Below are 232556 nucleotides of genomic sequence, written 5' to 3' on the forward strand. Positions count from 1 at the left end.
TGCAGTTTAGGTGAAGTCTCTGGAAGGAAAAAAAGAAATCTTGAAATAGCTATAACTTGAAAATGTTACACATTTTCAAAACAAAACGTGTATTAAATTTGATTTTACAATAAAAAAAATAGGCAGAGAACCTTATTTGGTTAAAACAGAACTTTTCGAAAAACTTTTTTTTTTAATTTAGGCTTGTCGGAAATGGTTTTGCCCATACTTCTCTGAGGCTCAAAAGATGCTTTTTTTGGTCTCCTAAAACATGTAATAATTTTAAGAATTCCACTTTTAGTGTGAAAAAGTTAATTAAAATATTGGGTTAATGTTTTAATTAATTATTTTTTTCTGGATAGTCTCAACTGAATTGTTGAAAACACCAAATCGGATTTAAAATATTTACAGTAGGGTGCCCAGAAAAAATGACCCTAAAATAACTAATAATTTAAATGTCATGAAATTTGCCGACTTCGTGTTTAGATGCCTTGAAAGAAAATAAACTTTTATGACTGTGAAAAGCATCTTTGCATAATATTTTAAATCAAATTTACGATTATTTTTTTTTCAAATCTACGTTAGTCCGTTAGTTAGTTAGTAGTTTTCAATTAACTTGAATATATTTTATAAAAATTTAACCAATCGATTTTTTCAGTTCAATGTTGGTCAATAGCTTGTATCAAACAGCTATTTTTAATTCAAGGCTACTTGAAACAAAAAATTAGCTTGGCATCTCGGTTAAGTAGATTTTCACACTGAGATGTTACATATTTCAGAGTGTAATTTTACATACGATTTCATAAAAATAATCCGAAATTTGCTGAGCAATGCTCTAAGCTTCAGCAAAGCGACTTTTGATTGCATTTATTGATTTTTGGTTTTCGAATGTTTTCATAGCACTTTTGTATGGACAGTTCCCAAGTTTGTATGGAGAACAAGATGCAAAATGGCTTGTTCGGACATAAGGAATCAATGGACTTCCAAATCGAAAAGAACAAAATTAAAAATCATGATATTTTTTTGGAAGTATACTTTTCTTGAAATCGTCTGACAGTGTTGTCAGATCGACATACTCAAAACTGTAATAAATAATGTAATTTTTGTACACATGTGTAAAATTTACCTTAACGTAAAGACTTCCATCATTGCCATGATTTTTCATTCAAAGATATAAATTTTGCGTCGCTTTCAATATTTTGACAAAATTCCTTCTACAAGTTGTTGAGAATAGTGCCCTACACATGCTGATTCCTTTTGGTAACGATTGTCCCATTTCTTGCTAAGTTATACAAATCGTCATTGATCAATGATTGCCAACTAGGACGTCAATGATTGTATCACAAAATTATATAAATTTTGAAACACATTTGATTTAGACCAAAAATTCTTTCAGTGACTTCAAGAAGGCAACAACAGGCACATGCTGATACATTTTGGTGGCGAAATTCGTTAAACTGAATTCAATACAGAGAATTTTAGAGTGATGATCATTTTTTTCGAAAATGATCAACGGCTTCACCTTAAGCCAATTCGTGTTCCAGATTTTTTCCTTAATTTACCAAATTCTTTTTATAATAATAACATTACAACCTAACTATGCTTTGGGGTTACCCGTAAAGATCGTTAGAAAATAATTTGCAACGCATTTTGAATTTATTTAATATTGAATTAAGGAACTGTACATTTTCAGAATAGTTTGGGTTAAACTTGTTTCACGTGATTTAGATTTTTTTTGAAGCATTATATTTGTTTTTGATGAAATAATTTTCGTGTTAAGTAAATGAAAAGAAAGCAATTTGTTATACCCAAGTCTATACTTTAAGGCATTTGGTTGCAACTTTTAGACTAATCACTTAATCTATAAGGGCCATTCTTCGCCTGTTGAAAAAACACGAAATTAAAAATTGAAATTTTTTGTTCTAAATGATAAAATGACCTCTCTGGGATATTGCAGATTCGAAATTACATTCAATGTTAACAGTTGAGTGACGGGAAATAGCAGCGATTTTAAAACTAATTTTTACCTTGTTTTGATGAAAAATGTTTTTTTGCTTCAGAAATTTGAATGCGCTATCAAACTGGGCGTCCAATTTAACACAAAAGTCCCTTTGACACCAAATTTCCATCTCTTCTCGGTATCGAGCTACAAACCACTGAAAAACATGTCTTAGAGAGATATCGGAAAATGAAACTCGGATTCGTGATCAGGGACCTAAATGACCCCTTAAAGCGAAGTTTCACGGAAATCCAAGAGGGTCGGTGCAACTTTTTTTTCGATTTCGTGTTAGTTGGCGGAGGATTACCTAATAGCAAAAAAAAAAAAATTAGATGAGGAGAAAAAGACTTAAACTTAAAAAAAAACAACATAAGGGGTTATATACACGTAAAAAGTCACAAGATTTCATAATACAGAATAACTATTAAAACCATTTAAAATGTGATTTTAAATCACTCCTGAATGTTTTATGAAGATATTTCATGATTAAACTGAGTAAGAGACAATTTATGCTCAAAATTTGTCCATGCGCCAAGCGAACTGTCAAACTTTGTGAGCGATTTTCTCTAATTTCAGACTTGATTTACGGGTGCTACGATATCGCGAGATGGGATGGACCAAATTGGCTGAAATTTTTAGACTCTCAAGACATATCCCGTGTGCATGACGAAACCCGTTTTTCATATTTGCATTTAAAAAAAAAATACTTAAATTAAATACTGACGATTTTTTAAAAGAAAAACATTAAAAATATTATTATCTTTTTTAAAAAAAGCTTTTTGAAAATCGGCCATCGTCATAAACACGGGACCGGTTTAACGAAGCTTAACAAAAATTTTGAGCCGGTTGGTTAAAGCAGTGTTGATTTTGTGGCACCCGTTTATTTTAAACTGCTCACTTCAATTTGTAAATTTTATCAATTTTATGATTCAACCAAATATCTTCAAATTTGTGCAATGTATGAAAATGTATATTTTAATTTCGTGACAACAAATTATAAAATATAGTGTGTGCTCAAACCAATCATTGCCATTTTTGCCGATTAAGGTGTATGTAACCCCTTAACAAGATTCACGCATAAACAATACAAAAATGGCACATAAAAAAAACAACAAAGAAGAGACCAATTGTTCCTTAAAATTCCGCTGTAAAACTTTGAAAACTTCATCTATAAACTACGAAACTACACTTTGTTCGTGGTTCCCATTTTCATGAACGCTTGTTCACGATTTTGAGAACTCTTTTTTCTCCGTTTAAAGAGGCATGACAAAAAACAATTTGGGCTAAAGTCTGGAAGATTGTAAAAGGTAGGTTTTTGCATGCTAACCCATCATTTAAAAAAGATCTTTCCGATGAGCTTGAAAATTGATGATGTGACTAACACATCAATGTAATGAATATAAAAGTGAAGTTCTTCATTTGTATTTTTCATTTTTGGATCAGACACTGCTATTTCAGAAAAAAAACAACTATACTAATGTGAGGAAGACGCCAACCACCTTAAGGTGGTTTAAGTTACGTTTTTGGATAGGAAATCGGTAGTTATGGGTTAAATTTGTGAATGGGAAGAATGCGACACAAACCTCGATAGTTTCTTTTTGTAGCGATGTTGCAACATCCGATAGTAAAAGATAACCGCTTTCATTAGCAATTCAAAATCCTATCCAGTTTTTCTTGTTTAGCCTTCCGATGAATATGCATTTTCACAATTTCATAATAGCTTATAACCGGGTTTGATTGGAGCGATTTATAACTTTTGAAATCCCGTTTTGATCGCTGTATTTATGGTTAAAATGCTGATGAGCTGAAAATAGGTCAGTGTCGAGGTTCGGTTCGTTTCCTTATTTCTTTTTTAGTTATTAGAATATGAGCGGCGGTTTTTTCAAGATTTGTACGATCGTGTCTAGAGCGCTTGTTGACAGACAGACAACTACACGTACCATCCCCATTGAGGTCGAATTAAATGAATTAAAAAATCACACTAATTACAGTTCCAGTCCAGTCCGGCGATGTTCGGGCTAGATATGCTGTTTCTGCTGCCAAGAGCTAACTCTCGTGCGCAGTTAATCTTTTAGTTCTCTTTCTCTTTAGCTGGAGGAATATATCTCGCGCATCGGATGTTGCGCTCTCTTGGTGGGGTCTAGCTTTTTTCTTTTTGAAAAAGAGAAAGCAAAGAGAGAGCTCGCCCGCGTACACAGAGAAAGTATCAAGAGGAAATGGTATGCCAAAACGATACAGGTCTGTAAAGGGGTATCGAAGAATTCTGCAGGTCGTCGTCGTCGCCGCAGAGCAATCTTGGCACGCGTCCAAGGTTTTGAAATTTTGAGACATTTAAATTTTCCGAGGTTCAATGTCGCCCCGCCGCACGGTACCCTGTGCCCTAGTCGACATTCCAAGTGCACACTTTTTCCCTATTACAACCTTCAGGGCAGATGCTCTACGACGACAACGCTGCTGCTGCTGCTGGTAGAGCTCTTCCGCAGCGCCAGTGCGGGCCTGCGCAGCACACAGTTCAGGCGTTTTTCTCAAGGGGGACGACCGTCAAACGCACCACCTCGGGTAGTTCTAGCGTGGCTTCAGTCGGGCAAACACAAACGTGACACACACACACGGCTGACACAAGGTGTCCAAGTCCCGGCTGCACCCTGCTCTTATCGTCCGGGCCCAACCCGGACCACGTGACGGCGACGGAATCGACGACGACGACGGCGTTCTTGATGGCCACTTTCCCCTCAGAGTGCATAACCGTGTATCCCTCTTGGCAGCGTTGCTGACTATCTTCGGCCTCCCTCTCTCTCTGTCTCTCTGTTGGACTCTCGGTGTGTATGTTTGCCTTTACCTCCTCCTTCCTACGGCGACGGCTGAGCTTCGACGAGCTGAATTACGAGAGAGAGGTAAAAGTGTTCAGGGCAGGTAAAAATCGACGGGTGGTCTCCACGACTATCCCGTAAGTCCCGTCGGTCGACGACGGTCTAGGCTTCTCCTTCCTCTGCTGGATTAGTAGTGGCTAGCTGGTTAGAACGGGCCGTGTCGAAAAACTCAAAACTGTAGATTTTGCGTAACACCCATTTGGATTTTGTGTTTGCCAAAGGTCTGGCAGCGATTGGATTGGCGCACAGCGCGATGATGGGTTGTTGGAGAGAGTCCCGGTGGATTCAATCAGTTGCGATTCGGAAGCCAAGCTGGTGAGACCGGTTTGAGTCGCGGCGTGAACTGCCTCTTTCGTGCTGCCCAGTCCGTGTGTCTGTGTTGTGGTGGCGTGAAGATGAGTGACGTAGGCTGTTCGAAAATCATGGAGTTTTACCGGGGCTCCACGGTGCTGATAACCGGTGCCAGCGGGTTCGTCGGCCAGGTCCTGCTGGAGAAGATTCTCCGCAGCCTGGAGGTGGACCGGGTGTACGTGATGATCCGCCCCAAGTGGAACTGGAACGTCGAGTCGCGCCTGCAGCGAATCCTCGACGGCCAGCTATTCGACGTGCTGCGCAAAGACTCGGCCAAGTGGCAAGAAATGACACGCAAAGTTATCCCGGTGGAAATAAATCTGGAAGAAGACGAACATCTGATCGTCGATCAGCTGAGAAGCAAATTGCTGAATGAAGTGAATGTTGTGTTCAATTTGCTCGCTTCGGTAAATTTCAATGAACCGTTGGACTGTGCGCTACGCACGAACGTAGAGTACACCGACCGAATGCTTGAACTGGTTTGCAAGATGAAAAACATTAAGACAGTGGTTCACGTATCAACTTTCTACTCGAACTGTGACAAGCGGGTCATCGAGGAGCGAATTTATGACAACGTCGGCTACGGCGGTGTTGCCAACATGATAAACATTGTGTCCAAACTCAACGAACCGGAAAAGCAAATACTGACCCAGCACATCATCGGCAACTTCCCCAACGTACACCTTTAGCAAAAAGTGTGCCGAGGTACTGATCCAGGACAAGTATCGCTCATTGCCAATTGGAATCTTCCGACCCCCAATCGGTAAGCAACCCCCAAAACTTCTTCCTCTTTTCAAACCAAAACCCTTCAAAAATCCCACCCCGCAGTGAGCTCAACGTACCGCGAGCCCGTCCCCGGCTGGATCGACAACTTCAACGGGCCGTCCGGCATGGTGGTCCCACTGTCGCAGGGCATGTACAGCGCCGCCCTGCTCGATACGCGGGCCCGCCCGTTCATCGTGCCCGTCGACTACTGCGTGAACGCGCTCATCAGCTGCGCCGTGGACGTGCACCTGCAGCGCGCCCACCAGAGCCTCGCGATCCCCGTGTACAACTACACGGACGCCAAGTGCAATCTGTCCTGGGGCGAGATCATCGCCGGATTCATCCAGGGGCTGCCGCCGTTCAAGCGGTTCATGGCGTAAGCAAAACTGAGATGGTGTTGAGAGTTTGGGATGGTGATTTTTCAAGGCCAAAAATGGCGGGGCTTTTAATTTTCGTTCTTTCAGACATTTTGGCATTGGTTATCAAATTGAATTCTCATATTGGTTTTGCCAAAGTGCTAATGAGTACTTATAAACAATCAGGTTAATCTCAGTCTCCTGGCTGGCTGTGGGATGGATTTTAAATTTGATTATGACCTTTAATTAAGGCAATTAAAAATGTGCGCGTTGTTTCCTGTCAGTCCAGTAATACGCCGAAACATGTTTTTTTTTCAATTTTTGTCTAGTTCTAATTTTAATTCCTATGGCCTTGATCACCACCTAGGATTGAGCATCATGTAAATAATTTTGTTGTTGTTTTTGTCAGCTTTACACTGCCCATGTTCGCATAAATGTCCCATATGTAAAAACCGCAAGTCGACAAAAACGCATTAAATTCAAATTTTGAAGTTTATCCCACTGCGTGTTACATTTTCGCTAAAAACTGGATTTCCTCCCGATTTCTACAGCAAAGTAGGGGAAATTCTCGTATGCTAGGCAGTTTAAGCTCTCGCTCCTAACTCCATCCAATTTGCTGGTTTTCACTATTTAAAATACTCATTTCGCAAAACTTTTGATAGCAACTTGCATGCCCACTTCCTATTGAGCTGATTATCACTCGATTTCAGTTGAAAACGCTTTTTATGAGCTGTAATTGAATGTCAAAGTGCTGAAGTGAATTAGATGCTGTTCCCCTACTGGATGTTGTAGGCTTCTCTAAAAGAGCACACGATTTTGAACCAAACCGCATAAATAACTCAAAAGCGATGAAAATGTATATGGGACATTATGCGATCAGGAGTCAAAATCGTGTGCTCTTTCAAAGGCTTATTTCTATTATCGGCCTATCAGCACTTTATAATAATTCATAAATAAACATGAACATAAATAAACATTGTAAATGGGCCAAAGCCGAAGTGTAAACAAAGAGTCTGTCCTGCTCGTTCCTAATGAAGACATCCACTGACGTAAGCAGGATAGACTGTTTGTTTACACTTCGACTTTGGCCCATTTACATTGTTTTGCTTGAATTGCAGCTTTCATACAGTGTTTTTGACTGTTCCAAAGTAAAAAAAGAGAGCAAGCAACTCTCCATTGTTGATGTATCTAAAAATGTTGAAAAAAGCAAAAGCGATGGGAATTGGTCGAACGGCTTAGAGTGATTAAAAATGGGTATATTTCCCCTACTTCGTTCTAAAAATCAGGATGAAATCCAGTTTTTTTTTTCGCGAAAACTTACGTAGCCTAATGTGTAGGGCAAACTTCAAATGCGTTTTTCTCAGCTTGCTGTTTTTGCATATGGATGATTTCTCGCCAACTGGCACTCAAAATGTATTTTCTTTGATCAAGCACAAATTTCAGGTGTTTTGCAATCATAAATTTTCAAAAAATGAAACAACATTTGACAAAAACAAAAATTTTAGCGAAAAAAAAAACATAAACATAAAAAAAAATAAAAAATTTAAGAGATTTTTAAATCAACTCAAACATGCTAAAAATGATTCTAAACACAGGGTAATGAATTTCAAATTGGCTTCAGCTGATTGTACTTAAATTTCCATTGAAACTTTGAAGTTTTTTGGAAAAAATATCCCCTGATTTTTCAAGCCAGCTTTGAAGGGGGGAGACAAAAACTTTAAATAAAATTTGTACCAGCCTTATTTTAATGGCCATATCTCGGAAACAATAAATGAGATAACGGTTTTTTTGGCTTTCAGTTTCAGAATATACCTACCACGTGGTGCATTTTGAGTGGAAATGTGAATAAAACGAACCTGACTCATTGTACCAGGTAAATTAGGGACGATGTGCTTGTTCATTTTTCTAGGCAAAATGCATCGCGTAGCAGCTTAATTCTGCAACTGCAAGCTTGAAAAATTGTTATCTTAAGAGATTTCAATTCGCCCATCATTAGTTTGTCCATATAATTTTCCATACAATTTTTTTTCAGCTGTCCATACAAAAACGATGTATGAAAATTCAAAAATCTTTATCTTTTGAAGGAATTTTTTGATCAATGTGGTGTCTTCGGTAAAGTTATAGGTATGGATAAGGACTACACTGAAAAAATGATAGAATATATTTATTTTGGTGATTTGTAATTCACTTTTTTTTACTAAAACACTATTTATGTTTTTTAATTATTTGATATGTTTTAGGGAACATCAAATGCCAAATTTTCAGGATTTTCCAGAATGTGTAAAAAATTCTTGACCGAGTTATGAATTTCAGAAACAATACTGATTTTCAAAAAAATCAAAATATTCGTCTCAAAAATTTTCAACTTTATTTTGCGATGCAAAATGGAATTTGTAATCAAAAAGTACTTTAGTGCATCTGTGGGCCTCGTGGCGCGGTGGTTGGCGGCTTAGGCTGCCGATCCCTAAGTTGCTGTGGCCTGGCCTTCTATCGGATGGGGAAGTAAAACATCGGTCCATTTGCGTAAAAGAGGTTTTGGGTGACTCATCACACATAACCTTCGGACGCCTAGAAATGAGCAGAAACTTGCAACAGAGACCACAAAAGACCCGGGGGTCGTTAAAGTGAATGCTTTGCTTTGCTTTGCTTTGCAATTGTGATAAAGTGCGAGGGCATGGCAATATTTTTTTTAGTGATTCGATTATTCGAAGTGTGATTTTTACAAGGCCTTCGGATAATCGAGCATTGACTGTAGGCAAGGTTGAAAAAAAATCACTTCGAGCGAATAACGATTGCCTGAAGAAAGGCCCTCTGAGTATGCTTTGATCACTTCTTTCCCGACTAGCACTTGATCGCTGGTTGTGGCAGAGACGAATAAAAATTTGAATGATTGGGTTTAGTCGTCAACTTGCTGCGATCTGATTATAATTTTCCCCATTTAACACCAGCAGTCTTGGGTTGTTATAATCAGCGGTGGTACACTCTACGAATGACAGCTAGTCGTGGCAATTTGAGGATAAAGATTATTCTCAGCAGTCTTATTCGTGAGGCGTTACAGGCAGCGATTAATCGCAAAATTAATCATAGTCGTCAGATTTTTAACACTGATTATAATTTTGTTTGACATTATTGTTGCGACCTCAGGTTGCTGAGGGAAAATTAGGAAAAATACACTTCAACTAAAATCTATAAACAATGTAATGACATGAACTCCTCAACTTTCACTCGATTTTTGAAGGCGATAAGTTGAAAATTGTAGGGTAATTTTTGTAGTTTTGTAGTCAATTTTGCATTATTTTGGCTTTACTTTTTTTCACATTCATTGCAAACCCAATACCAAAGAAGTTTTGTGCAGCTTAAAACATTCCCGAAGCTTGAAAATTCATAAAACATAAAAAAGACAGAACATACAGCGTGTTCAAACTGGTTTAGAATGCAATATGCATTTCAGGACAGTTTTTAACATCCTGTACCATTTGAATCTTTTGAAAGCGAAAATAAATAAACCAAACCACTAAAAAGACGGGGTTCCGTACCATTTTCGATACCAATTAAAATCATATATCCAGGTCTGAACCAGACGTTCCCAAATTTTATGGGGGTTTGTTGTGAGGTCTAATTATTACTGAAACCCGTTTGTGTTCTGGCAGAAATTGATCCTTTCCCCCTTTTTGAACAGTTCTGGACTAACAAGAGAAACGGGTGTATGAGCTTTTTGATATGTATTTGAAACTATTCTACAAGTTCTAAGGTTTGAGGTAACTTTTTGAGACTGAACTCAAAATATTCAACAATGGCTAACCCCCAACATCATTTAACATTGTGAGTTTTGAACAAAAGCTTCATGCGTCCTTTTCAAATGTTGCTTCAGACTTTAAACAAGTCATCCCATAAATTCAGGACAGTTTATAGTTCGTCCCATGTTCAAAAAATCATAATCATAATGATTCGCTTTGTCCTGCATTTTAAAGCTTTTTGCGTGTTCTTTCGATTGATGTACGCAGCGTCTAATGTGCAAAAAATCATAAAAAAATCTTTCCGCGTGCCTTTGCCGGTAAGAATGTAAATTTCAGCAAAATATTTATTGCGGTTGTGACCTTTTGATCGAGCGCATCAATAAGTGTCTTGAAAGATTCTTGTTCTTTACTTGTAAATTGTTTTACTTTTCTCAATTATAAAAAAAAACTGCTTAATTCGAAAGACATAAAAGTTTTGTGTTGATTTTATGTTTATTTTTAATTAGGCTGGTACAAATTTTATTAAAAGTTTTTGTCAAAAAGCAGGGGGTAAAACATTTTTTTTCATATAACATCAAAATTTCAATGGAAATTTAAGTGCTATCAGCTGAAATCAATTTAAAATGCATTCTCTTGCGCTTAGAATCATTTTTAGCATGTTTTACATAAAAAAAAACAAATGATTGCAAAACAACTGAACTAATGTAAAATGCATTTGAAATCACTTTTTGCATTCAAATGTTGAGACTATGGCTTGTTTATATTTTTTTTTATTTAGGTTAATTTTGGATTTGGTTTATTTTGGCTTTGGTTTTTGGGTTGACAAACAAACAGACTCCAAGCTAAAGCAGAGAAATAAAAGTTTAACTGAAAAATTCTATTAAAACGCGTAACAAAATGATGAAAAGTTCTACTTTTCAGCACTGATATGGATGCTGAAAAGTTGCATTTTCAGCACTTGTTTTAAAAAGTAGTACTTTTTAACATTTGTTTGATTTGAACGGTAAATTGACAGAATATATGAACATTTGGCCTGTAATTCCACTCAAAGAATGTTTTTCGGAATTGCAAAAGAAGTGTATGGAACTTGTTGCGAAAATTGATTTTTTCAACACTCGTCGTTTTTATCCAGTTATAGCCCCGCCCTTCAAAAGGGCCTAATATTGAATGTTTGGACTTTTTGAAATGTTAGTCTTGATTTAAAATTTTTGAAAATATTTTTTTCAAAAAGATCGGACAATTTCATGAATGTTTCATATTATAAAATTGTAAATCGGACCATTAGTTGCTGAGATATCGACATTAGAAAATGGTGGATTGTTTGGGTGAGACTTGGAAAACATCAATTTTCTTGTTTTTAAACCTTTGCATGGCAATATCTCAGCAACTAATGGTTGTATCAACAAAGTCCGAAAATGCAAAATATAGAGAATTTTCTCAGCTCCTCAAAAATATTTTTTTCAAAAGTGGGCAAACATGGGCTCTATTTAAAAAAAAATCAATAACTGCGACTATTTTGAAAAAAGTTTCATAAATATGGCTATTACTTGAAAACGGTGCACTTTATCAAAATTTCACTAAAGTACTTTTTGATTGCAAATTCAATTTTACATCGAAAAATGAAATTGAAAAAAATTTGCGACCAATATTTCGATTTTTTGAAAAAAAAATGTATTGATTCAAAAAATCATAACTCGGTCAAAGATTTTTTGCCCATCCTGGAAATTTATGAAAAGTTGGCATTTAATGTCCTTTAAACATATATATTAAAAAATAGTGTTTTTTTGCAAATCAAGTTTTAGTGACAAAAAGTGAAATTAAAAATCACCAAATTATTTTTTTACCGTGTATCATTTTTTTTTTCAGTGTAGTCCATATTCATACCTACAACTTTGATCAAAAAATTCCTTCAAATGATACAGATTTTCGTAATTTCACATATCATTTTTGTATGGACAGCTGCCAAATTTGTATGGAAAATTATATGGACAAACTAATGATGCAAAATGACTTCTTTGGGCATACCGAAGGCAACAAAAAAGTTTCAGCCTAATTAAAAATACAAAAATTAAAATTAAAGAAAAAACTAACCTATGTGGTTGATGCCTTCCTCACTTTTTACCAAAAATGGGTAATATGAGTGGTTTGGACACACATTTCAGCATTTTTTAGATCCAGAAAAAAAAACACAGATATAACTGATGTGGTAATAACTCGAGACAGGGTGGCTAGATCTTGAATGTTTTGGACACTTTGGAAATGCCTTTCAATTGCCTAACCAACGATGGGTCGGTTGATGGATCCGGACATAGTTTACATACATTTAAGTGAGATCCGGCTTCAAAAAAGGACATAAATATCACTTAAGTGGTCATAACTCGAGACAGGGTTGCCAGATCTTCAATGTTTTGTACTCGTTGGAAAGGTCTTCTGATAACCTGATATTTTACATAAATATCACTTAAGTGGTCATAACTCGAGACAGGGTTGCCAGATCTTCAATGTTTTGGACTCGTTGGAAAGGTCTTCTGATAACCTGATATTGTACATAAATATCACTTAAGTGGTTTTAACTCGAGACAGGGTTGCCAGATCTTCAATGTTTTGTACTCATTGGAAAGGCCTTTCAATTACCTAACCAACGATTGGTCGGATGATGGATCCGAACATAGTTTACATACATTTAAGTGAAATCCGGCTTCAAAATTGTACATAAATATCACTTAAGTGGTCTTAACTCGAGACAGGGTGGCCAGATCTTCAATGTTTTGGACTCTTTGGAAAGGCCTTTCAATTGCCTAACCAACGATGGGTCGGATGATGGATCCGAACATCGTTTACGTACATTTAAGTGAGATTCGGCTTCAAAATTGTACATAAATATCACTTAAGTGGTCATAACTCGAGACAGAGTTGCCAGATCTTCAATGTTTTGTACTCATTGGAAAGGTCGGATGATTGATCCGGACATCGTTTACATGCATATAATTGAGATCCGGATATTTGTGAAAACACATTTTTATACATAACTTTTGAACTACTTATCGAAACTTCAAACAATTCAATAGCGATGTATGGAACCCTAAACCAAGTCGAATGCAACTGGTTCGATCAAAATCGGTTCAGCCAGTGCTGAGAAAACTCAGTGAGAATGTTGGTCACATACATACATACACACACACATACACACACACATACACACACATACACACACACACAGACATTTGTTCAGTTTTCGATTCTGAGTCTATATGTATACATTAAGGTGGGTCTAGGAGCTTTTAATAAAAAGTTCATTTTCAGAGCAGGATTATAGCCTTACCTCAGTGAGGAAGGCAAAAGACCGATTCCGTAGAGAACTGCTCAAATGCTGAAATGTTCTACTTTTCAGCACTGATAGGGTGTTGAAATGTTGAACTTTTCGACACTTGTTTTGGAATGTAATAATTTTCAACATTGTTTTGATTTTAACTGTGGATTGCCTGAATATATGGACATTTGATTTACAATTCCATTCAAATGGTGTTTCTTCGGAATTGCAATAAAAAAGTTGTATGGATCTCGTTGCAAAACTTGATTTTTTTCAGCACTCGTCATATTTATCCAACTCGGTAAACCTCGTTGTACAATTTTCAACTTATGCTTAAAAAGTACAGTCCAGACTCGATCATCGGATGCCTTGATTATCCGAAGTTTCGATTATCCAAAGTTCGATTATCTGAAGGTTTGTATGGAACTTCGGATAATCAAGTCAAAAACATTTTTTTCTTAATCTTGTTTTCAACATCAAATACGATTTTTTCCGTGATTTGATTATCCGAAGTGAACATTTTCCGAGGCCTTCGGATAATCGAGTCTGGATTGTAATAAGCTGTAATGCAAATTTTAGCATGCTTTCTTTAATAATTTTGCTTATGTTTTCAAACGGCTACGGAAGATATGTAAAATTAAAACTTGTTCCTAAATATTTTTGTTTCATTCATTGTTTTACTGAAAAAGAGTAAAAATCGGCATGAAAAATCACCATCTCCATCCAAATACGTTCATGGTTCAACTAACGAGTAATTCGTTTTAGTACCTACTTCACGGCGACATTAACCCGAAACCGGATGCGTTACGCCCTCTGCAAGAAGCTGATGCTGATGCAGGCCTACCTGCTGGATCTGGGCCGGCGACTGCGCGGCGAGGCGCCCGCCCTCGGCCAAATCTTCGAAAAGATGATCAGCCTGAGCGAGGTGCTGGAGTTCTTCTGCCTGAACGAGTGGCGGATGACCAACGACAACGTCCTGCGCGTGCAAGCGGCCGCAACCGAGCTCGAGCGGCGTACCTTCCCGTGCGATCTGACCAAGGTCGACTGGAAGGGCTACTACAAGGGGTTCGTGCCCGGAGTCATACGGTACGCGATCGAACCGCGCAAGGCCAAACACCGGGCCAGGAAAAACGCTGAAGAGCAGAACGGCGGAACTGCAAAGATGGTTCAGAAACGTGGAATTTGCTACGCGGTGTGGAGCTTTTTGTTTAGATATGTGACGATAGTGTTTAATTTTTTGTTTATAAAGCATTGAAACCCGGACCCCGGATGGTGACAGCAATTAGCATTGAGTTCTGTCTCTCTATCTCTCTCTCTTGTGTTGAGAAGGTACCACACTGTCCATTTGTCTTCGCTAGCAATTTTCTGAAGCGCGTGCAAATGAGTCTAGATAAGTTACTTAGTCACAAGAAATGATGCTAAACGAAACTGCCAGTCATATTGTGGGGGAGGGGGAATCTGGCAGGTGTGGTAGCAAACGGGCACTTTTCTGCCGGATCGCCATTACTAGGTAAAAATGCTTCAAATTAGTTGATTGAAAAGCGAAAATACATGCTTGGCGTCGCATTAAGAACGCGACCTTTTGTTTGCGAAATTAGGGACAGACTTCTAAAAGGTGCGGCGTCACTCCAAAACTGGTTCCACACCTGTTTTTCCTTTTTATTTTGGTTGGGATAAATATAGCAATGGGCAGTCTTAGGTGCGATAAATTAAGGGCTTCCGCCGTGCCGAACATGTTTATTAACATATCTTTATTTACAATCATTGTGAAATGATCATTTAGGTGGTATTTTTTTTAGCAAACTCGAAAGCATTTTTGCCTCATATAGCTTTTTCTTTTGGTACGAGAATGTGCTTGTTTGGAGTGGACTATAGTTTGATAATGAACCCAATAACAAAATTTTAATCACTCATTTGATAGTATTTTGAAAGTTTCGTGCAGAAAATCATTAAATCTTATTTAAAAATTTACTAGTGTTTGGGAAAAGTGCTAATAATTAAATGGTAAATTTACCACATTCAATAGGGAAATCACTCCTGGTCAAAATAATATTAAACTTTTAACCTTCCATAAAGAAATATGTTAAATAACATTTTAACAGAAAATAATTGGGTAAAATTAGAGAAAAATAGGTAAATTTTCACCACCTGCTTTTGACACATTCCATTATTTTATTTTTTTATTTAAATTGTGTGAAAACTTTAAGCTTTTGTTTGGCCTTTGAAGCTTCCAAAGAAATAATAAAGTGAATTCTTAGAGAAAAGCTGGTGGTCGAACATTTAACGAAAGAAACCCTTTTGGATCCCGAAGTCTGGTAGTTTTATGTGTTTAGAATGAAGCAACGTATTGTAGAAGGTACGTAAGTTTTTTTTTGTCTGTAATAATTTTGTAGATTTGAATACTTTTAAACCTCTATTTTTAAAAGCCATTTGTTTTTAAAACTTGTTTTGTTTTTAAATTGAGATTTGATGACGTTTTTGGCTATTGGAGCACTGCCGTTCTACGCATAATTGTCCCATGCCATTTTGTGACGATTCTGACTTTTTAGCATTTTTATGCTTAGTTTGACGTACACTTTTCGAAAAACCCATAAAAACTAGTACTTTCTTCGTAAACTCTTTAGAAACAACACCAAGTCTATTTGTCCCATTGTTACATTTCTACGTATAAATGTCCCACCAATTGGGGACATATAGGATAAATAGGGACCTTAGGGGCAAATATGTGTAGAACCACAGAAATCGATCGACAAATTTCAGTCGCGGTTTTTCAATATGAGACAATTATGTGTTGAACGGCAGGGCAGTTCTCTAAAATTTTGCAAAAAATCCTGATTTTATTTTTGTATTTTTTGATTTGCATGAAACTTCTTCAAGTTCTTCCTTATGTCGCCAGATTTTAAAATTGGATAGAACTTTTGAACCAAGAAAACAAATTTTGGATGTCCAAAAAAGCTAATTGTAGAGATTTTTTCAGCTTTTCGAACAGTGGTCGCCCAACATATCACTATTTAAAAATAATTAAAAAAGTAACTACAGTCACGCCCCGGTTTTGCACGCCTCGAGTCTGCACTGTCCCGATTTTGATTCATTCAGCTGCCTCGGTTAAGCACGGCCCAGAGCTTATGAGATTTTGGCTATAAGGGGTAGACATTGGCTATAATCGTATGAAAAATCATGAAAGCATAAAAAAATTACAGTGTTTTGGAATCGGGATGATGTGGATAGCTGTCCATTGCACTCACACTCACATAATTTTTTTCCACAGTAACACGTATTTTTGTGTATTTCGAAAATGCAATGTTTCTCGAAAAATACTCCAAATTTTTGTTATTGCTATATGTGTTTTGAAACCCATATAGCAATAACAAAAATTTGAACGGTTTTTTTTTCACACATTTTGAATTTATTGGAAATACTCAAAATTTTCACAAAACAACGTATTTTCTAAAAAATATTAAAAATTTTAGTTTTTCACAATATGGATATCAAATGATCGGGATTTTTTCGTACGTTTCGAATGTAATAAAAACATTTTTAGAAAATACTCAAAATTTTCACAAAACTTATTTTCGAAAAAAAATTCTCAAAATTTCAGTTTTTCACAATGTGGGTATCAAACGATCGTAATTTTTTCATACATTTCGAATGTAATTACAACATTTTTTTGAAAATACTCAAAGTTTTCACAAAACTACGTATTTAAAAAAATACAATTTTTTTACAGTATGGATATCAAACGATCGTAATTTTTTCATACATTTGAAATGTGATAACAACTTTTTTGAAAGTACTAAAAATTTTCACAAAACTATGCTTTTTTGAAAACATACTTAAATTATTTTTATAGTATGGGTTTTAGATACCGGAGTTTTTTTTTATACATTTTGAATGTACACAATTTTAAAATACTCACAATTTTCAGAAATCTACGTATTTTCGAAAAAATACTTCAAATGTTTAGTTATTTTTAGGGACCATCCATAAACCACGTGGTCACTTTAGGGGGTTGTATGGCGATTGTCCACGATCCATACAAAAGTTTTCTTTTGTATGGACAATTGTCCACGAGGCACAGGGTGGGGTAACATGGGGCAGTTGCTCCACTATCCTCAGAAATTTGTTCTAAAATTGCTAAGGGGGTGTCCATAAACGACGAAATTTTCAAAACACTTATATTGTTGCCCCATCTTCCTTAAGGATCTGGGCACGCTAGTGATTTTTACATTCGAAATGTTTGAAAAAACCCCGATCATTTGATATCCATACTGTGAAAAACTGAAGTTTTGAGTATATTGTTTTCGAAAATACGTAGTTTTGTGATTTTTTTTTGTTAAAAAACAGAAATTTTGAGTATTAAAAAAACGAAGTTTTATGAAAATGTTGAGTGTTTAAAAAAAAATCACTACATTCCAAATGTTTGAAAAAAACCCGATTATTTGAAATCCACATTGTGAAAAATTAAATTTTGGAGTATTTTTTCGAAAATACATAGTTTTGTGAAAATTTTGAGTATTTTCAATAAAAAATGGTATTTCATTGAAATGTATGAAAACAAAACCCGTTCATTTGAAACACATATTGCAATATTTATTATTTTGATTTTTTTTAGAGAAAAAATAGCATTTTCAAAACACAGGAAAGATACTTATTTTTGTGAAAATTTTCATGTAATTATAATTGCAATGGATAGCTGCCATCATCCCGATTCCAAAACACTATATTTTTTATGTTTTCATGATTTTTCATACGAATATAGCCACAATGTCTCCCATTTAGCCAAAATCCCATAAGCTCTGTGCTTCAGTTATGCAAGCCTCAGTTTTGCATCCCCCATAAGAGGTGCTAAACTGAGGCATGACTGTTATTAATTTATCCTTAAAAATATCTATGAGTTTAAAAAAAAACGTTTTGATTTGTGTTAAGTGTTAAGTTTGTCGAGAACGATTTTTTTGTGATAAAATGTTATTTAAAAAATCGGTAATTGTGTTTTTGACTGAAGCAATATTTTGCTGAGAAGTCCTAATCGTAACCCACAACTTTTCCGATGACTCAAAGTCGATCAGAGAATCTTTTATCGAGATACAGAATTTCGAGTCTTTCATAGCAGCTTACGACTTCTTTTGTGGACAGCCCATGATGCAAAATTTGCGTATTTGGGCATAAGGAATCTATGGACAAAGTTTCAGACAAATAAAAAAATATAATGAAAAGTCGATTTGTGAAATTCCAGAGAAATGCTCATTTAATTTTCAAAACAACCTATCCCTCATGGGTTTCCTATGCAGATAGGGCCTTTTGAAAATTTAATCTTGAATTTCTCCTACTTAAGATTATGTTGATGCCAACTTTTAAGAAAACGCAAAAATAAAATATGGTACTTTATTTAACACTGGTTAGTAACCAGTGGTTACACTTCCACGCATATTTAGCCCACAAAGTATTTTCTGTTATAGAATCAGTTTTCAGTCTCTTTTTTTTCTTTATTACATGTTTCTGAACATGGGACAATAATGCGAAGAACAGCAGTAAAGCGATGAACTTTTGCATTGTGATATACTGTGATATAATGTGCTGAAACCAAAAAAAAAAAAAAAAAATAGTTGTAATTTAAGCCTTATGTGTGGGGCAAACTTGCATTGTGCCTCAGCTTGCTGTTTTTGCATATGGGACATTTATGCGAACATGGGCAGTGGAAGCATCGCGAGGGCTAACACCACCTAATACTCGGGCCTTTGGTAACATGTTTATTACACATAAGCACATAAGCATAATAATTGACTGTTAACAACTGTACATTCCTATAATTTCACTACCGGTCAGTACAATACCAATACTGATTGGAAAACACACACAACCATGTAAGCTATAGTTTGTAATCAACTTAACATGTTCCCAGAAAAAAAGGGTCAAGTGCTGCTACACAAGACTACATTCTGTTGCAACTCATTGCTCAAACACACCCTCCAATTAGCAATATTCAATTCTAAATTTCGCAGACAAATGTCGCAAAATTCTCTAGAACTGTATTAGACTCATCCAGCAAGTCTCCAAGTGTGCGATTAGTAGCCAAAGCGAAAGGCTCCCAAAATGAGTGACGGTGGCCATTCCGACGTTCTGAACTTTTACCGAGGATCCACGGTGCTGATAACCGGCGCCAGTGGGTTTCTCGGCCAAGTTCTGCTTGAAAAGATCCTGCGCAGTTTGGAGGTTCGGAAGGTGTATGTAATGCTGCGACCCCGAAGGGGCTGCGACGCCGGGGGTCGTCTGGATCAAATTTTCAGCAGCAAGCTGTTTGATACATTGCGAATGGATGCCGTCAAGTGGCAGAGGATGGTCTGTAGGGTTGTTCCGGTGGAAATTGATTTGGAGAAGGAGAATTTCGGGATGGTTGATGGGTTGAAGAGTGAATTGCTGGGTGAAGTGAATGTGGTGTTTAATATGTTAGCATCTGTAAAATTTATTGATCCTCTGGATGTTGCGCTGCGCACAAACGTGGAGTACACGGACCGGATGCTTAAGTTGGTCGGCGAGATGAAAAATCTCAAATCCGTGGTTTACGTCTCGTCATTCTACTCCAACTGTGACAGACGGTTTATCGAGGAACGAATCTATGACGATTTGAGATTCGGTGGGGTTGAAAAATTGATAAATGTGGTGTCAAAACTGCGGAAAGAGGAAGTGAAATTTTTGACTCCATATCTAGTTGGAAGCTTACCGAATACATACGTTTTCAGTAAAAAGTGTGCTGAAGGGCTGATTCTGGAGAAATACAGCTCGTTACCGATTGGAATCTTTCGACCTCCCATCGGTGAGTAGCTTCTGGCATTCAAGCCAGTTCTTAACTGAAATGTTTATTTTTGCAGTGAGCTCGACTTATCGAGAGCCGGTTCCAGGTTGGGTTGATAACTTCAACGGACCATCCGGCATGGTTGTTCCTTTGTCGGTGGGAATGTATCATGGCGTTCTTCTGGATCCTCGAAAGTGTCCGTGCATCGTTCCGGTCGATTATTGTGTGAATGCTCTGATCTGTTGCGTCTTGGATGTGCATAGACAGCGTTCTCAGAAACTGCCGATTCCGGTGTACAACTACACTGATCCACAGTGCAAACAGTCGTGGGGTGCTATCATCAACGGGTTCGTACAGGGTCTTCCACCGTTCAAGCGGTTCATGGCGTAAGTGATCGATTGAAAATAAGTACCTACACTAACATTTGTTTATTTCAGAACTTACTTTACTCTCACACTAACAAAAAATAAACTGCGATACGCCTTTTGCAAAAGATTGATGCAGCTGGAGGTGAATCTGATCGACTGGGCAACGAGGACTCCGCCCAAGGCGGGGCTGATTCTGAACCGGTTGACCGCCCAGAATGAAGCGCTAGCATTTTTCACTCTCGGCGAGTGGCAGATGAGCAATGGGAACGTTCTACGAATGCTGGCGGAAACTAGCGAATTCGAGCGGCAGCTGTTTCCGTTCGACTTGACAAAGCTAGATTGGAGCGTGTACTGTCGGCAGTTCATTCCGGGAGTTGTGCGATATGCGATTGAGCCGAGAATAGTTAAGACTAGGGATGCTGGAGGACACTCCTGAGGGTTTAGGTATTGGACGAATGCATTACTGGTAACTCAATAAACTTAAAACAATCATATTACATATCCTTTCCACGAATGAATTTCTGCAATTGTTTATTTTTGTCAATATCAAAAGGAATCTGGGAAAAAATGTATCCATTTTTTGTTTAATGCTCTGGGTTCTCCAAAGTATCGCAGAAGTTCCAAGGCTCTGCAAAAAGAAAAAGGTTCCTGGAGTATAGATCTTCGGTTCTACCGCCTTAACAACACAATTTTACCATATTTTCGATGCAATACTATATATTCTTTGGATTGCTTTTTGAATGTAATGGGTTTTGGTTTTGGTCGTAACAACTTGTAATGAGCCAGCATTTTCTTGGCGTTCTCGACTGCGAGATTCCTACTCAGACCTAGGTGTCCGAAGGCTTGATTGCTGAGGCAATTGCAAACCTCTGTATACACCTAATCTTCCATCTATCCTGGGATTCGAATTGACGACCTTTGGATTGTGAGTCCAACTGCCTACCAGCGACTCCACCGAGGCAGGACGACTGGGAGACGACTCCTGCACCTGGATTGAGCTAACGACCTCACCTCTAGGTCAGACTGGGTCCAACATTTACTTCCCCGTCCGATGGAAGGCGTGATGTCAAAACACACACAACTGGGCAGAACTTGTTCGAGAGAATGATGGCCTCGAGTCGAGAGAATAGTGGTACCATTCACGGACACAGAGAACACAGCTCGAGAAAGGGAATCATTCTTTCGAGGTTCAAACCATAAGTGTCGACTGTGGGAATCGAACCCGAGAACTATCTATGTGACTATCTCAATGACTTAACTGCGTCGGCCTCCGAAGTTTGGCGGCTTAGAAGGGGTCAGATGTAGATGTATGAAACTTGTTGACGATTTATTGTTTCAATTAACGAATGAACTCATTTGTTTTGATGGTGTGAGTTGGTAGCATTATTCTATCGATTTTGGCTTTGAGTCTTAAATAAATTTCGAGGGAACAATTCTCACGACTTTGAATTTTGGGTGCAGAGTAGGTGGCTAACCCGTCAGCAATCAGGAAGGTTTACACTCTTTTACGGATGAACTTTTTTTTTGCAAATGAACCATGAGGGAATATTTTTTTCGCCTAACTCGAGCTGTGTTCTCTGAGTCCGTGAATGAAAAACTGTTCTCTCGACTCCAAATCTCACGGACAACCCAGCATTGTCCAAGTTTGATGCGAATTATACTTTCCCTTAATTTCGCTGCCGGCTGGCGGGCGGGATTAGAAGAACACTCAAACACTAGGTGTGTTTTATGGAAATGATGACCAACATGACATTTTTGAGATGTTTAATAGATCTTCAAATGGTTCGTTCCTCTAAGTTACAAAGATATGGAGTGATACAGTCATCTTCAAACTTTAACAAAGTGTTTGTCAACAAATGCTTATCATCGTTACGTTATCCAGTATACAACCGCGCACACGCGTCATCGTCAGACTGTTTTGTTATCTTATCACTCTGAATACTGTATATCGGTAATCATTTTAATGGCAAATTTCCAGTAGTTTGAACGCAACGATAAACGTGGCTCGACCGTCGATGGGCTCAGTATCACGTTAGAGGTAGTCCCGCGAAGAAGAATTGTTGCTAAGAATGTCTACCAGCTGTGAAATCAGGTTCGATGAGAACCCCTACGGAGTTTACTTTCCGGGACAGAACCTGTCCGGAAGTGTAGAGTTGCGGCTTGCGGAAGTGACTAAGGTTAAAGGTATGCGTTATCAGATATTATGTTGGTGGAGTGAGTCATGAGCGGTTGTTTGACGCAGGGGTTGCACTGCAGATCAATGGCGCGGCGGAAGTCAAGTGGTCCGAGACGACGGGAGCGGGTAAGAATCGGAGGACCATTCACTACAGTGGACGGCAGGACTACATGCACTCTACGACCTATTTGGCTGGGTCCAGGGAGGGCAACTCGATTGAACTGCTGCCAGGGATTCATACGTATCGGTTTTCGTGCATGTTGCCGCCAAATTTGGTCACCTCGGTGGAGGCCAAGCATGGTCATGTGCGGTACACGGTCAAGGTCGTGCTGGAACGCTCGTGGAAGATTGATCAGTCGTACAAGGTGGCGTTCACGGTGCTGCGGCACGTGGACTTGAACTTGGAGAACTACGAGGTGCGGCTGCCGATGCAAATGGACAAGGCGAAAACGTTTTGCTGTGGGCCGTGCAAATCGGCTCCGATGTACATTTCGGCCCAGGTTCCAATTTCCGGGTACGTCCCGGGGCAAACAGTAGTTGTGAAGATCGAGGTCAACAACGAAAGTAACAAAACCATGGAGGAGATCTCCACCAAGTTGCTGCAGGTGGTTTCGTTCATCAGTCAGCGACCTTACACGAAGATCCGCGAGATTCCAACCATCTTAGCTGAGGTGCGATGCGCGGGTATTGGGAAACACAGCAAAGCTAGCTACGAACAACAGCTGCAGATTCCGCCGATGCCTCCGTCGAGCCGGTCTTGCCAGGTGTTGACCATCAACTATTACGTCGAGGTTGAGGGAAAGGTCCCCGGACCGGTGATCAACCCGAAAGTCCGAATCCCCATCACAATGGGAACGATTCCGCTATCGCTGGACGGGAGACCTACATTTGAAAGCCCAATAAACGTGGCGCCAATCTTAGAACAACCAACAACCTCGGCGGAACCTTCAGCGACTCCATTTCCACCGGAATTGCGTAAGTCTCTAGATCGCATGATGAGTCATTTCAAAGGTAACGATTCCAATATCTCACAGCTCCACCGACTTACGAGGAGGTCGTCAACGCCGCTAGGACCAATATCCAGGATGAGGGCGAAACCAACGAGATTGGATGGCGGGACTACACGCCACGGTATATGGTCTATCAGTTCGGTGATGTTCCGGCGACGGCTCCACCGGCGCTAGAGCAGCAACATCAGCCGGAGGAGGTCGTGCAACCGGTGTCGGGGGTGGTAAAGAGCCCGGTCGATGATTGAGTGTCTATTATGGGTGTTTTTTTTTTAAATAAAGGTGCTGTGATAAGAGGTTTGATTGTGATGCATTATGTTTGTGAGTGCGCGATAAGGAAACAACTAAGGTTGGAATATTTAAAAAGACATTTATTTTGATCATAATCAGTTTACAGCCAACGCAGACCCTTTCAACTTGCTAAATATATTTTTTGTAAAACACTTCAAAGTGCATCATCAGGTCCACCCGTTCAAGCGCATTTACTTTTCCTCCTCTGGAGACACCGTTCCAGCGCAGCCTTGATACCCGGCAAAAAGTGCCGGAAGTAGTCCTTCCAGTCCAGCGAATCGATGTCAAACGGAAGCACCTTCCGATCTTCAGGGCTCAGCTTGGCCCAAATGGCGCGCATGTTTGCATTCTCGGCGCTCCACGAGTGCTGCGAAAAGTGGCAAGCCGCCTCCTCCAGGGCCATAATTCGGTTCACCATGCACAGATGTCTGCGGAGATAAATAAGTTAGCACTGTTGACTTGGTAAAACTTCAGTTATTTTAAAAGCACTGGACAAAACAAGTGCAGTGTAAATTTGCCGAATCTTTAAGATTTGGTCGACCATGAGGCAATGAACTCCTGAGTTCCAAATACGGAAATTGAACTTTATTTACATTTCTTGTTCTAAATCTTGTAAACAACAAAATCGAGATAAACTGCACAACTGTGACATTGAACTCTATTACCTCAGTTATGACGACTAATTAAGCCACTTCCATAATCGCCAGTACTTAACACGTTACGGAGCTTCCTCCGCTGCATTTAAGACCAGGACAACACGAATAAATTTGCATAAATTTCTAGCCGCTACGATATACTCACTTTCGTTTCTTTCCCACTAAGACCAGCATCAGGTCGGCGAAGGCAGCCTGCAAGATGAACCACCAAACGAACAGTCGATGCACGAAACGGGAAGTGGTCACTCCCAGGGCGTAACGTCTGTAGGAATGAGTTGGGAGAAGAGCAATGATGTAATTATAAAATGTTGTTTTGAAATGATTAACAAATGCCAACATGGTCAACAGAGCACACCGGCAGCGAGATGCAAATTACACATTTGTTTTAATTTTGCACTGCATGAATGAAGTGGCATATTACACACTTTCAAAGCCGGTATGTTGCCCGGCAGCAGGGGTAATTAATGGCGTAAACCGTTTGACACCACTTAACACCATTGGCATGTCAAATTACGGTTAGAATTATTGTGGAATAAATTTTCTCTTTTGTGTAAACAAACGAGGCGTTGATTTGGACATCTTTTTGCCCTTGCTAGGCCATATTTGGAACGGATTTTAAATTTAAATGTTGCTCCCAAATTTATACAGTAAAACGAAGAATACAATCGGATTCAAACACAACGTATTAATTGTAAAATATTTCGTGATGTAACATCTTAAAAAGGATTACAATATATAGCGGAATTAAAAGGAACAACTCGTCTCTTTGTATTCACAGTAATGCATTCTGCTAAAACGCTCAACCAAACCACAATCTTAAAAAGGAAGTTGAAGATAAAACAATAAGTTGAAAAATGATGCTAAAAAGTTAAGTATTACATCGAGTTGCATATTTTTTTTTTAACAAACAATGCTCGTCAGGAAATTCACAAAAAAAATAATTCTTTCGATTACTAAGCATTTACTGACATAAACTACAACAATGTCGATTTGTGTTATTTGTGTAGCAGAATCGGCAAATATGCAAAATCAATTTTATTGTAGAACAAACTGTTCCTAAAAATGTTGCCATACCACAAAAATAGTCAAAAGTTATCGCACCGTTCTCTGTTCCCACGTTCAATTACTTTTTGGTTTATGATGAAGGTAAATACAAATTCAAAAGTAATAAATTTGTATTACACCTCGGAGTTCAAGGCACGCATAAAGAGTGATTTGTGTTATTTTTATGACATTCACACATCAACTTTATATTATTTATATAGAAGAAAAGATAAGTTAAAAAAATTATTATTCATAACATTTACATGAAAAAACATTCCATGTCCACTGAGTACACTTTTGGACTCGACCATCACCGATTTGGAGGGAACTTAAAGGGAACAGAAATGTGTGGTGTTGATTTAACGATACCTCTATTTTTGGCCCCATTCCCTTTTTTGACGATTTTCTTAAAAACTTTGTTTTCGTAACTTTGCAACTATTGGGCCATAATCTTTTTTTTTCTGGTTGAATTTAATAGGAATTCAAATGCATCACAACATAATTTCTTTACAGTTTATGTTTTAACACATTTTTTGATCAACCTGCTATCTTCTACTTTTTTTTACTTTGTCACCATCGCGATCAACGCATCGTGATTCCCGGACAATTACTTAAGAATCATTGAAAACCACAAACTTAACCTTACCAATGCCGAGAAACTGCCCTCCATAGATAAAATATCTGAATTTCCTTAGCAAATTGGCCAAAACAACGTTTAAATACATAAACTGAAAAGAAATTGTATTGGGAGGCATTTGAGGGTTAATATTTTATTTTTAACTATAAAATGCAACCAGAAGGTAATGATTTGATCAAATAGTTGCCAAGTTGCGAGAAAAGAATTGTTGAAGCCAAAAATAGAGGGATGGTCCAAATGGCACCAAACTTGGGATTTCTGTTGACGTTCGATAGACGAAAATTCCCCTCCAAGTTTGGTCCAAATCAGTGAAGGTCGAGTCCTAAGGTTTTCTCAGCTGAAATGAATTTGACTAATTTCAGATTTTTTAACCCCTTCTCACCCAGAGCAAAATCGAGATTTTTTACGTTTTTGTACATTACTCCTAATTGGTGCCTTGTCCTGAAGTTTGGTTGAATTTGGTAGCTGAAGTCCCGAGTTGTAATTACAAATGTTTACGGTAGTTGGGCTTCTACGTGTGTTAAACGCGTTCCGACCTGCGATCTCTTTGGCCAGTTGTCACACTTACAACAATGTTCAGAGTGTGTCAAGATAGCACGACAAGATTGCAAACTTCTTTCTCAATACATGAAGTTTTTTTTTGGTTTTCATTGAATATCTCAGGATTGAAATCGAATTTTGGGGATCAGTGAAGGTGAGGCGTTTTAAACTCTGTTTACCTTAAAATATCACATAATTCATTGGCATGGAATGCTCGAGATTTAAGCCAACCAATTCTGGTATTCTGGAGCTCAGTAATTCCGAATAATTTAGTCTTTTAATGGTCGGCGAAAAATCGACGAACCCACTAATCAAATGTTTAAACTCACCCAAAAAACCGTCCCAGCACCGTTTCACACCCAGCCGCAGCCTCTCGTCCAAACTCGCCCCACAGCATGGTGTTCGCGTCGGTGGCAAAGTTAATCACTGGAACTTTGCGCTGCTCCGGGATCTCTGCCTTTTCTGCAGCGGCCTCTGCCGCCACGGTCAGCAGCGCCGACACGCAGTAATCCACCGGAACCGTGTGACACCGGTAGCTGGGATCTCCGTAACCGCGGTAAACGCGACCTTGGATCAGCGCCACGCACATCCCGGACAGGCCGTTGAAGTTGTCCACCCAGCCGGGGATGGGTTCCTGGTACGCGGACACGACGATCGGTGGCCGGAAGATGGCGATCGGGAGGTGGTTGTAGTGGTTCTGGATCATCACTTCAGCGCACTTTTTGCTGAACGTGTAACTGTTGGGCATTTTTCCGAGGATCAGCGGAGTAAGCTGGACCTTTTCTTGTTCCTGGAGGTGGCTAAGGATTTGGAGGATGTTGTCGTGACCACCGAACGGGATATCGTTTGAAATTTGTTCCTTGATGTCGGACCGATCGCAGGTTGAATAGAACGTGGACACGTGCACGATCGACTTGAGGTGTTTCATGCGGGAGGCCATGTCGAACAGCTTCCGGGAGCAGATGACGTTGGTCTCCAGGGCAGCCTCGATGCACTCGTTGAACTTGACCGAGGCCATCACATTTAGCACGACGGTGACCTCCGACAGGAGCAATTCGCGATCAGTCTCGCTGATGATCTGGTCGTGCGTAAAGTTGGTATTGATCGCGACCACTTTGGCAAAGGTGCCCGCCGGATCCCGGTGATTGTTCCGGATGGTATCGAACAGCGGTTCCTGAAAGATCTCCTTCAACCGGTCTGCCGCCTTCACATTGCGCTTCTCACGCAGCAGCAGGTAAATCCGTTTCACTTCAAAACACCGCAGTATCTTCTCGATCAACACCTTTCCGATAAACCCGGTCCCTCCGGTTATCAACACCACAGAGTCCTTGTAAAAGTTCACCACACTGCTGGGTCGTCCCGCAGGACCGCTCACAATTATATCTCCCATGATCACTCTTCACCACCAAACCAAGATCCTCGCGCGTCCAAGTCCACCGGTCAAGTGACGGCCCTCAAGAAGTTCGCGCAGAACTTAAGCGCCCCGCGAGTTCTTCTGGCCGTTTTTAGCACTTGATCGGTCGCGGCTTGCGCACGTTAAGGAGAAGCGATGTACCGCGCGGGCAAGATCATTACCAAATGGAAGCTGCGAGCTCAAGTGATTTGTTTATATCGGCGGCGGTGGTTGGTGTCCAAGCGTTGATGAAGAGTCTTGGAGGGTGGCGTGACAGATTGGGCCGCACCGGACGACGGTAACAAGACGCGCGCGGTGGAGATAACGAACAAAAAAAAAGGTGGTGGTGGTGGCTGAGGTGGAAATAATGAGCTAGAACGTATAGGTCGTGGGTCAGGGGTGCAAGGAGTTTTGGTCGCCGCAGGGCAGGCAGGGTGGGGACCGAGAGTATACTGCCGAAGGGGTAATGAGATGAGGTCCTCGCGGAGGGGGGTCATGACATGGAAAGAGCAATTTGCTTGCCTTTCGAGTCAAGACGATAGTTTTGGTGAAGAATGGGTGTGGAATTATGTCGATAACGTATGTAAATTAACTCTAATAGTCAAATGAAAGTAATAGTGATTTGATGAAAGGTATAGGGGCTCGTGCATAAAATACGTAGAACTTTTTGGGGGAGGGGTGGTACGACAAAAACCACGTTCTCAGAAATGAAACGGAGTTCACACACACTACCAATCGTTTGCTTTGATAGTGTGCGTGAGCGCCGTGTAAAAAGTGACAGTTCGTCACTTTTTAGTTTGACTTTGTCAAACCAACGGGGTACAAACTACAGAGTGTCAAACGAAAAAGTGACCACCGGGGGTTGAGTGTTATGAAATGTTTGTCTGATTTTGGATTAAAAAAAAAAAAACCATTAACATGCAAACGTGATTTAATTATTTTAAGTACCAATTATTCATGTATTTCAGAAATTAAAAAAAGATTTTGCTGAATGAATTTTATTTTTTTTATCAAACCGCATTAGGGAGCGTTATTTTATTTTATTACGTAACGCAAAAATTTTGAATTTTGGACCCCCTACCACCCTCGTAATAAAGTTTTCACACAAATTAAAAATATATATATATTTCGCTAAAATCAAACCTTCGGTGGCTATATCTTGAAAACAGAGCCCTTTATCTAAAAATCTGTTAAGTATTTTTCGATTGCAAATTCAATTTTTCCAAAAATCACCAACTCTGCGGCAGATTTGTTGACCATACTTCTCAATAGCTCAAAAGTTACGGGTTTTTTGTCTCATAAAACATATCAAAAAATTTCGAAACTAAAAAAACGTTTTTTGGAAAATTAGTTTTTGTGAAAAAAGGTTCAGTAAACCGGGGTGACATTGATAGAATTTCAATTTATTTTTGAAATATTTCTAACTGGTAAGGTAAGATTACTATTTTTAAAACATGTACTAGGGTAGGCCACACAAGGTAAAATGTACTATTTTTGATAAAAAGTTTTTTCAATAGTGTTCAAAAAAATAGTTACATTGAAAATTCTTATTTAGAATTACGGGGTAACTTTGATAGACACAGTTATTCTTGTAAAAATCAGATTTGATGTGTTCAAATTTTATGTTTACGTCATTATTATTACTTAGATGTCTGATACAGCTTTTAAGAAAAATAAATCAATGTTTATTTAAAGTTAACTAAGTTTATAACCTTTTTAACAAAATACATATAAATTTTAGGTAAAATTGTTAAAAAGTCAATATTTTGCGTAAAATTTATTAAAACTAGTTTTGTTTATAAAATTATTGAATCATATTAAACTCTACACTTGAAATCGAAGCAAAAATCAAAAGTTTTCACATTTTATATGACATTTGTTCTACTGAAAATGCCTATAAATTGGGAGATTTTTTTGAGACATGTTTCAAAAACACATAATACCAATTATTTACAAACTTATTTTTCCTTCTCCTAGTGGAAAACTTTCCAAAGAATCCGAAAATGCATTCTATTTTTCGATTCGAAATCATGTTCATTGAGAAAATCATGACACTTTTAGAATAATAAAATAATGCTTTTTACCAACATTTTCTTATTTATAGTTAACTCACCTTTAAAACTTTTCAAAATTGTTATAAATTTTTTTCTGAGAGTACTTTAAACACTTCTCTACCACGATCAGAATGATTCCATACCATTCCGTACGTATTTAATTTGTACTCTTCATTTTGTAATTATTTGTTTATATTGGCAATTATCGGCGAGAAATATTAAACTTACCTAGGACAGAAAGAGGAGCGACAGAATTGAAGATTGCGACAACAGTTTTTTCAAACCTTTTGTCACATGGTGGATAGATCCACCATTTTGCGGAAAAATCTCAAACCTATCAAAGTCACCCCGTTTTACGGTAATTAACCCTCTAACGCCCATGGTTACTCCAGAGCACCACTTATTTTTGTCTTCAAAATTAAATTTCTCTGCAATCATGCATTTATTCAACCCGGTTCAACCTGCATTAGTTTATACAGAATGTTTTCATATAACCATTAAAATGTCATCCAATTTGGTGGATCCAGTTACGAGTAATGTAGAAAAACGAGTAACAATGTCGATTTTGCTCTGGGAGAGAAGGGGTTAAAAAATCAGCAATTTTTGTTTCCCGGTACCTATTTTTTTCTCACTAGTCCTCAACATTACCTACAACTTTGCCGAAGACATGATATTGATCAGAAAATTCACTCAAAAGTTACAGCTGTTTGAATATTTGTGCACCAGTTTTGTATGGACAACAGGCAAAATTGTATGGAGACTTGTAAGGGTGAACCAATGAGCTTCTTTGTTCATAAGGAAGGCCCCAGAATGTTTGAGCCAAAGAAAAAAAAAATACAAATAAAATCCTTTTTCGGTTTTGGTAGAGAATTGCTCCCATGTCAAATTTGATCCAAATCGGAGCAGGATGCTGCTGGTTTGGCGACGTCCGGTGTCTCCAAAATCAGCAAGTCACCCTTCAAATGCACGCATTGTCCTTAGTATGCTATGACGGCTAGGTGAAAAGTACGACGCCCCATGTCAGACGGTGAACACGTGGAGAAGCATCGATTGCATTATTTTTACAAAATCATCATGTTACGTTATTTAGAATAGTTCAAATTGTTACAGGAACATCAATAATTGTAATTTTATTACTTTAAAGAATGTTTCTGAGCCAAACATGAGTGTATGCTCTGCCACGTGTTCAAGGTCTGACATGGGGCGTCGTAATTTTCACCTAGCCGTCATAGCATACTAAGGACAATGCATACATTTGAAGGGTTAATCGTTGATTCTGGAGACACCGGACGTCGATCCAATGCGCACCATGGGGACAGAATGGACAAACCTAATTCCTTCTGGAATTTATTCATTGGACCATACCCTACACACCTGTCTTTATTCCGAGTGAATCCATGTTGTCCCCAGACCTGTAGGAACGATTGAACGAAAAGCATAAAAATCCCATAGTAATTTACATGTAAACTTTAAACCGCTGGGGACAGGCCAACCTCGGTTTGCCTGATTCTGAGAAATTTTTTGTTTGGTTGAAACATCCTAGTATTTATATCTTATGATACATAATAACTTTTTAATGTTCACTCGAGGGTTATGGTGAGAACTGCCCCCGCCAGTTGAAGGAAATTCCTCCGAACGTTCCTTCCTAACTCAACCCATGACGTGATAAATGAGTTCTGTACGCACGTTAGACAACGAATCAATTTTGGCACCATGAAATTGGGATGCCCAATGTGACGCAAATGGGAAACAAAAGTCGCTGAAAACGTGGGCAAAAAAGTGGCGGTGGTGTGCTCGACGCTCGTCCTCGTCTCCCCGCAAGCAATTTTCGGTTGGTCATGTTGTGTAAACAAATAGTTCAACCGGGCTTGCATTTAGGGGATTTCCACGCGAATTTGTGATAGAAGATGGATTCAGCGCCAATTTGAGCGAATGATCATTGTCATCGGATCAATTTGTGCAGATGTTAGGATAGCTTTCTTGTAATTGCAGTTCAGCAGCTCCCGGAACCGTTCAAATGTGTTAAGTTGTTCGCAGTTTAGGAAAATAATTTCGATAGTAATTCAATATAATAACTTCACAGCTCGTTAATCTCCAACTCAAGTTTTTTTTTTGCTCAGCCTCACCCGCTTAAAACAATCCCAATTTTCCTAAGTGCATGAAGATTAGGATGTAACAAAAATGACTTTTTGGCGGGCATTCAGGGGTTTGTTCCGGTGGGCATACTGAGCCTAAATCCCAAATATGAGCTTGATTGGACGTAACAGGAGCTGGCGCTCCGCCCTTCAATTTTAAATGGGATTTAACCCGTAAAAAAAGATTTTTTTCAAAAATGTCACTTTTTGAGGCATTTTGGCCACCAATGCGTTTACCAAAAACATCACTGGCGTGTAGGCCAAATCCTTGCGCATCTTTTGGTATATATAACATTGAAGTTTGGAGCACCCTGGAGCTCGGTACACACCTTCAAAGTTTGGCATTTTTTCGAAAAATCGGCCCCGGCAAAAAAGATATGCGTCGCACCTCGCGACGCCCGAGACGCCATTTGATTTTGCTGGGACCGATTTTTCGAAAAAATGCCAAACTTTGAAGGTCTGTACCGAGCTTCAGGATGCTCCAAACTTCAATGATATACACACCAAAAGATGCGCAAGGATCTGGCCTACACGCCAGTGATGTTTTTGGTAAACGCATTGGTGGCCAAAATGCCTCAAAAAGTGACATTTTTGAAAAAATCTTTTTTACGGGTTAAATCCCATTTAAAATTGAAGGGCGGAGCGCCAGCTCCTGTTACGTCCAATCAAGCTCATATTTGGGATTTAGGCTCAGTATGCCCACCGGAACAAACCCCTGAATGCCCGCCAAAAAGTCATTTTTGTTACATCCTAATGAAGATGCACATTTCAATGAACTTTTTGCCGGCACTGTGCCTGATTAATCATTTTGGGTGATGTTCCACAAACAATCAATTTGTGCGACGACAATTATTCTAGAGACCCACTTGGGCGCGTCGGTCGAATGTTTACCGTGGCCCGAGTGGCCACCGTGTGGAATTCCTGTCACGCGACGACGAAAATACGTCATACGTTTGCACGACAATTGGCCCAGGAATTGCAAAAAGTGTTTTTGAAAGTGGATTTTTTTGTCAGAATTTGTCCACGAATAATTTATTATCGATGAAAATATTTATCTTTAAAGGAGATTGGAGGAGATTTTTAAAGAGATGTTGTCATTTTTCTAAATTGCCCATTCCATAATGAAAAAGTTTGCATCTTATTCCATTGGTATTACCAACGGCGAATGAAAGCAAATAATTGAAGTAATTAAAAATAAAAACGCTTTACTCAGCAGGCACCGACCGTTAATTTTAACTCAACTTATGACGTTATAGAAGGGTTCTGTTCAACAACGAATCAAATTGGAATCATGAAATTGTGACGCAAATAAGAACAGATGAGTTAAACTGCGTTTGATTTGCTCTTCGAACCTTATTACAGATCAGTTCTGATCAAATCAGAAGCAGTATAACTAAGTCCAAGCGTTTTAAAGTCCTCTTACGCAAATAAATCCGATGAATTTCAGAATAAATGCTTCCTGTACAAGCCACGAGTTCAGATTTAAAATAGAGATCACTAGTTCCTGACGTACATGGTTTAGTTCAAGTTCAAGGGCAAAATGATTTAATGTGTTGATGCATACACCAGAAATACTTTAATTGCATGATGCAAGAGCTGCACGACATTTTTTGTGGCCCTTTCTTTTTACAATTCATTACAAGTGTTCACGTATTTACATATAACAGACATATTATTTTTATTGCCGGTTTGGGTTTAACCTTTACATGTCTTGGACATATTGTTGTCGATTTCGAATCGAAGTCGAATTTGAAAGCGGAAAATATATAAAATTTGTATTGACCTCAAAATATTTAAATCAATTGAATTTAAGCTAAAGCATTTTATCGATTTTTTTTATAGAATTTTTGGTTGAATTGTAATGTTTCGTAAATCTGGGAGGCAGACATCCCTTATTTATAGAACAGAAAAATTGTAGAGATTTCTTCGAGTATGTGGGGAAAAACGATAAACATATATTGGCATAATACCATGAAATCAAGCAGAACATGTCGATAAACATAGTACCTTTGATTGTCATTTTACAATAATCATTCAAATTGTAAAATTATAATTATTTTTAAAAAATATTCTTCAACTTGTAATATAGCGATTCCACAATTTGGCATGAAATGCAGGGTTGCCACCAGGGGTGCGAGGTTGCCAGATAAATCTGGCATTGCCAGATTTTTTGAGCGCCAATTAGAAAAAAAAATTCTATTTCTTTCTCACATTGTTTTATTGACGTATTTTGTGTATTTTGTGAAGCTATAATGTATAAAAAGTGAAAATACACAGTTTTTGAACAAAAAATTGCTTATTACTTTGAGAAAAGTGGCTTGCCAGATTTTTTGCCTGATTTTTTACTCTTCAGACCTGGTAACCCTGGTTGCTAGGTTGCCAGATAAATCTGGGAATGCCAGATTTTTCAAGTGTCAGCCAGAATAAAGATTCATCCTTCTCTGTGCCAGATATTGACCGATTTTGCCAGATTTATGCCCATTTTATGCCTTCATGCACATTTTGAAAAACTTTTTGATTAAAATGAACAAATTTTATTGAAAATCAAAAAAATAAAATGTGTTTTTCAAAAAAGAAAATGCTATTAGGTAAAACATTTTTGAGGACATACGGCTGGTACCGAAAAACCCCCCCTTCAAAGCTGGCCCGAAAAATCAGGGGGCAAAATAATCATTTTTTCAAAAAACTTCAAAATTTCAATGGAAATTTAAGTGCAATCGGCTGAAATCAATTTAAAATGCATTCTCCTGCGTTTAGAATAATGTTTTAGCATGTTTGGGTTGATTTAAATATCTTAGTAAGTTTTGAAAGTTTTCGATGTTTATTAACGCAAAACGTAATTTTTTTTTCGTCACATCTTAAATTTTTTGAAAACTTATGATCGTAAAACAACTGTACTAGTGTTTTTTTTTCGTTGCCAATGATGAAACTATGGCGTGCTATTTCAATATTTATATTTTTTATTTAAATACACAAACTTTGAAAAATATTTGCATCGGCCTAATATCAGTTCAACCATCTGAATTCTATAAACTTTGAAATAAATTCACTGCCGCTCGAAGCTAGTCCGTCCCATATGTAATCTCGTCAATTTAGAGGTAATGATGCAGTTTGGTTCAAAATCATGTAAACTATCAGACAAACCAATAAAATGTAGTAGGTACTTTGTTGTAGAAAGCCGGAGTAAATCCACTTTTTCGAGAAATTCTAACACGTAGTCTTATGGGCGCACGGAGAAAAAAGAGTTCTCAAAATCGTGAACAAGCGTTCATGAAAATGGGAACCTCGAACAAAGTGTTCAAATCCCATGGTACGATTTTGAAAAACGTACCATGAAATTTGAACACTTTGTTCGTGATTCCCATTTTCATGAACGCTTGTTCACGAGTTTGGGAACTCTTTTTTCTCCGTGCGGGACAACTTTGACACGCGTTTTTCTCGGATTGCTGTTTTTACATATGGGACGGACACGATTAGAGCGGCAATTTATATCCTCCTTCATCAGAACCACTCAGAATTGTTAGATTCTCCCTGCCTGATTTATCCAGATTTTTATTGATACTTTGCCAGATCTTTCAAATTTTGACCTGGTAACCCTGCTTTACGCAGTAGGCCTGGCCGCTTTAACGTTTTGTGATGACTCAATGCAATCTAAGGAAATGGCGTACTACAAATGCTAATAAATGACAAGAAGAGGATCCCTTCGAAAGATTAGCTGCGCTAGGGTTTGATAAGATAAGATTAGAATTAATCAGATTTGAAATACGATTCTTTACTCCAAATATGAGATATCTCGGCACCGGATTTTTGATACTGATTTTGTTAATTGTATTTTTTTGATCAAAATTTTAATTTTGGGTAGTTGAAAATTTATTACTTGTGCCGATGTAATGCCGATGCGATAAATGTATTTTTAATTCTTGTACTGGGCTTCGCCAATCAATGTATTATATTCATAAAATAATCCCTGAGCAAATAATATGTTTTTATTTTTAGTCCAATCAAAACAACTAAAAGCAAATATTCCCAAAACGGTTCTGGCATGACATTGCAGATTTGGATGTTACGCACGACAACAGCATCTATCTCGTTTGCATTAGTTCTGATATAAATGGAATTTTTCGACTGAAGATATAGCATTAGATTGGCTTTGGTTTTGTTTTTTGGCTTGAGGTTAAACGTATATAAATAAAGAACAGGTTTCGGGATAACATTACGAAACAGGACAGTCCTCGCCATTCTCTGTTGCAAAATTTCGTCTCCCTCTAAATTTATGTGAAACTAGCTGTTTTGGCAAAGTTGCTTTGTCATTGTGTTTAAAAAAAAAGTTTCATCTGTTCTGACTCTGAGGTCATGACAACAGAGTCATCATATCGACTTCCGATGCCAGAAATTTAAGTCGCTCCGAGAGCTTCTCAGATTTCAGCACGAAGAGTTCTTGTGGCCCACGAGAAAGGTTCACGGACGCTCGTCAAAAGCTAAAGGGGCCGGAGTTTCCAATCGCAACCCAACAACTGACACGAGAGAAATAACTTTTAATTACCTGTGTACAACATATCGCCGCAAGATCGATGTGCGTTTTTTTTTTTCAAGAACGCACGTGCACAACCGGCACCGGAGCCTCTTTCTCTAGTTGATAGACCGGTTCCGTCAATCATGCGCACAAGCCCGTTATCGACAGTAAATTGTACGGCTTTCTTATGCTGCTGCACCACTACCGGGCTTGATGACCGCTGCGAGGTCGCAGCATTGACAGAGGGTCAACCCTTTTGTGGTCAGGAAGTAAACATTGGTGCGAAAGTTTTGTCGTTTGCTGTAAAGGGTGATATAGTGCTGATTTGGGGCTAATTTGAAGTTACGATTTAATGCTTGTTGCTAACGGGGTCTTCTAGCGCAGAAATCCCTCCGGAGTGATCCACTCGGAAGTGGTTTGGAGCGGATCGTCGAGCTGTTGTCTGCACGGTACTTGGCCTCCAAAATGAATGCTTCATCAAGTACCAGCAGCGTATTTTTTGTACGACTCTCGTGCTCCATTGTATGAGTCGGTACACTCAATAGGGCGTTTCGTTTGAGGATCTGGAAAGAAGGAAGTAAAGTATTTAACACGAGCTACTGGTCTGATTAGGATAATTGTCAAATAACCCATGATATTCTAATGTTCAAATTTCTTAGATGGCAAAGTTTGCCATGATTTTCTGTAATTCATTTGTCTTCTTTCATACAGGTTCTTTAGTCTCGTTGAGTTCGGTTCGGTTTCTCATCGAATGAGCTAATCGTGCTTGCCGCACTGGAGATGGTAGGGTTTCAATATTTCTTGCCCAAACATAAAATTCTTCAAATCTCTCGTTGAAATCCCCAACCTCCTCTACGGTTGGCAGCGTTAGCGTGGCGTTTCACGTGGTCGGTTCGTGGCGTTATTTGCGCCGCCAACCTTGTGTACCCGATTTCATGCCCGATGGCGTGCTCTGGCGAAACCGGAGCAGAGCAGCGTTTGGTCCTTTAGCTGCATGAGTTGCACTTTGTGGCCCCGCACCACCAAAATGCACCATGTTCTTGGAGAGCAAAATTCTCCATTTTGGGGCTGGCCACTAGGGCATGGATAACGCGTGTCAAAGATTTGACGCGTGACGCTTAAAGAAAACAAGAAATTCAGGTTTTTCTAGCACGCGGCGTGCGTGCGTAATTATGGTGATAGCTTTAACCTTAGACCACAGTGAGTTGGGCGTAAATTACTCGCTTCAATTCGACAGTTGCACTCGCGAGGGTTAAAGAACACCCTTGTACGACATTTTTGCGTGCACTTTTGTGATAGTTATGCTAGAAGAGGTTTGTCCGAACATTTCGCCACACGTTAATTGAGACATTCTCCCGTTCGTTAATGTCCATTACTTCCTACGAGTTTTTCTTCAAAATTTTCCACTGTTTGATAAATGGTAGCCGCCTCTTAAGCGCTTACCAACTCTTCAACAGCTCTTCGTAGTGCTCAGGTACTGCAAGACCTTCTTCAGATCGAGTGGGGTTTTGACTGTGGGTAATTTTGTTCCGAGTTGAACAGGTTCTTATTGTTGTGGCTGTTGGTTGACGACACTCGGAACTAACCAGGTGACAATAGCGTTGACGCATGTTGTGTTGAGTTTTTATCCCTCTACTGCTGATTATTTTTGACGATTTTTATATTTTTTTTAACGTTTGGTGTTTTTATTTTTCATGTAGGGCCAGTGATTTTTCGCGATTTCACGGAAGCCGCGTAATCCGGAAAGTTACTTTTTTGCAATTCCACTGTGAAACTGTCAACTTTTCCTGCCCTTCTGGAGAAACGAAACGGCCTACTTTTCCCTACCAAAAATAACAGAATGGAAAATTAATACCTTTCAATAACAGTGCTGAAAAGTTCTACTTTTCAGCACTGAAATGGGTGCTGAAAAGTTGAACTTTTCAGCACTGGTATCAAAAAGTAACATTTTTCAATATTGTTTTGTTTTGAACGATGAATTTACTAAACACATGAATGTTTGACATAAAATTCCATTAAATAAGCGTTTTTTTCGGAATTGCAAAAAATGTTGTAAGCAACTCGTTGCAAAACTTGATTTTTTCAGCACTCGTCGTATTTATCCAACTCGGTAAACCTCGTTGGATAAATGTACAACTCGTGCTGAAAAAATCTTCTTTTTGCAACTTGTTGCATAAACTACTATTTGCGTTTCTCTTTGTTTCGTCGTCCGTGTCTGTCGCGGGTGACCATGAACGGCCATGATCGATGACGACCAACTTTTTCAAAACTTTTTTTCGTAAAATTGCGATAACTCGTGATGTTTATATATCAAAATTTTTGTGATTGTCTGCTCTACAACTTTGTAGAACATTGTTACACTCTAAAAAGTAACCCTGCAAAGTTAGAAAAAACACGAAATTTTAAAATGAAAAATTTTGTTCTAAATGAAAAAATGACCCTTCTGGGTCAATGTAGATTCTAAAAGTACATTAAATTTCCCATAAAATGACATGCTCCAAAAATTTTTACAGTCGAGTAACGGAAAATGGGAGAATTTTTAAAACTTTTTTAGTGTTTTTTCTATGAAAAATACGTTTTTTTCGGAATTCGCCATCAAATCGGGCGTCTAATTTTACATAATAGTTCCTTTGACACCAAATTTCTATCTCATCACCGTTTCAGGCTGCAAATTAATGAAAAACACCTCTTTTTTCGCATGTTCAAAAATGAAAGGGGTCGTACCGCCCCTCCGTCACGAGATATCAAAAAAATGGACCTCGGATTCGTGATCAGGGACAAAAGTTACCCCTTAGGACAAAGTTTCACGCAAATCGAAGAGGGGTAGGGGCAACTGCTGTGTGAGTTGGCGGAAAATTACCCTTTAACATTAGTTCAGTTGTTTTGCAATCATTTGTTTTCAAAAAATGTAAGATTTGACGAAAACAAAAAAAATAACGAAAAAAGAACTGACAAAAACTTTTAAAAGTATTTGTACCAGTCTTGTTATTACCAAATGCAGCAAAAACGATTATAAAACCAAATAAAACCTTATAATTCTACTTTTGGTGAATTATGAATGGTTTCCGTTTTGAGAGACTTAAGCAAATTATTTTTATATTAAAATTTTAAAGTCTTTCTGATGCAAAACTGGACAAAATTAAACTCATATAAAATTGTAGAGAATATTTTGTGTCAGGGGGTATTTTTTTGTTTTTTGAACTGTTTTTAATTCTCAAAATAACTTTTCTCTACACAATAACACTAAATTAACATATTTTTGCATGTGTTACAAGCAGATTTTCGAGTACCGTGAGATTGCCGTGAAACTCCAATGTTTTGAGATTGGCATGCCGCGTAATTTCAATTTTTGAGCTGTGAAAAATCACTAGTCCTAATAAAATGGCAACCCTGTCTCAAGTTATGACCACTTTTGTGATATTAATGAATGAAATACTTTTTGAAGCCGTATCTCTCTTATCTGTATCGAAGCACTGTCCGGATCCATCACCCGACTTATCGTTGGTTATGTAATCAAAAGATCATCGAAACAAGTCTTAAAGTTTGAAGATCTGGCGATCCTGTTTCAAATTATGGTCTCCTAACTGCCCCTGTGTTTTGTTCCAGATATCTAGAGGAAATCCAGTCGCAAATTGTTATTGCTTGAAAAAAAAAAAAAAAAAAAAAAAACAAAAAAAAAAAAACGGTTGCCTGAACGATACAACTCCGCCCTCCCTCCCCCTCTCCCTCACTGCAGACTGCAGTTGCAGACTCAAATATGGTTCTAGAATAGACACAGCAGGAGTTCGTTTTCGAGAAACGACTGAGAGATAATCGAAATCATTTATTCGTGGTAACTAAGAATAAATCAAATTAATGTAGCAGAGTTCAAGATACATTTAACTCCTGGTGTGTTAAATTCACATTTGATGAATATCTTTCTAGCCTGATTATATCACAAGTTTAATAGATGGGTAATTCTCCGCCAACTCACACAGCAGTTGCCCCGACCCCTCTTCGATTTGCGTGAAACTTTGTCCTTAGGGGTAACTTTTGTCCCTGATCACGAATCCGAGGTCCGTTTTTTGATATCTCGTGACGGAGGGGCGGTACGACCCCTTCCATTTTTGAACATGCGAAAAAAGAGGTGTTTTTCAATAATTTGCAGCCTGAAACGGTGATGAGATAGAAATTTGGTGTCAAAGGGACTTTTATGTAAAATTAGACGCCCGATTTGATGGCGTACTCAGAATTTCGAAAAAACGTATTTTTCATCGAAAAAAACACTAAAAAAGTTTTAAAAATTCTCCCATTTTCCGTTACTCGACTGTAAAAAATTTTGGAACATGTCATTTTATGGGAAATTTAATGTACTTTTCGAATCTACATTGTCCCAGAAGGGTCATTTTTTCATTTAGAACAAAATTTTTCATTTTAAAATTTCGTGTTTTTTCTAACTTTGCAAGGTTATTTTTTAGAGTATAACAATGTTCTACAAAGTTGTAGAGCAGACAATTACAAAAATTTTGATATATAGACATAAGGGGTTTGCTTATAAACATCACGAGTTATCGCGATTTTACGAAAAAAAGTTTTGAAAAAGTTGGTCGTTATCGATCATGGCCGTTCATGGTCACCTGCGACACACACGGACGATGAAACAAAGAGAAACGCAAAAAGTAACTTTTTCAAAACTTTTTTTCGTAAAATCGCGATAACTTGTGATGTTTATAAGCAAACCCCTTATGTCTATATATCAAATTTTTTGTAATTGTCTGCTCTACAACTTTGTAGAACATTGTTACACTCTAAAAAATAACCTTGCAAAGTTAGAAAAAACACGAAATTTTAAAATGAAAAATTTTGTTCTAAATGAAAAAATGACCCTTCTGGGACAATGTAGATTCGAAAAGTACATTAAATTTCCCATAAAATGACATGTTCCAAAATTTTTTACAGTCGAGTAACGGAAAATGGGAGAATTTTTAAAACTTTTTTAGTGTTTTTTTCGATGAAAAATACGTTTTTTCGAAATTCTGAGTACGCCATCAAATCGGGCGTCTAATTTTACATAAAAGTCCCTTTGACACCAAATTTCTATCTCATCACCGTTTCAGGCTGCAAATTATTGAAAAACACCTCTTTTTTCGCATGTTCAAAAATGGAAGGGGTCGTACCGCCCCTCCGTCACGAGATATCAAAAAACGGACCTCGGATTCGTGATCAGGGACAAAAGTTACCCCTTAGGACAAAGTTTCACGCAAATCGAAGAGGGGTCGGGGCAACTTTTCCCGATTTCGTGTGAGTTGGTAGAGAATTACCCAGATTGATTAATAAACCAACAAGCTAACCGCATCGCCCTTTAGTCACTGCAACAATGTCGAACTGTTCAGAGTCGATGTTTCTGGAGTTTTACCGCGGATCAACGGTTCTACTCGCTGGAGGGACGGGATTTTTGGGAAAGACCCTGTTGGAGAAGCTTCTGCGATGTTTGAAAGTCAAGAAGATCTACCTGTTGATCCGCACGAAGCGAGGATGCTGTGGCGAGGAGCGTTTGAAGGCGATTCTCGAGGATCGACTCTTTGATCGCGTTCGTAAGCCGGAACTGATCGCCAAGATCGTACCCGTTGAAGTGGACTATGCGGAGAAGGACTTCGGACTTGCATCCGAGTTGACGTGTGAAATTCGGAAGAAGGTGGAGATAGTGTTGTATTGCATCGCAACGGTCAAGATGATGGCTCCGTTGAAGGAAACGGTTGAGACGAACGTGTTTCTTGCGAGAAGAATGCTCCGATGGTGTCAAACTTTTCCACAGTTGCAAGCGTTCGTGTACACATCGACGTTCTACTGTAACTTTGACAAGGAGATATGCGAAGAAAAAGTGTACAAGGAACTACCATTTGGAAGCTACGAGATTGTCATGAATATGATGAAGCATTTGTCGGCTGAGGAGTGTGAACAGTTGAAAAGTACAATCTTGCAGAATTTTCCAAATACATACACTTTCAGCAAACGACTAGCAGAGATCATGATCGAGACTGAGTTTGGACAAACTTTGCCCATTGCGATCTACCGACCTCCAGTTAGTAAGTAAAGGGTTATTCAACTTCAGAGTGAAGAATTTCAAATAATTTCATTCAACACACAGTTACTCCAACGTGTCGTGAACCGATGCTAGGTTGGACGGACAACTCTTACGGACCGGTGGCGTTCGTCAAAAGCTTTTGGGACGGCCTGGGACTTGTAAAGTATGAAAACGCTCGCGTCAAGTGTGACCTTGCTCCCATCGACTATTGCGCGAATGCGGTGCTGATTTGTGCGTTCGATGTTGCTGAGAAGAGACGTGTTAGCAATGATCTTTGCGTTCCGGTGTACAATCATCACAGTAATATGGTCAAGACCACTTTTGGTGACATGACGAGCTGTATTGGAGATTCGAGGAAGGGAATTTGGGATAGGATAATATGGTAAAAAGTGCTTGTGCTTATCTCAAGAATACCATTAAATCACTTCTTTTTTTAGGAAGTACTGCTGGTTTTCAACGCCGTTTCTTTGGATGATGTACCTGAACGTAATTTTAGCCAAAATTAAAGACTGTCTTGCTCAGTGGCTTCCTGGTTCTAATCCAGCACATAAGTTCTACTATCAACGGTCTGCAATGTGGTTCATGCGATACAGTCAGTCCGTAGGTTTCGTAACATTTCGCAATTGGAAAAGTGTATCGAACAACCTTAAGCAAGCCCAGAGGATCCTCAGCGAGCACGAGCAACAAATATTCTTCACCGACCTGGATGAAGTCAACTGGCGCGAGTATTTGAGTGGTTACATCGATGGCGCAATCCAATATCTTGAGAGTGAAAATAAAAAGAGATTGAAGAATTGATTTTTTACTGAATGAATGTTGGTTGTATCATTTTTCAAGTTATTCTTTTGATTCAGATTGTTGCCAAAGTAGTCTCAGCCCATGCAAAACACATGTGATTTAAAGAATTCTGAATCTTCGTTTAACCTTTCTGTGGACGCAATAGTGTTTCCAGCTCTTCCGTTTTTTAACAAATAGAAGCCACCTCTCGATCGCCTCTAGATAGCTCTGAAGTGCTGCAAACCTTCTTCAGGTAGAGAGGTCTTGACTGTGGGTAAATTTGTTCCTGTTTGAAGACAATCGACAATACAGTCCAGACTCGATTATCCGAAGGCCTTGGCAAAATTTCACTTCGAATAATCGAAACACGAAAAAAAAAATGTTTTTTCGCTGTCATATTTTTGATTGTTGATCATTAGTAAGACCTTCAAACTACTCTAAAGTGATTAAGAATTTTTAAATCCAAGATGGCGGCCAAAATGGCGATGATGAAATATTGAAAAAAGCACTTTTTTTAATTTTAAGGCAATTATCCATTCAAATTTGACTTAAATGGGGTCACAGAACTCGAATTTAAAGTATAAATTAAAAAATGAAAAAAAACACGAAAAAAAATTGTTCGTGATTCGATTATCTGAAGTCCAAAACAAACCTTCGGATAATCGAACTTCGGATAACCGAAACTTCGGATAATCAAGTCTGGACTGTATATGTTTGAACAAAATCAATGTCAGACAAAATGTTGTGTCTGAGAGTAAATTATGTGGTCCTCGTATTTTTGTCACTTTTTGTGTGTCTAATTTTCCGCAACTGAGAATTCCTAAAAAAATGTCCACGTGGTTTATAGATGATCCCCTCGCTGTGATTAGTAATCGCCATGCAATTAAAAATATACTTTGATTTTGACTTAATTAACGACTTTTAACTTGTCTGAATTAGTGCTCTGGCTGGTGATGTGCAATCGACTTGAAATTTGAAAATATACTTTGATTTTAAGTTGAACTAACGATTTTTCTACTTGTATGAATAAGTGCTCCGACTGGTGATGAGCAATCTACCAATAATTGAAAATTTACATTGATTTTGACCAGAATAATTGATTTTTTTAACTTGTATAACTGAGTGCTCTGGCTGGTGATGACTAATCGACTTGAAATTAAAAGTATACTTTGAGTTGATTTTTCAACCTGTAGGATTGTAGGACCTGTAGGCTGGTGATGAGCAATTGACTTAAAATTGGAATTTTACGTTGATTTTGACCTAAACTAACGATTTTTCAACTTGTAGGATTCAGTGCTCTGGCTGGTGATGAGCAATCGACTTGAAATTGAAAATAAACTTCGATCGCTATTGTTATATGAGGCTGGTACAAATTTTAGTTGAAGTTTTTGTCTCCTCCCCCTTCAAAGTCGGTTTGAAAAATCATTGGGCCAAAAAATTATAGTTTTATAAAAAATGTTTAAATTTTCAACGGAAATTTAAGCGCAATCAACTGAAATCCTCCTCGACCTCGGGCAGAGCCGAGGAACAAAAACTTAAAAAAATATTTGCGTCGGCCTTATTGTTTTATATTAACTTCAACTTATTAAAAGAGCACAACAAAATTTTGTTTAGAAATTTGTATGCGAGTTTGCATTTACTTCAAATTGTTTTACATGTTTGCACTGAAAAGAATACATTAAGGCAAAAAAAAGAAAAAATAACTTTAACAAGAGGCGATAACTACGATTCCACAGTAGAGCTAACTGCCTAAGAGCAGGTATTATCGCTTACCAACCCTCACAAGCACTTTACAAGCAATCGGCAATGCACAGTGGTCCAGATCGCAAAAAATAAGTGGAAAATTGATTTTCCGAAAAATGGTGATGTTTTGGAGCTTTGGTGTCTTTAAAAGAGTTGTTACAAATGGTAAGGGGCAACATTTGGTTTGGTTGAAAATTAGGGTGGTCTGTGCATTTTTGAGATGTTAAAGTTTTAAATTTGCATTTTTTTACACTTAAAATTGCTGTATCTCGTGACCCTTCAGTCCAAATTGATTTGTCAAAATATAAAAATGTTTTTTCACTAAAATCGCCCTGAATATCACTTTTCTCTAAATTTGGTGCACAGAAAAAAAAAATCATGGTAATATTACATCTGGGATGGGGTACATCTTTTATGTCAGAAAAAAGGTGTAATTTTACCTCTGGAAATGTGTAATTTTAACACTTTTCTGGTGTAATGTCACTTTTTCAGTCTAAATTGAGGTAAAATTACATCATAAAAGTGGAAATATTCAACCTTCCAAAATTACAGCTTCCAAATTTACATTATTTTTTTCTGTGTGGTAAATGGCGTAGAATGCGAGATAAAATTGTGATGTCTTGGACAAAGTTGCTAAGATTGGAAAGACCAACAACTTTCTAGAAGACAAAAAAATCCCAAAATTATTCCGGAAAAGTTAGATTTGCAAAATCACCCTAATTTTCAACAATTTCAAAAGTTGCCCGTTTCTAGATGCAACAACTCTTCTAAAGTCACTAATGCTCCAAAACTTTACAATTTTTCGGAAAATCCATTTTGCACGTAATCTGGACCACTGTGCAATGGGGATAATCGAGAGAGATGATCGATTGTAACCCTGAACATTGAGTCAGAGTAAATCTATCAGTTCAGTTGATGTTCAACACTTTTAGATAAGTTTTGTTTGAAAGATAATAAAAAAAAAAACAACTCGAAAGATATTGTGTTAAGGTGAAATGTGGTTTGCTTTCATTGCAAATTTCTTCTTTGTAAAGTAAACACCTTTTTTGAGCTTCATCAAGAATTGATTAAAGGCCAGTAGCTTCCTCGACTTGGTTTACCATAATCCGCCGTACAGTGCGCACAAGCTGCGATCTTCTTTGTTCCTGGTGCGTTGATTTCGCATTCGATGATAAATATCTTGCAGGTTCGATTGTATCTAAGCTAAGCAAATAGGCTAAAGCTGTTAAAACACCACGGCCTCTCCGTAACGCTTTGTAGTCACTGTTACAATGTCGAACTGTTCGGAGTCGCGAATTCTGGAGTTTTACCGCGGATCGACGGTGCTGCTCGCTGGAGGGACGGGATTTTTGGGAAAGACCCTGTTGGAGAAGCTTCTGCGATGTTTGAAAGTCAAGAAGATCTACCTGTTGATCCGCACGAAGAAAGGATGCTGTGGCGAGGAGCGTTTGAAGGCGATCCTGGAGGATCGACTGTTTGATCGCGTTCGTAAGCCGGAGCTGATCGCCAAGATCGTACCCGTTGAGGTGGACTATGCGGAGAAGGATTTTGGAATGGCTCCCGGGTTGACGTGTGAAATTCGAAAGGAGGTGGAGATAGTGCTGTACTGTATCGCTACGGTCAAGATGACGGGAGCGTTGAAGGAAACGGTTGAGACGAACGTGTTTCTTGCGAGGAGAATGCTCCGATGGTGTCGGACCTTCCCAAGGTTGGAGGCGTTCGTGTTCACGTCGACGTTCTATTGCAACTTGGATCAGGAAATAATCGAAGAGAAGGTGTACACCGAGTTACCGTTTGGAAGCTACGAGATTGTCATGAATATGTTGAAGCATTTGTCGGCTGAAGAGTGTGAACAGCTGAAAAGTACGATATTGCAAAAGTTTCCAAATACATATGTGTTCAGCAAACGGTTGGCAGAAATTATGATCGAGACGGAATTTGCTCAGACATTACCAGTGGCGATCTATCGACCTCCGATTAGTGAGTACAAAGTGATAATAAAATTACATTGAAGAAACTAAAGTGAGTGTTTCTCCTCCCAGTTACTCCAACGTGTCGTGAACCGATGCTAGGTTGGACGGATAATCCTTATGGTTCGGTAGCGTATATCAAAAGCTTTTGGGACGGCCTAGGGCACGTCAAATATGTCGATAGCCGTGCAAAGTGTAACTTTGCTCCCGTCGACTATTGCGCAAATGCTGTTCTGGTTAGCGGGTTCGACTTAGCTGAGAAGCGGCTGGTTGGCAGTGCTCCTTGCGTTCCGGTATACAATCACCATAGTAATACTACCAATACTACTTATGGAGAACTAACGAGTTGGTTTGGAGATTCCCGAAAGAGGTTCTGGGATTGGATAATCTGGTACTTAATTTAAATTAAAGTTTGAATTCGTGAGTTATGCACAAATCACTTTTAATTTTCAGGAAGTACTGCTGGATATCGACGTCATTTATTTGGCTGATGTACGTGAACGTTATCTTAGCTAGGATCAAAGACTTCATTGCTATGTGGTGTCCGGGTTCCAAACCAGCACACAAGTAAGATATTTATCGTACCGATTCCATCTCAACCGGTAACGAAACCATCTTTCCAGGTTCTACTATCGGTGGTCGGCGTACTGGTTCATGGCGTTCAGTCAGTCGGTTGGTTTTGTAGCTTTCCGCTCCTGGAAAAGTGTATCAAACAATCTGAAACGAGCTCAGTGCTACCTGAGCGAACGTGAGCGGCAAATAATCTTCACCGATCTGGATGAAATCGACATGCGCGGGTACATGAGTGGACAAGTGGATGGAGCCATTCAATATCTTGAGTGTGACAATAAGAGAAGATATAAAAAGTGAATCATTCCTGAAATTTTCTTTAGGGCTGTTTGCGGTCGTGGTACTTTTTCATGAAGTTTATTCTATTACAAAATGGGATGGTGTCTCAATATGCTTGACATATTGAACAGATTTTAAAGTATGTAGGATGTTTTTATGAAAATGCATAAATAAACGATGGAATTATTAAATTAAATCTATTTTCAGATATTTGTTTCGTTCTAGTTTAAAAAGCGAATTTGGCGCAGTTTTTTTCTTTTCTTTTGAAAGCTTTGCAACAACAAACCTTTTTTTTTGAAAGTTGCGTCTCCGGTCCCTAAGTTGCTATTAGTAAAACACGATAAATCTATCAAACGCTTCGCTGGCGACAGTCGTGGAAAAATTTGTTCTCTCGACTTGTTTGCACGATTTGCATTCAATCGTGTAAACTTTTCAGTGTAGTTGCACGGTTGATAAGAATGCTCGGCAGTCACTGTTACAATGTCAAACTGTCCAGAGTCGCGAGTATTGTACACCCAAAGTTAAAGAACGAGAGGATAGTCCTCACGAAAAGAAACGTGAGGAAAGTGCTATTTTGCGAGAGTAAAGTCCTCTCGCGTGTTCATTCGTTCATTGGAATAGTTTGGAACAGTTCATCCTATTGAGTGGCTTATATGGACAAATGAACGCCACTTAGTCACCGAACCATGGTGGCCCATACGGCAAAGTCACGGTTCAGTATGCCGAAGGTCTTGGGTTCGAGTCACGGTACCGGTACTTTTTTTTTGATAGATGAACTTTTTTTGAAGATGAACCCATGAGTAAAGTACTCTCGGTAATTTCGGGATTTATCCTCTTCATCCGCACACAGTACCATTTTACTACCGAACCGTGCGCTTTATCCTCTCGTATGCCGATGCCCAATTCTGGGTGTAGTAGTTGTAGGGGAGAGTGGGGAGACTTGATCCCCGGGGACACTTGATCCCAAGCCTGTATCTCGTCAGCATGTGGGTAAAACAATTAGCTTTGTTCTAGAAAGTTGTGCGAAATTAACTAAAACTCATTGTAGAAAACAAAGAAAAAAATTAAAAAATGTTTAGATTCAGTTACACACATTTTTCTAAAACGAGCTGCAAAAAACTTCCAAGAGATCTTTTTTCTTTGTATTGATATGTATAGAAAACACTCAAAAATTATTCAAAAAATATTTTTTATACATGAATTGTTTGATAAACTTATCAACTCCAAAACCCTTACGCATTTGATGTTAAATTTATCGTCATACTATTTTTACAATCAATTGTTTAAAAAAGTGCGTTTAGGGAGACTTGATCCCTGCATTTTTACAGTCACTGGAATCAGCCTCAAGATTAATTAATTGAGCTGGGTTTTCATACATAGTTTCCTTTAGTATAGTTGTACATAACTTACTGCAGTTTGAACCATTTTTCAAAAGTTTCGTAAACAAAAATTTCCAGCTTTTGTAAACATGCTTAATTTTGGTCTAAAAATAATATTTTAAGTTTTTAAATATTTAACATAATAAACTTGTTATATTTTGAACACAAACGTACAGGTTTTATGTGAAATTGCTGTAACTTATAGAAAATTAAAAGTTTGGATGAATAAGAAACATTTTGCTTAAGATTTCTTCAAAATGTTGAAAGGGGGATCAAGTTACCCCTAACATTTTTAAAATGTCGGTTTAAAATATTTTTTTAAAATGCTTGGCATGATTCGAAGAGTTCATCTGATGAAATATCCTTATAAGCCAAACATAGATGAATGTTTAAGCTTTCAATTCATGCAAAAAGTTTATAGTTTTGTGAGAAATTGACAGAGTTATGTGCGATACAAAAAAAGGGGATCAAGTCTCCCCACTCTCCCCTACAGGAAGAGCGTGTCCATGTCCATCGTGTCCATGGTGAACTGTCCCCGAACGGCGGCAACTTCAAACTGGTTGAAGCCCAAGTCGGGCAACTGCTCGCCGATGTACTTCAGGGCAGCGGTGGTGTTGACATTTACTGACCTATTTTGAGACATAATAGCGATCCACTTGCTAATGGACTCCTTCCATTGATGAATTCCACCTTCCATAGTAGATTTGCTGGCATGGCGATGTTGTAATCAATGTAGTAGGAAACCTCCTGACTTGTACAACTTTATGACACGTCTAAATAAATGGAACGTGATGAATTATACAAACAACTCCCTCGTCAAACGTTTCTCTGGTGATAGTAGATTCGTAATTAAAACAGGCACGATTTACATTCAATCATGTATACGGTTCATTTTAGTTCGCATGGTTAATGAGATCACATTTCAAATTCTCCTGTCGATCCGTTAAGCACAACAGTCAGTCCAACGATGTCAAACTGTTCAGAGTCGCGAGTTTTGGAGTTTTACCGCGGATCAACGGTGCTGCTTGCCGGAGGAACGGGATTTTTGGGAAAGACGCTGTTGGAGAAACTATTGCGATGCCTGGAGGTCAGCAAGATCTATCTGTTGATCCGCACCAAGAAAGGATGCTGTGGCGAGGAGCGTTTGAAGACGATTCTGGAGGATCGACTGTTTGATCGCGTTCGTAGGCCGGAACTGATCGCCAAGATCATTCCCGTTGAAGTGGATTATGAGCAGGAGGATTTCGGACTGACGTCGGGATTGAAATCTCCAATCCAGAAGGAAGTGCAAGTGGTATTGTACTGTATCGCGATGGTTAGGTTGATGGCTCCGTTGAAGGAAATTGTTGAGACGAATGTGTTCCTCGCGCGGAGAATGCTCCAATGGTTCCGGACTTTTCCGCGTTTGAAAACATGTGTGTACACATCGACGTTCTTCTGTAACTTTGACAAGGAGATATGTGAGGAAAAAGTATACCGGGATCTACCGTTTGGAAGCTACGAGATCGTCATGAACATGCTAAAGCATTTATCGCTTGAGGAGTGTGAGCAGTTGAAAAGCACAATCTTGCAGAAGTTTCCAAATTCGTACGTCTTCAGCAAACGACTGGCCGAGATCATGATCGAGACGGAGTTTGGACAAACGTTGCCCGTTGCGATCTACCGACCGCCTGTTAGTGAGTACAGAATTGGTCATCTTAAGTTTTTATAGTTCTTAATAATTTTATTCAACACACAGTAACACCAACGTATCGTGAACCACTGATTGGTTGGACGGACAATACTTTTGGAACGGTTGCTTACATCAAAAGCTTTTGGGATGGCTTGGGAATGGTGAAATATTTTGATAAGCGTGCAAAATGTGACTTTGCTCCGGTTGACTATTGCGCGAATGCTGTTCTAGTTAGCGGATTTGATGCAGTTGGAAAGAGACTGGGTGGAAGTGATCGTTGCATTCCGGTGTACAATCATCACAGCAATAAGGCCAACAACACTTACGGAGAACTTACCAGTTGGCTCGGAGATTCGCGGACAGGGGTTTGGGAGAGATTTGTGTGGTATTGAATAATAGTTTGATCTAAGTCCTTGAATTTAACCGCAAACTGTTGTCTTCAGGAAGTACTGCTGGTTCTCAACTTCTCACATTTGGTTGATGTACGTAACCGTTATGTTAGCTGGAATTAAAGACAAGATTGCTGTTTGGAGGGCTGGTAACAAACCGATAAAGAAGTAAGTTTGTTTCTGTGCAAAAATACAATACTTTACAGTAACGGAATGTTCCCTTTAGGTTCTACTATCGATGGTCGGCTTACTGGTTCATGGGTTACAGTCAGATGACCGGCTGTGTAGCTTTCCGTTCTTGGAAAAGTGTATCACACAACCTTAAACAAGCTCAGCGTAACCTCAGCGAGCACGACCGGCAAATGTTCTATTTCGATCTGGATGAAATCAACTTTCAAGAATATATTACATGTCACGTTGATGGAGTCATTCAATATCTTGCAGCCAAGAAACAGAATATCCCTACGAATTGAGTATTTTATTAAAAGTTCGAAATATAATTTGTAACAATATTAGTGCTATTTCCTTGAACAATAAAACTAATTGCATGATTTTCGATCAAGGCTTATGAACGATCAAATCCCAGGTGTCTTTCAGTCGCAGATTCAGGACGTCATCTGCACTTAGTTCGGTGGTTCCGTAGCTAAGAACACTGTACTTTGAGAAGTAGTAAAATACGCCGACCATCCAGGTGGTCAGTATCGCGCTGAAAATGATCGAAACCAGTCGAAGCTGCACAAACCTCCTGATCGCCAGCTGGATGTGTTCGAGCACGAAGCAGAGCAGCAGGATTTTGTACAGCAGCGCTGGCAGATAGTTGTACAGGAAGAGCGTTCGCTCCACGAAGAGGTACGGCAGGTAGTGGATAAAGTATCCAGCAAGGAAGATCTCTCCCCCGAAGCGGAACTTTTGCCATTCATCTTCGTTGAGATCGAAGAATCGTCGGCGGCGTCTGATAAGGTAGAACACGAGGAATCCGACGTAGGCTACGATCGCTAAGGTTGCGGAATACCAGATGACGAGGTTTCCGAGGAGATGAATCTGTGCGTTGGATGCACTGGCCACCCAGTACGCAATACCCTTGTCCATGAGAGGCCACTCGAAAGGTTCCGACGAGTACATGTGACCTTCGAGCTTTTCCGCGTGCACCAGCATCTTCATCTGCAGCTCGTAGAACTTATCCCAAAACGAAAGCTGCGTCGGTTCGGTCGGAATCATTTCCGTTTTCAGCAGCTTCTCCAGTACGTCCTTCTTGTCCTTGTCCTGCGTGTAGCGATGCTCTTCGACGTTCCAGATCGTGTCCATGGTGAACTGTCTCCGATCGGCGGCAACTTCAAACTGGTTGAAGCCCCAGTCGGGCAGCTGCTCGCCGGTGTACTTCAGGGCAGCTGTAGTGTTGACATGTACTAACCGAATCTGCGACATAATGGCGTTCCACTTGTTGTTGGACTCCTTCGCGTTGATGATCTCCATTTTCCACAGTAGATTCGCTGGCATGGAGATGTTGTAGTCAATGTAGCAGGACACCTCCTGACTCAGTGGTGTCATCGGTGATGCGACGTCATGGCTGTTCAGTGCACGACTGGTGACTCCATGCACCAGCTGAATCACGTCGCCGTGCTCAATGTAGTCTGGTTCATCATCCACCACGATGCTCTCCTTGTTCGGTCGCTTCACGATCCACCAGTTGTTCACATCCTTGAACCCGTAGCAGGTGACCTGCTGTTGATGGCTTGATCCCCGTCCGTCCTTGTACTTGATCGGATAGACGTGGGCATGCGAGTGAAGCCAGCAAACTCGGCCGTGTGTGTGCTTCAGCGTAATTTGCGATCCGTGCTGAATCCTAAGCGGTTGTCCCTTGGTGATCGACGCAAGACCACCTTCCAACGATGCCTGGAAGGCACTGGTCATCACACTGTCGTGCGGACCCGCCTTATGTAGAGTGTTCAGATGAACGTAGAAGCAACCAACGTACACGCCCGTTGATACCGCCACAAACAATCCGATCTTCACGATCACCTTCAGCGCGAGGTAAAAGTTGGACTGCGTACGGTCCGGCAGCTGCATCCAGATGTGACGGCCAATGATGTAGCACGCCAGGAAGAAGCTGTAGATGCCAACGTACTTTACACATACTCCGGCGGTTAGCGAAGCCGCGGCCAACGCTCCGAAGCACCACCACCGGGTCGAGAAGGGTCGACTGTTGAGGAACTTGAGGATAAACAGGATTCCGGCGCCGGAGAACAGCAGCAGCATCGGCTCCATCAGGATGAACCGCGAGTGGGTTAGGAGGGCATTGTCTAAAAGTTTGGTAATTTTTTTGAAATACTGATCATAGATGTTAAAAAAAACAAACGATATTACCACAAACAATCAGCAGTCCTCCGATAATGCAGATTTGTTGGCTGAGTTTCATCTGGCGCAGGATGCTGTAGACAACGGGGGCAAGCAGACTTCCACACAGCGCGGGGAAGAATCGGAATGCAAAGATGGGCACGCTCTGAAAGTTGAAAAATGTTTAAGAGATTATAGAAATACTCAAATTTATTTTACTGAAAAGATTTGTTTTATAAATGCAGTCTAGACTCGATTATCCGATGTTTCGATTATTCGATGTTCGATTATACGAAGGTTTGTATGGGACTTCTTATGTTTAACATCTAATTTGAGATCTGCGACCCTATTTAAGTCAAATTTGAATATTTGATTGCCTTCTAAATTAAAAAAAAATGCTTTTTTTAATATTTCATCTCCGCCATTTTGGCCGCCATCTTGGATTTAAAAATTGTAAATCATTTTAAAGTAGTTTTTGGGTCATACTTAAGCTCGACATCAAATTTGGAAAACTAAAAAGAAATTTTTTTCGTGATTCGATTATCCGAAGATTGGATTGTCCGAAGTGTAATTTTTCCGAGGCCTTCGGATAATCGAGTCTGGACTGTAATTTAAATTACTCAATACCTAATTTCATTGTTAACTAGAGGAAATAAACTTTTTCTCGGCACATTTCTATTATCGGCCTATCAGCATTTTGATCCTGTATTACTGCTTTCATAAAGAGTTTTTGACTATTTCAAAGTAATGAAAAGCTCAAATAAAAGTGAGCAAGCAACTCTCAATTGTTGATTTATCAGAAAATGATATTTGGATAGCGGAAAACTGCAAAAGTGATGAGAATAGGTCGAAAGATTTAAAAACCATTACCATTTAAAAAAAAATGAAAACGGTTTTTGTTTTAAGGCAAGTCTACTCGCTCTTCATATTTCTTGTTAGGAAAATAACAAAATTATTGAGTGAACATGAGTTTAAAAAAAATACTTTTCCTATCCTCCACTCAGTAAGTAATATTTTTTTAGCTTAGTTGATCAATTTGTTGGTAGCTGAGATACGGCCTAGAAAAGAATGAAAAGAATTTCGTTAGGGTGATATCTACTAGAGTGTAACAAAAATGATTTTTTGGCTAAGCCCAAATCCAAAATATGAGCTTGATTGGACGTAACAAGAGCGCTCCGCCCTTGAATTTTAAATTGGATTTAACCCGTAAAAAAAGATTTTTTCTAAAATGTCGCTTTTTGAAGCATTTTGGTCACTGCAGCGTTTATTTTCAACATCATTGGCGTGTAAGCCAGATCCTTGCGCATCTTTTGGTATATTTAACATTGAAATTTGGAGCACCCTGGAGCTCGGTACAGGCCTTCAAAGGCATTTATTCGAAAAATCGGCCCCGTCAAAATCGGGGGAGGGCGGGAGTCGGGAATTTGCCAACATCGACAAAAATCCGGAAAATGTCGGGAATTTCAGATTTTTTGTCAAAAAGTCGGGAATCCTAAGCATATTTGTTTAAAAATTATGTTCTGACTCTTTCATAATTTTGTATTATTTTGTACAATTTTCAAATTCACTCAATTCTTCTGCAGTAACTTACTTTAAATTTGACGTTCCTTTAAATAATACAATTTATTTTAGAATGAAAAGTCTATTTAAGACATTATAAATCCTGATATCACTAGATCGATTTGACAAATATTTTCATAATATTTTTTTTGAATCAAAAGTTAATGAAAAATTAATTCAAAAATACAGCACAATTTAAACTAATGTGTCCATCGTAAAGTTGTGACTCTGTTTTATTTTTGTCACAATGATTACACATTTGAAAAAAAAAACTTGAATTTGGTAATGGTTTTTTTTGGGTAACTTTTTTTTATGTTTAACTATATTCATTAAGTCTATTCCTTTGATTTTTTTTGTGAGTATAAATTACTATAAATAAAGCATGAATTTCAGTTAATGGAACACTTTAATATTGAATAAATAACATTTGGATTTGTTCGTTTTGAATAAATAAATTGAAAAACTTATTTGAAAACATAAAAAAATATGCAAAAAGTGGTAAAACATGGAATCTTATCAAAAAAATGTTTTCATTTAAAATAGTAATAATGAAAAACAGTTAAATACTGACAATAAGATATATCAAAATTGATTCTAAATTTCTATATCCTAATTTTCAAAATTATAAAGGAAACTTGGTAAAGAATTTTTTTAAACTAATTTCCAGATTTTTTTTATTTTATATAAAATAAAATAAAATACAGACTACAATTTTAATTTTAGTTATCTTTAACTTTTTGCCATTTCCAGTTGAAATTGAATTGAAATCATATGTATGTAGTTAGGCTCACGATTATTTTTCAAAGACTAATTGTTTATGTTTCTACTCTGAATCAAAATAAAGAGTGCTTCCAATTTTTAATTATTTTTTTAAGGATTTTGTGATAAGTTTCAGTTTTTTTTCAGAAATTTTCAATAGTTTGATTTCATTAATTTGAACTAGATTATTCTCCATGGTTAATAAAAACTATTTTTTATAAAGAGTTTTATATTAGAAATCATTCTTCGGATAAAAATGCCTATTATTTACATTTCTGGAAAAGTTGGGAAAAAGTCGGGAATTTGAAAATGGGATTTGAGTGGTCATCCTGCTTACAATGGCTGTAACTTTTGACCCTTAAGTCCAAATTGATTAGTCAAAAAATGAAAATATGTGTTTTAAAAGCTCTAAAAGTGCTCCGAATGTCACTGTTCTCTTCAACTCAGCCCTGAATTGTTACGTTCAAAAACAGATTTTTGAAGGTTTGCTCAGACCCTTTTTTTTTAAATTTGGTCGTAGAAAGGCGTAGATTGCGAGATAAAATTTTGGTGTCTTCGACAAGGTTGCTAGGATTGGCAAGCTCAACAACTTTCTAGAAGCCAAAGAAATCCCAAAAATATTCCTGAAAAGTTATATTTTCAAAATCATTTCATAATCATCATTGATGAAACTTTTTTATCCAAAATCGCAAAAAAAGAACTTTAAAGAATTCCTTTAAGATAACCGTTACGGCTAAATCAAAAGTCGTCAAACAACATAGCCAAACAACGGCGACGTCTCAAAAAACTGCCATTCAAATACGCTAACTTAATTCGGTACAGCCACAAAAACCTGCCAAGACGATAATTAACTGAATGCATTGTGCAGCAACTCGTCTGCCTTTTTTTTTTGTTCACAGAGTTGGATAATAAGCAAACACCTCGGCTGCGCTCGTTACGCCTAAACCTCTAACCAAATGCCGAGGTGAGCGACTTTCGGTTTCATCCTGTTTATCTATTATAAGCTCTCTTGAAAAATACGTGCCCGACGACGACTTCTTCATTTCACAGTTTGTCTAATGTCCACCACGTCGTCGGGCCGCGACCAACGCGCGCTATTAGATGATTATTTGCATAAACTTCAGTGCTCTAAACCGCGTACCGGATCCCACAGTGTTGATTGGCGTGATGAACGACACGATCGCCGCCGAGCTCTGACGTCTCGAAACAAGTTTTGATATCGGATATTTCGTACGAAAACCAGTCATTCGAAAGGGCAAACACGCAACGAACTCACCGCGTCGTATTCGCTGCCAATCTTGGGGAACTCGAACTTGCCGTTGTAGCCAACGGCACTGGCCGCTCCGGCCACCATTAGTTTACCCAGCGGGGGATGCTGGTCAAAGTAGAAGGTGTTCCGGAGGTACAGCGATGCGAACCGACCGTAGTGGATTTCGTCGAACCTAAAAGATCCGGATTTGGCATTATGTCCATACTAAACCCATTAAATGTCACTTACACAACTCCATTGGGATGGGTCAGTCGGTAGAACCGGGTCACAAACGAGGCCAGAAACAACAGCACGGAAGCTCCGTCCAGCTGAACCCGAATCACAAATCGAGACTCTTCTTCCGCTTCCTTTTCCTTACCGCCCACGATCGGTGCCTTGATATTTGCGGGTTCGTCGTCGCCGGACCGCTCAAGTCTTTTCGTATTTTCCAGCGACTTTTCCTCTTCCGCGTCGCACAAAGTCTCGCTCTCCTTCCCCAAAGATGCAGTTTTGCCTTTCTTGTGTGACTTTCGATTGCGTAAAACTGCCTCGTCCGACGTGGATTCCGTGATTGGTTCCATTTTAAAGCTAAAGATTTAAATGCTTGTTCCCGATCGATTACTCGTGATAGTTGGGATTGTCGCGCTAGTGACACGACATGTCACTTGACCCTGGGTGTGGGGGCGAGTCAAATTGCAAATCGCAGTCCCGAACTAGTGGTTGTGGTTGAGCAATGCAGCGATCGCGAAACGTGCGACGTAACGCATCTCGGTGGTGACTGGGAATGAACTGGTGAGTTGTGACTGGTTTGTTGGGCATGGCAGAAAAAAAAGAAGAGTTGCGAATGAGTGAAGGAATGTCAGAGAGTTTGTAGAGGTGTATTGGTGAGTGAAAGGTGATCGCGGTGATCGTCGATGAGTGCGTTCAATGTTGGGAAGTCTGGCTCTGGAGGGGAATATTTTTGAAAACTATTTTAAAGGTCCTTCATACTTTTAAATGAATTGTGCGCTATCAAAAGTATTACGCTGAAAGTAGATTGAACAAAAGGATCTGGAAAACTTTTGAATTGATTCTTATTCTTGATATCTGATAAAAAATGCGTTTTTGTTAAAATTTTTATTTTAATGATAATATCTCGGATTAGTTTTCAAAAAGCCGTAAGAGCCATTGGTAAACAAAGTCCTTTTTACATCGGTATTCGACCTACTTATGAAAAATTAATATCAAAAACGCTCGAGATTGTTCATCTACACGTCCTTCAAGTACTCTAAACTAAAAATAAATGAAATTTTGTCTCATTTTCGAGAAAAACGAAAATTAGTGTAAAAGGTCACGGTGGCTCTTAGGGCTTTTTGAAAACTCACCCGAGATATGTAGAATTAGTTTTGCGGTCGACTTAAAAATATTGATACTCAAGCAAGATTTTTTTATGAAAAAAAAATTGAAAATTGAAAAGGACATATATTTTTATGTCATTTTTTCAACAGGTGGCGCTATTTTTATTCAAAACTTCTCAAAGTGAGATTCTCATAGGAAGTTTTATGATCTTTAGATTTATCGAAAAAAAAGAAGTTGTTTTGAAAATATATTGGCGGTTTATAAAGTCATACTTGTGTACAATCTTTTTTCACGAACTTCAACCTTAAGTATTCTTTCAAAATGGCACCGATGGTCAAAATGACTCAACAAAAATAAACTTAAAATAAACTGCATAGTTGTTTAACCCTTCCAGGCCTGATGGGTCATATATGACCAAAAATCAAAATTTCCAAAGCTTACCTATAAATTTCGTATGGTCATTTTCGTATGGATCATTTTTCCATCATAAACTTATTTTTTTTTGAAAATCCAGGCCAGAAAGGGTTAAAGTAATTTTGGTCATGTTTGATTTTTTTTGGACCAAATTACTTCTTAATCATGAAGTTAAACCATAGAATCAACCCTTTGTTCTATGAATTCTGAAACACATTATAGAGAAATCGTTCCATAATAGAGGTGGGCAAAAAAGAGCGAGCCGCTCTAGGAGCCGGTTCACTGAAAAAAACGAACGACCATGGTTCACACAAAAAAAGAGCCGCGGTTCTTAATGAAACGCTGGGCTTTTGAAAGAACCTCGTGTCTATAAATAAAATTCATTGAATTTCTAACAAGCGAACAAAAAAATTTTGTTTTCGTATTTTTTTCATTTTCTTGTTTTTAACAAAAAAAAAAATGAGTTGTCAAATTTGAGTTGTTGTTTGCTTATTAAAAAATAAAATGCATTTTTTCAATATTGCATCACCGCTATTTTGGGCGCCATCTTGGATTTAAAAATTTTAAATCATTTTAGCGTAGTTCTGGGGTCATACCAAAAACAATCAAAAATTAGACAGAGAGTTTTTTTTTTCGTGATTCGACTATTTGAAGTTTCGATTATCCGAAGTGATTTTTTTCCGAGGCCTTCGGATAATCGAGTCTGGACTATGTTAATTAACATAGTTTGCAATTTCAAATATTTCAATGCTTATAAAAAAATGCCGACATTTTCTCACAGTGTACTTTTTCAAGTTCTTTAGGATAAATAAACGACAGGGGCTATTTTCCGACATTCTGAGAGCTAAGTCGTCATATTTCGTTGGGGGGTCTAATGCAACTATCTCATCAATTTATATTGAAAGACTCTAAATAGCATTGATGCCAATATTTGAACACCACCAAAGAGCCGTTCAAAAGAGCCATTCTTTTTAATGAGCAAACGAAAATGAGCGGCTCATAAAAAAGAGCAGTTTTGTCCACCTCTATTCCATAAGCATACAAAAATCGCAAACAGGTTTCATCGCACACAGTTGTAAACAAAAATACAAGTAAATGTCTAAAACGGAACTATGAAAAAATCTTTACAATAGAAACAATATCTAGTACAGGCCTGCCCAACCTTTTCGGCTCAATTTTCCCATTTTTGATCGTCAAAATTACAATTGTTTATTTTTTCATGGTTCCTTTGATGGAATCGGTTCTCAGATGACCAGTGAACATAACTTTTCCAAAAGCTTGAAAAAATATTTGTAGAAGTCGTTTTTATCTACACTTTACGTCAAAAATCAATCCGGCCCGCGGGGCGGACCAATTTTTCACTTAAAAATTACATAAAAACGACCTGCAAAGATATTTTTTCAAACTTTTATCAAAGTGATGTTCACTGGTCATCTGAGAACCGATTCCATCAAAGGAACCATGAAAAAATGAACAATTGTAATTTTGATGATAAAAAATGTGAAAATTGAGCCGAAAAGGTTGGGCAGGCCTGATCTAGTATGTAAGAAAATTGTAAGTAGTCTACATAAGCTTGACAAATAAACAATAAATTCACAAATACAAGTAAACGTTTATGGCAACAATGGTAAAAATTACTAAAAAATGTTCTAATGAAAATTCCGCAATATATAATTCTAAATAATTTATTAATTTTTGTTTTCATATAGTCTAAAATTTGACCAATTTGATTCAAAATGGTTTGTTTTATTCAGTTTACAACATTTTCAACAGAGTGGCATAAACAATAAAAAAACAATATCCATCTTTATTTAACAAAGTCTGAAGTTCTGACTGATTTTGTAATGCACAATAACATTTATAAAAGATTCTGAGTTTACGATAAAACATTTCTGTAAATGAAGACTTTTGTTTTTAAAGGGCAAAATACAGTATTTAGGAAAATTTTCAAATGTAAGGCTTAATTCTAAAATTTCTAAATCATGCTAACAAAATGAGCAGGAAATTTCAAGTATTACTCTTCAATACAAGTGCTGAAAAGTGAAACTTTTCAGAACTGCTATTTTTGGTGATGAATAGTCGTCATTCGAGAAAGACAGAAAAATAAGTAGTTTCACAAAGGAATTGCAAAAATGACTTTGAAACTATTTAAATAAAAAATCAAAATATTGAAGAGATTGCGTCATAGAGAATTACTCTGCTTTAACCTTTCGTTTTTTTTCGCTTTTTCATGTAAATTTATAAAATATTTCTTTAAATTTTTCTTGGAATTTGAAATCTATGTTTTAGGATTTTGTCGTCCTAAATTTGTTTGCAATTATTTAATATTATTTATAAATTTTCATTCGACTGGTTTTTCTTAGGGACCATCCATAAACCACGTGGACACTTTAGGGGGGGGGGGGTATGGCGGTTGTCCACGATCCATACAAAAAAGTTTTTTTTTGTATGGACAATTGTCCACGAGGGGGGGGGGGGGAAGAGATTCCCAAAAAAGTGTCCACGTGGTTTATGGATGGTCCCTTATGTGTGTTTTCATTATTTTGTTTAAATTAAGTTGTATAAATTTTTAAGTATTATTTTTATCAGTATTTTTATGTTCACTTGTTCTAATTTATTTATATATTTTTCAACTGTACGCCGATTAGAAGTAAATTAAATTTAATTAAATAGATTCCTATTCATTTGCTTGAGTTTTTTGATGTGCGGGTCTTATTTATGTATGTAGAAAGTATAATATTATTTTTTTGTTTTGATGTGTAGAAATTTTCTAATCTATGCTGTTTAGTTTCTTATAAGAATTTTTAGTGGAAATGAAAATTTTAGTGAAATTTTCCTACATTTTACATACTTTTAGGCTCATTGGTCAGCCTCTTTCCCATGCACTTTTCACAACCACATGCTCACTTTCGCACTTGTGTGCATGAAACCTACCTGTCCGCTCATCATCATGCCGAATGATCATTTTGCTCTCCCTCCTACTCTGCTCTGATGAACGGTGCAGCAACACAACACACCTCAGTCTCACCTGAGGTTCGCTCGCGTTCGGTTCGTTCATCGCCCATTGACGTTTTTTCGCTCGTTTGAGCAATTTGTGGAAAATTGATTTTCCAAGTGAGGAAAATTTATCACTTTATTTGCCGAATCACTGTCGCCTATCGTTCGGGATTTGAGCAAAAATGATAAAATCATCGCATTAATCAATTTGGGTGTTGCAATCGCGTTCGAGGAAGCAATAAATTTCACTTCATCTCATGAATATTCCAGCACTCGGACTGTGAGTGTGTTTGCGTGGAAGCTGCGCGGCTGTGTGAGTGCATGGGAATACAGAAAAAAATAAAACAAAAAATCGAAAGTGTCGTGACTGTGTTTTTATTATTTATTTTTTTATCTTCATGAGAGAAACCCTGTAAAAGAGGGCGCAGAGGGGCGTGTGACGTTCGCGGAAACGTCAAAACAAACCATACAAAAGCCTCGAAAGAGCAAGTGATCGGCGCACGCAACGAAGTTTTGACTGACGACGGGTTTGGCACTGTGAGCAAAGGCGCCGAATCGTGCGCTTGTGATTCTGGGTTCGAAACTCGAAATGTCTTGTGATCGTGTTTTCGGGATCGGCACGGTCGGAAATTAGAATGGATTAACCCGTTCTCTCGTGTGTTTGTTACATGCTTAGTGTTTGTTTGTATTGGTGGCTTAAGATTGACCAATCGCGCGGGCGCGCGCCTGTGGAAGTGTGCTAAGCTCTGAGCCCCTTGCGCGGAGTTCATTATTATTATTTTTGTTCGATGGATTGATATTTTTGCCGTGATTCGTGAATGGTTTTGCGCGGTTGTGGCCAAAGTTTTTTGCGCCGAAGCCTCCGAGTTCCAGCCGCGCAGCCAATCGTGGCGAACCTTGGCTTAAAACTTATTTCCCTTTCACGCATGAAAAGTCCGCAGTGTTGGTGTTCGATAAAAATTATGAAATTTTTCGTCTACTTGGAAGTCGATCGCGTAGTGTAAAAAATAAAAATAAATAAATATTAAAAATTCCAACCCGTCGTTTGTGGGTGGGTGTATTGTGTATTCGCGTAGCAAATTTTCGGCCCGACCGCGGCGATTGTTGTTGCGACATTCGCGCAAGGAAATGTCAAAATGAAAGTTGCTCTGTGTGTTTGCCCTCTGCGGTGCGACTTGGGTTTGACTTTGCTGCTGTGATTGTGTGCGTGTTGTGGTGGCCAGCGGCAGCGGTCGAATAAAAACACAAAAGATTTCGACGGACGGAATGCGAGAAGCCCCCTCTCCCTGCTGTGTGCATGCATACAAAACATACAATACTCGTATGCGGATTTTACATGCCAGCAGCAGCAACAATTTGGCACGCGCAATTTGACACGCGGATGCACCTTAATCGGCGCAAAGTAGGCTGTGACGCGGGTAAGTGGGGCCAAATTTGGGAAGGAAAAGTGCAATATGATTGGCTGGTTGGGTTTGGCTCGTGCGGGGAATGCCGTTTAGGGGGTTATGTAAAGTTTTTACCGTGAAATTTGCAATTTCTCGTTTGAAGCAAAAGCATAGGAGAAGAAGAAGTTGCAATATATATCTAGTGATTCTTTTGCATAAACTGTTTGTCACAAAAAAAGTGTTGAAAATGGCAAATTTTCAGCATTTTTTAACTTTTCCTTCCTCATCATAATGGAACCTCTAGACATCACTTCAGATAAGGTACGAAAAACAGTCAAAAAAACATTGTTTCAACTTGTTACTTAAACTACTATTTTATGTTTTATTTATTAAAGTATGTTTTTATTCTTGTAATTTTCTCGATTTGTTTTTCTGGTATTGAAATTAAAATTTCTTCCAAAAACTAAATTCGCTCAGTTTCTCCACACAAACTATGAAAAAAAAAAAAAAAAAAACTATTGGGCTTTCCTAAAAATGTTTGGTAATATTGCAGTTTTTCGTTATTTTTTTAATTTCGAATCGAATATCAATGTTTTAAATCTTTTTGGGTAAATTTTTAAACTTGATGATTGTTGATGTTTTGCACTTATTGTCAAAATTATTAATAATAATTATTAATTATTAAACGGTGATGAGATAGAAATTTGGTGTCATAGGGACTTTTAAGTAAAATTAGACGCCCGATTTGATGGCGTACTCAGAATTCCGAAAAAAACGTATTTTTCATCGAAAAAACACTAGAAAAGTTTTAAAAATTCTACCATTTTTCGTTACTCGACTGTAAGAAAGTTTGGAACATGCCATTTTATGGGAAATTCAATGTACTTTTCGAATCCACATTGACCCAGAAGGGTCATTTTTTCATTTAGAACAAAATTTTTCATTTTAAGATTTCGTGTTTTTTCTAACTTTGCAGGGTTATTTTTTAGAGTGTAACAATATTCTACAAAATTGTAGAGCAAACAATTACAAAAGTTTTGATATATAGACATAAGGGGTTTGCCTATAAACATCACGAGTTATCGCGATTTTACGAAAAAAAGTTTTGAAAAAGTAACTTTTTGCTTTTCTCTTTTTCAAAACTTTTTTTCGTAAAATCGCGATAACTCGTGATGTTTATAAGCAAACCCCTTATAGACATAAACAAATTTTTGTAATTGTCTGCTCTACAACTTTGTAGACCGGTCTTGTGTGCATGACTAAGTCCAATTTTCAAAAAGCTTATTTGAAAAAAATATAAAAATACTTTTAGTTTTCCATATAAAAAATCGCCAGTTTTTTATTTTTGTATTTTTTTATAATGAAAAATTTAAAAATCGGGGTTCGTCATGCACACGGAATATGTCTTGCAAGTCTTCGCCTAACATTTCAGCCAATCTCGAGATATCGAGGCACCCGTAAGTCAACTCGGTGTTCAGAGAAAAACTAACTTAATCCACCTATGTGGTTGGAGCCTTCCTCACTTATTACCAACAATTGCTGATATGATGGAATTGTATACAAATTTCATCTATTTTTTAGATCCGGAATAAAAAAGTACATAAACATCACTTAAGTTGCCATACCTCGAGACAGGGTTGCCAGATCATCAATGTTTTGGACTCGTTGGAAAGGTCTTTTGATAACCTAACCTCTGGGTCGGATGGTGGATCCGGACATAGTTTACATACATTTAAGTGAGATCCGGCTTCCAAAAAGTACATCAATATCACTTAAGTGACCATATCTTGAGACAGGGTTGCCAGATCTTCAATGTTTTGAGCTCGTTGGAAAGGTCTTTTAATAACCTAACCATTGAAGGGTCGGATGATGGACCCGGACATAGTTTACATGCATTTAGTGAGATCCGGATATATGTGAAAACCATTGTTGGAATTCGAGCGAGAAGAAGGAAAGCATTTCTCGCTCGCGAACGAGGGAGAGAACTTGTAGTACTTTTCTCTTCTCGCTCGCGCTCGCATTTTCGTTCGCGTTCTCGCTCTCGCCGCGAGCGCTCGCGAGCGCCTCGTGCTAGACGTTCGTCCCAAGCTAGCAATTTGTGTATCAGGCGTATGAATACGAACCAGGCGATGGTATAGAAGTGTAACTTCAATCGCTGTGTTGTTTTTTGTTCGTTTCTAACACGTTCAACTTCTCGCGAACGGGCAATTCTGGCTCGCGAGAAAGCCCGTTCGCGAGCGGAGGAGAGCACGGGCAATAGGTGAGTTTCTCTCGGCAGCTCGAGACTCGCGGCGAGAACTCGAGAGAGAGAAAATTTTCTCGCGAGAGCCTCGATAATACCAACACTGGTGAAAACACATTTTTATACATAACTTTTGAACTTCTTGTCGAAACTTCAATCTGTATAAAACTCGATCGATAGGACCCTAAACCAAGTCGAATGCAACAGGTTTGGGTCAAATCGCCAGTGTCGAGAAACATGAGCTCGTTTGTTGGTCACATACTACATACACACACATACACACAAACATTTGTTCAGTTTGCAATTCTGAGTCGATATGTATACATGAAGGTGGGTCTACGACGTTTTTATACAAAGTTCTTTTTTTAGAGCAGGATTGTAGCCTTACCTCAGTGAGGAAGGCAAAACGCTCACAAAGTTTGACAGTTCGCTTTGTGTATGGCAAAATTTTGAGCGTAAATCGACCCTTACTCAGCTTAATCATGAAATATCTTCTTGAAACTTTCAGGAGTGATTGAAAACCATCTTTTAAGTGAATTTACTAAATTTTCTGATACATTTTTTTTTATTTTCTTCATGTATGTAACCCCTTAACAGGACAAATAGTTTAAAAATAATGAAAATTACAGACAAGTGAATTTAGACCATTGGAAATTAACTCAAATCTGAACTGCTTAAATATTAGGTAATTAAAAATTAGTAAAAATTTTAGAAAAGTTTGGTAGCTTCAAGCAGTTTTAAGGAGGCGGACAAGACACGCACCATTTTGACGTTGGAAAGTTTGCCTTGTCCGCCATGTTATTTTTGGGACAGTTTGTTAAGAAACAGTTTGCGAGTTTGGCAAACGTTGCGTTTCTATTAAATATTTTAATTGTTCAGGAAATGTTTTAAAGCGGTTATGTTTTCATAAAAATATTAAATAAACACTTAATTTTTTGAGAAAGAAATCATAGTTCCGTAATATGTTAAATAATTACTAAATAATTAAACATGATTATCAAAATAGTCTGCATGTAAATTTGCCCAAACTTTTCCCTGAAAGGTTTGCCAAATTGGTTTACTGTAGTGTAATGGGCTAACAAAGTTTTGTTTGGTTGCGAAGCGTTTTTGGTTTGTGTCTTTTCTAGTTCGTTTTTAGTATGTTTTGTTTGTTTGTCGTGGGACCATCCACAAACCACGTGGACACTTTTTTGGAAATCTCAACCCCCCCCCCCCCCCATCGTGGACAATTTCCATACAAATAAAATCTTTTTTGTATGGAGCGTGGACAATCGCCACCCCCTTAAGTAACCACGTGGTTTATGGATGGTCCCCGTAGTCTAATACATCCTTTAGTATTTTTTTCAGAACAAGATTTTTAAAGATATTAATATGATTGTTGAGAAGTTACATTTTTTGTCAAAAATAGCAACGAAAAAAAACAATCAGGTAAAGCTTAAATAGGTTTGATTAAATTTTGGCAACAGTCGCAACCAATTTCAGTAATCTTGGACTGAAGTCCCAAAAAAGTTTTTTCTATTGGTTTTTTAAAAGGGAGCTTTTTTGCGACAAAATGCAGTTGAATAAATCCTGTTCGTTTTTTACGTTTTACAAATATCCACCAAATATCCAAATCAAAACAAAAAATAAAATATTTTGTAACTAAAAACTGCTCTATCAGCGAAAATTTGGCCAACGGTATCATCCATGGCAGATATCCGTTCGTTTGTCTGTCAGTCAGTCAGCTTGTCGGATTTTTCTCTCTTGATTTCGGTGCGTGGCTAATTTTGGCAGATTTGTCGGTTTCATAATCTGTAATTCGCCGCTGCTTCTGCTTTCGGTGGAAATTGCGCTAAACGGCCCAAAGTCTCCTCCTTTCTTGTGAACTCACGCGTGTGGCTGGTGGTGAAGATGAAATCGTGTTTGTGTGTATGTAGGCAAACAGTTATGTTTATTTTGATTCAACAGGTGCCTTTTCATCTCTTTTTTTTCGAGGAAGCATCATAATATGGACTTGTTCCACTTTTCGCGGCGAATTTTGGAATTTGGTGCTCGCTAAAATGGAACGAATTCCATGTGTTTTAGGTGTTTTCTTTCTGTGAGCATCTAGAAACTTCTAAAATTGAGTTGGATTTTCCCATTGCTCATGGTATTTCATAAATTTAATTAATTTAGTTCATAAAACAAGCAATCTAACCTCTCCGGTATGCGTGACAAAACATCAATTGTGACTCTCTGTAATTTCCCAGCTATTTTGTGCAAAGAGCCACACTTTTCAGTTAATGTCCTCGCTATTTCGTTAGTCTAAACTACTAAACGACGCCGACGGCGAACATAAAGAAACAATCTCCAAAGTGCTGCGACGATGTAGCTGAAACAACAATTAAATACCGACACCGATTAACAACCAGCAGAGAACTCCCCCCGCAAACGACGACTCATTTCACGGCATGCCACTTAAGGCTCGACCATCGAAAAGGCAACAAAAAAATCCGTGTCAAGCCCTTTTGCTGGCACCACCGAAATGATGCAACAGAACTGGCAAAAAAAAAAACATTTTCTTGAATTGAAACCATCCCCCCTAAAGACCTTCCCAACCAGAGGGGGGTGTCTTCTGCTTCTAGACGTGATCAGGCGATTACATAAAAAAGATGGGTTCAATTTGGTGGTTGGGTCTCGTTGAGGAATTTTAAGCGATCGGTTTGGAAATGAGCTGAGACTGAGGGTGTTGCAAAATATTCGGCGAGGAATGCAAGCATCTTTGGGATGAAAAGGTTGAGTTTTTATATTTTTCAAATTATATTGTTGAAAAATATTGTTTTGGATCCGAATTCAATCGAACTTTGTAACGTCATGAATCGAAATCCGGACAATAAGTAGCATATCACTTTTGTTTTAGCTGGCAAAAAATTATGTAATAAGTTGGAAAGGTATAAATATCATCAGTATATTGTATAAACAGTCGGTTTTAAGAGAATGCCATTATTCATCAGAATTTTAAAATTAAAACGACTTATTGTGCTTCGAATCCCGGACACTGATAACAGCAGATTCGAAATTTGAACTCTTTTACTTCGAATTACGGACACTCGTTTTTTCTCATAAATCGCACAAATTTGGACTGAAATTTTTGTGAATGGCATTCTTGAGGTCTCAAATAAGTTGTTAACATCAAAACAATCCATATTTTGTATACAATTTTGCTAGAATTTATTGAAATTAGAACCGAAATTTTCTGCTTTGCCTTGCCGGTGTTTCAGAAGCATATGAAATATTTCAGTGAAATGTTTCACTATTTTTGGTAAACTTTATTTTATTTTATTTATTTAACAGCGACCAAACAAATTTGAAATGAAAGTTTGTGTTAGAATTCATCAAATATTACATACAAATAATTGATAAAACAAGACGAGGTGTCCGGGTTTCGAAGCGTCCAGGAATTCGAATCATGACGTTAGACATGTGATCCTAAATAAGCTATTTTTGTGTATATGAAGACAGTTGCGCTCGAGAAGGGCCCTTGGGAAGGGTGTATGTTTTTAAAATAGTGTTTTGTATTTCGTAATTTTAATATTACTGTAACTCGAAGCCGTTGCATCGTATCAGAAAGTGGTCAAAGACAAGTTTGTAGGAAATGACGGACGTTCTGAAAAAAAATACACTGAAAAAAATAACACGCCACTTTCATGAGATTATTTTGATTTTTAAAAAGTCGAATATAAAGGTAAAGCAACGATTTTGCTTCGTTCAAAATTTTTTTGAAGACATTTTAAGGTGTTGCAAAAAGCCTCACGAAATATGTTGGATGGTATGTATCTCCTGGAAAAATACAAAAAATAATTTATTAAAACTGTTTTGCCTTCCTCACTGAGGTAAGGCTATAATCCTGAACTTCGTATAAAAACGTCGTAGACCCACATTCATGTATACATATCGACTCAGAATCGAAAACTGAACAAATGTCTGTGTGTATGTGTGTGTGTGTATATGTGTGTGTATGTGTGTGTGTATGTGTGTGTGTATGTATGTATGTGACCAACAAACTAGCTCATGTTTCTCGGCACTGGCTGAACCGATTTGACCCGAACCTGTTGCATTCGACTTGGTTTTGGGTCCCATAGATCGAGTTTTATACAGATTGAAGTTTCGATAAGTAGTTCAAAAGTTATGTATAAAAATGTGTTTACACATATATTTGGATCTCACTTAACTGTATGTAAACTATGCCCGGGTCCATCTTCCGACCCATCGTTGGTAAGGTTATCAAAAGACCTTTCCAACGAGTCCAAAACATTGAAGATCTGGCAACCCTGTCTCGAGATATGGCCGCTTAAGTGATATTTATATACTTTGTTGAATCCGGATCTCACTTAAATGTATGTAAACTATGTCCGGGTCCATCATCCGACCCATCGTTGGTAAGGTTATCAAAAGACCTTTCCAACGAGTCCAAAACATTGAAGATCTGGCAACCCTGTCTCATGTTATGACCACTTAAGTGATATTTATGTACTGTTTTGAAGCCGGATCTCACTTGAATGTATGTAAACTATATCCGGATCCATCATACGACCCATCGTTAGTTAGGTTATCAAAAGACCTTTCCAATGAGTCCAAAACATTGAAGATCTGGCAACCCTGTCTCAAGTTATGACCACTTAAGTGATATTGATGTACTTTTTGGAAGCCGGATCTCACTTAAATGTATGTAAACTATGTCCAGGTCCATCATCCGACCCATCGTTGGTTAGATTATCAAAAGACCTTTCCAACGAGCCTTAAACATTGAAGATCTGGCAACCCTGTCTCGAGATATGCCCACTTAAGTGATATTTATGCACTTTTTGGATGCCGGATCTCATTTAAATGTATATAAACTATGTCCGGATCAACCATCCAACCCATCGTTGGTTAGGTTATCAGAAGATCTTTCCAACGAGCCTAAAACATTGAAGATCTGGCAACCCTGTCTCGAGATATGCCCACTTAAGTGATATTGATGTACTTTTTGGAAGCCGGATCTCACTTAAATGTATGTAAACTATGTCCGGATCCACCATCCAACCCATCGTTGGTTAGATTATCAAAAGACCTTTCCAACGAGTCCAAAACATTGAAGATCTGGCAACCCTGTCTCGAGATATCCCCACTTAAGTGATATTTATGTACTTTTTGGATGCCGGATCACATTTAAATGTATGTAAACTATGTCCGGATCCACCATCCAACCCATCGTTGGTTGGGTTATCAAAAGATCCTTCCAACGAGTCTAAAACATTAAAGATCTGGCAACCCTGTCTCGAGATATGGGCACTTAAGTGATATTTATGTACTTTTCTATTCCGGATCTTAAAAATAGATGAAATTTTTGTACAATTCCATCATATCAGCCATTGTTGGTAATAAGTGAGGAAGGCATCAACCACATAGGTGGATTAAGTTAGTTTTTTTTAAAGTCTCTCTCTGCTGCAGCTGGCTCTATATACACACATGTCATGTCTATAAAATTTGACTGAAATTGGAGAGGAATGAGTAAAAATTTACTTGAAAAAATCCTGTTTTGGACTGGAATTGCTCATTTTAGGGAGTGAAAATGATTGAAATTTTATCGTGAAGTTTATTTCATCTTAAAAAAAAAACCAAAAATTTTGTGTGTTTTTGTGCTTTATATGCAACCCTTTATGCTTATGTAAGTGTTTTTAACTATCGTCAATCTCTAAATTTTGATATATTATTGCTTTACAAAACTTCCATGTCAGGAAATTTATGATTTCTGTTAAGAAACATAACCGGCTTTTTTTTCAAAAATGAAGATTTAATTCTACAAGTAGGGCTTACTGTTCATTTTTAAAAACAAATATTACGTACAATTGATTGTATAAAACATTCTTCTTCTGAACCGCTTTCAATTTGAATTTTAAATGAATAAATATTGACTTAAGGGGTTGCATACATGTAAAAAATCTCAAAATATAAAGTTATAGGAAATTCATAATTTCCACTAAAAAAAAAACGATTTCCAATCACTCCCGAAAATTTCATGAAGATATTTCATGATTAAAACACAATTCAAGCTTGAAATTTTGCCATGCGGAAAACTAACTGTTAAACTTTATGGGAGTTTTACTCGAAACATCGTGTTTTTTGTGCGTAAATAATTTAAAGTTTTGTGATTTTTCAATGCACCTCATAAAATCGCAATTTTTTTCCTCCGATCTTTAATTTTTTTTAAATCAAATGATTGTAAATCAAAACTGATGTACAAAGCGTTTTACAACACTTTTTTTTTATTAAAGTGATGAAACCATGGCAAGTAATTTCAATTTGGCCCCCTTAGACTTTGTTCAGAGCCTTTGAAAAAAATTTGCAACGGCCTAATTGACGATTTGTTTATATAAAAAATAAAAAAAATATATCTATGGGTAATTCTCCGCCAACTCACACAGCAGTTGCCCCGACCCCTCTTCGATTTGCGTGAAACTTTGTCCTAAGGGGTAACTTTTGTCCCTGATCACGAATCCGAGGTCCTTTTTTTGATATCTCGTGACGGAGGGGCGGTACGACCCCTTCCATTTTTGAACATGTGAAAAAAGAGGTGTTTTTCAATAATTTGCAGCCTGAAACGGTGATGAGATAGAAATTTGGTGTCAAAGGGACTTTTATATAAAATTAGACGCCCGATTTGATGGCGTACTCAGAATTCCGAATAAACGTATTTTTCGTCGAAAAAAACACTAAAAAAGTTTTAAAAATTCTCCCATTTTCCGTTAATCGACTGTAAAAAATTTTGGAACATGTCATTTTATGGGAAATTTAATGTACTTTTCGAATCTACATTGTCCCAGAAGGGTCATTTTTCATTTAGAACAAAATTTTTCATTTTAAAATTTCGTGTTTTTCTAACTTTGCAGGGTTATTTTTTAGAGTGTAACAATGTTCTACAAAGTTGTAGAGCAGACAATTACAAAAATTTTGATATATAGACATAAGGGGTTTGCTTATAAACATCACGAGTTATCGCGATTTTACGAAAAAAAAGTTTTGAAAAAGTTGGTCGTCATCGATCATGGCCATTCATGGTCACTCGCGACAGACACGGACGACGAAACAAAGAGAAACGCAAAAAGTAACTTTTTCAAAACTTTTTTTCGTAAAATCACGATAACTCGTGATGTTTATAAGCAAACCCCTTATGTCTATATATCAAAATTTTTGTAATTGTCTGCTCTACAACTTTGTACAACATTGTTACACTCTAAAAAATAACCCTGCAAAGTTAGAAAAAACACGAAATTTTAAAATGAAAAATTTTGTTCTAAATGAAAAATGACCCTTCTGGGACAATGTAGATTGAAAAGTACATTAAATTTCCCATAAAATGACATGTTCCAAAATTTTTACAGTCGAGTAACGGAAAATGGGAGAATTTTAAAACTTTTTAGTGTTTTTTCGACGAAAATACGTTTATTCGGAATTCTGAGTACGCCATCAAATCGGGCGTCTAATTTTACATAAAAGTCCCTTTGACACCAAATTTCTATCTCATCACCGTTTCAGGCTGCAAATTGTTGAAAAACACCTCTTTTTTCGCATGTTCAAAAATGGAAGGGGTCGTACCGCCCCTCCGTCACGAGATATCAAAAAACGGACCTCGGATTCGTGATCAGGGACAAAAGTTACCCCTTAGGACAAAGTTTCACACAAATCGAAGAGGGGTCGGGGCAACTTTTCCCGATTTCGTGTGAGTTGGTAGAGAATTACCCCTATCTTTTTTTCAAATAAACTATTTTTGAAATTCAGCCTCGTCATGCACACAAAACAGTTCGATGAGTATTCACCAAAATTTTGAGCCGATTTATCTAAACAGAAAAATGGTGAAGTTTTGAAGCTTTGGTGGTTTCAGAAGAGTTGTTGCAAATCCGAAGGTGCAAGCTTAGATAAAAATTTGGGTGGTTCACGAATCTGAGTTTTCAGGAATATTTTTTGGATTTTTCCCCTTCTAGAAAGTTGTTGAGCTTGCCAATCCAAGCAACTTTGTCGAAGAAACTAATATTTTATCCCGCAATCTACGACCAAATTTAAAGAAAACATCTGAGCAAACCTTCAAAAATCAGTTTTTTGAACGTAACAATTCAGGGTTAAGTTTTAGAGAAAAGTGGTGTTTGGTGCAATTTAATTTGGACTTAAGGGGGGCCACCTTACTGCAAATTTGAAGCGCTAGGTTGCATTCGAAAGGGGAGATCTACACACGCTAATATAATCTCAGGGGTGTTTTTCTTTAAACTCGAGATATCTTCATTTGAAAATGTCTAATTTTTAAGGGAAAGGTGTATGGAACCACACTAACGAAATTCGTTAACTGTTCAACTATATGTTTTTCCATGTGATTCAACCCGCTGAATATGAATTTGCCCTTATAATTGAAGTATCAATCTAAACCAAAATCTGACCAAATATAACCATCCAAAATATAGCAACCCGTCTCTTTGTATTCACAGAAATGCAATCTGCTAAAACGCCCAACCATATCACAACTTCACCATTTTTCAGAAAATCAATTTTTCACACAATTTTGCGATCTGGACCACTTTGCATTGAGGAGATATCGTTGCACTTGTTTTTCGATAACTTCAAATAGGTAAATCTCGGCAAAGATTCAACCAAAATGTTATCAAATTTATTTTTTTGTTGAAAATGGAGCAATGCTCTACCAAAACCAGAAATGGATTTTATTTGTATTTTTTTATTTGGCTCAAACTTTGTGGGGGCCTTCCTTATGACCAAATAAGCTTTTTCATGTCATTGGTTCACCCCTAATTTTCTGAACTTTTCAAAAAATATATTTTTAGAAATGATCACACATGGTCACTATTTTTAAAAATCGAAAAACTTAAAATATTTCCCCAAAATCAAACTTTCGGTGGCTATATCTTGAAGACAGAGCCCCTAATATAAAATCTGTTAAGTACTTTACGATTGGAAATTCAATTTTACATAAATCAAATTTGTTTTTGCATTGAATTTAGGCTGGTACAAATATTTTTAAAAGTTTTTGTCACCCCCCCCCCCCTTCAAAATTGGCCCGAAAAATCAGGGGGCAAAAAAATATTTTTACAATAAACTTCAAAATTTCAATGAAAATTCATGTGCAACCAGCTGAAATCAAATTAAAATACATTCTTCTGCGTTTAAAATCATTTTTAGCATGTTTGGGTTTATTAAAAAATCTTAAGATTTTTTGAAAATTTTCGATGCAAAAACTTTTTTTTTTTGATACAATTTTTGTTTTTGTCAGATCTTAGATTTTTTGAAAACTAATGATTGCAAAACAACTGAACTAGTGTAAAATGCATTTAAAAACACTTTTTTCATTTAAATGTGAAGACTATGGCTTGTTATTTAATTTTTTATATATTTTTATTTTTTTGCCCCCCCCCCCCCCTTGACCTCGGCCAAGGCCGACGGACAAAAACTTTTTTTAATATTTGCATCGGCCTTAGATTTTTTTTTTCCAAAAATCACTATTTTTTCAAAAAATTATAACTCGGCGACAGATTTTTTGAACATGGTCTCTATGGCTCAAAAGTTGCGGGTTTTTGTCCCCTAAAACATATCAAAAAACCTCGAAAATCCAAAAATATGTATTTTGGGAAATTTAGTTTTTTGTGAAAAGAAAAAGCTAATTTAAAAATCTACATTTTTTTCTGTGTGCCTATTTTTTTCTCAATACCTACAACTTTGCCGAAGACACCCTTGATTAGAAAATTTACTCAAAAGTTACAGCTGTTTGAATATTTACGTACCATTTTTGTATGGACAGCAGCCAAAATTGTATGGAGACTTGTATGGGTGAACCAATGACACGAAATAGCTTATTTGGTCAGAAGGAAGGCCCCACAAAGTTTGAGCCAAATTAAAAAAAAAAAACAAAAAATAAAAATGGTCGAAATCGGCTGATATTGTACATAGTTGCTCAATGTATGTTTTGATGTCCTGAAACCATATTTTATATAATTTAGTGTGTGTCCATACGAACCCTTGTTTTTTTATTTCAAAGGGTTATAAACGTTCTTATTTGTTCAAAAACATGCTTTAAGGCTTATTAGTTTTTAATAATCCCAAAAGAAATTATTGCAAAGATAGATAATCCATCTCACACACGCTGGGAAGTGCTGATGATCAGCTTTCCAGCCAAAGCAGCTTGCAAGTTCAACCCCGTGAGTGCAATACAAAAAAAGCGTTGAAAGCACACACCCCTCCATGATTGGCCGGGGAAGACTGCTCGAAATAATTACTACTTTGCGCAAAATCAGCCACAGCATCGTTAGGAGCGGAAGGTCTTCCCTCCGAGCAGTACAGTGAGAAGCCCCAGTTCGTTTGACCTCTCTTGGGCGAGCTACTCATCTCGTCGTGTGGCGATGAGAGCGATTCTTCTTCGTGAGCTTTTTTTCTTCTTCTTTTTTTGAACGTGGAAACTCATCAACGTGAATTGCTCTTATTTGCATTGAAAACAAAATTGCACCATTATGGGGGGATGTTGAACAGTTTTGCGGTCAGGGAGATAGACGAACAACAGAGGCAAGAAGCCCACAGCAGCTGGCTGGCCTGGTGTGAGAAGTGAGAAACGAGCGCCCCCAAAATTAGGAAGGCAGCAAAAAAAATTAAGCATCGCGATTCTGGTTTCGATCGGAGCCGTCGTGATTGTTGCAGCAAAAGGTGGAAAGATAATGGAGAACTTGCCGGTTGAGAATTGGGTTCGCGCGTGAAAAAATGAGGCTTTGTAGCGTTTGATGCTTGTTTCATGGAAATTTGGGACTGTTTAGAGAAGTAACTCATAAAACTGAAAATAATAAATATTAATGGAACAATTATGGTGATACACCAAGCTTCAGATAATAGGATGGTATAACTATAAATTTAAAAAATTCTAGCAAAGCATTTTCAAACTTGGAGTAAAAAACCAAAAGTGGATTTCTGGTTTTTTACAACTTTCGAATTTCTTGAATTCGAATTACTTACCCTACAGAAATTGAAGTAAGTGAAAGCAAGCGATAAGTTGTATAATGTCCATTTGAGGGTTAATGATAGTTACACCAAAACGAATCGAAACATTACACTCATGCAAAAAGGCAAGTTTGCAAGTGAAAGTTGATGGATCGCCTTTATTTGTTTATTTTCATGTCCACATTCCATCGACCGAAGCCAATCTTTTACGACGGGGGGACGGGGCAATTGCTCGGCACTTTTGACCAAGTGTCACATCATTTTCTTTCAAGCAGGTGGTTAAGTACCTGAATCGGGAGTTACAAATTACAATGATCAAAATTTTAAATTTGATTTTTTGAAATACATAATGCGATATTTTATTGGAATTCAACATCTTTCACAAAGTTACACCCAATTTTTCTCTTAGGGTAAAACCACAATCGATTGCACCACCTTAAGGCAATTGTCAAACTAGTTGTCGTTGCTGCACGGAATTGTGTCCCCACGTCAACCGTCACACCACCATCGGCGGTTGTGCATTTATATATTGTCTAGTCAAACTTCAATTGCGCGAGTTGGCAAATGGTTTTGCAACCTGTCGCGCTAGGCTTGCGGGGGTAAATGCGACTCGACTCGGCAGCTTGGCGGTTTGATGGGTTTCTTCCATTTTCCGGCGTTGCGTTGCGTTGGCTGAGTTTGTTACCAGCTGGAAGTTGTGGTTGTGCAAAACATTGTACGGATATGTCATTGAATGGCATTTGATCGCCAGTTTTTGTATGCTTTAATCACTGATTATTTTTAAATATTTTCAAGTTGACTTGAATTCAACAGCAACGCATTACTCTCTTTCGTTGTACAAACTTTGTTTCCTATATTTTTTTAAATAAGCTATTCTTTTTAAGCAAAATTGTTTCAAATAACGTCATAATTCGAAATCCGGAAACCTATTAGCATAACATTTTTGTTATAGGTGGCAAAAATCTTGTAATAAAGTTGAAATGTACAAATATAGTCTAAATATGATAACCATAAACATTCAATTTTAAGAAAATGCTTACAAAATATGTCTTTCCCAATAAATTTTATTAGAATTTTAAAATTGTGATGACTATTCATGTTTCGAATCGCAGAAACTGCTAAAGGCCGATACGAGATCCGGACACTCGTTTTGGCTTAAGGATCGCTCCAATTCTTTAGGTTTCAAAAAAGCTGTTAACAGCAAAAGAGCCGATATTTTTCGGAACAATATGCTAAGATTGAAATAATTCTGTGAAATATTTCACATTTTAAGTATACTTATTTTGTTTTAATTTTTTTAAATTAATTTTGACATTTAATATGACCTCTAAATAAATTTAAAATTAAATTTCACATTTTTTATGAAAAATTATGTCCAGATAATAGATAAAAGAGCAATTCTATGCGAAATCGGCAATTTTCGAAAAATTTTATTTTTTGTATTTTTTTTTATTTGGCTCAAACTTTAAGAGGGCATTCTCTATGACCAAAGAAGCCAATTTGTGTCATTGGTTCACCCATACAAGGATCCATACAATTTTGGCAGCGTCCATACATTCGTAATAATTCGAAAATCTTTAACTTTTGAACGAATTACCTAATCGATTTGATGTCTTCGGCAAAGTTGTAGTTGTAGGCATTGTTTTTTAATCACATCTTCGATTTCTCAAGATCAGTATTTTTATTTTTTAAAACTTATTTTGTGCCATAAAGAAGTATGGAGAAAAAATATGCTGCCATTTTGTGCAATAATATGTTTTTTTTTGAAAAAATAGAAATTTGAGCCAAACGAATTTTTTGAGTTCATGTTGGCATTTTTTGATCTTTAAAAAACAAAAATACTTAGAAAATTATGCAATCAAGACTCACCTTTCAAGAGGGCCAAACATTCAATATGACGCTCTTTATTATTATTTGATTAAAGGTTGTTTAACTTACAGAATAAAAAAATACATAAATTGAAATAACAAACCATAATCTTAAGATTTGAATAAAAAAAGTATTTGAAATGCATTTTAAACTAGTTTAGTTGTTTTGGAATCATTAATTTTTCAAAAAATGTAAGATTTGAAGAAAACAAATATTATAACGAAACAAAACTTTTTGCGGTACTGTACAGTATGTAAAAAAAGTATTTACACCCCTTGGGCACTATGCACACTTTGTGATGAAACATGTAACAATTTAAAGTTTGACAGAAACCTAGTACTACGTTTTGTTCAGAAACTCATGCCGAACATTTTGCTACAAAAAGCTAATGAAAAGATGATTTCTTTAAAAAGTTATATAACAAATACTATTAAAAAGTCAAAAAAGGTGCAAAAAAAGTTTGTACACCTTTCGAAAAATTAACATAAATAAAATTATTTGTTGACAAATCACCGTAAATCCAGTCTCCCAACTCCAAATAGGCATCCTTGACTGTTTAAAAAAATAATTTGGATTGAATATAAAGTTTACTAACTACTTAGTATAAAAGTTTATATAACTCTGGAAATTCTATATAAAACTTATCTAAACTTGATTTTGCAAACTTTTAATTCAACTAAATGTCAATATATTACCATAGAATTGCTAAATAAACATTTTGGAGTGGGTATAACACCGTTTTGGGGGTATTTGTATCGATAGAATAGATTTTTCGTTGGAATTTCGTACCAACCCGGAATTACGTCGTCGGAAAATCCGCCGGCATCTGAACCGGTCCACGATTCACAAGTTAACCTATGTGGCATCAGAAAGGGCATAAAATTTAAATAAATACCTAAGCAAAAACGTTGTTAGGGTTTCATTTGAGCAACCTGCCGTAATTTTTGTTCTCGTGGATCAAACTTACTTTTTGCCCAGGTATTTAAAAGCGTAGGTTTTAAAGAAAACCTGGATGTTTGGGTATCAAAAGATCGGAAATATTAAATTAGTTGTTTTTGAATCATAATTTTTTTAAAAATGTAAGATTTGAAGAAAACAAGTATTATAACGAAAAAAAAAAAAATTTGCGAAAATTTTCAAAAACTTAAAAGATTTTTGAACTTGAACTTTCAAAAAAAAAAATTTACCAGCTCTAATGAAATAGAAATAATTAGAAATGAATCTTTATGAAAATCCAATGTACAGATCCGCAAAAACTTTATTTTTCGCGAAAAAATATATTTTTATTAAAAAATATCTTATGAAAAACTTATGATTACAACAAAGGCATATTGCAAATATTTTTCAAAGTTTATGTCACCTTCCCCTTTCAAAATTGGTTTAAAATACAGGGCAAACAAAATATTTTTATAAAAAAAAATCAAAATTTTAATTGATATAGAAGTCTAGTTAACTGAAAAAATGGGTATGTTTTAAATGCGTTTTTAAACACTTTTTTCATTCAAATGTTAAAATGGTGGCTTGTAATTTAAAATTTTCAACCTTTGTTTTTAAATTTTGTTTGCACTTCCCTCGACTTTGACCAGAGTTGGAAACATAAACTTCAAAAAAAATTTACAACGGCCTGAGATTACTTCTAATGATTTTTTAAAATTCACAATGAACTCAGTTTATGAACCTTTTCCATATAATGTATTTAAATCAATAAAAAGTGCCAGGTTTAATCAACTTTCACAAGAATTTTTCTTCCAAAAATGATTATTTTGCAGAACTAAAAACATATTTTGTAACACACATATTTTGCAGCATGATTTTTTTTTTCAAATTTACTAAAGAAGGTATTAGACTATAGAGGGCCTCGTGGCGCGGTGGTTAGCGGCTTTTGCTACCGATCCCTAAGTTCCGATGGGGCGCGTTTTTGATTCCCGCCTTATCCTCCTGGCTATCTATCGGATGGGGAAGTAACATTTTGCGTAAAAAAGGTTTTCGGCGACTCACCACACAGAGAATAAAGAGTTCCCAAAATCGTGAACATGAAAATGAGAACCTCGAACAAAGTGTTCAAATTCCATGGTACGATTTTTAAAAACGTACCATGAAATTTGAACACTTTGTTCATGGTTCCCATCTTCATGAGCAAGCGAATTTTTAACGATTTTGGGAACTCTTTTTTCTCCGTGCACACATAATCTTTGGACGCCTAGAAATGAGCAGAAACTTGCAACAGAGACCACAAAAGACCCGGGGGTCGTTAAAGTTGCTTTGTATTTGACTATGACAAATAAACATACAAATTCGTACAGTTTGACAGTATGGCAGTTTGCTTACTTTGTTTGTTGGCAGAAACGTCAAACTGCATACATTTTGCGAGTTTGTCAAACTGTCTAACACGGAAAGTGCGAGTTTATTTGTTTGTCATAGTGTAATACCTGCTTAAGATGGTTTTTTTACTTATAATTCTTATAATTTTTTATTTTTTCTTGTTCAATAATAATTATAATTTAAAAATTGTAAACTGTTTCAAGTGTAAAATTGTCCATTTTATCCGATAATGCAATCCGCTTTTCGATTCGAGACTATTTTTTTAATTGAGAAAAACGTTACATTTTAATTGAAAATTTTATTCGTCAATGTATTTTTTTATAATGGCCGTAGCTAATGCATTTTAATGCGACGTGATGTCGCATCACACATTATCTCCTTCTAAATCAGCCCGAAAAATCAAGGGGCACTCGCTGAGCCAATGGAATTTGCTTTGAATTTAGCCCTTTGTTAGATTTGCTTGTTATAATTTATTTATTTCAGAAACTAATGTAAGCTTCAAAAGGAAACCTGAAAAATAAAGTCATCGTATCTTGCAAATTCAATTTCTTTCGCAGTATCAATTGATGACTCTCTTCGCTCTTCGATTGGACAGATGTTTACAATCGCTTGTGTTTTTCATCCAGTATTTTCTCTCTCTCTCTATCGAACCAACTCAGCCATGACGTCTCGATTGCACTTCCATCCTTGCTTGTGAAAATATCGCTCTACCTTTAAAAAAGGCTCAAACAACATTAACTCATTTCTCTTTTTTCATTTCGTTGTTGTTTTTCCAGAGTTCCACCTGTGTGGTGCGCGCGCAGCATAAATCGAGCGTCGCGACGCCACCACTACCACCGTCGTCGCTGATTAAGGAGAAGGTCGCTGACTTATCCAGCTGAGTGTGAAGTTTTTCCAAATGCCTCTGCCGGTTAAGGGGAAGTTGTGTGCATGAGAAAGTGCTGTGTGGTGGACTTGAGGAAAATTTGAGATTTGTGCGAAAACACGAAGAAGGGGTGTTAACGAGGAATCGTTAAGGTGCAAGTTACCTTTAGGCTTGCGAGCAGTGGAAGAAAAGCTGGTGGATCATAAAATTCAATGAATGCGTTTTGCTAATGATCGAAAGAGCATTTTGAAGAGTGTGCAGGGCATGTGCAGCATAAGCAGCATAGTTGTGGCTATTTTGTAACGTCGTCCATTTTTCGCTGATCGAAAAAAAGAAAAAAACAAGAAGAAAAGCTTTGCAGATTTTTTACAGAAAGTGAAAAGTGCAGTGCAAATGTTGATGTTTCAGTACAACCGACCGACGACGCCGATTTAGTCGGCAGTTTTCGGGGTAAAATTGATGAAAGTGAAATTTTCGTGGGCTTTGGCCGCAAAGCAACAAGACACATAACCTACAAAACAACAGAAGAAGCAGTCGTCGACTTGGCGTGGACTATGGATCGGAATTTGACGACCAGCAATGAGTAACGGCACGGCAGCGGCCAACGGAGCTGGCGGAGGAGGAGGAGGAGGAGGAGCTACGGACGCCGAAAGTTTGGTATGTCGTAAATCGTAAGATCGGTGTAAGAAGGGGGTTTTTTTTAGCTTAGTTGGGGTTGAAAACAGTGCGGCGGAAGGTATCGTTCCGTGGAGAAATGTGCTTCGAGCGGTGTGGTCATGGCGTTGACGGTTGCTGCTGCATTCCGGACTGGCCGGCGATGGTGGCGGCGGTGGAGAAGGAGGTTAGAGTTTTGGTTAATTTCTCATAATGGTACAGTGTGCGATACACTGACGTAATTTAGGGGCTTTAAAGGCCCACCGGTTTTGTCGTTTAATGTTGCAGTTGATTGAATTTATTGTACGCTTTGCGGTGAGAAACTGTCGATTTGTGTTTTATGCGAGGTTGGGATTGTGTAACATAATTTGTTGAGCATAACAGTTGCCAGCAGAAAGATTTAGCTCTTTTTGAGCATTTATGGACAACTAATGAATCATAAAATTGGAAAATTTTATTTGTATTTTACGATTTGAATGAAACTTTGTGTGTATTTTTTTGTGACCAAAGAGTAATTTTGCTTCACAAGTTGCCATGTGCCATACAAGTTTTCATACAATTTTTGCAGCAATCCATACAAAAAGCTATTGAAATATTTAAAAATTTATGTCTTGAGAACGGATTTTCTGATCGCTTTTGGCAAAGTTGAAGGTCTTTGCTTAGGACTTCTAAAAAAATAGCTGCACTCTTAAAAAAATTACCCATTTTTTCAATTAGACTTTTCACACAGAAAAAAATACGTAAAATAAGCATTTTGGAAAAAACATTTTTTTGGGTTTTTAGATAACAAAAAATGCTCTCTTTTTAGCTGAGGCACATGTTGTTTATTTGGCTGAGTTATTTTCTTAAAAAATATCATGCTTTTAGATTAACATGGAAACAAGTTTAAAAAATTATTATGACATAATTTTTAGATGTTAAATGAAATTTGCAATCGAAAACTACATTACATAAATTTCGATATCATGCATTGTTTTAAAGTTATATCTACTTAAAATTAATTTGCTCCTTTGTCAAATCTGGTAACTCGGATCTGGGTTAATTTAAATTAATTTACGTTTCTTTTAAGAGTAGATTTTTTAAATTTACATTGAATTCAGAAAGATATTCACTGACTTCTGACAAGTGCCCTATTTGATAGTTACTGGGTTGGTTTTGATTAAAAATCTTATACAAAAATAATGATTTACTTTTGGATAATTTCAAATATTTTAAAAAGTGTTTGTCCATTGCTTTTGTATAATTTCATTTCAAAATTAAATCGAAAAAAAAACCAGAGAAAAGGTATAATAAATAAAAAATGGCCAAATTAAGCCTGGAGTTTGTTTATAAAAGGAGTTAAAAAACTTCAAAAAATTCAAAACAGAAAAAAAGTGTATGGATGTTAACACCTATAGCTCCAAAGAGTTTTAGATGAAAGTTTAACCAAATTAATACTGTTTAATTTTTAATGCCATTTATTTCAAAAAATATTGCTAGCTTACTTGTATTCAAATCTGTTTTTAAAAAATCCGCAAATTCTGTGAATTTTTTTTTTTAAATAAATCTGAGGGCCCAAAGAAGATATGAGGCAATTGTTATCATAATATTTTTTTGCATTATTTCAATAATTTTTGGTTTACCGAACAATTCAGTAGCTAAAAATTTGATTACTGGACGAACTACCCGAGCAGACGGAAATAACTTGGGAATAACATTTTTTGTTATTTGAAAATACTAGGCCAATAACATTTAATGTTATTTATAACAGGATTTGTTATTCGTCGTTATGATTTTTTTGTTTTTGGATTGTTATTGTAATAACAGACTAACATTTTAAGTTATTCTTCGAACAAATCTTTGTTATTATTTTTTGTTATTTTAACAACTAATCCGATCACCCTAATAACAGTTGGAGTTATTCTTCCATAGCAAAATTTTTTATTCCCAAGTTGTTTTGGCTGTCAACCAATATCAGACCAATAACAAATTTTGTTATGATAACATAAACTGTTATTAAACTCTTATGCAAAAATGGATTTTTCAAGAAGATTCCATAACATTTTCTGTTATTTCAACAGTATTTGTTATTAAAATGGCATGAATTTCGTTATTACCGTCTGCCCGGATAGTGCGTCTATTCCGGGAATTTACGGGATTTTTCTGAAACCGAAAAAAATTGCCTGGAAATTCAGATTTGGTTGTGGAAATAGATGGACTTGAATTTTAAGACACTCAAATTTGTATTCGGCATATGGGTAATTCTCCGCCAACTCACACAGCAGTTGCCCCGACCCCTCTTCGATTTGCGTGAAACTTTGTCCTAAGGGGTAACTTTTGTCCCTGATCACGAATCCGAGGTCCGTTTTTTGATATCTTGTGACGGAGGGGCGGTACGACCCTTCCATTTTGAACATGCGAAAAGAGGTGTTTTTCAATAATTTGCAGCCTGAAACGGTGATGAGATAGAAATTTGGTGTCAAAGGGACTTTTATGTAAAATTAGACGCCCGATTTGATGGCGTACTCAGAATTCCGAAAAAACGTATTTTCATCGAAAAAACACTAAAAAGTTTTAAAATTCTCCCATTTTCCGTTACTCGACTGTAAAAATTTTTGGAACATGTCATTTTATGGGAAATTTAATGTTCTTTTCGAATCTACATTGTCCCAGAAGGGTCATTTTTTCATTTAGAACAAAACTTTTCATTTTAAAATTTCGTGTTTTTTTCTAACTTTGCAGGGTTATTTTTTAGAGTGTAACAATGTTGTACAAAGTTGTAGAGCAGACAATTACAAAAATTTTGATATATATACATAAGGGGTTTGCTTATAAACATCACGAGTTATCGCGATTTTACGAAAAAAAGTTTTGAAAAAGTTGGTCGTCATCGACCATGGCCGTTCATGGTCACCCGCGACAGACACGGACGACGAAACAAAGAGAAACGCAAAAAGTAACTTTTTCAAAACTTTTTTTTCGTAAAATCGCGATAACTTGTGATGTTTATAAGCAAACCCCTTATGTCTATATATCAAAATTTTTGTAATTGTCTGCTATACAACTTTGTAGAACATTGTTACACTCTAAAAAATAACCCTGCAAAGTTAGAAAAAACACGAAATTTTAAAATGAAAAATTTTGTTCTAAATGAAAAAATGACCCTTCTGGGACAATGTAGATTCGAAAAGTACATTAAATTTCCCATAAAATGACATGTTCCAAAATTTTTACAGTCGAGTAACGGAAAATGGGAGAATTTTTAAAACTTTTTAGTGTTTTTTCGATGAAAATACGTTTTTCGGAATTCTGAGTACGCCATCAAATCGGGCGTCTAATTTTACATAAAAGTCCCTTTGACACCAAATTTCTATCTCATCACCGTTTCAGGCTGCAAATTATTGAAAAACACCTCTTTTTCGCATGTTCAAAATGGAAGGGGTCGTACCGCCCTCCGTCACGAGATATCAAAAAACGGACCTCGGATTCGTGATCAGGGACAAAAGTTACCCCTTAGGACAAAGTTTCACGCAAATCGAAGAGGGGTCGGGGCAACTTTTCCCGATTTCGTGTGAGTTGGTAGAGAATTACCCATATATCAGCTAAAATTTGAGTTTTGAGATCCTCAAAATGCCGGGAACCGTGGTGTAGGGGTAAGCGTGATTGCCTCTCACCCAGTCGGCCTGGGTTCGATCCCAGACGGTCCCGGTGGCATTTTTCGAGACGAGATTTGCCTGACCACGCCTTCCGTCGGACGGGGAAGTAAATGTTGGCCCCGGACTAACCTACAAAAAGGTTAGGTCGTTAGCTCATTCCAGGTGTAGGAGTCGTCTCCCTGGGTCCTGTCTCGGTGGAGTCGCTGGTAGGCAGTTGGACTCACAATCCAAAGGTCGTCAGTTCGAATCCCGAGGTGGATGGAAACTAAGGTGTAAAAAGAGGTTTGCAATTGCCTCAACAATCAAGCCTTCGGACGCCTAGTTTCGAGTAGGAATCTCGCAATCGAGAACGCCAAGGCAATGCTGTAGAGCGAATAATTTGGTTTTTAGATCCTCAAAATGCCTAGCGCTTTAAATATTTTCTATTAAATTTAATTTTATTTTATATCATATGATATTATTTTATTAAACAATTAGTACACTGATTACCAATATTATTGCTCCAAAATTTCCTGTATCTATTCAGACTGGAGTTCCAATTTAACCCAGTTTAAAGATAAATTGTAAAATATGTTTTTTGCAATTCCGTCGTGAAACTACTTACTTTTCCTGTCATTCTTCGTTGCAAAACTTGATTTTTTTAGCACTCTTTGTATTTATCCAACTCGGTGAACCTGGTTGGATAAATGTACGACTCGTGCTGAAAAAATCCTCTTTTTGCAACTTGTTGCATAAACTACTATTATAAAATTTTCTGAGGGCCCAAAAAAGGCCGAAATAATATTTTTTTTGCATCAGTACTGAAAATTAATAAAGTTTAGATCGGTAAACTATCTATCAGTATGACTAAAAAATGTTACCAAAATCGTTTGCTCTAACTTACAATAACGAATCGAAATCGATATTTTGATGTTGAAAATCGTTAAAATTTTACTGAATTATGATTTTTTTTTATAGATTTTAGTAGTTGAGAAATTGATAATGTTTAGCACGGCTAAAAATAATAAAAATGAACATAATTTTAGCGAAAATCGGTTATGCGATGAACTTCCATTTCCGAATTTTGGAAAGTTTTCACAGATTTAAATAATTTTTAGTTTACCGAACAATTTAGTTATTAAAAGTTCGATAAGGTTTTCTGAAGTAAGTAAAAAAATCTAAGTGTGTAACATAAAACCTGGCATCAAAAAGTGTTTTGTCCATGATCCTGAAAGGTTATGATATTAAATTTCATTATTTCAAATTTCATTGCCCGCGTGTTCTCTTGTACTAACTTGATTGGAATCCCAGCATGCTTAGTACAAACGAGCACTCCGGCATCGATTTATTAATGTAACAACACACATGACATTTAAAAAATCAGAGTGCAAAATATATATTTTTTAAATACTTTCAAATACAGCATTTAGGATCAATAACACACAGTAAAAAAATCATGGTAATTTTACATCTGAAAAGGGGTACATCTGTTATATAAGAAAAAATGTTTAATTTACCTCTGAAAATGTGTAATTTTTAACACTTTTCTGGTGTAACGTTACTTTTTCTGTCAAAATTGAGGTAAAATTACATCATAAAAATAATAATCTATCCAACCTTCAAAATTCACACAATTTTTTAACTGTGTATTTTTAGAACTTTAGCACTATCTTTAGGCTTGAAATTTTAGAAATAAATTTTGTCTCCTATTCCTGTACTTGTATATCTTACTTTCCAAAACACTTTACAATAAAATTTCAATTTAAAAAATTTAAGTTAAATTATGTTGTTGTGACCCCCATTCAGTGACCAAAACAGAACAATTGACAACATTTCACCCAGCGCAGTTAACACTTTCATTTTGTTTACGATTGTATGCCATCAGCAGCAAATCATTCCCATTTCCTCGACCGGGCTCCCCCTCCACCTTCTTGGTGTTGGAGTGACTCACCTGAGAAAAACATTAGGATTTTTCATGTTATCCAGTTTTCCACCAACCAAGCGATGATCGCGAGATCGTGAGAATTTACCGGTGCATTCTTTGGGCGTCTTTTTTCGGCATACAATAGTCGTTGAAGAGACCCGCAGATATTTGGCGTCAAAATACCGTCCTGACTTAATTGGATTTTCACGCGATGGTTGAGGTCTCTGCAGTAGTCAAAACTATTAAAAAAGCTGGGTTAAGTAAAAGTTTTTTTTTAACAATTTCTGTAAATTTATTATTTTTTTATTTTTCAAAGATTTATTTGGCTTCTCAAAAATATGAAATAATTTGAATAAAAATTCAACAATTCAATTTTTTTTACGGTGCAGTCGAAACAACAGCCCCAAAGCTGACCCAGTGGCGTCGGTAACAAATGGGGTGCGAGAAATTGGCTCATCCCAGCGGACGGTGAAACGAAAGTGGTTTCGAGGTTTTAACAAAAATGGGAGTAATTAAATTTTGCCCAGCTGGGGATTGCTGGCTGGCTTTTGTCGGCTTATGATTAGTGGGCTAATTTAAGTTGATCTAGTTTGACAAGCTCGCGAGCGTGGTGAGACTTTGTAACACTTCTTTTAAATTGTTTTGTCTTTTCAAAAGATGGACTACATTCAATGGGTTGCGTGATTCTAACTAAAGTCTGATTGATTTATTAGTCTCAATCGCGTGTCTGTCACGTTCAAACTTTAAAAAATTAAGATTACACTTAATCTAGCTGCTCTTATCTTGTGATGGTGAAATGTTTTAAAACTGTGAACTAGAAATAATCTGGAATTAATCAAGAAATTATCTTGAACACGATAAGATAGCACCTTCTACGCTGCAAGCAACTTTCGTGCAGCTATTCCAAGAATTTAGGCCAAAGACAGCAGTCGCAACCAGTTTCCAGCGCTCAAACATGTTCGGTTAGTACGAAACAAGTATTTTCAATCTAACTCCAAACTCAACTTCTAAACCTGATCCAGCCTTAACGATCCTACTCGTCACACTAACTCTTGCCGGAGTTACTCCCACGGACCTTCCGGACGTCCAGTGCCACCCAACGGATACGCACTTTGTGGACGACCCACGGGCGTGCAACAAGTACTTCACCTGCTACCGTGGAGAACCGATCTCGCAGTTGTGCCCACCAGGATTCCGGTTCGTGGAGTCCATGCAGGCCTGCTACGAGGCCAGCGTTGAGCAGTGTTTTCCCTGTCCGGAGCAGGGATTGCATTTTTTCGCTCATCCCAAGTCCTGCGGGAAGTACGTGATGTGTCATACGGGAGTACCCACCGAGAAGGTGTGCTCCGAAGGGATGTTGTTCAATCCGGCCGTTGGGCAGTGTGATTTGGAGGAGAGGGTCACTTGTGAAGTGTAGTGAAGAAGATTGTAGAGTTAAAATAAATTGTATTTAAAAAAAATATTCAAAACAGAAATGACTCACCTCAAGCCACTCCCATTTCCGGCAAAACCATTCAGACAACAGAACCGGTACCTCATTGATTGCGCCACCTTGAATAGGTGGTCCGATTAATAAATTCGTTCCCGCACAAAACGGTAATCACCCACATCGATCAAGAAACGAAACCCCGAGAAAAGTACCAATTTTGGAGCCAGCTCGAAGTACAAAATTTGCATCACGAGCGTGGCGTGTGTGGGCCAAAGATCACGTGGGCAAATCGGCAGCTTCCATCATTGCATTACTGAGCAACACACACAGAAAACACAACACAAAAGTGATTAGCATTTAATTGATCCGTCGTAATCGTTAAATGGCGCAATCATGTCGGTTTCATTACATCCACACCCACAAAAAACGTTCACTTTCGTTTGCCTAAACAATTTGCATTAACGTAGGTGAGTTCGCAGCTACTTCCCCTGAGCAAAACTTGAAGTTTGAATGCAATTAATCAAAATTCGATGCACAAACACACGCGCACAACGAAATTCACGGTTGAAAGTTTTATGAACGAAAACAACGACGATCAAGCCCAAAAGGAATGAAATGGACAAGTGAACATGAAATCAACTGGTAGAAAGGGGGAGTAACGAGGGAGAGGTTGAAGGTACAACCTAAAAGTGCTGTAATCGCGAGCAAAGTGTAAACTCAATTGCAAGTGAAAGTGGTTTCCATTTGATTGCTGCTGCTTGAGACGATCTGATACTGGGTACTGTTGAGTTGTTGGAAATTCCACGGCTGCAATTGCACTGTCAGTTTTTTTTATTATATTAAACTTGATAAAAGCATTTCTCAAACATTTTACGTGGTCTTTGAAGTAGTCAAAATGACAAAATGAGTTAAAAATTATAGAAAGACAAAAAAAGTCATCTATTTGAAAATGGATGGGGTCAAATGTAACATAGAAGGCAAGAACTATAAAATAATTGTCCACTTAATAAAAAATTCCACCTTTATATTGCGGAGAAAAATCCGTTTTGAATATTTTTAAATTACATTTGCGCAATCGAAAATGGTTCTATTGTTGAGTTATTGGCTTATTGAGTTGAATTTTTAGAAAATTGTTGTTTTTTTTGCAGTTTGAAATACTTTATGAAGAAAACCTTTCCTCCCAAATTTGTAAGAACTAAAAAAAATAATACAATTTTGCTTTTTTGATTTCATTGTTCAGACTGCTAGAGATAAAGCATCTTAATGTTAAAAATGTGTGAAAATGGGTTTATCTCAGTGTTGGAAACATTTACTACTAACTTTGCCTAGAACACATCTTGTCAGTTTAACAGCTGTCTAATGTTGAGGTACTTTTTTGCTCAAATTTTGTCACGGATAATAATGTCTTTAAATTTATTTCTATAGCTATTTGTGAAGTACTGTAATTTTTCAAAACTTTATTTCCAGCATCAAATTCCTCCATTTTTGAATAAAGTTGGTAAATTTCAATTAAAATTGATTCTTCTGAAAATAGTTTCTTTTGAACGTTTTTTTTTTTTTGTAATTCAGAAATAACGAGAGGCACACAGGTAGTTTTCTTTTGGCTCATAACTAGGGCTCACGGTATAAAAAATAATAATATTCTCTGCATGTCAGTTACAAATCATTGAAAATTCACGGTTCTTTAAAATCTACCTCAATTAAATTTAAAAATTTGTTATTTTGGATTAATTGTACGCAGGAAGTGACTAAAAAAGCTAGCAGTAGTTCAAAACACAAAATATTAAACGCAGACAAAATACGAATTCAATTTTGTAAAATTTTGTAGAAATATCATCAGCCGAATTCATGAATCGGTTATTCTATTTTGATTGAGTTTTAAGAAATTTTATTTGCTAAAATATCTTCAAACCATGCAAATGCTTCAACTATATGTACACAAAAAGTACAATCAGTAAAATAAGTAAATTAAAATGTACACAATAAAAAAAGTAGTAATCCGTGTAAATGGCCTGAGTGTAAAATAAATTTTGCATTATGCGATTTTACTATCGGATTTTTCGCTGTGTATGTTTGTTGACATGGTTTTAGGACTAAAGGAAAATTCAAGTGTATAAAAAAGTTTTTGACAAATTGAATTAAAACAGTTTTTTATTTGTTATTTAAAATTCCAGAAAATACTTTTAGCATGTATTGTAATCCAATCCACAATTGAATAAGAAAATCGTTCATAGTGATTTTTTCAAATTGTAATGTTATATGCAATTTATTCATGGTTATTTCAATACATTTAACAGAGATTTAAAAATAAAATAGCTCAACCTGCTTTCCACTTTCTTTCACTAAAGTTTGGATAACTTTGATTTACATTATTTTTGGAATATTGTAGAGTTAAAAAATAATATGCTGTTAAATGCTTCAAACATCACATTGAATAATCCATGACATGTTACAAACAAAGCTTTATCCCTGAAAATTTGCAATCAATTATCTGCAATTCGTAAAACATTGTAATCAATAAGGCTACCAACTCTTGCTAACCAAAAATCCGTATATTTTGCCGATATGACAACATGGTAGAAAAACTGTCAAGGAATTCTTTAGAATAAATTTGGAATTTGGGAATTAAAAACATAAAACTCTATCATTTTTGCAGCTTACAAATTTCACTTTGCTATCAGAGTGCTTATATCTTGCACGTTTAAAAATATTCATAAAATTTATCGTGATTTGCTGAATCAAATCTTCACTTTTTTGCTAAACGTGAACATTACCGGAATGTGAAGTTGGTATTTACGAATAATAATATTTTCCAATTAACATGTGCAACACAGTAGCTTACAGGACCGTTAAAAAAAATTTGATAATTTGCTCTAGAAAGCCATTGGATCTTTTATGCATTTTATGTAAGGCATTTGGAAAGAAAAAAATATTGATTATCCACTCTGAAATAAAGAATCCCTGGAAAACTATCCAAGTCATCCCTTTAAAATCGATCTGACGGTGAAATAAAAATGTCTATTTAGCAAAAGCAAAACATTTTTTTATGTTATTAAAATTCCGTACAAATCCGTATTCTGCGAAAAAATCCGTACAAAAATTCCGACCTGTAAAAAATCGGCGAAAAGGGTCGAAAATCCGTACGGTAAGGAAAAAATCCGTACAGTTGGTGGTCTTAGTAATGAATAATAACTTCAAAAATAAGCTCTAAATTTGTATTTCATTTTTTCCAACTGCTTCCAAAATGCCTGTTAAAAATCTATGTTTAAATGCATTGGAGAACAATTTGACTAAAGATTATTTCGAAATTCGCGGCATTTCACGGTATTTACCAAATGGAGCCTAACATTTCAAAATGGCACATAACTTTTGTTAACAAGCGTGTATCCCTTTCACTCAAATGACCAAATGACAGAATTTTCTCAGATTGCTGTTTATGCATATGGGACATTTATGAGTTAATTTTTTTAGCGAAATGAATTCTAGTGAAATTTCAGGAATTTTGATGAAATCCCGATTTCTGCTTAATTTCTCTGAATTAAATAAATCATTAGATTTGAAAAAAGGTTATTTCAAGAATAATCTTCATTTTTCTTCATCTAAAGCTCTTAAAACATAATTGTGGAGTTTTATTTCAAATAACAAACCTATTTTTTTTTACTTTTAGGGTGTTTTTGAATAACTTTTATTGAAGGCAGATTTACAAAACTATCTGAAAGCAAAAATTGAAAATTTCATTTATTTTCTCATGTGAAATTTGATGGAATTCAGAAAAATATTTTCTTCCAATGTTTTCAAAGTATCAAATTATTTTAAATTAGTTAAATAAAAAACGGGTCAAAATGTGAGCAAGTCATATCTTTTGGTTTTATTATGAGAATGTAATGAATTTTGTGTTTTATTTTCATCATTTTATAGTAGCTTTTAAAATAAAATGTTTCAAGAAAATTAAAGTCCTTTAAACTTGCTTTCAAAACAAACCAAAAACACTGGGTTCGAAAGTAATTTCCTCGCCCCAAGTACCCAATTCAGTTCCGCCACGCAATAAATTACCGTTTTCGCCGCGCTGGGAAAGTTTACAAACCTCAAACGAGCGTAATTGCGCACTGCGCCTTCCCATTTTGACATCTCATTAGTGGCACCGAATTCGATTTCTTTCAAATTCGATTAGCTAGCTCATTCCAACAAAACGCATCGCGAAAAAATCGGACCGTTGTTTTGTGCGAATTTTGCTGGCAGCCCTGATTTCGCGGCGGCGGCGCCTTTTCACTTTCAGTTTTGTGCGCACTGCGCGAGTACGCGTGAGCCGGATTTTGGTTGGCGTGTAACTTCCCAAAGATCCGGCATTGTGTAGTGAGCTACTGCTTGAGCAATTAGGCCCATCGATTGATTAGGAGAGCGGGGGGGCTTCCGCAGAAAATTGGTTGCCGCGGGCCATTTTTCAAGGTGCCGCGGCGCCTTCAATTGAACGCCAATGGAGCCCATCAAACGGTGAAGTAATTGTAATTGGTGGGTTGGCAACACTGCTGTGCTGGCGATGAAGGGGAACAGTGAGGTTAGGTTTGGGCTGTTTTTTTTGAGATTTGCTGTGAAGAGTTTTTGTCCCGATATTACACCTGAAGTAATGATGTGTTCAAGAGAACAACCAACCTGGGAACCACATACCTGACCTCAACCGATCGACTCACGTGAACGCACCTGGCCAAGAATCTTCACCTGTTGAGCGGCGAACAACACTGCAGACAATGGAATCTCACTGCGCCAAGAACAAAACAAAGAACCTGGCTAAATTGCGTTTCCCACCGCCACGGTCCGATTGGCCGCTTCGGGACCCCGGTCCAGATTTCCCCGCCCCTTGCCACATGAGAGAGGCACGCCAAGTTTTGCATTTTCCGAGGGACGACGACGTTCTTCACCTTCGTGTGGCGAAGAATGAAGCACGCCCGAAGAAGTCTTGACATTCCTCGTTCCAGCTGGGTGCGCCCGGATAAACAATATAACAGTTCCGACTGACAGTGTGTGGCCACTGCGGACTGACCACCGGACGGCTACGTGAAGCACCAGGCCGTAAAACTACGGCCGAAAAGAAGTAATTAATATTTTATTTACCGTGGCCGTTTGGCCGCATTGGTTGGCGCTAGGGAAGTGTTGCCAGTTTGTTGGGTCGATTTGCATCAACATAACCTCAACCAGGTTATGCCCGCCAATCAAACTTGTACTTGTCTCGTTTCCACGAGTACAACACGAAAAAGCCTTTTGCCAGCTGCCATCTTTTCATCTCTTTATTTATTCACAAAACAACTTGTTCCGTGGTAGCTTTGCCTCGTAAGTGACTGCTGAACTCTGCGGCGGCCAAAGTCAGAGTTGAGACGTGCGATTTAAGTGCCACCTTGACTTTCTTTCCAGTTCTACGCACTGTGCTCACAGCCGAACAAACTGGTAATGTGGGTCATTTTTGCGTGTATGACGGTTCATGTCCAATGTCACCTTTGTCTGCCTTCATCTTGGGATTGTTACATGCAAATAAGATTGAATGGAGTTTTAACAAAGCAAATGGTTCATTCTACATTAAACCACATGAGACGTTTCAACCAGTTCTCCAGAATTCTGAAAAAAAAAATCTTTTTCGAAATTTTATTTCATTTAATTTATTTTGTTGTTCAAGCATCACTTGTGTGATACTATCCTACACACCAAAAAATCATATGGTAAAATCGCATGCAAAAGCATGCACATCACCTTTGTCAAAATAAACACTTAATATTACACACTGCATGTACAATTTTTGCAAACACAAAAAAAGTTGCAACCGACGGGATTCAAACCCAGCACCAACAGTAAGGACAGGCATCTTAGCCCACTTGGCCATCAAACCGATGAAAAGCTGGAAGGATAAACGCATATATGAGCTTTACATTTCGGTCAAGAAGGTTTCCCATACTGATAGGCTACATATTTCAGAGTGTAAAATCAGATAAAATTGCATATTATAATACAATATAATACAATATATATATTTATTTTACACGCAGATGGATTACTTCTTTTTTAGCTGTGTAAGCTGAGATGTGGACTACCTTTCAACAGCTGATTAATTCGTCGCTAACATTTCAAAAAGCGTCATAAACATAGGTTTTGCGTGAGACATAGCGCTTATTGAAATGTTAGCCACGAATTTAATGTTGGGAACATAGGTTGCGGGTGCTTGAAGAATCGAGTAAATCTACTGAAGGATGAAACTTACAAAATAACCTTCGAAATAACTTATAGATGGGGGATAGTTAGAGGAAAGGAACATTTTGAAATGTTAGTATTCCTTGATTTGGATGAAATTTTGTCCATCGATTCCTTTGGTCCAAATAAGCCATTTGCATCATTAATTTACCATGCAAGTCTCCAGAAAAACTCTATGCATATTTGAAAACCTGTATCTTAAGATGGGATTTTCTAATCGATTTGGTGTCTTCGGCAAAGGTGTAAATTATGATTAGAACTATTCGTAGAGAAGACGGGTAAAAATTAGCCATTGTTTTAATCAAAAAGTCGATTAAAATTATATTTTTACGTTTATTTTTTAGCCAAGTTATGATTTTTTGATAAAAAAGGGATTTCTGGAAAGTATTAAAAATTCAAAAGGCATTTTTTGATGAAAAATCGAAATTGAAATCAAACGTTGTTGATATAAACTGGCAAAGAAATAGTAATTCGAAGTGCTACCCAGCTTGTTAAAAAATACTGATTTTTAGAATCACGGCTTACAATTAATAATGGCCAAATCATTTGATTTACAAACTTTTTTTGTACGTTTTCTTTACATTTTTCGAAGTATTTATAATGAAACTTTTTATAGAAATAATCGTTCCATAAGCTTTTGTGGCAAAATGTTCGACTTGAGTTACTGAATATTCCTAAACCACGTGGACACTTTTTTGGAAACATCTGATGCTCCTTCCTTCATTTTGAACATATTCAATAGATATTTTCCATGCAAATAAAAAAAATATGGACAGTGAAAAATGTCATCTTTTATTGTAAAACATAGGAAAGTTACATTACTTGCTATAAAAAAAGTAGGGCAACGGTATTTTTAGATGAAAAGAACATCCGTAATCTGTTTTTTTTAATACTTATTTTCATCAAAAAGTTTGTAATAGTTTTAAACCACTGGCATTACTGTTGCACTAGTGTGACTGTTAAAGGGAAGTAAAAAAAAGTGAAACTTTTAGGGATGTTTAATAAAACTCACAAATCTGCAATAAAGCAGATAGTGCAATTTTTAATACAGACAAAAAAGGTTTTTTCCGTAAAATTTTTCATTGTTGTTGTAGAGCTCTAGGACAAAATTGATAAAATAAATTGATTTATTAAAGTTATATTGATATTGCGATTTAACGATGAAAAGTCATGCGAAATAAAAATTCTATCTCACCGTTGTGCTTCTCAGACTATTTTCGGGGGTTGCTTTTTTGTTACCACTTTATATCAAATTTGGGTAATTTCTATTTTGAATAAGTATTCTCTAAAAATTCTCCAAAAAAATCAATTTTTAGGTTCATAAATTGCTTAAAAATTATTAAAAATAACGCTGTATCTTCACAACCAACGTTTCAATCTTCCCACCTGCAAGAATCACGTTCCATCGAAGTGGGGTCAACCAGAGATAGTTGCACTTTTCCAAGGGTACACCGAAAACAAACTCTCGATTCTCATCACGTAACTCACCTTCACTCAGCGACGTGCCTGAGTAGATCTAGCGCCACGTGTATCTATCAAACGGAATGACGTCTGTATACAAAGCATGTTATTACTGACCTAAGGTTACCGATTCCAAGTCGTTAAAGATCTTTACATGTGTTCGAGTCTGGGTTACTGATTGATTGAAAGGTTCAAAATCGTAATAAAATCGATTTCTGCCCAGCTCTTAAATTGATCCAAACCCAAATTCTTAAAGATCGTATCACCCAAAATCGACCGCGTTTTTTTTTCACACCGTTCTGTTCCAATTCTATCCCCGAGCTGATTGAATCGAACGCAATTTCGCCTCAATGAAAGAGTCGTTACTGTTGTTCGGTTCATGTGCGCGAAAAAAAAAACGCGGTGTTGGCCTTTTCGGCACATTGTCTACTCTACATCCAACCGGGGAGTTCCACCTTCATTATGACTCACCCCAGTTTTCATTTCCCCTTTCGATTTTTTTTTCTCCTCCTCTTTTCCTATATTTTGCTGTTTCTGTTGTTGTTTGATTGTTTTTCGGAGCCGACGAGCACCGAGCGGCGTTTCGTACAGAAGTAGAACACGCCAACCAACTGTTTCAACAAAATTTGTACTGTAGATCGACCGCGACCGAGCCAAAGAACCACCAAGAGCAATGCCATCATCGAAGCCGCGAAAGTGCGAAAAGTAGTGTGGGTTCCGTTAGATCTGCCTGTGTGGACTGGCGTTCTTTTAAAGTTACTGTCGTGAATAATTGGGGGAAATCGAGTAATCTAAGTAATTTTTGAACAGCAGTTTCTCAAGCTTATTGTGAAATTTTCCTATTTTTCCAATAACTATATTATCAAAATTTTTAAATCCACCTTTTTATTTGCCCAAACCCAAAAACACTTGTTTTCGACTTTATCAAATGTAGGGATTGATTTGAAAATTCTATTTTTCATTTCATGTTTTGACATTGAAATCCTTGGTATTATATTCAATATCTTTCACTTCGGATAATCGAATCACGAAAAAAAAAATCGCTGTCTTATTTTTGACTGTCGACCTTTAGTATGACCCCTAAACAACGGTAAAGTGATTTAGAATTTTTAAATCTAAGATGGCAGCCAAAATGGCGATGATGAAATATTCAAAAACAGCATTTTGTAATTTAATAGTCAATCAACTATTCAATTTTGACTAAAATGGGGTCGCTGAATTCGAATTTGATGCTTTAAACAAGCTTTCGGTCTATTTGGAGAATCAAAACACTTGTATGTTCGCTTCATCCGACGTTTCGACCCGTTTTGGGCCTTTTTCAAGGAATCGAAATGGGAGTGTTTGTCGTTAGGGGATGCTCCGTCGAGCACAGCACTGTCTGGTAGCGGGGTACCCTAACGATAAACACTCCCATTTCGATTCCTTGAAAAAGGCCCAAAACGGGTCGAAACGTCGGATGAAGAGAACATACAAGTGTTTTGATTCCCCAAACAGACCGAAAGCCAAACCTAACCTAAAAAATATTGATACGGTCGAATAAACAGCAGGAGCTTAAAATAAGAAAATGAAAAAAAGGAGCAAGAAGTTTTTTCGTTCGTGATAATCGAACTTCGGATAATCGAGGCTTCGAATAATCGAGTCTGGACTGTAGTAGTTTATGCAACAAGTTGCAAAAAGAAGATTATTTCAGCACGAGTCGTACATTTATCCAACGAGGTTCACCAAGTTTGAAAATACGACGAGTTCTGAAAAAATCAAGTTTTGCAACGAATTGTATACAGCATTTTTCTATAATTCCAAAAAATACCCTTTGAATTCATCGTTCAAATCAGATCAATATTGAAAGTACAGTCCAGACTCGATTATCCGAAGGCCTTGGAAAAATTTTACTTCGGATAATCAAAACACGAAAAAAAATTTTTTCGTTGTCTTATTTTTGATAGTCGAGCTTCAGTATGACCCCTAAACTACGCTGAAGTGATTTAAACATTTTAAATCCAAGGTGGCGGTCAATATGTCGTTGACGAAATATTGAAAAATAGTGGTTTATGCAACAAATTGCAAAAAGAGGATTTTTCAGAACGAGTCGTACATTTATTTTACGACGAGTGCTGAAAAAATCAAGTTTTGCAACGAGTTCCATACAACATTGAGTGAAATTTCAAGTCAAATTTTCATGTTTTTTGTCAATATATCGTTTAAGTCAAAAAAATTTGAAAAGTGTTACTTTTCGAAACAAGTGCTGAAAAGTTTAACTTTTCAGCACTCATTTCAGTGCTGAAAAGTAGAACTTTTCAGCTTTTATTTTGAAAAATGTTGCTATTCGATTTTGTTGTTTTTGATACAGAAAAGTAGGCTATTTCGTCGTTTAAGAATGACAGGAAAAGTAAGTTGTTTCACGACGGAATTGCAAAACTGTATTTTGCTATTTAAAAGGCAATCAACTATTCAAACTTGACTTAAATGGTATAACTTTTCGACTTGACAAATTCAACTTTTTAAACCTGTGCTGAATATTTGAACAATTATGGATACTTATTTGGACGAATTAATGAAGCAAAATGACTTCACTGGTCGTAGGAAAACTACATACTAAGTTTATTCCAAATCAAAAATGCAAAAAAACGTCATCCGAAGTCTCAATATTACGAAAATTTATATGAATATTCCAATAAGATTAGTTTTAAGGCAGAAAAAGATACGTTTTTACATCTACAAACCATTTTTTTGAAGACATGACTTTAAAGTTTCCAATTCAATTAAACTCGTCCATGCAGCACCTGCTTCGCTGCCTAGTTAAGCAGAAGACTGCATTGATATTAATTTTCCAATTTAAATTATAAGCAATAAATTTCAAGCGCACGAGAGTGCCCATAAGTGCACTTTAAAGGGGAACGATTATTACGAATGAATTCTTGTTGGGTGCAGCAGCTGAACCAGCTTTAAGGGCAAAAAGTGGCGCTAGGTGCTGTATGGTTTCAGTCAAATTCACCTGAATTCTTATCTGCTGTTTCAGCTCGTGAAAGAGTGGGACCAATATAGTTTCGTACAGTTCATTAATGAATACTGCGTTCATTACTTCAGTTGATATCTCTTTCTCGCCAAATGTTCAGCCCAGAGCGCTTCTCAGAGTTCCGATTTGACAGCGTTACGACATATTGTAACGCTAGCTTTAATAGTGGTGTTCATTTTTACATTTTTCGATCTGGGATTTTTTGATCAAGTCTTAACATCAGCATTTGAAAAAAATAAAAATATTTAAGAAAAACTCTCGTATGTTTTGCAGGGTAAATACTGGGTTCAATTCAATCAGCCATTTTACTTTTTTAACACCTTTTTCCAACAACTTATTTTTTGAATATTTTGAGAGAAACCTGCTTGCTCACTTGCAATTGGGCTATTGAATACTTTTTGATTTAGGGGGAGAGGGGGTAATATGCACCCCCGGGGCAAAATGCACCCCCTGTTTTTCTCGGCATTTGGAAGAATTTTCCGGGAAAAAATCATAGAAATTGGAAGCTTAACATTGCTAAACCATGCTGGAAAAATTTGAGCACCGTAGTATAAAAACAGCTTAAGTTATTTGCAAAACTTTAAAATGTTGTGTTTTCATCTAATTTTCATTGAACTTTCATTATGAGTTTTGGACAATTTAAAAAGCATTTATTCATATTGTAAGTGTTGAGGTATATAGTTTTTGCCAAAATCTTCATTATTCTGTAGATAGATGAGTCCAAAAACATCAAAAAATGCATTTTTAATTAAATTTTCTGCAAAAAGCGTGGTCGGGGCAAAATGCACCGCTGTGAAGCTCCTTTGTAAAAACAGCGGTGTCATCTAGTGGTGACTAGTGTAAACTGCTTTTACCCGGTGCATTTTGCCCCATGTTTTGGTGCATTTTGCCCCGTTGTTGTAGTGCATTTTGCCCCAATGTGGCGGTGCATATTGCCCCGCATAACTGTTTGAAATGAATCAAAAATGTTTTTAGAAATATGATATTTTCGAACAGTTTTGAGGTTTTTTAAGACTTTTTTCACATGGATGACGAAGAATAATAGTTGTTTTGGAACATCGAACAAAATTCTTCCACAGAAATGCTGTAATGGTTGAGAAATCACAGTTTTCCCTTAGGGGGTGCATATTATCCCCTCTCCCCCTAGTAACAATTTCTTTAAAAAGCTGTAGGTGAAGGTAACAGTGCTGATGAGTCAACATTAGGTGCCAAATGTCCTTGAAATTAAAAAGTACGATATTGTTGAAAATTGTATTTAAAGTATTTTTTTACTTCACTATAACACACCAACATCATCCTGCCGTAACTTCACCATGTCGTGTAACCACAGCTTAACCATCACCAACACCAGAAACCTTAGAAAAAGTTCATTAGCGTCCACCAATACCATCATGTGTTGTTCACGTCCGCTAGGTTCATGCCAAGCCCATAGAGTTATCTAAGCCCGCTCTCACGCACACTAGCACGCCATTTGTTTTGCTGGTTGGTACAAAATTTAACCTCAATCTTTTTCGTGTACGTACACGCAATACAAGCGCACGTAGATAACTCTATAACAACAAACCAGCATCACTCCTCGTTCCACCCCAGCAACTGAAACGCAAAACACGCTTCACGAGTCACATTGTGGTGAACTTATGCCCCTATCAGCAATCCCGATCTGGAGAAAATTGTAAAATTATAGATTTTTTTTTTAAGAATACAAGATAACTGTTGGTAAATTCTGTTATTTCACAGATACTTTAATATTTCTCGAGTTTCTTTTTAAAAGGTCCTATAAACAAAATTTTCACTTTTTGCTTTTTGGGTGTTTTTGAATACCTCTGACTGAAGGCGGTTCACCCAAAAAGCAAAAATTGAAAATTTTGTTTATAGGACCTTTTAAAAAAACTCTAGATTTTGTTGCTTTTTTTACAGAAATAATTATTTCATGAGGGGTTTTTCGTTATTAAGAATTAAACAAAAATAGTTTCTTTATAACATCATTTTTCAAATTTATTTATTTTATTTATTCAAGTACTGAAATTCATCAACATTTGTTACCTTCCTCTGTTAGAGATTTTACACACGCCGACCCCTTCTCTAATACAAACGTTTTGATGAAGCAGGGGAGGCGTAGTTGTCAAACAAACCTAGAGGTGTTCACGGGAGCGTATCACTACGACGCTTTACGCTACGACGACAACAACAACTAACGACCCCTTCCTGGTCTTTGTTTGGGGAAACTCGCCACTGATTGTACGGTTGTTTTGGGGAAATTTGCTGTAAATGTTTGATTTTCATTTTTGCAGAAATTTTTCACAATAAATATTTGGTGCTGATTGTCATATTCAAGTCCGTTTTCGGAGTACATATCAGACCAAATGTAACCTCTTTAATTCAATGACAGAGCACTTGATTAATTAATTGAATTATGTTAGCAGAAGCATGATGAAATCAGCCAAAAACTGCTTTATATAGAAGCCCTTGCTCACATTGGCCAGCTGACCCGCTGCCCGTTCACCCAGTCGCGAATTACCCCATTTATCCACCACATGTCCCCGTAGCGTTGTCGTTGTGCAATCCACGACGCCGTATGTGCGCGCTACCTCGTACTAGCGTCGTTCGTCGTCGACGATGCCCCTCAGTTCGACGCCGGGTATCGTTCTGAGCGGACACAGTCGTCTCTCTACCGTTTGGAGAGTGGTTCTCCGTCGTTTCTTCGCCGTGGAGTTATCCGTGAAGCAGCAGTTCTTTGATTTCCACAACAACTACCGCGCCCGGAGGGGAAAGAGATTGGAGAAGGCTGGGATCCCAGATTTGGAGGGGGAGGAAACAGCTCCTGGAGAGAGATTTTTGTTTGTACGCAAGGTTGAAGTGCACAAGGACCTTGAAACCATCGTGAAGTCATCCCGAGCAAAAAAGAAGAACAGTGAGTGTAGTGAGTGGATCGATTCGGTGAGGCTAGAAATCGATTCAGCAGCTTGGCAGTGAGTGCAAGAGTGATTTTTGGAAGAAGCGTGGGAAAACCTGGCTGTGTTATCAACACCGTACTAGAAAAAGTGCTGAGGGGGAAGGTGCTTTCCCAGTGAGTCATGCTCATGCTGGCTGGTTATAAATAGGGAGGCAAACATAAACAAGCCATAAAGCACAAACCCCGCGAAGGAAGGTGAGGGCGATGAGCTAGAGCAAAACAGAAGCAAAGAAAGAAACACGTGCAGGGTGGTGAAGAACCTACGATATTGGAGAATCGGAAAGTCGAACGTAATCAGGAACAAGGAAGCGTCGTCCGAGTTCGCGAAAGGCTTGCCAATTACGGTCGCGTAAGGAAGTTGATGAAGGGGTTGTTCGACCGAGTAAGCACTAAGATCTACTATTACGATTACTATTATTACTTCAGCAAACCAGTACAACCAGCGAGGACGAGAGTGAGGGGTGTGTACGGAACTAGAGAGACCAACCACCAATCACCAGTCCGCGCAGCAGCAGCACGTGAATTGCCAAAGAAAGCATGAAATCACAGCCAAGCCAAGTGGCATCGTGAGGATGTCATAAAAGATGGTTGGCATGCTGGCTGTCGTGGTTTTTGATTAGTGGGTCATGCACGGCTGCAGCCGTTTATGCTGTTGTGGTGTTGTGGCCTATCATTACGGCATATCTGCGGGCCGTGATTTGGTTCCGGATCACGTGGTTTTGGTGGGGTCTTTTTTTGGAGTGGCACTCTTGGGGTATGGGATGACTTTCAGAGTAGGCGTGCTATTTTGGAAGCTTGAATCAGTTTTGTAAAAGATAAGTCATGCTTAGTTTGTTTTTATAAATCATAAACTTGCGTCACAATTACTGATAAAATAGTTCGGTTGACGACTGTATAACTCAGCTGTATAAGTCACCAGTGATGGAATTAAAACAAATTGTAGTAACAATTCATTTAATAGTATGAAATGTAACTCCCCCGAGTTGTAGTGAACGGGTTTCCCCATTGAAACAAGTTGTTTAGAACTACACTTACCGGTGTTTCTCGGCAAGCTGTTACATTCTTCAAATTATTTTGCAACATTTAACATTTTTGTATAATTAAATATGAAAAAGTTAATCCAGCTTTTAAAAACAACATTTGCTGTTAAAATTTTAAATTCCTAAATTCGATTAGTTTTAATCCGGAATTATTTTTTGTTGATCATTTTATTGCTGAATATTTCCTCTTTTTCAATGTAATTTTACAACAATTTATGCGGAAAATTGCATTTCCGCGAATTGATGACTTTTTAAAGGGCTTTGTAAATTGCACTGCATTTCACATTGTTCAGCTTACAATGCCTCACCTTTTGACCTTCACAGATCTCCAAAATTCGATTTCAATCCTGAGATATTCAATAAAAACCGAAAAAACTCCGTGCATTGTTGTCGCTCTTCATATGTTGATACAGCTTGAAAATTGCTGCAAGTGCGACAACTGGCCAAAGGGATTTCAGGTCAGAAAGCGTTTGACACACGTACTTGCTCGACTACCGTAAACATTTGTAATTACAATTCGGGAATCCGGCAACCAAAAAATTCAACCAAGCTTCGGGACTATGCACAGAATGCTTAACGAAACAAAATGTGTCTGCTATTGATAACATTGCGTGCCCTTGTTTTTGTTTATTGAAGGTTAAACATCAAATTGCGTTCGGAACGTCAAAATGGACATTTTATAAGACTGATAATTTTACTGGCAAATTTTCACTATGTGAACAAATTGTTTTGCAAAAGTTTCAAAAGAAACTTACTTGCTAACTTTACATTCAGCTATGTAGGGGAAATATACCCATTTTAATCACTAAGCCGTTCGACCAATTCTCATAACTTTAGCCGTTTTCCGCTATTAAATCAACATTTTCAGATGTATCAACAATGGAGAGTTGCTTGCTCACTTTTAGTTGAGCTATTCATTACTTTGGAACAGTCAAAAACACTTTATGAAAGCTGTAATTCATTATCAAAGTACTGATAGGCCGATAATAGAAATAGGCTGAAAAAGGGTATAGTTCCCCTATTGCCAGATGTGGGTTGGCAACGCTTTTTGGAATTTGGCAATTCTCTCAGATTTCGGTCATTCGATTTTTTTGTATTTTTAAATCTGGCTGAAACTTTTTTGGTGCCTTCGGTATGCCCAATGAAGCCATTTTGCATCATTAGTTTGTCCATATAAATTCCCATACAAATTTGGCATTTGTCCATACAAAAATGATATTTGAAAACAGAGTTCCCAAATGAACCGGTTAGGCTAGGTTCACCAATAAAATTGGTTCGGCTTAAGCCTCCTTTTGTGGTTCAATCCTGGTTCAGTGAACCATGAACCATGGCTTAAGCCAGGCTAACCCGGCTAATGAAAACCATGACTATGCATAAGTGTTACGGTGCAACAATGCTACCATGTAACAAATATAATGATGTAACATTGTTAAACCGTAACATTGTTACACCGTAACATTGTTACACCGTAACATTGTTACACCGTAACATTGTTACACCGTAACATTGTTACACCGTAACATTGTTACACCGTAACATTGTTACACCGTAACATTGTTACACCGTAACATTGTTACACCGTAACATTGTTACACCGTAACATTGTTACACCGTAACATTGTTACACCGTAACATTGTTACACCGTAACATTGTTACACCGTAACATTGTTACACCGTAACATTGTTACACCGTAACATTGTAACATTGTTGTTACGGTGTAACAATGTTACGGTGTAACAATGTTACACTGTAACACTGTTATGGTGTAACACTGTTACGGTGTAACTTTGTTACGGTGTAACAATGTTACGGTTTAACAATGTTACGGTGTAACAATGTTACGGTGTAACAATGTTACGGTGTAACAATGTTACGGTGTAACAATGTTACGGTGTAACAATATTACGGTGTAACAATGTTACGGTGTAACTTTGTTACGGTGTAACACTGTTACACTGTAACAATGTTATGGTGTAACACTGTTACGGTGTAACTTTGTTACGGTGTAACACTGTTACAGTGTTACACTGTTACGGTGTAACACTGTTACGGTGTAACACTGTTATGGTGTAACAGTGTTACGCAGTAGTAGATTTAGGGTTGAACAGTATCATGGTGTAACAGAGCTCGCCGTTAAGCCTAACATTCTTTGATCAGGTTCAAGCCTGGTTCAAGCCAATGGTTCATTTTGGCTAGCCTCGCCTGGTTTGAACCAAATGAACCATGGCTCACGGCGCTCGTTGAGCCTGAGCCGACGATGCTTGCCGACGTGTGGAGTGAACCTGAACCAGAAAAATGAACCTAGCCTAGCCGATGGCTTAGGCTAGTGGGAACACTGGTTTTTAGTTTTTAGTTTTTAGTTTTTAGTTTTTAGTTTTTAGTTTTTAGTTTTTAGTTTTTAGTTTTTAGTTTTAGTTTTTAGTTTCATACAAGAGAGCCTAAAAGCATCAAATACTAAAGTTAAATCGTAACTCATACCCAAGTCATCCCACTCCAAAAATAGATTTAGCCAGAGTTCCCAAATGAACCGGTTAGGCTAGGTTCACCAATAAAATTGGTTCGGCTTAAGCCTCCTTTTGTGGTTCAATCCTGGTTCAGTGAACCATGAACCATGGCTTAAGCCAGGCTAACCCGGCTAATGAAAACCATGACTATGCATAAGTGTTACGGTGCAACAATGCTACCATGTAACAAATATAATGATGTAACATTGTTAAACCGTAACATTGTTACACCGTAACATTGTTACACCGTAACATTGTTACACCGTAACATTGTTACACCGTAACATTGTTACACCGTAACATTGTTACACCGTAACATTGTAACATTGTTGTTACGGTGTAACAATGTTACGGTGTAACAATGTTACACTGTAACACTGTTATGGTGTAACACTGTTACGGTGTAACTTTGTTACGGTGTAACAATGTTACGGTTTAACAATGTTACGGTGTAACAATGTTACGGTGTAACAATGTTACGGTGTAACAATGTTACGGTGTAACAATGTTACGGTGTAACAATATTACGGTGTAACAATGTTACGGTGTAACTTTGTTACGGTGTAACACTGTTACACTGTAACAATGTTATGGTGTAACACTGTTACGGTGTAACTTTGTTACGGTGTAACACTGTTACAGTGTTACACTGTTACGGTGTAACACTGTTACGGTGTAACACTGTTATGGTGTAACAGTGTTACGCAGTAGTAGATTTAGGGTTGAACAGTATCATGGTGTAACAGAGCTCGCCGTTAAGCCTAACATTCTTTGATCAGGTTCAAGCCTGGTTCAAGCCAATGGTTCATTTTGGCTAGCCTCGCCTGGTTTGAACCAAATGAACCATGGCTCACGGCGCTCGTTGAGCCTGAGCCGACGATGCTTGCCGACGTGTGGAGTGAACCTGAACCAGAAAAATGAACCTAGCCTAGCCGATGGCTTAGGCTAGTGGGAACACTGGATTTAGCTATTTCACAAACATGACATCAATATTTTAACCACAGTTCAGCACATCTCCTTTCCTCAAAAATCGTCAATTTCTCACCCTCTTAAAAGAAAATACAGATCTGTCAACAAAGTATTTTCCCAACAGTATGAAACCACTCAACATCCCACTCATCCAAAACTTCATGTTACACATTCTCCAAGGAAATCCTGGACATCTTCGGGCTAAAAGACGTTGTGTTGCCCACCTCCTTCTTCCGGTACCAGCAGCACAACAGTGATGTTGAGTAACGCTAACGCCAGGGAGCTTACACAAATGGATTCACACAACACACATCTGGGCACCATTTACACGTACCGCACACAGAAATGCCAGTCAATGTCAACACCTCTTCCTCTCCCTGTACGGCGGGCATCGTCGGAATGTGGATACTCTTCACCATTTTTAAGGGGAGCTTGGCTTTTGGAGATCATCGATTATGTTACAGAAAACAAAAATCTTTTTTTAATTTTAAAATTTTGAAGAAATTATTTCTGTCAGTGCACGCCAAATGTGGAGGTCATGGAGAAGCGTGGTACTTCACGAACAAATTCTCATTTTAAGGTGCTTCCCCCTATAGACCACACGTCAAACTGCAGCCGGAGATGATTAATGACAGGGAAAGCGCATCTTCCATCGCACCGCCGTGTTGGCCAATATACGATAACCGTGTAGGCGGACCGTGATGTGATGTTGCTGCACGGGAAATTGAATTTCCACCGAGCCGTCAAAGGAACCCGGGACTGGCTGCACTATCTGTGTGTCCGTCGTTGGGAAGATCTGTAGTTCGGCATAGCTAAGCTAGACTCTTTACGAGGGGGGAAAAATCTCAGTTTTGCACGATTGAGCCATAATTATATTTCTCGCTTTGATAACATTGGACACAAACAGACTGTACGAGGTACACAGCTTTAGCCGTAACAGCTAGACGGTCCCATGTACACCAATATGCACATAAATGTCACCATAACCCCCTTCGGAGGCACAACAGGAAGCTGCAGCCAAACCCGGCGCTGTGTATTTTTAGCATCACACTCTTATAGTGCCTGTGTGCCTCACAGTCTCAGGTTGATTCGTTGCAATTAGTAACAGTGTTGGCCACTTCAAGTCACGAAGCTGTACGTACACGGTGGGAAAAATGTAAACAGCCTGTCACGAATTTGAGACCTTTGCTTTCAAAATTGTCCATTTTTTGTCAACCAATGTTTTCGGCAACGCCAACTGAATTTCTCTCCGTGCACAGCGATGCAGCTCTCGGCAGTTGCATTAGTGGAGGTTATTATCTAGCTTTGAGTTCGAGAAAAATACAACCGCGCTGACATTTGAATGTATGTCACTGTGCTGACTTGAATACCTCCACCGTCGTTGACAGCGCAGCGCGCCATATCAGAACGTCAACAGTCGGAACTTTGAATGAATGAACCGACCGCGGAGCGATTGTGTGTCTATTTGAAGTGGGATCTACATTTAGTAATAGAGAGCAGAAAAGGGTTGACAACCAGTCGGTCATCAATCAGCGCAGATCGGGTGGAGCTATGCACATGTGACATCAATTGGGTCATGACCCGTGGCATTGGGCAAGGTTGTAACAAACTAGAAGAAGAAAAAACGGGTGCTGAATGAACGGACGTTGGCGACAGAACGTGAGTGCTTCGTTTGTAACTGTCCGGGTTGAGGCACCAACTCTTCAATCATTGTCACGTGTTGGTTGGGAGCGATCGATAAGCAAATGGTTTAAAATGTTAAACATCTTTGCTTGTGAAGTCTAGGCAGGAGTCAGTGAAGTCACAGAGTACCAATAAATCATATATTTTAAACCTTTCATTTCAGGCCTGAATTTTGCTGATCTGTGTTAAGCTACAAACAGGCAAAAAAATACATGTTATTATTGAACTTTCTTGATCCTTTGTTGAATAAATGTTGACCTAGCTCTTAAAACAATATTCAGCTTGTGGGGCGATGTTTTGTCCCATAATTTGGACACCCTACTGATCATACAGGAACGGTTTGTAAATATTTTTTAAATATATGTATCTTCGGAAGAAGTTTACTCAACGATTTAAAGACTCCAGCAAAATTGTAGGTTGAAAAATACGATCAAAACTAGTTAAGTGCATTTCTCAATCTCAATATTAGCACTTTGGCGTTCGATTACATTTTCAATCAAAATGTACTCAAGTAAAATTTTCATAAGGTGCACCGTTTTCGAGTTACAGCAATTTTTAGATAACTTTTTTGAAAATAGTCGCAGTTTTCTATTTTTTTAAACTTGTGCAAATGTTTGACCACTTTTGAAAAAATATTTTTGAAGAGCTGAGAAAATTCTCTATATTTTGCTTTTTTGAACTTTGTTGATACGACATTTAGTTGCTGAGATATTGCCATGCAAAGGCTTAAAAAAGCAGGAAAATTGATGTTTTCTAAGTCTCACGCAAACAACCCACCATTTTCTAACGTCGATATCTCAGAAACTAATGGTCCGATTTACAATGTTAAAATATGACACATTCCTGAAATTTTCCGATCATTTCGAAAACAATATTTTCAATATTTTCAAATCAAGACTAACATTTCAAAAGAGTCAAACTTTAAATATTACGCCCTTTAAAAAAATGAAAAACTGCGACTATTATTTAAAAAAAAAACATACCTATAAATTGCATTAACTTGAAAACGGTGCACTTTATGAAAATTTCACTTAAGTTCTTTTTGATTGAAGATTTGATTTTACATCGAAAAATGGAGTTGAAAAACTTTTGCGACAAATATTTCGATTTTTTGAAAAAAATCAGTATTGATTCAAAAATTCATAACTCGGTCAAAGATTTTTTGCACAACCTGGGAATTTCTGAAAAGTTGGCATTTTATGTCCCCTAAAACATATCAAAAAATAAAAATAGTGTTTTTTGGCAAATCAAGTTTAAGTGACAAAAAGTTAAATAAAAAATCACCATTTTTTTTACCGTGCATCATTTTTTTCTAGTGTAGTCCTGATCCATACCTACAACTTTGCCGAAGACACCAAATCGATCAAAAAATTCCTTCAAAAGATACAGATTTTTTAATTTTCAATTTGAGTAAATAGTAAAAACTAAAAACTAAAAACTAAAAACTAAAAACTAAAAACTAAAAACTAAAAACTAAAAACTAAAAACTAAAAACTAAAAACTAAAAACTAAAAACTAAAAACTAAAAACTAAAAACTAAAAACTAAAAACTAAAAACTAAAAACTAAAAACTAAAAACTAAAAACTAAAAACTAAAAACTAAAAACTAAAAACTAAAAACTAAAAACTAAAAACTAAAAACTAAAACTAAAACTAAAAACTAAAACTAAAAACTAAAAACTAAAAACTAAAAACTAAAAACTAAAAACTAAAAACTAAAAACTAAAAACTAAAAACTAAAAACTAAAAACTAAAACTAAAAACTAAAAACTAAAAACTAAAAACTAAAAACTAAAAACTAAAAACTAAAAACTAAAACTAAAAACTAAAAACTAAAAACTAAAAACTAAAAACTAAAAACTAAAAACTAAAAACTAAAAACTAAAAACTAAAAACTAAAAACTAAAAACTAAAAACTAAAAACTAAAAACTAAAAACTAAAAACTAAAAACTAAAACTAAAAACTAAAAACTAAAAACTAAAAACTAAAAACTAAAAACTAAAAACTGAAAACTAAAAACTAAAAACTAAAAACTAAAAACTAAAAACTAAAAACTAAAAACTAAAAACTAAAAACTAAAAACTAAAAACTAAAACTAAAAACTAAAAACTAAAAACTAAAACTAAAAACTAAAAACTAAAAACTAAAAACTAAAAACTAAAAACTAAAAACTAAAAACTAAAAACTAAAAACTAAAAACTAAAAACTAAAAACTAAAAACTAAAAACTAAAAACTAAAAACTAAAAACTAAAAACTAAAAACTAAAAACTAAAAACTAAAAACTAAAAACTAAAAACTAAAAACTAAAAACTAAAAACTAAAAACTAAAAACTAAAAACTAAAAACTAAAAACTAAAAACTAAAAACTAAAAACTAAAAACTAAAAACTAAAAGAAGACGAAAAGACGAAAAGACGAAAAGACGAAAAGACGAAAAGACGAAAAGACGAAAAGACGAAAAGACGAAAAGACGAAAAGACGAAAAGACGAAAAGACGAAAAGACGAAAAGACGAAAAGACGAAAAGACGAAAAGACGAAAAGACGAAAAGACGAAAAGACGAAAAGACGAAAAGACGAAAAGACGAAAAGACGAAAAGACGAAAAGACGAAAAGACGAAAAGACGAAAAGACGAAAAGACGAAAAGACGAAAAGACGAAAAGACGAAAAGACGAAAAGACGAAAAGACGAAAAGACGAAAAGACGAAAAGACGAAAAGACGAAAAGACGAAAAGACGAAAAGACGAAAAGACGAAAAGACGAAAAGACGAAAAGACGAAAAGACGAAAAGACGAAAAGACGAAAAGACGAAAAGACGAAAAGACGAAAAGACGAAAAGACGAAAAGACGAAAAGACGAAAAGACGAAAAGACGAAAAGACGAAAAGACGAAAAGACGAAAAGACGAAAAGACGAAAAGACGAAAAGACGAAAAGACGAAAAGACGAAAAGACGAAAAGACGAAAAGACGAAAAGACGAAAAGACGAAAAGACGAAAAGACGAAAAGACGAAAAGACGAAAAGACGAAAAGACGAAAAGACGAAAAGACGAAAAGACGAAAAGACGAAAAGACGAAAAGACGAAAAGACGAAAAGACGAAAAGACGAAAAGACGAAAAGACGAAAAGACGAAAAGACGAAAAGACGAAAAGACGAAAAGACGAAAAGACGAAAAGACGAAAAGACGAAAAGACGAAAAGACGAAAAGACGAAAAGACGAAAAGACGAAAAGACGAAAAGACGAAAAGACGAAAAGACGAAAAGACGAAAAGACGAAAAGACGAAAAGACGAAAAGACGAAAAGACGAAAAGACGAAAAGACGAAAAGACGAAAAGACGAAAAGACGAAAAGACGAAAAGACGAAAAGACGAAAAGACGAAAGACGAAAGTGAAACTTATTTTAGGATACGGTTCAGATTTTCTCTTGTCCCATTAAAAAAGTGGAGTTTGGTTGGTTTTCTAATTGTTGAAAAAATGTATTCATTATTCAATGAATTTAGCTTTTAAAATCAAAACAAATTTTTTAGGCATTTTCACAGCAAAGCAGATACATCTAATTTTCCACTCTGTTCTACTTCGCACTCCACTGATCCAGAAAATCGTTTCTCAAATTCCGTTACGTCACGGATCACCAGACACGAACTACCATTCCCACACCTTGTGCCAGAGTAGCGTCGTCTGCCCAAGTATTTCACTGGGACAAAAGTGCATCCCAACCAAGCCAAGTTGGTATTTGCGTTCCACCCATCAAAGACACGTGTTTCACAAGAGTCTCCGGTGTCGGAAGTTTTTTCTCCGGACCACTTGTGAGTGTATGTTTGATGTTGGGATGTCGTTTAGGAAAAAAAAAGTGTGTTGTTTTGGCACACATACACGCAAATGTTTACAAACACATTTCCGCCCGCCAGGGCACGGTGTGCATCGCAAAAGTCACCTATTGCGAGTGAGTGTTTGTTTTTTTAACATGAGAGTAAACGGTGTAGTGTAACGGATATTGATAAACTTAATTAAAGCCGCCCCCCTCTGGAGAGCATTTTTCCCAGACTCAATTAGAGGAAATTGCATCCTGTCATGTCAGACCGTCCCGGGTACGATCACAAATTTACGTAACACAAAGGCCCAAGCGAAGAGATTCAATTAGATTAATTTTAAATTGATTCTGATGGCTAATTGCTGGACAGTCCAGTTTTATGGGGAGTGTTCTGAATAGCACTAATACAAGCCAATTTGCTCGAAGAAGTTGTCCCAGATTTGCTGAATTGAACAATTTCTAGCTTTTAAAATATTCAAAAGAGGCCTCACGTTCAACAAACTAAAACATCAACCTTTTCAAATTTTGAAACAAACTGCAACTTCAAAGCAAACTTTCTTCATTCAAAAAAGTGGTTCCTCTTCGCCAGAAGAAAAACTTGGTCCCAGCTGCCACACTAAAACAAACTTCCAAGAGCTCCAAAGGCAGTGTAGGTGGGTGGTTTCGATTGAATATTCACAACAGAGCAGCAAATTTCATTCACAGTTTTGCTCGGTTTGTTGTTGAAGGAAGGTTTGTTTTTGCTTTCGTCTTCTTCTGCATAAAGTGATGACTGCTCAAATCGTTAACCCGAAAACGAGAAGCTAACTTGTTTGTTGTTTGTGCAAATGGGAGAACTTGTTGAGAGATGTTTCGTGGCCAAGAATTGAAGCCATGTTTGGGGAAAGTTTTCGGGGAAAATTTTCCGTTGGAAAATTGATATTCGTGGAAAAATGGTTATTGACATAGAAAATACTTGCATATCCAACTAAAACGAACTTATGGAGTTTTACACAAAATATCTGTTTTTGGCTTTTTTTGGGTGTTTTAAAATCCACCTTGAGTACGAAATGTTCAAAAACACCCAAAAGGCCAAAAATAAAAATTTCGTGTATTGGACCTCTAAAGAAAACTCCATAAGGATTTTTTTTATCGGATATATTATTATTTTCAGTATCAATAAACATTTCCCAAACAAAAAGGAAATTGATATCTATGGTAAAGTTTTATTGACATTGACAAAAATGTGTTTTTAAATCTACCTTGAGTAATAAGTTTTCACACACACCCAAAAAGTCTATAAAAAAAATTTGGTTTGATGGACCTCCTAAAAAAACCTGGCTTTTTCAAACTAATCCCCTTTTAGACGAAAAAGTATTTGTAATAGTCATATGTTTGGATAGTTAAATAAGTTGAAAGTGTATTTACTAAATTTATTTTAATTTCAGTTTTTTTGGAAATACTTAAATTGTTCTCAATTTCTGTTAAAATGACGAGCGCAGTACAATTAATGGTTTTTCACACAATTAGAAATTTCAGTGGCAAATTATAAAATTTACTCAAAAACGATGTTTTTTTTAAAATAAAATCACATAATCCTATTTAATCTTCAATAAAAGTGAAATTTGGAATCAGTTTACAAAATATTAGAGTTTAAGGAATAAAAATCATGAATCGAAATAATATGATTCTTTTTTTGTAATTTGAGCTATTTGTAGCAAAAAATTACCGTAATGAGATTTGACTAAATGTTACTTAAAACACGCAATTCCAAATTACTTTTAAAGTGAAAATTTTTGGCATTTCACAATATAATTTTTATAATAAAATATAATTCATGTCGCAAAATAAAAAAAAAATGAGGAAATCCAATGAAATTGAATTCCAAAAATATTATAATTTTGAAACGTATTTCAAATTTTCTTCAATTTACGCTTAATAAAATGTTATTTTTTTCAGTTCAAAACTTATTGTAAAGAAAAGTTTTACTAATGTTGTGAAAATCTATGAAATTATTAGTTTTGTTTGACGCATATTGCAATTTTGTCAAATTTTCCAGTAATTTTACTTTTAAACTGATGACACTATCCAAAAATATAGGTTAGGAAAAAAAAGAATTTTGTTTGAATTAGTACATCCCCGATGTGTTATTGTAAATCATTAAATAAATCACGTCGTTTCAAATGAATCCTAAAATATTTAAAAATGTAATTTGGAAATCTCCAGTTTAAAAGTTTCTATCAAATCACGGAATGTGATCACATAATTTTGTTTTCGAAAACGAACATGACTTGACAAAAGATTTACATTAGAAACATTTAATAGTAAATTTGCTTTTCGAAATCGGTGCCTAATACATATGGAAAAAATAATCTTCAGCATTTCTTTAAAGTTTATTGCGAGTTTTTGTCCGTTTTCAAATAAATTACAACTCAATCAAATAATATTTCCGTCGTTTAGAAGTTGGTATATTTGTCCATGGATAACAAAAAAGAAAAATTAAATTAAAAAAATGAATATATATAAAGATCAATAAGGATCGGAACTTTTTTTTATAAAGAGTGAAATAGAAATGTGAGTAATTTTTCGAAGCTTTTTTTTCCTTCGTTGATATAACTTACAGATTTGCCGCTGGCACTAAATTCTAGAGTTTTTTAAAAGGCCCTATAAACATATGAAACACAATAGCTTATAGGACTGTTAGAAAAAAAAAAACTCTAGAATTGATTTCTTCTCAAGATACAAGTTTTTGTATATTTCTATAGAACTTTGGTATTGACAATGCCCCCCACATTTTTAGGAGTCTTGTAGGCAATGATTTAAAATTATTTCTTTTGTCACAAGGAAAAAAATTTGAAAAAAAAACAATGAAAAATTTATTAGTAAAAAATCGTAGTGTATTGCTCTGTAATAAGACCATATTTAGCAGTTTACTTCTCAGAATAAAACGACTGATATCCGCACAAAACAAAAAATAAACATCAACACATTTCCAGTTAAATCACACAATTTTATATGTTGTCTGGACAAGCTTTTGGGAACGATGTATTTAGTAGAAATAAAAAAAAAAAACTATATTTTTATCTTTGCTACATAATTTTTGCTACTTAATTATTTTTCTGTATTTCATTATTGATTTCACTGATTCTAATTTTTTAACTCGCTCACTCACTATCAAAAGTTACTCTAGACTTTATCTTCCCCGCCCAAATCGACGACGATTGACGTCAACGAGTTTGAGAAACGTTTCGCGCTCCAGCAGTCGTCGTCGCTGGCAAAGCACCTACTCCGCGCGACGACTTATCGCACATACCACGCGAAATCAATCGTTTTTCCGGCGTCGTGGAAATTCCTTTCATTTGTTTTTGCTGTATCTATAAATAAACGCTCACCAACACAAACGCCACCAACGCAAAGTCTAGCAAATCTGTGGGTGATTGTTTGGCGTTGTTGTTCCTTTCTCACTTTCCGTTTTGATGGGAAAATGCTTACTTTGGCGTTTCCCGTGAGATAAATATATATATATGAAAAGCGCCCCCACAAAGTTGCTCCCTCAGCGCCCCACTTGGGGGGGAGCGCGCACCTTGCATTCATAAGCAACCTTATCACGGGTTCGGGCGGGAAAATCTCCCGGACGGTGAGCTGAGCAAATACTTTGATAAAGGTTTGCTTTCTTGACGAGTTGGGATTTTGAAATTTTTTAGTCTTAAAATTTTTATTTTTTCAATTTTGCAAAAAAAACATTATAAAAATATTTAAAAAAAGTTTAAACTTTCAGTTGTTTGCCACAAAAAAAAACTTAAATTGCTTAGTAGAGCACAACTCCAACCACCTGAACAATCAAGGAATCCGCCTTCAGGCTGAATTGAAGAGGAGCGGGGTTGGATTACAGTTTACAGAATCATATCTGGAGGGCTTCAGCCGTGGCAGCCCACGCATCAGGCGGAGATCCTTGGCAAATATTATCGGTATCGGTCGTTGGCGGTTATTGCTGAGTTGTGGGGGCGCATCTCCAAAGTCGGGGGCGACTTATTCCGGTGAATAGCACCGCGATCAAACATTTGCGTTGTTGTTTGAAATTCTGCAGAACTTTTTTTTTTGTTTGAAATGTGATTCAGCGAGGAAAGTCGATACCTTAAATCGTTTCGTGTTCAATTTTTATGACCATTACTGGTTGCCATAATGGCCCCTCGTAATGTCTTATAACGTGCAAATAAGCGGAAGAAAGAGGTTCCGGGACCAGAGGGCCATTAAAGATTCAAAATGTCCTGTCCTGTAAGTTACGTTTCCTCCTTGGAGAAATATGTATGCAAAGCCTGCAACCCGAGGGTTCCAGGAATCGTTCCATACTGCAATAACATTAGCAGTTGGGAGGAACAGGGTGTGGGAGTCTTTGTTCCAGTTTGTTTTCGCGTGAAAAAAAGTTGTAGGAAAACTTGGCTCTTTGCTGGGTACGTTCCGATGTGGAGTTTAGAAAGGTTCCAGAAGGTAACCCTTGAAATTTGGCTTCCAGAGTTTGTTTTGTACAAATTTTTAATTGAAATATCATAAAAATTTAAAAATAGCAAACAACACAACAAACCAGACATACATCCGCTCTAACTCCTCTTTTAGAATAACTTGTTTGGCATTTCGCGCAGATGATTCCCAGCATGTTGTGCCAGTGATTAGAGCACACTAATTACGCTAATCTTGCAAGCTCCCGAAAACCCTGAGAGATTATATTGAAAACCAAGTGAGATATAGGGTCCTATATAATCCTATAAATACACCAAGAGAATTTTTAAAAAGTTCTTCTTAAGAGCTTATGAGCACAGTCACATGAAAATATAGCTTAAATCGGGGTTTCCAATGAGCCAATGTTTTCTTCACATTATTCATGTTAAAAATAAGACATTTTTAGCGGGTAACAAGCATATCATTACTTTAAAAGAAAATGCCATCTAGAACAAGCTGAGTGCCGTTAAAAAGCGGCGACATAAACTTTGAAAAATATTTGCAACGGCCTTATCTATAAATTTTAAAACAATCATCATTTCTGGGGAATGAGCCATTTTGACGAATGGCATACTGAGAAATGAAATAGAACTAGTTTTCTTAACTGCTAATAGTTTTCTGGAATTTTCGAAGGAAATGTCGAATTTGTTTTATTATGATATTCCAAATAGGAGAAAAAGTGTTATTTTCGGAAAAATCTGTATAAAATGGGTAATTCTCCGCCAACTCACACAGCAGTTGCCCCGACCCCTCTTCGATTTGCGTGAAACTTTGTCCTAAGGGGTAACTTTTGTCCTTGATCACGAATCCGAGGTCCGTTTTTTGATATCTCGTGACGGAGGGGCGGTACGACCCCTTCCATTTTTGAACATGCGAAAAAAGAGGTGTTTTTCAATCATTTGCAGCCTGAAACGGTGATGAGATAGAAATTTGGTGTCAAAGGGACTTTTATGTAAAATTAGACGCCCGATTTGATGGCGTACTCAGAATTCCAAAAAACGTATTTTTCATCGAAAAAAACACTAAAAAAGTTTTAAAAATTCTCCCATTTTCCGTTACTCGACTGTAAAAAATTTTGGAACATGTCATTTTATGGGAAATTTAATGTACTTTTCGAATCTACATTGTCCCAGAAGGGTTATTTTTTCATTTAAAACAAAAATTTTCATTTTAAAATTTCGTGTTTTTTCTAACTTTGCAGGGTTATTTTTTAGAGTGTAACAATGTTCTACAAAGTTGTAGAACAGACAATTACAAAAATTTTGATGTATAGACATAAGGGGTTTGCTAATAAACATCACGAGTTATCTCGATTTTACGAAAAAAAGTTTTGAAAAAGTTGGTCGTCATCGATCATGGCCGTTCATGGTCACCCGCGACAGACACGGACGACGAAACAAAGAGAAACGCAAAAAGTAACTTTTTCAAAACTTTTTTTCGTAAAATCGCGATAACTTGTGATGTTTATAAGCAAACCCCTTATGTCTATATATCAAAATTTTCGTAATTGTCTGCTCTACAACTTTGTAGAACATAGTTACACTCTAAAAATAACGCAGTTAAAAAACACGAAATTTTAAAATGAAAATTTTGTTTTAAATGAAATGACCCTTCGGGGACAATGTAGATTCGAAAAGTACATTAAATTTCCCATAAATGACATGTTCCAAAATTTTACAGTCGAGTAACGGAAAATGGGAGAATTTTAAAACTTTTAGTGTTTTTCGATGAAAATACGTTTTTGGAATTCTGAGTACGCCATCAAATCGGGCGTCTAATTACATAAAAGTCCCTTTGACACCAAATTTCTATCTCATCACCGTTTCAGGCTGCAAATGATTGAAAAACACCTCTTTTTTCGCATGTTCAAAAATGGAAGGGGTCGTACCGCCCCTCCGTCACGAGATATCAAAAAACGGACCTCGGATTCGTGATCAGGGACAAAAGTTACCCCTTAGGACAAAGTTTCACGCAAATCGAAGAGGGGTCGGGGCAACTTTTCCCGATTTCGTGTGAGTTGGTAGAGAAACCATTTTTTGGTTGTGATTCCGGTCCTCGTTACACCTTTTGGTATTGAGCTGCTTTTTTTCATTAATTTATAATGTTTTTTTTTTGTAATAACCTAACATTGGACCACTTTTTTCGATATTCCAGAAATGTGATATTTGTCTGTAGTAGTGAGTACAAAGATTTTTTTTAATTAATTTTGACAGATTTGTTTGTATAAATATTACCACTTTTTCAGGATTGTTTTATATCAATTTGTGAGGAATGTGAGAAATTACATATAAAAAGATGTAAATATACAAATTTTCAGAAGTAATAAATCAAATCTCGGGTTAGTTTTCAAATAGTTCTAAGCGCCATTTGCAAACTAAGCATCTTTTCGATCGATTCTCGTTTAATTCACCAATTATCAACTTCAAAAACGCTTCCAATTGCTCATAGGCACGTCCTTTAAATGCTTTCTATTGAAAAATCTTCAAAATTTTATTTGTTTTAGAGAAAAATCAAATAAGTGTCGGAGGTCGAAATGTCTATTACGACGTTTTGCAAACTACACACTTAAATTTATTTTTACAGAAACTATCAACATTCCCCGATGTCATATTGACATGATTTTTATTTGCTGTCTATTTGGAGTATTCTGTAAATTTACTTTGTTGTGCTCTTGCAGTTTTTCCATACAAAGCTGGTTTTTCTTATTTTTGTCATTTTTCCGCGTCAAAAATTAGTTCATGAATATTTTGCAATTTAGATATGTTGCGTTGGAGAAATTAATATAATCTGTTTAACCGTCGGGAAAATTACAAAAAAAAATCATTACTTGCAATATGGCTGCCAAACGACGCGAAATTTTGAACAACTTCAGTGGTTTTAGTGTAGAATATTATTTTTAAACAATACAATTTTTTTTTAAAGAGTACATAGACATAGAAAAATACAAACATGCAAAATTGGTATAACACAACAAAATGTTTAATTTTGTAAGGTTGCAAATTACATCATCTAAAAAATGGTTAAAAATGTGAACCTGATGAAAATTCACCAAAAACTGATGAAAATTTACCAGTTTCTGGCGTAATATTACAGTTTTTTGACACAAAATCTGTCACCATTCCCTGATGAATATTACCATCATTTTTTTCTGAGCATGCCAAGCCAAATCTTCTATATATATAAAAAATTTCTATGGTTTTGTTCGAACGCGCATCAGTTGAACACGGGAGGTCAGATCGGAGCGCTCTTTGCTGCGTTGGGTTCGTATAAGCCCAAGGAAGGTTTTTACGCTAATAAGTTGACACTTTGGCCACTATCTGACTGATTCCGGAACACCGCCGATTGTATGGGAAAAGTTTCGTAAAATCCAACTTTGATCACAGGAGGCTGAATAAGCAAACAAGCTAAAAACGTCAAGAAACCAAAAAGAGCAGGACGAAGTTTGCCGGGAAAAGCTTGTTTTGTATAGATTTTCAATAAATACAAATTATGAAAATTTCTAGTAATAAAATAACATATTTTGTATTTTACACCCAAAACTCTAATGTAAATAAAATCTTTACATAATTTTGGGTCGTCAACTCATACTGTAATTTAAGAAAATTACAGTTTTTTTTAAATACGGTATTTTGTGATTTTAAACTTTATACGGCACTGTCAGTGGCGGTGATAATGGGTAAAAAACGATACCCCTCTCGTAATTTCTGGATAACAAAAACAATTTCAATGATACGGAAAAACTTGTATTTCAGCATTGATCTAAGATAGTTTTCCAACATTTTTCCAAGGTATGGTGGAATTTGATGAACTCTACCTTAAATGTCAATCGTTTGAATGTTGACCTCTAAAGAGGTAATTAGAGGGGGTGACATTGGGTCAATTGAAACTAAAATGATTCTCATATACAAAAATAGGGTCAAAACAAGTAGTCCAACAGTGTAACTTATTCGAAGGAATCGTATCGACATGTTACAATGTTGAAAGTGAAGATTTCTAAATTTTTAAGTACTTTGCGAGCATTTTAAAAAATTGTACCCGGGGTGACATTTATAACATTTTTATTTGAGGATTGAGATAATTTTATCCCACAATTATACAAAGGTGGATCTTCAGGACACCACGAACACCCACGTCCAAGGGTTAATCCCCTCATCCCGGAAGGAGCGCCAACTGGCAACATGGTCCGTTGGCGGCGTTGTCGGCAGTACTCGACTACCAAGATATTAAGTGCTTTGTTATTATTCCTTATGCCAGCAGTGCTGGAGTGTGGATACACACTGACCGAAGTAGAGTTGACTTTGTGTCTTTGGAAAAAAAAGCAGCGGCGGCGGCGGCAGCGGTTGGTGAATAATGCACGTTTGCACAAGGAAGAAATCGAACACGTGTGTTCGGAGTAGTTTCTGTTTATGGTCACGAATGTTATTTTTTCCTTTTTGGCGTGAAAAGCGTGCAATTTTCCTTGGAGAATAACTATTGTTTTCCATAGAAATAAAGGCAATTGAAAGGGTTTGCATTCGTTCCGACAGAAAGGGAGAAAAATACTTTGATCTCTCGGTTCAATTTCCAACATTGGTCCTCAGCGTTTCAAGCAGCTGGCAACACTGCCACCAAGTACATCCACTTCACTGGCTTCACTTCCGGGGGTCTTTCTGGCTTCAGATTTGCATTAAAACGCCGTCGGGTTTGTGTCTCTTTGGTCTATAGTGCTGGGGCTGCTCCCCCTGAAGAATGCCCCATTCCATACATAATTTACATTTTCGTTTTCTTTCCATTCGAGTAAACTTGGCTCGGCGAGGGATAAATTCACGCTCACTGGCGACAAAGTCACGGTTCAGAGCAAGTTTGGGCTAATGTTTCGAAAGGGGTAATCTTTTATGGTACTTTTTGCTTTGCGAAACTTGTAGTTTTATTGAATAAAAAAATATTTTTGGAGGAAACTTCTTCAAGTCAAACAGCGAAAAAACGACGAACTTAATCAAAACTTTAAAATCAAACAATGTTGAATTCAAATCCCCTCGAAAAACATCCGATTCTGGCGCCGGTTGACATTTGAAAACCCAATCAAAATAAGATTCACAAAAAGAGCCAATAACATCGCCCAAGAAACAGGTTTTCCTCCCCGTGATAAGCTGCGCCACAAGATGCGACCAGTTTCCAGTTTCTCCAGTGCTTGGTTGGGGTTTTTGGCTGAACTTTGGCTGGTCAAGGCGCGGATGCCAACCGGACGGAGATCATCGCTAAAATTGGCACGGTTTCAAGCTGCTGTTGTTGTTCCGAAACTTGGAAAGTTATGGCGGTATTTTCGCTTGCCCGGAGGTTGAGTTATGAAAGTGGGTTTGGGGACTGAACAAAAAAAAAAAAAACAAAAAACTATGTAATACTAGCCGTAACTTGGAAGAGCAGCGGCAAATTGATGAGTTTTTTTTGTTGGTTATTGCTTGTTATTGTTGGAATGCACTTTCCGGAGGAATTTGGAACAGATCTAATGAGCGGGAGGGTCAGAAACTTGGGTAGGGCAATTGGGACGGTTGTGGAGTGATTCATGGAGACGACTTGTCTGGGAAAAGTTGGCAGCTGTTTGGGGAAGTTGATGTATAGTAGGTTCAATGTGCGCCTAGTTTGGGGAAACATTTGGAAGTATTGTAGTTGTAGTTTTTTAATATTCGCTAAAATACGCCTTTTTAAAACTCAATTTGATAATGTTTCATAGTTCACTAGAAAATATTTACTTTATTTTCTTATTTTCTATTAATTATCCGCGATTTGCCAGATTTTCTTATTCTTTGAAAAAAAAAATCTTCGAATTAAGAATTTTAAGAATTTTCAGTAATTCTATTTGAAATGAGCCTAAACCGAAAAAAAAGTTCTCGGATCGGGCTCAAAGTTTTTCTGAGGGTTACTTGGCCAAAATAATTAGACCCGTATTTTGTTTGGCCATTTGGGTGATCTACGCTGTGTTAGGGTGGTTCGAAAAATGTCAATTTTCGTAATTTTTCCGAAAAACCACTTTCAAAAAATCATATCTCCGCGTCATTTCATCCGATTTTAGCTGTCTTAGACGCAAAAGAAATGTGATTAGTTTGGCTATTTGAGAAAAATAGTAAGAAGTTCTAAAAATCTAGCTTAACATATGAAAAAGTCGTATGAAAACTTAAAATGGCATTTTGACCGTGTCTGGACCAAAGATCCTACGTCTGAAAATATTTTTATTGGATTCCTCGGAAAATTTCACATGAGATATGATTTTTTGAAAATAAAAACTGAGTTTTTCGACGCACCACGCGCAAAAACAGGAAAATGACGAAATCGGCAAAAAATAATCTTTTTTCACTAAAACTGCGATAATTTAAAAATTTCAGTGATGACCTATTCATGTTAGGGAACCAAAAGTTGCGTATTTTAATTTCGAAAATTTTGGTACCCTAACATGTGTGGTCATTGCTGAATTTAAAGAATTTAAAGAATTAAAGAATTTAAAGAATTTAAAGAATTTAAAGAATTTAAAGAATTTAAAGAATTTAAAGAATTTAAAGAATTTAAAAATTTAAAGAATTTAAAGAATTTAAAGAATTTAAAGAATTTAAAGAATTTAAAGAATTTAAAGAATTTAAAGAATTTAAAGAATTTAAAGAATTTAAAGAATTTAAAGAATTTAAAGAATTTAAAGAATTTAAAGAATTTAAAGAATTTAAAAATTTAAAGAATTTAAAGAATTTAAAGAATTTAAAATTTAAAGAATTTAAAGAATTTAAAGAATTTAAAGAATTTAAAGAATTTAAAGAATTTAAAGAATTTAAAGAATTTAAAGAATTTAAAGAATTTAAAGAATTTAAAGAATTTAAAGAATTTAAAGAATTTAAAGAATTTAAAGAATTTAAAGAATTTAAAGAATTTAAAGAATTTAAAGAATTTAAAAATTTAAAGAATTTAAAGAATTTAAAGAATTTAAAGAATTTAAAGAATTTAAAGAATTTAAAGAATTTAAAGAATTTAAAGAATTTAAAGAATTTAAAGAATTTAAAGAATTTAAAGAATTTAAAGAATTTAAAGAATTTAAAGAATTTAAAGAATTTAAAGAATTTAAAGAATTTAAAAATTTAAAGAATTTAAAGAATTTAAAGAATTTAAAATTTAAATTTAAAGAATTTAAAAATTTAAAGAATTTAAAGAATTTAAAGAATTTAAAGAATTTAAAGAATTTAAAGAATTTAAAGAATTTAAAGAATTTAAAGAATTTAAAGAATTTAAAGAATTTAAAGAATTTAAAGAATTTAAAGAATTTAAAGAATTTAAAGAATTTAAAGAATTTAAAGAATTTAAAAATTTAAAGAATTTAAAGAATTTAAAAATTTAAAGAATTTAAAGAATTTAAAATTTAAAGAATTTAAAGAATTTAAAGAATTTAAAGAATTTAAAGAATTTAAAGAATTTAAAGAATTTAAAGAATTTAAAGAATTTAAAAATTTAAAAATTTAAAGAATTTAAAGAATTTAAAGAATTTAAAGAATTTAAAGAATTTAAAATTTAAAGAATTTAAAGAATTTAAAGAATTTAAAAATTTAAAGAATTTAAAGAATTTAAAGAATTTAAAAATTTAAAGAATTTAAAGAATTTAAAAATTTAAAATTTAAATTTAAAAATTTAAAAATTTAAAGAATTTAAAGAATTTAAAGAATTTAAAGAATTTAAAAATTTAAAAATTTAAAGAATTTAAAGAATTTAAAGAATTTAAAGAATTTAAAGAATTTAAAGAATTTAAAGAATTTAAAGAATTTAAAGAATTTAAAGAATTTAAAGAATTTAAAGAATTTAAAGAATTTAAAGAATTTAAAGAATTTAAAGAATTTAAAAATTTAAAAATTTAAAGAATTTAAAAATTTAAAGAATTTAAAGAATTTAAAGAATTTAAAGAATTTAAAGAATTTAAAGAATTTAAAGAATTTAAAGAATTTAAAGAATTTAAAAATTTAAAGAATTTAAAGAATTTAAAGAATTTAAAGAATTTAAAGAATTTAAAAAGAATTTAAAATTTAAAGAATTTAAAGAATTTAAAGAATTTAAAGAATTTAAAGAATTTAAAGAATTTAAAGAATTTAAAGAATTTAAAGAATTTAAAGAATTTAAAGAATTTAAAGAATTTAAAAATTTAAAGAATTTAAAGAATTTAAAGAATTTAAAGAATTTAAAGAATTTAAAGAATTTAAAGAATTTAAAATTTAAAGAATTTAAAGAATTTAAGATTTTAAAATTTTAAGAATTTTAAAAATTTAAAATTTTAAAATTTTAAAATTTTAAAATTTTAAAATTTTAAAATTTTAAAATTTTAAAATTTTAAAATTTTAAAATTTTAAAATTTTAAAATTTTAAGAATTTTAAAATTTTAAAATTTTAAAATTTTAAAATTTTAAGAATTTTAAATTTTAAAATTTTAAAATTTTAAGAATTTTAAAATTTTAAAATTTTAAGAATTTTAAAATTTTAAAATTTTAAAATTTTAAAATTTTAAAATTTTAAAATTTTAAGAATTTTAAAATTTTAAAATTTTAAGAATTTTAAGAATTTTAAAATTTTAAAAATTTTAAAAATTTTAAAATTTTAAAATTTTAAAATTTTAAGAATTTTAAAATTTTAAAATTTTAAAATTTTAAAATTTTAAAATTTTAAAATTTTAAAATTTTAAGAATTTTAAAATTTTAAAATTTTAAAATTTTAAGAATTTTAAAATTTTAAAATTTTAAAATTTTAAAATTTTAAAATTTTAAGAATTTTAAAATTTTAAAATTTTAAGAATTTTAAGAATTTTAAAATTTTAAATTTTAAAATTTTAAATTTTAGAATTTTAAATTTTAAAATTTTAAAATTTTAAAATTTTAAAATTTTAAAATTTTAAAATTTTAAAATTTTAAGAATTTTAAAATTTTAAAATTTTAAAATTTTAAAATTTTAAAATTTTAAGAATTTTAAAATTTTAAAATTTTAAGAATTTTAAGAATTTTAAAATTTTAAAATTTTAAAATTTTAAAATTTTAAAATTTTAAAATTTTAAAATTTTAAAATTTTAAAATTTTAAAATTTTAAAATTTTAAGAATTTTAAAATTTTAAGAATTTTAAAATTTTAAGAATTTTAAAATTTTAAAATTTTAAAATTTTAAAAATTTAAAATTTTAAAATTTTAAAAATTTTAAAATTTTAAAATTTTAAAATTTTAAGAATTTTAAAATTTTAAGAATTTTAAAATTTTAAAATTTTAAAATTTTAAGAATTTTAAAATTTTAAAATTTTAAAATTTTAAAATTTTAAGAATTTTAAAATTTTAAGAATTTTAAGAGTTTTAAAATTTTAAAATTTTAAAATTTTAAGAATTTTAAGAATTTTAAAATTTTAAAATTTTAAAATTTTAAAATTTTAAGAATTTTAAATTTTAAAATTTTAAGAATTTTAAAATTTTAAAATTTTAAAATTTTAAAATTTTAAAATTTTAAAATTTTAAGAATTTTAAAATTTTAAAATTTTAAAATTTTAAAATTTTAAAAATTTTAAAAATTTTAAAAATTTTAAAATTTTAAAATTTTAAAAATTTTAAAATTTTAAAATTTTAAGAATTTTAAAATTTTAAAATTTTAAAATTTTAAGAATTTTAAAATTTTAAAATTTTAAAATTTTAAGAATTTTAAAATTTTAAGAATTTTAAAATTTTAAAATTTTAAGAATTTTAAGAATTTTAAAATTTTAAAATTTTAAAATTTTAAGAATTTTAAATTTTAAGAATTTTAAATTTTAAATTTTAAATTTTAAATTTTAAATTTTTAAATTTTAGAATTTTAAGAATTTTAAAATTTTAAGAATTTTAAATTTTAAGAATTTTAAAATTTTAAAATTTTAAGAATTTTAAAATTTTAAAATTTTAAAATTTTAAGAATTTTAAGAATTTTAAGAATTTTAAGAATTTTAAAATTTTAAGAATTTTAAAATTTTAAAATTTTAAAATTTTAAAATTTTAAGAATTTTAAAATTTTAAGAATTTTAAAATTTTAAGAATTTTAAAATTTTAAAAATTTTAAGAATTTTAAGAATTTTAAGAATTTTAAAATTTTAAAAATTTTAAAATTTTAAGAATTTTAAAATTTTAAGAATTTTAAGAATTTTAAGAATTTTAAAATTTTAAAAATTTTAAAATTTTAAAATTTTAAAATTTTAAGAATTTTAAGAATTTTAAAATTTTAAAATTTTAAAATTTTAAGAATTTTAAAATTTTAAAATTTTAAGAATTTTAAAATTTTAAAATTTTAAAATTTTAAGAATTTTAAAATTTTAAAATTTTAAAATTTTAAAATTTTAAGAATTTTAGAATTTTAAATTTTAGAATTTTAAATTTTAAATTTTAAATTTTAAATTTTAAATTTTAAAATTTTAAAATTTTAAGAATTTTAAAATTTTAAAATTTTAAAATTTTAAAATTTTAAAATTTTAAGAATTTTAAGAATTTTAAAATTTTAAAATTTTAAGAATTTTAAGAATTTTAAATTTTAAAATTTTAAGAATTTTAAGATTTTAAGAATTTTAAGAGTTTTAAGAATTTTAAATTTTAAGAATTTTAAAATTTTAAAATTTTAAAATTTTAAAATTTTAAAATTTTAAGAATTTTAAAATTTTAAAATTTTAAGAATTTTAAGAATTTTAAAATTTTAAAATTTTAAGAATTTTAAAATTTTAAAATTTTAAAATTTTAAAATTTTAAAATTTTAAAATTTTAAAATTTTAAAATTTTAAAATTTTAAAATTTTAAAAATTTTAAAAATTTTAAAATTTTAAAATTTTAAAATTTTAAAATTTTAAAATTTTAAAATTTTAAGAATTTTAAGAATTTTAAGAATTTTAAAATTTTAAGAATTTTAAGAATTTTAAAATTTTAAAATTTTAAAATTTTAAGAATTTTAAGAATTTTAAGAATTTTAAGAATTTTAAGAATTTTAAGAATTTTAAGAATTTTAAGAATTTTAAGAATTTTAAGAATTTTAAGAATTTTAAGAATTTTAAGAATTTTAAGAATTTTAAGAATTTTAAGAGTTTAGTGAAGTTTGTAATGTATGAGTTCATATCAACAAACAATAAAATTCATAAACTTTTGAAAATATATTCTTTTGCCGATCTGTGGTCTCAGAATTAAAAATTTATCAAAATTACTTTTATAGATTGAATTTAATTGTTTTTTGCTTCTCATTTTTAGAGAATAAAATGTTCAATTATAGGTAATCTTGTGCTTGTCTCTTGATTTGAACTCATTTCAGTAAATTTATGGTCCTCCTTCATGAATCACCAATATTCCCATTCGTTATCCTCACCGTCACCATTTTACTTGGAAAACTGCCATCACAAAACAAACTACACGTGAGTCAGCTCCGTTCACCGAACTCGTCGAAAAACAAGGTGGAAAATGAACTTTTCCTCGCTCGAACAGATTCAAGACCGTCCCACAGCATAGGAAAAATTTCATTCATACGTTTGCTCCACCGCGAAGCCGTGGAAGACCATTAAAGGACGGCACGTGGCTGGCCAGACTGGGTGAAAGGGGGTTTGATTTTCCACTTGCCACCCACACAGTTGGCGTGACTCACTTGAGGTCGTTGCTGGTGGCGCCCCGGCAAAACCTGTTCGTGACCTTTACCAACGTAGTTTACCTTGGGGATGGTAGTTGGGTTTTTGAAATTTTTTTTCGATTTTTTCTTTGAGTGTTTACTTCAGTCGATGATATGAACCAAGTTTTCCCGAAAGTCATGCCACGTGGGAAGCAGACTTTACTGCCTCCATGTCATCAGCTGCCCATATTGGCTCTCATCGACAATTAATTATCACCCAAGAGTGTTCTATGCTCCCACATAGTCCCACATGCCTTTCGCTGGAAGTTTGTCCGAACCCCGAACGGCACTCCAAAAATAGACCACTTAATTAAGTTGGGGGGGGATCCGTTTTTTTTGCTGACAGCAGAGGAAGAGGCACGCGCGCGTAGGAAGTCGCTCTAAAATGGCCCAAATTGAGTGAAATTGACCAGTGAGACTAGAAAGGAGATTGTGTGACAAATACGCAGAGTGATGTTCTGCCCGAGCAACGAAACGTTGCAGAACATAACCGAGAAGACGAAGCTGCTGGCGCAGAAATGTACCCAGCAAATCCGGGTATCGTCGGATCAGCAAACCAGTGGAGCTGGTGGGGCCACCGAGGGTGGCCAGCAGGACTCCACGGGGAAGGTTCCACCGAGTCCGGCCAAGGAAAGTGGCGGAAGCAAGTCGTTGCGATGTTTGTGTCCCTGCAAGGGAACGCTCAGCAAGATCATCGCCAAGAAGGTCGGTGCCGTGACGGGGAAGGAACAGCCGCGGTCCACCACCCGGTGGTACGTCAAGGTAATACAGATGGCAAGCTGGGGGCTAATCTTGATTTTATTGTGCATCACCCACTGTTCATTTTGTGTGACGTCTGGGCATTATCTTATCGGAGTTCCCAAAACATCCAAAAACAGCTATTTTCACATATTATGTACAGCTCATTCCTGCAAATCACGATGCAAGTCATCGACGACTATCAGTTGATAAGAACCGTTGACACTGCATTTTTATAAGCAATATACAGTATGTAAAAAAAGTATTTACACCCCTTGGGCACTATGCACATTTTGTGATAAAACATGTAACAATTTAAAGTTTGACAGAAACCTAGTACTACGTTTTGTTCAGAAACTCATGCCGAACATTTTGCTACAAAAAGCTCATGAAAAGATGTGTTCTATAAAAAAGTTATATAACAAATACTATTACAAAAATCAAAAAAGGTGCAAAAAAAGTTTGTAAACCTTTCAAAAAATTTACATAAATAAAGTTATTTGTTGACAAATCACCATAAATCCAGTCTCCCAACTCCAAACAGGTATCCTTGACTGATTAAAAAATAATGTGGATTGAATATAAAGTTTACTAATTACTTATTATAAAAGTTTATAAAACTCTGGAAATTCTATATAAAACATATCTAAACTTAATTTTGCAAACTTTCAATTTAACTAAATGTCAATATAGTACCATAGAACTGCTAAAAACATTCTGGAGTGGGTATAACACCGTTTTGGGGGTCTTTGTATCGCTAGAATAGATTTTTCGTTGGAATTCCGTACCAACCCGGAATTACGTCGTCGGAAAATCCGCCGGCATCCGAAGCGGCCCACAATTCACAAATCAACCTATGTGGCATCGGAAAGGGCATAAAATTTCCGATCTTTTGATACCCATACATCTAGGTTTTCTAAAAAACCCATGTTTTTAAATACCTAGGCAAAAACGTTGTTATGGTTTCGTTTGAGCAATCTGCCAAAAATGTATGGAATTTCGTAATTTTTGCTCTCGTGGATCAAACTTACTTTTTGCCCAGGTATTTAAAAACGTGGTGAAGACCGTGCTGGAACAAAACATTTCATAAGGGCGTAATAATGAATGTTTAGCCCTTTAAAAATGTTAGTCTTGATTTAAATTCTTTGAAAATATTATTTTCGAAAAGATCGAAAAAAAAGAAATATATTCTTTCTAATCAAACACCTATCTTCGTCATATGAAGAGTTTGATGCTCGATTAAAGCTCCAGAAATACAATTTAGGTTCTAAACTTACAAGCAACAGCACCGCCTCAAGTAAGCACGCATAGTTATGCCATTTACTGGCCAAAAAGATTAAATTTAACGCACTTTTGATCATAGTTTCTATTTTGCGAGATCATTTCTCATCATTTTGGTGGCACAAACATCCACACGCAAGAACGCAAGGTTAACTGCTTAACGAAAGTCGCCATCAATATCTTTTCACTTGCGCTAACGATTTCAAAGCGCTTAAGATATAAAATTGCCTCCAACTACCGGCAACATGTTCTTTTGCACATTAGTTAGTCACTCACTTGAAAAATAATCCCGAAACATGTAAATAAATAGCAAGCGCCATCAAAAAAACAAACGCGCTAAGTCTTTTGACGTTTCAATTTTGACTACCCATTCGAACGAACCGAAGGCTGAAGAAAACCGAGCTAGAAGCGAAGGCTAATAAAGAACAGAGGGTAGCCACCAACACCATCAGCAACACTCATAAAAATCCACACGTTGATGCTACGTGAAAAATCACGTAACCCCGATTTTCCCCTCGCTAGGCCCGTTTTACGTGACACACGTAAAAATAATGTGAAAGTGTACTGGCAAAAAAAATGTTTTCACGTTGAAGTTACGTGATAAACCATATAGTATTTTTCCACTAGGATTTTCATGTAGCTGTTATGTGTTTTGAAATGTAACTTCAACGAATCTTTTTTTCTCGAGTGCGCCAAATTTCTACGTGATTATTTTAGTATGAAAATTTACGGCGAACGGTGAAGACCTGTTGCCGGACTGTGCTCGTGAAATTTCTTTAAAAATGTAAAAGTTGGTAAGTAATATTAAGTTTAGAATGTTTCATTTTGCTTAATTCATGTTTCTTTACAGAAACCGGTCTCTAGAAGAAGAATTTACTATCCCTGTGGAAATTCTGGCCGGAGCTAACATTAGCGACCTGACGGACCCCTAAAAGGCAATCCCGGTTTCTTCAGTAAAAAAGCCAATCAAGGTCGGTGCTACCGTGGTGACACCAACTTCCAGACAAGGACGTGGGCATCGAAGAGTGTGTCCTAGAGAAGTGCTAATGGAGCTGTTGTCCGTCTTTGATCCGATCATCTACACCGGGTGCTTTGCGGTCACTCTCATGCCGGCCAGAACAAGTTCAAGGCATCAGCCCACGCGTGTGGCGCTAAATACTAGGAGCAGCCAATAACTCGACGCATCGTAGATCGACGGTGAGAAGAACACATGACTGCAGTCAAGCATCGTCGTGGGATTTTTTGTTGGATAAGAAGTGTTATGCGTTGCATCGCATGCATCCGTGAGATCGTTCAGCAGTAAATTGATAAATAAAATAAATTTAAATAAATTTTAAAAAAACCTTTTTTTTCTTATTTTTATTCGAAAAAAGAATGAATAACCTCCTTAAACTAAAAAAAAATCATATAAGGTTTACTACAACAAACATGTATAAATCATTGGTTGATTCATTTAGTTTTTACGTGTGGAACACGTAGAATCAACGTGAAATGATCTGGCAAAACAAATTTCATTTCTATAGCGTCACCTCGTAAAAGTTACGTGAAAACATTAGTGGAAAAATACCACATAGCTTTTCACGTAACTTCAACATGAATATTTTTTTGAGTGAACGTTGTTGGAGTGAGCCAGTGATGCCAGGAATTTTTCTCTATAAATGCTACTTATCGTGAGTGTTCGCTTAAAATTTTGGTAGTACTAAGCAGACCCAAAAGAGCGCTGGAAGAAAAATAGAACTAAGCTGAAAATAGAAAAATGGGCGTGGCCCAATGCATTCGACTGATTAGAATGCGTTTGGGAAATATCTTTTTTAAATGCTTGTAAAAAAATAGCATAACTTTTAATGATAGTGAAAATAAACAGAAATGTTCACAAAAAGTTGCTCAACTCGTTGGTGTTCTTGGTTTTAGAAAATTTCAAGGAACACTCCAGATTATCCAGCATCATTCAAACACGACCGCTATTAGGCTTAAAATGGGTATATTTCCCCTGGTTGCTGAGATATCGACATTAGAAAACGGTGGGTTGTTTGGGTGAGACTTAGAAAACATCAATTTTCCTGTTTTCAAACACTTGCATGGCAATATGTCAGCAACTAAGGGTCTTATCAACAAAGTTCAAAAAAGCAAAATACAGAGAATTTTCTCAGTTTTTCATAAATATTTTTTTCAAAAGTGGGCAAACATTTGCACTAATTTAAAAAAATGAAAAACTACTACTATTTTAAAAAAAGTCACCTGAAAATGGCTTTAACTTGAAAACTATGCACTTTATCAAAATTTTTACTAATGTATTTGTTGATTGCAAATTTGATTTTACATCGAAAAAAAAAGTTGCGACCGATATTTCGATTTTTTGAAAAAATCTGAATTGAGTAAAAAATTCATAACTCGGTCAATGATTTTTTGCACAACCTGGAAATTTCTGAAAAGTTGGCATTTTATGTCCCCTAAATTATATAAAAAAACATAAAAAAATAAAAATAGTGTTTTTTTGCAAATCAAGTTTTAGTGATTAAAAATTAAATAAAAAAATCACCAAATTTTTTTTCACCGTGTATCATTTTTTTTCCAGTTTAGTCCGTATCCATACCTACAACTTTGCCGAAGACACCAAATCGATCAAAAAATTCCTTCAAAAGATACAGATTTTTGAATTTTCATACATCATTTTTGTATGGACAGCTGCCAAATTTGTATGGAAAATCATATGGACAAACTAATGATGCAAAATGGTTTCTGAGGGCATACCGAAGGCACCAAAAAAGTTTCAGCCGGATTAAAAAATACATAAATTAAATTTAAAAAAAGACCAATTTCGTAGAGAATTGCTCTTCCGCATTAGACTTTCGGAGAAGACTATGGCTCCGTTGGATCTGGATCCTCGGAAGGCGGTTATTGGGTTCAAAGGTGGACTGTGGGTGCAAATTGTGAAAGTGTAGCTTGTAGCTTTTTGGGTAATAAATCTGATTGATAGGATGAGTTGTTTGACGAGACGATAAGGAAGTACTCAGTTATTTATGATACCTCGCGATAAGATAATGGTATTTGATTAGCTGTTACCAAATGATTGACTTTTATTCAATTTCAAGAACAATTAAATACTACAATATCGTATTCAACTGCTACAGAACAAAATTAACGGACCGCTCAATTAGCACCAACCCGTGATCACGCCCAACAAAGATCCAATTCTTCACTCAACTGGTGATGATTCACACCAGCGTGCCAAAACGATCCGAGAGTTCGACTCGATGTGTTTACATTTTGCCAAAAGCCGGCTTCTTTGCACGCGTGCTCGCGTGCCCGCTCCACTAAACATAAACACTTCCATCGAGAATAACTCATTTCACGGCCTGAATGTGTATTTACGTTGGCGAAATTAAAGCACACACAAAATATGACATTATATCGCAAACTACCTCCGAGCGATGAGTGAATTTCGTTTGTTTATATTTGGGGAGACATTTTATTGACTAAGGGTTAGCGTCCACTTTGAAGCATAAAACTCGGCGATGTTGGCAAACGCTGAAGGTTTATAAATAAACCGCTTGGAATCTAGAGCAAAACTATCAATCATAAACATTAGTGAATCACACCTGAGCGTGGGGTCATAGACTGGGGTGAAGACATGGCACTTCTTTCCTTGAGAAATTATCGTTCTAATTTTAAAGATTTTAATTGGCTTGAATTTTCTCAATATGCAACCACAGTCCCCCCTCAAAGGTGAGTACAACCTTCTGCGCGTCAATCCGTAGCGGTTCCTGCGTCTTGCTGGACATCCTAATCCGGAAGTCCTTCAGCAGTGTTGCCAGTCCAATTCGAGCCTGCATCATTCCAAAGCGCAGCCCAATGCAGTTACGCGGGCCCTCCCCAAAGGGAAGAAAGCTGTACGGATTCCGTTTGGCGAGCTCTTCCGGAAGGAACCGATCCGGATCGTACCGTTCCGGGTCGGCGTAGAACTCCGGATCGTGGTGGATTCCGTACACCGGGATCGCTACGGTGGTTCCCTTCTCGAGGGTGTGCTCCGTGCCGGGTACTTTGTAGTCCTTGGATACGGTCCGGGTTAGCTGTCCTATCGGAGGGTACTTGCGAAGGGATTCTGAAATTGAGGAAATCTTAAGTCTTTAGTGAAGTTGGGATGACCTAACAGTACTCACCGTTGATGCACATCTCGATGTAGTGCATATCGTGAGCGGCTTCATACGTAAGCGATCCATGCTTCTTGATTGTCTTCAGAACATCGTCCCTGGCCTTCTGTTGTAGATCCGGATTCCTAGCTAGCTCGTACAAGCAGTAGGTCATTGCCGTCGAAGACGTCTCGAATCCGGCCAGGAAGAACACAAACGCTTGCGCGGCTATTTCCTCCAGCGTGAGTCCCTCCGTATCAACCATCGTTCCATCCTCAACAGGTTGACCATTCTTCATCTTGATCAACAGATTCATAAAATCATTCCGCTCAACGCGGTTCTTCTCCCGGTATTCAACCGTTTCACGCACAGCATTCATGAAGAACTGCGACACATCCGTATCGATCGTCTTCACACGAAGTGCCCGTGCGATCTTGCGGAACTGCTGCGCCAAAATAACAACAAACAGCCGACCCGGTGGTGGTTCCATAACCTTCCTCCCCATCCGTCGAAAAGCCGCGTCCGAATCATGCAAGCTATTACACTCCAACCCGAAAGCACACGTTCCAATCACATCAGTTGTAAACCGTGCCAATATCTCCTTCATCTCAACCTCACCACCACTCCCAACTACCCCCAAAAGCAACTCCCTAAACTGCCCCGCAACCCCCATGATCGTCGGAAACATCATCTTCATCTTCCCGGACGAAAACGTCGGAGTCAGCTTCGTCCTCAAGTTCCGCCACTTGGTCCCCTCAATCGTCACCAGATGCGCCGACAGCGGATCGTCCCGCTCGTTGTAGTAAATCGAACGATCGTGAAAGTGTTGGAAATCCTTCACCAGCACGCTCTTCACAAAGTCCAGATCCAGCGCCATCGCCACCGGATTCACGAAGAAGAACACCCCTCCAAACGGTCCACTGCCCTTCAGCTGCAGGTACAGTCGTTGAAACGCCAACGCCAGCTGCTCCTTCCGGCCCAAACCCCGAATGTTCCCGAAAGGGAACGTAGGCTTGAGGTATCGAACGCCACGATCGCTCCAGTACGAGTACCGCTTGCGGATCCAAAAGATCGCCAAACTTAGCGCCAAAATGGCAAGGTAGAGTAACATCTCGGTAACAATACTTGGACGTGTACCGGTTACGGGAACGAACTTTTTCTGACTGATGTCGGTGAAGCGCAGCTTCAACCTTCTATATACTGTTGGGATTATAATTACGGCCTACACAACTCAACACTTGATTTTGCAAGTCACGTGGCTTGCCGGTAGAAAGTGTTGATCGTATGTAAACAGCGGATTCGCAGATTATTCCATTGTTTTGGATGATTCGTTTCGAGGTGTTGTCACATTTTTCCTTCAATATTTATTCAACGGAATCCTCAAAAACCGATGTTTCAACTCTGTGACGTAAAATTGCAATATTATTGCGACGTACCGGTATTTGACGTATGGGCGTTAATTACTCACCCCCGGTTGTAGTAGTTGTAGAAATAAGGGGAGTGGTGCCGGTTCAATGCAAATGATTCACTGAGCATCAGAGATCAACTAGTACCAGAGTTAATGTAAGCATAGTAAAACAGGTCATCTTTTTAAATAAACTGTATGGGAAAACTTACAAATTAAGTATGTTTATTTTGTTCTCAGTACAAGATTTTTCCCATGATAGTGCAATCCGATCGCACAAAAGAACGGTAGTTTTGCTTTTCAGCGTAAAACAATCTTCTATAAAACTTATTTAGCAAGCCATGTTACAATACCAAAAATGAGTATTTTACAAATGTTAACCTTAAAAAAAATCATATTTGTTCAACATTTTTCATGCTTCAAAATGATAAATATTGTTTAATTGAGTTTCAAAAGCCAATAAAAAGCTAATGAAAAATAAAACTAAAAATGATGCCTTCAAGATGGCAGACCAAATTGCGTATTTCAGTTAGAAAAAAATAGATGCAATTAAAGATAAGTTCATCGCTTAAATTTGGTATTTTATCGCACTTTTAATAAAACTCCCGAATTTAAAGTAATTATACAATTTTGAAATTTCAATTTTTTTTTGCAATTCCGTCGTGAAACTACTCATTTGTTCTGTCATTCTTGAAGGACGAAATAGCCTACTTTTCTGTACCAAAAATAACAGAATCGAATAGAAACACTTTTCAAAATAAATGCTGAAAAGTTCTACTTGAACTTTTCAGCACGTGTTTCGAAAAGTAACACTTTTCAACATTTTTTTGATTTAAACAATTTATTGACAAAATACATGAAAATTTGACTTAAAATTTCATTCAATGGGTGTTTTTCGGAATTGCAAAAAATGTTGTATGGAACTCGCTGCAAAACATGATTTTTTCAGCACTCGTCGTATTTATCCAACTCGGTGAACCTCGTTGGATAAATGTACGGCTCGTGCTGAAAAAATCCTCTATTTGCAACTTGTTGCATAAACTACTATTCTTATCTCCTTTTGTTTACAACCTGAGAAGCTTGAATTGATAAAAAATGTCATGAATATCTTGAAAAGCATAAGACCGATTCTTCGGCTCCTTTTAAAAAAAATCCCAAGTTTTTTTAAGCATTTTGGCTGTAGTGGCAAAATAAAAGAAGAAACCCCCCAATGTTATTACATATTTGGAAAGATAATTGATTTTCCTACAAAGAAATATCATGCAGAATGAACAATATAGTATCTGTGCTTCCCCTGAAATAGAAATGTAGCGTGACGGGACAACATCGTAAAACTGGACTTTTAAAAGGCACACTACAAAAATCGCTACAGTTTTGCCAGTTTGATTTTTAAAATTTTTTGCTCTTCTACACATTATCACAAATTAAAAAATGAATCTTTTGCTCCTTGAACTGAAAGAATTGGTTGAAATCTGAGTTTTTGCCAGCCATTTCTTTTCGTGACGGGACAACGAAAGGAGCAGATTTATGAAAAAACTCCTCTCCCGTTCAATGGCTTGCAGACCACATTTGGTCAATATTCTTGGCTTTTAAGGTAAGAAAACGCATTTAAAGCACATTGCAATTATTGCATCATAATAAAAATGATTTTTTTCATATTAAAAATCACATTGAAAATTGAAAAATGTGACATTTTGGTGTAGCTTCGCTAAGAATCGGTCATAAAATCATAAAATCATTAAAAAAAACTCGGACTTTAAGAATTTGTTTCTATAATGATAATTATTATTTGCACTTTGTTTATCAGCTGTCCATCACATTTGGGCTGTCAATACCTCGGTAACTTTTGGTCTGGGTTTTGAAAACAAAAATTAAGTTTTGGTGATATTTTGTATGTTTTCAATAAAAATAGTTGAATAAAAAAAAATTTTTAGAAAATATAACAAATATCCAACTTGTTGAAATGGATGGCTTGATTGAAATTTTAAGAAAATATTGAAAAGCTCAGTGAATATTCAATAATAATTTTTAATGACATTTAGATGAAAGTTAGAAAAACAGTTTTTTTGCTTATTTTTTATATTGAGAAATTTCTAAATTTTTTCGACATTTTTAATTTTGTATTTGTCGATTTAGATGGGCAATGTGAATTCTGCAGAAGGGAAATTCTGATCGATTGGATGTCTTGAGCAAATATGTTGGTTATGATTTTGACTTTTCAGGAAAACAGGCAGGCGGACAAAAAAATACTAAAATAAATAATAGAAAATGTTTGACTTTTTATCACTAAAAGTTAAATTAAAAAAAATCTGATTTGTTTTAAATTTTCAGTTTGTTGCAATTAAAAAAACAATTATCAACAAATAAAAATTTTGTGAAATTTTCTGTTCTTTTTTTAAGTCGCTGCAAATATTTTTTGAAGGTTATGTTCCTCGACTCTGACCAAAGTCGAGAGGTGGAAAGGGGGAGGGGAATAAATTAAAATAAATAAAAGTATAAAAAATTGAGTACCTAGCCATGAGTTCAATATTTAAATGAAACAAGTGCTTCAAAAATTAACTTTTTACCGTATTGTTAATTGGAATTTGTAAAAATACATTTTTTTTAATTGAAGTTTTTTAAGTTTTCTGTATAAAAAATAGCCCCGGATTTTTCGAACGAATTTTGAAAGAGAGGAGGCGTCATAAACTTTGAAAAATATTTGCAACTTTCTTATAATTTAATTTTCAGAATTTAAGAACCAATATTATTCATTTGAATAAGTTTAAGTCACTTTGGTTGGACATTTTCAAATGTTGCAGAAAATTAGCACAGTTTTTATTTCTTCTATAAATTGGATAAAACTTGTAGGTTGTTCTTAATCGGCTCAATTTTGCAATTGCTTAACATCAATAACGAAAATTTTGTATTCATCAATCAACATTTACTCACATCACCTCACCCAGGTCACCATCATTAAAGCATTCTACAACCGTGTTGCCTGATGGAATGCCGCCAATAATGCAACATGAGCTGTGTTTACAAACAAGCACAATGTAACACTTTAGCTCGAAACCTACCACCTCAGCGCTACCCATATAAAACCCCAAACAACCTTTGCGCGGGATGAGTCACCTCAACATGCTTCGACGACAGCCACTATTATTATTGTTTCCCTTGAAACTTTGGAGTATACATTTTTTTACTGGATTTTTTGCTTCTCTCTCAAACACAGCACCGATCATTATTCTCAATCGCCTGAAATTAGTCGTGCTAGCGATGTTGAACAAAAGAGTCACAAGACTTAGTATGAGAACTTCTTCGTTTTTTCCCTCTAACCGCATCCATCCGTCAGCCAAGCGATATCGATGTTCACTTTTTTTACATTTGCATGGTCACTTTTCGAAATGTCCTTTAAAAGTTAATTTTGTTTATTAAAATGCAATTTCTGACTTGTAAATCTTATTTTATATCTTATTTTTGGTTTTTCTAATATCAAACAAATTCGTTAGCCCTTACGAATTGTTACTCCTCCCACTTGAAACCTAAGCCCATACAAAGTACTTTTTCGTGCCTGCATGATTTTTTTTGTGTTGAATTGATTGAGTGCGCGCGACAAAGTGCGGGCCTTCTTCTGTCGATGAAGTGCCAAAGTTCGTGATGAATGACAGCGGGGAGAAAAAATGTGCCAAGCTTGCGTTTAAAGGCTTATGAATCGGTAGCATTTATGATTACAAAAAAAAAGAAGAAACGTCCCTCATTGTGTTGTCAAATGGCAGCCGGCTGGAAAATGAGACGCAATTGACGCGGCGTGACTTTTTTGTGAGTTTTTTTGGTGCTAAGTTTTCTTGGGAGGGTGTTTATAAATAACTACTTGAGACTTTGGGAGCGTCTTTGAATAATAAAAATTTGAATTTCAACACCTGGAGAGACTCCATTGTTGCGAAGGATTTTATAGCTTCGCTTTAATAAGGCTTTTTCAATCCTTTTTTTTTGTTATTATTTTTGTTAACTTGGATAACAATATTATTCTTTGATACTTTTTTAAGTTCGATTTTATTTTTTAAGTACAGTACGAAAAAAACGATATCATTGCATAGCTTTTTCCAGATCAAATTCCACTTAGCACTTATTTCGAATGCAGGTCAAGAGCGCCTTATTAGACAGACCACACTAAAAACATTCCACCGTGTCCGGCTGTGTGTCACCTGTTTGACCTGTTGAAACAACTCCCAACGAGTTTTAATTCATGCAAAAAATAAACTAATCAGATTATGTCCAACGCAAACGAAAACTCAACCAAGGGAGAAAAAGAGCGCTCCATTTCTGCCCGAGTGTCATAATTTTATAGCTGCTGGAATTAATTAAAATCAGTTTAAGCCACCCCACCGACCGTCCCCCTCCATCACTTGCGACCAGGAACTTGAACTTGGCTGAACCTCCCGACGACGACCGTATCGCCAAGTCGTCACTGTTTGTTTTTGAATTCATTAGGGTTCGTTCAAAAATTACGTCCATGAATAGGGGGAGGGGGGGGGGTCTGGGGTTTGTGACAGCCCATGTGAAAGGTATAGGAAAAGTGCGTGACAGGGGGGAGGGGGGGGGGTCTGAAATCCCGAAAATCTCTGGACGTAATATTTGAACAAACCCTTAGTCGAGAGGGGCGAACTTTATGCTAATGGGTCGAGGGACTCCGTAAAGTGAACCTGTGCGGAAATAATCACTTTTCCTCCCCGGGAAGCTCGTGAACCAGGAACTGGGAGCACGGGAATTTGCGTTGCAAATAATTACAATAAATTAAACCTTAATTCATTTCAGTTACTCGTACGACTCGAAGCACATTTCACCCTATAGTTGTATCGCCCCTTAATCTCTCTTCCAAGGCAATGATTTAATGAAAAATCTTTCTGCCCTTTCTTCCCAGCAGCCCACCTGGCGGTTGTGGGGCGAGGAGCGCGAAAAGGACGCCATCTACACCGTGTACCTGAAGAAGGTCCGCTACCACCGGCCAACGCCGAGCGCCAGCAGTGTAAGTAAAAAAAAATCTTGAAAAATAAAATTTTGAAGTTTTAGACCACTTTCAAACAGCCTTGAAGTACATCTCAGGGAGCAGCCTCCCCGGGCTGGAGTTAAGGTTAAGCTAAAAGGATAAACACTAATTGGACGAAGACGACGACGACGTCATGGGTAATACAAATCTTGGTTGAATGGAGTAAAAGTGCCTGCCAGGTTTCAGCCGGTGTGGTTGTTTGAGGATGATTATGATGATGGCCAACGGTAATAAGCATTGCGCTATGGTTGAGACTCTCAAGTCGTTAGATAACCCTTCGCTTGTCATTTTACGAAAATTTTATAATTTCAAAATAATCAAGAAGTCGACAAACTTTACATTTTTTTTTCTTTGTTTTTGTTTCATTTTGTTTCTAATAGTAATTGGACTATTACAAAACATGTATTTATTTTCTTTTATCTCTATGGATTTTTTGCATGGTTTTCAGTATTTATTTTCAACATTTTAACACTGGAACGCCCAACGCATGTCCAACTTACACGGACGCCCAAGCCTCCCAAAAAAGGTGGAACGGTAACTTCAACTCGCTGGTTCTCGGGCATTACTCAACCAATCGGGACGATTCTTGTTTCCAGTGATTTGTAAGAATGTCTAGATGATCCTATTTGCAGAACTTGATTTGAACAAATCTGTAATTTCTACGACCGAAAACATCGTTCCACCTTTTTTAAAAAGACTGCCTCCGCGGAATTTTTGGCGAATTTTTTTTACACGGGAAAAAAAGGGAACGATGTTTTTGATCGCAAAAATTACAGATTTGATCAAATTAAGTTCTGCAAAGTTCTAGAATCATCTTGACATTCTAACAAATCACTGGAAAGAAGAATTATCTTGATTGGTTGAGTTGTGCCCGAGAACCACTGAGTTGAAGTTACCGTTCCAACTTTTTTGGAGCCTTGGGCGTTGGAATGTTAAACCAATTTAAACCATTAGTAAACCATCAATTGAATCATAAGACGATAAATCATAGCTATGCATAGTCCGGATTTCATCAATAATACTGCATACAAAGTGTCAAGTGTATTTCACAAGCTGTTTAATAATCAAAAATTGGATTTAAATTTTTTTTGATGAATATTAAAAAAAAGCCAGGTTTAGAGGTTTAGCAGTCTAGGGTTAATATTGAAAATTTGTTTATTTATTTGTAATAATTATCATCTTTGAATCGAGACATTCTATTGAATCTCAAAGCCGTTGCATCGTATTGAAAAATGAAAAAAAATACAGGGAAACTGGACGGAGCTTGTGTAAAAAATACACTGAATCAAGAAAACACACCACTTCAATGATTTTTTTGATGTTAAAGTTTGAACATTAATTTCTTAGTAATCCACGATTTGTCAAAATTTTCAAAACCATCCACGAAAATCGATTCTCCAGACAATTTTACATAAAATTCTCCATATTTACCATTGTTAAAAATGTTAAATTAGGGGTTTATGATTTTTTGTGGTTTTTGGTCATTTTTATATATGAGAATTGAAATATTTTTATCGGACATCTCATCCAATTTTCAATAAGTTTGCCTGTGGCAGCTTTATTACATTACTCATAACTGAAAACAGGATATTTTTTTCGTTGTAGTTCTGTAAATGGTAGCAACCAGAGTAGAAAATTAGCATAGTTACACATCAATAAAAAACGAATTAAACTGAAATGCTGTCAAAGTCAAACTGATCGGAAATCGGAGTCTGAAAAATCAAGTCTTTCTTGTTGGAATGGCCAAAAAACTTGTAACTTTTATATACGGATTGGACTCAAGACAAGGGTCAACATCGAGACTTTTTGTCAGGAGAATCAATTTTCGTGATCGGTTTTTGATTTTTTTTTATTATTTTAGGGGAGACATTCTATCCTCTTCTTTTCTTGCTTCGAAATACAGCAATGTTTAGAATTCAAAATACAAAAATATTTAAATAACTTAAGCCCTTCTTAAATGTTATTCTCGAGTGAAACTGGCTCCATAACCACAAAAGTGGCTTATATAAATCCAAATCATTCATGTCAATAAAGTTTCAATAAAATCGGAAAAGTTCGGGTACAACCGATTTTATAAGATTTTTTTACCAGGGGCCATCCATAAAACACTTGGAACTTGTTTAGCATTTCGCATAGATGATTCCCAGCATGTTGTGCCAGTGATAAGAGTACCGCAAATACATTAATTTTTAAGGCTGTCGAAGACCCGGAGAGATTTTATTGAAAATTTGGTAAGATATAGGGTAAGAACCCTTAAATGCACTCAAAGGGTTTTTAGAAGTTCTTCTTGAGAGCTTATGAAAACAATCATATGAAAATATACCTAAAATCGAGTTTTTCAATGAACCAATGTTTTCTACACATTAATCATGTTAAAATCAAGTCGTTTACAACGGTGAAAAGCATAAAATTTCTTTAAACGAAAATGCTATCTAGAACAAGCTGAGTGCCCTTAAGAAGAGCTCCTAGTGCCGATGCATGTCTGGTTTGAGATGTCCAAAAAGGTGTCCACGTGGTTTATGGATGGTCTCTTAAGTGTAAATCATTTGCTCTTATTCAAAAGTACCGTAAACCGGGGTGACTTTGATAGGATTTCGATTTGTTTTTAGAATATTTTCCAACAGGTAAGGTTTTTCTCAAGATTATTATTTTTAAAACATGTACTGGGGTAGACCACACAAAGTCCATGCACTATTTCGGAAAAAAGTTTTTTCAATAATGTTTAGAAAAATAGTTACCTTAAAAATTCATAGTTTTAATTCCGGGGTGACTTTGATAGTCATAGTTTTTCTTGTTAAAATCATATTTAAGATGTTCAAACTTTATTTGTACGCTAAATGTACCATCACTAAAGTATCTTATATAGTTTTTAAGAAAAAAAAATCAATGTTTATAGATACTAAGTGTATAAGCTTTTTAGCAAAAAACATATAAATTTTAGATAAAATTGTTAAAATGTCGGAATTTTGCCTGAAATTTGTTAAAACTAGTTTTTTTTTGTAAAATTATCGATTTATATTGCATTTTATACTGAATTCGAAGCACGAATCACAAGTTTTCACATTTTACATGAAATTTGTTCAACTGAAATTGCCTATAAATTTGGAGATTTTTTTTTAATTGTGTTTCAAAAACACATATTATTTATTATTTACAAACTTTTTTAACCTTCCCCTAGTGGAAAATTGTCCAAAGAATCCGAAAATGCATTCCGTTTTCCGATTAAAAATCATGTTCATTGAGAAAATCATGACACTTTGAGAAGTTTAAAATAATGACTATCATCAACATTTTCTTAACTATAGTTAACTAACTTTTAAACTTGTCAAAATTTTATGAAAAGTTCTTCTTGAGGTACTTTGAACACATCTCTACCACAGTCAGTATGTTTCTAAACCGTTCCTTACGTATTTTAATTGTACTCTTCATTTTGCGAAAAAATCGCAAACCTATCAAAGTCACCCCGGCTATCAAAGTCACCCCGTTTTACGGTATTCAAAAACGGACATTTGATAGCGAAAATGTGTTTCCTTTTCCAATAATTTAAACATTTTTTCATGATTGAATAAAAAATGCTCGTGATTGGAATTGCTCATGTTTATAAGAGTTGAAAAAAATGAAAAGCTTAATTTTATTTCAAAAATACGGTTTCAAATAATACTGAACTTCTACGAAATAAATGTTTTGTATCAATATGTGTCAAAGTCTTATTCTTTTCTGCTCAGTTTGAAAGGCCACATTATATTACATAATATGTTTCGAGAATATAATAAGGCAAATCAAATCTTGTTAAAGTTTCATACTCCACATATATTTGTATTTCGAGTGTTAATAATAAACAAATTTGCTAAATTTTATGAGGTTTTCTTGCTAAAACAGCATATATATTTTCTTGCTGAAACAGTTATTCTTATTTACGAATATTTCAACATTTCCACGCACTAAATTTATAAACATCATAATTTTTACCATCATTTGTTATTTTTTTTAGTTCATGGTTCTCTTCAATTTGCAATCAATTTTTTTTTGTAAAGCATACAAAATCTTCCTTTTTGAATAAAATTGGAACGAAATCTTTAACGAAGAACATAGTTTTGCAATTGCGTTGTGAAACGACTCACTTTTCTGACATTCTCGAACGACGAAACGGCCTATACTTTTCGACGCAAGGGCTTAAATGTTATCATCACTAAAATGGGTTCTTTTTGTGAAATTGTATCAGAAGTAATTACTTTCAATATTGTTTTGATTTCAACGGTGATTTGACTTGTTTGATAAATGTACGACTACTCTTAATCTTGCTACTTGTTGCCTCCTAATTTTAATACATTACAAGCGATTGCTCATATTTTTATAGTGAAGCAGTTATGGTCTTTAAAATATTTAAGAGATTTTTTCCTTAATATTAAATTTAACATTGATTAGAAAAAAGTACGAAAATGTCCTCAAATTCTTAAGAGCGAGTCCACGAACAGGGCATACCCCTTAGTATGGGACGTCGTTTGGACCTCACCAATCTGTCTGAAATTTTCAGGGGTTGTTTGTACATATAAAACTAGCATCTGGCCAAAATATGAGCACTCTAAGTCAACGGGAAGTGGGGCAAATCGGGACACTAAGTTTGAAGGTTCAAAAACGTCAAAAATCTTAAAAAGGCTATAACTTAGGCAAAATTCAATTTATTTTCAAAATTCAAAATGCATCTGAAAGGGCTTAAAAAATGCAACAAAATGCAGGATAGAGCATCCCAATTGGTTAAATCTAAAGGGAGTTATTGGCATTTTAGTGAAAAAATAGCATAATTTTCAAACTCAAATAAAAAAGTGTTCCATCCAGATATCAACTCGGTTTGACCTGCAGCTTGTAGGGGACATCAAGAACTACCATCTGAGACTGAGAACGCTTTGGGTAAGACAGTTTAACATATTAAATAGACACTTTTACTTTTAGTGAATTTTTTGGTTGTAAATTTTTGATGGTGGGACCCCTTAGATCCCATTTTCTGGTAATAATTTTATCATATTCGTGTTCCTGAGACAATTTCACAATAGAAACTAGCATAAAAATGTTTATTTTGATCCATTTTAACCCTTTAAAAAATAAAAGTTAAAAAAAAACTTTGATTCACATTTATTAAAAATCAAGCTCGTTTCCAAGGATACTAGATAACACAAGAAAAAAGCAGCTTTTTATTTTTTTTTACTTTTATTTTTTAAAGGGTTAAAATGGATCAAAATAAACATTTTTATGCTAGTTTCTATTGTGAAATTGTCTCAGGAACACGAATATGATAAAATTATTACCAGAAAATGGGATCTAAGGGGTCCCACGAGCAAAAATTTACAACCAAAAAATTCACTAAAAGTAAAAGTGTCTATTTAATATGTTAAACTGTCTTACCCAAAGCATTCTCAACCTCAAATGGTAGTCCCAGATGTCCCCTACAAGCTGCAGGTCGAACCGAGTTAATATCTAGATGGAACACTTTTTTATTTGAGTTTGAAAATTATGCTATTTTTTCACTAAAATGCCAATAACTCCCTTTAGATTTAACCAATTGGGATGCTCTATCCTGCATTTTGTTGCATTTTTAAGCCCTTTCAGATGCATTTTGAATTTTGAAAATAAATTGAATTTTGCCTAAGTTATAGCCTTTTATAGATTTTTGACGTTTTTGAACCTTCAAACTTAGTGTCCCGATTTGCCCCACTTCCCGTTGACCTAGAGTGCTCATATTTTGGCCAGATGCTAGTTTTATATGTACAAACAACCCCTGAAAATTTCAGGCAGATTGGTGAGGTCGATGCGAGATGGGTATGCTTTGCTCGTGGACTCGCTCTTAAAGTGTTAGGAAAATATTTTTGAGATCTCAGCTCAGCCTTTTAAAAGATTGAAGCAAAAGCTTTTAACTGCAAATGGTCTAAGAATCAAGTATGTTATTTTATATATAAACATAATCTGCAAATATATTTGATTTCTTCTTAATCGCTTGAATGCTAGTTTTGCAGTCAGTGAACAGTTTTATTTATTTATTACGCAACCAGCTCTATCTGACCCTAGCAATCATAATTCCCCTCTCCTATTCACAACCATTTGAACTTGTCACCAGCAGAAACCACTAATCAGAGGTGACCAACAAGCGAAAAAAAAGCATATTCCCACAACCTTGCATTTTCAGCAACTCTCTCGTTTGCATCACACACAAACAGTGGGCCGGCTCGTTATCGCCGGCTGTCCACCTTCGCGCCGATGCTGTTGGGGGGGTTTTGGAATGATAAATTGGGTAGGTGGACCTATTTTGGCCCTAAGCTTTCGACCTCTTTTTAGGCCATTAGATTTTTCGCCTACAAATTTAGTTTTTAACAAAATATCAAATGTGTTCAATAATTTTCACACTTACCCTAATTTTCAATCAAAAACCACAATTTAATAGCATCTTGTTCAACGCCAGCGCAAACTCTCACCTGGGTGTTGAATAGTCGTTCGCAAAGCGGCCTCAATTTAGAACTGTCAAAGTGGAACCAATTTACTGTTCGCAAAATGCTCCCAAGAAGTAGCAAGTATTGTAATCGATCAATAATTTATTTTGGCAGGAATAAAAAAAAATGTTGATGGCATCGAACTTTTGAAGCATTCGAGGTCAATTAATCTAAAGAAGAGGCTTGAAATCGAGATTGGCATAAATAGTCGCTAACATTTCAGTAAGCGCTTTATTTCACGCAAAGCCAATGTTTATGACGCTTTTTGAAATGTTTACGACGAAATGCGACACCTGCGACATAATATTGAATAATCTTACTATGATAATATCATTGCGCTTCAAAGATTCATAATCTCGGGTCATCCATTTGGATGCTCTTTTGATGCACTAAATTCCACCCACTTCTGACGCAATTTTTCGTCACGCGAAAAACTAACATCAACAGATCCAAAATGTTTCAAAACAAGTCACTTCAGCGGCAAAAAATATGTCACGCTTGAGCTTGAACATAGCCTTCTACTTTGTTTATGTTTACAGCTGTAGTGCAGTTGTATTAGTGAGGAGCAGTGGGGAGCATTCGAAAATCACGTTACGCTTTCTGTCTTTTCAGTACCCAGACTCTCACGTGCCATTTTAACGTGACAATGGCCCACCTGATTGACCACAATTTCCATCACAAATAAAAATTGTTATGTCTAGCAAATGGCAAAATTTTGTTTGACTTCAAGATTTTTCGATACCAACTTAGAATTAAATTTGCATTGGAAATGGAAAGTCCTGTTTCCACTTTCCAACAATTCTATTTTCAGGGCAATCTAATCTGGGGGATGCCATTTTCAATTAGACTCGATCCGGGGTCACCGAAAATGGTTCAACCGATCATTAGCTCCTAAATGGACACCGCACACTTTAGCTAAGCAAGGCTGGCAACGTGCCGATTAGGGTTTATTGATTCGATTATAATGCAATTATCTCCAATGACCTGGTTTAATTTGTCCCCGGTGGTGAACCATTTGACGGTTTTAGGTCGAGCTTAAGTTCTAAACTATTAAAGTGGCCTCACGAACTTTTGAACTCTTAGCGTCACGCAATCGATTCCGTCAATAATCAATGCTTTCTTTCTTCCACCTTCCAGCAAGACTCCGACGATGAGATCTCCCACCTGGAGTGGGAAACGGTCCGGGTGCGGTTCGTCAAGGCGGCCACCCTGTCCCGGCTGGTGGACGCCCTGACGACGGACGACGGCGAGCTGGAGAGTACGTTCGTGAACGTGTTTCTCACCACGTACCGGACCTTTTCGCAGCCGGAGAAGGTGCTCGAACTGCTGCTGAACCGGTACGAGCGGTTGCACTCGGAACCGGCGGTGCTGCTGCCCGCGTCGGAATCGCTGACCGATCAGCACAAGAAAACTCTAGGTAGGTGTGCGGGTGGGGGATGTTTTGAAGATCGAATCTTAAATGCTGTTTTCGTTACACAGTCTCCGTCCTTCACGTCTGGCTGGATGGATTCCCCGAGGACTGGGACACGGAAAACTTGCAAAGGCTTTTGGCGTTCACCTCGAAGCGGCTGCCAAACTCGGAAATCCACGTGAAAGCTTTACATAGGTAGGTGATCAACTCCCTTTATCCAAAGAACTTCTTTTAGTGAGGACTGCTTCTCCTTCCAGGTATACGAATAGGTTAGATAAGTACAGTAGGATACCACCGCCGTTGCCATGGTCCAACGATTACCACGACCAGTTCGCGGACCAGTTCGGGGGCCTGTGCCTGACGCCGGCCTTCCGCGGGCCTCCGTCGCACCTGCTGAACTCGTACCGCTTCCCGAACATCCCCGTGAAGCATTTTGCGGAGCAGCTGACGCGGATGGACATGGAGCTGTTCAAGCGGCTCATCCCGCACCAGTGTCTCGGTTCGATCTGGTCCAACCGGGACAAGCACGAGTGCGGCTCGGTGCTGGCGACCGTGACGCAGTTCAACGCGGTTTCGTTCAGGGTCATTTCCAGTGTGCTGATTGAGCCCCGGTTGAAACCGCAGGTGAGTCTCAAGGAATACCTCAGCTGAACCTTGTATCTACTAACGCTTGTCCCCTTTGTAGGAACGCGCCCTTCTCATCTCAACCTGGATCGACATCGCCCAGGAGTTGCGACTGCTGAAGAACTTCTCCTCCCTCAAAGCGATCATCTCCGGCCTCCAGTCGAACGCCGTCTACCGGCTGTCCAAAACCTGGGCCGTAATGCCACGGGAAAAGCTCGAGCTGTACTCCGAGCTGGCCCGGATATTCTCCGAGGATAACAACGCGTGGGCCCAGCGGGAGGTCCTGATGCGCGAAGGAACTGCCAAGTTTGCCGACACGGTCGGCGAGAACGATCGCCACCTGCAGAAAGTGTTCCAGAAACAAAACACCCTCATCAGCCACGGCACGATCCCCTACCTCGGCACGTTCCTGACCGATCTGACGATGATTCATGCTGCCATCCCGGACACCCTGCAGGAGGGACTGATCAACTTTGACAAGCGGAGGAAAGAGTTTGAGGTGCTGGCGCAGATCAAGCTGCTGCAGGGCGCCGCCAATACGTACCATCTGCCGGAAGATCCGCTGTTTGATCGGTGGTTTGCCTCGCTGCTGGTGCTGGACGAGCGGGAAGCGCACACGTTGAGCTGTCAGCTGGAGTCGCCGCCGGAGCCGATCAGGAGGCCGGGCCACCAGGGACACAAGAAGAGCGACTCGATTGCGTCGAACAGCAGCAGTGGGGCGGGCTCGCAGTTTTACTGTGATATCAACAATGCGTCGAATCAGAGGTAGGTTTGGGGATGAATTTTAAGTCTTGTACCCTTCAGCTTCAGCTTTGCACAACTAATCGATGTGTCGACTGGCTGCAAAATTTACCATTTAATATAAAATTTCGAAAAAACCTATTTCTCACTGAAAATCATAAATTCTGAACACTCAACCTGAAATCTATGCCGTAAACTAGAGGTGGGCAAAACCGCTCTGTTTTAGGAGCCGCTCGTTTTCGTTCGCTTATTAACAAGAGTCGCTCTTTTGAACGGCTCTTTCGCTCTTTTTCAAATTTTGAATGAAAAGGTTTTTTTAAGAATCGTGTGATTTTATAAGTAATTTCTCATTGGACTTTTCTAAATTATTTGATAAAAAAACGAAAACGAGAAGATGCCCTTGAAAACCATAGGTCTTGGTGGTCTCAATGTCAAGATTTCTACACGAACCTAAACATTCGAGTATTTGAATGGCATCCAGACTAAAATCTAGGATGCTGGAAGAATTGCTATTATTTTTAAAATTTCGTTTTTTTCTGCAAGAATTGAACTTATGCTGATATTTTATATGAAGAAAATATAGTGTAAACTCTTTTCTACATTCCGATTTAATCGATAAAGTCTATAAGCGCTAAAGTATAATCGGACAAAAAATGTTTTTTTCCAAAGGCTCTAAACTATTCAGTAGATTTGTAGTAATATTTTACAAATTATGCAATTTGAAAAGCTCAAATTTATATTGATAACAAAAATTGTGCCATCTTGAAGCGGTTCTTTCACTAGACCGGAGTATAAAAAAGAGCCGCGGTTTTGCAAGGTGGATGTCATACCGCAAATTTTTTTTTAAAACATATGGCTATATATATATTTTTTTAACTAACTCAAATAATTAACAAAACTATATAAGCAATTGCGTACTCCTTTTCGTTTTCGCAATTGACTCTCCTGTTTTTTTTTATTAGGATGAAACTTTTTCCATTTTCTGAACTATTTGGTGTCTTCGGCAAAATGTTAGGTTATGACTAAGTAGAAATAGGTTTATGGAAAAAAAATCTTGATTTTATGTTTAACTTTAGAGGCTATTGAAAATTTTATTTCAAGTTTCAAAAATTCTCCGGAATCAAAAAAAGTCAAGGGCAAAAAAATAATGCTGTAAATTTAAATTTTCAATGAAACAACTTGTGAAATTAATTATTGTTTTGAATTCAGGAACCATAGACGAAAAATACAAAAAACTTAAGAAAAAAAATATTCCAGTAATTCATTAATTTTTTGTAAGTTTTTTCTTCACGAATTAAAAAAAGGATTTGAGCTTTAGACTTTAAAATTAAGTTTTCTGCTCCCCCCTCAAACTTGACCAGATCCGAGGGACAAAAACTTGAAATACCAGCGTTATCAAAAATGTTCAACTCACAAGATGAGAATTTTCAATTTTCCAAGTTTTTTTTTTAATTTGTTATCTTTTGCGCTAGAGTTAAGGATGGCGCAAAATAAAAAAAAAAAACGGATGCAAAATCAAATTTGCTATCGAAAATATGTTTTCTAATTTTTCGAGAAAGTGCACCGTTTTCAAGTTTTATGCATTTTTAAGAGATTTTTTTTCGAAAATTGTTTCCTATTTTGCAATCTAAAAATATTACAAACCCTGAAAAAATATTTGTTTACGTTTATGAAATTTTCTGCTCTTTTATATAACAATTAATTCAAAATTTGAATACCTAGCCAAACATTTAATAATGTTAAAATAATGTGTTTTGAGCTCTTTGTTACTTTTTATTTTTGAAAATCGGATTTATTTTTGTAAAAAGGCAGAAAGTTTTACAAAACTTTAATTTATTTACATGGAAATTGAACTTTTATTTTCATAAAAAGTCAATTTTAAAAAATTGGGGTTTAAACGTGTGCCTTTTTCCCGAAGACGCCAAATTTATTGAGATAATCTCTTCCCAAGAAACACGTTTTCGAATATCTAATTGCCCATGTTGTATGACTAGCTCACAAAATTGCATTGAACTTTTTTTTTCTTGAGTGAATAATTTGAGTTTTTCGAGTTTTCCAAGGATAATGGAATCACTTTGCCAATGTTTTAAAAATATATTTTTTTGGGGTCAACTTTGGCTGTGTTTTTATTAACATTTCCTATATTTTAAGTAGAAAGAAGTATGCAGTAATTTTTGTAGTGTTCCAGAATATGCCTCTACGCATTTTTTTTTTACAATTTAAATGATAATGGTGCCACTCTATAGCAGAAAATGTGAAAAACAAGCACAAAATTGAAAAAGGGACAAAATTGAAAAAAATAGAATGTCAAAATGTTATGTTAGGAGTTGGTAAATTGGGCCAAATACTACAAAAAAAACAAACATAATCTAAACAAGATAAATGCAAATGCTAAAAATAGAACAAGAAAAACATAAAACAAAAGAAGTAAAGTTTTTCGTAAATCAAAAGTTGCACGGGAAAAATTAAAATTTTCGAAAAAAATTGGGTAGTAGATGGTTAATGGGCAACCAACTACTCAAATTTAACTAAATAGGGACACAGAAATCAAATTTTAGCTTTTTAAAAATGTATGTCACCCCCTTTAAAATTGGTCAGATATCAAAAGGCAAAAACATTTTTTTCAAAATCTTCAAAATTTTAGTCAAATGATCGGAAAACCATCTATAGTGCATTTTTCTGCATTGTTAATCATATTTAGCATATTTGGGCTGGTTTAAAAATATTTTATTTTTTTTTTATAAAATTCCGTGAAATTGTTCATGAATAGATTATCCGTCGACCCATACAAACCTTCGGATTATCGAGTCTGGACTGTATTAGGATAGGATTTGATTCCAAACATCACGAGTTCTCGCAAATTTACGAAAAAAATATATAAAATATATTTTATTTTGATCTGCTAAATTTAAAAAAAGGAAGGTCATTCATATTGAAAATCTAAAATAAAACACAAACTGGCATTCAAGTTAACACCACTCTTTACTTCCAGCTACAGCTCACGCAACAACTCGCTCGACCGCGACGTGACCCCACCGAATGCGTCGATCCTGTCCGCCGCCAGCAGCGTGTCGTCCCTGTCGATGGAGTCGACCACCTCGAGCAGTCAAAAGTCCAACAACCACCTAAACGGATCGGGCCTCATCCGAACGCCGCAATCCAACCGGGCCCACCACCACAACGGCAGCAACTCGTCGTCCGCCACGAAAAACGGCCACGACGTGCCGATCATCAACGGCCAGCTGAAGGACGATTCGCCGCTGAAGAAGAGTTCGCCCGATTTCTACATCATTAAAGTTACCTTCGAGACGGACCAAGTCGAGCTGGACGGAATCGTGCTGTACAAAAGTATTATGCTGGGCAACAACGAGCGCACGCCCCAGGTCATCCGGAACGCGATGCTCAAACTGGGGCTAGAGGGAGATCCGGAGCGGTACACGCTGTCCCAGGTGCTGCCGGACAAGGAGCTGCTGTTGCCCAACAATGCCAACGTGTACTACGCTGTCAACACGGCGTACAACCTGAACTTTATCTTGAGGCCAAAAAAGGACGGAGAGAGTGGGCGGTAGGCGCGAGTTTTCGTGCAAACAAAGGGAAAACCATTTGATTCTGTGTAAATATATTTATTTATGAAAACCCCGTTCTCGAATGTTAGGAATCTCAAGGTCAACAGATATTTATCGGAACCAATCGTGACAAGAAGTTCTTTACAAACAAACCTTAAACCTTAACCAGATTTTAGCCGCGAGGAGCGTAATTGTGCAGATAAGTTTTAGACCCGTATACTATACAACAACAACAACACATACACTAGAATGTACTAACAAAAGGACTTGAAAAGCGTAACAACATCACAAAAGAAATCTAGAAAAGAAAACAATATCATGTATTATCACACACACACATCACACACGAAGAGTACTGAATACGCAGGAGCTTTGTAAACCTACTGACTAAACACTTAATGAACCCTCGGAATTGTGAACCAACAACACTGTTGAACTCGTTTTTAGTGAATTGATAGGATTCGACCGAGTCCTAGACCGTGTAGACAGTAGACTAATCGGAGTAGTAGGAAGTGAAGGAATTTATACCTGGAAAATATAGTTCCACTGGAATGGTAATCTAAACAAAATAGTTTATTTATTTCACTAATGTTTTGAAGAAGTCTCGTAGGAGGGGAATTGGTATACAGCGTTGAATAAATCATGACTTTTGTTTATGTTTGACAATTTTTCCAATTTTTCCAATTTTGCCAATGTTGCCATTTTTCCAATTTTTCCAATTTTGCCAATTTTGCCAATTTTGGCAATTTTGACAATTTTGACAATTTTGACAATTTTGTCAATTTTGACAATTTTGACAATTTTGACAATTTTGACAATTTTGACAATTTTGACAATTTTGACAATTTTGACAATTTTGACAATTTTGGCAATTATGACAATTTTGCCAATTTTGCCAATTTTGACAATTTTGACAATTTTGACAATTTTGACAATTTTGACAATTTTGACAATTTTGACAATTTTGACAATTTTGACAATTTTGACAATTTTGACAATTTTGACAATTTTGACAATTTTGACAATTTTGACAATTTTGACAATTTTGACAATTTTGACAATTTTGACAATTTTGACAATTTTGACAATTTTGACAATTTTGACAATTTTGACAATTTTGACAATTTTGACAATTTTGACAATTTTGACAATTTTTTTTTTGTTTTTGTTTTTGTTTTTGTTTTTGTTTTTGTTTTTGTTTTTGTTTTTGTTTTTGTTTTTGTTTTTGTTTTTGTTTTTGTTTTTGTTTTTGTTTTTGTTTTTGTTTTTGTTTTTGTTTTTGTTTTTGTTTTTGTTTTTGTTTTGTTTTTGTTTTTGTTTTTGTTTTTGTTTTTGTTTTTGTTTTTGTTTTTGTTTTTGTTTTTGTTTTTGTTTTTGTTTTTGTTTTTGTTTTTGTTTTTGTTTTTGTTTTTGTTTTTGTTTTTGTTTTTGTTTTTGTTTTTGTTTTTGTTTTTGTTTTTGTTTTGTTTTTGTTTTTGTTTTTGTTTTTGTTTTTGTTTTTGTTTTTGTTTTTGTTTTTGTTTTTGTTTTTGTTTTGTTTTTGTTTTTGTTTTGTTTTTGTTTTTGTTTTTGTTTTTGTTTTTGTTTTTGTTTTTGTTTTTGTTTTTGTTTTTGTTTTTGTTTTTGTTTTTGTTTTTGTTTTTGTTTTTGTTTTTGTTTTTGTTTTTGTTTTTGTTTTTGTTTTTGTTTTTGTTTTTGTTTTTGTTTTGTTTTTGTTTTTGTTTTTGTTTTTGTTTTTGTTTTTGTTTTTGTTTTTGTTTTTGTTTTTGTTTTTGTTTTTGTTTTTGTTTTTGTTTTTGTTTTTGTTTTTTTTTGTTTTTGTTTTTGTTTTTGTTTTGTTTTTGTTTTTGTTTTTGTTTTTGTTTTGTTTTTGTTTTTGTTTTTGTTTTTGTTTTTGTTTTTGTTTTTGTTTTTGTTTTTGTTTTTGTTTTTGTTTTTGTTTTTGTTTTTGTTTTTGTTTTTGTTTTTGTTTTTGTTTTTGTTTTTGTTTTTGTTTTTGTTTTTGTTTTTGTTTTTGTTTTGTTTTTGTTTTTGTTTTTGTTTTTGTTTTTGTTTTTGTTTTTGTTTTTGTTTTTGTTTTTGTTTTTGTTTTTGTTTTTGTTTTTGTTTTTGTTTTTGTTTTTGTTTTTGTTTTTGTTTTTGTTTTTGTTTTTGTTTTTGTTTTTGTTTTTGTTTTTGTTTTTGTTTTTGTTTTTGTTTTTGTTTTTGTTTTTGTTTTTGTTTTTGTTTTTGTTTTTGTTTTTGTTTTTGTTTTTGTTTTTGTTTTTGTTTTTGTTTTTGTTTTTGTTTTTGTTTTTGTTTTTGTTTTTGTTTTTGTTTTTGTTTTTGTTTTTGTTTTTGTTTTTGTTTTTGTTTTTGTTTATGTTTACAGAAATGGGACTAACCTATACTATTAGTACTTGGATGGCGTTTAAGCTCTTGAAGTAGAATAAATATATTTTGAATCGAACTACAGTTTGTTTTCAACCTAATCCCACTGGATCACTTCTCGACTCTTGATAACGCATCGGTTGATTGCATTCAGTAGTTCCTTGTCAGTCTCAGCGGAATGCAGCCACAAACCATCACACTAACTCTCCTCCTCTTGGTGCCATTTTCGGCCGCCCTTTCGTGCCGCAGTTGCCACTCGTGGAACAAGACGGCCTGTGTCCGCGAACCGTGGACGTTACTGTCCAAAGACTGCCCACCGGAGGACACCGAGTGCGCAACGGTTATAATATCCGCGACGGGTCACCTCTTCCGGGGATGTTCTACGGACGCCGAGTGCGTCCAGGAAGGTGAGGCCTGCGTCAAGTGTGACGCGTTCCGGGACTGCAACACCCTGCTGTATCCGGCGTCGGGACGGTTGAACTGCAACATTTGCCAGACTTCGGCGAATGGCAACTGTGCAACGCTGCCGTACTACAAGCAGTTTGAAAAGGGCTGCATTCGTCACGTGGCTGGGGATGAGTGCGTGACGATTTTCGATGGATTCCAGGTGGTTCAGCGGGAGTGTTGGTCGGGGTTGACGGCCACGGATTTGGGGATGTGCGAGCAGGGTAGCAACCAGTGTGTGGCTTGTAGAGGGGTGGCTTGCAACAAGGTTAGGGTGAGGGTGGATGATAGCTGCTTGCAGTGCACGTCGGATGCAGGGAACTGTGGTAATGGTCGGCGGGGTAGTGTTCGGTGTGGGAAGGTTTCCGCTGGGATGTGTTACAATCGGTTGGGCGAGGATCGGAAGCTTTATCGGGGTTGTTTGTCGGATTTGAGCGCGGAGCAGCAAGCGGCTTGCTTGAGTGGGAACGATCGGTCCTGCGAGACTTGCCAGGGTACGGGATGTAACAGGAATCTGTTTCCGGCGGACGCACTGCAGTGTGTGCAGTGTACAAGCGATGACCTGGACTGCGTGCAACGGCAAGTTGACGACACGTTGGTGAAACCTTGCCCACTTTATGTCAGCGGAGACAAGTGCTACACCAGACTTCACAGTGGTAGGGGATCCTCGAATCTACGTTTTTCTGCAATCTACCTAACTTTTTTCCAGATGGAACGCTGGACCGTGGTTGTTATTCGGGTCTTTCGATACCGTGTGATCCCCTGTTCAATGTGACCTGTACCATGTGCGAGGGGGAGGCTTGCAATCGGGAGGTTTACCCCGCAGGAAGGCGATCGTGCTACCAGTGCGATGGGTTGGACGATCTGAACTGCGCTGCGGATCAAGCAACGAGGAGCAACGGCTCGATGGTTTGTCGTAACTTTGCCGAACAAGATGGGTGCTACACATTGCTGGAGAATGGAAAAGGTTTCAGTGATGTTTTGGTATTGAGGTTGATGGAAATTGACTAAAATGTTTAACTGTTTTCAGTGATCAGAGGATGCAAATCAGACTTCTCAGTAGATGTTTGCAAAGGTTTAGAAAGGACGCAGTGTCAAGTTTGCGACAAGGACGATTGTAACGGAATATCGGAACTCAGACTACGATCCTGCGTGGGAAAAGTGATTTTCGACACTTTATTGTTATTGATTGTAATTATTCATGCAATTTTCATGTTACAATAAATGTAATCACAAATACGAATTCGGACAGCAGACGACCGACGTCTGCCCGTCAAACTTGCCAGCCCGGGAGCATGTTGACAGCTCCCATACAAACTGAGCGTACCCCGTTTTGTGGGCCCAGTGGGCCTAAGATGGCGGCCTTCGATATTATCTAGCCAAAGTTTTGAAAATGGCGAATAGTTTAAATAAATATAGTTTTTGCCTTGTTTCGGTTTAAAACGACAAAATAAGCATTCTGGAATCATTTTCTTGAAAAACTTGTTTAGAGATACGCCACGTTAAAATATTAGTCTCGAAAAGTTGAAGGGAGCGTGCCGCAAAAGCCGTCACGAAAAAAAAGTTTCCCATTCAAATTTTGAGTTGCGTATTTAATGGGCGGACTCCGACGAGGCCCACTTGCCATCTGCCGGTGGATATGCGCAACTCACGAACACTGTCATGTTAGGGGACGGCTGAAACTTGCAGATCTTAATGTTGCTCAGCTGGTGCCGATTGTCTATGATCAGTTGGCGACACCGTCCATCAGGAACGCACCTCCCGAGTCCCCCGGTCGGCGGCAAACACGTACTGTTTTCGTAAAACTCTTGCTGGTTCCAGGTCTGCTGACTGTTGAGCGTATCCACTAGAATTATAAACGCAATGTTATTTAAAATTGCACCAAACATGTCTCGAAGAATCTTACCAACGTGGCTTAAAATCTGCGATTCGATCCACTTGTAGTGCGCCGCCAGTGGGGTAGCCTCGAAGATGTTACCTTTTCCGCTACAGTCCGACCCTCGCGAGTTGACCGCGTAGATGCTCGGAACGAACTTGTCAAATCGCGATCGTACGTAGTTGGTCACCGGACCACCCTGGTCAAGTTTGCAAATCCCCGGTACGATGTCCTGCGGGTTTTCAGTGCAGAGGGATCCTTTTGGACAGCGGTTATCGTTGACCAGCGTTGCGTTGATGAACAGGTAGTTCTCTCTGTAGCCAAACTGCTCCAGACCGGACACGTAGATGTCCTCGCCTTGGGGGAGAGTCTCTTTCTTCCACGGGCAAGCTGGTAGGTAGGACGCTTGGTCCGTTGCTTCCCGACTGAGGAACTGCGCCAGCGTCAGAATTGCCAAATTGTTCTCTAGGGTTTTCGCGTTGAAGTCGTTGTGGATCGTGACCTTTGTAATTGCTACCACATTTCCTTGCAAATCGATAAACTTTGGTTGGAGCATACCGCATTCGGCCGAGGTGATCACGTGTCGGTAGTCGATTAGCGTACCGCTGCAAATTGAATCTTCACTTTGTTCTTGCTGGAGAAGCTTCACCCTGAACTTGGGATCGACATTTTGGCTAACGATCTTGCTTTCCACATCTGGATAGTGCAAGCGGCACTCGACATTGCGAGGACATTCGGTGATATTGAACGTGGCTCCTGTTGTGGACTCGATCCAATTCAGGTATGAGGACACCCTGGTGTAGATTCCCAGTGATCCGTCGTTGCATCCGGTGCCCAAAGATACCACTCCAGCCACAAAGGAAACCTTCTTGTAAGTAGCACCAATATTTCCTGAATCTACAAGATCCACCAACAGCGGACCTCCTGAGTCACCAGCGCATGAATCTTTGGTAGGATCAGCTGCACAGAACTGACTATCTAGAATACCTCCCGATATTTTCCGATTCGGTGGAAACCGCTCCTGGCAGTCACTCTTGCTCAGCGGCATCAAGTCGGCCTTCAGCAGCATTTTGCTCAAATCCGAACCAAAATCCGTCGTTCCAAACCCCATAACCGTCAACCGGTCATAGCCGATATCCGGCAGGGTCCACAGACAAGCCCGGCACACAAAGTCACTCGGTTCGGCCGCCCGTTCCAGCTCGATCAACGCAATATCGTGGTACGCCCGGGCGGCCTTGTACTCCGGATGTCGCACGAACCGCTTGATCGGAATCTGCTGAGCGTTCTGGTCACCAACATTCGTCGATAGATCGACATCGCCCAGTCGAACCGTGTCCGGCCGCTTGTTTTCACTATCCACCGAGCAGTGCGCCGCCGTGAGGACATAGCTAAGCGTTATCAAGGTACCTCCGCAGAGGTAGTCCACGCGGCCGGTGGATCGAGTCCAGCCGATCGATGCCTGAAAGGTTGGGAAAGGTCAAGCTTAAATTATTTGATAATCTGTATCAACTTACGAAGGCCTTGTACTCCCCCGGGGCCACCGGATCTCCATTGTGAACCGAAGTGAACGGTTGCGAAGTGTTGTAGTGAAATCGTTGCACGCAATCTGAGGATTCAAACAATGAGCATCACCTTAGATCGTAAACCATTTTGCAACATTACCATCCAACGAGGATCGCTTGAAGTAATCCGGCGGCGGATCGTCGACGAACGTTTGTCCCAGAACACCGGTTGCCAACAGAACACAACTCAACACTCCTGGGAGAAAGTACTGACTCATAGCTGCAAGAATGATCTACCCTACACCGTTGACGAGAGACGACTAATTTGCGTGAGCCTGAAACAAGCAGCCGAAGACTACCGAAGCAGATAATAACAACTTTCGGCCGCAAGTTCAATGTCGCCACTGGCCATGAATTGGAACTAAACCTGTTTTGGAGGGAGATTCCGAGGCTGAATCACGTTTCTTGGCGAGGTTTGGCTACTGTGTGTTGGCGGCGTGCAGAATGTTAAGGTGCTAAGATGCTAATTATACGGATTTGTTTACGATCAGTTAGGGAGTGGAGCTACCTTTAGTTTTATATTGGGGTAATTCTGAAATCGGGAAAAGTTGCCCCGACCCCTCTTCGATTTGCGTGAAACTTTGTCACTCTTAAAAATAACCCTGCAAAGTAAGTAAAAACACGACATTTTATAATGAAAATTTTTGTTCTAAATGAAAAAACGATACTTAATCCACCTTTAGGTGGTTGGTGCCTTCCTCGCAATCCTTAAGTGAATACACTACACAGCCTCAAAAAAAGTGTATAAATAACACTTATTTCTATCGAAATATCTGAGATCCGGCCTCAAAAAAAGTGACAATGAGAGACCACCCATGGTTGCCCCTCCGTTGCTGAACAGAACCGTAATATCCTTTCAGCACTTTTGATCATAGGCTTCGACTATCAAGTGGTGTTTCCCTTATCAACAGCATGTATGAATGCGCTGAAAAGATAAAACACCATGATTTCCAAAACAAGATCAGTTGCAAATAGGTAACAGTCATTGGCCACCAACGGCGCCCGCCATGTCAGTTTGTAGATCTCGATTTTAAGGGACGGGAATGTTAGTTAGCGCAGGTTGCTACTAGGGCAGCTGATTTACTCTGTGCTTACACCCCACGAGCGCCAGGAACCTGAAAACTTGTTAGTAGGATAGGGTGTTTGGTCAGGATTCATCATAGAAGATGATGATGCGACCCAAAATCATAGTGTTTGTTGAAAGGTATTATATTTTATTCTCAAGGCAAACAATCGGATTCTGCGGATGAGACATTTCCCGTTTTTACTTAGAAGAATTGAAAAAATAACAAGATAGGAATTAAATAAATTTGAAGAAAGAAGAAGTGAACGGAAAGGGACAGTATTAGAATTTTTTTAACATTCTGAAAGCAATATTTTAAGTTCTTCGAAAAGAATCCACTGCACTGCTCAGGATGTCAAAGACACGCAAAAGCGCTGAACTGACTCCTATTTTTCCGGTTATCTCACATAAAAACTAGACGGTTTTTTAGGATAATCTTAAGCCAACGAGATATCACAACAACATCAGCACACTTTTGCCAACGGTTTACCCAACGCTCACTGTTTCTCACGGTTTTCTATTTTCCACTAAAATTTACTTGTCTTCTTTGGTTTAAATCAGCTTACACGTCACACAACACAAATCACTTAAAAATTTTCAATTAAAATTCCTAAAACACTACTCAATTGGCAGACTTTGTCGTGCACCAAAGAGTCCTGAGATCCGGCCTCAAAAAATTGTATTAAAACACTAAAGTACTTTTGACTTTTGATAGGGTGGTCAGATCTTCAATCTTTTGGGCTCGTTGGAAAGGTATTTTGATTACCTATTCAACGATGGGTCGCATGATAGATCCGGACAACTTTTTCATCAACATATTTTAGATCGGGCCTCAACAAAGTGTATAAATAACACTAAAGTGCTTATAACTTTTGATAAGGTTGTCAGATTTTCAATCTGTTGAACGCGTTGAAAAGGTTTTTAAAATACCATTCTAACCATATATAGCATGACGGGATTTCTTACAAAAACCACCCTTTTTACAATCTTCCGAAGTTTAGCTGAAATCGTTTTTTTAGCATAACTTTTGAAGTACTGTTCTAAACTTCATAATATTAACTAGGGTCTTGTGGGACCCCAAGACGGATCAAATCAAGGATCTGACACGCATGCAGTTTTCTGAAGTCACCGCCAGAGGCACTGTCTAGGGCACTGTCAGTATTGTTTATGTGTGGTTTTTGAAAAGGTCGTATGAAATACATACATAATTATTTTTTTGTAAGTTTTCTCTATCTTTGCCATATAAATTTGAGAATATTACAAGTATTACTTAAATTTCTCTGCATTTAACAATTATAATATCAAAATAGTATAAAGTTTTACTTGACCATCCAAGCAATATATCACAATACACTAAACTTAAAATGAAATACAGTCGACTCTCTGGTTGTCAATATCCAAGGGACCGTCGAGGAAGAGAATCATCAGTTTACAGAATGATGCAAAATGAATACTCGATTGAAAATATTTTTTTCTTGATACCCAGCTATGGGAGAGAGACATGGCAACGTCCATCAAACAAAAACAAACTAATGTCAAACACCCTTCAAAGCTTCGTTTCGCCAAGAAAAATGTCTATGCAAGCCATGAGAAAGTGAAATTATTGACAACCGGAAGAGATTTTTAAAGCAAACAGAATCCAAGGGACCGTCGAGGAAGAGATCCTTCAAGCAAGGGAAAATATTGAGGAATGAAGATAATTGAAGTATGCAGATTGAAGGGACTGAAGAATTCATCGATAGATGGAGAATTATTGATATCGAGAAGATCGACAGCCAGAGAATCGACTGTACATTTGTTCAGAATTTGATTCTGAGTCGATAGGTATACGTGAAGGTGGGTCTACGAGGTCGAATTAAGAAGTTCATTTTTCAAGCGATTTTATAGCCTTTCCTTGTTGAGGTAAGGAAGGCAAAAAAATGACCCTTCTGGGTTAATGTAGATTCGAATAGTACATTAAATTTTCCTTAAAATGACATGCTCCAAAGAAAATTTCAGTTTAGTAACGGAATATGGCAGGGTTTTTAAAACTCGTTTCGTGTTTTTTCGATGAAAAATATGTTTTTTGGAATTTTGAGTACGCCATCAAATCGGGCGTCCAATTTTACATAAAAGTCCCTTTAACACCAAATTTCTATTTCATCACCGTTTCAGGCTGCAAAAATGAAAGGGGTCGTACCGCCTTCCGTCACGAGATATCAAAAACGGACCTCAGATTCGTGATCAGGGACAAAAGTTACCCCTTAGGACAAAGTTTCACGCAAATCGAAGAGGGGTCGGGGCAACTGCTGTGTGAGTTGGCGATTGATGAAATTAAATTTGAAGACCCTTTATTTATTTATCTAGTCTTTGATAGTCATCCAAGGGTGTAGATTGCAAGTATGAACTGAAACATTAAAGTTAAACCACCTAATTTTGGTGCTGAGTTGATTCTACTATTGCAGGCTTGACCGTCACATATGTTGCAGTTTTCAGCCCCAGTTACATTACACACGTTGACATTTACATCAAAATCCGACAAGCAGCCCCTTTCAACTGAAATTTTAAATGTCATAAAACAAATTCAATTTAAATTACTCAAACTTACAGAACCCATTTAGAACCCGCGTGTAGCACCGATTGCTTTCCCGGTAGTTTGCACAGAACATTGCTGAGTCGACCTGCTCCGCGTTACAGCTACTGTCCAGGGTAGTGACCTTGCACTGATGGCACCGCAGCCACCTCTTGTCGTTGCAATTGTCCCCCTGACAGGACACACACAAAGGATGATCGTTCAGCGGGTTTGAACAGGATCTAATACCAGCCTCGAGCACCTCGGAACAATCTCGAATAACCTTGGCACTTGAAGCCATACTGGTAACAACAGTGACGCAAGCATCGGCAAGTCTTGAGCAATCGCTGCTCAACGTCGAAGCGATTCCTTCGATGCAATCTGTGGTCGAGTTAAAACAACGTTGGCACTTGGTGGGCTTCAGTGCGTCCCGGGCCAATCCGTTACATCCGTCGTTGAAGCAGATTTGGCAACTTTCCGGCTCCACAATACATAGTCCATCTTCGAAGCCACAACCGCGAGTTACTTAAAACAAAGGTTAAAACGTTAAAACCCCTTTCGATCAAATAGTTAGCAACTCCACAACCTTGCCCACCATTCAACCTTGCGTAGCAATAGTTCCACCCCGCAATTTGACCACAAAACTCGGGCGAACCTAGCTGTTCCCCGTCACATCCGACGTCACCACTTCCGCATTGGTGGCATTTGGGCCAATAGGCTCTGTTGCAGCCATTTCCCACGCATGACCTGCAGGTTTTGTCGTTTAAGCACTCATCCAACGGGAGATCCAGCAAGCAACCTCGAACCACGTGGCCACCGACGAGACGCGTGAAGCAGCTATCCTCTTCCGGTAGGCATTCGCTTGTGGGGTGGGTGCCTTCGGCACAGTTTTTATCGGACTCCGACGAGCACTGCAGGCAGTGCATGTTAGCTGTTAAAATCGTGATTTTTGGTATTCACTTCAAAACTATTGTTGACCAACTCAAGCTTACCTAAATTTTCATTTGTGAACAGAACCAAAATCAGTCCGAATGAAATAATAGTTTGGCCTAACATTTTCGAAAATTGCTGTATTTAAAGTGTTCTTTCTACTTCAGCTGCACCGATTGCACTAACTGTGATGGTCATTGCGTGAAGTGGACCTACATGAAACTAATTTCCTGAAAACAATTGAGAAATGTAAATAATAGATAACTTAAGCAGAGGTTCCCACAATTGGTTCGACCTCAATCAATCGTCAAACCGATCTAGAACCGATTTAATGAAAAGATCTTCAGAATTGTATCTATATTTGAAATTATTTTCATTTGTTTGTGGTTGAAAATGTCCTGAGTATTCAGACAATAACTCAAAAAACATGAATGTAAAATTTGATTTCGAGGAAGATCGATTTTTTCTTTTAAAAATAAAACCTGTTTGAAATTTATGGACGATCTGATCTGCACATTTATACTACTAGGATTCAACAAAAATGACTTTTTGGCGAACGCCAGGGGGCTTGTTCCGGTGGGCATATCCCAAATATGAGCGTGATTGGACGTAACAGGAACTGACGCAATGTATTTGAATTTTAAATTGGATTTAAATCTTAAAAATGCATTTTTTTAAATGTCTATTTTTGAGGCACATTTGCTTTCTTGGCTTGGTACCGTTTTTTGATATCTCGTGACGGAGGGGTGGTACGACCCCTTCCGTTTTTGATGGAAATATAGAAAATAGAAATTTGGTGTCAAAGAGACTTTTATGTAAAATTAGACGCCCGTTTTGATGACGTACTCAGAATTCCGAAAAAAAGTCTTTTTCATAGGAAAAACACTAAAAAAGTTTTTAAAACTCGGCCATTTTCCGTTACTCAACTGTAAAAATTTTTGGAACATGTAATTTTATGGGAAATTTAATGTACTTTTTGAACCTACATTGACCCAGAAGGGTAATTTTTTTCAATCAGAACAACATTTTTCATTTTAAAATTTCGTGTTTTTTCTAACTTTGCAGGGTTATTTTTTAGAGTGTAACAATGTTATACAAAGTTGTAGAGCAGACAATTACAAAAATTTTGTTATATAAACATTCAAACATATCATGTTAAATTTTCAATGCATTCACTAAGAATACATTTTTTGAAAATGTGGTAAGTTTCAAAGAATAAATACTCATCATTTTTCACAAAATACCGTATTTTTTCAAAAGTACTCAAATTTTCATAATGTGCAATATGAATATCAAACGAAGCAAAATTACCAAAAAATCAAATTATTCGCTCTACAGCATTGCCTTGGCGTTCTCGATTACGAGATTTCTACTCGAAACTAAGTGTCCGAAGGCTTGATTGTTGAGGCAATTGCAAACCTCTTTTTACATCTTAGCTTCCATCCACCCCGGGATTCGAACTGACGACCTTTGGATTGTTAGTCCAACTGCCTACCCAGGGAGATGACTCCTACACCTGGACTGAGCTAACGACCTAACCTTTTTTTTTAGGTTAGTCCGGGGCCAACATTTACTTCCCGTCCGACGGAAGGCGTGATCAGACAAATCTCGTCTCGAAAAATGCCACCGGGACCGTCTGGGATCGAACCCAGGCCGACTGGGTGGGAGGCAACCACGCTTACCCCTACACCACGGTCCCGGCTTCAAAAATGGAAAATTATGTATGAGTTAATTATGAGTTCATTGTTGGAAAATACTAAAATTTTTAATAAAGCGACATGGATATCAAACGAAGAATATAACGATAACGGAGCGAAATTTGTTATTCATTTAATTTTAATTTTTTTGTAAATACTAAAATTTTCATACTCGCGTCTTTCAATTACAAAAATTTTGGTACCCTAACATGTATAGGTCATCGCTGAAATTTTCAAGTTATCACAGTTTTAGTGAAAAAAGTTGGTTATTACCCATTTTCGTCATTTTCCCGTTTTTGATTAATATTCGCAATTTTTTGATATATTATGTAAAATATTACAAGGAATCATGGGAAAATATTTTCAGACATGGGCTCTTTGGTCCCGAGACCTTGAAACCGGCAAATGAAATTTTCATAGGACCTTTTCAAATGTTCAACTAGTATTTTTGGACCTCAACATATTTTTCCTTAAAGCCCAACTAATAACCTTTCTTTTGAATTGTGGCGCTCCAAAATTGGTTCAGCCGTTCCGGAGATATGATTTTTTGAAAAATGTGATTTTTGCTAAAATCGACAAAAAACGCAATTTTATGGACCACCCTATTTCGGATAGGACCACGCTAATCGCCAAACAAAAAAATACGGGTCTAATTATTTGGGCCAAAGAACCCCCACTCCAAATTTGAGCCAAATTGGAACGCTTTTGATTTGGAGACTTCCTGTTTGACGTGGAATGGCTGTATACTAGGGTGCCCAGAAAAAATGACCCCCTGCTCCCCAAGCGGAAAACGGTTTTTTGGGTTATTTTTATCATTTGTGTAAATTTTGAGCGAATTTGGATGAGATTAACCCATTGATACACGAGCCTAAAATTGGTGGAAAAAATGTTTTTCATGCAAAAATGACTTTTTTAAATCGCTTATAACTTTTCAGGATCGAGTTTCACAGTTATGGTATGTTCTACAAAGTTGTAGAGCATTAAATTTTCAATAAGAATCTCACTTTTGGGAATATTTGGAAGGAAGTAGCGCACCGTGCAGACCAAACCGTTAGAAACTTAGGTTTTCCATACATTTTTTTTTCACCTCCGAGTATCAATGGGTAAATGATGACCGATTTTGCTCATATTTGGCCTAGAGTCCTGAAATAGGTCAAGGAACAATATTCAGCTTGTGGAGCGAGGTTTTGAAAAAAGTCCTATATTCTGGGCACCCTACTTTATTCATATCAAACGAAGCGAAATTCGGAATATATTTTAACTTTATTATAGTATTTTTGAAATTACAAAAAATTTCACTAATTTTTTGAAATTTTTCAAATTATCAAAATTCGTAAAGGATGCGCAATTTTGAATTCATATGCACTCTATAATTTTTTTGTCAATCAATAAAATTTTAACAAATTATCGTTTTTTCATACTGCATATTTTTTTAATTTGAATATTTTCGAAAAATACGGTATTTTGTGAAAATTTTAGTACTCTCAAAAAAAAACATCAGTAAGGTGAAAAAGCTTACAACATTTCGCTTCGTTTGATACCCAGGGGAAATAAACCCATTTTAAGCCTAATAAGCGGTCTTGTTTGAATGATGCTGGATAATCTGGAGTGTTCCTTGAAATTCAGTTAAACCAAGTACACCAACGAGTAGAGCAACTTTTTGTGAACATTTCTGTTTATTTTCACTTTTATTAAAAGTTATGCTATTTCTTTTACAAGCATTTTAAAAAAATATTTCAAAAACGCATTCTAATCAGTCGTGTGCATTGGGCCACGCCCATTTTTCTATTTTCAGCTTAGTTCTTTTTTTCTTCCAACGTTCGTTTTGGTCTGCTTCGTGCTGCCAAAATTGATGAAATTTTGAGCGAACACTCACGAAAAGTAGCATTTATAGAGAAAGTTTCCTGGCAACACCACGAGCGCTGCTGGTGGTGTTGGTGGCCACCCTTTGTTCTTTATTTGCCTTTGCCTCTCGCTCAGTTTTCTTCAGGCTTCGCTTGGAATGCGTCATCAAGATTGAAACGTCAAAAGACTTGGCGCGTTTGTTTTTTTGATGGCGCTTGCTAATTTATTACATGTTTCGGGATTATTTTTCAAGTGAGTGACTAAGTAACGGTCAAAAGAACATGTTGCCGGTATTTGGAAGCAATTTTATATCTTAAGCGCTTTGAAATCGTTAGCGCAAGTGAAAGGATATTGATGGCGACTTTCGTTAAGCAGTTAACCTCTGATCTTGCGTGTGGATGTGTGTGCCACCAAAATGATGAGAAATGGTCTCGCAAAATAGAAATTATGATCAAAAGTGCATTAAATTTGATCTTTTTGGCCAGTAAGTGGCATACATTTGCGTGCTTACTCGAGGCGGTGCTATTGCTGGTAAGTTTATAGCCTAAATAGTATTTTTGGAGCTTTTAATCGAGCATCAAACTCTCCATAGGACGAAGATAGGTGTTTGATTAGAAAGGGTATATTTCCCCCATATTGCAAATTTTGAAAAGTGCAGTATTTTAGGATTTAACAAAAAATACAAAAAGTGAAAAAGCATACACAATTTTACTTTCCTTGATACCCAATTTGCAAATTTTCTAAATTTGAGTTGTCCCGGAAAAAATGCGGTGTTTTATGAAAATTTCAGCATTAAAAAAAAAACAATAAAAAAGTTAAAAAGCCTATAGGCAATCAAACGTCAAAATTACCCCCCACTAGAGGGCGCTGAAACTTGGGGTGATGTTTTCATTATAACCTACAGCGAGTAAGTTGGTTTGAAATTTGAAATTGTTTTATTTCATCATAAAATCGACATTTATAGCAAATTATACCATTTTCAGGTAAGAAATAAATAGTTTAATTGATATAAACGAAAACATTTTTGTGATTGCCGATTTAACCTGTTTATTATCTGATTCAAAATATTGGAATGTTTTAATCAACCATAACCTAACTAATCAATTGAGAATGTAGATTATTCAAGTGGACAAATATTGTTTAAAGTCACTTCTACCATAAAAGCAAAGCTCTGCTTGAAAAATGGTAATTGGAAAGATTTTCAAAATTTGCAATCTAACCTCATTCTCGCGTTTTCAATCCGGATCTCAGAATTTTCAATGAAAAAGGCAACTTAGCAAAAAAATCAAAAGGTCAGTCGATAGAACTTTTTATTTCTTACCTCCTGTTAACTTTATTTTATTCCAAAAGATCAATTTTCTTTTAAAAAACCTTAAAATAGTTTTCACTCCCCTTTGCACTTATTGAGGTTTTGCAGCGCGACTGCGTTTCAAATGTAGGTGGCGCCAAAATGAGGTTACTTGCCTAAAGTCGTATGCCTTTCTGTCGATTAAAGAACAAAATCGCTTATTTCTCATGATTCCCTGCATCAATCTTCATGAAACTGGTTGCAAAAGACGAGAAAAATTTTTTGCTTTAAAATAAAGAACATCAATTTTTGGGCGCGCAAAAATTTGTGACCTTTTTCTTTAAAAAACATGTTTTGGAACACGAAAAAATTAGTTTCCCCGTATATATCAATGAAATAAACAGTTATATAGTTGATAACAGATGTGTTAACGTATATTCAACAATTTGTATTGATTTTTGACAGACTTTCTTGCCAAATAGTCCAAATTACTATCTGTTTCTAAATCTACAGTTTTCTCATAGAAAAATCAAACAAATATTGGAAAGTTATACACCAAATTGTTGGAAATAATTTTTCTCATCCGAATCCGGCATAAGTTTTATGAAAATGTTGATTAGGAAGGAAAAAACACATTTTTTCTAAAAATCATAGGTTTACGCTATTTGTTCATAGGTGGCGACACGCGTCTTTTAGCTTTGCTGCAAATTCTCTATCGCGCAAAAACGTAAACGTAACCTTGCACCAAAGTTCTCCTACTCGAATGTAGGTGGCGAATAGAGTTTTTAGCTTTGGTTTTGGGGGCCTATAGAGAATTTGCAGCAAAGCTAAAAGACACATGTCGCCACCTATGAACAAATAGCGTAAACCTATGATTTTTTGAAAAAATGTGTTTTTTCCTTCATAATCAACATTTTTATAAAACTTATGCCGGATTCGGACGAGAAAAATTATTTCCAACAATTTGGTGTACAACTTTCCAATATTTGTTTGATTTTTCTATGAGAAAACTGTAAATTTATAAAAAGATAGTAATTTGGACTATTTGGCAAGAAAGTCTGTTAAAAATCAATAAAAATTGTTGAATATACGTTAAAACATCTGTTATAAACTATATATCTGTTGATTTCATTGATATATACCGGGGAAACTAATTTTTTCGTGTTCCAAAACATGTTTTTTTAAAGAAAAAGGTCACACATTTTTGCGCGCCCAAAAAATGATGTTCATTATTTTGAAGCAAAAAAAAATTTCTCGTCTTTTGCAATCATAGCCTTTCACAAAAGTTTTCCTACTGGAATGTAGATGGCACCTCGAGTTTTCAGCTTTGCCTTTCACTGCTTGTAGAAAAACTGCCTTGAGTTGGGAGTATAGAGAATTTGCAGCAAAGCTAAAAGACGCGTGTCGCCATCTATGAACAAATAGCGTAAACCTATGATTTTTAGAAAAAATGTGTTTTTTCCTTCCTAATCAACATTTTTATAAAACTTATGCCGGATTCGGATGAGAAAAATTATTTCCAACAATTTGGTGTATAACTTTCCAATATTTGTTTGATTTTTCTATGAGAAAACTGTAGATTTAGAAAAAGATAGTAATTTGGACTATTTGGCAAGAAAGTCTGTCAAAAATCAATACAAATGGTTGAATATACGTTAACACATCTGTTATCAACTATATAACTGTTTATTTCATTGATATATACGGGGAAACTCATTTTTCGTGTTCCAAAACATGTTTTTAAAGAAAAAGGTCACAAATTTTTGCGCGCCCAAAAGTTGATGTTCATTATTTCAAAGCAAAATTTTTTTCTCGTCTTTTGCAACCAGTTTCATGAAGATTGATGCAGGGAATCATGAGAAATAAGCGATTTTGTTCTTTAATCGACAGAAAGGCATACGACTTTAGGCAAGTAACCTCATTTTGGCGCCACCTACATTTGAAACGCAGTCGCGCTGCAAAACCTCAATTTTGTTTACCTTTTTAAAAAACACCATCACCAAAACAAATATAGAGAATTTGCAGCAAAGCTAAAAGACGCGTGTCGCCACCTATGAACAAATAGCGTAAACCTATGATTTTTAGAAAAAATGTGTTTTTTCCTTCCTAATCAACATTTTTATAAAACTTATGCCGGATTCAGATGAGAAAAATTATTTCCAACAATTTGGTGTATAACTTTCCAATATTTGTTTGATTTTTCTATGAGAAAACTGTACATTTAGAAAAAGATAGTAATTTGGACTATTTGGCAAGAAAGTCTGTCAAAAATCAATACAAATTGTTGAATATACGTTAACACATCTGTTATCAACTATATAACTGTTTATTCCATTGATATATACGGGAAAACTCATTTTTTCGTGTTCCAAAACATGTTTTTTAAAGAAAAAGGTCACAAATTTTTGCGCGCCCAAAAGTTGATGTTCATTATTTTAAAGCAAAAAATTTTTCTCGTCTTTTGCAACCAGTTTCATGAAGATTGATGCAGGGAATCATGAGAAATAAGCGATTTTGTTCTTTAATCGACAGAAAGGCATACGACTTTAGGCAAGTAACCTCATTTTGGCGCCACCTACATTTGAAACGCAGTCGCGCTGCAAAACCTCAATCTGATTTAATAAGTAAATCCATGCTAGACCATTTTTTTAAGTTTTATATTTTACTGTCCTTGGCTTTTTTCCATATGAATTTAGTCAATTTATTTGATTTAAAAATTGCATTTCGATGTTGTTTTTGACAGTTTATTTTTAAACTTGTATTTATTACAATATATTATTATTTATTATTTACTCGTTGGAAAGATCTTCATTTGCAAGATTATATGATATTTTTTATGTAACATTCAATCTAAAATTTCTCCACCAATACCGCTGCAACCACTCCCAGCAACAAAACGGTTAAATTGATCATAAACTGTCCGGCAGAGTTCTTGTATTTGTTGCAGCCAGGATCCGCGCAAAGTTGGCACTTTTTTTCGTCCAGGTTGTCACAAGCATTAGCGTTTGCTCCCAAATCTGACTGACAGCCACGCTCGACTGAAATTTAAAGATTCTTAATTTAGTAACATAAACAAATCTGGAGTTTTTTTTTTGAAAAGGTCCAATAAACTAAATTTCCAGTTTTTACTTTTTGGGTGTTTTTGAAACCACCTTGAGTCAGGGGTATTAAAAACACTCAAAAAGCAAAAAAAACTGAAAATTTGGTTTATTGGACCTACTCAAAAAAAAAAAAAAAAAAACTCCAGAAATGAGTTTAAATTACTTACAAACTCCATCCACCGTCCGCGAGTAGCACCGGTCGTTTGCTTGGTGATTTCTGCAGAATGTAGCCATGGTCTGGTTAGCCTTCTCATCGTTGCAGCTCTTGTCCACGTCGGTTACCCTGCACTGATGACACCGAAGCCACGGATTTGCGTTACAGTTGGCACCTTGGCAGGCCACACACGTGGCATCGGTGGGATCAGAGCAGAGTCTTACATTATCGGCAAAATCGAGGCATCCACGTTGGATTTTGCCATCTGTTTGGAGTCTTTTTTTTATTATTTGGATTTGAAACTATTATGAATTTACCTCTGATGGTGGTGAAGCAAGGATCACCCAATCGGGAACAGCTCGTAATTATTGCGGAGGAATTTCCGTAAATACAATCATCTTCTAATGAGTAACATTTCTGACACTTGGATTCGGTCAAACCAGTTTTGGACAAACTGTTACAACCATCACTGTAGCACATCTGGCAGGTTAGACGATTTCCAAGGCATGCAGGGTAGTCGGAACCGCATCCACGTAATACTGAAATGTTTAAACTGTATTGTGAATACCTGATAATTATAAAATCTACTGAGGCGTCTAATACCTATATCATTGTTCAAACTAGCGAAGCAGTAGTTATCCGACTTGAATACACTGCAAAACGAGGTCTTGCTCGAATCAGACTGCTCATCCTCACATCCAACATCAACATTTTCAACGCACGTGTGACATCGAGGCCAGTAAGCCTTGTTACAGCCACTCTGTTGGCACTTCACGCACATTCCCCCGTTACTGTCGCAGCTAGCTTGCTCAATCGCGTTCAGATCTGCGTAGCATCCGCGGATCAAGTTGTCGTTAACAATACGAAAAAAGCACTGATCATCCTCCTGGGCACACTCGACGGGCTCCAGCTTTGCCCTGGCACAGTTGGTGTCGTTCGCTGAGGAACACTTTACGCAGCTTATTTTTGCTGAAATAAAAAAACATCGTGAAATAGAAAGCTGTGACTAATTTTCTGCACGTGTGGCGAACCATCTCGTTGAGCTTATCAAAGTTTAAACACACATGTCTCGTTTTGTTTGGTTAAGATAGACATAACATTACAACCTGTATCGATTTTTGCAACAATGTAAAGAGTGAGTTATTTATTTTTTAAATTTAAAAATCACATTTCAAATCACCAAACCATCATTTTAATCATTACATACCAGCGATAATTTCCTCAAGCAGCAATAAACAGGCACAAAAGACCAGCAGTGTTACAGTAATCCACTGGTTACAAGCCATCATGGATAGATCCAACTGATGCCCTGCTTTCGCCAATAACTCGTGACAGACTAATCGTTCTTCTGGAGCCTCACGATTCCTGTATTCCTCTTGATATGTTGATTGCAACTGATAGGGAAAGTTTGAAGAAGGAGTTAAAATTCTAAAGTAAAAAAGTTTTATTTTTAATTTGGCTAAAACTTTGTGATTCTCATTGTACCTTTAAATATTTAATTTAAATAAGAGGACATATCTAAGAAAATTGAAAAAAGGTAAATTTTGTTATGTTCAAAATTTTATGGTTCAATATTACCTGGATTGATATCGAATTTTGGGGAACTAAAATAAAAATAAATTGTTCGCTCTACAGCATTGCCTTGGCGATCTCGATTGCGAGATTCCTACTTGAAACTAGGTGTTCAAAGGCTTGATTGTTGAGGCAATTGCAAAAAATATGTAATTTTACCACTTTTCTAGTGTAATGTCACTTTATCAGTCTAAATTGAGGTGAAATTACATCATAAAATACGTAATATTCATCCTTCCAAAATTAAACCTTCCAATTTTAAACAATATTTTACTGTGTACACCACCGGTTCCGGGCTTTGGGGAACTATGTTAGTCAAAATGTGAGGCATTGAAACCTGTACAAAATGGCGTCCTATTCTATCAGTAAAAACCGCGTTCCAAAACCAAAAAAATATTTTTGATTTGATGTACGCATTTTTAACTGAACTGGATCGAAATATTAGTTATAAAAGATTTGTAGAGAAAATTCTTGGGTTTAAAACCCTTTTTAAAAGTTTGTAAATCCATTTTAATTAATAAAAGGTATTCCGCTTTAAGAGCAAGCCCACGAGCAAAGCATACTCATCTCGCATCGACCTCACCAATCTGCCTGAAATTTTCATGGGTTGTTTGTAGGTACATATGAAACTAGCATCTGGCGAAAATATGAGCACTTTAGGTCAACGGGAAGTAGGGCAAATCGGGACACAAAGTTTGAAGGTTCTAAAACGCCAAAAATATTAAATAAGCTGTAACTTAGGCTAAATTCAATTTAATTTCAAAATTCAAAATGCATCTGAAAGGGCTTAAAATGCAACAAAATGCAGGGTGGAGCATCCCAATAGGTTAAATATGAAAGGAGTTATTGGCATTTTAGTGAAAAATAGCATAATTTTTCAAACTCAAATAAAAAAGTGTTCCATCCAGATATCAACTCGGTTCGACCTGCAGCTTGTAGGGACAATTTGGGACTACCATCTGAGACTAAGAACGCTTTGGGTAAGACAGTTTAACATATTAAATATATATATATTTTTTTCTTTTAGTGATTTTTTGTGTTGTAAAATGTAGCGCGGGGACACCTCAAATCAAATTTTCCGGTGATAATTTCATCATATTCGTGTTCCTGAGACAATTCAATAATAGAAACATGCATAATATGCATTGCATATAAATGTTTATTTTCATCCATTTTAACCCTTCAAAATACCAAAGTTGAAAAAAATTATGAAGCTATCTTTTTCTTGTATCCATGGAAACGAACTTGATTTTCAATAAATTTGAATCGAAGACTTTTTTAAATTATTTTTTTAAAGGGTTAAAATGGATGAAAATAAACACATTTGTGCAAGTTTCTAGCACAGTTGGTATCGTTCGATGCAGAGCACTTTGTGCGGCTAGTTTGAGCTGAAAAAAGAAAACCTCAATTAGAGCTGGTCTCATTTGTCACACGTGCTATGTGCCATCCCATCGAACTTATCAAAGTTTAAACGCTCGTGTCTCGCTTTGTTTGAATAATTGTGCACAGCAGAAAAAGTGTAAATTTGGAAGGTGTAATTTTAGAAGGTTGAATATTACCTCTTTTATGATGTAATTTTACCTCAATTTAGACTGAAAATGCGACATTACACCAGAATAGTGGTAAAAATACACATTTTTATAGGTAAAATTACACATTTTTCTGACATAAAAGATGTACCCCTTTCCAGAGGTAATATTACCATGATTTTTTTTTCTGTGTTACACAATTTTTATTGGCATGTTATCGATTTGTGATAAATTGTATTGCAGGGCTAAATTTCTAAATTATTAAGTAAAAGGAAACACAAAATTAAAAAGCCTTAGGGTTACAATAATGCTTATGTAGAAAATCAAAATTACTTTGAACTTAGAATTCCTTGATGGATCTTTAAACCAGAGTTCGGAAAACCACTCACACTCACAAATCGAGTAGGCTTCCTCACAGCAAACACTCTCGATACTCACCGTGAGTGTGAGGGCTGAGTAAATTTACTCATATTTGAGTAAAATGAGGGCGTGAGTAGGCCGTTTCCAACAATTTGTTATTTCCAAAATCAATGACCACATCAATCCAAAATCAAGTGTCTTTAACAATCGGTTGTACATTCGAGGTAGCGTCAATGTCTAAAAATCCGAAAGTTATGTGTTGGTATTAATGTGGTATCAATATTTTTTTTTGTCTGTCTGGTATTTTTTTTATTGCTTCAAAAGAAACCTGAGATTGTCAAAGTCAAGCGGATGGGCAATTATTTTCATAATTTTAAGACCGGTCGAATCCGTTGTGGATTAACCTACCGCAGGATAAATCGGAGGCCACAGACGGGGGCAGTTTCTGCGGGTGGATGTTGGCAGCCATACCAAAAGAAGATGGCCGCCCTAGTAACATTTTTAAACTTACAGGTTTTATCAGGGTTCTGGAAACCCTGATACGGCTTAAATAGGCTTTTATGGCCTACTTAAAACCTAAAATGTTACTAGGGCGTGTTGCTGTGGGTAATGGTCACTCCCTTCGACAGCTGTGCAACTGTGGCCACTCTCGGTCGCTGACAGTTCTACCAATATTTCTTGCCTAAGAACCAGGACACGCCAATGGAGCCTCAGCGGCCGCCGGTGGCCCTAGCCTAAAGCTGTCAAAAGCACTGGATCGCCCTTTTTTAAGTTTTCAGTGAACCTCCAAGCCGGCGGCTACTGCAACTTCTTCGGCATGTCCCGATTCTGAACCACATTTGTAGAACTGTCGACGACCGGGAGTGGCCACTTACCTCAGCAACACGGCCATCCACTGCTGGTAAAGCTGTAAAAATCCACCCGCAGAGGCATCCCCCGTCTAAACAACCTCCGACCTATCCGTCGGTAGGACAGCTGGAAGCAGACAACAAACTTTGTGATTAAAAAAAATAACTGGCTGGAAAAAAACCAGATAAAAACCAGGATTTGAACCACTGTGATAAAAAAAACTTCTTATTGATAGCACTGCGCCTCTACCATCAGGATTACTTTTTCGCTGTTGAATGAATAAGAAAATCACCGATGTAGAGTTTGACATCTCGAAATTTGTTTTCTAAAATAGCCCTCATGAGCGCTCAAAGCCCTCTTTGTGAGTAAATGAGGAAGGCCCTCACACTCACCGAGAGTGATGAGTAATTTACTCGCAGGTAACTTAGTTTTTCCTCATAGTTGAGCTTTAAACTGTCAAAAAGTATACAAGTGATTATGATGTGAGTCGGATTTGCTTAATTTAGCACGAACACAATGTATCACACTAAAAATTTATGTTTTCTTTTACTAAACAATATATAAATTTACCCGGCAATGTGTCGGAGATGAGTTCATATCAGATTCGTTGACATTTATTTTCTCTTTAATTTGTTCTACGAAAGATGGTGGATAACCTTTAGGTTATAAATAATTAAGCATTGAGTGCAAATAAATAATTTTAAAACTAGTAGGTACAGCATCTCTTTGTAAGTGGGTGATGAACGATCGAAAAATAATAAGACAAATGATTTTTGCCAACTATTTTTTTTATTTCAACACAGTTTTATTGAAGAAATAATTCAAAACATGGAGTTCTTAAATAGTTCCAGCGTCACGAAAAATGGAAAATGGGACTCATGTTCCTGACAAAGTGCTAATCTACCTGTTTTAGAAAGGTCTGGAAAAAAACTCATTTTTTTGCGAGTTGATGGTGTTTGGCTCAATGCTAAATTTTTAAATAACGACCACTGCAGTGTCTGGTGTATCAAATGATGAAGTTACGATTGTTGATTTAGGGTATAAAATATATTTGTTTGGATAATAATACTTCAGTAAAAAAGATGTCTAAACTTTCAGCATTTTTATACTACAAGAAAATATTTAGAAAGTTGTATGAAATATTACAAGAGGACCACAGTCATCAATCCTGGAGCCAAAATTACTAAGTTGATAGTGAGTCGCCTCACTGAGCTCCAACTGTTGCATCCTGGCTCCGAACATTGTTTGTCCACGGAACTATTTGGCTCCAGATCTGACAGGCAGCCTCGTTCGACTGTAAAAAAAATACATTGCGTAAGGTAAATGTAAAAAGATAGACTAGAAAATATCTCACAATATCCATCGGATGTACGAGTGTAGCATCTATCGCCTACTTGTTGTTTTTTACAAAACCTTGGAGTAGAAACTGCTGTCTGCTCTTCCTTACAATTATTAAAGTAAAACATTTCTTGCACTTCACATTGATAGCATTTCAACCATGGTTTTTGGTTGCAGTTGTCACCTTGACAGACAACACAGCTGGCATCGGATGCTGAAGTGCACTCGTTGAAACCGATCGAGTCTAGACATCCACGTTGCACTTTACTATTATAGTCATTGATGGTCGTAAAGCAGGAATCCGCTAATCTGGAACACTCCGTGTTCAAAGCAGTAGAACTTCCATCGGCACAGTCGTTGTTCGACGAATGGCACAGCTGACATTTGGTTGTCTTTTAATCAGCTTTAGCTTGTCCGTTACAACTATCCTTGGAGCATATGTGACAATTGGCACTATTTTGAAGACATTCAGGGTAATCCGAGCCACAACCACGCGACACTGGAGAAATAAAAATGTTCTCAAATCATGTTGTAGAACTAAAGCCAAAAATGTACCTCTTCCATCGGTTAATTCAGCGTAGCAGAAGTTGTTAGTTGAAGAATAGCGGCAGATGGTAGCGTCTAAATCGTCTTGCTTGTCAGCACATCCTGCTTCACCAGCTTCACTGCACTGGTGACACCTGGGCCAGAACACATTGTTGCAGCCAAAGCCAATGCAGGCGACACAATTGGGTAACGTGCCCTGTGCGCATCTCAACAAATCTTGTAAAGTCATCTGACCACCACAGCCCCGCTGTACATGGCCATCGACAAGCCGTGTGTAACACCACTTTTCTCTGCTACAGCTACTGGGTTCGATGTCTCCATTGATGCAGTTGGGATTGTCCCTTGTCGAGCACTGAATGCAGCCGATCTTTTCAGACGCTGGAAGTACAAAAAGACAAGAAATAGTTGAAATTATGACTACTCTGAAAAAATGTAAAAAGCAGCAAATCACAAATTAAAATAGTTTAGCTAATATACATACGAATCTGGGCCAAAGTTGTGCCACTGCACAAGAGCGTGATTAGAGCCGTTAACGAAGCTGGGCGAAACATGGAGAGCTGCTTCCAGTTTGAAGGATCAAATTGAACTGATAAGAACTTGCTGAAAGTGTGGTATATCGATGACTGAACGACGGCAATAGGTGCACCGTTAACTAATGTGAACTAGACAAAGGTTGAATGAATCGGAATTTTGCTTGAAATTTGTTAAAACTAGTTTTGTTTATAAAATTATCGAATTATATTGCATTTTATACTGAATTCGAAGCACGAATCATACATTTTCACATTTTACATGGAATTTGTTCAAATGAAATTGCCTATATATTTGAAGATGTTTTTTAATTGTGAGCATGAGCATGAGCATGAGAGACCACCCATGGTTGTCCTTCTCCGTTGCTGAACAGGACCGTAATATCTGTAGTGTCCTAGGTTTCCTGTGCTCACTCCGATTGTCACCGATGGCTTTCCACCCGTCCGCCCGCTAACCATCGGTTCGCGTCGTCGTTCCCTGTCCGCTCCGGCCGGTGGCTTTCTCTCGACTAAATAACCACGCGCTCTTATGTCAGAATCGAACACAAAGGCTTGCACGCAAGGTGTGATGCAAACGCAATATGCATGCAAGGTGTGGTGAAATATAAATACAAGTTCGGTGACTTGCATCGCATAGGACCCTACACCCCCATCTTACCTTAATAAAAAACAAATAACTGTCAAATCTACAGATGACTCTATTCTTGAACGTACCTTCAAAAATATAACATTATCACACTCTCCACGAACTTGCTTCAGGGATATATTGTAAAACTAAATAAAGAAGACTATAACAAAGGACTATAATTGTTTGGCAAGAAATAAGGGCAATACTCTTGGCAATACTAACAACTTATAAACTATTCTTCACACTTCCTTTCAATTCAAAATCTAATAAGCAAACAAACAGTCATTGTAATCCTGTACACTTCTCTCCAACACGATTTTTTTTTATGTTAAATTCTTTGACTACCTTCAAGCAAAATCCAGCTCGAATTAATCATTTTTTTATGCTCTACTTCAGTCACGACGGGCTCGTAGATGTCTATGAGATGTCTCGTTGGCAAAACTAAATTAGCCAAAAGTTCATTACCGATAGATGTTTAGTAAATGTCTCGATAAACGTCCGATGCGGGCAGCATTTTGACTAGGACGTTTAAACTAAATTCATTAAAGAGTTTGTCTACAATCGGAGTACGAATGTCACAAAAAGTGACGTTCTACGTTCTTCTCTCAACCAAATCTTTAACCAACAAAACATGATTGGAAGAATTAAACTGCCAAAACGATCATGTCTCTCAAAACATTAAGAAACCTAACCAAACCATAAAAAAATCTTTTCATTGGCAACTATTATCGATAGCAATATAGTTAACTCTCCAGAGATTTTTTTTCTATTTTGATATTGACCGTTTTGCCCAAAAAGACACGCGGCAAACCAGCCTCGAATGGCGCGCCGCACTTTCGACAAATGCGCGTTTCAAATCCCGTACCGCGCGTTTTGTTTTTTACTTCGTGATTTTCTGCTTCTGTGAAATAGAAAAAGCATCTGGCAACAATGTCTACGGCACATTCTGAAATGTCGTGTACCTTCCAGGGAAACGGAAAATACACTCAAATATTGCATTCATTATTGCATTCATAATCAAGTCACGGCATGTATCAATGACGCAAATCTAGTTAACAAAACCATAGCTAAACATAATTGTTAGCCAGCTGTCTGTAAACTCTCGTATCCGAAGCACTTCCTCAGTTGACAAGCTGAAACTTTTTTTTTTCAAATCACGTTGGGCTAACCGTCTAGCATAAGCATAAGCATTAATGTGATGTATAGTGGTTGTGAGAAAAATCTACAATCTGTCAAACAATCTGTGGGCTTCAAAACAATCTATGCATTGCATATTCTACAATAAACAACTATAATCACTAGAAGTCAAAATCAATTTTCCAAACAACATTCCACGCGTGAACTTCGGTTACTCACACAAAAGACACTAAATGTGTGTTGCTTCCACTGATCCTTCACATTCACTGATATTACAATTGTTCATCCTTCTCGAGCTTGTTTACGAAAAGTTACCAAAACCTTCATCCCCTTCACAAAATAAGTGTTGAAACTTCAGTACTCAGTTGTTCCAACTGTTGCAACATCTATTCCGTTATTCATTCGCACATTCTACATAAATTTGGCAAAATTTGTTCACAAATCCTGAGTTACTGCATATAGTCGTTACATTTGTTAAGATCAAAATCACATATCATAACATGCTCGCCGCATCTCATTTATTTCTAATTCAGCAAGAGCTCCTTCAATAATTGTAACCTTATTTTATATTGAACCTTCATCGTGCCATTTTAATCACATTATAGACCTCCTGCTCTGTGCTGCGAAGCTTGTCAGCCAACTTGTAACGGCATACTTGCCTTTAACTGTTTACATTGCTAAATGCTTGACTCATCAACCTTAATTAAATTTACAACAACACCAATTCATAGAACCATTCCGCTAACATAAACAGCATAACGCTTCTCATCCTCTCTAACAAATTTCTTCGTTTTTTTTTGACCTATCATGCTTTAAAAACGACTGTTATGGCAAATAACGTTAACTGTTTCAAGCTCGGTGTCGAGTGCAGTTCATCATTCTACGCTGCAATCTTGTCTTTGAACGTGTCATTTCTACATGACTCCTTTTCAGAAACTCTACTATCTCCACAATCACTAGTGAAACAATCAAACACTTTCTAGATGTGTAATGGTGCTTTCCCTAGTGCTTTCCACAACAGTTAGAACTTTTAAACTCTCTGGAATACCCGCTGCACATAATTCAGCATTACAACACCCCATTTTTTTTAGTTCATAAGTGACGTCATTATGTTGCCATCTATGTAACAAACAACTCTAACATTGACATCTGCATGGAAGAAGTTCTCACACATCGAGAACTCCAGGCCTCAATTTCGAACACGTCTCAAAAACGGCAGATTTAAACTAACTACAACGAATCTTGTATTAATCCATGCTGTTACGATGTACTATGTACTTTTCAGCAGAACTTCACATCGATCCTTGCAGGCATCGATTTCTTGCACTTCTCAAAACATCTAAACCTCAAATCGATTCCGTTAGCTTCGATCTCTTACACATCTCAACGACAGCCGAACCTCATATCGATTCACGCAGGCATCGATCTCTTACATTTCTCAGAAATATCCAAACCTCATATCGATCCTCGCAGGCATCGATCTATTGTACGTCTCAACGACGGACGAACCTCCTTGCACATCTCAACGATGGCCGGACCTCCTATCGATCCACGCAGACATTGATCTCTTGCACATCTCAACGATGGCCGAACCTCCTATCGATCCACGCAGGCATCGATCTCTTGCACATCTCAACGATGGCCGAACCTCCTATCGATCCACGCAGGCATCGATCTCTTGCACATCTCAACGATGGCCGAACCTCCTATCGATCCACGCAGGCATCGATCTCTTGCACATCTCAACGATGGCCGAACCTCCTATCGATCCACGCAGGCATCGATCTCTTGCACATCTCAACGATGGCTGAACCTCCTATCGATCCACGCAGGCATCGATCTCTTGCACATCTCAACGATGGCCGAACCTCCTATCGATCCACGCAGGCATCGATCTCTTGCACATCTCAACGACGGCCGAAACTCATATCGATCCTCGACAGCATCGATATCTTACACTTCTCAAAATATCCAAAACTTATATCGATCCTCGCTGGCATTGAACCTTTACCTTTTATCAGTTTCATTTGTTGGTGGTTTTCTGAGCAGTCAGCCACTAACATAAGTGATTCACATCACAATACTTTCACATAAGTACAATTCTGTTAATAAACATTGGCACAAACACGTCAGTGCTACCGCCAGTAATCCGCCAATTTTCTTATTTAAAGCCATGATGCACACCAAACCCATCTTTTTTTCCAAAATTTCCCCCAAATCTGCTTTCAATATAAACTATGCAATAAAGTACAATAATTTTTCAGCTTTTGTTTTCATCCACAATCAAATCAAAATTTCGAAGCAATTCACTTATTTTCCAAGCGAAGCTTAACATTTTTTCGTCGTTACCTCTTGCCTTTAGCTAAAGAAATTATTGCCAAACCTCATAATTATTTTTTTTTCGACTCAGCATTCCGAATTTTCACAATTTTTTTCAATGACTCACCTTTTTTTCTTTAGACAAACCCAACCACAACACTTTCCTCCTTTTTCACAACAGCACAACACATTTTTTCTCCCTCACAAAATTCACTGGATCCATTTACTGTTATTATTTATTGTAAACAAACATCAATTTCACCATCAAAACACAGTTGACCCATGCCGAATTTCCTTTTTTTTTTTTTACCCTCGTCGCCAATTGTAGTGTCCTAGGTTTCCTGTGCTCACTCCGATTGTCACCGATGGCTTTCCACCCGTCCGCCCGCTAACCATCGGTTCGCGTCGTCGTTCCCTGTCCGCTCCGGCCGGTGGCTTTCTCTCGACTAAATAACCACGCGCTCTTATGTCAGAATCGAACACAAAGGCTTGCACGCAAGGTGTGATGCAAACGCAATATGCATGCAAGGTGTGGTGAAATATAAATACAAGTTCGGTGACTTGCATCGCATAGGACCCTACAATATCCTATCAATACAACCGACCATACGCTTAAACGATCAAATGATGTTTCCCTTATCAATAGCAATATTTGAAGATGTTTTTTAATTGTGTTTCAAAAACACATATTATTTATTATTTACAAACTTTTTTAACCTTCTCCTAGTGGAAAATTGTCCAAAGAATCCGAAAATGCATTCCGTTTTCCGATTCAAAATCATGTTCATTGAGAAAACCATGACACTTTGAGAAGTTTAAAATGATGACTTTCATCATCATTTTTTAACTATAGTTAACTAACTTTTTAAACTTTTCAAAATTTTATAAAAAGTTCTTCTTGAGGTACTTTGAACACTTCTCTACCACGGTCAGTATGTTTATAAACCATTCCTTACGTATTTTAATTGTGCTCTTCATTTTGCGGAAAAATCGCAAACCTATCAAAGTCACCCCGGCTATCAAAGTCACCCCGTTTTAGGGTAATTGAAATATATATCAACTGTATTTTGTGTTACCTCTTCATTGAGATTAGATATATGAGTGTTGCCAATATTGCTAACCTGAAGGTGATGACTTTATGCCATGATTTTAAATTCGAAGATATTAACGCCTCAGTAATTTTCTATTATTTTGGCTTTTTTGAGATATTCAATTTTGTATTTTATCATTTGGATTTTGTCCTTGGATTTTCTATGTAATAAAAGCTTATTTTCATTTTTTACATATAAAGTTTTTTTTCAATAGTGCTTTAAAAAATAGTTTCGTTGAAAATTGTTATTTTTAAACCCGGGGCGACAATGTGATTCTTACTAGTTTTAGCCTTCAAGTGTGCAAATGGAATTTATTAAGGCCAAATTAACCTTCGACATAAAAATTAAAAAAATATAAAAATTAAACTACAAGCCAGTTTTTTCACATTCTAATGAAAATGCTGTTGGAAAATACAATATGCATTACATAGTAACGTTAATTTGCAATCATATTTTTTTTTTCAAATATAAGTTTTGACGATTGTCCTCGCTCCATACAAAAAAATATTTGTTTTTTTTTTGAAATTGTCCACGAGGGAAGGGGGGATCTAAGGTTCCAAAAAATTGTCCACGTGGTTTATTGATGATCTCGAATGCAGGGGAATTCACATTAAATTGATTGTGCACAACATTTATTTGACATTTTTGAAGGTTTTTGGAATAAATATTTTTTCCCCTGATTTTTCGTGCCGATTTCAAAAGAGGGGGAGACAAGTACTTAGAAAAATATTTGCAACAACCTTATAGGAACGCTGAGAAAATTTTCTGCAATCATTTTTGCCACTAATTACCACCATTTTTTTGTAAGTTTGTAAGATGATTTTTTTAAATTTCGTTAGAGATGCGTTCCTAGTACATTATGATGGAGACGCAGGGTTTTTTAGTCCGATTAATGTACAGAAATGCGATCTCAAATCCTGTTAATGGTTTACCTTTATCGCATAGGTGAGGTAAAACATCCTGAAAAATCATAAATAATTCTTTTAAACTGTGAGCTCTTTGAGATCAAATAAGCAAATAAAGTTTTTAATTTATATATTTAAAAAAAATTGTTTCCGGTTATCATCAAACAAAAAGAAAACTTTTTTAATATTTATTACCATTTTTTATAACTCTCAAATTCATCTAGCTTATATCAACTCCGTATACAACCATGAACATCACCGCAGACATCAGCGCCACCAGCTTCGAATCGAATGCAAGCTTGCTTGCAAAGTTGTTCAGCGCATCCGGCGAGATAGCGTTACAGTTGGCGCCATCGCAAAGTCGACACCGCTTGTTATCAAGCTTATCACAGGCATTCACCGCCTTGCCCAGGTCCGACTGGCAGCCACGTTCCACTGTTGGTGTTTGAGATAAATTGTTAGAGATTGGTTTGAGTTTTGATGGGTTAAGTCTACTTACAAACTTCATCAACCATTCTGGTGTAACACCTGTCTTCCGAGTCGTAAGTTTGGCAGTATGCTGACTTGGGCTTGTCTGAGCAACTGCTATCAGTCTCGCTGGTATTGCATTGATAGCATCGTAGTCGATTTTCCGGAAACAATCCCTTATTGCAGTCCTCGACTCCACAAATTGAACAGGTTTCGGTTGAACAAGCTTGAGCTTCTTCAGCTGGCAGGTTTCCTAAGCATCCTCTATGAAGAACTCCTTCTTAAAATACAATCTAGTTATTGAATAGTGTAATTTTTTAAAGAAGGTCCTCACCGGAAACTATTCTGGAGTAACACTTTCCAGTGGACTCCACCCTGCAAGGCTTAGTTGGTGCAACTCCTAAAAGACAAGCTCCGTCGACATCATCCAAAGTATTGCACTGCTGGCAGCGCTGCCTTGTATGCATCTCGTGCGCAGCATCCTTGTTGCACAAATCCGTCCCGCAGGATCTACACTCCAAGCTAGTTTCGCACGCATCTTCCGCCAAATCAGCTTCACAACCTCGCGTCACCATGTGATCCTCAATTCTTTCGTAGCACCTGTTGTCGGTGACGTAATTTCGGCAGAATTTTCGTTCTGAATCATGTTGTTGTTCGTTACACGCCGAAGTTCCGTTGCACTGATGACACTGAAGCCAGATAATCGTATTGCAGCTCTCGGTATCGCAGATCAAGCACGAGTCATCTTCAGGATTCTGACATTTTTTGTGGTCTTCTTCATTCAGTTTTGAAAGGCAGCCCCGTCCAAGAACTCCGTCTACTACCCTTGTGATGCAGACATCTTCCTGTCCACAGTGAGTGGGGTCGGTGGCACCCGCTGCACAATCCGGATCACTCAACGAATCACACTGATGGCACAGACTACCCTTGAACGTAACGGAATCGTCTTTGTTGCAAGCATCGCGATCGCACACCAAACACTCCTTATTCCCATCGCAAGCTTCCTCTCCCAGATCCGCTTCACAACCCCGCTCAACTCTCCCACCAACGAACCGCTCGTAGCACAAGTTCGGTTCCCTGTAGTTCCCACAGTACTGCGCGTCCAAAATCATCTGCTGCTCCCCAGCGCAAGTCTCGTTCAACACCTCGCTACACATGTGACACGATCGCCACACCTGGTTGTTACACGCATTCCCGTCACCGCAAGTTACGCACGAAAAGTCACCCGGATCTTCGCATCTGGCACGCTCAGCGGGATCCTCGATGTCCCCCAGACAACCGCGAGTGGTTACACCGTTTCCGAAGAAGCCCTCCACGATACGGACGGTGCACAGGTCGTCCGGAACGCTGCACGGGTCGGGCGCCTTCGTGCCAAGCATGCAGGCAAAGGTGGAGGTGGTGCACTTGATGCAGCTGCGTTGAGCTGATGTTTCGGTGAACAACAAACTTGCTACAAGTAACAGGAGTAAACTTTGGCGATCCATTCCGATTGATGACTTGGTTCAAATGAGCTGAGTGATAATTGATGGATTCTTGTATGGAGTTATCTTTAGTCGCGAATCACACCTCGGTCGGGAGATAATAAGGCTATATCAGAAGTATTGGACAGGCCGTAAAGCTACCGGTAAGACACGTTAGCTTCTTGATGGATTCCGGTAGAGACAACTGTGCTAATCTGTTGAATGTTTGCAAGATTGTAAATACGTTGCTTGGGTGTAGTAAAGAGATATGTGTAACAGTAGGTTGAACATAGGAAAGGTAATATTTATGTCTGCAAAATCATGATAAGGCATTATTATATTTTGAAAGTTTGATTTGACATGATAATCTGAACGGTAATGTGATATTTTTGAATAAATGAATAATTTTTCATGGATTGAGAACGTACAACTTTTTTTTACATTTTTATAAGATCATGATGCAATTAACAAAGTTCGCTAAATCATTTCATCAAAATCAACAAAGTGATAAGAATTCTATTTTCCACATTTATTAAATGATTACAGTGAATCGGGAAGCAGACCACGACTTGAGTTTTTGAAGGCACCTTTAATAATTCTAAAATATTTTACCTGTTCTTGCTATGCTCAAAATACACCTAAACCATTCTGACAGCCACCGTCACCGCGGCGGTAATCATGACCACAACATTCCCAGCGAGATTCGCGGCCGCATTCCTGAGCTTACTCTGCGAGATTCCATTACAGCTGGCGTCGTCACAAGCTTCGCAGTGCTTGTCGTCCAGCTCATCGCACGCGTCCACGTCCTCGCCCAGGTCCGACTGGCAGCCACGCTCCACTGGGAGGACAAGTTTGCGGGGATAAGTTTAGAGCTCTGGGTAATTTACGATGCTTACTTACGGATGTTATCTACAATCCTTGTGTAGCAGTGATCTTCATCGTGCTGATGGCGACAATACGCCGAGTGGTGGTTATCTTTTTGCTCTGCGGAGCAAGACTTGTCCGTTGCGGAATTGCACTGATAGCATTTGAGCCACTCTTGCTGGTTACAGCCCTGTCCCGAGCACTTGTGGCAGGAAGTGTCCGCTGGGTCGTCACACTTGGCTTTTTCGGCTTCGCCGAGGGTTGACAGGCAGTTCCGCTCCAGAACACCGTCTGAAATAAAGAAGATTGAGTTTCTAGGTTGGTTTAGCTTTCAAGTTGGCCGTACTCTCAATCCGGGTGAAGCAAGCGTCCTCCAGATGATCGCCGCAGATCGTTGGCGTAACGGATCCTTCGTCACAGTTGTGATCGTCAGCCGAGCTGCACCGCTGGCACTTTGGAAGCTGCTCCAGTTGGGCCGCGGCGATCGTGTTGCAGTTCTTGCCCGCACAGACCATGCAGTCTCGCACGTTATCGCAGGCGTTCGCCTGGAGACCCATGTCCGCTTCACAACCTCGCTCAACTATGGGGAATGATATTGTTAGAAGGATAACTAGTAGGATTGAAGGAAGCTTACAGTGATCGTCTGGACCGAATCTGGAATAGCATCTGTTGTGTTCCTTAAAGATCTTACACACTACCGTCTTGGACTCATCGGTCAGTCCCATACCACAGTCGGTGGAGTTGTTTGACTTGCACTGATTGCAAGTTAGGCGATCCACCGGGAAGACCCCTCTGTTGCATCCGTCTCCCTGGCATATATTACACCTGGTTCCATTACAGTTCTGAACTTCATCCTGCGTCAAGCTTGCTTGACATCCTCGCTCGAGAATTCCTCCTGAAAGACTTAAATTGGTCAGTAAAACAGAACAATGGATGACCACAAGCTAACCTGGAAGTATTCTTGAGTAACACTTCTCATCGGAAGGCCCTCCACAGTTTGTAGGAGCTTTGCTCCCACTCAAGCAGCTTCCGTCTTCATCAGTTCCATCAGCCTTGCATTGAACACATTTAGTTACTTGGAACTCCCGGGCAGCATCCCTGTTACAATCGCTGCCTTCACACACCCGACAATGCTCGTTCCCATCACAGGGATCCTCGCCCAAGTCTGACCGACATCCTCGCTCAACCCTTTCGTTGACGATCCGCTCAAAGCAGCCGGACTCCTCGCTGAACCTCCCACAGAAAGCTCCAGCTCCCGGCTGGCCATCACGACAAGTGGCATCGTCCGTCGATTCCTGGCACACGTGGCAAGTTGGCCACAATGCCCGGTTGCAAACCAAACCGCTGCACGTCAAACAGGACGAATCCGCCTCGTTGAGGCAAGGGTTACGTTCTGCCTCGTTGGTTAAGTTTTGCAGGCATCCCCGATCGATCCGGCCGTTGATGTTGCGTACGTAGCAGTGATCGGATGCGTTCGGACAGGAAAACGCACCAATTCTTTCATCATTACAGGAAGTTTCTCCGCCGGCACAGCTCAGGCAGAGTTGCATGTTAAACTGGGCTGAAGTTGAAGACAATTTTGAATATTTTTAAAACCGTAATTTTTCTTGTTATCTAAAATGTGCAAATTCGTTCTCGGTCATGTTATCAAGCTGTAGACGTGATTCAAACTAGTGTAAACAGTGAGGCTAGGTCGGTTGTAATTGCCGTATTATTCATGGCAGTCGCGATTGTGTGACATAGATAACTGTTTGTTTTACTGCCTAATATAAGGTTCAGTGCAGAGTCACATGTGCCTAAATTTTCTATTTTTTCATTAGTTTTAGAGTTGCAATGTGATTTGAACTATTAATTACTACGAATTGACATCCGTAGAGTCTACTATTCATTGAAACATTTAATATCAACAGAATGAATTATTACACTACGTGACCAATACCTCAACACGATTTTCTTCAAATGTTTCAATATAACTTCTTAATAAATCTTTGCAAATCGCGATTCACACAACATTTACCAACTAACCACTAGTTTGATGAATCAGCAGAACACCAAGCAGCATCCACAGCATCCTGCAGCGATAATCCATAGCGACCGATGATCTCCAACGAGCATTTACCAAGCGACTGATCCTGCGAATTTTCCAAAATTTGAACCGAAACTTCGCGCAGGCGGGCACGATCGTGGCTTTTTATACCTGTGCGAGCACACTCGATCTGTGCGCACACGACTATTTTACAGTTTGTAAACAAACCTGGTGCTGCTGCGCGCTGATAACGTTGCCGTGGTGATTACCTACCGGCGTTATCTAAGCAGGGGCTTATCTGGGGGTGATGGCAAATTTTGAAGATGAGTCTGGTTCAACGGGAATAGGGTCCTAAATCTCTATATAAGTTTTTATGTTCAGCGGTAAAAACATAATTAAACCTCATTTCTGTTCCTTTTTTTCATTTTAATGCAAAAAAATAATTGACAAGACAACATTTTTTCGATGGATCAACTATGGTCTCCTTGAAACGATCTGTCAAGAAGGAACTTTTCTGTCAGAAGGGCCACGAGGTTGATTTTTAAAAATTGATTTAAAATCCATTTTAAATCTTTTGCGGTTGCACAAAGGGTCATTGTACTCAGAAAAATAAGCTTTATCGTTGTGAACAATAATATCAGCAATTTAACGATGCACATCAATCAGAACTTTTGCACCCAGATTTTTGTTACAGACATTTTAGTATCTTCAAAACTACGGGAACTATCGATATGATCTTTCCACAAAGTAATTTACAACAAAGTTTGACTAATTTTACAATCACGTTGTTGCGGGATTGGATCCGTAAGTTTGACAATTTTGGAATAATAAGACAACAACTTCCTTTGTTGCTGTGCACCCTTAAACTTAATTTTTAGGACCCAATTACGTGAGAAGAGTAGAAGTATGTCGTAATGGACCACTTTTTCAAGGTCACGGTTGACATGGTTTATTGATAACCATAAAGTTTATAAAAAAACATTCTCAAAGATATCATATTTTTAGGATTTTTTTGCAGAAGGGTTATTAACTTCCGAAAATTACATTTTTGCGCAGCTGGCTCAAAGTAAAATAGTAAAACAGTTGTTTTTTCCATAAATTTTGACGATTTTTTCCATACAAACCTCGTTATAGGCCAATCTTTGATAAAAGGGGAGCTGATTTCAGCCCGGATTTCAGAATTAGAAAAATGTTATAGCAAATCTAAAAGTAAGATGTAATGCAGGATTACGTAATCCCAAATTACAATAAATCGTGAATCGTATCTCAGGACAAGTGTAATACTGGATTACACAAACGACCACCAAGTAGAACTGTAATTGGTAAAAAAATATCGCTGATGGAAAATGTCGATACAAATCAGGGCGATTCTTTCTTGATGAAGGAGCAGCCCGAAAAAATTCAATGACGTCATCAATACCGCCAGCATCGAGCCATCCATATCGCGAAAAAAATGCGGTCTGCAAAATCTCAGCACATTACTGGTGAGGTTTCTACATTTTTGTGTGTAAATGCTACGGAATCATTCAAAGAAACTAAGCGTCTCCATGAATCTAACTTTTTTAGAATGAATTTTTAAAAATTGGTTTAAAATCCATTTTAAATCTTTTGCGGTTGCACAAAGGGTCATTGTACTCAGAAAAATAATCCCTATCGTTGTGAACAATAATATCAGCAATTTAACGATGCACATGGACATTACTTACATTACATGGAGGCGTCAGGCGTTCTTGAATGGATATATAATGGAGCTATAGCATTGATATACATTTTCAAATTTTGTTATGAGTAGTACTGGCAGAAAATTAAATAAAATCTTATTGTCAGAATTGAAGAAGAAAGTTACTTTCAATATAGTTTATCGTAGTCACCAATTCAACAAAATAATATTACTTCCCAATTATATTTATTTATGATTAACTATCAGAACACTGAGGTTTTGGCTTCTTTATATAGATTATAAAACATTACTATTCTGCAATCACTAGAAATTGAGATTCCATGCATTTCTGAGCTTAAAACAGTGTTTTTCAGTTAGTTTCTTTTACTTCATAACAAGTGAAACAGAACCGTAAGCATTGCTACCGTAATCCATGCGGTTTGACCAAATTTTCTCGCTGAATTTTTCAATTTGGTTTTGGAAATTTCATTGCAGTTATTACCCTCACAGGTTTGACAATGCTTTTTGTCCAGGATAATGCATGCAGAGTTCTCCAGGTCTGACTGGCAGCCACGCTCCACTAAAAAAATCCATAAAATATTTAAAAATGTTAATTTTACAACTCATGTTGTTCAATACTTACAAATATCATTCCGAATTCTAGTGTAGCAAGAGTCATACGGGGAATAAACTTCACAGTACTCGGATGTTGCGTTCCCCATCAGCTGGTTTGAGCATTTTTCATCCAGCGAAGAGTTGCAACGATGGCACCGAAGCCGATTCGGTGGGAAGACATTTCCGTTGCATCCGGTTCCGGTGCAGATTGTACAATTGCTACCCCCCGAGCAGGCTGCTATTTCCTCTACTGCTAAATCACCTCGACAACCTCGGTGAAGCGTTCCATCTAAAGGGTGGGAATTGAAGAATTTAATTTGTTGCGAAAAATGACTTGTTTTAGTGTTACCATCGTCAACACGTGAGTAGCACTGCTGGCCAGATTCTGTTTGACAAGGCGCTTCCTGCATGCGTCCTTCTAAGCAGATTCCATCGGAATCTTCCGTTGAATTACATTGCAGGCATCGCTGATTTGTTACGAGTGTGCTGGCCGAGCGATTGTTGCAGGAAGCTGTATCGCAGAGCTTGCATTCCAAACTGTCTTTGCAGGGATCTTCGATGAGGACGTTCGCACAACCTCGAGTAACGTTGGTTGCCTCTAGCTTCTCGAAGCACTGGTGAAGGTTTAATTTCGGACAAAATTGAGACTTTGAGGCCGGTTGATCGGAACTACAGTCAGATTCGCTGCACTGATGGCATTTGGGCCACTCATGATTGTTACAGCCTGGTCCGGAGCATATTTGGCACGATTGGTCCTCAGTGCTGTTACACTTGGCAAAGTCAGCATCATTTAGAGTTGACAAGCAGTTTCGTTCCAGTATGCCATCTGAAATTCTGATTGTTTTGACTTCAAAGAGTGTTTGAAATATTACAAAGATTACCTATAACCCGAGTAAAACAGGAATCGTTCAGTTGGTCGCAGCTTGTAGCATTCAGCAATCCGCCAACGCAGTTTTGGTTACTTGAGGTACACCGTAGACACTTTGGATGTGCCTTCAGCTGAGTTTCAGAAACGGTATTGCACTTGCTTCCAGTGCAGAGAATGCAGTTTTCCAGTCCTGAGCAAGGACTTGAACCGTTGATGAGGTCATACTGGCAGCCGCGTTCAACTGAAACGAGTTCACAGTGAAGGTTCGTATCTTGTTGTTTGATGTCAGATTATACATACAGACTCCTTCCTCAGAGATTCTAGAATAACACTTGTTATCTGATTTGAAGATTCGACAAATGGCGGAGGTCATATTCTGTGTCGATTCCTTTCCGCAATCCTGCCCCTTACATTGGTAACACTCCAGTCGATTTTGAGGAAAAATGCCACCATTGCAACCTTCTTCGTCGCAGCTTCTACAAGTTGTTCCGCTACATTGGGTAGTATTACCGAAATCACTTTGACATCCCCTTAAGAGGATACCAGCTGAAATAGACGCATGACTTAACGTGGGTTTGCTGAACAAGCTTGATACCTACCATCGTTGATCCAAGTGAAACATCCACCGTTTGAGCGATCCTCACAGCTTTGCGAAACTTGTGTTCCCAGCAGGCAGCTTCCATCGGAATCCATCCCATCAGCTGTACACTGTAGACAGGCTACGTTTTGGAAGCGGTCACTTCTCTCTTTGTTGCAATCATTCCCAGTGCAAGATTTACACTTCCCGTTGCTTACACAAGGATCAACCGCTGGAATCAAGTCAGAAACGCAACCTCGTTGGACATTTCCCTGAACAAGTTGTTCGAAACACTCGGCTTGTTCTTTATGGTTTTTACAGAACGATCCGGAACGGGATTGCTCCACCGGACAGGTGGAGTTGGTAGTTTCTTCACATACATGGCAGGTTGGCCAAGGTTGGCTGTTGCAACCTCTCGAAGGGCAGACTACACAGGATTTGTCATCTGCCGTTGTACATTTGGTTCTATCAGTTGGACTCAGCGTTGAGAGACAGTTTCTTTCGAGCACGGAATCTGAAGTAGATTTAAATTGTGAAATAACTTTGGGTAATTCTCCGCCAACTCACACAGCAGTTGCCCCGACCCCTCTTCGATTTGCGTGAAACTTTGTCCTAAGGGGTAACTTTTGTCCCTGATCACGAATCCGAGGTCCGTTTTTGATACCTCGTGATGGAGGGGCGGTACGACCCCTCCCATTTTTGAACATGCGAAAAAAGAGGTGTTTTTCATTAATTTGCAGCCTGAAACGGTAATGAGATAGAAATTTGGTGTCAGAGGGACTTTTATGTAAAATTGTACGCCCGATTTGATAGCGTACTTAGAATTCCGAAAAAAACGTATTTCTCATCGAAAAAAATACTTAAAAAGTTTTAAAAACTCTGCCATTTTCAGACTCGACTGTAAATTTTTTTGGAACATGTCATTTTAAGGGAAATTTAATGTACTTTTCGAATCTACATTGACCCAGAAGGGTAATTTTGTCATTTAGAACTAAATTTTTCATTTTAAAATTTCGTGTTTGACTTTGCAGTATTAATTTTTAGAGTGTAACAATGTTCTACAAAGTTGTAGAGCAGACAATTACAAAAATGATTGATATACAAACATAAGGGGTTTGCTTATAAACATCACGAGTTATCGCGATTTTTCGAAAAAAAGTTTTGAACATGTTGGTCGTCGTTGATCATGGCCGTTCATCGTCACCCGCGACAGACACGGACGACGAAACAAAGAGAAACGCAAAAAGTAACTTTTTCAAAACTTTTATTTGTAAAATCGCGATAACTCGTGATGTTTTAAGCAAACCCCTTATGTTTCTATATTCAAAATTTGTGTTATTGTCTGCTCTACAACTTTGTAGAACATTGTTACACTCTAAAAAATAACCCTGCAAAGTTAGAAAAAAAAACCCGAAATTTTAAAATGAAAAATTTTGTTCTAAATGAAAAATGACCCTTCTGGGTCAATGTAGTTTTGAAAAGTACATTAAATTTCCCTTAAAATGACATGTTCCAAAACATTTTACAGTCAAGTAACGGAAAATGGCAGAGTTTTAAAACTCTTTTAGTGTTTTTTTTCGATGAAAATTATGTTTTTTTCGGAATTCTGAGTACGCCATCAAATCGGGCGTACAATTTTACATAAAAGTCCCTCTGACACCAAATTTCTATCTCATTACCGTTTTAGGCTTCAAATTATTGAAAAACACCTCTTTTTTCGCATGTTCAAAAATTGAAGGGGTCGTACCGCCCCTCCGTCACGAGATATCAAAAAATGGACCTCGGATTCGGACAAAAGTTACCCCTTAGGACAAAGTTTCACGCAAATCGAAGAGGGGTCGGGGCAAATGCTGTGTGAGTTGGCAGAGAATTACCCCTTTTGATTTAAAGCATCGTGAACAAACCTTCAACACGCATGAAGCATGAATCGTCCGGTTGGTCACACTTGGACGCCGTTATATTTCCTTCCGTGCAACCATCATCCTCGGATGTACATCTCAAACACTTTGGATAGTTCATGATTGTTTGCTCTGAGATGCTATTACAATTGTTTCCCACGCACTGAATGCAATTATCGTCTTCGATACAACTTGAGTTGCTCACATCTGAAAGACAACCTCGCTCGACTGCAATGATCACATTCGATTAGTTGAGGACCATCTCAATTTTATTTTAAAGACTTACAGGTTTGGTTTGACGAAATTGCAGAATAGCACATGTTGTCCTCGGTATAAATCTTACAAATTACAGATTTTGAAGCATCAGTTAGCTCAATGTTGCAATCTGAGGTATTTCCAGAATTGCACTCATTGCACCTTAAACGATCTTCAGGGAAGATTCCCGAGTTGCAGCCATCCCCAATGCATATTCCACACATAGTTCCATTACATCGTTGGACTTCATCCAACGTCAAGTTTCCTTGACATCCTCGTTCAAGAATTCCACCGTCGAGTATCCTTGAGTAACACCGCCCATCGGAAGGCCCAACACAATTCGTCAGCCCTTTGCCCCCACTCAAGCAGCTTCGATCTACATCCAAATCATCCGCTCTACACTGAACACATTTCGTCACCTGAAATTCCCTCACATCATGCCCATTACTGGCACTTCCCTCAAACACCCGACAATGCTCATTCCCGCCGCACGGATCCCCGACCACGTCGGACCGACATCCGCGCTCCACACTTCCGTTGACGATCCGCTCGAAGCAACTCCCTGGAGCGTTGTATCGTTCGCAGAACGTCCCAACACCCGACTGCTCCCCGCGACAATTGGGATCCGTTGATTCTTGACACACGTGGCATGTTGGCCAGAGCGCACTGTTGCAAGACATAGCGGAGCATTCCAAACAGGATAGATCACTGGGGTCCTGGCAGCGCTGGCGATCTGAGTCAATCGATATCTCTTGCAGACAACCACGATCGATCTGGCCGTTTAGGTTGCGCACGTAGCAACTGTCGGTATCGTTTTGGCACGGATATGCACCAATGTTAGCATGGTTGCAATTTGATGTATCAGGAGGAGGACAGCTTCTGCAGAATCTTGGTACTGAAATGGACAGAATTGACAAACGTGTTGATATTTTGATATAAAAGAAGTTTCAAATATATTTACTAGTTTGACCAATCACTGAAACTGCCAGCATTAGTAACCATAGAAAATGTAAGTGAAATTTCACTATAAAAGCCATTTTCTTGTCGAAACCACTTTTTGCAGAAATACCAGTTCAACTGACAAATTATTTCGACTACCACCTTCGCACACGGTATCAGACAAACTTACTGAAGAGTAATCCGGTCTCGGAAAGGCATTTTATAATCGCACGAATCTGACTCACCAGGTTTGTCTCGAGATTGCACTAAGATCATATATAAAATGTTTCAAAATTCACCTGTAAGTTTGTTGGGGCCTTCCTCTTACTTACTGAATGAAACTCTCCAAAGAAAGGAAGAGCCGACAATAATAAAATTGGCAACACTGCCTTATCAATTTTGACTATTTTGCATTATTGGTCAATTGATGGAAATTTAGCTCTGGAACGTATTTTCTCGAAATTTGTAATATATCAGGGTGGCCCCAATCAGCGTTCCCCCCGATGCTACCCCGTAAAATCAAAGATTGACCCATACCTAGGCTAAATTCCCCTCACTGTAACTTCTTGAAGTTTGTATGGAAAAAATCGTCAAAATGTATAGAGAAAAGCAACTGTTTCAATTTTCAACTGTGGATGGCACCATAGTTATTCAATTCTGTTAATTTCTCATTAGATGTCATATTTTTTGAAAGCGTCGTCAAACTGTGCTAAATCTTTCAGTTTTGCATCCCAAATGAAACCTAACAAATTCAACTTGGTCCAAACCAACCGTAATAATAAGGTTGGATTGAAATTTTAACAATTAACAACAATAATTTGTGCATAACCAAGTCAAGATTGTTGTAAACTGTTACTCCGCCTACAGACGGGATTTATTAAAAACAAACCAAATATCGTCATCGTATTAATTTTCATCGCATTGGAAAGAAAAAATCATCAATACTTAGATTTATTTTTGATTCGGTTGCTTGGTTTGTTCAATGTGTCTTTATAAATGTTTGAAAAATCGTTTGCCCCTTTTATGACTAACACTAAATTTATTTTAGGTCGAACAAGTTTGGTGTTGTGACTAGAAGTGTGAGTGTGACTAGAAACATATGGATCATTCTCGCCAACTCCCATAGCAGTTGCCCTTACCCGTCTTAGATTTCCGGGAGGTTATTTTTTAATTTTAAAATCACGTGTTTTTTTGTAACAGGGTTGCAGGGTTACTATAAAAATATATATTTTAGGAAAAAATCCCTCGCGTTCCCAAAAGGTCTGATGCAAAATTTGCTAAAAATTTCCGAAATAATACTTTCGATAGCACGCGGTTGAGTTTAAGAAGTGAAAACTCCTTAAAAAACTTTTTCGTAAAATTCTGATCACTCGTGGAGAATGCGACCTTATCCTTTTTGTATGTACATTAGCCCGGGTCAAAAAAATAAAAGTTGCTCAAATCAAAAATTATATGAGATTGCCCGAAAGAGTACTCAAAATGGAGGCTCAGGCCAAAATTTCAGCCCATTTGGTTGAAAACTGGCTTGCCTTGAGCAGGAACAAGTTTAAATGGGAATTAACCCGTAAAACTGGAGCATTTAGGTAAATTGCTCTGTACAAGTCAGCCGTTAACAAATGACGACTTTTGCATACCATTGGGTCCTAGGGGATGGTCTAGGGAACAATTCCTCCGAAGGGTGCAAGACGATCCGAGGCCCCTGGTCTTGCCTTGAACTGGATTCATTCCGGCGTCGCAGAAATTCTCATGGTCCCAGCTAAATGTATAGAGGGAAATCAAAGCACACTAAGAAGGCTGCCTCGATCAGAGGACGCCACATGGCAATCGGCCACCACGTGGCAGGAAAACAACTTCAAATTCGGCTGATCAAATATCTGGTTGAATAAAGTATCCTAGGAATAACAAAACCACTTTAAAAGCAAAAATTGATGACACCCTCCTGCCACGTGGTGGCTGATTGCCATGTGGCGTCCTCTGATCGAGGCAGCCTTCTTAGTGTGCTTTGATTTCCCTCTATACATTTAGATGGGACCATGAGAATTTCTGCGACTTCGGATTGAATCCGGTTCAAGGCAAGACCAGGGGCCTCGGATCGTCTTGCACCCTTCGGAGGAATTGTTCCCTAGACCATCCCCTAGGACCCTATGGTATGCAAAAGTCGTAATTTGTTAACGGCTGACTTGTACATAGCAATTTACCAAAATGCTCCAGTTTTACGGGTTAATTCCCATTTAAACTTGTTGCTGCTCAAGGCAAGCCAGTTTTTAACCAAATGGGCTGAAATTTTGGCCTGAGCCTCCGTTTTGAGTACTCTTTCGGGCATTCTCATATAATTTTTGATTTGAGCAACTTTTATTTTTTTGACCCGGGCTAATGTACATTACAATTTCTGTTTTGTCTGCTTTACAATTCTGAAGAACATTGTGTTGCACTTTGAAATGCTTGTATTATATTACAAAAAACGTACTTTCAAAATGAAAAATTAAGTTCTTTCTGAAAAAAATACCTTTCTGGATTCGTTTTCCCATCGATTCTTACCCTTATTGCAATTATATAAAATTGAGAATTTTCGCAATAACTACAGTGTTTTATGAAAATTTTAGTATTTCACAAAAACAAACATATTGCAAATATAAAATTTTAGCATTTTCAAAAGTAATGATATTTTGCGAAAATTTTAGTTTTTTTTTTTGCAAAAAAGGGATTAATTTTGTATGCAGTTTCACTTAACTAGAGTATGTTAAGTGAAAATGCATACAAAATTTCGCCTCGTTTGATACCCATATTGCAAATGATGAAAAGTTTAGATTTTTTAGAATACACGGTAAACAGCAGTTTGTGAAACAGCAATGATTCGAAAAAAAAATTCTTCTATCGGGTAATCATAGTGTCCTAAGCCAAGTCAGGGTGGTCCAAAAATGGAAGTTTTCGTCGAAAAGGTCGTATGAAAACTTAAAGGCCTCGAAACCAAAGGGTCTGTATTTAAAAATGTTTTTATCGAATTTTGCGGGAAATTTTACATAACATTTAAAGAATGTGTAGTTTTAATTGTAGTAATCTGAGATACGAAATTTTAGAAAATAAAAACTGGGGTTTTCGGCGCCGCTGCTCGCAAACGGTAAAATGACTAAAACGGGATAAAACTACTTTTTTCACAATAACTTCGATAACTTTCAAATTTCAGCGATTAGCAATTCTGTTTGGCGTAATATTCAATGTTTGGCCCTTTTAAAATGTTTGTCTTGATTTAAAAATTTTCAAAATATTTTTTTCGAAAAGATCGGAAAATTTCACGAATGTTTCATGTATTAACATTGAAAATCGGACCATTAATTGCTGAGATATCGTCATTAGAAAATGGTGGGCTGTTTGGGTGAGACTTAGAAAACTTCAATTTTCGTGTTTCTTTTTCTTAAAGCCGCTGTATCTCAGCAACCAGAGGTCCAATCTTCAATGTCTCTTAGACAATTTTATAGCAAATTTTCTGAACTTTTCAAAAAAAATATGTTTGGAAATGGTCACTCATAGTTACTATTTTTAAAAATTGAAAAACTGCAAATATTTCGCTAAAATCAAACATTCGGTGGCTATATCTTGAAAACGGAGCCCTTTATCAAAAAATCTGTAAAGTACTTTTCGATTGCAAATTCAATTTTGCATTAAAAAATAATGTCAAACTTGTTTTTGCATGAAACTTCAATTTTTTATTTCCAAAAATCACTATTTTTTCAAAAAATCATAACTCGGCGGGAGAAATTTTGACCATGTTTTTCTATGGCTCAAAAGTTGCGGATTTTTGTCCCCTAAAACATATCAAAACATCTCGAAAATCAAAAAATACGTATTTTGGGAAATTGAGTTTTAGTGAAAAAAAGTTGATAAAAAAATGCAATTTTTTTTTCCGTGTACCTATTTTTCTCAAAAGTCCTCAACAATACCTACAACTTTGCCGAAGACACCAAATTTATCAGAAAATTCTTTCAAAAGTTACAGCTGTTTGAATATTTGTATACCATTTTTGTATGGACAGCTGCCGAAATTGTATGGAGACTTGTATGGGTGAACCAATGACACAAAATAGCATATTTGGTCATAGGGAAGGCCCCCACAAAGTTTGAGCCAAATCAAAAATACAAATAAAATCCATTTCCGGTTTTGGTACAGAATTGCTCAACTTTCAAATTTCAGCGATTAGCAATTCTGTTCGGTTACTGAAATTTCCATAATTGAAAGACGTAATCATATACTTTAAAACTTACTACATTATCAAACAACATGATATTATTGGATTAAGTCAATATTCAACAAAATTTAAATTAATGAGCCATCGTTCGTTATTGTTGATAAGATTATCGCTGCCAAAACTAAAGAAATAACAATAGACGCTTATAACATTGACGATATTTATATCGGTAAACAATCTTGGTAATTGCATATTTGAAAAGAACATTAAATTTCCTATAAAACTACACTCAGCCGTCGAAATTGGTGTCCTATACAATTTGGTTGCAAAATATTTAGCTGGATCCTATAGATTTTAACTTTGTTTTTGAATCCCTAAGATATCTCGGGACTTTTGTTGAATATGTTTCTTTTCCCGGGATTTTGGAAACCCCGGGATATTAGACGCTTTAAGTCAAAGGGACTTTTATTTAAAAGCACGATTTGATAACATATTCAAAATTCCAAAAGCACGCATTCATCAAAAAAGTTTTAAAAATGTTATCTACCTGTAAAAAATTAAAGTTACTTATTGGAACTTTGCAAATTTGAAATTTCAACACGAAAATAATTGTTCTAAATGGAAAGAAATACCTTCCTTGGTTATTGTAGATTTGAAAACAATATTAAATTTCTCATAACATTACAGTTGAGTAACGGAAATATGGCAGCGGTTTAAAAACCACGTATTATTTTTTTTGATGAAAAAATCGGGTTTTTTGAATTTTGAATACGCCAAGTTTTACATAAAAGTCTTTACTAGTTTTGAAGCTTTAGACATTAATATTGAAATAAAAATTTCTTATTAAGTAACATAAACTGTACCTTTCTACTCTTATTTTCTGACACGATCGCAATCTCGTGGCTTGCAAGTTTTGTCGGTACGGTTGATGCTATTAGTCACACGGGAAATCACACGGAAGATCTTAAATTGTTGTTATCAGGCTAAACAAGAATTCGTGCATACATCTTGAGGTTTCACAAGGAGAAGGTATGTAAACTAATTTAATCAGCAGAATTATTGCATTGCTGTAAATTAAGCGGTTGGAAAGCACAAATATAACTACGTTAAGAGTTGAGAATAAGATTGTTGCAAAATTTAAATTTTTATGGTATGAGCAATCAACAATTTGAGGTCAAAAGAACAGTACGATTTGAGATTGATATTTGAAGTGAAGATGCCTAGATTTTGCTTACTCTTTGTTCTTTTAAAGGGTCAGTAAAAATAAACGACATCGATTCACAAATTAACGACCAAAAATGCTTGATATCTATATAGAACTCATTTACAATCGCCAAATACTCTATTCGATTTCGTTTGAAGCTTGTGCCTAAATTTTGCTGTCGTGAATTAGAAAGCAAAATGTTTTACTACCATGAGTCATAGTCTACAAAAATTTCAAGCTGTTACGATAATTAAACGGTGTTTAGCGGAACTTCTCATCATAATGTAAACACCCAACACAATTAAAGTTGTTCTATCTTTATTGCACCCAGTATTAACCCTCACCCTCACAGCCCAGCGATTGCTGCTGCAGCCGCAGCCACAACCACCAGCACCACGTTCAGCGCGATCGCCCCGGCTCCGTTGAGCTTAATTTTCGATATGGCATTACAGTCCGGCTCGGCACAGGTCTTGCAGTGCTTTCCGTCGAGATCCTTGCACGCGTCCACGTTGAGGCCCAAATCCGACTGGCAGCCACGTTCGACTAGAAGATTGAGGGTTTAAGGGGGTTTGTAACTTGAAGATTTGGTTAACTTACATTCTTTATCAGTGGCATCGCGGCTGTAGCACTTGTCCTGCGCTACGTAGAGCTTGCAGTAGAGGGACTTGTCTGTGCCCTGCAGTTCGTTCTTGCAGCTCTCGTCCGCCGAGGACTTGCACTGGTAGCACTTTAGGCGGTTCGCTGGGAACAGGCCTGTGTTGCAATCTGCTGAGTCGCAGATTTTGCAGGAATCACCCGTGCACGCGGTAACTTCGGCAGCAGTTAGCTCCCCTTGGCAGCCTCGTTTCAGTTGACCATCTGGAAGGTTCAAAGTTTGTAACTTGATTGTTTCTTTTGAATAAGTAAAGTGCTGTACCTGGTTGAACCTGGTTGAAACATTTGCCACCGGATTCCTTTTTGCAAGCTTGAGACGTCGCTGTTCCAGCCAGACAAAGACCGCCTTCGTCCGAAGCGGTACTACACTGCAGACACCGCTGGTTAGTCTTCAGCGAATTCGCAGCTGCCTTGTTGCATGCACTTTCCGCACACGTGCTGCACTCCAGGTTATTGGCGCAAGCTGCCTCGCTGAGATCGTTGGCGCATCCTCGAACGACCTTTTCGCTCTCCAAACGCTCGTAGCACTGGTTGTTAACCTTGTAATTGGCACAAAACTGAGCATTGTCATCGACCTGTGCTGCGTTGCAGGTAGAACTAGAAGACTCTTTGCACTGATGGCACTTGATCCACTTTTCCACATTACACCCCTGCGCGGAACAGGTCACGCAAGACTGATCATTGGCGTCCTTGCATTTGGCTTGGTCCGCCTCACTAAGCGTCTGCAGACAGTTGCGTTCCAGTTTACCATCTGAAATAAGATTATCAATTACAACAGGGCTAATTCGTAAAGGCAACTGCAACAACTCACTGTTAACGCGTACGAAGCAGGAATCCTCCACATTATCACAATTAGCTGAAACAATTTCGGACGTAGCGTCTACGCAACCTGTTTCGTCAGAATCACACTTCAAGCACTTGGCTGCTGCTTTTAACTTATCCTCGGACAATGAATTGCAGTTTTTACCATTACATTCCAAGCAATCGTTCAGTGCATCGCAAGCATTGACGTTTTCTCCCAGATCCGATTGGCATCCGCGTTCGACTGCAAGTTCAATTGGGCATTAGTCAAATCGATTTAAAAATTCCGTCAGAAAAAAACAAAAAAAAACCTACAATTCAATGTAACAGTCACCCGCGAGTAGCACTTATCTTCCGCTTTCCAGATCTTGCAAACACCGGCCTTGGCATCTCCGGTCAACTCGTTCGAGCAGCTGGCATCATCCGTACTTTGACACTGGTAGCAGAGCAGTCTGTTTTCCGGAAACACCCCCTTGTTGCACCCAGCATCGCCGCACAGGTTGCAAAGCTCTCCCGTGCACGCGGTTTGCTCTTGGGCAGTCAGTGCGCTGCGGCAACCTCGTTCCAGAATGCCACCTGTTTGGAAGATTATTTTGTGTGAAATTTGTATAGGAACTGGACGGAATTTTGCACTCGTTATTAACAGCAAATTGTTTAACAGTGATCCTGTTTTCGATTTAAACAAAATTCAACTAGTTTTAAGTTAAAAATGAACGTTAAACGACATTTTTGAAGCTTTTTCAGTCATGTCAAATAAAAAAATGAAAAAATAAATATTTAATTTGAATCACATTTGATTAGAAATTGAGGTACATTTCAAATTCAAAACACAACAAAGAACCAAAAAAAAAAAATGTTTCTATATATTGTTGTTTATTTTGAAGTGTAGATTATCACCAATTAATAAGATTTAGCTAATTATATGACTTTAAGCTCTAAAAACTTGGCAAATAAAATGAAAACATGGATTTTATGACTGTTTCAAAAAATTCCCGGAATCCCGGGATTTAAAAAATATTTTCCCGTTTCCCCGGAAATTCAAAGCCCGGGAAAAATGGACGCCCTAATTGCCACGAACATTTTCAACAGAGTAACAAATTCGAGTAGTAGAAATGACACTTCGCCCGCAAAGAGAAAAGCCAGAGTCTCGGCCCGAAACTTCAAACACGAACAAAAGCAGCGAACCGAAGATTGGCAATGACGTTTTGGAATTTTGACAGTTTGGAACGCATGAATTACCCCATTATCGGTTTCCCGCATGGGTGATGTGGAAATGGTTGCACATCGCTGAATTTGAGAATTTTGCAACTTATTTTAATTTATGCTAAATTTCAAAATTTAAACACGAATCTACAGCGAATCGGTGTGAAAACTAAAGATACACTAAAGGCATGATGATTTGATGTGCAATCTTGATCAGAATCGCGATAAAAGTGGTTTTAAATTGAAAAATAATAATAAAACAAATTCTGGTCTAGAATTTAACGAATTTTTTCTGTTTTGTAAAACTTAATATTATTGCACAATGGTAATAGAATTTTTTTACAAAAAAGTAAATTTTTCGGTTCGTCCACAAACAATCTCATGTTTGTAAACAAACGACGCCATATTGCCAATGTTGTTCGGTAGCTCATATAAGGCCATCGCCGGGGCCCTGAGAAAAGCAGAATGATTTCGTCTGTTTATTTGTGTTTCTGGATTTTATAGATACATACCAACCAAAAGAGTCGTCTCTCTTTGAAACTTACCAGCAATAATCCTTGAATAGCACTTTCCATCTGGATTAGCGCAAACTTCCTCCGCCTTTGTTCCCTTGAGACAGCTTCCATCTGCATCTTCAGATGATTTGCACTGTACGCATTTGGTCTCCTGAAATGCGGTGCTGACGTCATTGTTGCAACTATCTACATCGCACGTTTTACACTGCTGATTTGCGACGCAAACATTCTCCGTAGCGGGGTCCAGATCCGATTCACAGCCTCGGTCAACATCCGTACCGTCCAGAAACCGTTCGTAGCACTTGTCTGATTCCTTGTAATTCGTACAATATTTGCCCTCTCCTGGTTGTGCTGCTTTACACGCATCTCCATCACACTTGTGGCACTTGAGCCACTTCTGGTTGTTACAGCCTTCTTCAGTACAAGATATGCATGTTTTGTCAGTATCGCTGTTGCACTTTACCTTTTCTTCATCGGTCTTGAGTGTCGACAGACAGTCACGTTCGAGCTTTCCGTCATCTAGAACGAAAATTTATGCTGTGAATTTAAATTTAATTTTTTTCGTGTTAAATAACTCACTATTGATGCGAACAAAGCAAGAATCTCCTGTTTGGCCACAGCTTTGAACTGGAGCCGTTCCGGCTAGACATTCAGCATCGTCCGAGGTGCATCGCTGGCATTTGGTTGAGTCCTTGAGTGTCTGCTCGGACAATGAGTTGCAGTTTTTACCATCACATTCCAAGCAACTGCTCTGTGTATCGCAAACTTTGGCATTATCTCCAAGATCCGATTGGCATCCGCGTTCGACTGCAAGTTCAATTGGGCATTAGTCAAATCGATTTCAAAATTCCGTCAGAAAAACAAAAAAAAAACCTACAATTCAAAGTAGCAGTCACCCGCGAGTAGCACTTATCATCCGCTTTGTAGATCTTGCAAACACCGGCTTTGGAATCTCCGGTCAACTCGTTCGAGCAGCTGACATCATTGCCATTCGTATTCTTACACTGGTAGCAGAGCAGTCTGTTTTCCGGAAACACCCCCTTGTTGCACCCAGCATCGCCGCACAGGATGCATTGCTCCCCAGTACACGCGGTTTGATCTTGGGCAGTCAGTGCGCTGCGGCAACCTCGTTCCAGAATGCCACCTGTTTGGAAGATTATTTTGTGTGAAATTTGTTTAAGAACTGGATTTAAACAAAACTCAACTAGTTTTAAGTTAAAAATGAACGTTAAACGACAAAAACCACAAATATCATCAAAAATGTTAACTTTGTATTTTTGTTTCAAAATCCATTTTAAACTCCTTGTTGGCAGTTCAAAGTGTCGCTGTACTCGGAAATCAAGCAAGGGAACTTTATTTTAGGCCCCAATTGTGATTAAATTCGTCAAAACCCGTTTTATTCATTGTGAGAATCAACTTGAAGCTTAAGAAAAAGTGCAGGTGGTTATGTAACAAACATGACCAGTATTACAAAAAAACATTTTCCGTTAAGGAACAATCTATTTACTTTCAGTTGTGGCCGATTCTGCTGACGGCAAACTATTTTCGAAATCAACAACACGTGTCGTAAAAAACAAACAGGCGTGAAGCTCTTTCTAAATCCATCAATCAAGAATGTAGCATTGCCATTCGAGCAGTTTTTGCTTTTTTCTACAATGCATTCCTTATGGGAGAACTGTCATTTTTGCCACTCGAGTTCAAAATTCCTGGGATTTTTAAAAAACCAGGTATACCAGAATCCCGGGACTTTTTATGTTTTGTCCCGGAAATTTTGGTCTGGAAATTCTGATTTTTTTTGTGGAAATAGATGAACAGCTGAATACTTAGTAATCGATAAGAGATTTACAGCATTAAAAAAGGTTATTAAACAAATATTAGCAAGCATTTGGCTTATAAGGGAAAATTGTTTTCAATTTTTTTTTAATTTTATACATTTACATTTTTGAAACGACTAGGTATCATTTACGTGTATTCATGATTTTAAATTTCAAAACTAATATCATATTTAATAATTTTTCAGAAACAGAACATAATAATTAGTACACCGATTTTCAAATTTATTGCTATAAAAACTTCTGTACCTATCAGACTGTAGTCTCGATTTTCCCTAGTAGGCGGTAGTGACTTAAAGATAATTTGTTAAAAAATTAAAAACATGAAAGTCAAATTTAGTTTTAAACTTATCTCAAAATTTACATTGACTGTTTTTTGACATTTTATAAGAATTTTTTGAAGCTTTTTCAGTCATGTCAAATGAAAAAAAAATTAAAAATAAATATTTATAAGAGACTTATTTAATTTGAATCACATTTGATTAGAAATTGAGGTACATTTCAAATTCAAAACACAACAAAGAACCAAAAAAAAATGTTTCTATATATTCTTGTTTATTTTGAAGTGTAGATTATCACCAATTAATAAGATTTAGCTAATTATATGACTTTAAGCTCTAAAAACTTGGCAAATAAAATGAAAACATGGATTTTATGACTGTTTCATAAAATTCCCGGAATCCCGGGATTTAAAAAATATTTTCCCGTTTCCCCGGAAATTCAAAACCCGGGAAAAATGGACGCCCTAATTGCCACGAACATTTTCAACAGAGTAACAAATTCGAGTAGTAGAAATGACACTTCGCCCGCAAAGAAAAAAGCAGAATGATCTACGTCTGTTGGTTTGTGTTTCTGGTATTTATAGATACCAACCAACAGAGTCGTCTCTCTTTGAAACTTACCAGCAATGATCCTTGAATAGCACTTTCCATCTGGATCAGCGCAAATTTCTTCCGCCTTCGTTCCCTTGAGACAGCTTCCATCCGCATCTTCAGATGATTTGCACTGTACGCATTTGGTCTCCCGGAATGCGGTGCTGACGTCCTTGTTGCAACCATCTGAATCGCTGCACGTTTTACACTGCTGATTTGCGACGCAAACATTCTCCGTCGCGGGATCCAGGTCCGATTCACAGCCTCGTTCAACATCCGTACCGTCCAGAAACCGTTCGTAGCACTTGTCTGATTCCTTATAATTCGTACAATGTTCGCCCTCTCCTGGTTGTTCGTCTTTACACGCATCTCCCTCACACTTGTGGCACTTGCGCCACTTCTGGTTGTTACAGCCTGCTTCAGTACAAGATATGCACGTTTTGTCAGTATCGCTGTTGCACTTTACCTTTTCGGCATCGGTCTTGAGTGTCGACAGACAGTCCCGTTCCAGCTTTCCATCATCTAGAACGAATATTTATTCTGTGAATTTTAATTTCATGTTTTTTTTTCGTGCGCAATAACTCACTATTGATGCGAACAAAGCACGAATCTCCTGTTTGGCCACAGCTTTGAGCTGGAGCCGTCCCGTCTAGACATCCAGCATCGTCCGAGGTGCATCGCCGGCATTTGGTGGATTCCGTGAGTGTCTGCTCGGATAACGAGTTGCAGTTTTTACCATCGCATTCAAAGCAGTTTTCCAAACCGTTGCAGGACTTTTCGTTGTCTGGCAAATCCGACTGGCATCCGCGTTCGACTGCAAGTTCAATTGGCCATTAGTCAAATCGATTTCAAAATTCCGTCAGAAAAACAAAAAAAAAACCTACAATTCAAAGCCGCAGTCACCCGCGAGTAACACTTGTCATCCGCTTGGTAAATCGAGCAAATCTTGGAATTGACCTCCGTGGTCAACTCATCGGAACAACTTGCGCTATCAGCCTTCTTGCACTGATGACACTGCAGTCTATCGGCAGGGAAGATTCCCTTATTGCAACCATTGTCTTCGGTGCAGATCGCGCACGTTGGTCCGGTGCAGTCTGTAACCTCTTGTGCAGTTAATTCGCCATGGCAGCCACGTTGGAGGGATCCATCTGTCGAGAGGTTAAAAATAGAGATTGATACTTTATTTTCTCAGGCTCTGAGTGACTACCGTCGTTTCGCTTTTATCCGTTGCTCTAATTTGAAAACCATAACTTACCATCAAGAATCTTTGTAAAGCACTTCCCGTCCGACGGACTTGCACAGTTGGAAGCAGCTAGTGTCCCATCCAGACAGGTTCCAGTGTTATCGACGCTTGTATCACACTGAACACATTTGGTCACCTGGAACACCCGGCCTTCATCGTTATTACAGTTGTTTACATCACACGGTTTGCAATGCTCATTATTCTGGCAGACATCGTCTGTAGGTGGTATCACTTCAGACTGACATCCTCGTTCAACTTTATCTTCCACAAATCGTTCGTAGCATCTGTCATTGGTTATGAACGTATTGCAAAACGATCCAGTTCCAAGTTTCGCATCCGAACAGGTCGCGTCCGTGGTGGCACATTTGTGACACTGGAGCCACTTGAAGGAGTTGCACCCTGCAGCTATGTCATCATTGCATTTTTTACATTTCGTTCCATCATTATCAGAACAGGTTGTTTCATCAGCAGTACAACCACGACTGACTTTATCATCTACGAGCCTTACAAAGCAGCTAACCTCGTTTCCAGCACAGAGTTCAGCTTGTTTTGTTCCATCGGTGCATCCTGCTTCTTCGTTGCTGCACACTATACAGTTGAGGCCTGCAAAGAATCGGCAAATTAGTTTAGATTAGATTGGTTTACAGCACTTTTTTCAAATATATTCTCTATATTTTTAAATCTGTATGTTGGTTTTTGCTAAAAAATATCAAAAGAATTACTTTTCGATACAAGTAATTGTACCGTCATCAGGGGTGGCATTGGGTCTTGGGGGTGAGATTGGGTCATACAAAAATGCAGAAATTTGTACGACCCAATGTCACCCCTGATGACGGTAATTGTAGTTTATTTGGTAACTTTTTTTATCAGGGCAAGGAAGGGTGCTAAACAGTTTAACTTTTCTGCAACAGTTAAACAAATGGTTGCTGAAAAGATCTTTTCAGTGTTTTTATTTTTTGCGATGAAAAGTTGAAAAAAATTGTACAAATGACTTTTAGCTTCTGTTTTTTAAGTTTATTGTCAGATATTTTGCAATTTTTTGACAACATAAAAGGTCGAGTTTGTTTTAAATTAAGCTGAAAAGGCAATCTGTCCTCTTTTTTACGCCACATCTTATGGTCTTTACAGACCCTAAAAACTCGGTTTCAATCCTGATATTTTCAACAAAATACAAAAAAAACTCCAAGGTGGTTTTCTAAGATTACACAAACTTTTCTTTGTATTTTTTTTATTAGGATGAACGCATACTCTATGTCAATAGAAGAAATTTGACATCATTTGTTTTTCCATACAAGTATCCATACAATTTTAGGGGCTGGTCAAACAAAATCTGTATGTAGATGTATGAGATTCTGTATCTTGAGAAGGGATTTTTTGATCGAATTGGTGTCTTCGGCAAAATTGTAGGTTATGATTACGACTTTTCGGAAAAAGGTACCCGGAAAAGACTGTTTTTGTATTTATCATGTTATTATAAAAAGTTGATAAGATTTTTTTTATTTTAAACATTTTTTGATCTATTTTATAAGACTAAAAATAGACAACTTTTGAGCCATAGTAAGTGTTGGTTAGGCTGACAAGAAAAAATTAAAATTTTAGAAAATCTTAAGAGATACCCCAAGTTCAATTCTTTAGGTAAAAATAGATAACTTTGAAAATATAAGGTTCGCTTTTTATCGTTGAAGTTTTTCTGGGAAAAACCGCACAAATGTATTGGAAATGCAAAAATTTCAAATTCACAAAAAAGGTGGCGTTAAATGTGTCAGATCATTGTCAAGTTTAACCTTAACTGATTTTGCTCAAAATTGGCATAGTTACTTATTGTTGCCTAAAGAATCGAATTGACAATTCATCGCTTGTGTGCTAATTTGTGACACGTCCTATCTTTTTACACGATGTTTTCGATCAACATAATGTTAATATCCACTCAACCAGGTTTTTTACCATCACTTACTATGGCTCTCAAAATATCTTTTATAGAACCTTAAATTATATTAAAACATATCTCGAATATAAAAAAATACATATTTTGGATTTGTGAATCTTATTTTTTTGGAGCTGAACAAATCTTGAAAATTTTAGACACTCCCTTCCCTCTTAAGTGTTCACGTGGTTTATGGATGGTCCCATATTTACATATCCATTTTGTATGACCGGCACCCAAAATTCTATGGAGACTTGTATTGATAAAATAATGGTGCCAAATGACTTCTTTTGACTTAGGGAATTCATGGACAATGCTTCATAAAAAGAATGAAATTTTAAAATAGCGAAAAAATGTGCGAAATCATAGAGAACTATAGACAACTTTCTTCTTGTTCCTGTTCTTTCTTTTTTACATTCCTTCGACTGTTTTACTTTAAATAAATCCTTACTTCTGAGCTGTACATGATGGCTAGCAAACATTGTTTGGCTAAGCAAACGAATAAATCTTTTAAAATTCAAACTGCATAAAATATTTGGGATTCGGTTCACTGCTAGAAAAATATATTTGGGTAATTCTCCGCCAACTCACACAGCAGTTGCCCCGACCCCTCTTCGATTTGCGTGAAACTTTCTCTCAAGGGGTAACTTTTGTCCCTGATCACGAATCCGAGGTCCATTTTTTGATATCTCGTGACGAAGGGGCGGTACTATCCCTTCCATTTTTGAACATGCGAAAAAAGAGGTGTTTTTCAATAATTTGCAGCCTGAAACGGTGATGAGATAGAAATTTGGTGTCAAAGGGACTTTTATGTAAAATTAGACGCCCGATTTGATGGCGTACTCAGAATTCCGAAAAAACGTATTTTTCATCGAAAAAAACACTAAAAAAGTTTTTAAAATTTTCTCATTTTCCGTTACTCAACTGTAAAAAAATTTGGAACATGTCATTTTATGGGAAATTTAATGTACTTTTCGAATCTACATTGACCCAGAAGGGTCATTTTTTCATTTAGAACAAATTTTTTCATTTTAAAATTTCGTGTTTTTTCTGACTTTGCAGGGTTATTTTTTAGAGTGTAACAATGTTCTACAAAGTTGTAGAGCAGACAATTACAAAAATGTTGATATATAGACATAAGGGGTTTGCTTATAAACATCACGAGTTATCGTGATTTTACGAAAAAAAGTTTAGAAAAAATTGGTCGTCGTCGATCATGGCCGTTCATGGTCACCCGCGACAGACACGGACGACGAAACAAAGAGAAACGCAAAAAGTAACTTTTTCAAAACATTTTTTCGCAAAATCGCGATAACTCGTGATGTTTATAAGCAAACCCCTTATGTCTATATATCAAAATTTTTGTAATTGTTTGCTCTACAACTTTGTAGAACAAATGAAATGAAAAAATGACCCTTCTGGGTCAATGTAGATTCGAAAAGTACATTAAATTTCCCTTAAAATGACATGTTCCAAAAATTTTTACAGTCGAGTAACGGAAAATGGGAGAATTTTTAAAACTTTTTTAGTGTTTTTTCGATGAAAAATACGTTTTTTTCGGAATTCTGAGTACGCCATCAAATCGGGCGTCTAATTTTACATAAAAGTCCCTTTGACACCAAATTTCTATCTCATCACCGTTTCAGGCTGCAAATTATTGAAAAACACCTCTTTTTTCGCATGTTCAAAAATGGAAGGGAAAGTACCGCCCCTTCGTCACGAGATATCAAAAAATGGACCTCGGATTCGTGATCAGGGACAAAAGTTACCCCTTAGGAGAAAGTTTCACGCAAATCGAAGAGGGGTCGGGGCAACTTTTCCCGATTTCGTGTGAGTTGGTAGAGTTTTTATGTTTAGTATAAATTGTTAAATTGTAGTTTATTCAGCAACTTTTCATTTTACATTTTGGTGAAATTTGAAATTCATGCAACTTATTGAAATTAGCCTCTGCGGAATTTTTGGCAAATCTTTGTATACACGCGAAAAAAAAAGTTGGAACGATGTTTTTGATTGCAAAAATTACAGATTTGATCAAATCGAGTTCTGCTAAATTCTAGGATCATCTAGACATCCTTACAAATCACAGGAAAAATAAATCGATTGGTTGAGTAGTGCCCGAGAACCAACTGGTTGAAGTTACCGTTCCAACTTTTTTTGAGCCTTGGGAGTTGGAATGTTAAACAAAAGATCACGTATTAAATATTTGAGGTTACGCTGTTACTTTTTAAACCAGTAACGTTTAAAACATTTCAAAAACTTTCAAAATTGATGTATATTTTCTACATTTTTCAACAATCTTAGAATTTTTCTTTATTTTTTTTTTGCTCTGGTAATTGAGTTTAACTTAATGACGGCACAAAAGTAAATTAAATAGAGGCAAACACTAGTTCAGCCGAGAGAGCAGAAACATCACTTTTCACTAAGCTTCGTTAATGGATATCAACTTCCGAGTAGCGATAAAGTGGAACTTTTGCACCAAATTCACAAGATTTTGATGGAGCACACAACTATTGTTTCCTTAGCACGCATCCTTTCAGGAGCATTTTTATTTGGAGTTATAACCAACTTTGAATAACTGCACTTCTTTGAATAAAAAATTACTTTGAAAAATAAAAGAAAAAAAACAGAAAGTGTCCTTGCTTCCTAATGTCCTCAAATCATTTGTTACACATCCGGTTTAACACTTTTGAAGATTCTCAGCTTTTGTAAAACTCCTAAAATTTCTACTTTTCAGCTTGGTTTTGTTTCCAAACTTTTAATCCTTGAGTCGTTTCCCTTGCACACGTGTCGAACACTAACCACTGGCTTCGTAGATCAGAACCGCTCCAACTACTGCCAACAGGATCCAATTCTGCCGAACCATCCTGCTCCTCCTGCTGCTAAGTTAATCCTTTCTCCTGGGAACCACTTCGAAAACACACACACTGCTTGTTACCGCTTAGACCGAACCGAACCGTTTCAAGAGGACATCTGGAGAGGTCCCCGGAACGCCAGTGCGCTTTTATAGCGCACTTGCCACATGTCGGGGGGCGGAGGGCCACGCCTTGTCATCCAATTGAGCCAGATAACCGCGGTCGGATGGGGGAGCTTAACGGTTATCAGTATTTGAAGACTCTAAAGCCATTTCGATGCAGACGGATCCAAGCGGTTGAATCATGTTGACTTTATTGATTTTTTTTTCTCTGTTGATTACAGGTTTATAAGGAAGTGTTTGATTTGTCATTGATTTCTAGGAATGTTTGAATTTTCGAATCTTTGAATCTTTGAATCTTTGAATCTTTGAATCTTTGAATCTTTGAATCTTTGAATCTTTGAATCTTTGAATCTTTGAATCTTTGAATCTTTGAATCTTTGAATCTTTGAATCTTTGAATCTTTGAATCTTTGAATCTTTGAATCTTTGAATCTTTGAATATTTGAATCTTTGAATCTTTTAACCATTTAATCCTAGCGATGACAAACTACTTAAAAATAGGTCAATTTTACAATTGATGACTATTTCTCACCCCCCCTTATCTACCATCTGACAATATTCGCTGGGTTGGTGAACCAACCCGGATCCAAATACTTGACTTATCAACAATCACAATCGCGACTTTTGAATGAAATCTCATCACACCCTATTTTTTTGCACACAAGTGGTGCTGGTATTAATCGTAAATTAAATTGTTTCCTATTGCAATCCCCACGCTTATTTCAAAGTACTTGCGATAGCACGCTTTGGCACGTACTTTAATATCGCGATATGACTAATGTTCCGAATGAAGTTAACATCGATGCTCGTGTCAGTACAAACCGCGTTGATAAGCACTATCGGGTTGGTTACTCTAAGCAAATGCATTTGCAAATTGCTTTTTTTTACAATTTATGACCTATGTTGCAGATGCAACCTGCGTGAAGTTCAAGGTTGGTTAGCCATAACTTGGTCATCAAGCTTCATCAATTAGAGGTTGATTAGGTTAAAAGTAGTCTGCATAATGCATAGGGCTTAAACGTATTGGACAGCAGTCGTTGACGAGCTATCTTCCGGGAGTCATTCTTAGCAGAACCACCTTAAGAATGGAGTCCAAGCTTACATATCTGTTCCGTACGCTGAAGCTGCTAACTTTGGAGTTTGGAGCGATGACTTCGATCCACGGCGTTGGCTACATCACCTCCAGCCAGCGGACACTTTTCGAGAAGCTTCTTTGGGTGTTGGTGTTTGGGCTGTCACTCACCGGATGTAGTTGGCTTATTCGGGATGCGTATCGCCGGTGGGACCAGAATCCGGTGATTATAAGTTTTGACGAGAAGACCAAGCCCATTTGGAGCTTTCCGTACCCGGCGGTGACGATCTGCCCGGAGACCAAGTTCCAGATGGCGATCATGAACTACACGGAGGAGTTTTTAAAGTTTGAACGCGATCCTAGCGGGTATAAACCCGATTTGGAGTGGTGAGTTGTTTTAAATCACTCATTTTGAATAGAAGTAGTTTTTATCACCTAATTGAGAATTATCTTTGATATTTCTTCAAGCCGTGAATCCTTCTTCTCCGCCCTGCATATCTGCAACCAGAATCAACTTATCAAAATAGCCAATTTGTTGAGACATTATAATGGCTCGGTAGAGACAAACTGCCAGCAAACTTCACGGAAAAAAAAGGTTTCCGAAAATCATGCAAATCGTACCATGAAATCGTGAATATCGCGATTTTTGCTTTACGAATTTTTGAACTATGCATAATGGGCACGAATTATCCAGGAATCGTGAATAAATATGCATGACTTTCCATGACCGATTTCACTCGTAAACGTGAATAATATTCATGATTTCATGAAATGGATGCATGAAGTCGTGAAAAATATTCACGATTTTATGAATAAAAATTCATGATTACGATCAAAAAAATATACCTCGTGAATTAAAATTCATGATTTCATGCATAAAATTCATGAAATCATGAATTTTATGCATGACTTCGTGCACAAAATTCATGAAATCTCGAATTATTTTTACGATTTGTAAATGAAGGCGTAAAATATTCGCGATTTCATGCTCACAATTCATGAAAAAATGTAAATAAATCATGAAATCGTGAATTTTATTCATGAATTCGTGCACAAAATTCATGAGTTCTGGAATATTTTTATGATTTATTTTTGAAGGCGTAAAAATTCGTGAAATCATGTATAAACTTCATGAAATCATGCATAAATTTCATGAATTCGTGATTTTTTTTTATGAAATCATGAATTTAATTCACGTTTACGAGTGTATTCGGGCATGTCTAATCATGCATATTAATTCACGGCTCCTGGCTTATTCGTGCCCAATATGCATAGTTCAAAAATTCGTAAAGTAAAACTCGTAATATTCACGATTTCATGGTACGATTTTCACAATTTCCGGATTACTTTTTCTGTACATTTACCATATCGTGCCACTGGGGGCACATACCGGAATTGACAAGGAATCCTGTTTTGTGAAAAAAAAAAACGGAGCACATTTTATGTGATTCCAATGTACTATGGCCCCACCTGGCCACTTTGGAACCGGTCACCGGTTACCGGTGGTCACTGGGGACATTTTGGAATGTGCAAGGAACCCTGTCATGTGACATATCAAAATTCATGAAATTCAAATCTTTGGCCATTTTATGTGATGCCAATGAAATCTGGCCCCACCTGGCCACTTTGGAACCGGTCACCGGTTACCGGTGGTCACTGGGGACATTTCGGAATGTGCAAGGAACCCTGCCTTGTGACATATCAAAATTCATGAAATTCAAATCTTTGGCCATTTTACGTGATGCCAATGTAATTTGGCCCCACCTGGCCACTTTGGAACCGGTCACTGGTTACCGGTGGTCACTGGGGACATTTCGGAATGTGCAAGGAACCCTGTCATGTGACATATCAAAATTCATGAAATTCAAATCTTTGGCCATTTTATGTGATGCCAATGAAATCTGGCCCCACCTGGCCACTTTGGAACCGGTCACCGGTTACCGGTGGTCACTGGGGACATTTCGGAATGTGCAAGGAACCCTGTTATGTGACATATCAAAATTCATGAAATTTAAAACTGTATCCATTGTATGTGATGCCAATGTACTCTGGCTCCATCTGGCCACCTTGGAACCGATTACTGGTCACTGCGGAAGAATTCTGAATTTACAAAGGTCCCAGTTATGTGATGTTCAAAAATGCTTGAAATAAATTAAAAATACAATCATAAATTTAGTAAAACCAACATTCAAAAACTTTACATGAGCATTTCGGAAACGTTAATTGGGTACCGATCGTTACTATACAAAAATACAACGAAAACTTAAATTAAATACAAAAAGACCTAAGGGATTTCTTGTAAAGTCCAGACTCGATTGTATGATGAACTAATAATAGAATAATCGATAATTCGTATAATAAAGCCATAATTTTTTTGTCTCATTAATAACTCCAATTACAATAAAGTGATTAATTACAATAAAAGGATTTATTTTTGTTAATTTGACGCAAATAGAGTCATAGAGAGTTGAATTGAAAATTAAAAAAAACACCGAAATTCTTAAAATACTCAACAAAATAAAAATCTTTAAAAACTTCAAAAACTCAAACTATTAAAAAAACGCAAAATAAATTAAATACTTCACAAACTCAAAATAATTGAAATACGCAAAATACATAAAATAAATAAAATGCTCATAAAACTTAAAAAACTTGAAATACCTAAAATAATTTTTTTGTATACTTTATTATAGAATTTTAAACTCTTTACTTAAAGTAATTAAAATTCTTAGAATACTTAAAATACTTTAAATACTTCAAATACTTTAAATACTTTAAATACTTTAAATTATTTGAATACTTTAAAAACTTTAAATACTTTAAATACTTTAAATACTTTAAATACTTTAAATACTTTAAATACTTTAAATACTTTAAATACTTTAAATACTTTAAATACTTTAAATACTTTAAATACTTTAAATACTTTAAATACTTTAAATACTTTAAATACTTTAAATACTTTAAATACTTTAAATACTTTAAATACTTTAAATACTTTAAATACTTTAAATACTTTAAATACTTTAAATACTTTAAATACTTTAAATACTTTAAATACTTTAAATACTTTAAATACTTTAAATACTTTAAATACTTTAAATACTTTAAATACTTTAAATACTTTAAATACTTTAAATACTTTAAATACTTTAAATACTTTAAATACTTTAAATACTTTAAATACTTTAAATACTTTAAATACTTTAAATACTTTAAATACTTTAAATACTTTAAATACTTTAAATACTTTAAATACTTTAAATACTTTAAATACTTTAAATACTTTAAATACTTTAAATACTTTAAATACTTTAAATACTTTAAATACTTTAAATACTTTAAATACTTTAAATACTTTAAATACTTTAAATACTTTAAATACTTTAAATACTTTAAATACTTTAAATACTTTAAATTATTTGAATACTTTAAATACTTTAAATACTTTAAATACTTTAAATACTTTAAATACTTTAAATACTTTAAATACTTTAAATACTTTAAATACTTTAAATACTTTAAATACTTTAAATACTTTAAATACTTTAAATACTTTAAATACTTTAAATACTTTAAATACTTTAAATACTTTAAATACTTTAAATACTTTAAATACTTTAAATACTTTAAATACTTTAAATACTTTAAATACTTTAAATACTTTAAATACTTTAAATACTTTAAATACTTTAAATACTTTAAATACTTTAAATACTTTAAATACTTTAAATACTTTAAATACTTTAAATACTTTAAATACTTTAAATACTTTAAATACTTTAAATACTTTAAATACTTTAAATACTTTAAATACTTTAAATACTTTAAATACTTTAAATACTTTAAATACTTTAAATACTTTAAATACTTTAAATACTTTAAATACTTTAAATACTTTAAATACTTTAAATACTTTAAATACTTTAAATACTTTAAATACTTTAAATACTTTAAATACTTTAAATACTTTACTTTAAATACTTTAAATACTTTAAATACTTTAAATACTTTAAATACTTTAAATACTTTAAATACTTTAAATACTTTAAATACTTTAAATACTTTAAATACTTTAAATACTTTAAATACTTTAAATACTTTAAATACTTTAAATACTTTAAATACTTTAAATACTTTAAATACTTTAAATACTTTAAATACTTTAAATACTTTAAATACTTTAAATACTTTAAATACTTTAAATACTTTAAATACTTTAAATACTTTAAATACTTTAAATACTTTAAATACTTTAAATACTTTAAATACTTTAAATACTTTAAATACTTTAAATACTTTAAATACTTTAAATACTTTAAATACTTTAAATACTTTAAATACTTTAAATACTTTAAATACTTTAAATACTTTAAATACTTTAAATACTTTAAATACTTTAAATACTTTAAATACTTTAAATACTTTAAATACTTTAAATACTTTAAATACTTTAAATACTTTAAATACTTTAAATACTTTAAATACTTTAAATACTTTAAATACTTTAAATACTTTAAATACTTTAAATACTTTAAATACTTTAAATACTTTAAATACTTTAAATACTTTAAATACTTTAAATACTTTAAATACTTTAAATACTTTAAATACTTTAAATACTTTAAATACTTTAAATACTTTAAATACTTTAAATACTTTAAATACTTTAAATACTTTAAATACTTTAAATACTTTAAATACTTTAAATACTTTAAATACTTTAAATACTTTAAATACTTTAAATACTTTAAATACTTTAAATACTTTAAATACTTTAAATACTTTAAATACTTTAAATACTTTAAATACTTTAAATACTTTAAATACTTTAAATACTTTAAATACTTTAAATACTTTAAATACTTTAAATACTTTAAATACTTTAAATACTTTAAATACTTTAAATACTTTAAATACTTTAAATACTTTAAATACTTTAAATACTTTAAATACTTTAAATACTTTAAATACTTTAAATACTTTAAATACTTTAAATACTTTAAATACTTTAAATACTTTAAATACTTTAAATACTTTAAATACTTTAAATACTTTAAATACTTTAAATACTTTAAATACTTTAAATACTTTAAATACTTTAAATATTTAAATACTTTAAATACTTTAAATACTTTAAATACTTTAAATACTTTAAATACTTTAAATACTTTAAATACTTTAAATTCTTTAAATATTTTTAATACATTAAATACTTTAAATACTTTAAATACTTTAAATACTTTAAATAATTTAAATACTTTAAATACTTTAAATACTTTAAATACTTTAAATACTTTAAATACTTTAAATACTTTAAATACTTCAAATACTTTAAATACTTTAAATACTTTAAATACTTTAAATACTTTAAATACTTTAAATACTTTAAATACTTTAAATACTTTAAATACTTTAAATACTTTAAATACTTTAAATACTTTAAATACTTTAAATACTTTAAATACTTTAAATACTTTAAATACTTTAAATACTTTAAATACTTTAAATACTTTAAATACTTTAAATACTTTAAATACTTTAAATACTTTAAATACTTTAAATACTTTAAATACTTTAAATACTTTAAATACTTTAAATACTTTAAATACTTTAAATACTTTAAATACTTTAAATACTTTAAATACTTTAAATACTTTAAATACTTTAAATACTTTAAATACTTTAAATACTTTAAATACTTTAAATACTTTAAATACTTTAAATACTTTAAATACTTTAAATACTTTAAATACTTTAAATACTTTAAATACTTTAAATACTTTAAATACTTTAAATACTTTAAATACTTTAAATACTTTAAATACTTTAAATACTTTAAATACTTTAAATACTTTAAATACTTTAAATACTTTAAATACTTTAAATACTTTAAATACTTTAAATACTTTAAATACTTTAAATACTTTAAATACTTTAAATATTTTTAATACATTAAATACTTTAAATACTTTAAATACTTTAAATATTTTTAATACATTAAATACTTTAAATACTTTAAATACTTTAAATACTTTAAATACTTTAAATACTTTAAATACTTTAAATACTTTAAATACTTTAAATAATTTAAATACTTTAAATACTTTAAATACTTTAAATACTTTAAATACTTTAAATGCTTTAAATACTTTAAATACTTTAAATACTTTAAATACTTTAAATACTTTAAATACTTTAAATACTTTAAATACTTTAAATACTTTAAATACTTTAAATACTTTAAATACTTAAAATACTTTAAATACTTAAAATACTTTAAATACTTTAAATACTTTAAATACTTTAAATACTTTAAATACTTTAAATACTTTAAATACTTTAAATACTTTAAATACTTTAAATACTTTAAATACTTTAAATACTTTAAATACTTTAAATACTTTAAATACTTTAAATACTTTAAATACTTTAAATACTTTAAATACTTTAAATACTTTAAATACTTTTAATTCTTTAAATATTTTTAATACACTAAATACTTTAAATACTTTAAATACTTTAAATACTTTAAATACTTTAAATACTTTAAATACTTTAAATACTTTAAATACTTTAAATAATTTAAATACTTTAAATACTTTAAATACTTTAAATACTTTAAATACTTTAAATACTTTAAATACTTCAAATACTTTAAATACTTTAAATACTTTAAATACTTTAAATACTTTAAATACTTTAAATACTTTAAATACTTTAAATACTTTAAATACTTTAAATACTTTAAATACTTTAGATACTTTTAATACTTAAAATACTAAAAATACGTTAAATACTTTAAATACTTTAAATACTTTAAATACTTTAAATACTTTAAATACTTTAAATACTTTAAATACTTTAAATACTTTAAATACTTTAAATACTTTAAATACTTTAAATACTTTAAATACTTTAAATACTTTAAATACTTAAAATAATTAAAATACTTAAAATACTTAAAATACTTGAAATACTTAAAATACTTTAAACACTTAAAATACTTAAAAAAACTTAAAATACTTAAAATACTTAAAATACTTGAAATACTTAAAATACTTAAAATACTTAAAATTATTAAAATTCTTTAAATACTTTAAATATGTTAAAAACTTAAATATACTTAAAATATTTCAAGTTCTTGAAATATGAAAATACCTATAAAAAATTAATTGCTTAAAATTATTTAAAAGCTTATCAAACTTTAAACACTTCAATTATTTCAAATACTTGAAATTCTTGAAAACTTTAAAAACATTTAATATTAAAATACCTGAACAAATGAATATACTTAAAAAATAAATATTTCAAATACTTAAAATATTTTTAATACTTACAATATTAAAATACCTGGAAAAAATTAAATGCTTAAAATTATTTCAACACTCAACAAACTCTAAACACTTGAAATATTTAAAATACTTGAAATACTTAGATACTTTTAAAAGTCACAATATTAACATACCTGTTAAAATAAAAATTCCTAAATTCATTAGCATACTTAACATACCTAAAAATAATAATATTTCAAAAAACTTAAAAGTACCTAAGAAAATTGAAATGCTGAAAATTATTAAAATACGTTATTAACTTCAAATACTTTAAATATGTTAAATACTTTAAAATAATATGCTTACAATATTAAAATCATTAAAATTATTAACATACTTTACCTATGTCCCCATTTCTAGCTCAAAACAAAGCACCGAAATGTCACTCAGCGCATCCACGAGAACCGATAAAAAAAACGGGATTTTTTCGTTTCCAAAACCAAAACAAACCTCACTGTCTGTCACACGCGTAGAATGCTCCGGCAATTGACAGAAAACCGAGATCCCTACGAGTCCACGACCAAGAAACTGTCACACACGGAAATAAAACACGGGAACTGTCTTATGGACCATGTTCCCCTTGATTCGACAATCGAAACAAACCGGGAACTGTTCTGTCTCTTACCTTGTTACTCCTCCTGCCGCTCGGCCCTCCTTCTGCCGCCTGGTCCTCCTCCCGCGCTCGTTCCTCCTCCTGCCACTCGGTCCTACTCTTGCTGCTCGGTCCTCCTCCTGCCATTCGGCCCTCCTCTTGCCACTCGGTCCTTCTCTTGCCGCTCGGTCCTCCTCCTGCCGCCCGGTCCTCTTCCTGCTAGCCCTTGGCTCCGTTGCCATTTCCAACGGAACGGCCGCAGATCTTTTCCCGGTTCCGGTGGACAGCACCTCCAAATCCCGGGTCCGCAAATCACGGTCACTTTTACCGGCAAACACAACAGGACGCGACAAGTCACAACGCGATTGACTTCGTGGCAAATAAACACGCGGTTGAACTGGCAAGCGAAAAACAAACTTGACAGTTCGAAAGAAACTGTTCTTGATTGATCAAGATCACTCGTCATAAACATGGATACAAATTCATAAACCCATGAATGTTATGCACGAATTCATGCATTTTATTCATGAAAACATGTAAACTTTCATGAAATCATGAAAAACATGATTCATAAATTCGCGAATAAAATTATACGACGTAAAATTTACGCATGCATAAATAATCGTAAAATCATGAATATTTTTCATGAATTCATGAAGTTTAGTCATGACTTCATGAAAATCAGTCATGAAATCATGAATAGTGATATGCATGATTTCATGAAGGAAAATTCATGAATATTCGTAAAAATATTTTTGCCATGAATTAAATTCATAAATTCGTGCATTTTTATGCACGATTTCATGAATAAAATTCATGAAATCATGAAAGGTATCACGAAATCATGCACAAAATTATTCACGAATTCATGAATCGAAATTCACAATTTCTCGCACACTTTTTTTTCCGTGTTTGCAGAACATTTCGCTGCCCAAGGAATCCATCTTTGAATCGGTCACGCTTCAGAACGTCCAAGTAAACTATTCGGAATATTTCAAAGAAATGCTCACCGAGGATGGAATCTGCTACACCTTCAACTTTGCCGGTGATTTGTTCCGGGAGGGTGTTTTTCCGGAAGTTGCCACACCAAATGATGCTCTTTCGAAGGACATGATTTGGAGTCCCGAAAAAGGATACCGTGAAATTACTCCTCCGGATGGTGGACCGCTTAGAGCTCCTGGAACTGGTTTGAACAATGGCCTATCAGTTGATCTTCAATTGGAAGTTTCTAACTTTGATTACCTGTGCAAGGGTCCAATCCAAGGATTCAAGGTTCAGGTCAACACTCCAACCGAATATCCAGTAATGTCGAAGCGGTTTATAAGAGTACCGCTGGACGAGGAAGTGGTAGCCCTCATCAAACCACAGTTCGTCGGAACCAGCTGGAAGTTACACGACTACGAACCTGCCCGGAGAAACTGCTACTTTGAGCATGAACGACCCCTGCGGTACTTCCGGATTTACTCCCAGGACAACTGCGAACTGGAGTGCCTCTCCAACTATACCCTGTCGCTGTGCGGTTGCGTCAAGTTCAGCATGCCTCGGATAGGAGCGAAGACTCGGGTTTGCAACGCCAGCAGTCTGCCGTGTGCGGTCAACGCCGAGAAGACCATTTCGACCGCGTTGAATGCTAGTGAAGGACGGACGGCATTTTCCGACACGGTATTCCAGACACGGTGCAACTGTCTGCCCGGATGTACCGTGTTAAAGTACGACGCCATCCTGACCCAGGGACGGCTGCTGTGGAGACCCTATCAACTGGCCGCTGGAGGAAGCAATTCGTCTAAGAAGTAACTTGTTTGTTATAGAACCCTAAACGAGTTTACAGCAATACTTTCTTTGTAGCATTCACAAGGTGCGCTTCTCGCTGTACTTCAAGGACTCGCAGTACATCTCGATCACGCGGAACGAAATGTACGGTTTGACGGATTTTGTGGCCAATTGCGGGGGACTCCTGGGACTGTTCATGGGCGTAAGTCTGCTCAGTCTGGTAGAATTAATCTACTTTTGTACGCTGCGTCCGTACGTGCTGTGCCACTATCGAGACGAAAAGGGACAGATCAAGGGGTTTCAGAGAAATCGGAAGAGGGTCACTCGGCAGAAGGTGATCATGGTGGAAACGCTCGACGCGGGTATCCGAAGAAGACGCATAGTGGCGGTGAGACATCAGATTGGGTTTCGTAGGCGGTTGAGGAAGATGAAGAAACAGAGTAAGGTTTGAGCATTTGAATCATTACAAATGGGTCTTTTCATGCCAAGTGTATAGAGGAGAAAAGCAACTCCCGACAAAATTTTGAGGCTAGGTGTTTTGACAGGTATGATTTTCATAAAGTATTCGCCTCCTTTTCTCTCCCATAGAAAACATGGGGACAATGTAGCTGTCAAACTAGGACAAAATCGTGACGTCAGAAATGAACTCAAATCACTCAAAGTTCATTTTGTGAGTGACTTTAACATTTTGGCCTAGTTTGACAGCTACCTTGTCCCCAGTTTTTTTGTGCGAGAGAAAAGGAGGCAAATACTTTATGAAAATCATACCTGTCAAAATTCCTAGCCTCAAAATTTTGTCGCGATTTGCTTTTCTCCTCTATTGCAGTGTTAGTGAATTGATCAGTTTTTCGCTAATCTAGGAGACCTGGAAAATTTTAGCGCATGACAGCTGTAGAGTAAAACGTAAGCAGAACCTGGTGTGTGTATGTTTGTATTCGTGAACAAAAATCAACATCAATCGTTACCATAGCAACGTAAAAAAACATTTCGTCGTGATCGTGATTTTTTCGCACCCTCACTCGTTTCGAGAAAAACGCGTTTTCATGTTTGAAAAAACAAAACTTGGAGCACGCAATGTAAACAATAACAAATAAGTTTCGCATTGATGCGAAATTTGGTTGATTGTGGTTGCCGCAGTCCCGAGGTACAATTTAAACTGTGTAAAGTAGTCGGGCATGGACGTGTGACAAAACACTCTCGACTAAAATGCCCTTAGATTAGTTGCCGGGTGTGTCAAGATAACAAGATCAGGTCGGAACTAATTTCGTATGAAATGTGTCAACATTGCACGGAGTTTGTTGAATATCGCAGGATCAAATTATACTTTGCTGATCTGTGAAGGATAAAAGATGAGGCAAGAGCTGCCCCAAAATGGAGTTCTTAACTTAATTTGGCCCAAATTTGTCGTGGGACAAGATAGCATGATTACGACGATATTCAAAATTGCCTTGATCTTTTGGGTTTGATCACATAACGTCGTTCTAGAGCAGTGGTTCTCAACCTTTATTTATCCATTCCCCCCTTGGCAGAATTTCAAGAACTTCATTCCCCCTTTAATATCCAACTAATCTGTATCATTGCACAAATGTAATAATTTTTGTAAATATTTGCAAAAAAACATATTATTTTTCTTCAATTCTAACAATTTACAAAAATTTTAAGCATTTTTCAAACGATTTTTCATTACCAATCCTCACGAAAAATATTTTTTTAATAATCTTTTTATAAATGTTCCTGTATGTAGCAACTGTAAACACTCACAGTTTTATTTTTTTTTCAATCACAGACTGATATTTAAAAAAACAAAAAATAAAAACAATGTCAAATAACTATTTCAAAAAAATAATCTCCCAGAAATTAATGTAAATTATGTTCTCAAAAAAAGGAATCGACGCAAAACCTCACAAATTTTTTTTTCAAGAGCTGCCCAATTTTAAAAATATTCATCAAATTACCTAAACTTACCAAAACCGAAAAAAACGGACAAATATTTAAAAAAATGGTCATATCGAAACAATAAAAAACTCGAGAAAGTTATTATATTTTATTTTTATTTTCAAAAACTGCTTAATTTGAAAATTAGCTCGAATACATTAGAAAAATTAAAAGTGCAGTTCATTTTTGAAAACTATTACAAAAATATTTAACTTCTACTCATGTTTCAAATAATGTGAAAATTCACAGAAATTGATTTAAGAATTCAAGTTTTTTAAAAACTGCTCATGTTTTAGAGAATGCAAATTTAACCAAAATAATAAAATTTTGTCTTTCACAAATACTGCTAAAAACTAAAAAAAAAATATTTTAAATAAAATTTATTTTATGCAACTAAGCAGCAGAATTTCACAACATTTTCTATTTTTTTAGATAAACATTCTTGAGAGTTCAGTGAGTTCAGTCAGCTATATTTAAATAAGAAAAGGAAATAAAATTGTTGTTGTATCTTTCACATATTTTCAAATATATTGTGAGCTTTAAAGTTTGAAAAAAGTACAAATTTATATTTTTACAAAAAATTATTGGATTTCTGTTTGCATCGTCATTCCCCCAAGAAATGGCCAAATTCCCCCAGGGGGAATTTCCTCACCGGTTGAGAAACACTGTTTTTTAGAGTGTTGTGATGCTTTTACATGCCATGGATGTGTCATAATTTAATCAAATGTGTTTCAGTTGCTCATACAAAGCTTAGTTAAGTGAAAAATGTGTGTTCTTGAATGTATATATAAATTATAATAAAAGCTGTGGAGTTGATTTAGCGTGTTTCATTATTGTGAATTTAATGAAAAAAAAAAAATGAAATAAATACTTTCAGTCAAACAAATAAATATTTTACGTAAAATAAAAATCAAGTACACATATCGACAATTTCAGTAAAGAAAATCATCAAAATTAATTGATTAATATTATGCCGATTGACAAATTAGTCTTTAAATTAAGATGTGAAGGATCGGAATTTCAATTATGCTACATAGAAGGCATTGTTTCGATTCACAGTAAAATAAACCAATATCTGGTTTGCAATGAAACATAACTGATAATCAGAAGAGATACACCAGTCAGGGTTCTCTCGATTTTCGCTTATGCTGCGTAAACCTGACTTAAGAATCACAAGACTCCATCTATTTTTTTCTTTTATAATTTCGGGATATTTGTAAGAATTTTTGAAAAGGTCCTAAAAGTTATGGGTTTCTCTTTGTTTATTTGATCTTTTTAAATAAAATTCAGATGTGCGCCAAACCCATTAAGCTGAGAAAATGATAATTTGATTGACAAGGTTGTTTTTGAAAATTGCCATCACCATCATGACTTTTGCGTAAATGTTCATCAAAACTATGTCAAAGTATGTCTCATTTGTCATAAGCAGTGATATTAATCGTAAATTAAATTGTCTCCTCGTGCAATTCCTTCGCTTATATCAAAGTACTTGCGATAACACGGTTTAGCACGTACTTCAATATCGCGATATGGCTAATGTTTCTGTGGAAAAAATAAATAAAATTCAATGCTCGTGTAGGAACCATCACTACAGTGTTCCGATAAGCACTATCTGGTTGGTTACTTTCAACAAGTGCAACTGAAAAGTGCGATTTTTTATTTATGGCCAATGTTGCAGGTGCAGACTAAAGAGCCCCATGAAGTTCAAGGTTTCAAGGTTGACTAACGATAACTATGTCATAAAAGTTCTATCGATTAGGTGTTGATTAGGCTCAAACTAATCTACATAATGCACCTGACTTTAGCTTATTGAATAGCAGTCTTAATCGACTAGTCGTTGACGAACCAACTTTCGAAGCTTCCTTAAGTTAGTTCCGCACAATGAAGTCCAAGTTTACAGACCTTTTCCGTACCCTGAAGCTGCTAACTTTGGAGTTTGGAGCGATGACTTCGATTCACGGCGTTGGCTACATCACCTCCAGCCAGCGGACACTGTTCGAGAAGCTTCTTTGGGTGTTGGTGTTTGGGCTATCGCTCACCGGATGTAGTTGGCTTATCCGGGATGCGTATCGCCGGTGGGACCAGAATCCGGTGATTATAAGTTTTGACGAGAAGACCAAGCCCATTTGGAGCTTCCCGTACCCGGCAGTGACGATCTGTCCGGAGACCAAGTTCCAGATGGCGATCATGAACTACACGGAGGAGTTTTTAAAGTTTGAACGTGATCCTGACGGGTATGTGCCGGACGAAAAACGGTGAGTTTGATGGAGGTTGCTGAATCTTGCTTTTTTCAAAGATTGAATAGTTAGTATATCTCCACTCTTTTCCCAAGCCGCGAATCCTTCTTCTCCGCTCTGCACATCTGCAACCAGCATCAGCTCAGCAAGACGGTATCTCAGTTACGACGGTACAATCACACCGTGGAACGGAACTGTCTTGAAACCTTACGGTGGATGTCCCTGTCGATAAGTTCAATGTTCGAAACGTTTACCATTCAAAACAGTCAGGTCTACTACTGGGAGTATTTCAAAGAAATCCTCACCGAAGACGGCATCTGTTACACGTTCAACTTTGCCTGGGATCTGTTCCGACCCGGAGTACATCCGGAAGTGCAAGTCAGTGATCGGATGATGTGGAGTCCGGAGAAGGGATATCTAGAAGATACCTTTTCAATAGTGGAACCGTTACGTGCTCCAGGAACCGGAATGAGCAATGGATTGACGGTAGACCTAGTGTTGAACGTCAGAAACTTCGACTACTTGTGCAAAGGTCCGATACAGGGCTTCAAGGTTCAGATCCACACTCCAACCGAGTACCCGCTGATGTCCAAGAGGTTCATCCGAGTCCCGCTGGACCAAGAAGTGACAGCTCTGGTCAAACCACAGTTTGTCGGAACAAACTGGAAGCTAAAAGACTACGAACCTTCTCGAAGAAACTGCTACTTTGAGCACGAACGACCCCTTCGATACTTCCGGATCTACTCGCAAGACAACTGCGAGCTGGAGTGCCTCTCCAACTATACCCTGGCCAGGTGTGGATGTGTCCGGTTCAGCATGCCACGGATCGTATCGGAGACCAAAATCTGTAATGCCAGCAGCCTCCCTTGTGTGGTCGATGCCGAGAGGACACTTTCAACGGCACTGAACAGCACCGTTAAAAGGACAGCGTTTACTTTTCAGACCAGGTGCAGCTGTCTGCCGGGATGCACTGTGTTGAGGTACGACGTCATGCTGACGCAGGGTCCGCTGCTGTGGAGACCACATCGGCGAGCTGCTGGGAGAAATGGTTCTTACAGAGAGTAGGTATTAGTCAAATTAAAATAAAATCTTAAATTAATTAAAAACTTCTCGTAGCGTTCACAAGGTGCGCTTCTCACTATACTTCAAGGACTCTCAGTACATCTCGATCACGCGGAACGAAATGTACGGTTTGACGGATTTTGTGGCCAACTGTGGGGGACTCCTGGGGCTGTTCATGGGCGTAAGTTTGCTCAGTCTGGTAGAATTGCTTTACTTTTGCACGCTGCGTCCGTACGTGCTGTGTCACTATCGGGACGAGATGGGACAGATCGAGACGTCTCGGAGAAACCGGAAGCGGATGGCCCTGAATCGGCGCAAGGTGATCATGGTGGAAACGCTGGATGCGGCCATCAGAAGGAGACGCATGGTGGAGATGGGACGTTTGATTGGGTTTCGACGGCGGTTGAGGAAGATCAAGGTGCATGATTTTGAGTAGGATTTGAGCGTGCTAAATATGGACTTTTTCAGTGTTTTAAGTGTTAAATGTCTGAATAACTCACATGAGGCTAACAAAACAAAAAAAATCATCAATTTGCAATTGAAAAGGAATGTTCATGTTTAAAAAAATTTCTTTTCTTTAAAGGTTTATTTGAATCTTTAGTTGTCTAGGAAAAAATCATTTTGTAATAGACGGACAAAAATGTATTATAAAACTTTGACCTTATAGCGAAAGTTAATACACATTTAGAATTTATTGATTGATAGTACATGTCAAAGTCAATGCTCTCAAAAAGATTAAATAATTTGTGTGAGTGAATGTGCGTGTGTTTTTTTTTAAAATAAAGTTCTTGAGTAATAAAGTGGCACATTTTTCAAAAAATCATAACTTCACGTAATTTCAACCAATTTTAGCTGTCTTGGGCGCAAACGAAAAGGTATTATTATATGGACTTTTT

General features: G+C 36.4%; 21 protein-coding genes across 26 annotated transcripts; 11 read left to right on the forward strand and 10 right to left on the reverse strand.

The window, feature by feature from the left end:
* Positions 1-4456: 4456 nt before the first annotated feature.
* Positions 4457-14656, forward strand: LOC6037841 (fatty acyl-CoA reductase wat). The gene is given in 4 exon segments (XM_001847662.2): positions 4457-5875; positions 5877-5962; positions 6028-6340; positions 14133-14656. Coding segments are annotated over 4 exon segments (1521 nt in total). The 5' UTR covers positions 4457-5243; the 3' UTR covers positions 14623-14656.
* Positions 14657-19457: 4801 nt separating this feature from the next.
* Positions 19458-20961, forward strand: LOC6037842 (fatty acyl-CoA reductase wat). Its single transcript, XM_038250256.1, has 3 exons — positions 19458-20178; positions 20234-20543; positions 20595-20961. The coding sequence occupies exons 1-3, from the start codon at positions 19458-19460 to the stop codon at positions 20959-20961; spliced, it is 1398 nt and encodes a 465-aa protein (XP_038106184.1).
* A 1526-nt stretch (positions 20962-22487) lies between these two features.
* On the forward strand, positions 22488-24014 carry LOC6037843 (arrestin domain-containing protein 3). The gene is made up of 3 exons (XM_038255525.1): positions 22488-22709; positions 22768-23676; positions 23736-24014. The coding sequence occupies exons 1-3, from the start codon at positions 22595-22597 to the stop codon at positions 23954-23956; spliced, it is 1245 nt and encodes a 414-aa protein (XP_038111453.1). The 5' UTR covers positions 22488-22594; the 3' UTR covers positions 23957-24014.
* Positions 24015-24053: 39 nt separating this feature from the next.
* LOC6037844 (fatty acyl-CoA reductase wat) lies at positions 24054-28467 on the reverse strand. The gene is made up of 3 exons (XM_001847665.2): positions 27206-28467; positions 24801-24917; positions 24054-24427 (listed from the first exon to the last, which is right to left on the reverse strand). Exons 1-3 carry the CDS (start codon positions 28264-28266, stop codon positions 24181-24183), a joined length of 1425 nt encoding a protein of 474 aa, XP_001847717.1. The 5' UTR covers positions 28267-28467; the 3' UTR covers positions 24054-24180.
* A 13858-nt stretch (positions 28468-42325) lies between these two features.
* On the forward strand, positions 42326-43845 carry LOC6037845 (putative fatty acyl-CoA reductase CG5065). The gene is made up of 3 exons (XM_038255216.1): positions 42326-43036; positions 43099-43417; positions 43473-43845. The coding sequence occupies exons 1-3, from the start codon at positions 42328-42330 to the stop codon at positions 43831-43833; spliced, it is 1389 nt and encodes a 462-aa protein (XP_038111144.1). The 5' UTR covers positions 42326-42327; the 3' UTR covers positions 43834-43845.
* Positions 43846-46507: 2662 nt separating this feature from the next.
* LOC6037847 (fatty acyl-CoA reductase wat) lies at positions 46508-48512 on the forward strand. The gene is made up of 4 exons (XM_001847668.2): positions 46508-47535; positions 47598-47916; positions 47979-48092; positions 48149-48512. The coding sequence occupies exons 1-4, from the start codon at positions 46827-46829 to the stop codon at positions 48393-48395; spliced, it is 1389 nt and encodes a 462-aa protein (XP_001847720.2). The 5' UTR covers positions 46508-46826; the 3' UTR covers positions 48396-48512.
* A 2189-nt stretch (positions 48513-50701) lies between these two features.
* LOC6037848 (fatty acyl-CoA reductase wat) lies at positions 50702-52340 on the forward strand. The gene is made up of 4 exons (XM_001847669.2): positions 50702-51429; positions 51492-51810; positions 51869-51982; positions 52041-52340. Exons 1-4 carry the CDS (start codon positions 50721-50723, stop codon positions 52285-52287), a joined length of 1389 nt encoding a protein of 462 aa, XP_001847721.2. The 5' UTR covers positions 50702-50720; the 3' UTR covers positions 52288-52340.
* LOC6037849 (protein O-mannosyltransferase 1) lies at positions 52278-58500 on the reverse strand. The gene is made up of 4 exons (XM_001847670.2): positions 57966-58500; positions 57744-57909; positions 54179-54314; positions 52278-54114 (listed from the first exon to the last, which is right to left on the reverse strand). Exons 1-4 carry the CDS (start codon positions 58295-58297, stop codon positions 52373-52375), a joined length of 2376 nt encoding a protein of 791 aa, XP_001847722.2. The 5' UTR covers positions 58298-58500; the 3' UTR covers positions 52278-52372.
* Positions 58501-63061: 4561 nt separating this feature from the next.
* Positions 63062-155503, forward strand: LOC6037853 (ral guanine nucleotide dissociation stimulator-like 1). 6 transcript variants are annotated; one of them, XM_038252157.1, is made up of 8 exons: positions 63062-63883; positions 82043-82788; positions 141996-142097; positions 149735-150014; positions 150077-150203; positions 150266-150632; positions 150694-151397; positions 154366-155503. In XM_038252157.1, exons 2-8 carry the CDS (start codon positions 82711-82713, stop codon positions 154940-154942), a joined length of 2235 nt encoding a protein of 744 aa, XP_038108085.1. In that variant the 5' UTR covers positions 63062-63883; positions 82043-82710; the 3' UTR covers positions 154943-155503. The 6 variants fall into 6 exon arrangements, with proteins under 6 accessions (XP_038108085.1, XP_038108081.1, XP_038108084.1 ...); XM_038252153.1 differs by lacking the exons at positions 63062-63883; positions 82043-82788 and adding exons at positions 103071-103795; positions 129882-130297 and having other exon boundaries at positions 141993-142097; XM_038252156.1 differs by lacking the exons at positions 63062-63883; positions 82043-82788 and adding exons at positions 103071-103795; positions 129882-130297.
* On the forward strand, positions 89221-89743 carry LOC6037850 (protein obstructor-E). The gene is made up of 2 exons (XM_001847671.2): positions 89221-89285; positions 89346-89743. The coding sequence occupies exons 1-2, from the start codon at positions 89279-89281 to the stop codon at positions 89738-89740; spliced, it is 402 nt and encodes a 133-aa protein (XP_001847723.2). The 5' UTR covers positions 89221-89278; the 3' UTR covers positions 89741-89743.
* LOC6037852 (probable cytochrome P450 6a14) lies at positions 135226-136795 on the reverse strand. Its single transcript, XM_038252160.1, has 2 exons — positions 135715-136795; positions 135226-135656 (listed from the first exon to the last, which is right to left on the reverse strand). Exons 1-2 carry the CDS (start codon positions 136793-136795, stop codon positions 135232-135234), a joined length of 1506 nt encoding a protein of 501 aa, XP_038108088.1. The 3' UTR covers positions 135226-135231.
* Positions 155504-157487: 1984 nt separating the features above from the next.
* On the forward strand, positions 157488-159029 carry LOC6037854. Its single transcript, XM_038250257.1, has 3 exons — positions 157488-158409; positions 158463-158720; positions 158784-159029. Exons 1-3 carry the CDS (start codon positions 157488-157490, stop codon positions 158975-158977), a joined length of 1374 nt encoding a protein of 457 aa, XP_038106185.1. The 3' UTR covers positions 158978-159029.
* Positions 158984-161628, reverse strand: LOC6037856 (serine protease 53). Its single transcript, XM_001847677.2, has 5 exons — positions 161292-161628; positions 161144-161235; positions 159660-161088; positions 159406-159599; positions 158984-159019 (listed from the first exon to the last, which is right to left on the reverse strand). The coding sequence occupies exons 1-5, from the start codon at positions 161407-161409 to the stop codon at positions 158984-158986; spliced, it is 1869 nt and encodes a 622-aa protein (XP_001847729.2). The 5' UTR covers positions 161410-161628.
* A 2954-nt stretch (positions 161629-164582) lies between these two features.
* On the reverse strand, positions 164583-165767 carry LOC6037857. Its single transcript, XM_001847678.2, has 3 exons — positions 165392-165767; positions 164842-165330; positions 164583-164789 (listed from the first exon to the last, which is right to left on the reverse strand). Exons 1-3 carry the CDS (start codon positions 165729-165731, stop codon positions 164611-164613), a joined length of 1008 nt encoding a protein of 335 aa, XP_001847730.2. The 5' UTR covers positions 165732-165767; the 3' UTR covers positions 164583-164610.
* Positions 165768-173363: 7596 nt separating this feature from the next.
* LOC6037858 lies at positions 173364-177750 on the reverse strand. The gene is made up of 5 exons (XM_038250258.1): positions 177690-177750; positions 174424-174789; positions 174138-174359; positions 173834-174085; positions 173364-173603 (listed from the first exon to the last, which is right to left on the reverse strand). Exons 1-5 carry the CDS (start codon positions 177748-177750, stop codon positions 173416-173418), a joined length of 1089 nt encoding a protein of 362 aa, XP_038106186.1. The 3' UTR covers positions 173364-173415.
* A 9089-nt stretch (positions 177751-186839) lies between these two features.
* On the reverse strand, positions 186840-191636 carry LOC119765963. The gene is made up of 10 exons (XM_038250260.1): positions 191442-191636; positions 190366-190977; positions 190051-190311; positions 189763-189996; positions 189453-189707; positions 189197-189390; positions 188715-188767; positions 187427-188505; positions 187124-187372; positions 186840-187059 (listed from the first exon to the last, which is right to left on the reverse strand). Exons 1-10 carry the CDS (start codon positions 191503-191505, stop codon positions 186845-186847), a joined length of 3216 nt encoding a protein of 1071 aa, XP_038106188.1. The 5' UTR covers positions 191506-191636; the 3' UTR covers positions 186840-186844.
* Positions 191637-193491: 1855 nt separating this feature from the next.
* Positions 193492-195108, reverse strand: LOC119765964 (protein psiQ-like). Its single transcript, XM_038250261.1, has 5 exons — positions 194886-195108; positions 194599-194826; positions 194067-194543; positions 193746-194006; positions 193492-193682 (listed from the first exon to the last, which is right to left on the reverse strand). Exons 1-5 carry the CDS (start codon positions 194956-194958, stop codon positions 193492-193494), a joined length of 1230 nt encoding a protein of 409 aa, XP_038106189.1. The 5' UTR covers positions 194959-195108.
* A 41-nt stretch (positions 195109-195149) lies between these two features.
* On the reverse strand, positions 195150-198428 carry LOC119765965. The gene is made up of 4 exons (XM_038250262.1): positions 198277-198428; positions 197347-198210; positions 197067-197288; positions 195150-195676 (listed from the first exon to the last, which is right to left on the reverse strand). The coding sequence occupies exons 1-4, from the start codon at positions 198350-198352 to the stop codon at positions 195150-195152; spliced, it is 1689 nt and encodes a 562-aa protein (XP_038106190.1). The 5' UTR covers positions 198353-198428.
* A 5514-nt stretch (positions 198429-203942) lies between these two features.
* On the reverse strand, positions 203943-215659 carry LOC6037859 (proprotein convertase subtilisin/kexin type 5). The gene is made up of 13 exons (XM_038250263.1): positions 215485-215659; positions 210774-211364; positions 210403-210666; positions 210105-210332; positions 209549-210040; positions 207692-207958; positions 207394-207621; positions 206845-207333; positions 205412-205672; positions 205107-205340; positions 204558-205046; positions 204239-204499; positions 203943-204184 (listed from the first exon to the last, which is right to left on the reverse strand). The coding sequence occupies exons 1-13, from the start codon at positions 215546-215548 to the stop codon at positions 203988-203990; spliced, it is 4065 nt and encodes a 1354-aa protein (XP_038106191.1). The 5' UTR covers positions 215549-215659; the 3' UTR covers positions 203943-203987.
* Positions 215660-216743: 1084 nt separating this feature from the next.
* On the forward strand, positions 216744-226877 carry LOC6037860 (pickpocket protein 28). The gene is made up of 4 exons (XM_038250264.1): positions 216744-217117; positions 217199-217325; positions 225575-226446; positions 226502-226877. Exons 1-4 carry the CDS (start codon positions 216744-216746, stop codon positions 226875-226877), a joined length of 1749 nt encoding a protein of 582 aa, XP_038106192.1.
* A 3404-nt stretch (positions 226878-230281) lies between these two features.
* LOC6037862 (pickpocket protein 28) lies at positions 230282-232096 on the forward strand. The gene is made up of 3 exons (XM_001847682.2): positions 230282-230616; positions 230694-231659; positions 231715-232096. The coding sequence occupies exons 1-3, from the start codon at positions 230306-230308 to the stop codon at positions 232094-232096; spliced, it is 1659 nt and encodes a 552-aa protein (XP_001847734.2). The 5' UTR covers positions 230282-230305.
* Positions 232097-232556: the final 460 nt, after the last annotated feature.

This window comes from Culex quinquefasciatus, chromosome 2 (assembly GCF_015732765.1).
Source record: "Culex quinquefasciatus strain JHB chromosome 2, VPISU_Cqui_1.0_pri_paternal, whole genome shotgun sequence".
Lineage (NCBI taxonomy): Eukaryota > Metazoa > Arthropoda > Insecta > Diptera > Culicidae > Culex > Culex quinquefasciatus.

Bases quoted from the DNA above. Each gene is read 5' to 3' on its own strand.
- LOC6037842 (XM_038250256.1), top strand. From the start codon at position 19,458: ATGAGTGACGGTGGCCATTCCGACGTTCTGAACTTTTACCGAGGATCC. The intron at 20,179-20,233 runs GTGAGTAGCTTC...TTATTTTTGCAG, and splicing joins AATCTTTCGACCTCCCATCG to TGAGCTCGACTTATCGAGAG. The intron at 20,544-20,594 runs GTAAGTGATCGA...TGTTTATTTCAG, and splicing joins CCGTTCAAGCGGTTCATGGC to AACTTACTTTACTCTCACAC.
- LOC6037843 (XM_038255525.1), top strand. From the start codon at position 22,595: ATGTCTACCAGCTGTGAAATCAGGTTCGATGAGAACCCCTACGGAGTT. The intron at 22,710-22,767 runs GTATGCGTTATC...TGTTTGACGCAG, and splicing joins GGAAGTGACTAAGGTTAAAG to GGGTTGCACTGCAGATCAAT. The intron at 23,677-23,735 runs GTAAGTCTCTAG...AATATCTCACAG, and splicing joins TCCATTTCCACCGGAATTGC to CTCCACCGACTTACGAGGAG.
- LOC6037844 (XM_001847665.2), bottom strand. From the start codon at position 28,266: ATGGGAGATATAATTGTGAGCGGTCCTGCGGGACGACCCAGCAGTGTG. The intron at 24,918-27,205 runs GTGAGTTTAAAC...TCATTCCTACAG, and splicing joins GTGCTGGGACGGTTTTTTGG to ACGTTACGCCCTGGGAGTGA. The intron at 24,428-24,800 runs GTGAGTATATCG...TTATCTCCGCAG, and splicing joins TTAGTGGGAAAGAAACGAAA to ACATCTGTGCATGGTGAACC.
- LOC6037845 (XM_038255216.1), top strand. From the start codon at position 42,328: ATGTCGAACTGTTCAGAGTCGATGTTTCTGGAGTTTTACCGCGGATCA. The intron at 43,037-43,098 runs GTAAGTAAAGGG...TTCAACACACAG, and splicing joins GATCTACCGACCTCCAGTTA to TTACTCCAACGTGTCGTGAA. The intron at 43,418-43,472 runs GTAAAAAGTGCT...TTCTTTTTTTAG, and splicing joins ATTTGGGATAGGATAATATG to GAAGTACTGCTGGTTTTCAA.
- LOC6037847 (XM_001847668.2), top strand. From the start codon at position 46,827: ATGTCGAACTGTTCGGAGTCGCGAATTCTGGAGTTTTACCGCGGATCG. The intron at 47,917-47,978 runs GTACTTAATTTA...TTTAATTTTCAG, and splicing joins TTCTGGGATTGGATAATCTG to GAAGTACTGCTGGATATCGA. The intron at 48,093-48,148 runs GTAAGATATTTA...CCATCTTTCCAG, and splicing joins GGTTCCAAACCAGCACACAA to GTTCTACTATCGGTGGTCGG.
- LOC6037848 (XM_001847669.2), top strand. From the start codon at position 50,721: ATGTCAAACTGTTCAGAGTCGCGAGTTTTGGAGTTTTACCGCGGATCA. The intron at 51,811-51,868 runs GTATTGAATAAT...TGTTGTCTTCAG, and splicing joins GTTTGGGAGAGATTTGTGTG to GAAGTACTGCTGGTTCTCAA. The intron at 51,983-52,040 runs GTAAGTTTGTTT...TGTTCCCTTTAG, and splicing joins GGTAACAAACCGATAAAGAA to GTTCTACTATCGATGGTCGG.
- LOC6037849 (XM_001847670.2), bottom strand. From the start codon at position 58,297: ATGGAACCAATCACGGAATCCACGTCGGACGAGGCAGTTTTACGCAAT. The intron at 54,315-57,743 runs GTGAGTTCGTTG...TTCAACTTTCAG, and splicing joins TTGGCAGCGAATACGACGCG to AGCGTGCCCATCTTTGCATT. The intron at 54,115-54,178 runs GTAATATCGTTT...CCAAACTTTTAG, and splicing joins AGGACTGCTGATTGTTTGTG to ACAATGCCCTCCTAACCCAC.
- LOC6037853 (XM_038252153.1), top strand. From the start codon at position 129,989: ATGTTCTGCCCGAGCAACGAAACGTTGCAGAACATAACCGAGAAGACG. The intron at 142,098-149,734 runs GTAAGTAAAAAA...TCCACCTTCCAG, and splicing joins CAACGCCGAGCGCCAGCAGT to CAAGACTCCGACGATGAGAT. The intron at 150,633-150,693 runs GTGAGTCTCAAG...TCCCCTTTGTAG, and splicing joins AGCCCCGGTTGAAACCGCAG to GAACGCGCCCTTCTCATCTC.
- LOC6037852 (XM_038252160.1), bottom strand. From the start codon at position 136,795: ATGTTACTCTACCTTGCCATTTTGGCGCTAAGTTTGGCGATCTTTTGG. The intron at 135,657-135,714 runs GTGAGTACTGTT...CCTCAATTTCAG, and splicing joins CATCGAGATGTGCATCAACG to AATCCCTTCGCAAGTACCCT.
- LOC6037854 (XM_038250257.1), top strand. From the start codon at position 157,488: ATGCAGCCACAAACCATCACACTAACTCTCCTCCTCTTGGTGCCATTT. The intron at 158,410-158,462 runs GTAGGGGATCCT...ACTTTTTTCCAG, and splicing joins CTACACCAGACTTCACAGTG to ATGGAACGCTGGACCGTGGT. The intron at 158,721-158,783 runs GTTTCAGTGATG...AACTGTTTTCAG, and splicing joins ATTGCTGGAGAATGGAAAAG to TGATCAGAGGATGCAAATCA.
- LOC6037856 (XM_001847677.2), bottom strand. From the start codon at position 161,409: ATGAGTCAGTACTTTCTCCCAGGAGTGTTGAGTTGTGTTCTGTTGGCA. The intron at 161,089-161,143 runs GTAAGTTGATAC...CCAACCTTTCAG, and splicing joins CGGGGGAGTACAAGGCCTTC to GCATCGATCGGCTGGACTCG. The intron at 159,600-159,659 runs GTAAGATTCTTC...TTATAATTCTAG, and splicing joins GCAGATTTTAAGCCACGTTG to TGGATACGCTCAACAGTCAG.
- LOC6037857 (XM_001847678.2), bottom strand. From the start codon at position 165,731: ATGCACTGCCTGCAGTGCTCGTCGGAGTCCGATAAAAACTGTGCCGAA. The intron at 165,331-165,391 runs GTTGTGGAGTTG...CTTTGTTTTAAG, and splicing joins AAGGTTGAATGGTGGGCAAG to TAACTCGCGGTTGTGGCTTC. The intron at 164,790-164,841 runs GTAAGTTTGAGT...TTAAAATTTCAG, and splicing joins GCGGGTTCTAAATGGGTTCT to TTGAAAGGGGCTGCTTGTCG.
- LOC6037858 (XM_038250258.1), bottom strand. From the start codon at position 177,750: ATGGCTGCCAACATCCACCCGCAGAAACTGCCCCCGTCTGTGGCCTCC. The intron at 174,790-177,689 runs GTAGGTTAATCC...TTTTTATTTCAG, and splicing joins GGCCTCCGATTTATCCTGCG to CAAAAATAAGCTGCGTAAAG. The intron at 174,360-174,423 runs GTATTAGACGCC...TAAACATTTCAG, and splicing joins TAGTTTGAACAATGATATAG to TATTACGTGGATGCGGTTCC.
- LOC119765963 (XM_038250260.1), bottom strand. From the start codon at position 191,505: ATGGATTATCGCTGCAGGATGCTGTGGATGCTGCTTGGTGTTCTGCTG. The intron at 190,312-190,365 runs GTTAGCTTGTGG...TAAGTCTTTCAG, and splicing joins TTACTCAAGAATACTTCCAG to GAGGAATTCTCGAGCGAGGA. The intron at 188,768-189,196 runs GTTTAGGTGTAT...AACATTCAACAG, and splicing joins TGACGGTGGCTGTCAGAATG to ATTAGCACAGTTGTCTCTAC.
- LOC119765964 (XM_038250261.1), bottom strand. From the start codon at position 194,958: ATGACCTCCGCCATTTGTCGAATCTTCAAATCAGATAACAAGTGTTAT. The intron at 194,544-194,598 runs GTAATCTTTGTA...TCAGAATTTCAG, and splicing joins CTGTTTTACTCGGGTTATAG to ATGGCATACTGGAACGAAAC. The intron at 193,683-193,745 runs GTAAGTATTGAA...GGATTTTTTTAG, and splicing joins TAGAATTCGGAATGATATTT to TGGAGCGTGGCTGCCAGTCA.
- LOC119765965 (XM_038250262.1), bottom strand. From the start codon at position 198,352: ATGGCTTTTATAGTGAAATTTCACTTACATTTTCTATGGTTACTAATG. The intron at 198,211-198,276 runs GTAAATATATTT...TGTCCATTTCAG, and splicing joins TTCAGTGATTGGTCAAACTA to TACCAAGATTCTGCAGAAGC. The intron at 195,677-197,066 runs GTTTGTTCACGA...AATCTACTTCAG, and splicing joins ATGCTTCATGCGTGTTGAAG to ATTCCGTGCTCGAAAGAAAC.
- LOC6037859 (XM_038250263.1), bottom strand. From the start codon at position 215,548: ATGGTTCGGCAGAATTGGATCCTGTTGGCAGTAGTTGGAGCGGTTCTG. The intron at 210,041-210,104 runs GTGAGTTATTGC...TATTCGTTCTAG, and splicing joins GTGCTTTGTTCGCATCAATA to ATGATGGAAAGCTGGAACGG. The intron at 205,341-205,411 runs GTAGGTTTTTTT...TTGAACTTGCAG, and splicing joins GGTGACTGTTACATTGAATT to TCGAACGCGGATGCCAATCG.
- LOC6037860 (XM_038250264.1), top strand. From the start codon at position 216,744: ATGGAGTCCAAGCTTACATATCTGTTCCGTACGCTGAAGCTGCTAACT. The intron at 217,118-217,198 runs GTGAGTTGTTTT...TATTTCTTCAAG, and splicing joins TATAAACCCGATTTGGAGTG to CCGTGAATCCTTCTTCTCCG. The intron at 217,326-225,574 runs GTTTCCGAAAAT...CCGTGTTTGCAG, and splicing joins AAACTTCACGGAAAAAAAAG to AACATTTCGCTGCCCAAGGA.
- LOC6037862 (XM_001847682.2), top strand. From the start codon at position 230,306: ATGACTTCGATTCACGGCGTTGGCTACATCACCTCCAGCCAGCGGACA. The intron at 230,617-230,693 runs GTGAGTTTGATG...TCTTTTCCCAAG, and splicing joins TATGTGCCGGACGAAAAACG to CCGCGAATCCTTCTTCTCCG. The intron at 231,660-231,714 runs GTAGGTATTAGT...AACTTCTCGTAG, and splicing joins AGAAATGGTTCTTACAGAGA to CGTTCACAAGGTGCGCTTCT.